The sequence below is a fragment of the Dermacentor silvarum genome, chromosome 6 (assembly GCF_013339745.2).
Source record: "Dermacentor silvarum isolate Dsil-2018 chromosome 6, BIME_Dsil_1.4, whole genome shotgun sequence".
Taxonomy (NCBI): domain Eukaryota; kingdom Metazoa; phylum Arthropoda; class Arachnida; order Ixodida; family Ixodidae; genus Dermacentor; species Dermacentor silvarum.
The window spans coordinates 56,187,454-56,475,811 of record NC_051159.1 but is presented as its reverse complement, the minus strand read 5'-3'; the positions used below and the strand labels follow the sequence as shown (position 1 = coordinate 56,475,811).

General features: G+C 44.9%; 7 protein-coding genes, 1 long non-coding RNA gene and 1 other non-coding gene across 9 annotated transcripts; all 9 read right to left on the bottom strand.

Annotated features, from left to right (window-relative positions):
- Positions 1–27,242: 27,242 nt before the first annotated feature.
- On the bottom strand, positions 27,243–29,616 carry LOC119456670 (sulfotransferase ssu-1-like). The gene is made up of 2 exons (XM_049668612.1): positions 29,436–29,616; positions 27,243–28,647 (listed from the first exon to the last, which is right to left on the bottom strand). Exon 2 carries the CDS (start codon positions 28,626–28,628, stop codon positions 27,675–27,677), a length of 954 nt encoding a protein of 317 aa, XP_049524569.1. The 5' UTR covers positions 28,629–28,647; positions 29,436–29,616; the 3' UTR covers positions 27,243–27,674.
- Positions 29,617–52,594: 22,978 nt separating this feature from the next.
- On the bottom strand, positions 52,595–182,389 carry LOC119455036 (uncharacterized). Its single transcript, XM_037716556.2, has 3 exons — positions 182,331–182,389; positions 181,516–181,722; positions 52,595–52,910 (listed from the first exon to the last, which is right to left on the bottom strand). Exons 1-3 carry the CDS (start codon positions 182,340–182,342, stop codon positions 52,671–52,673), a joined length of 459 nt encoding a protein of 152 aa, XP_037572484.2. The 5' UTR covers positions 182,343–182,389; the 3' UTR covers positions 52,595–52,670.
- On the bottom strand, positions 86,324–88,714 carry LOC119455512 (uncharacterized). Its single transcript, XR_005192962.2, has 2 exons — positions 88,457–88,714; positions 86,324–86,639 (listed from the first exon to the last, which is right to left on the bottom strand). It is a non-coding gene; the product is annotated as an uncharacterized LOC119455512 (long non-coding RNA).
- LOC119455038 (neuropeptide-like protein 31) lies at positions 122,379–123,328 on the bottom strand. Its single transcript, XM_037716558.2, has 2 exons — positions 123,239–123,328; positions 122,379–122,648 (listed from the first exon to the last, which is right to left on the bottom strand). Exons 1-2 carry the CDS (start codon positions 123,248–123,250, stop codon positions 122,394–122,396), a joined length of 267 nt encoding a protein of 88 aa, XP_037572486.1. The 5' UTR covers positions 123,251–123,328; the 3' UTR covers positions 122,379–122,393.
- LOC119455037 (neuropeptide-like protein 31) lies at positions 155,561–156,543 on the bottom strand. The gene is made up of 2 exons (XM_037716557.2): positions 156,475–156,543; positions 155,561–155,868 (listed from the first exon to the last, which is right to left on the bottom strand). The coding sequence occupies exons 1-2, from the start codon at positions 156,484–156,486 to the stop codon at positions 155,605–155,607; spliced, it is 276 nt and encodes a 91-aa protein (XP_037572485.1). The 5' UTR covers positions 156,487–156,543; the 3' UTR covers positions 155,561–155,604.
- Positions 182,390–200,776: 18,387 nt separating the features above from the next.
- Positions 200,777–203,454, bottom strand: LOC119455035 (keratin-associated protein 21-1-like). The gene is made up of 2 exons (XM_037716555.2): positions 203,382–203,454; positions 200,777–201,081 (listed from the first exon to the last, which is right to left on the bottom strand). The coding sequence occupies exons 1-2, from the start codon at positions 203,391–203,393 to the stop codon at positions 200,833–200,835; spliced, it is 261 nt and encodes an 86-aa protein (XP_037572483.1). The 5' UTR covers positions 203,394–203,454; the 3' UTR covers positions 200,777–200,832.
- Positions 203,455–204,904: 1,450 nt separating this feature from the next.
- On the bottom strand, positions 204,905–205,655 carry LOC119455034 (keratin-associated protein 6-2-like). The gene is made up of 2 exons (XM_037716554.2): positions 205,580–205,655; positions 204,905–205,237 (listed from the first exon to the last, which is right to left on the bottom strand). Exons 1-2 carry the CDS (start codon positions 205,589–205,591, stop codon positions 204,965–204,967), a joined length of 285 nt encoding a protein of 94 aa, XP_037572482.1. The 5' UTR covers positions 205,592–205,655; the 3' UTR covers positions 204,905–204,964.
- A 1,661-nt stretch (positions 205,656–207,316) lies between these two features.
- On the bottom strand, positions 207,317–207,513 carry LOC119457129 (U2 spliceosomal RNA). Its single transcript, XR_005193158.1, has one exon. It is a non-coding gene; the product is annotated as a U2 spliceosomal RNA (small nuclear RNA).
- An 11,950-nt stretch (positions 207,514–219,463) lies between these two features.
- On the bottom strand, positions 219,464–221,994 carry LOC119456669 (protein suex-1-like). The gene is made up of 2 exons (XM_037718493.1): positions 221,983–221,994; positions 219,464–219,700 (listed from the first exon to the last, which is right to left on the bottom strand). The coding sequence occupies exons 1-2, from the start codon at positions 221,992–221,994 to the stop codon at positions 219,464–219,466; spliced, it is 249 nt and encodes an 82-aa protein (XP_037574421.1).
- Between the last annotated feature and the right edge of the window lie 66,364 nt (positions 221,995–288,358).

The window sequence follows — 288,358 nt, the reverse complement described above, 5'->3', positions numbered from 1 at the left end:
ACTAAACGTTCAGGAGAGCGCGTGCACACCAGAAAGCCACGCCGTCGTCGTCCTCCAAGCACCGACCACACGACACCAACTCGTCACATTACCCGCCGGCGGCAGAAGCACCCTTAGGGCCCGGGCCGAGAGTGGTACGGTTTAAGGCGCGAGACATGGACTATGTCACATTAGTGACTTTGTATACGACGCGGTAAGGGCCAGCATAACGGGAGAGGAGTTTTTCGCATAGGCCAACGCGACGTGACGGGAACCACAGTAAGACGAGCGATCCTGGAGGGAAGTTCACCTCCCGGTGTCGGCGGTCATAGAGACATTTTTGATTGACCTGTGAAGCCGACAAGCGATCGCGGGCAACCTGACAGGCGATGTCAGCACGGGCAAGAGCATCACGAGCATAGGCAAAGGACGTGTCTGCGTGAGGATGAAGTATGGTGTCCATAGGCAATGGTGGGTCGTAGCCAAACAGTAGATAAAAAGGTGAGTAGCCAGCTGTGTCGTGATGAGAAGAGTTGTAGGCGAAGGTCACAAAAGGCAAGTTAGTGTCCCAGTCTCGGTGGTCCTCAGACACGTACATAGCAAGCATATCTGTGAGAGTACGGTTGAGGCGTTCAGTAAAGCCGTTTGTCTGTGGATGGTACGCAGTGGTGAACTTGTGATTGGTCGAGCAAGAGCGAAGAATGTCGTCGACTACTTTAGACAGGAAGCCGCGGCCGCGGTCCGTGATTAACTGACGAGGAGCACCGTGGCGCAGGATGACGTCGTGAAGAAGGAAATCGGCTACATCAGTAGCACAGCTGGTGGGAAGTGCTCGTGTAACAGCGTACCGCGTTGCGTAGTCAGTAGCGACTACAACCCATATATTGCCAGTGGTTGAGATGGGAAAAGGCCCTAGAAGATCGAGCCTCACCCGGAGAAATGGTTCATCAGAGATATCGAGGGGCTGAAGGCTGCCAGCAGGCAGTAGGGCAGGAGTCTTGCGTCGCTGACAGAGGTCACGAGCTGCTACGTACTGTCGCACAGAACGGTAAAGACCAGGCCAAAAGAAGCGCCTACGGATGCGATCATACGTGCGTAACACGCCTAGGCGTCCGGCCGTCGGTGTATCGCGAAGCTGGCGCAAAACAGTAGAGCGAAGATGCGCGCGAACAACAAGCAAGAGCTCAGCGCCGTCAGGCCGGGCATTGTAGCGGTGTAAGGTATCGTTGTGGAGCACAAACATCCGTAGGGAACGGTCAGGGTGTGGTGAGTTGAGACCGTCTATAATAGGACGCAAAGATGAGTAGCGGCGCTGTTCGGCAGCTATGTGGACGAAGTCTGTAATGGCCAGAACAAAGGTGTCAGGTTCATACCCGGTGATCGACCGGGTATCGTGACAAGCAGTCAGCGTCTTGGTGAAGCCGTCCAGATTTGTAGAAAACAGAAAATGAGTACTCTTGCAAGCGGAGTGCCCAACGGCCAAGGCGACCAGTGGGGTCCTTGAGCGAGGAAAGCCAGCAAAGTGCATGGTGGTTAGTAATAACTGAAAAGTGCCTGCCATACAGGTACTGGCGGAATTTTGCGATGGCCCAGACGAGAGCTAAGCACTCGCGTTCTGTGATCGAGTAATTTTGCTCTGACGGCGACAGACGGCGGCTTGCATAGACGACCACGCGGTGGAGGCCATGCTGCTGTTGTGCAAGGCCGGCGCCTATACCGTGGCCACTGGCGTCGGTATGAACGTCCGTGCTGGCTGACGGGTCGAAATGTGCTAGAACAGGTGGGTTCGTTAGGATGGCAACGAGCGATGAAAAGGCGTCCGCTTGGTCATGACCCCAAGTGAAAACGACGTCCTTCTTCAGTAGGCCAGTTAGAGGGCGGGCCACATCCGCGAAGTTCTGGACAAAACGGCGGAAGTACGCGCACAGGCCAAGAAAACTGCGGACGTCCTTGGCCGAACGTGGAGTAGGGAACTGACTAACAACGCAGACTTTGTCAGGGTCTGGCTGCACGCCTGCAGCGTCAACAAGTTGGCCGAGTACGCAGATTTGACGGTGCCCAAAGCGACATTTCGACGAGTTAAGCTGAAGACGAGCACGGCGAAAATCATCAAGGACGGTGGACAAGCGAGTGAGATGGTTTTCAAACGTAGTCGAAAAAACGATAACATCGTCCAGGTAGCAAAGGCATATGGACCACTTGATGCCTCGAAGAAGAGAGTCCATCATGCGCTCGAAAGTAGCAGCGGCGTTACATATGCCAAAAGGCATCACTTTAAATTGATAGAGGCCATCAGGAGTCACGAAGGCGGTCTTCTCGCGGTCTTGGTCGTCCACAGCGATTTGCCAGTATCCTGAGCGCAGGTCAATGGAAGAGAAATATCTGGCGCCGTGCAAGCAGTCCAGTGCGTCATCAATACGAGGAAGAGGATACACATCCTTCTTGGTAATCTGGTTGAGGTGGCGGTAGTCTACGCAGAATCTCCAGCTATTGTCGTTCTTTTTCACAAGTACGACGGGAGAGGCCAAGGACTGCATGAGGGTTCAATTAAGCCTTTGCCCAGCATTTTCTCTACTTTCTGTTGGATGACCGCACGCTCCAGAGCTGACACACGGTAGGGCTGTTGGTGAATAGGACTCGCATCGCCAGTATGAATGCGGTGGGTGACAACGGAAGTCTGGCCCAAAGGACGGTCGCCAAAGTCAAAGATGTCCTGGTAGGAAACCAGCACGCGGCGATGGGCAGCGGACTGTGCCGGAGCGAGGTCTCCTGATATCATGCGGGCGAAGTGGTCGCAGGACGAACCTGACTGCGGTGACGGCGGTGAAAAATCTGGTGGAGGTTCTGTGGTCAGGGCAGAAACCGTGTGGCCGGCCAATGGGGTCAGATGAGCGAGTGATATGCCGCGAGGAAGAACTTGCGTCGAGTAGCCAAAATTGAGGATGGGAAAGGCGGTTCCGTTGTTAGTAACTGTCACCACCGTATAGGGGAGTGCGGCAGTTGCGTGTCATGACGACCTCAGGAATAGGGCAGGCAACGTAGTCGCCGTCGGGCAGGGGCGGAAAGGCTGAAAGCTGGACGTATATTGCGGCTTGCGGAGGCAGTCGAAGAAACTCGACAGAGCGTAGGCGGGGTGGTCCGGCATCGACGCTGTCGGAGCACGAAGGAAGTTCTAGCCAGGAGAAGGCCAACGGAGCAGTCGATAAGGGCAGCGCGTGTGGACAGAAAGTCGATTCCCAAGATGAGGTCATGGGGGCACTGTTCTAGAACAGCAAAAAGAACAGATGTGTCGCGACCAGAAATGCAGTGCACATTCCAAGTACGGCAGGTGTACTCCCGTCGGCTACTCGGACGGTAGGTGAAGTCGCGGGCGTCAGGACTTTCTGGAGGCGGCGCCGGAGCTCGAGCTCATTACAGAAATTTGTGCGCCGGTATCAACAAGAGTGGTAACTGCCACACCATCAACCAGAACTTCAAGAAGGTTGCATCGAGTATGAGGGACAATCAGAGGATTTTCAGGCCGGGTCGTAAATGCAGCGTTACCTCAGGGGGCTGCACTGGCTAGTTTTCCGAGAGGCGTTCAAAGGGAGACCGAGAGCGGCGAGGCTGGGGCGAGCGAGGGCTGACGGCGCTGGGGCGATTGTGAGCAGGCTGATCCGCTTTTCTCTAGGAGGACGTTCAGCACTTGAGGCCTCAGGACGGAACGACGGGGCATATGGTGCACGGTCCGGGCGATTGTAAGTGTTTGGTCGATAGGATGTGGGCCAGCGGCTGCGGCAATGGCGGGCGATAAGTCCGGTCCTAGAGCACGTGAAGCAGATGGGCCGGTCATCAGGTGTGCGCCAATCGGCTGGATTTCGATAACGTGGTCTGAAGGTCGTGTTCGGTCTTGCAGCAGTGACGACAGGGGAGACCGGGTTGGTAGCAGCATGACCGTTATCAAAGGTGGGTAAAATGCCCATATTCGCGACCTCTTGGCGAACCACGGCCTGAATTAGCGAAATTGGAGCCAGGTTGTTGCTTTGCATACCGTCATGAGGGGTAACGGGTGCCATGGCCTCGAGTTCTCGACGGACGATCCTGGTGAGGTTTTCTGGAGCTTGCGCTTGCAGAAGCGTGGCTAAACCTTCGCATGAGGACGTGGCAGCCGTATCGGGAAGTCGGTCGAAGCGGTGAGTGATATGTTGACTTTTGGCCAGCTCAAAACGACGACATTCGTCGATGACGGACTCCACTGTAGAGCAGTTCTTACACAGTAGCAGATTGAATGCGTCATCGGCTATGCCTTTCAGTACGTGGCCCACTTTGTCCGATTCAGGCATGTCCTTGTCGACCTTGTGGCACAGAGACAACATGTCCTGAATATACGAGGTGTAAGGCTCTGTGGACGTCTGAGCACGAATTGCGAGCTCCTGCTTGGCCGCTAGTTGTCGTCCGATAGGTCTCCCAAATAGATCGCGTAATTTCTGCTTACAGATGTCCCAACTTGTCAGATTTGCCTCATGCGTCTCGAACCAGAGTAGCGCAGTGCCCCGCAAATAGAAGATGAGATTCGCAAGCATTATCGTCGGCTTCCACTTGTTAGTGCGGCTGACGCGTTCATACATTGCCAGCCATTCATCGACGTCCACGCCGCTTGTGCTGTTGAATGTCCCGGGGTCACCAGAGTACAAGAGAATGACCGGTGACGGGCCTTGCTCACACTGGGTCGCTTGGTCGGTCATCATGGTGGCAGCAACGCGCCGTCCGCTGCGAAGATCCAGTTCCCGGTGTTGTAGCGAGCGTACCCCGCACCTCCACCAAAGATGTTACGCGGAGAATATATATACAATCAATATATTTCCAAGGTAAGGCGCGCAACACTACAGCAATCGTTCAGTAGAGCGCGTGCACACCAGAAAGCTACGCCGTCGTCGTCGTCCAAGCATTGACCACAGGATCGCCGCTCGTGAAATACGTTAGCATTTTATTCTGTCTCTATGGTTTTTGTAATTCGCCAAAATGCGGGAGAGCAATGGGCATAAATATCATTCAAATTTTACGCTGAGTGGCACACTGGGTCCTACTTAGTAACACTGCTGTTCTAAATGATAAGTTTGTGTTTTGGGTACCCAACCTGACCTGACTTGGGGGACCCAAAGTCAGATGACGCTGTGAAACTACACTGAGCACGGTTATAACTTGTGCGTTTTGTGTCGGTCTATTGCGATTCATCCCAATCAGCTCGTTTATGTCCACTGCAGCACAGAGACCTCTCCCAGTGATCCCCAATTACCGCTGTCATGCCTTACTTCACCAAATGTTAGGCTTGTATATTTCCTGATTTCTTTACGTTATATCATTATCTGACGTAGCCGACGACGCTTCTGTTCTTTTGACTCCCATTCTGTAATTATAATGGATTACCGGTTATCCGCGCAGCGGAATGCCCGGCCTGCCCAACACAATTTCTTTCTCGCAATATCAACTTTAACATTAATTGCCTACACCCGTTCTCTACTCCATACAGCTGTCTTCCTGCTCCTTCACCTTATGCCTATCATATTTCGTGTGATCACTCGTCATCTGCTCTTTAATTTATCCTGAAGCTGCTTTGTTAACCTCCAACTTGTGTCTCATATATGTGAGTACCATTAGTAGGCACGAACGTGGAGATTACCAAAAACGTTACAGAAAATGTAGTGGACCGATTGAGAGATCTCTTCTTTCGTTGTCACTGAAAGTTGACTACCGGGTGTAGTCAAGCATAATATTGTCTCGGCAACGCGCAGAGGTTAGAAGAAGACAAAGAGGTGGAGCGCGCGCTAGAACTGGGCGGTCGATCGTACCGGACTGGTTTTCGCCTTCGGCTGCTCCCTTCATGTGCTCTCATCTATCATCACCTGTAAATAAACCCACACCTTCGTAACAATATCACGACAATGACTGTATCTGCGAAAGTGAATAATCCGAGGAATGCCGCCATAGCGTGCCGGCCGCATGCCAACGACATTGAATACGCTACATCGGTAATCAACCGGTGTTACAAACCGCACTAAAATTTTTGTGGGACAGGCATCGAATGCTGGTATCGGAATCGATGAACAACCATTTAATATGCACGCATTGCACAGCCGGATTTTACTTTACACAAAGGAAGAAAGGGCACCTACGGGCTCACTACAACAGAAATTAGTGTTAGCGTGGTGGAGGGCTCGCTTTTCTAACGAAAAGACCATCCAGAAGTGCCTCTAGTTATTTCGTGTTTTAGTTAAAAGGACAGAATAGACTGTACGTAAAACAGAACAAGAGCTGGCCTTAAAAAATGCCGAAATCAATTCAATAGATAAGACAGTAACATAAAAAATTTGCGTTATGTGGTTGATATAGCAGCTACACAAATGCCTGCACGTAGCTCACTGTTGGCGTTGGGGTAAAATATCCTGTTTGTACGCTGCGTACGCGGGTTTGATATACCAAGTCATATTTTTGTTTTTCGTTGCGGCAGTTTGTCTGACATGGCATCAAGCTTTTTGCCCCTTTCATCTGACAATGACAGCGAACTGTGTGTCCTCACTGCCACTTGACCGTCACATGTAGCCTACCATCGAGACAGGTGGATGTGTACGTTTAATCTGTTGTTCTTACATGTGCTCTCGCACATGTAAAAACAGTGCAATAAATTACTCCACGGCATGACCCGATGGTCGAGTGGATGGGGGGAGGGGGGACAGGAAGTAGTGAGGGCACACTGCTTGCATTCGTCTTGCCCTTGTCAAGTGCAAGTGTTGGAAAAGGTTTTCGCTATGTCAGAAGTACCGCGAAAAAGTTAAAAATGTTTTATTGACTTGGGGGTCCAACCCGGGTATCATAGCGTAACAATCGCAGATTCTACCGCAATGCCAAGAAAGGGCAACACGCAATCGCTTCGGCGCTTATAATATAAATAACTGACTGCAAACTGCTGAGGCCTTCGCCGAATAATTTCTGTTGTATTCGGCGTTTCAGAGAGCCATTTCTTGTGCACTTTACTACATCTACTTTGCCTTTTATGTATCGCCTATTGAAGGCCTACAGGCCCTTATAAATTTAGTTTTTTTTTTTAAATCGCGAGCTCTCAGACGGAGTAATACTAATTACCATCGAAATGCGCTACGGCCCGTAGATTTTCGCTCGTGTTTGTGCAGGACTCCATCTGCAGCCTTGACTACTTTGTAAGCAGAATAAGGAGCATCAAAGTATAACTGTGTACGAACATGGCCGAGCAGGCTATTAAGCATATATATGTAGAAGTACGACTCCTCATACGCTGCCGCATATACGTGCAACCAATTTCCAATCTTTTATTTGTGGTTTGTATATCGCTATGAATGAAGTAGGACTCCCAAAGGAACATCAAGAAGGAGCTGCTTGCGAGCGATGACGCAAACTGTACAAGTGTCACTCGCGCCTGTTCGCGAATGAAAACTGAAGGCGACTTGAAGAGAGGGGAACACAGCTAACTTTCGGTTAAAAGTTCATTTCGCTGCTTTGCGTTAGTTAACGTTTCGATTAATTTGTGGCTGACGGTTTCGACTCGGACATATTCATAACTATGTGAACAGCAGCTGCAACGCGGACGCATTTCCACCATGCAGTGGCTTAGGTGGTTTGGTCGCGCAGCGTACTTGCATCATTGATCCAATTGCGCGAAGCACACTAGTTCATAGTATGGCGTCGAGGGGCACCGTATGGAAGGCGTATCTTTTTTTTCTGTAAAAGCGTGCATCAGCGCTATGGAAGCAGACGCAGCAGTTGTTGCAGCAGGAATGATAAATGCCATTTACGACCGGCTGCGCTCACTCGGTCGCACTCCACCGCAAATAACACAGACAGCAAAAAACATTCGCGCTAGTGAAGTGCTCACTTAACGATTTCTCGTGCTTATGACCGAGGTATTCCTGCCGTCAAACATGCCGAAATCAGCGAAATACGCCTGACCTACTTCCAAGAAAAAAAAATGGCCCTGTTTAACGCATATGTGAAAGACGTTGAAGAGAATCGTAAGACTTCCTTAACCAGAGCTTCATTTATTTTAATTGAAATCTCATGCAAAACACGTTCCTTAACAACGAAGGCCAATGTGACATCCTGCGGAATAGCCACCCCATTCCATCCTACAAAAATGGCACAGGCGAAATCAATACTTGACATTTTTAGGAATGTTTCACGTTGTGTAAAAGCAAACTGACCTGCCTTAAGCTTGTAGATTGATGCATATTTAGGGACTGCGTTGTATGGTTCAAATTAAAATAATTATCCTCTTCGGTCCCATAGTACCCATTTGGGTACGCTGCATTTACTCCTTTCCAGGAATAGCTCAGCTGCAATTTATTTTAACTTTAACAGTAAGAATTTTATTTTATTTATTTATAAATTGCGTTATTTATTATACAGTCACACATTTACTGAAAGAGCATTACAGAGGGGGGGGGGGGGTAATACAAATGTATGGAGTGGTAATGAAGGTTACATAACAAAAAAACTCGGTGACGAATAATGCAGTACAGGTAGCATAACTATCTCCAAAACAAAAAAAGTGAAAAGACACAAAGGGAATATATATATATATATATATATATATATATATATATATATATATATATATATATGTGTGTGTGTGTGTGTGTGTGTGTGTGTGTGTGTGTGTGTGTGTGTGTGTGTGTGTGTGTGTGTGTGTGCGTGCGTGTGCGTGTGTGTGTTGGTTCCCGTTAGGTTCTTAACAAAACGTCGCTTTATGCATCAAAGCACAAAATTACCTGGAACGCCAATGCATTTCTCCGCAAAGTTCGGTAATTAATATCTCGAAACTAGTGTCATCCTGAGAATTAATTCGAAGTGGTTCCGCCTTGCGAGTTCCACGGCTACAATTTGTAAATTGCAATATGTGCCATCAGGTAATTATTCAAATTCTTAATTAGTCGATTTCTGTTAATTATTCGATTATGCATTTCAATTTCTTGTGCAAGTAATGCCCGCCTCTTCGAGTAGACCAGCTCATGAACTAGAATAGTGCTATCTGCCACAGGCAACCTTTAGGAATTTTTGAAAGTGTTCGATGAAACAAGCCTGTATATATGTGCATGTGCATACATAAATATGTAAACTATATGCACACATACACTCTCATAAATATATATAGAAGGCGAGCAAAGGCGAAAAAGGAAGTAACATCAAAACACACGAACTGATCACATGTGAAGCAGTTTATTTAAAAAATGCTGAATTATTTTTTTTAGAAACGGTGTCCTCAGGCAGAGCATTCCATTCATTGTTGGTTTTGGGGAAAATTCCGATGAGTACATGAGCTTGCACATAGTGGTGTGCGCCGCATTTTTAAAGCTTCCTACAGTCCAGATAAAGAACTTTCTGACGAGCGTCCTCCCGTAGGTTTGAAACACAGTCTAGTCAATTCTTCGTAGTGTGTTAGGCGGGTGAGTGTAAGACATCCCGTCGATCTTGAGGTAAGTGGGGATGTTATCGCTGGCATGTGTCTCAATGTCGAAAAACCACTTAACACGCGTGGCAAAGCGGTGAAATACAAAGGTCAAGTCCAGGCAGCTGCTGTACACTGTACCCCGTAGAAACGAAGGACTAGCGTATTTCAGCACCGAGAGGTCATGATTGGAGAAAAATAGAGCGAGTCTTCGTCCGGTTGCGTTGACTTTTGAGCTTCCCCAAATAGTGTGATGGGCGTTAAAGTCCCCGGTGATAATCCAAGGACCAGGATACGCTTTTATTATGTCTTCTAGTCTTTTGGTGACAAACTGGCTTGATGGAGATTGGTATGCGCCTACAAGTGTTAATGTGAGCTTTAAAATTTTTCGACGGTACAGCAGATATACTAATTGTCGTCATGAGGTTGCACAGGCCGGACGCCGAGAGTAAGCTCACGGCCAAAGAGGACGACTACCTTGCTATTTCCGTTGGTACTTGAGGACGTAATTGACTCGTAGACGGATAGCCTGATAGGGTGTGTTATAATTTGTTCGCAGATAACGGTGACTGGAAATCGGTTAACATGTACAAACTGGCAAAAATAAGCAATGCGAGATCTTAGACCTCTGGCGTTGCACTGAATAATCGATGTTTATCTGACCTCCTTACGAAATGACTGGTCGTTGTCAGCCATGGCTGACTCGAGGTTTGCTAGGACTAGGCTCAGCGAGTCCAGCACTTGTAGTCCCCTTCGAGCGGATGGAGTTTCCATGCTGGTCAGCATTACTCTGATGACATCAATTATGGACCGCAACATCGGAATGATTTGGCGGTCTACTGTTGGGAGAACATCAACTGAAGGCTGCTTCGATGGAGGCATCAAACGTGTAGGCTTCTTGGAAGGGTGGGTGCTCGGGAGTGCTGGCCAGTCTTTTACACGGGAAGTATTTTCCGTTTGAGGCCTCCTTGTGATCTCGGGTCTGCTTGTACTTGAAGCAGATCTCGTTGGCACAATCTGTGCACGAACTGCACCTTGCATTGCACGTTTCCGCAGATGACGACGTCGACGCCGGATCTTTTCAGAAGCTTCACTATCAGGTGAGCTGTCCCTAACCATCTGTTTCTGGATAGAAAATTCTTTTTTATCAGTGGGCAGTCTTTAGATGTGGCTTCATGAGAACCGTTACAGTTGCCGCATCTAATATTTGTTGCGCGGCTGACGTCTGCAATGAGCGATTCCGCGCACCGAGAGCATCCTGTAGATTTTGCACAGGCGCCCTTGACATGTCCAATCCCGAAGCAATTGTGGCACTTAAGCGGCTTAGGGACAAACGGCCGAACGACATGTCGGAAGTGGCTACCGCAGCGATGGCCTAGCGGTAGAGCATCCGCCTCGTATGCGAGAGGCACCGAGTTCAAATCCCGGTGCCGCCGGGAACCCACCGGTTTGCCTAATGGGTAGAGATGTCCCCTGGCCTGGTGCTCGGCTGTCGTGGGGGTCCACATCTCGAAAGAGGGCCCAGTAGAGATTTCAGCTGTTGTCTCTGGGTGCCTCTTGTCCAACCACAGACGGCCTTGTAGATGAGCATCCGCCGCGGCTGTGGGAGGCAAGTGCTGCCGCCGGGTACCTACCGGTAAAATAGGTACAAGCGCGCTCCCGGCATGGTGCTCGGCCATTGTGTGACCTCAACGCTTGGAAAGGGGTGTTTGACCTCAACCCGAAGGTGCCCACACCTCAATAGGTGCTTGGGGCGCCACATGGGAAATGACCGCCATGGGAGCGGCCCAGACATCACTTGATTTCCGTGCTCACGTTGGTTTCGACGGGAATTCAGGGCGCAGGCTCCTTTCCCAAGCGTATCACCCCTGAAGGAAGCCGAACGCCAGGCCGGGGTACGCTTGTACCCTTTTGAACCAGTGGGTGCCCGGTGGCGGTGAGAATCGAACCCACAGCCTCCCGCAGCCGAGGCGGGCGTTCTACCACTATCCCCATGAAATCACCCATGAAAACTATCTTCACGCAGCGGCCAGAATGGGCAGGTCTGAGATCGTAATTGCGAGGTCAATGCCGTAGATTACGCCGGCAGTGCAGGTTTCTTCCATTGGTATAACCGGTCTCACTTTGATGTTCCCCAATAGACCTCTCCCTGTTTGCGAACAGCATGACGTCACTGCGGGGAGCCCCTCCCCTCTGCCGCGCCTCTGAAGCGGGCGCTGGTTGGCAAAAAACGTTTGTGCGACCTCGTCTCTCTGCATAAAAGCGCTGCTTGTATATCAACTGCCGCGATAGTAAGTCCGGTTAAGGCAATTGCAATTTTTTGAAGTGACAGTATTTACGAACTGCGCTTAGGAACTATAATCGTCCCCGTTTTACCGGTACAACAATGTAGCGTTTCTGCCGAGTGCAGGATTCCCGTAAGTCAGCGTGTGGTGATTTCGTAAAAGTGCCCCTCTTCCGCAGATCAAACATCCACAAAAATGTATTACTCCTCGAAAACGAGTGCCAAATCCGCCACGGCGGATTTGGCACTTGTAGCCTGGCACGTGAATTTACATTCATGGGCTAAATTTTATTGCGATAACAATTATATGGACACTCCAAGCGGATTTCTGCCATCGTCGTCGTTGTCGCCGTGACGTTCCGTATAAGGACCAAGGGCGATAAAGCCGCATGTTCGAGGGAAAACGCGCGAGGGGCGCGCACTTTCACTGTGAGCGAACGCACGGCGTAGAGAAAACGTGACCATGGGCTGTGGGGGATGGAGGGAGGAGGTCGACGTCGTGCTGCGGCACCAACGGTGCAAGGAGAACTGGCGACTCAGTCGCGCACGCGAATGGAGGAAAGCGGAAAGGCAACGCTTGAGGGAGGGGATGCGTCTTCTACTCTAGGGAGCCTACATGCAACCGCGTGTATGTAGGCTCCCTATTCTACTCTGCCCGCAATTGCGCACTTGTACTTCGAGCGACTGCGGTCGGTCGCCCGCACCGTATCTTGAAAGCGATCTGCAGATGATTAATAGCTTTGTATGCACTGTGATTTCACCGCTCAGTTTCCGTTGAGGCGATACACCCCACGAACCTTCGCTGGCTGCTGCTGCTGCTGCTGTGCTTGCTCACGCCTGCGTTTTGACAATGGTTGTCTGCGGTCGTCGAGTGGGATCGTCGAGTGTTTGCTTGTGCGCGCTGACACCATGCTTGTTAATTCAGTTAGTAAGCGAATGTGTCCAAGTTTATACAGCCGATAAAACTACTATCCTTACTCCATATAGCTCTCTATTAATTTGCTATCGCAATTGATGCTTTGCCTTTCGGGCGAAACTGCGACTTTTTTAACAATATCGGTTTCTTTATCTATCACCGAATACTTCGAAACCCGCCGTGGCGGCGTAGTGGTTTTGGCGTTGCGCTGCTACGCCCGTAGACGCGTGATCAAATCACGGCCTTGGCGGCCGCATTCACGAGCCGAGATATGCCAAAGCACCCATATACCGAACATTGGGTGCACGTTTGAGGAGCACCAGGCGGCCAAAATTAATCAGGAGTTCTCCCCTGGCGTTTGGCTTCCTTCAGGGGTGATACGCTTGGGAAAGGAGCCTGCGCCCTGAATTCCCATCGAAACCAACGTGAGCACGGAAAACAAGTGATGTCTGGGCCGCTTCCATGGCGGTCATTTCCCATGTGGCGCCCCAAGCATGTATTGAGGTGGGGGCGCCTTCGGGTTGAGGTCAAACACCCCTTTCCAAGCGTTGAGGTCCCATAATGGCCGAGCACCAAGCCGGGAGCGCGCTTCTACCTATTTTACCGGTAGGTACCCGGCGGCAGCACTTGCCTCCCACAGCCGCGGCGGATGCTCGTCTACAAGGCCGTCTGTGGTTGGACAAGAGGCGCCCAGAGACAAGAGCTGAAATCTCTATTGGGCCCCCTTTCGAGATGTGGACCCCCACGACAACCGAGCACCAGGCCAGGGGACATCTCTACCCATTAGAAAAGCCGGTGGGTTCCCGGCGGCACCGGGATTTGAACTCGGTACCTACCGCATACGAGGCGGATGCTCTACCGCTAGGCCATCGTGCGGTCGATCGTTGGCCGGTGATCCTTCAGCTACAGGGATGAGTACATCCGGGACTAGAAGCGATAGAAAAAAAAGGGTTTGTTCTACATATTTTCTGTGGCTCCAGTTATGGAAGCCCATTCCCTGGGGGAGTACTTTGAATGTCTCAGCTCAGTTCACTACATGTCTGAGCACATATCAGAACACGTCAGGACACACCACTGCACCTAAGGTATCTGCTTATAAAAAGTTGTCTTCCCAAGGCGACCCGACTAGGGAATCTGATGACCTTCGTGCGGCCAACCAAAGGAGTGATATTGTTCACAGAACTCGCCTCTGAAGTCCAGCATCCGAAGCAAGGACGAGGCCATCTGGAAACAGGGAGTTCACACTCTTTCCAGGAAATTCGTTGACATGGTTTCTTGCTCTCCGAGACGGTCATCTGGCCAGGGTGGGGAGAGTGACCTTCGAGCTTGTCCCCGCTTCCACGAAGAGTGGCGGTTGTGGTAGCTTCTGAGTGAACGTCTTTGTCATCGCATTACAGCCGGTGTCGGGCCGGGTCGCCAGGTAGGCGGCCGCTCATGAAGGGGGTGGCATCGGGGAAAGCACCCAAATGATGCGCACTGCCGATTTGGGGCGCTTGTTTGCCCCTCACCGTCGGTGTCGGACACTGCCGCCGCCTTGGCAACGCTGATGAAAGGGGGGCTGCCTCGATGGAAACAACCAAAGAATGCGCCCTGCCGATTCGAGACGCAGAAGACTCCTCCGCCGCCACAAGATCCGACCTGAGGGTGACCAGCTGTCAGATTGCCCGAAGCATCCGTGTTCCGTCACGACCTCGAGGTTTGCTTTAGAAGTGATGGCCGATGACACCGTGCAGCTCGAGTCCCCGTCGTTGTGGCGTTTTCCCTGAGAACACATAAGCATACACACAACCACAGGGCAAAGGAAACCGCCGTGCTCGCACCGAGAGTCATCGGGTCTAACGCACAAATCAGCGCACCTGCCCTTACCTAATAATAGCACCAAAGCAGCCATCAAATCACTAAACCTTTACTGAAGCCCACAATTTTGACACTAGACCAGGATTCACAACTTTCTCGCAACATCCGATACAGAAGAGTTATTCCACAAAGCACCAAATAGCGCTCAAGCGCCCGAAATCCGCTTAAATCCACCAGGCTTCGCTTGACCCAATAATTTGCAGCCAAAATTTTGTGCCGCCAAAGCGAGCTCTCACAAACCTCTGAGTTCACCAAAACCAGATCGTCGTGCTGCAGATAGAAAAGGTAGAATACTCGAGAATGGTCTAAATAATTGATAATTATAATATGATACGCAGCACAAACTCTACATATGTTACTAATGCAGGTACTAGCGCCACTAAGAGCCTCGTTGGCTTCACGGATGTACTATCAGAGTCACTCTCACTTTGCGGTCACAACTAAACTCGTACGTGTGACTGACGCACAAACAATTGCTTTCTTTTGCTCACAAAGGACATGCACTAAAGAAACAACAACAAATCTTGCGCCAATTACGCGCTCGATACTTCAAGAAGATTCTTGCTTATTTATAAGTACTTCCACGTGCTAAATGAAACTCAAAATGCTGGCTGCCGTCTTCTAGGTACACGCGTAAGAAACGCTTTAAAGGAAAGGTACAAACACTGTCTAAAAAGGTAAAGTTACAGAGCGGCTCCTTCAAATAACGCGTATTACTTTCAAAGAAAAAATCTCGAAAACACTTCCAAAAAGAGAAGTGATAATCAAGCGCGCCACTACAGGCTTCAAATTAATAAGGTGGACCTGACGCTGCAAGTGAAGCTCACACATAAAAAAGAAGCCTACATCTGCTTAAAAAAGAATGACACGTTGAAAAAAAGTTTCGCAAAAATTTATGCGCTCGCAAACTACCCCTTTCGGAATATTGCTGAGTTTGTAAAATAAACGAATAAAAAAAACTCGAAATGTACTTATCAAAACGATCTCAAGTCCCGGAGATCTCGAAACAATTAAGAAACAAACTGTTATTTCTACAAAACTTGTACTGTCGCTTTTCATTTCGAGTAGCCTATGGCTGCGTCATGTCTTTAAGCCGTACGTGAGGTGGGGGCAGTTTGAAAGCTTGTCTTGTGAACGAGGGAATACAAATGGCACGTAGGTAATTCTCCTCTCTGCCCTCCCCCGACACTTTACAAACAGGCAACATGCCTTTTAGGCATCGCACTACGACTTCACTGAAGCGTATGACATTCGCGGTGCCTTACCGGCTCGCTCTCCTTTGCCATGCCTAGCATACCTTGAAAGAACCGAACGAGGGGGTACATAATGGCCCCCTGGTTTTGGTCACCTTCAAGCCGAACGAACCTTTCCTTTCCTCCTTACATCAGCACCCCTCCGAGCTGCCTTTCTTATCGCCTGCCCGCGTTCTCTCGTGAAAAGCCTGGTACTGGGGCTTGTTGCGACTTGTGTCTGAGTGGTCATTCCGAGTTTACGTGGCTGTTGATGTGCCAGGTTCCGGGTGATCAAGAGGTCCGGGGCGACGTCCAAGAAGAGCAAGAAAGGGTTTATTTACAGCATTTATATTTTGAGCGATTCAATGTACGAGCACGAACGAGCAAACTCGCGACACTGAAGCACAGAACACCCATACAAACTTAGAGATGGGAAACTGTACCTTCCACAGTGCAACGAAAATAAGCGTAGCGGTGGCGTTGTGAACTAAAGTATGCGACCGAGAGATGGCGCTGGCAAAATCAAAACTAACATCATCATCATTACGCAGTGAGCAATATGGCCGCTACGGTAGCGATTCGTAGAGCTCGTCGCGCTGTTCGCTCGCTGGTTTTGGGCGTTTTGTTACCTCTTTCGGGGCGGTATTCGTGTGTATTGTACTCTAACATGACTACAGATATTTTTATTATGTCGTCAGGTGACCGAGAGGCCTCAACTGGCAATAAAACACTTCAAACAAGTAAGCTTACATTGTTTATTGTCAATGGTGAATGAAGCAGTACATGCCCACAATTTTCATACAGGTCAGGTGGACTTAATGTTGTCCGTGACTGAGTTTACAACATACAGAAACACAGATAACCATCGATTGATTAAACCCAAAGCTGACATCGAGCAAAGTTTTCTCATTATGTTCGGCGTGACGCTAAAGCAAGGAGAACGAAGCTTCAGACAGCGATATTTATGCCGAGCTACCCTCGTACTTGTATTGCTGTACAGTGCTGCTTCACGTTTTATATTCTCTGCGTTGGACGATTTCCGCTAGATTAAAGAAAGGAACATAAAAAAAGCTCGGAAAAATTGTACTGTCGGCAATGGTAAGCTCGGGCTGCAATGTCCCATTGCTTTCATAACACATTGGCGAGAGGCACGACGTGTAGGAGGGAGCTGTGGGGGGGGGGGGGGGGGGGGGCGTTATGCTAGATTTTACATCACATATTTGCTGCTCTTGATATTCTTCTGCTGCACATTTAGTGTTCAGGTGCGGCAGTAAAGGCTTTGACACAAGTGGAGTACTCGTAGGGAAACCAAGGAACGTTATGGCGACAGCAGTGCTTACCAGGCCTTCTACAAATATTGTGTGAATAAACAAGGACACTGAATCAACATATAAGCAAGCCCAATTAATGCTCACAGATCCTTGGAAAATGCAACTTGTGGTTTCACGTTGAAAAAGAATCTCGGTATATGTATTCAAACAAGGCCAAGAGGTTGCAAGGAGATGAACACTTCAGTTGAGTAACAGAGGTGAGCAAGGGAAGCCTCAGCTTGGAGCCAACGTTTCACCAAGGAAACATATTTGTGGGGGCCGAGACGAATACAAGTTCCCAAGGTTGAATACTGGGCGTGTTTTTATAGCATACTAGAGCTTGGATTGCGCAATATTTTTCACGAGACACACAGAGAGAAGACAAGTGCCCACGCTGTGGTTTCCTTTGCTCGTCCATTGTTGATTCGGAGAATATAAAGCCGAACTTATTCTGCGAGTACATTTCAAAATCTTTTTGGGAGCATGCATCGGGTTTGTTATCTGCTGTTAAAAGAGAAAGAAAAATTGTTTTTGCTGATTTCTCAAGTTTATGAAGTGTGAAGTAGGCTGGCCGGTTGTGTGAGCTTGCCTAGTTATTTATTTCATGCAAACTGGCAATGATCCTCTTGTAGTAAACAAATGTCGAATACGCGTATCCAGATCTAATTCTAATCCTAGCACTTGCCATGTTAACAACGTTCCCTTATATTTTGTCATGTCATATAAATATCTCGGTGTACACATTAAAAATAACTTAAATTGGGCCGGTAATATAGAGTACGTCATTAGCATTGCTAATCACATGCTCAGGAACTTACGGCGCAACTTTTCCAAAGCACCGTCTACTTTAGAACTACAGCTTTACAAGACTAATTCGCTCGAAACTTGAATATGCATCTGCAATATGGGATCCCAGTCGCGTTAATCTTATTACTTCACTTGATCTACTACAAAATAATTCTACTCGTTTCATAATTTCTAATTATAACCGCGCCGTGAGTATAACCTCAATGTAAACTAACCTAGCACTTATTCCACTAGCATCGCCGCAAAGTCGCCCATCTTTTGCTATTTCGTAAAATTTTCCATAACACCACACTTCATGACGACTTCATACTGCGGCCTCCGTGCATTTCAAACTGTGTCGATTGTCTCAGTAAGGTAGGAATTGATTTATGTAACACGAAGTCTTGCTTTCAATCTTTCATCTCCCGCACATCTCAGAAATGGAACCAACAAGTATCGTAGCCATCACAGATAAAAATTTTTTGCAAAACGTTAGCTAACATTGTATAATCAGGAGAATCATTATGTTACAAGAACTCACTGAACTTGTTTGTTTTACTTTAGTTAGGGTACTTTCAAGAAAAAATAAAATAATAAAATGAATAGTGACTGCCAGAGTTTCAGCCAACATGATGTATCCTTTCTTTAAAATTGCATTGAGCGCTTTTGATTGTTTTAAAATTCTTTGCAGTTTCATGTAACAAATTATCGTTGTGAGGGAGCATGTGATACTTCGTGGTACTAATGCCCGTCAAACTGATTGGCAAAGAGCAGATGACAAAGTTGGTGCATTAGCAAGTAGGAGCTTGCTACATTGTTGATGTTCTGGTCGTCATGGCTATAAGGACTGGAAAAGAAACAAGTTGAGCCTCAACATGTTACTTCTCCGATTGTCATAAAGCGCCCTTAAAGCAACTACGCTTGTATGCCAAATTTCTCATTCCCACTCGGTATGATACAGAACTGTAGACTGCTGCTTTCCTAATAGGGCTCACACCTCTCTATCTGGTAAGCGTCCAAACATTTCATGGTGAGGCACGTAGTTCAAGAGGCCCTGTTGTAATTATGGTGACACTTGAGCTCCTTGTGGCTTAGTATGGGAAGCTTGAGACCAATAATCTCTCTTTTGTCCGTCTTCCTGAAAAGAGAAATGACAAAGCCATGACACACATACAAGCAAAAATTGCTGAAACAAAAGTTAGTCCCATAAATGAACAAATCACGGTTCTAGTTGAAGTGTTCAGAAACATACCCTGTGAGGATTCTGGCCCTTGATGTTACTTCCTGTGGTGACACGTTCACAGTTGACTTGTACGTCCAGAGAAACTCTAGAGTCCAAAGTGATGAGTCCAAATATGAGCAGCGTCTTGGAGGCTGGAGTTGAAAGAAAAAAGAGCCTCAATTACTATGGTTCAAGTGTGGGTGAGGTTGTGATTCATGTATGACAAAGAACAGTGCACAAAACGCTCCATGTCAGAAAAGCACACACACACACACACACAACACTGTTTTGAGTGTGCATTTTTTTCAGTGATGTCTTTGTGTGGGCTGTGGTTAGTCAAACCTCAATTAGATGACAATTGTTTCTTCGAGATAATAGTAATATACAAGTCATTTTATAATGTCTCAAATGCAGTTAAACTAACTGTATCACCGGAAGTACATTTGTAAATAATGTGCAGTGAATTTATCCGGTGTATCATTTATTCAGAAACAGCCAAAACTTCATTATTTATGCTGTACTCATGTTAGCAATTTTAGCAACTTGGCAAAATAGCAAGAGCCTCGTTTGAATTGCTTTGGAAGGGCAATAACTTTATAATTATTATTATTTTCTACTTTTAAGAAATGACGACAGGAATCTGTTTTATCCGGCTCGCACGCGAAGAAATTCAATGTTGAAATGTTGTGCTGCTTTTTTACTCACCGGCACTGCTTATTTACTCACTGCTTTTTTACTCACCGGCGCACACGCCCAGGGGCTGCAAGGTTAATCAGCTTTCATGGGCAGTGCTCAAGCAGACTGTGCTCGGTTCCAGCGGTGAATTTTGGTGCTGGCCAGCAATTTTCTTTAAAGCAACACGTCATTACGCAGCCAGAAGAGGCAGATCACTAACCGCGGAAGCCGTCCATGCAGCCGTTATGCCAGTGAAACGCCGCGGCTGATAAAGTTCACCGTCTTGAAACACGTTCGCTTGGTGGCCGCTATCGAATGTTGGACGCATTAACTGGCTGAGATATTATGGATATCTAATTAAAACAAACCGGCGCGATGCTGCTCAAAGGAAACGACCACCCCGTTTGCAAATATAACCGCCGTACAATTTAAATCGATAAACGGCACAGACTGCAATCGATACCACTGGGCTGCTGCTGATCACACGCCATTGAGGCCTCAAAACCTTTATTCAAGTAACAAAGCACGGACTTTAATAGCAGAAGTCAAATAAAAAACAATATACTGCTTATTTTGTAAGAAATGACACCGTAACTATGCTTGTCGGTTATTATATGTATATTAAAAGATCAAATGTTGAGCCGCATTGAGCGCCCCTAGCAGAAAAAATACGAACTAAAGTATGCGACCAAATTACAGTAGCTCCACTAGCGCGCTTATGATGGAACGCGTCGCGGTTGATTTTTCGCCCTCTGTGGCCATTTGGTGAACTCGAGAGTTTCCGGGGCCTGAGTGAAGGTCCGCTTTTTAAGCCATTTCTTTTCGCCCTTTTTCTCGTAGGGAAATTCAATGTTGTTGTTATCGTCCAATCCCAATCGCCGAAACGTTGGAAAAATCCGGCCCCTGACGTTGCATCGTACCGCCGTATTACGCCTCCAAGGTTGCGCAACCGCCTCCACATACCGGCAACCGCTTAGCGACTTGGGAACCTTAACTTTTTTTCCGTTCACACGGAAAGTGTAGCCATTGACCCCTTTGAAAATGATGGTGCTTTTCATCAACATCAGCTTGACAGAGAGATGGGCCTTCACGCTGAATAGCGTTTCCACGAAGGGCGGCGTTGTCGTCGTCTCAAGTGAGCTCTTTTGTTTGACTGTCACAGTGCATACGGTGACGGAAAAGAGCGACGATGTCGTTTGACGACGCACGAGACCGATGACTCAGAATTCGTCTCGCCCATCAGCTCTGAGCTGTCGGACCGCCGAAGGTACGAAACATATTGGCATGTCCAAATAGTCTCAAGTGATGCTGGTCTAGTGGCCCGCTCCCCGCCCTTGCAAGGCACCGATGGGCATGAATGACATTTCATTCCTGCTGCTCTGGCGGTGCAACATTCTTTGTCGACAACAGCCGCCGGGAACAACTGTCCTAAATGCCAGCCGTAACAGGCTTCGAATCATAGTGTATGGAATGATTTGTTGAAGGTTGTGCTTTCGTGGTTCTGGAGTTAATCAGCAGTTCTACAGTGCTTGCGTCGGAAAGAGCGTCGATGCCAGGGTGCCTGTGAGATGAAGGAGCATTTGCTGATTACGTCTTGAAAGGTAACCAATTTTGCGCTTGCGCGCATTGTTTGAGCTTATGGTTCATGTAATGGGTTTGTGTAACTAGACCAAAGCGCTTTCTGAGGGGGAGGGGCGACGTTGTGCTACGGCACAAAATGCGTATCTTGCGACCGGGTGCAAGGGTAACTGGAAACTCGTAGGCGAAAGGAGGTAAACGGAAAGGCAGCGCGGGAGAGAGGGGGTGCGGCTTCTGGCGTGCGAGCTACTGCGTACTCGTACTTTACGCGGCTCCGGGCTGTCCCGCGCACCGTATCTTGAAAGCGATCTGCAACACGGCTCCTGCCTTTGCATGGGCTGTGCTTTCACCGCTCAGTTTCTGTTGAAGCGATAGACCACACGTACCTTCATTCGCTGCTGCTGGCGTGGGTTTTGACAGCGGTTGTGTGCGGTTATCGAGTGTCATCTATTCATGTTTGCTTGTGCACGCTGACATCTAGCTGTTACTTCAGTTAGGAAGCGACTGTGTCCAAGTTTATACAGCTGATAAAACTACTATCCTTACTCCTTACTCCATAAGTGAAGGGGAAGGTGTAACCACGCCATGGGCAAAAATGTGACGTCGGCGCATTGAGGATGGTCCAACACAGATTAATTTCCCGCTTTTTATCGTGCCTTTGTTCTTCCAAGACTTTCTTTGTACTGCGATTTTCTTTGTGAGAATGAAGTAGCCATTTCGTTAGGCTATTGGAATTCGCAATGCGAAACTCGTTAGTCCCTATATAGTAACGTGCCTTGCTGGAACAGGTATAGGTGCTGAGGGCATATGTACCACAGTTTACAGCACAAGGCGACTGTAACTGTCGGGTGCAGGTGCAAGTTCGAATCAACTAGCGCGAGACAGGGGTAATTGGAGTTTGCAGGGAGAGGCCTTCGTCCTGCAGTGGACATAAATGTAGGCTGATGGTAAACAGTCGGGTTGGGTTCATAATGGTTGATAGCTATGGGACCTGATGAAGGAGAATTCACAAGGGTAAAAAAAAAGAAAGCGGTTGAGGGGGAGAACTAGATTAGGAGCAATGTACAGAAAGAGTAACTTACACAACACGTAATTAACGCATCTGATGCTTTTCGCTCACAAAGTTGCCTGTCATTTTTCGTGATTGTCTACCTCAACTCTCGATAAGCACTAACGAAACGAGGCCGCTCCGTGACACTTTCCTTGTATGTGGAAACAACGCTGTGCATTGTGACATTGATTGCATTCGCTTACCGGGGTCGGGCAGGTGTTGCCTTCATACTACAAGAAATAATAACTATATGTGCACTTTCATCTCTCGACGCTGCGATCTGGGTCATGCACTGTGCCGTAGAGGATACCCATGGAGGAATTTTGCGCAAGTGGGATTTTAGCGTGCCTTGTGAAATCAATGTGTTCGCTTTCCCCGAAGCACATTGGTGGAAATGTGAGCCGATTTTCATTTGTTTTTCAATTGTATCTCTACCTGCTTCCAGATATTCAGTGCACTAGTTAGAAAAAACGAGCAACAAGTTATTACAACAAGTTGCCCAAAATGATAATAAATCGGAAGACATCTCCTAAAAGTCGGGGAGCGTAATGGTGTATTTTCCTCCCGTATATCTTCGCCTATTTTTTTTTTTTTTTTTGCTTGCGTGCTCTTTCTTACACAACGTGGTTCCTATCTGCCTGGTCTGTCGAACGGTCCGCAATAACGCTTTCAATCAGAATGTTCTGAGATTCGTCAGTCCTCATAAATAGCTTAGCTACCTTCTTTTTTACATAGCATCCACCCTGGCTAAGGGGGGTGGCGCAGAAATGGCGTCTCACTACTGACCACGGCGGCCACATTTCGATGGGGGCGTCATCCAAAAACGCTCGCTTACTGTGCTTTGGGTACAAGTTACAGAACGCTTGGTGGTAAAATTAACTTGAAGCCCCCCACTACCGCGTCCTTCACAGCCAACACTCCATAACCCGCAAATATATTTATATTATTCATTGCTTATATTGCATACATAGAGTAGGTTATTAGAGGTACAGATCTAGTCTATGAGTGACAAAGGAACATTGTATTGCTAGTTTCTAAAATGCACTAGAAAACTCACCTAAAGAAGGCCAAAGGGTATTGCGAAATCGGGATATAGAGATAAGTTATATTATTCGACAAATATAAACTATACCACATGGTGGATTATATCTATGCGTGTGCCTCTGTATACCTTCGGCGGCCTCTGTGCACTAAGGTTCTCAACTCACACGGCCATTGTTAAGGCCCGTCACTCACTACTGCATCTACTAACCCATGCGTTTTATCAGTCCTAAGTGAGCCGTTCACTCTGGTGGCGATGATGTTGCCTCTCCAGAGCAGTCACCTTGTTTACCACCATGAGTAGTTACGCGAGAGTACTTACGCTCAATGTAATCACCATACGCCGAATAGTAGGTAAGTGCAACTTTTTGCGTGTTCCGCGTGATATGGGGTCGGAGTCAATAAGGAACCTGATTAAAGGACAACTTCATCATGCTAGCTTGCATATACGCTGTCTTTCTATGCCCTCGGGATCAGACCTCGTTCTTTCCGTACCCTTATTAATGCTGATTGTTGCTTTAGGGATATCTTTTTTTTAGCTGCACCAAATGTTTCAACATCACCTGTGGCAGATAGCACAATTCGAACTCTTGAACTAGATTACTCAATCAGGCAGACATTACTCCCGCAAGCAATCAAATGCTGCATTGACTAAATAATCAAATTTCACGAATAATGCGTTTTGCTAATAAAATATACAGCACGCATTTACGAATAAAGGCTAGTGACCTTGCAAGGCATATCAACTTGGAACGAAGTGTGAGAATGAGACAAGTTTCGAGATATCATTTTGAAAGTGTACGACAAAATTTATTGGCGTTCCAGTTACACTCGTGCTTCAATGCGTGAAACAGCGTTTTATAAAAAAGAAGTAAGAACCCAATTGAGATACGGCGACGGTTGTTCTCACGTCCACTTTCTTGTGCATTTGTGCGTGGGTACACCTACTTACCTTGGAAATGTGCTATTGTTTGCCTGCGTGCAAAGTAAATAAATAAAAAAACAACTTAACTTGAAAGTGCCAGCCAGCACCACTTGCTGGCCGAAGTCGGACACATTTTTAAGCAGGATGGAGGCTTCGGCTAAAAACCACGTAAGTGCGAAGGACGGGGACTAAGAGAGACTAACGGTGCAGTATTTGTCATCTCTCTTAGAAATCTACCTTCGCGCTGTACCGGGTTTCAATCCTTTTAACCGCAGGTATCGCGTAGTGTAGCACTGAGAGGGCAAGTAAATTGGCTAACAAACCCTCGTATTCTGCACGAAGGCATCAAAGCGGCCAGAGTCGAGTCCCTCACTATACAATGAACGAGAGGGGTAACATAGGTTTAATTGCCTGTTGTGTTCATGCGGATGTATCTAACGAAAATTTGAGACCTCTGGGTTATCGCTCATTTTGCTTGTTCCAATTTTCATGCCGTTAGCAAGGTTATCTCCTACAGAGAGCCCTAGATGGTTCATGCAGTTTAAGCTGCTTAATCAGGAATACTAAATTTCTCTAGACTATTCAAGTTTTGTCACACAACTCTAGTTTCCTTTATTGCGCAGTAAGAGGTTCATTACTACTAGGAAAAATGATTAAACTTACATTTTTTTTATTTCGCGCAAAAACCTGGCACCGGTGCGTAATTGTCCTGGATCTCAAATTATTTTCGCGTATTTGAGCCATTGTGCAGCAGTAAAATTTCTCGCGCCTTGCTCAGATTTGTTTCGCCGCTATTAAAGGCCAAATACGATTCAGCCCATTGTTACCGATGAACACATAACCTAACCTGAGCAAACGCTGTCTAAATCTGTGATGTCACGGCTACCTGGGGCGGAAAATGAAGGTGGAACCACTACCCGGCTTTCGTTTTGCGTTCGTCATGGCTTGCGAAATCTCCATTCATGGTAAAAGAGCCCATTTCGGTATTGTATAAAGCAGTTCTACCAATTTGTTAGTTTAGTGCTAGTTAAAATAAAAGGTATTTGTCTAGACGAAAAGATTAAGGCTGTTAGAAATACATCCAGCAGTGGCTTGCACCAGTACTTGTCGTCACACGGAGCTGAGGGGGTACTTATCAGTGATTTGCATGCCTCACATGAATCAGTTGGCTGGCATAATGCTTGCAGCATGTTCGGTCGTCCTAATTAAGCTTGCGGAACTGCTTTATCGTTAAATGGAAGCATTGCGCAATAGTCTTCTCTCGAAGTTTGTCACTTGATGATGCAAATGATAAACGACAAACTCACACTTAATAGTGCCGTTATAAGTGGGCCACACCGTATGTTTCTGCCGAATAGTAGAGCTTCAGGGTTCGCTCTGTATGGTTAGCAAGCTTTAAATTTATGTTAATCTGTTGAAGCTCATTTTGCGGTCATAGGTGAGTTCCCTACCTTAAAATAACGATGTGGCCCTAAGTTGTTCGCGCATTAGTTTTTCGCTTCTGTTGTTCTTTTCCGGGCCAACGGCTTCAATTTCAAGTTGGTATGTAGAGCGAAAAAACTTGATACAGGAACAGGAGGCAGGAGAATCACCAAGTGCTCATGCATATCTGGTCATTTGTTCCTGTTTCAAGCTTTTTCAAGCAAATAATAATAATAATAATAATAATAATAATAATAATAATAATAAATATTATTATTTATGCACCACAAGGACAAATACATAGTAGGCGGGCCTCTCGGAGCCTAAATGGCTTGTGTGACTAGCCCCGGCAGCGCTGGCAACAGCAATGAGGTCAGCGTATGTATATACAGGCGTTACCTTAGTGCCGACAAAACATTGTGCAAATAAAAAGAAAATTAGATACATGTTATTCCAATGTAGTGGCAACATATTTTCACGCTTACATAGAAAACAAAAACTAAATACATGTTATTCCAACGTAGCGAACATTTTTTTCACGCTTATATAGACTAAAAAACAAAAATTAAACACACGTTATGACAACGTAGTGAACATTTTTCACACATATATATACGTACAGGTTAAGACAACCAAATTACATCAAATAAACACATACCCATACTGAACAGAAAACTCAAATGGAAGATGACATTTTCTTTAAAGGCTTTTTTGACTGAACCGAGAAACTTTCTTCAGGTAGATCATTACAGGTTTTTGGCACATAGACAGATCGTCGCGCCTCACCATACCCAGTTGATGAACGAGGAACTTTAAAACGCTTGTTGTCCCTCAAAAGTCGAGGGGCTACATATTTCTCTCCGAATTGGTCGTTCCAAAAATGACGAAGAACAGTTTGCTTAAATAACGACTGAAATGAAGGGAACCTAATGCTGAAAATTAATTTTCATCTGACACCTGGCCGCAGCTATAGGAAACACTTTTCAAAATATTTTTAATAAACTGTCAATTCTCGTTTGCCATCGCAATGTGCAGAAAGCGAATACGGTGATTCCGTATCGTAATATGCTGTACGCGAGAGCATGCACTATGGTTTTCTTTACCGATAAGGGAGTAAAATATTTTATTTTAAAAAGCAACCAAGCGACACTCCTAAGTTTGCCACACAGATAGGCCACGTGATGCTGCCACGACATGCTGCTATCAATAAGTAAACCGACATATCTCACACAGTCCACATACTGAACAGGGGCACACGTACATGAAACGCAGTGCTGGTCATGCAAAAATACGGGGATGTTTATTGCTGTAGTCTTTAAGGGATTTCTAAATAATAATAATAATAATAATAATAATAATAATAATAATAACAATAATAATAATAATAATAATAATAATAATAACAATAATAATAACAACAACAACAACAACAACAACAACAACAACAATAATAATAATAATAATAATAATAATAATAATAATAATAATAATAATAGTAATAATAATGCCTAAACTATAGTCTTTCAATATCAGCTCAAGCTATCCTCGAAGTTGCTGGAATCAACTTGTTATTCAGGAACAAGCGATTTCGCAAGAAACAAAGGTGTCCGAATAGAACACGTTATTGCTATTGATATTGCGAAAATATTGGGAAAGTAGCACGGTGGTAAGTAAATGCAAGCAAACGAAAATAAAACATACGAACGATTCAGTATTTATTTACACACAAGGCCAAATAAAAAAAAGACCCAGAAATGCATCAAAGAATGTCATATAATTCCCTCAAAATGAAACTAAATCAGTTTGGGAAAGCCTTTGGTATTTTCCTTCAATATGCAAATGAACGTTATCACTTATAAATAAAACTGAACTAACTATACTGAAAGAATAAATTCCCTTGTTTACACAGAAGACAAAGCAGAAAAAAGAGACGTAAAACTGGTTACAGAATGCCATAGTGCCTCCATAGTGAAACTAGATCAGTTTGCGAAAGCTTTTCACGTATTTTCTTTTCTATTCTTTCGTTCATATCTGGCGTAAAGTGCTCCTTCCAACCACCCGTGCGCCCAGAACGAACAACGTCGCTGAACTGCCGTATTGAACCGGGCGTTTCAAAGAGCTCTCGCATTATCTTTGGTACATGGGCCTCCGAATTGCAATTTTTCGCTTGTGTCCTGGGACCACCCGAAGGTGGATTTTTCATATACTCGGAACTGCTGAACTTTAAGACATCTGCCAGCATGCTTTCGTTCTCCAGAAGCTCGTCGTAGCGGTCCCTGTCCATGAACGCAGCCATCTCGAGCACGTGCTTTCTAGGGTCGCTCTTCATGTCCTCGTAGTTTAGGAACAGCACGTTATCGTCACCACGGCGTTTGTACCAGGGCAGCACATGCTCAAAGTAGTCACCGAAGTCAGTTTTGCCTTCAAGAAAAATCTCGAAGAAGTCATCGAACTTGCCATTCCCAAAGTCACACTCCGGCAGTGCTTTCGTATGGTAGAAGAAGGACACGCAGACGTCCTTTGGGTTTCGGCACACGTAGATGTACTTGGCCTGCGGATGCTTCGGGACAAAGTCGGATGGCAGGTGAGAGCGAATGAACCCTTTGTTGGGAAGTTCTGCCAGCGTCTCGGCACCGAACTTCTCGAGCGAAGGTCCGTACATGTGAAGCTGCAGAGTGTCGGTGGGCGGAACCCCACGATGGGCGATGAGGTAAGCAATCTGCTGGGCCCAGTGGGTCCCGCACTTTGGGTACGACAAGAGGAACTTGTCGCACGCCGTAGCACAGTAACGCAGGGCCTCACGCACTACCGTCGGCGAAAAGCGCTTGTTGAGCCGCAAGCCGTCGACGTCGACGTACAGGGGCCCGTTGGGGCATGGCCTAACTTCCACAGCCATCGCCTGCCGGAAAGTGTTGCTGGAACACACAAAATATGCGCTTTAAATAGCTCCTGTCGTAACCCCCACACACAAAAAAAGTGGAACTGACTCTTGGAAATAGCGTCAACAATTCAGGTGGTTAACAGGAACATGAGTCAGTCGCAAAATCTATGTCCATAAGCGGAGGATCGTAAAGCCATATGCAGGGTCGTAAAGCCATATGCAGGGTTGTAAAGCCAGAGCTAAGCTTTGAAGGGCATGGTTTCCGATACGTCATACATATGAGCGATGAAAAGAATCAGGAAACACGTGACTACTCCCCACGCGCTGTTCTGAGATCGAAAAAAAAAAGTAATACGCGGAGGATGCCGCTGTGGTTAGTGTGTTTTTAAAAATGCATTTACTAGCTTTGAGGGGCCTAGTTCAAAAATGCTTGAGAGGGCGCCATGACGAAGGCTGCAGCTAGTGCTTTGGGGCAGTCACATAATCTAGCCCTCATGAATCGTGGCTGTTATTGCAGCAGTGACAATTATTTATTTAATTATTAATTTATTTACTCTTTTGTGCCTGTTAAAGGGAGATAAAGAGGTTACCGGCATACTTTCAACTGCAATCTCTTCACAGCAAGCCATGCACAACAGAAGAGAAGAATAGCTTCCCGCAGGTTGATATTCAAAGCGTCACGATAGCCGTTTACTCGGCGACATTTCTAAGGTCGCGCGAACTCTGAGCTCCATTACAAGTTTCGCGTGTACTTTAGCAAGAATAATTGAAGCTGAAGAGGGACATAATGACACTAGAATGCAAGTATAAAAAAGGGCTTACCTTCTAGATGCAGAACCTACCACTGTTTCCTACACTCAATATTGTGTGCGCCAGGCAGACCGATCACAGCACTGGCCTAAACTGCAATTTCGCTCCGGCGCGCAACCTGCCACTCAGTCAAGCCACACTCGCCAATGCATCGCACGGCAGTAGACAGCAGGCGGCTGCTAAGTGTATCCTTGACAACTGTGACACGAAATTATCAGGATCTAGAATTGTATCTATCAGTCAAGTGTTTTCTTGCCACATTTCGCGCAGGACGCTTTATCGCGTACAAGTTGAACGCTCTCCCAAGTGGATTTTCGCCTTTCCAAAGCACTAGTGAAATATTATCGAGCATCAAACCACGTGAGATAGATTGCTTTCAGCCACAATACGTTTGCTGATCATCCCCTTGTGTTACAGTGCCTATATGGAATAGTCATAATACTTTAATAATGCCTATTTATCTTTTATACAAGAAAAGATGGAAGTAAATCATTATCAGAGTAATGGGGACTCGTTTACCCCTCCACCATCAGATCCTCACTGCTTGTTCCAAGACACTCATTCAGATTCGCTTGCAAGGATTGTTGTGGTGCGCTGTGCGGACCATCGCTTGTCGAGAAGGTATTTATCTTGAGGTTCCGCTAGCTATTTACATTAAGCACGTGACGCAATGCGGTCTTAACCACGCCAACCTTGCTGTGTTCTAACTGGTCGCAAATTCAGGCCACTGACAAGCAGGCACCCTTTAAAGTATTATAACATGAAAGATTTACCCCAGTATGCGCCCTATCTAAAGTGCACGCTTGACTTGGTCAACATAACGCCTGACGTCTACTTGCCGATGGAAACGTATTCAACAGCGCCGGCGCGTTAACGCCAAGCGTTATCTAAGTGAAGTGAAGCATGGTCTTGAAGTTAGGGCGCATTTTTGAATACGGGGGATGAATAGAAGCTAAAGCTGGAGCTAATCATTTCCCTCAGTGACCCTTGCTCAACCTGCGTCTTGTGGTAAACTTTAGAACATTTGCTCCGTGCGCAACACTTTGTGTTAGGTTTCGAGTTCTTAAGGCAAACATTTCCATATTATTATCTCTGACACACAGCCACATTCTCAAGTCACGCCTCGTCTTCTATTTAACAATGTGCCGTAGAAGAGTCGATATTACCTAGTAGATTCATTGAGGTAGAAATCGTTGCGACGGCTGTGGTTTGAGTAATTGAAGTCATTACAACTGCGGCCTTCACGTGAATGGCGTTTTTATCAAAAGCACGAAAAGGAAGGCCACCGAGGATTCTGTTTTTCGCTAATCCTAATCACATGTAGCCAACGAACAATCAAACCAAAGAAATCATAGAGTAAATAACTTTATGATGAGGGACCCATCGACCCCCATTACCGTAAAGGAATATAAAGTTTATACTACTACTACTACTAGTACTTTACAATTTGTGAGCTTCAATTAACAATAAAACAAGCAATTTTCACTATGCTTTCCTCGGTTTGACTGTCTGTTTGCTCCACGTGATCGGGACTACTAAAACTTTCAGCGCTCTGTTCTCTCTTCTGTCCCCTCTGCTGGCTTTGCGCTGTTAACCTACCTTAAAACTACAGCTCTCAGTTCCCTTTCATCGCGTTCAATTGATATCGAGTGTTTCAACGATAACAGGTTTGATGCCGTAAAGTGGCGTAGGAAGGTATATTAGCAGCAATCTCGCAAGGTGGCGTAATTATGTATGCATGAATGTATTTATGTATGTATGTAGTTTAAAGAATAGAAGCACATAGGCATAATATACCAGAACTTCACTAACGTTTCGGCCGCCGCGGTCTGGCCTTCATCAAGAGTATATATATATATAATGTGACACTCGTACGTGCGTGCTAAGTTTACGCCTTAAAAGATTGTGGGGCATCCAAGGCGGGTGAAGAGGAAGACGACGTGCGGCAGACTAGGTGAATCTTGACAGGCGCTCAGCAGATTAAGATTCAACTAGCATGCCGCACGTCGTCTTCCTCTTCACCCGCCTTGGACGGGTGAAGTAATATATATATATATATATATATATATATATATATATATATATTACTTACTGTGTGTGTTTTACTTTCTGTACACACAAAGATACACACACGTGATGCCTGCGGCAGAAAGGATGTTGTACAGCTGTCGCCATGGCCATGAGTTGTGGAGCTAGCGAACGCTCTCACAGCTAGCTCTAATATGCATGTAACACCAAAAAAAGTAAGCAAATGTTACACGGCAGCTGTGCAAGACGACGACGACGAACCAGTACGTGAGCCACTAATTTGCTTTATTTACAGGAACGTCGCTGTGAAATGTGACGTCAATCCGAGTATTTTAGACGTGTTTTAATTCTTTGCGGCGTCGGTCATTTTTCTTCGCGGCGCAGTTTTGCAAGGTCACCGCAAACATAGACACCTAAGGCGTTCGCCTTAAAAAATGTTGGTCCGAAAAGCGGCTCCGCAGTAGCTCAATTGATAAGAGCATTGTACGCGTAATGCGAAGAAGTGTGTTTGTATCCTACCTGCGGCAATTTTGCTTTTCCTTCCATTTTCATTTGCGATTACTTCATTGTTTCTATTTTTATTCTAAAAAATGTTACTTATCCTTTGCTTTCCCTGGCTTCATTGTCTGCTGGCTTCATATTTTTCAAAGAGGGCTTCTTAGTAGCGTCCTTCAGACCAATTCCAGACCAATTTTTATAAAAATCCAATTTCACTCTGAAGCCTATCGCCATCCAAAGGCGATAGGCTTCAGAGATAGGATCTGGGTGACGTTTATCATCGAAAATCAGAACTAGACCACCAATGCCCCGCAGATTTCATGTAAAAAAAGAAGAAAAAATTGGATGAACAGAGCAAGCCAGTATGACGCCGTGTTTTTAAGCGCAATTTCATTCCTCGTTATTATATCATGCTCAATGGTTACTGACGGCGAAAACAGTGGTGTTGCGATATCTAAGCGAACTACAAATCAAGAAAAGAAAGGAACTAAATATATATATATATATATATATATATATATATATATATATATATATATATATACAAATAAGCAGATAAGTTGTAGACAATGTCAATGCCCTCATTCTGTCTCGCGATTGCACGCGCTTTCCGGTGGATTTTTTTTTTCTGATGAAGCATCATAACTCAGTTTCTCCTGACTATTTTTGTTTCTCAGTAAAGCGATGCTTCGAGCCTGACAGGCCGTTTAATATAAATACGACCACGTGAAACACATCGCATTCTAAAGCACAGGGAAAGGGGAGCAACCGGATGCACGTGTCGAAGGCATTGAGGCTGTCTATTTTTGAAATTCTGAAAGGTTTGTGTGACCTGATCATTCTGCTGTGACTGGATCGTTAGTACCGGAACTTCGTATTCCCATGCACTATTCATGCAAAAGTACTGAAAGTTGGGCGAGTTGGTATCTATTCATCTTGTAACTGCAAGCGCCTGTCTGTCACTTTCACCTTTTTGTCCTCGTTTCTCGTGTGCGCGCTGCAGTTACAAGATGACTATTCATGCACCACTTTCCACAGCAAGCTAAAATGTAAACTAATATATTTCCTACAGCGCACTCCATATCTGAGAATAACTTAATGTACTGTGTATTAAGGATGATCGTTTTGGAGCAACTGAACTTGCAAATATTAACCGGAAGCTATTAATGTAAGTAGAAAAGCTCGAAAATTATATATGCGTGTTCTCATGTTCGCGTTGTCCTAGGATAACTGGGTAATTCACCGAGTTTATGTTTAGAAGAAATGTGGGCATGCTACAATCTAAACTGGAAAACTCATAGGGTATTCTGTAAACTTGAGGGAAGAATAAAAAAAATGCGAGGACACGTAAGCAATTCTTGTGAGTTGTAAATGTGCAAGCATTAATTTCCAATTGAAAGCTGCTGAGCGCTCCTTCGTGTTATAACTACTTCATGGGCAAGAGAGCGTGTTGAGACGCTTGGCGCCTTTCGATTCGGCCTTAGAGAGGCGCAGTTAGAATGCAGGCGAGAGCTTGCACGGACAAGGAATGCGCGGATAACACAGGCTTCCGAGTGTGAGTGTGAGGGTGACGTAGCGTCGAGGCCATGCCCTTTCCCTCACGCAATACCTGGCGCGCTAAGGCTGCAGAAAGTTTTGCCTTCCGTCCGCTCTGCTCCATCGAAGCGCGCTCGTGACGTAGCATCGCAGCCAAAGGGAACTTACCTGCAGTTTCGCTGGTACAGACGGCTGACGCTGGCTTTTTACTTAATTGGCCATTTGACGCTTTCGCTTCAATAACGGTTACATGGTTCCTAATTTTGATGTTTGGTTGTTACTGCTCATGATAAGGATTACAATGTCTAAACGGAAAGGGACAGGAACCGTTTATTAGTTTCTTTTACGGCTCTCCGCATGTAACCTCTAAATCGGAACCCATAAACTTCTATGTAACCTATATAACTGAGGCCACGGCGAGATTTCATAAATGAACTGGAGGTTTGCAATCACCACATCAGCAACGCACCTGAAAATATTCCTGCACGCAAAAAGGGTCGAGCCGCGTGATGTACAACCGTGCGCGGTTAGGAATTATGCCTAAGGTCAAGTTACTCGTCGAGGCAGCGAGAATGTGCTGTAAGAAATGACGCAGACCAAAGTTCGCTATGCGTGCTAGGCAAGGAAGGTATCGAAAAAACTAGACAGAAGTTACAAAAGCTGCCTAAAAAGCATGCAAGAAACTTTATGACTGCGCCGTAGCCGAAGGTAACTTGATTTCACATTTGCATGAAATCCCCGCAGCTGAGGGACGAAATGTGGAACAAAGAAAACGTAGGTGACAGTCTGCTTGGCAAGTTCCTGATGCTATTTTTGTGTACTCTGCAATGATTCTAGCAAGCATGTGCAATTCGTAAATTTCGCATGTGCCTTTTGCATTTCGTAAATTTAATGCAACAACTCGGTTGGTCCAACCGGTCAGTTACATTCAACGCGAACGCGGCGTAGCTGCACGGGAAAGCTGCATTCAGCCGCTCCACTGACGTGGAGAAGTGCATAGAACGAAGAAGGATGCTATGCTTTGAAGTAATGGTGATGTCAGCACGGAATGTTTCGGGTTCAAAGCATAACATTGCTTTCAAGGCCATGATTCTTCAACAAAATTGGGTCATTTTTTTTCTCTCAACAGGACTGTTTTTGTTTTCTTGGCTGATTGTCTGCGTTGCACTATCGGAATGTTTAAATCGTTATTCAGTGCACAAGCACAGGCCATGTTTATGTGTCATCTCACCGTGTCTGCTTATAGTTCTAACTTTGCATGCCGTGACATGAAACGGAGAAGCTGCCAAGATGACATTGGGAACAGATGTGGTGCGTTGTCTCGCAGGTTTCGCGCCAGTTTTGCAAATTCTTGGACGCATATAACGTAAACTATGCCACTCTCTTTGACAGCGAAGCTGTATATCACTAGGATCCTGGGATTTCTCGTCTCCTTCGACAGAAAACTCAAACAATCACAGCTGTAGCATACGAAGCGGGTATGGACGTAAGCACACTTTCATATGTAAAAGAAGAACCTGCCTAGCAATTGATGTCATTTGTGTTGTGATAGCGCTGTGGAATGGCCACGCGTGGTTGAGACTCCCGAAGAGCAGCGTGAACGCGATGAGCGGCAACGGGAACAGCAACATCAGTATGAGCAACTGCGTCGTGCTCAGGCTAGGCAGGACGAAGCGCTTCCTGCCCAAAACAAGCCACGCACTGTTGGGACGCCTGAAGAGTAGCGCGAACAAGACGAGCGACGAAAAGAATAGCAACGTCAATATGCACAACGGTATCATGCCTAGGCTCTCCAGGACTCAGTTCAGGGTTACGTCAGATTGGTTTATCGGATCAATGATACCACAGCTTTGCTGGCCAACTACCTTCGCAGCAATTTTCTTCTTATCTAATTGGCTGACAAGAGGTGAGGAGCACACAAAAGTGCATAAGGCTTTGTTGGGGCCGAGCTAGTGCAGCTAAAGAAAAAGAAAAAGAAAAAAAAGGAAAGACATCTTTATTCAAGCGTAATGTACTACAAAATGGTTGACAGTATCATCTGCATCCTTAGCCTATGTGGCGAGAGTTTTTGATCCATACCATAAACGTCAGCATAAATTACAATCCAAAGCAAAAAGCTAAAGTAGGTAATCCTATATACTGGCTTTGAAGTGATGTTTTAAAGATGGAATAGCATTTGGAAGTTTTCTTATTAAGCTGGGTATTTCATTCCATATTTTTTCACCGACAAATGATAGGGAACGTTGACCGTATACATTATGAGCTTTCGGCAAGTTGAATTGATTATGCTCAGCTTGTCTAGTGTCCCTTGCAGGCCTGATAAATATTGATGAGAGATCTGGCTCGTTCGTGGTTAGTATTCTGTGCATTAGTATAGCTGTGTTATAGTCCTGAGCTTGAATAAGTGGCATGATATTTAACTGTGCAAAAAGTTGTGCAGAGGGCGCGTCCTTAGTGGCTGATGCAATTATTCTCACCGCACGTTTCTGAATTTTGATTAAAGACTCAATGTACGAGGCGTAGGTGACACCCCAAGATTCTATGCAGTATGTTAAAGGGCAGTGAAAGATGCTGAAATAAATTAGCCGTAATCTTTGGGGATGGAAGTGTTTCCGCGTCCAGAATAACTTATAACAACCAAAAACAATTTTTTAGTTACTCGTTCATTATGTGGAGCCCAGTGCAGTAACGAGTCGAGAGTTATTCCTAGATATTTATAACTACTAATTTGTTGAATTTGTGTGCTTCCGAGGTACAAGTGACACTTATTAGGAGTAGTTTTTCGGTTAGATGCAAATACTACATACTTGGTCTTTTTGGAGTTTAAAATAGGTTTGTTAGTTTCAAACTATGCTAAAGTATTCTGCAGCTCACTTTGAGTGATTTCTTCGGCTTGCTGTAGTGACTGTCGTGGAATTACTAGAGCTGTATCATCCGCGTATAAGATAGAATTAGAAAATCTGAGTGATCTAGGATAATCGTTAATGAAGAGAGAAAAGACTATTGGACCCAGAACCGACCCTTGCGGAACGCCCGTTTTTACTTTCTTAAGTGAAGATTATTTGCCTCTAATTACTACGTATTGCTTACAATGTGTTAAATAGCTGCGAAAAAAGCCAAGTACTTGTCCTCTAAAACCATAAGGTTCTAATTTTCGTAGTAGTATACTGTGATCTACCGAGTCAAACGCTTTTCTAATATTCAAGAACACGCCAAATGGGAAGTAGTTCTTGTTAAGTGCTTGGTTTATAATTTCTGTTAGTGAGCTTACGGCAGTTGTAACAGAGTAACCGGTTCGAAAACCGTGTTGTGTGTTTAAAAGTATGCGGTATTTTTCAAGATAGCTTGTGACGCGCTTTGCTATCACTTTTTCGAAGACCGTGTTAATACATGATAAAATAGTTATTGGACGATAATTCGCTAAGTCATTTGGATTATCTGCTCTGTATATTGCTACCACTCTTCCGATCTTGAGCTGGTCAGGATATGTACCCGATAGAACGGATTCATTGAACAAGTTTGCAAGCACTGGACCCAAGATGTCAATGTTGTTTTTGAATGAGCTTACAGGCAGATTATCGTGACCCGTGGCCTTAATTGAATGCATAATCTTGACAATATCTATGACTTCCGCTGTTGTTATTTCAGAGAAAACAAATGTGTTTATTTGAGGAGGAGGCAAAAATGAAACAAACTCTGTGTCATGCGCACCCTGGTTGCATTGTGTAGTGGTGCCCATATTTACAAAGTAGTCATTAAATGATTCGGCAAGATCAGCTTCCGTAGTGCCTAACACGTTGCTATCAGGAAGTATACTGCACTGTTCTGTTGGCTTTATGACAGAATTCACTATTCGCCAAATTTCTTTAGAATTTCCTTTTGCTTTATTATTAATGTATTGTAATATTCTTTTTACCGCTTACGCATTAATGAAAGAGAGAGATTGCGCGCTGTCTTATATCGAGCACGGTAATAATCACTGTCTCTGTTTTGTTTCAGTTTATTATGCCAATGTTCTTTTTGTTTGTTTGCTATGAGTATTGCGTCCGTCATCCAGGGGCAGATAGGAATCGAGAAGTACCTGGTTCTGCGTGAGCTTGCATTTGGTTTAACACAGCTGGAAAGTAATAGATGAGAGAATTTTTCATATGTGTGGTTGACATCGGCGTGATTAATTTCAGCAAGGTTCAGTTCTTCTAAACGTTTCCTAGTTTTCGGGTAGTCCCACCTTTCTGCCAAGCGAGTTGTTTGAATTTTGATTTTAGAGTCATATAAGGCTACATGGATATATATCCGTAAATGGTCTGTTATGTTTTCAGGAATGGCTCCCGAATTCATGCAGATCGCGAATTCACGCAGAGGTTGAGTTAGAAAGTATATGATCAATTATAGATGACGTGGTTGCTGTGATTCTGTAGGGTTAGTAATGTGGTTATGAAAGCCATAGCATGATATGAGGTCTTGATATTCAATATTGCTCTGATTGGCAAAGTTTAAATTAAAATCTCCGCATAAGATCACCTTGTTACTTGTGTTTGCGGAATTTGGTATGGTTCTTTCAAGTTTATCCAAGAATTGCCGAAGTTTTGAGTCTTGTGGCCTGTATATCACGCCAATTACAAGTTTGTGTTCGAGTTCTACAAAAAGCATCTCGTATTCACCAGTTTTCGTTTCCGTGATATCCAGTTTCCTATATTTTATTTCCGATGACAGGTACAGTACCACACCACCATCTCTCGATTCGACCACTCTTGGGAGGGACAGAAAGGTATAATTAGGAATGTTTATATATTCGCATTCTTTTAACCAAGCTTCTGATAGAGCTAGGATGTTGTACCGACATTTAAGCCGCGCCAGTACGGACAATAATGAATCATGATTTTTGTGCAAGCTTCTGATTTTGCAATGCAGGATATGAAGCTGGTGTGAACTCAAACTGGATTGTTTGTGGGGCGAAGTACACATAGTGATTGTAACGTCCAATGCCGCGCGTGTAATTCAGTCGCACAATTCTTGCAAGGTCGTCCTTTGTTGCAATGTGAATAGCTCTCGAATTTTCTGTCTTCCTTGCAGGAATTTTAGACTGAGCGACCCACACGAATTTCCAGTTCTTCTCTTTCTTTTTTTGCAATAGCCATACCTAGCAGAGCTTTGTTTTCGGGACAAAGGTGCTCGTTGATGAACACTGCATCACTTTGCGAGAATCATATTTCACTGGCCATGACATGCTTCTTTTTTGCGGCGAATAACAGGGTGTCATGCTTTGTTCGCCATATGAACCTCACGATGACGTTGCTATTGTTTTTTTTTGTTGACACACGATGAACGACGTCAATGTCTGACGACACAATACTGACCCCTATTTGTCTCAAATTTTTCTAACCACTTCTTCCAGTGATTCGTTCTGGTTCTGTGGGATTCCCTTTATCTCCACATTATTTTTCCTTGTGTATTGCTTTAGTTCAGTAAGTTCTTTCTGTGTGCTGGTCATTGACTGTGCCAATCGTTCCTTTTTGCATTCAAAGTAGCATGCTCTCGTTTTAAATCATCCAGTTCTTGTTTAGTGAACCGAAGTTCTTCGAAAGTTTCATTCTTATATGTGACACTCTGTTTCACATCATCAAGTTCTTTTTTTAAGCTCACATTCATGACAGTGAAGTGCTCGAACAGCTCTTTGATAGTGCATGGCTGCTTTTCACTCATTTGCACAGCGAGCGATCCGAGTTCTTATAATAGGATAAAGACAAGAAAAAAAAAGACATTATTACACACCTGCAAAATATTGCAGATACGGTTAGGGCTTGCTTCGATGCGCTTTTACCCGGATCGCTTGCTGCAGTGTGATGAAGTGCTGAAGACGAGCCACCGCCTTATATGTAGCCTCCCAGTTCAGGGGATGCTGCTCCGCGCAGGCGCTTGAGTTGACTTAGCACGGCGGTTGATTCTTTGCTGAACCCGGCAGGCCTGATTCTTGTCGTGACAGCCATCGATGTAGGCACGTGTTGCTCCTCGGAAAACTGGCACTGCAAAATATTGCAGATACGCTTAGGGCTTGCTTCGATGCGCTTTCACCCGGATCGCTCGCTGTAGTTAAAGAAGGTAACCGGATGAGGTGGAGGTTGCAGGCGTCTGCGATTGGCCCGCTTCCGCTTGCTTAGCTTGCAGTGGCTGGTCGAAGATTGCGCCAGCGTCTAACGAAAATGTAAAAATGCCGCTTAAATGGATAAAAAGTGAAAAATATTTGGCAGAGCGATATCGCATACGCGTAGAAATGCCTCGACAGTGTCACACTGCGACGTAATAATTTTAATTATGCGCAAATAAATTCAATCTCCCCGGCAGCTATGATGAGTAACCAGTGCAAGAGTGATCGGCGGGCACACATCTTCTATTCCTTTCCAAAAGGGGTAGGTTCTGGCTATTAAAAAAATGCAGTTGTGTTTGACATATAAATGCATGTGTAGTATGTAAACGTTACTTTGAAGTGGCGAGCTTTCGTGTTTTGCGAATTCACGTGGTAAGAAAGACGAATTCAGTCCGAAAACTTCTGATCAATAGGTGTGGACTAATGGAGAAAAAGTGTGGAAATGGCCATACTTATTTACGTTTTCTTCGGTCTGATCATATACAATCAGTGTGTACACATCATATCAGATAGGAAATGTTTGCAGTTCTCGTGGCGTCGCATGGTTGACAGGGGAAGTAGGGGTAGCCCGACATACTTTTGACCAATCGTGGAGTGCTGATTGCGAAAATGGAATAATAACAGTTTTGAATGGCTTTACTTTATAGCGCCTCTTGTTACGCACAGTGCATGGGTCTGTGGCAATGACAAACAAGGGCATGCTTGGCTTTGCGGGCCCCCGCTGCCAGGAACCAGTTTGCGACTGCGCGTACTACACCGTCCTCAGCGTAACCATGTGCAACAAACAGGTGCGATTACTGTTTCCACTGTTCCCACGCGCTTGGAAGAATAGACGAACTTCGCAAGCGCTTTCACATCATGCTGCTTTGGGTATCTTGAATACAGGTAAATCTTTCTCTTGCACCATGCTCTTCTTCGTTTGAATATCTTGTTGCCCGTCTATGCGGTGCTGCCGTGTTACCTTGTTGTGTTCGCTTCATTAGTTGAGCAGTAGGCGTAGTTCGTACACTTCCCATGTTGCGCAAGTCTCGCAGCCACTTTTTATCGTAAAGCCCGAATTTTAGTCACAGGTGGTTAACTTTCTATGGAGCAAAGCGCTACTGATTAGGTTGCGCATGCTGTCGTAATCGGAAACTGGCTGAACCTGTTTGCAAACCAACGTTCTGTTCACAAAGGGACCGTGCCTGTTAATATACCTGTTCAAATACCTGACATGTCTATACCATTGTTATAACTACACAGCGGCATTCATTTTTCTTGCCTTGCATGTGCAAAACTTTCGGTGGAGGCCGTCCTTGCTATTTGTGGTGCCTCAAATGGGCCGATTCACTCAATCCAAGCTTGAACTGTCGATATTCGGCAGCGGAGCTCATTCTACACAAATTCATTGTTGATTCTGAGGATACTTGTTTCCAAGAAACCTTGTTCAGTGATTTGTGAGAACTATTGCGATTTGCTTAGCTGACACTGTGCGAAGAATGCCAGGGTTTCGAGCACTAAATTAAGTCTTTTCGCAGCCAAGGGGAGAATTAAAAGGCTGTCCTCAGTTAGCCCAGAGAATATCTTCATAAATGACTTGCCATCTGGAATAACGTCATCTGTTCGCCTCTTTGCGGATGATTGCGTTGTATATCGTCGAATCTCAAATAGTCAATCATTACTACAACACGACCTAAACCTAAGCAAAACTTGGTGCTCGCGCTGGTTGATGGAGCCTAATTCCTCAAAGTGCAAATGCATGGTTGTTTCCCGCAAAAAACTAATCTGATCTTTCAGTATTCCTTTAATTCTACAGCTTTATCAGATGCTAGCTCTTACCGATACCTAGGCGTCCTCATTAACAGTAAACTGACATGGTCGGAGCATATCTCGAATATGGGCAAATGATACCTCAACGTCGCTAGGTTACCTAAAAAGAACTCTACGTCTGTCTCCTCCAGAAGTTATGAAAATAGCCTACAAAACCTTCGTTAGGAGCAAACTCGAATATGATTCTCCTATTTAGAGCCCCTACCAAGATTTACTTTGGTAGGGGCTCTCTTGAGTCGGTGCACAATCATGCGGCCCGATTTATTTCATCAAAGTATAATACACACGTCAGCGTAACCCACATAAAATCATATCTTGAACTACCCTCATCAGCAGTAAGACGCAGAATCTTACGACTCAGTCTGTTCCATAAGGTACATCACAACTTTTCTTACCTGCATGGTACACTCTTACTGCCACCCGCTCAATTTTCTCGCCGCCTGTTCAACTCTAACAGCATTCAACACATTCATGGTTCGACTCTTGCATTCAACAAATCGTTTCTTTTCGCAGCCATTGAAGACAGGAATTGCCTTCCCGAAGCAGTTGCTCTTCAAAGAAATACAGAAAAATTCAGGCAGTCCTTAACTACACTCTTTGTTATATAACTTCAACTACGCTTTTTTGTTTTCTTGCATCATTTGTATGATACTGGCGTTGTCCAACAGAAGATATTGATTTACATTACGCTCAGTATACTTTGACGTGTCTTTCAATGTCCGGTTGGGTGTGAATATCTTATTATAAAGTACCTTTTCGTTTGTTAGCTTATTCCTAATTACTTACTCCTTCCCATCCTTGTGTCTTCCTTTTTTCTCTTGCGTTTTCCACTACTCATTTCATTTCATTTTATTTTAATACCTTAAAGACCCCTTGACAGGGGTATTACATAAGGGGTGGGAATACATTAGTACATAATTTGTATAATACAGAAATGAACACGCAAACAATAAAAGAACAAAAGAAAACAACATGAGTTAAAGTGTTACATACGTCAGTGCAAACACATAGACCTAAATAATACAAACTAAATTGCACGAGCATATAAGTATGTTAGCACAAGTCACTTTCATTGTGAAAAGTGCGCAGTGACACTCTCCATAAACGTACGAGGGCAAGTGATGGCGGCGATTTACGGTACTCATTACTCATTACGGTACTTCATTGTAGATGAAAAATTATGAAAAAAATTATATTGTTTTGCATCTGTATATGTAACGTACTTGGTTCTTTGTTGGATAGCATTCGCTCTATTATGTGTAATTCTAATAGTGCCCCCCCCCTTTATGTAATGCCCTGTTAAGGGTCCTTAGGGTAAATAAATGATGATGATGATGTATGTTGATGGTGTGTAGCACACATGGATGGTTTACTAATGTCAACGTTGATAGCAAACAACTATTGTTGTGGCTATGTTGCGACATGTCTATTTTATTGTGTGGGCATGCCACACACTGTACGAATAGTTGTCGGGCTGCGTTTCGAGTCATTTCCTTAATTTTTCTCGCAGACGGCTTTGCAAGCCAGTGAGCTGCAAGTCACGGCACCACAGCTCTACTCTGACGAGATCGGCATTTATCGCTGGCAGGGAAGCCGAAGTCATCTTAGATCTCCACATCTGATTTTGAACGGGCGCTTATTTTGAGCCTGTTGATATATTAAATAAAGAACTTGAAATACCGGAATGCATCTTCGCAAATGCTCGCTTTCGTACAGAAATTTGCGGTGCCCGAAGAACACGTGCCAAAGGAAGCCTTTCTGCCTGTCTCCGGCACTCCTTGGCACTCCTTGATACTGGGTAGCACACCTTAAGAAGAGAAACGTAATATAAGGGAGAGTGTTGCTCGATGTGTGGTTAAGATTTCTTGGCAGGCGCAACATTTAAGAAGGGCAAACGAAAAAAAAAAAAAACGCTATAGCTTTGTGGCATTGAGTGCCAGATTTTATATGCAAGAAGACAGGTACTCATCAATTTTTTCTTTGTAACCAATGGATGGGATTTGTTTCCGCGTTCTTGGTTAGCTCCAAAGCCAGACAGAGTCTTAACGCCATAATTAACTGTATTTTCTGACATTTGAGAAATAAGGTTTTATCGCAAGCAGCCATTAACTTGGTATAGTCATGATTACCGTTGACTTGTGATGAATATTCTATATATTTGTGCTTGCTTGCTGATTTACAACTTTTGAAAGGTAATTAATAGCTGACGCATTTTATTTGAAACACACTGGTTCTGATGAAAAAGCGTATATGGAGTGCGGTGTTGGTCGTTCTTTGCTCAGTCGTTTCAGCGTAGTAGCTATTTATCTATACATGAAGCCAATACTGCTTATGCAATTGCCTAGCACCATCTATAATTTTTTTTTCACTTTACACAGTTATATCTGCAGAGACTACACACGGCCAAAGTGTTGCCTATTTTTGTCTTTACATCCTAATTAGGTTGTTCACCAAAAATATTCCTTATTAGCTATTTTACCTGAAAGCATGCCAAGCTATTTTTTGCACAATATATTCACAGAAACATTTAAAGGGACAGTTCATTTCGAAGGATCAGATAAATAGCTAGCGACTAAAATAATGACAGCGCCATCAATATGTGTTTATTTTCCCCAAATATTCTACAGGGTTCCAAATGCTGTTGTCGGTTCGGCGTTAATAAATTAATGGTGAACGTAATTTTTGCATAGCATAGCGATTGTTCAGTGACTTCCAGGGCAAAAAAAACTGTTTCTTTACATGTTTCTGACTGCCTTCATGTTTAATTGCTGAAATCACAGTGTTGGATTTATAAATGCTGTGCTTTGTTCTTATGTATGCTGTCGCAACGTTTAGTATCTAGTTGTTATCATAATAATGCAAGCAGCACGCAGTGTGGCTCTTACTCACCTGCGTTATATTTCAATAGCAAACCTGCGATGTTCAAATAAATATCACCTCCGCAAGTTGTTTGGATCAATATGCATGTATCTTTGATTACGCCTAAATTTTCACCATCGCAGGATGACTCAGTATTTCTAAAACAGGCGATTTCGTGGCTCTAGTTTTTGTAGCAACTGGAGATTAACATTTTCGTGGGCAACCCATTTTTGAAGGGATGCATATTTGATGTATTATACGTGTGTGAAAACTACACCTTATATTAAAAATATCGAAAACTAGTGGCATAGAAGGGACTGTGTCCGCATTTAAGTACAATACCGATTCAAGTGTCATTGTATTTCAGGGCCATGCCCCTTAGCGCATGCATGGAAGCAAATGCTTTGTTCAAAGCTTTAATAAGATGCGCTGAGAAGGGAATTTTTATATTAAATTTGACAAATAAAGCTTCTGTGCTACCCCTTGTGGAAAACCTACGCTAGAAACTAATGGAGTGAGCGGTTGAATTATGGTTGAAAGTCAACTGGCAGGCATGATATGTTCTATATTATAACATGCCAATATTCATAAATGTTCAATAGAACATGTACTCCATGTCACTCGTCGCAATGTTTTGTATTTACAATCGGGACAATAATTTTATGCCTGCGGTGGACACCATTTATTTCTCACCACATGTTCTTGACCGCAGCTAAAGATTCTAGTGCGGAACTAAAACATATAGACAAAAAAAGACACCGTGTGTCTCTTTCTTTGTGTATATATTTTAGTTATTGCTACTATGGCATCATCATGCAAAACCCACTGGCCCAATCTTTCATCTTTCTAAGTTACATTCCTCGTTCCTCGAGCTAGCGCTTGCCCCACGTGTCCTGTCACTTCGTGTATGTGTTCAAGTTCGCGCTTCGATGACCTCCCACTACGGCGTGCTTCTTAATCAGATCGCGGTTTCGGCAACGTGAAACACAAGAATTATTATTTTTTGTTGCGATAGCAATTATATGGATATTCCAAGCGCATTTATTCCTCCGCCGTCGCTGTGATGTTTGGTATAAAGTTCAAACACGATAATATTGTCGCCACGCGCCGTACAATGTATGTGGGAGTGAACGCTTGAGAGGGTCAGCGGACGATCTTGGCTCAATCTCACGCGCGCGAGGGAGGAAGGCGGGGCAGAAGCCGGTCGTCTTCTGTGGCGCGCGAAGGGGAAAGTGAGGGAAGGGGGGGGGGGGGGGAGGGGCGCTCTACTCTGGCGGCTGCTTCTTACGGCGCGGTCGTGCAATCGCCGTATCTAGAAAGCGATCTGCGAAGTGGACAAAGTGCGTGCCCGCGCGGACTTCATCTTCAAAGCGATCTGCAATGCTGACAAAGTACGCCAGGCCGATTGCCGGTAGCTTCGTATGCGCTGCGCTTTGGACGATTAGTTCGTGTTGAAGTGAGAGACAGCACGAAGGTCAATTCGCTCGTTGCTGCTGCCGCGCTTGCTCATGGCATGGCATGGCAAGACCTTTATTTTGGTCCCGAGAAACTAGGGCCCGAGGGCAAAAGCTCCCAGGCTAAGTCTGTGGGAGCGCTCCGCCCACGTAGGCACCGGTAGGCCAAAGGCTTTCCCGATGCCGTGAGCTCTCCGGACGGTCAGGAGCTGATCTTGGAGGACTTTGTTGGATATGCGTCGACTCCAGTCCTCCTCACTGTTGAGGTCCGAAGCCCTTTGGTTGGGGCACAGCCAGAACATATGATCAAATAGACACGGAGTGTGTCCACAACTGTTACATTCCGCGGGAAACTCCTGGTCAATTTTGTGAAGCACAAAAGGTGTGGCATAAGATTTTGTTTGAATCATTCTTAATGTGACTGCCTGAGCTCGCTTCAGCTTCTAATTGGGCGGAGGAAGGAACCTCCTGCCGTCCCTATAGCGTGTGGTGATCTCGTGAAAAGTACTAAGTGCGTCTTTGTACAAGCCGCAGTCATCCTGGAGCAGCTCCTGCTCTGATGCGCGGCATGTGAGATCTCGCACAGCAGAGTGAGCTTACTCGTGAGGATTGGAGCCATTGGGGCTGACCGAGTGGCCCTGATGAGCCGGAAACCAGACTGGGTGTGAGCTATCCAGTTGCTCGTAATTACGAGTATTAATTCTATGTATAAGTAACTTGTGTGCTTCCATTGAGACGAAGCCGGCTGAGTAGTTCCTAATAGCTGTACGGGAATCGGATAAAATCGTGGAGCTTCTCCTCATTGTAATTGCAAGTGATATGCTTGCTTCTTCAGCGGCATGAATTGAGCTCGTTCTTAGTGACGCCGCGCATATTAATTTACCGTTCTCATCGACAACTGGCAATAGCGTAGCGGTTGCCCGATCCATAACTAGTTGCATCGACAAAAAGATCTCAGCTTTGTTGTTGGTGCAGTTTACCCAGAATGCATTTGGCCCTGTCGTCTCTTCTGCCCTTGTTGTGGACAGGATGAATATTTCTAGGTATGGTGTCAACAAGTAATTGTGTCTCCACCTCCTTGGGTAGTTTGAATTTAGAGATCGTCTCCTCCTCGAGGCAGAATTCTGACTACATCTAGAATTTTGCGCCCTGACTTAGTGTTAGATAGTCTTGCAATTTGCGACATCGAATGCCTCTCAATGAGCTCATCTATAGTGTTATGAAGTCCTAACTTGTTGAGGAGTTCGGTACTCGTTCCATGCGGGAGCCCCAGAGTCCTTTTGAGTCCGGAGCGTATAAGTGTGTTCAGCATAGCCTTCTCTCCTTTCCCCGAGTTCAGGTATGATGCAATGTACGTGACATGACTGATGAAGAATGCCTGATATGCTCTGATGAGATTGTCCTCCTTGAGACCTGCCCAGCGTTTTGACAGCGAGCTTACACGGTCATCGAGCTGAAGGTGTTCACCTTTATCTGTGCGCGTGTGATAACGTGCTTGTTAATTTAGTTAGTAAGCGAATGTTTGGAAGGTAAACGGCTGGTAAAACTAATATCCTTGCTTCGTAGAGCTTTCTTCTAAATGCTTCGCCTTTCAGGCGGAACTGCGACTTTTTCAAACAGTTTAGCACTCTTTTCGACGTCACAGAGGCAACGAATGCCGAACAGCGTGGACCATTGTAACAGGTTTTCATGCTCTTTCGTTCTCATTAAAGCTTTGCCCCTTGTGCGTTGCAGGAAATGTTTGACCCTGATTTACAATGTACCGGGAAGCGCTTCATGAACCTTCTGTCAAATGGACAGTCGGCACCGGAAAGAAAGTATTTCATCGAAACAAACGTTACCTTTAAGCAGCACGAAAAGTATTTCTGGAACGTGGGGTTTCTTTCTGCCGCATGAAGGGTCATACTAATAACGAATTATTACCAAAGATATTGTTACAAAAGATGTTTATTTAGAAAATTGAAACAAGGTACGCGTGAGGAAGCCACAGGGAATGGCCAGCCGGGGCGGAGTATATACAGCCGAGCTCACGCGCCCCCACTCTACTTCTTCTTTCTCGGGCTCAGACGCGCAGCGCTGCGACATTTTCCCCGGGGTGCAGACGAAGCTCACTGAGCGAGCAAAGGGGACCTGTCATGGTACTGCTTAAGTCTAGCCACGTGAACAACTTGCGTCGTGCGTGAACGCCGATTACTTGCCGTCACTTTGGCAATAATATAGTTCACATCACTCAAGCCAGTCAGTATAACGAATGGTTCCGAGTAACTGGTGAGAAACCTGCGGTACAATCCCTTTTTGCGAACAGGTGTCCACAACCAGACGTAGTCACCGGGAGTAAAGTTGACAGGAATATGCCGGGCATCGTAGCGAGTCTTGCTGTGGCCTTGGGAGGACAACGTCCTAAGATGCGCCAGTAGACGAGCTTCTTCAGCACGACACAGAGTTTGGGCAATTAAAGGATCTTCTTGACAATATTAGCAAGTGCACCGGCAAACACACCTGAATACAGTAACTCTGTCAAAGAAGTCATAGCATCGATTGATTTTTCTATCAGTAGCGATCATCATACCCTAGATCAGCTGTTCTCACTAGAAAATTTTGAGAACGCACTTGTATTCCGCCGCCAGAGGACAACAGCTGGACCTGACGGGCTCATTTATGCTGCACTGAAAAACCTGGGTCCTGTGGCCACAAATACATTGTTAAAGCTTACTGAAAGAAGGAAGGAAGGAAAACATTTATTGGGTCCTGCAAGTTGTGAGTTGCCTCACAAAGTGGGCTGCTCCCACGTCGGGACCGGCAGGAAGAGCCTTTCGGTCAGGTTGTGGGCTTGCTGGACGGCCCATAGTTGCTCGGTCAGGTCCGGGCTGCGAATCAGGACAGGCCTTTAGCCTGTCCTAATACTTTGTGAAATTTCCATCGGTACGGTTGCACGGCCAGAGCATGTGTTCTAAGTCAAGTGGTGCATTGCAGTCTGCACATTGTGTTTTAGGATATTTGTCTGCCATGTATAAATGTAGTCTTCTTGGTGTGGCATAAGTGTTTGTTCGTAGTAGTCTCTATATTGCCTAGGAGGGCGGGGAAGCGGCATATGGAGTGGCAATAGATCTTGCTCTTTTCGATGATGTATAATGCCTGTTGTGATATTGTACCTTTCTGAAAAGCTTGGACTGCACTTCGTGAATCGCTACAAATATATGGTATATTTCTATCGGTTAGTGCTAGAGTGTTTGCTACTTGCTCCGCTACCTCTGGTTTGTCAGTATTGACCGTGGCTGGGTTTATGGTTTTGCTTTTGTTTTGTACCAGCGCTACAGGGAAAGCTTTTCTGTCCAAATGTCGGGCGGCGTCTATGAAGCAAACTCGTTGCTTTTCTTTGCGAATGGTCCTGAGTAGGCCGGCTCCTCTGGCTCACAGTTTTCTGCGCGGCCTTGTTCCATTATAGACTATCCTGTGGCTCGACTTCATAAAGCATGCAGTAAGTATTCGGCCTGTCTTGACATATTACAGAGTTTGCTTCTTGTGTTTGTATTATATATATATATATATATATATATATATATATTATATAGATAAATAGATAGATAGATAGACACTTAACCATGTTACAGGCTTAATTCCTGTTTTACACCCGCCTCCTGTTTTCTGTTTAGCCATTTGTTTCCTTATCTCACATTGTTTTGTACGTGTCTACGACAATTGTCTCCTTTGCACATTTTGCCTCGCGTACTACTTTTTAAGTGGCCAAGTACGAAGGCCCCGTAGCCTGTTCCTGGGCGCTATAATACACATTTGATTGATTGGTAGAATAATAATTATTATTATATTATTAACAGCAATGTTCTTATGGTGTTAAAAGTGGCGGCGCTGTACCCCACACGTCAGCGCCGTTGTATAAATATGGTTGTGTATGAACGTAATTATTAAGCATGACACTGATGCCATGACATCAGCGGCGACTGCACTGTCATGGATATGGCACCGACGAAGAAGCACGACAAATATAGCCACGAAGTTGGCATGACGACAAAGGCGGCAACGATGCTACGAAGACGGCGGTGACGAAGCAAGCACGACGATAATGGCATGACAGCGACGGCGTCGAAGGCGGCACGATGAAGACAACAACGAAAGAACGACAGCATTGCATCGGGGCATCAACAGCGAACGACAAGAAGAAATTAACAATGAAGACATTGACGCCGAAGGTGACAACGAGGGCGGGAAAACGATGGGGACGAAGAAAGCAGGCCAATAGGGGAGCGATATCAAGGGCGACAATAGCATAACGATGACGTCCACAAACACAGCACTCCGGTCGGAATAAAATTGATGGCTATTAAAGCAGTATGAAGCCGTTGAAGACGGCAATAGCGATGGTATGCCGACAAAGGGGATATTTATGGCATGAATACAATAGCGATGACATGAAGCGACCTCGATGAATAAATCAAGGTGATACTGGTATGGCGTTGATGTCACCACGGCATGAAAACAACGGCGGCGACGGCGATCGCATGTCGATGAAGACGACAACAATGGCATAAACACAGCCGTGACGAAAAGAGCACGACGATGATACTATGAAATCCACGGTGACGACTACGACATCAGGAAGATGGTACGACGAAGATGACAAGATGAAGACAGCGACTACGACAGCGCGATGACAGACACGAAACTGGTAGAGCAGTTGTTCTGCATCTGCTCTTCACCTGGATATTCACCTACTATTTCTAAGTAAACAGCAAACAGTGATGATGGCAGCGCTTCATCAAGCTAACAAACTCCCGGAGGTGCAGGTCATCTTGTCGAGGGAGCAGGCAGTGTTACAAGAGGTTGTTTCACTCATATACCACGGGCATTCATGGGGTTCATGACGATATATGAAGCTACAGCCATCTTCTCGCCAAATGCAAAGAGTAAGCCTCCTCCGATGGTGGGTTTCAAGAATTCCGTAGCTGAGTACATATTCCCAAGGCTTATCATGCTAGACTGCCGGCAGAAGAAAGTTGCAGGACTGTCTAAAAAAAGAAGCGAAGAAAGTTTCGCTGTGATAGTTGTCAAAATATTTGTTCACTTTCTTACGTCGAGTGCCCGTTGCCAATTGCACAGCTTCAGCCAGTATCCACGAAGTGGGAAGACGCAAAAAAAAAACCCTCGCTTTATTCTGAGTTCTACTTAGAAACAATATACTTCATGGAATGTCTCAATTTGATAGGTTATAGAAGCTTCAATCAACTGCAGCCTCTGGCTGCCTCCATTTGCAAAACCTTCAGGACCAGCTCGTCGTCTAAGATAGTAATCAACAGCTACCTCCAGCAAAGTGCAGGCTAAAGGCAAAGGAATGCTCACCTTGAAAAATAATGAAAGAAAGTAAGAGAAGTGGCTATGTTAATAAACAAAACACTAGCTTAGGACAGCTGAAACCACCAACTGCGCAATATTTAACACTACTCCAGAATTTTGTTTACCACCGCGCATAAATCAATGAAAACACGAAGAAATGCTAGAAACTCCCCCAAAACATTTACTTTGTCAAGATAAAAACATTTCCACGCATTTAGCAATTTTTTCAGTATGTTAGTTATTGTAGTCAGTCATGCAATGTTACGGCGGGTTTTGTTTGCATAAAAATGACGATCGATAATTTGGTGCCGCCTTAATAGTGCGAAGCATTTCATGTAATCATTACAGCAGACCATCATTTGTAATATGGTGGATACTGTTTCAAATGTTTCTTGATACACCTGAGCGTGTTTCTAGCATTTCAAATGCGTTCCATTATACTTCTGTAGTGTCTCCGCAACTCGTCTTTTTTTTTGCGAATAAGTATATATAACGTTTTGGCTGTATGCAGACGCCCCGTCAAGTATTGGGTGACTTTGGAACACATCAGTCCTTTGTTTACCTTTAATAAATATATTGTTACCATAATTATCATCACGCCCTGCATTGTTCGTTGAAGGATCCCCTTACAAATATGCAGGTACTGTGGCGTATTTAATTATATGATAGGAATGTGCATTTTAGCTGGCTTTATCTCACTGCTAGCAACAAGTTTGTATATGACAGCCATATGAAAATTATCCGCGTAAGCAATGTATGGCGCCTATATAGGGGTGGATTCCACAATAAATTAGTTCGGCTGACACTGTAGTTAAGAACACCTAATATTTCGTAGCCAGCTCTTTTCATGCTCAGATCCAGATCGACCTCAAGCCTTTGTAGAGAGAGCGCGGCAGACGAAGGAAAATGATGTTGTCTGGCGTTGACTTTAATAATTTCGTGTCAACTAATTTTGTCTTCTGTATGGTGGGACTCTATTGAAACAAGAAAAATAAAGAAGGATTTATTTTCTTCTGTATCTTTACAGAAACGGTCACTAGACCAAAAGGCATCGAGGCCTGACAGAGGCTCCTGCTCCATAGACGGGCATATTGAGTACCCGTGTACCGTGTACCCGTGTACCCGTGTATTGAGTACCCGTGTAGAACGTCCTTGCGACAATGCTACGTTAACACAGTAGCCATTAACACATGCTGTTGTCAGTCTAAGTGTGCATCGTTCTCGTGGTACACGGTTGTCTAGTGTGGCTACCTCCTCTATTATCGAGAATCTGACAAAAGCTATTTGATTCTAGCATGTTTGTGCAAAGGCGCAACAACGTCATTGCACTAACGCCGTTCTTTCATGGCATCGGAGTTTGCCTTTCATATCTATAGTGTTGTTTTTTTCTACTACTACGCTTTGAAGCTGCCGTACCTTCTCTCCCCAATCTCCCGAAAAAACAAAAAGAAATGATGTGAAAAAGAAAAACAAATAAACAGTGGTTAAACCGAAAGAACAGTCCTTTTGAAGGGAGAGGGCAGAGGTTTTTATTAAGACAGGAGCACTCACAATGAAAGCAACTGAATTTCAGCCGTGGTAGCCATGACCATAGCCTCCGTATCCTCCATGTCCGTAACCGCCGTGGCCGTATCCATGGCCGTAGATTATCTTTTTGAATCCGTATCCGTGACCATAGCCTCCGTGCCCGTGGCCGTAGCCGCCGTATCCGTGACCGTAGCCTCCGTAACCGCCGTAGCCTCCGTAGCCACGGCCGTAACCACCGTAACCTCCGTGTCCGTATCCACCATATCCTCCGTAGCCACCATAACCACCGTAGCCGCCATATCCACCGTAGCCACCATAGCCACCGTAGTGTCCGAGGCCATAGCCGTAGCCAGCATAGGAGACGGCAACTGCCATGCACAGAACAGCGAGTGCGAGCTGCGGGAAAGAATATCACGTTACGCGAAGGCAAGTATATCTTCGAGCAGCTTCTCCCAAAACCACCTTAAAGGGGCCCTGAACCACTTTTTATCGAAGTCGAGATGTTTTTTTTTTCTTAATGGGTTCAGCAGAAGCAGACTTATTCGCAATCAAACATACCATTCGCGGTGCTCAATAATTTGCACCGCGAAGGCTACCGCGGAGTGGGGTGTGCCCACAACGCTTCGCCTACTGAACGTCACCATGGCACGCTGTTCGAATTTCATTTTGGGTGTTCACGTGGACGCCAGTCTTTGCCATCCTGGCGTCTACGACGCGCCAGACGCGGTTGTCCTCAGCGGGCCTTAAGTGCCTTCAACAAGTGGACTCGTCGCGGCATTCCTCGTCAGCTGCGGTACCTACCCTACATAGCAGACCGGGGATATATGCGATTGGAGCGCTTGCTTGAGCACGACTGGCTAGAGTGCGTGCTCGTGCTCATATGCTCCTGCCTGGCTGCGTTACGGGGCCCGGATCGGCTTTGTCCTGCACGAACTTGACCGATGGATAGTAGCCACATCCAACTTGCGCATTTTGAAACGCCATCAATAGCTGATTACTAGGCGAAGTCTGCCAAGGCGTCTAATCCGGAGTGGCTATAGGAGTGAGCGCGCGCTGGCAAGCGTGCGTGTTGTCTCGCCTTAATTTCTGCGAGGTTCGAGGCTAGCTCATTGTTAAAAGCTAGTCTAAATTAGCGAGACACGACGTCTACGACACCCGGAGTTTCATTCTGACAAATATGCGGCCGCGGCCGAGCATGAGCAGACGATAGTCAGCTTCTTCCGGAAGTACGTAAATGTTACCGAAATTCGAAAGCAGATTTTCACTTACTTCAGTCTGTTTATTGAACCGCGTCACTAAATATACACAGTCTATGTAGGAAGAAGCGCACTGATCCAAACAACCCTTCTTGATTGATGTCAGTTACTGGCGAATTGCATCCGCGTATGGAAATATGCTGTATTACCAAATAAAATTTCCCGAAAGGAATGAGGAGCAGGCACCTGTTAAAAAGAGAGCGTCTAATAGAAAGGCAACTTTTCGCTCCGCTTGCCAGATCCACGCGCCGCACACGACTGCAAAATTTGGCTGAGATGTTCACAACAGCCTATTCTATCCGCGGACTGTGTTTTTTCACGAAGCCCCAGGGGTGGTTCGGGGTCCCTTTAATACGCGGCACTAGTACTCTTTTATTCGGCTTTGAAAAACATTTACCAATGTTTCATTGAACCGTAAGCCTTGACAGCTTCGTTTCTGACATGCTATACCGTACTGTTCTGGTACTGTTCTTGGCTTTACCGGATAGTACTTTGTGCATCTGCACTCTAAACCCACATCTAAAACTTCAATTCCGTGCAACTGAACTTACTTTATTAAGGTGCGGGGAAGCAGCGGTCACTTGCGGAGACAAAGTCAACTCAGAAAATTAAGCCTATGACATTAACAATCTTCACCACGCCGTTCTGGTACAGTTGCGAACGCGAGCGCCAGCGACTTGTTCTTATGAAAACCACTGTGAGTGGTACAACATCAAGGTGTAGAGGCATACACTGGACAATAGAACCCAAAGATAGTATATGGCGCTATGATCAGTCTTTCTCCGAAATCATGGGAAGTGGATAGACTTATCTAATATATGGCGCGATTTCACCGAATGAGCACACTACACCTTCTTTTATTGTTCTTCGTGTTACTATTGTTTTGCATAACAATCGCACAAATGTTTTTTCTGGGAGCACAGAAGAGCTTTTAGATTGCAAGGTATTTATTTCGCTACACAATATCCAGCGCGTCACTGAATCAAGAAGCTTTCCAGTAAACGTGTCGGTAAGTCTTGATAAAACGTAGCAGTAAAGAGTGACCATGCGCAAAGAACCCATTTTTGTCACAGAACAAGCTTACGAAGAAGAATTATCTTGTAAATGCTATTGTAAGAAGCCTCAGCGTCATTGCAAGCCAACAGGGCAATGTATAGGCTAATCCCACGCCGTATTAAATGATGTACTGGCGGCTCAAATAGACGCTAACGAGACCTTAGCCTAGAGTACTGTTAGAATAAAGCATGTTCAGTAAACGGCGCAAAATTGCTTTGAAGAGTGCCGCGCAGTGGCGTATTCATTTGTGCTAAGCACGTTCAATGGTATGGGGAGGGGGCGTTTCAATCGCGGGATGTAATGAAGCGAAAATTGAATGCTGCTTACCACGACTTTCATGGTGGGCGATGTACGGCGACTGTCCTCGTACACAGATTGCAAGGAGCGGACACTGCAGGTGGCCCGGATCCGTGGGGGTTCGCTTTTATACCTAAGCTTCGCCTCTGACGTTCACGTGGCGCTCATGGGCCGGGCCAATATCCGGAACCGTTTTTCGCCTCTCTTGCAACCCACAAGAGCACCGGTAAGGAGCCGACCGGTCGTGTTCCAATGGCTGGGCTCATTGTCAAGAATTGACGGTAACCTTGCCTCGAAGTACATTATTTCTTTTTGTCCTTCCACCATCTACCACGTGGCCCGCCCCTTAAAAGCTCGCCCAAACATTTCACTCTACTCGCTGCTCCCGGGTGTCAGTGTTTTAAGCGACCCAGTCGTTCAAGGTGGCCCCGTAAATATAGGCCATTGTTGCTGCCTTTGCTTGGCATCCTGAGGAATGTGGTGGTGATCGATACGGCGTTTCTCCCCAGCTCAGCATTGATGGCTATTCGTGCTGTCTCCATTGGCAGCGATCTAAGACAGTTTTGATGAACAATAGTACCCTTTGTTTCCGGTTACTCACCTTAAGTGCAGAGAAGTAATGCTTACTTTGAGGCGGCTGCGCTCGCGTGCAAGATACGGTAGGCGCAATTTTCCGAAGGGCAGCTACGTTTTAGCAACTCCCCGTATTGTTGATAATGTGGTAATCAGTGATAGTGATACTAAAGACGAGAACAAGGGAAGCCGAGGAAACGTATCCGCTATTATAGACGAAAGGTCCACCCATAGCACGGGAGGATAAGACGAGAGGAAGAACAAACAAAAGCAGATAAACGCTACCGTCGGCATCAAGTTTCACGGGGCGTGGATTCTGTAACGAACGTCATCTGAGGGCAATTTGGCAATGCAGCTTGTCGAACGCAAAACCACACTTCTTGACGCATATGACGCCCAGTAACCTGTTGCGCGCCGATTAGACGTTTCTTGCAGTTTCCTTGCACGTAAACTGTACAATTCACATTAGCAAAAATAATTAGCTGAAATATGAAAAATAAAATTTGATAGCCACTTTAGCATACGCTAAAGAGTATGAAGGCGATAGCCAGCGCGCTCACGAGACGTTCCTGAAATTACTTGACATTCTCATTCGAATGCATTGGTATTTCCTGTTACTTGTTTTCTCCCACGAAAGGTCGTGGGTTTGAATGCCCTAATTACTGAGCCCTAATTAACTTCGACTTAATTAACACAAAATGTCGTAGGTGCGACTCCCGCTAAAGGTCGAGTGTTCGAGTGCCTTGATAACTCTATATTAATCAACTTTGCCTTATTTACCCCTATAGTAATGGGTTTCACTGCCATAAAAGGTCATCGAATCGGGGGTGTTAAATAAATATATCTTAATTACCTGAGCCTTATTAACACAAAATTTGTGGGCTCGACTCCCACCGAAGGTCATGAGCTCGAGCATCATAAGTAACTGTATCTTAATTCACTGTGCCTTAATTAACATCGCCTGAAATTACACCAGAGGCCGTGGGCTCGAGTGCCTTAGTTAACTATATCTTAATTAAGGCAGATAATTAAGGCAATCGAACCCATGACCTTTGTTGGCGCCACTATGGTGCCACCAACACATGATGGTACCATGTGGCATTGTAAAATGAACGGTCGTTGGTTCGAGTGCCTTTATTAACTATATCTTAATTAACTGTGCCTTAAATGATTTCGCCTGAAGTAATACCGAAGGTCGTGGGTTCGAGTACCTTAATTAGCTCTATCCTAAGTAAGGTAGAGTTAAGGCAATCGAATCCACGGCCTTAATGGTGGCACCATGTGGTGGGGTAACACCAAAGGTCGTGCTTTGGAGTGCCTTTATTAAATATATCTTAATTAAGTGTGCCTTAATTAACGTTGCCTTAATTAACAACAAAAGTTGTGGGTAAGACTCCACTCCAAGACGAAGGCATATCCCTACGATATCTAGTTGCCCCTGTCTTGCGCTCTCTGATTCTGACTTGCGGCTGCAAATTTTCTAATTTCATCACTCCACCTAGTTTTCTGCCGTTTTAGACTGCGCATCCCTTCCCTTCGTACCCATTTTGGAACTCTAATGGTCCACCGGTTATCTACCATGCGCATTACGTGGCCTGCCCAGCTCGATTTTTCACCTAATGTCAACTGGAATATAGGCTATCGCAGTTTGCTCTCGGATCCACAACGTACTCTTAGTGTCTCTTAACGTTACGCCCAACATTTCAGAGCGAAAGCTCTACTACGCCATTTCTCGCAAGGTCATTCATCGCGTCGCAATGAACTTGAGCCGCCGGAGCACAGTGTGACGTCACCCCACGCGATTCGCTGCGGAGAGGCGTCGCAGCTATGCTGGCTCGGAGCCTCGCCTGTGCGGTACCACGTGACTACGCGAGGTTTTAACGGCTGCTTCGCCGGCGCTTGGTCGCTCAGTCTCGCCCTTTGTGCTTAAACGCGCTTTTCATTTATTCCCGATCGGAGTAGGCAAACGCGTAGTCATGCGGGAATTTTCAGTTTGCTTGGTCTCTATAATACGAAAAATTTGGAAGCGTAATATATACGAATGTAAACGCCCTTGTATGCGACGTTTCCAAAGCTCTAAAATTTACTCATGGGATCTTTTACTCTAAATTCACGATATGTGGGAATTATCAAATAATCATTAATAATTACGCGAATAAAGAATATGAAAAAATCTTAGTTCCTTCATATAGTGGCTGACGACATTCGTTTAGTCGCGTCCTCTTTCAACGCACCCAAACATTTTAAACCCAAGCTAGATTTAGCTGCAACGCCTTGCATATTCAACGCCTTGTATGTATGGTTCGAGCAGTAACGTCTTTTTCTGTACCTCAGTCTGTCAAAGACGTCCGGTGTGTTGTAAGGCTCTGTTCTTATTTCAGGCGGTTCGTAAAAGATTTCGCAGCAATCGCTCGACCGCTCACTGAACTTCTGAAGAAAGACGTGCCTTTTACGTGGGGTTAACCTCAGGCAGCCGCGTTTTCCCGCCTTATCATGATTCTCATCAATCCACCTGTCTTGGCCCACTTTGACCCGTCCGCACCTTCAGAGGTCCGAACCGATGCCAGTGGTTTGGGATCGGAGCCGTCTTAGCGCAACGCCAACATGGACACGACCATGTTATAGCCTACGCTAGCCGGCTCCTGACAACTGCAGAGCGCAACTATTCGATTACCGGGCGCTAATGTCTTGCTCTCATCTGGGTTGTTTCTAAATTCAGCACGTATTTATATGGCAAGCCCTTCCCAGTAATCATAGACCACCATGCGCTCAGTTGGCTTTCGTCACTCAAGGATCCTACTGGCCAGCTCGGTCGTTGGGCCCTCCGACTACAAGAATAACTCTTCAGAGTGATTTACAAGTCGAGAGGCCAACACTAGGACGCAGACTGCCTCTCTCGCTACCCAGTCGAAGACCTGACCGCTACGTCTGATACTGATACAGACGCCTGCGTTCTCTGTTTTCCAACTGCCCCATGTCGCACACGAGCAGCGCCGTAACCCGTCGTTGCGTATCATCACCGCCTGGAATCGTCACTTGCCGACAGTTGCCTTCGCTTATTCATACTTCAAGATGGCGTTCTCTACCGCCACAACGTTCACGCAGACGGCCCAGCATTACTCCTTATGATCCCTAAACACCTTCGCTCGGCTGTTCTCCATGAACTTCACGACCTCCCCACCGCCGGTCACCTCGGTGTGTCACGTACCTACGACCGGATCCGCCGACGCTTCTTTTGGCCAGGGCTTGCTCGCTCCATTCGAAGATACGTAGCAGCGTGTGAGAAATGACAGCGACGCAAGACACCATCGACGTTCCCTGCCGGCTACCTTAATCACTCGACATTCCCGCGGAGCCATTCTTTCGGGTTGGTTTGGACTTACTTGGCCATTTTCCTCTATCTACCTCTGGGAACAGGTGGATCGCTGTGGCTACGGATTACGCCACGCGCTACACCATCACCCGAGCGCTTCCTACAAGCTGCGCCACAGATGTCGCCGACTTTCCTTTACGTGACGTGATTTTATTACATGGAGCTCCACGACAACTTCTCACCGACCGTGGCCAGACATTCATATCACAAGTTATCGCAGACATCCTGGCAGTCCTCTGCAACGAGGAACAAGCTATCCACGTCATACCATCCGCAAACAAATGGCCTCACGGAGCGTCTCAATCGCACTCTCACAGACGTGCTTACGAAGTATGTTTCTTCAAACCACACTGACTGGTACCTCGCGCTACCGTTTGTCACGTTTGCTTATAATTCCTCGCGCTACGACACAGCCGGTTATTCCCTATTTTTATTTCTGTTCAGCCGAGAACCAGCAGTGCCCCTCGACACAACTCTCCCTGTATACGCGGCACCGACCAGTGAATATGCACTTGACGCCATCGCTCGCGCTGCCCACGCAAGAGAAATTGCCCGTGACCGCCTTCTGAACTCCGAAGAGAGTCAAGGGCGTTTGTACGGCGGGCGACACGAGACGTGCACCTCCCACCTGGTTCTTTCGTGCTTCTGTGGTCTCCGTCGCGTCAGATCGGCCTGTCAGAAAAACTGCTGTCTCGCTACAAAGGCCCATACCGAGTGCTTTGTGCCGTGACTCCCGTCACCTACGAAATCACCCCTGACGCCCCATCTGCTTCCCGGTCCAGTGATATCGTGCACTTTTACACGACTGAAGAAGTATCACGCTCCCCGTGATGACATTTCTACGCTCCAAGAGGTCACGTCTGCCACCGGGAGATTATGCTACACGCGTTTTGTATTTGGTGGTTTGAACGAGGTGCGCGGACGCCATCACTCGAGCAAAGAGGAGGAAGAACAAACTGGGTTCGCGCTGTGAATCCAACCGGGCAGAGCTGCAACCGCTGCTGTAAATATAATCTGTACATAGTCTCTCGTTTAATTGACCCGTCCTTCGCGTAACACTATGAATGGTCCAGTCAATAACTCTTTTCTGAGTCTGAGGCTGCGGGAACTAACCCCACACGTAACGTGACACCCTTTAGAACTTTCAAGCGATTCCTAAAGCGACATGAAAGAGTAACAGTGTTTACAGCCTAATTCATAACTTACGCTTGCACAATAGCAAAACAGTCATTCTTACGTGGATCAAAACTTCAGTCTGGGCTATTTGCTTCACTTCGTAGATAAGCATACGTCAACGTCATGGAACAAAGACGAGAACAGGATAAACTGTAGGCATTTATGAAACACACACACACACGTGGGATTCATAGGGTCTTATTGATGTTTCTACTAGAAATCTTCCCTTGAAAAGAGGCCTGACAATAATTACGCGAATGAAGAAATCGAAGTTACTTCAGCTCGCTGTGGCGCTATGTATATCGGTAAATAAAGGCTAGATTGGTTTCGAAAAGAACCAAAGACTGTCTAGAAAGTTTGGAGAAGTTATCGGGCTGCACAACTGTCCAGACATGATGAAGTGCTTTGACGTCACGATGATCTGCCGGTGGTGATCTTTGAGCTGAAAGTTCCAAGAAGCATAGTCTGGTCTTCACCCACCATGGTGGCATAGCAGCAATGATGTTGGGCTGCTAGGTCGCGCGATCAAATCCCGGCCGCAGCAGGCCACTTTTCGATGGGGGCGAAATGCAAGAACACCAGTTTCCCGTGCATTGGGAACACTTTCAATATCCTCTGGGGGTCAAGGTTAAGCCGCAGTAACCCACTACGGCGTGCCTCATAATCAAATCGTAGTTTTGGCGCGTAAAACACCAGAATTCATTCAGACTGGCTTGCACATTTAGCACTACCAATGAGCACTTTTTCGTCAAATTAAATAGTTTTTTCAAGTGTACGATATCAATTTAAATTGGTTTACTGTTGCGTTTTACTATCGCTTTAACAGGTAATGTTTCGATACGAAAACTAGACTGCAGATGATTTTGCCTCATTAATGGAATCCTGTCAGTACCATTTATTGAAAGATTTGTTAGTTGCCACTGTCGGAGGCGCCAACACAGTTTTTCTTACTATAGTAATCGTGAGCATTGTGTTTTAAAGTTCAAACAATAGAAAGAGGTGCTCAAATTTTTTCAAACTCGGTGCATAACAACTTTCCTCTAAGTACCTTTAATTGTTTAACCTGCGTAGAAGAAATTAAATTATGGGCAATTTAACCTACAAACTAGCTCAATGGTATTCCAAAGAAAAGAATGTTAACACGTTCAGACAGCTTTAGGTAACAATAGCTGCGATATGTGTTCTGAAAACCAACACTGTATTCGTTTTGAAACGCTGATATTAGTCTCATTTATTTATTCCATGTCCGGTCGCTTAGTAAGGCAGTTCTCGAGTGAGCACGATGATGTTGTCTTGTAGGGCAATGCATCACCATCACCAGAAGCCAGGCCAGAGCCCACCATAGCCAAAGCCTGTTCCATAGCCAAAGCCCGTTCCATAGCCGTATCCGAAGCCATATGGGAAGCCATATCCAAATCCGTAAGGCCACCCGTATCCGAAACCTCCACCAGGAATGATGCCGGCAGAAGCAATGGCCAACAACAACGCTACAAAAGCGAGAGTCACCTGAAAAAAAAATCAAAAAACAAAACAAAGACAATCAATTACAGGAAATCGTCTTAAATCGCTTGCTGCGCTTAACGCCATGTTAGCGTTAAACATACACTTTATCAAATTTGGCTATGTACGGGGCACAACAACTTGCGTATAGTCGACAAAGCCGCCCACGCGATCCCTAATTCTAAATAAATCCTTTTGATCGTCATTTCGGAAAATGAATGTTTTTGTTTCAGAAAGCGTGCCGTTTCTTGTCAAAATTAAAATTGTCCATGCTGTCTGGTAGTTGCCGCTCATTCGTGTGAACACAAGGCGGCAAACAGCACATAAACGTAGCGCCAGACGAGGAAGGGTACGGACACAAGCGCTGAGTTTCGAACAAACTTTGGCAACTTTGAAAACAAGGAAAACCAAATGATCAACTAATGATGCACGATGTGGGTAACCTCAGGGTGCACTCTGAACTTCTCAAAAGTATAGTACTGAAGCACTCCAAAGACACTTTAATGTGTTGGGTATTTCAAGCATATGAAATCCTCATGAAAGAAAGTAATTGTGTCAGCGCACTTACAGTTTGGGTAAAAGAAATTCCGTATCTAAGCAATGCTTGCAACTTCTCGGCGATTAGATTAGAGCGGTAGCACAGTTTTCATGCGCATATTTCTTAAGAGCATGTTTCTATGATACCCAGTCTAAATCTCCTACGCTTCCTGCCATGCCTTTCAGCTTTTCTTGCTTTCATTGTCCTTGGCAGTTTTTTTTCAGGCCGGTCGTTCTGTGGCAAGTTATGTGTGAACCCCTTTGCCTAACATAAAATAGTCATGAGCTTCAATATAGCGTATTGTGCCTTAGCAGCAAGTGTGCCCTGTCCCATCTGCTTTCCCACATTTCCAAAGCGGTGTGCCTACTGCTATTATGAACTACCAACGAGCCTCAAAAGCTACCTGATGTTGCGGAATTTTCTAATAATTTGGCAGGCTAAACAACGCGACAGTTCTAGTACGCTCTCGTGTCTTACCTTTCCTCGCGTCAGTCTTTCTTTTCAGTGCTATTTTCCTACATCCTTAACGGGACCAACAAAACCAACGACACTCCCTTTTGCATCTTCACATGTATCGATGTCAGTGGTTTATATGTAACAGCAGCAGATGATCTAGAGAGTATTTTGGTAAGCTGTACCGCTACTTATTTCTTCTTGTTTAACCTGCTTACATACATGGTGGATGAGCTCAGCTAATATAAAGCTCATGAACATTGTTTAAACGGGCCCTTAAACACTTTCCTAACTAACCATAGAATAGCCTCACTTATAAGGGACCTCGTCTCACGAATCGCATGCCGCGAAAAGTTTTCCAATCCTTCACCTATAAGTGGAGTTATCGCACCGATACCCGGCTTTCTCTCTCTTTCCGTCTCTGCTAGTGCACTGCAAACTTCGCAGCGGAGAAGGCAAGAGAGCTGAGCCCCGGCCAAAAGTTGAGTGTCGTGGCGGTGAAACTGCTGGTCACGACAACCTGTCACGGCCTCGGTAGACTACGCTACGCAGCACATCTCAGAGGAAATGCTCAGCTGACACAGCTGCGCGCGGGGCAACGATGAAGTGATTTTACTCTCTTCTTGAGATGGCAAACATTTATATTCTTCATTTGTATAACACAAATTTAACATTTATTGATTACTGCTAATGCTCTCGCGATCACCAAATCAGCCAACAGCTTTAGTGGGTCACTTGCTTTCGATGACGCTGAATGACGACATTGCCGCGCTATTTGCATTTCCGTACAAGCGCAATTTCGCTGTTTTCGATTCGAAATATTGAATTCCCTTCTTCACGCAGGTGTCGTAGTATTTGGTTCACATGTTCACAGCAGCCTTTACGAGAGATCGGCAACGCTTCCTTACTATGTTGAGAAAGTGTTTCAGGGCCCCTTTAAGGCAAAGAGCGACCACATCTTTTTACCGGAGCAGTGTGGTTACCTCTCAGTTGCTCTCTGACCTTTGTCTTCCGACACTACCCGTGTTTCTTTTTCTTTCAGCATAGAGCGCAAAAAAATGACATGTCGGAAGTGTGTAGCTAAACATTCACAACAAAGTGTGCGAAACATGCCATCACAAAAATATTTCACGAAAAGCACTTCATATGTTGTTTTCAAATCAACAGCCCTATACACCAGCCGCTTACAATGATATTTTTTAATATTCTACAGAATATAATTATCAAAACATTTTTGGGGGGAAGCCGGTGTTTGTGATGGGAAGTAGGTGGGGCGAAGGAGCAGCATATGTCGTCAATTTAATAGTACCATATTTTGTCTCCTATTATTTCATTATTAAATAGCTTCTGGACATGAGTAGTCGCAAGGACTTTAGCACACTATAAAAAGCGCGAGTGGTGTGCCTCATTTACGGGATCAATGGTCTGCGTATTCAAGACTAAATTTCCACGCTTAATGTTTCAAGAGCTGTACGCTGTCTGGCGACGCGTGTCATTTGCATGCGTGGTACAAAAATGTCGTTATCAATGAGCCAGAGCTGTTGTCGAAGTAGTCCGTCATGAGAAATCAATTTTATTACAGCAGCCAAGTCATCATATGCGTGGCTTTACGTTAGTATTACTCAGAAGTACATCATCAATCATTAAACGAAGTTGATGCCTATTCCTTGGGTGCAACAGAAGGCGGGATTTTTTATGCAGTATACGACCAAATTGAAGGTATTTGCAGTGGTAACACACAAAATGTGCCTTTTACAATACCGCTACTCTTACAGACGAGTACAAATGAGTTATTAAACCCGTGGCGAGGCACATAACTATGCTCCGACATTCAGTTATTATACTATTGTTTGAATAGTGGAAGCCACAATTATATACTCATCCAGCCAGGTAATGACACCAATCATTACATATGGCTTAAGGAACAGTGTTTCTTTGTTAATTGGTCACTGAACAAAGAATAAACATAAATTTCTACTCTCAGCGTTCAGTTTAGCTTTTAGCCTCCATGCCCAACTCGGCTGAGAAGAAATTGTAAAATGCAACTAAATGGTACAAATTCAAGTCGTATTAATTTTGTTCAAGCAGTATTCTTGTCAACAACCCCAAGACCACTTGTGTCTTCGACAACGACAGCAACTGCTAAAGAATGCTGAACAGAATGCTTACCTGCAACTTCATCCTGCGCTATCCAACTGTTTGGGGTCGGTGGCAACGTCTGGAGACCACCGTGACCGTCACACGTTATTTATATGATTCCACGGCCTCCTGCACTCTGCCATCTTCCAACGTTTTACCAATACTCCTATCGGTAAATAAACAAATAAACCACTACACAGCAAAACAGAGCTATTCATGGCCGAAAGAGTCAAGATTTGCATACACGTGCGTGCTAGTGGTTCCAGCGACCATTGAGACAACGTTGGAAAAAAAAAACAGAGACATTTTCTCTTTGATGTAATCGCACCTGGAGGAATTGTGTCACGAAAAATCAGTGGCACGATTTCGGAACTATGTTTCGGAAGACTAGCCACCGCGTTTTTCCTATTCTTTCCTAGTGTTATGTAATATACATCGCTTAGTTCCGCTTTCTTGGGCTCAATGCGCCAGTGTCAAGCAAGTTAGTTGTCTTGAACAAACAACCTTGGAGCGCATGTAAATTGAAAGAAGCGGAAATTTCTCGGTGTTCTCGGAGCAACGGCGAGCGTCCTACGTTTCAGGCCGCTGCTCCCCACCGGATACACACATCTAGTCATGCTCGGGTGATATTGTTTCTTTATTTGTATATATTCATTGCAAGAGATTAAAAGACACAGCGATGGGTACTTGTAATTAAAAAAAACTTTTACTTATTCTTAATATCAGAGTGTACTTAAAATATTCATGCCATTTGATAATTTTGTCAAGCTGCCTGCACATACCAAGTACAGCAAAATTTCACCGGGCACTGCAAAAAAAAAGAAAAAAAGGAAGATCTTAAGTTCGATCACATACTATGCTGTCCTGTCACGATCATCTACCCGTCTTTGTCTGTTTGCATCGCTGCTAAGCCTGTGGTGGCAGAACATACTATGATAAATTTAGAATTCGACACTTTCTGCTGTAGCGAGGGCTTTCAGCGACGCAGCCTATATTTTCGAGAGCACATGAAATATTTTATTAACATTAACGTCTGCAGTGAAGTGCCTTTTATTTACTTGTCAAATGTCAAACAGAGAGGCATGATCAGCGTTTTGTGGGAGCCATAAAAGGTTGCAGCGTAAACCGGTATTTCATTTTTTTTTGCTTTTTCTTCGAATAAACAATATTGTTATTCGTATGTGGCATATAACACACTTCTACCTCTAAGGTGGATTTCTCGAAGAGGCTGCTCCAAGTTTCACAGAGAATGCGCTGTCATTGTGGTCAATATCGTTTCTAACTGCTATATAGACGCTGTTGGGAAATGTTGCTGGACCAGCAATATATATTATGGTGCATATTAAGGACTGGTATCTGGAAACCTGTGCTGATCTTCGGATATATTCCAAGCAGATATGACTGCAATATTGCTTGGCTCCAATTTTGCCAAGTGGGTTTGTACCCTATAGCAAATATTATAAAACATAACGAGTATTTAAATGTATTTAACAAATCCTCCTAAATAGCCGCCGGGACAATGTGATTTCTCGTGCAAATAATGTCCACCTCTAGAGGTAATCCAGACGAAATTGCCAAGAAGGCCGAGGAACTGTTTACAGGCTCCTTGCATATTCCATAGAAAAATCTAGATAAACTGCGAGAACTAAATCGTAGAAACTAAAAGGGCAAGAGCACGGCAGCTCGCGACTATTGGTTGTGACGATGGGCCCCGCTCTTTTGTATGTATCAATCCTTCGGAGTAACGCACAATGTGAACGTGCGCTAACGTGTTTTTGATCATCAAACGTCTGTTTGTGTTCCTTGTCTGGGCTTTTAGTAACATGCTAGCGCATAAGCAAGTATGAAGAGTCTCCAACTAGACCCTTTCATAGCACTCTTGAAGCTTACGTGTAGCCTAGGACTTCGAACGTTCTCCAGCGGAAGGGGCCAATGCGAAGGTGTGGAAGTGACACCTAGAAATCGTTTGCCGTTAGACGCTAGCACAAAGTCGCGAAATCAGCCTTTTTCTTTTTGCCCTTTGTGTACCTACACCCATGTTGATTGCGCATCGGTTGTGCGCTTCGTGGATCGCGAATACTTATTAATGGCTTCTCCGGGGCAGAATGGCGTTCCTGGAAGCCATGTAGCACTCACCGACTACTGGGTGAGCGGGCCTGAGTGCACTGTTGCGCAAACCGTGCGGCCGATAAAGGCACACTGGGCTCTGCCTGCCGATGCGGCTGCCTTGGAGTTTGTTGCACTGCACTTGCACCTGGCTTATTGTATTCTTTTTTACGCATTCTTTAGACATTTCGCATATGCAAGAAGTCATCGAGCGCAGCCTCCCGCGTCGGATTTACCAAAGCAGAGCACTTGGTTACATCGACAGCTACAGCCACATATCGTTGTTAGCACCAAATATTGGGGAAAAGGTGCATCGTTGATATGAAATATTTTCAAAACGTTGGAAAACATACATATCTGCGCATATTAGCCGCGTTGTACCACCCTGAGAAGAGTCGATATTCATATTACGGGCACTTACTTTATAACTGATTCTCGCTTTATTTAACTTCATCATACTTATAGTTTGGGCGTGCCATAAAGCATGATTAGAGAAAACTGTGCTCGCATAAGCACTCATTTATAGACCGTGTTCTCTCGCGAAAACGCCAATGCCATGGCTGACACCGTTAATTGGTATAAATGAGCTAGGCGGTTGTTTATAATGCTGTACCGAATGCACCGTCTCTCGTTTCCCGCTTGACGAAGAGGTTAACAGTGCATCACTGGAATTAAGAAATCTGTCTGCATAGCATACTTACAGACCCACCCATCTACGCAGCGAATGCGATCAGCAGCCTACGGGAACGGTCACGTACAGATATATGTTGGCACAGCGCTGTCGCCGCTGGCCGTACGAAGTGTAGTTCATTTCGAATCGCTAAGGCCAGAACTGAACTATAAAAGCAGTGTCCTTCGTCCTAGCTGCTTACTTTTCAGTTCAAGTTCGCCGGTAGCGGGTGCACGAACGCGACAGCACCAGGCCTAACCTTCGCTGAACAGGATCAATATTGGCTCAAACTTCATGTGCACGGCTTGAGAGGGTTGAAGCTGGTACATTTCGACTTCCAAGGCTTGTTTTTAGTCATTTTGAGCACGCGTAATTATATATAGAAACGAAGGCGTTGCGGCTATTGCATTGCCGGTTCGACGGCCGATCGCGCGGAGTCCGGGTGAACGATGGTAGACATGCTGATTTTATCGGTGCCGTCGAAAAGGAAGACCGTCGCAGTGCGACAATTCACGCTCGTCAGTTACGTGATTATCGGCATGGTATAATAAAATGAGCTCAGTGACGCACTGTGCTGAACATTTGGCCACTCGTTTGCGTGAGCGTCTTGTCGGTCTCGCATCGACCCAGTGTTAACGCGCCTTAAATGATTACGTGAAGACAGGCACGCGCTGCCGCCACCAGCTAGTGAGGGCCACTGCTGCAAGAAGGCTTCGTCAGCAACGCGATGTGTTGAAGGGTCGGCGACGGGAGGGGTTTTCTTTATATTTGTTAACCATCAATGAAAGGCCCCAACTACGTGGCTCACGTTACTGTCCGGACCACGAAACCCTGGCCTTTCTGTTTTAAAGTGCAATTGCAGTCTTACGCTAGGCGCGTTTTCAGCACCTCAACGACGTCGAGCAACTAGTGAAGTTTCAACGCGGTATACCGCATTAGTATTTACAGCTGCGCGCGTCCGAGCGCTTTTTTTTTCTGGGGGACTTTTCCCCGAGATCAGGCAGCGCGGCCCCGCCCGCGACCCTTTTCAAACGTTTCGCGACTAATCCGCTAGGGCAGGGCGCGTGCGCCGCGGCGCCGTGAAAAAGGCGGATTGTTTATGCGGAAGCATTATATGCCCATCTAACGGCGTCAGAGATGGTAGCAAAAATGGCCGACGGGGCAAAGAGTGCCAACACATCAAAAATGCTCGGATTGACGTAAAATTCCTTTAGGGAGATAGTAAATAAAAAGGAATGGCTTGAAAAGAAATTTGATACATCGCGGGCTCAGTGGGAATCGACCCCGCGCTCGCGGGGTGAAACACCAGCATGCCTCCCTGATGCCACGGAGGCGCACTGTTTTTGCTGACTAAAGGTGTTTCCCATTGCATGCGCAATCGCGCACGTCGCAGCCATCAGGCTGAATAAAGGTGCGGCCTAGTGCATTCGTCATTGTGCACGTGAGGGGAAAAATGAAATGAAATCATGGGGTTTTACCTGCCAAAACCGCAATCTGATTATAAGGCACGCCGTAGTGGGGGACTCCGGAAATTTTGACCACCTGGGGTTCTTTAACGTGCACCTAAATCTAAGTACACGGGTGTTTTCGCATTTCGCCCCCATGGAAATGCGGCCGCCGTGGCCGGGATTCGATCCCGCGATCTCGTGCTCAGCAGCCCAACACCATATGTGCACGTGAGGGGGCAGCCAATGGGGACGAGGTGGCGCCACGTCTTCAGTGCTTATAACATGAGCGCGTTGATGACGTTCCGATATCTGCAAAGCGTATAATGCTTTCGCATTCGCACACGTAAGTAGTCTTATCTGTCTGTGCCGATTTTTTTTAGCTATTTGTTGCGCTAATTTTTCTTGTTTTGTGTAGGTAGGGGTGTTCCGTCTTTGCAATAATATTCAGTACAGCCTCATGTGGCAGCACAAGACGTGCAGGTAAATTGCTGGACCAAGCCACATGTACAAAGAACGTGAAGTGAATTCGACATGTTGCGTGTTTTCACATGGTCGCAGTGAAGCAAGCTTGCTTGGACCTGGCAGCCTTCTCTTCACGGGTCGTTCATTCCAAGGGCGCTCCACTGAAGCTAAGGCGGCCACAGCGCTGTCACCGGAGGTGGTCCTACAAAGTTGAGGTCACCTACTCAGTGCGCTATACAGTTTATTGACAGAAAACTCGGGGCTTCAGCTGCACAAAATAGCAATTGGTTAGTGGAAGACGGCTCAGAAATGTTGACCACAACGCCAAGATGGAACATTAAATGTTGAGCAAAATGTGTTCATCAACTTGGCCCTAATTCTAAATACGCTGGCTTTTTGGGATTTCAGGCCATTTAGAACGCGACCGCCATGTGGCGGTCGTCGATCGAACCTACGAGTACACCTGATGAGCATCAGAATGCGATATGGAGTGAGCTACTGTGGCCGCTCCTTACAATTCGTGGAAAGTGAGAGCGAGATGTAGGAGAACTTGGTTAACCGACGCGTATCCACTGAACAGAGGTATGTAGGGTGCTTCGAGGATAGTTTAAGTTGGACTACTGTAGAAAATTTGAGTATAAATAACGTGGCCTACGAACAATTCGATGAGGAACGCGACAGTTTCGAGAACCCATGTACTCTATGTAACAAGCGCCAGAGTGAAGCTTTCTAACTGAGTAAATATAATGTACAGTTTGTCGTTGACTTCCTAAGAACTGTCGGAATTCTGGGGAATTCACATAAGGGCCGGGGACAGCCGAATTTTTGACAGGAATGCTGAAAAAGTCGGCTCCGAAATCTGTTATATGGTTAATCTTTAAAGTAGAGCAATATAAATAACGGTGACGTTACAACACCACACAAGTGTCTAGAAGGGCAGCCTCTAGTTAAGGAGTAATTTGCGCAGTTATGTAGCATAAATGACGAAGTAGTTTGGAGACAGTGTGCCACACAGTATAGCTATGCGAAAAGAAACGAGTCAATACAGCTCTTGTATGAACTACGAGAACTATTTTGCATTCGACGGCTTTCCGAAGACGAAACTGGCGGGGAAAAAGAGCGCCTAGGACGTCGACCGCACCATGCCCCGCCTTTCGTCCAGTTGCCATTACCGCCAATGGCATGGGCCAGCAAACCGTGCCTAGCGGCTAGCCCGCTCTCGTATTTTTTTAATCCCATTTTGTTGTCGGTCTTTTTTTTTTTCCAGTGAAAGCAGATTAGAATTTTAATGCTGCAATAGCAGTGAGCGCCTGCCACTGAAAACTCGGTGTTGCCGCATAAGAAATGCACGACGGAATGATGGTGCAGATTAAACACGCCGCCAGCATAAAGACAGCTCGCTGGCACGGACGCAACGCACATAATAAAGGCGAAGAGCAAGGCGCCTGCTCGCATCACCGTGTCAATGGTAACGGTGCCAGCGTGACGAAATACAGGGCGGTGATATCGGCGCTGTAGGCGCTTTTTTACGGCGTTGGCTCGAGAGCTCTGAGAGAGCGCTCGAAACTGAACTAGCTGTTCGCATACCTTTGATAAGGGGCTTATTTGGGAAACATTCCTTTGCTCAGCTGGATATTTTCAATGACGGGCTCCAAACTACGTTTTTGCTTTAGCCACATAGAGCAATATTAACAAAAGAATTTCAATAACTAAACTTCTTTAATCACGCAGATATTAGGCTGAAATTACTGATTATTTAAAGGTACCAATCTGGGCACTCAAATGGCAAAAATAACGTTCCCCTGATTTATACTGATATATTGTTACAAATTCGGGTGCACCTAAAAAAAAAGAGAGAAGCAGCCGGAGTACGAGAGGCTACATGTTGACTTTTTTTTTTACATGTCCCTGTGTTCGTCGTCGTTGTTCTATCGTTTTAGAGAAATGAGTAAGTAAGCATTAGAGGCGGTTGTCCCACGGCTATATCTAGCATATCACAGTAACTAAATCAACGCTGTCACTTGATCCATGTAGCACGCACTCGCATAAGGCAGAAACACAAACATAAGAAGTTTGCACACGTGCAAACAAAATGGAAGTCAGAAAAATAAAGCTATAGGGAGAGGGGGCTTGCGTGCACATGTGTAAAGAATGAGGATGTCGCAACATTCTGCAATAAAAATTGATACTTTACTCACATGTAGACACGCACACGCGAATGTCAGTTTATTCAAACAAAGCTGGACTAGAAAGTATAAGTAGGGTTTGTAACAAAAGCTGCTAAGACGAGCGAATACATTGTGCCATCAGAACATTGTGCCATCAGATGAAGGGATTACAACGTGACTGCATTTCGAGTTTACTTACCCCCGAAGCACATTCGTTGGCGCCATATGCTGCGTTGCCTTCCTTTGACTATTTCACCATAACGCAGTTGTTAGTTTTTTAAAGCAATGCTTTCACCTCACCTCCCCAGGCTTTGCCGTGGGTCGAAAGTCTTCCGCAGACTAGCCACAGTGAGCGCACCTGTGTTTGGCGTAATCAACGATCAATGGCGACATAAACCTGTACATATAATGTCAGCTCATAGTTACACTTCAAGCACACATACCTTTTAATAGAATAGCAAACACTTATTAAACGCTTCTATGATTTTGATAACCCATTATATATATGTAATATAAGCAAAATAAACCTCAGCCTCAAATATACGGGGTGATCGCATTTAAGTATTCAGAAACTACAAATGTTATCAGCCGATCCACGAAGTGAACGCTGATGATGGAGCGAAGCTCCTTGGACGATTATGAAATGTTGATGAAATGTTCATTAAATGATTACGAGACTGTTTATGGTGTTTGAAACTCTTTGTCAAATGATTACGAGACTGTTTATGTCGCCTTCGCGTAGTCGTCGTCGTGCTTCTGCTTCGCGAGCTCGAACCTCTGGGTTTAGCCGGCGTAGCCGTTGTGCTGCAGCGCGTCTTGCCTTGACTTCGGGGTCTTGCTGCTGTTGGCGCCGAGCGGCTGCTGCTCGAGTGTTCGCTTCGATGTCTAGCTGCCGTTGCCGGCGTGCTGCTGCTTCTCGTGCTCGTAGCTAGCTTCGCGGCGTTGCCGTTGGGCTGCCGCGTCTCGTTCTCGAAGTGTAGCGTCAGAGTCATGACGTTTGCGCTTACGTTCGCGCTCCTCCATACTGCAGTGCTAAGTGTGGCGACAGCGGCGCGGCGCCGGCGCAACACCTGCGCGCGGTCGGCATGCGCGCTGCGTGCGCTCTGCGAACGGTTCTGTGCATGACGTCGTGCGCTTGCTCGGAGAGGGGTTTCGCAGCAGCGCCGGCGCAGCGCAACACCTGTGCGCGGTCGGTATGCGTGCTGCGTGCGCGACGGGGAGCTACGACGACGACGGCGACAACGGACATCGTGAGAGCCTAAGGAGCTGCGCTCGTAAAAAGATCGCCTGTTGCAGATACCGTAATTCTTGTTATTGAGTCTGCACATTCATATAGGCGAACATTACTTGCCCGAAAAATTGAAACGCATATTCAAATGAATACCAAAAATTCTCTAATTATCTTCTTAATTAACTATACTACGGTACATATAGCAATTTACGAATTGTAGCTGGTGAGCTTGCAAGACGTATCCACTTGGAATTAATTTCCAGGATGACGCCAGTTTGGAGATATGTGCCATCAAACTTGCCGGAACAATACGCTGACATTCCACTTAGTTGTTTCAAAGCACTGTTTTTTTTTTTGCATGGAAGTACGAAAGTAACTTGAATGCCCATCAACTTCGTTCCACACTTTGGGAACTGATATCTCGAAACTGGTGTCATCTTGGAGATTCACTTCAAGTGGATACCTCTTCAAGTGGATACAATTCATAAATTGAAATATGTGCCATAACGTAAATAATTAGGACCCTAATTAGTCAGATTCCGTTAAATATTTGAATATGTGTTTTGTTTTCTCATGCTATTAAATGTGGCTGGCGTGCATTTGACACAGCCAGCCACACTCACGTACTGCATGGGTTAATTCAGTTGGGCATAGTTGGCCGAACACTGAGATGGATTGCGGAATTCTTAAGAGACAGGAAAATCTATATTGAAACTGCTGATGGCAAAAGCACAGAGCATAAAGTGAATCAAGGCGTTCCACAAGGTAGTGTACTCAGTCCATTTTTATTTAACTGTGTTATGGCTGAATTACCCCATATCTTGCCTGCTACCTTGAATTATTCACTATATGCAGACGACTTGTGCATATGGACTTCTGACACGAGTACTCAAGCCGTTCAGCAAACGTTACAAGCTGGCCTAACAGTGATTAATGATTTTTTGAAAAGTAGAGGTATGATTATTTCACTTGAGAAAACTGCTGTACTTCCTTTTACAAGGAAGTGCCTCAAGAGATTCCAACTTGTGCTAGACTCTCAGCGTTTGCAACTTGTGCGACAACACAAGTTCTTAGGTATTATTATAGACAGACGGTTATCATGGGCTCCCCAAATAAAAGCATTAGAGGAGAAAGTCAACTCCCTAATCAACATTCTTCGTCGATTTGTTGGAGTGAGATGGGGTAGTTCAACCTCTTCTTTATTACGCATTCACTCGGCGATCATTAGACAAAGAATAGCATACTCTGCTCCTGTACTACATGGAATATCCCGTAATCTAGAGGAAACCATTCAAAGATTAATGGCCAGAAGCCTTCGCATATGTCTTGGTGTTCCCCGTGCATCTGCCAGTGCTTTGGTAATTGCTGAGTCCCGCCAACCAACTTTTCATGCACTAAGATTTACGGAAACTTGTCGTCACTTTTTTCGTTTAGCAACACAACACGCTAATCATCCATTATGCCAAAACCTTCAAGGTAGAACCGGTGCACGCATACATGATGAAATACGGCGGTGCAAAAACTTACTACCTGCTTACGAATACTGGCCTGCATGCGCAACTCATCCCCCATGGCGACTTACAATTCCAGAAATAGTCACTTCAATTCCTGGAGTAGGTAGTAAATGTGATATGCCCGTAGTTGCGATAAAGCAATTAACTTTATCACATCTTTACACTAACTACGTAGATCGCATTCACGTATATACCGATGGATCATGCTGGAAACAAAGCTCTACATCAGCGTTTTATATACCTACATACCAAGAGAAAAAATCTTATAAGCTTTGCCAATTTACAACGTCCACAACGGCAGAACTTTACGCAATACTTTCTGCTTTACGTTACATATGCCAGCATTCAGGACCTCTTCGCTGGGTAATTCTGAGTGATTCGCAACCCTCATTGCTGAGCCTAAATGAAATCAACTTAGGAAAAAGAAACAGCACATTGGCATATGAAATACAGAAGACATATGCCACAGCGAAAGATCTGCAACATGACATAGCTTTCCAGTGGATTCCAAGTCACTGTGAAATCATAGGAAATGTAACGGCTGATCAAATGGCTCGTGAGGCTCATCAAAAGAATGAATTATCACTAGTTCCTCTAACAATGAGTGACGCGCGTTGTTTATTGAACAAACTATGCGGTAAATTGTCCAAGGAAACTTGGTTCATAAATGATGCGCAGAACTCTCGATTATGTAATATTGATCCCGGAATAGAATTCAATATTCCGTTTAAAATTAACCGATCGGTTGAAACAACAGTACATAGGCTTCGTGTAGGCACTGCCTATACTAAAAGCTTCCTGTATAGGATAAGAAAAACTAATAGTGCTACATGCTCATGTGGAGAGGCTGACGAAGACATAGAACACCTTCTTCTACGCTGTAAAAAACATGACGCTTCCCGTAAGAAGCTTTCAGAAAAACTACGTGGCTTGGACAGACGACCACTATCCATAGGAAAAATTTTGGGTCCATGGCCTACAGAAAAACAACAAAACATCGCCGCGCGCGCCTTGGTACAATTTTTGCAGGAATCAAAAATATCACAAGAATACTGAGTCGGATATTAGTTATTGCTGGTATTGTTATTATTAGCAGGCACTCTTGATTACATGTTTACTGTGTCTTCGTGTTCATGTGGCATTTGTGTCTGCGCACAAGACTGTTGTAATTAGAGCACGGCATTCAAGAGGGACCTAATTCGCAAGTGCCCAACATCATCTTTGTGAACTTGGTTTTGAGAACATTTATGCTTTGTGAACTCATGTGTTGTGTGTGAACACTTCAGTTTTGTGAGTATTTATGTTATGTGAACTCTTTTGTAGTGCGAACATTTATTTATATTTCAGTTAGGATTTTCTACGTGAACGTTCGTACATGTGTTTTGTGAGTTTTGTGAGTTATATGAGTTTTGACAACATTCTGAGGACAACTATCATGCAAGAGAAGAGGAGTAGCCGGCGCCACATATAGGCACCAACCTCTCCTTAAATACATTTAATTAAAAAAAATCAAGCTCAAGGACAAGACTTAAGCTACCTGCCACAGGCGATTTTTAAAAATTCCGGACAACTGAAACATGGTCGCCCTGTATATGAGTCACTCCTTATATAGCCGTTTAGTTCCCATTTAGTGCCCATTAGATATTCCTTCTCCAGAAAGGGTATGCGTCACTGTGACAATAGGGGTATAAACTTCTCAAATACCTTTAGAGATTCGTCGTACTCCTGTGTGTGTGCAACTCTCATCACTATTGTGCATTCCGCAAATGTCATAAATCGCCTTTTGTATTCATAAAATTGCTACGTCGACTTCTTCAAATCAAATCAAACCAGTTTATTTCAAGACCAGAGGCGACTGTACAACAGTCACAACAGTTTTGCTGTGGGGTGAAAGCAAAACGCCATCAAGGCTTGAAAAGGGCTTCTTACACCGTGTTGTCCCCTGATTCTCACTTTCCGGAGGTATCATGCGCTTCTCGTTGCTTTGTCCTTAGAGTGGCTTATATGAAATGTCGCTGGACAAATTTCAGTGAACTTCAGTATAATTGGGCGAGTTGATGATTGATCATCGTACCGTTTTGCTGAAGCAGCGCACTGAACAGGACAAAGTGGTGACACACAAGAATACACATGCACACAAACACGACACGCGCACGCACACACACAAACACACACACGCGCGCGCACGCACACACACACACACACACACACACACACACGCACACGCACGCACACGCACGCAAACGCACACGCACACACACACACACACACACACACACGCACACGCACGCACACGCACACGCACGCAAACGCACACGCACACACACACACACACACACACACACACACACACACACACACACACACACACACGCATTCTTTTCACACTTACAAGAAAAAAGGGTGTTGTATCAGTCAACCATCTGTTCTTCTGAGCCATGGTGAGGTCGCCCTTCTTGAAGGCCACTAGAATAAATTTTTAAAAATAAATTAGTTATCGGTGGGACGATTAGGTTAGGATTAGGATTGCACAGCGTGTTACATAAGTTGTGTATCTTTCACGCCCGAGTGTGTGCTGGTGTTTTCGAAAGTGCTGTTAAACTTGCCTTGCACATCTTTGACGCCTGACAGTGCGCAGGTATATAAAGATGAAGTGTTCGTTCTAAAATAAAGTAGTTGCGAGTACAGAAAGTGTCGTGTATCCTTGTGTCTCGCCACTTTGCCCTTGTCAGTGCGCTGCTTCACCAATAAGGTACGATGACGAAATATCAGTCAGTTTGAAAGAAGCTAATATTGTCTTTAACAATAATTATGAATAGGCTTACCAAAATATATTGCTCAATCAATTCGAAGTAAACTGTCCCTTGAAATACTTTCAATATTAAACTTTAGTCTTCGTATAAGCCAAATCTGAGTACTGCATGTTCATTAGCCTTCGCACAAATGTTCAGAAAATTAGACGCTAATCCTGTTTCTCCATATAAGGACATTATTGAGACACACAGAAGATAACTTGAGCAGAAACCATCAAATATTGTGTAAAATCACGCGAAGCCTATGCATGTTACTGACACCGTTGGTTTGATGTCCCATATCTCCAAACTGGTGTCATTCTGGAAATTCATTCCAAGCGGATATGCCTTGCAAGCTAACCAGCTAAAATTTGTAATTTGCGTTATATACCGCAATGTAGTTATTAATAAGATAATAAGAGCATTTTGGTAATCATTTCAATATGCGTTTCGATATTTCAGGGAAGCAATGTTCGCCTATGTGAATATTCCAGCTGAATGACAAGAATTACGTTATTTGCAACCGGTTGATTATGGTGCTGTACCGGATTCACCATCTCTTGATTCGCGTTTGACGCAGAGGTAAACAGTGCATGTCTGGAATAAAGAAATGCGTTAGTATAACATTACGTACAGACCCACCCATCTACGTATCGAATGCGACTGGCAGCTTTCGGGATCGGTGACGCACACACACGTTGGCACAGCGCATAAATTGCCGCTTCGCACTTCATGTGTGCGCACCGTGCAAAGTGCGGAGTAGTTGTTTCAAATCGCGAAGGACGGAACTGAATTATCAAAGCAGTTCCCTTTGTCCTAACTGCTTATTTTCAGGTCCGCATTAGTTCAGTTCCGCGGGTATCATGTGCACGAACTGGACAACTCGATGGCTCCGCTTGGTCTTACCTTCGCTGAACCTGCTCAACATCGGCTAAAACTTTATTTGTACGGCTTGAGAAGGTTGAAGTTTGTGCAATTCAGCTTCGAAAGCATCTTTAGATTACATTTTTGGTGCAAATAGTTATATATGCAAGTGAACGAACTGAGGCTGTAGCGCTGCCCGTTCGACGACCGATCTCGCATGGATGGGTTGAACATTGATCGGCCCGTGGATGTTGTCGGTGCCGTCGACACGAACGCCCGTCGCATTAAGACAACTCGCCCTTATCGGCTCTGTCATTGTTTGTCTGGTATGGTAAAATAGTCTCACCGACACAATTTGCTGAATTTTCGCCCAATAGTTCGCGTCAAGCGTCTGGTCGGTTTCGTATAGATACGGTGTTCCGGTACCCTGAACGAGTACGTGAAGTCAGGCACGCTCTGTCACCACCAGCAAGATAGGGCCGACGCTGCAAGAAGACTTCGTCAGCAACGCTATTTTTGCAGTGTTGCTCTAGCGTAATGTACAGGATTTTCAATACATTTCCTAACTACAAATGAAAGGCAGCTACTACCTTATTCACGGTGCAGTCCGGGCGAAATCCTGGCCACAGTCTCTTTTGAAACGTGGAGTTGCAGTCGTACGGTGCGCGCGTTTTCGGCACCATGCAGACGTAGAGCTGCCGGTTAAGTCGCAACGTGGTACACCGCACGAGTATTGGCAAGACAGTGCGGGACCGCGTGCTTTTTTATGCAGAGGGGGGATGCTTGCCTCCGAGATCGGGCCGCGCTCGCGACATTTCGAAAACGTTTCGCGACTTCTCCACTAGGACAGGGCGCATGCGCCATCGTGCCATGAAAAAAGCGGATTCATATTCTTTCTGGGATTAGGGTTCCGAACTTTCAAAGAATCGTCGGCAATCTGCGATGCGCCAAACCACAACATGATTATTCGAATGCTTGCAGCTCATACTCGGAACCTTCAGTAATCTTTCATGGGTGACCTATATGCTCGTATGGCATTAGTGGCGTAATTTAGCTCCGCAAGTTCGAGAGCAAGTCTTTGGAGATAGAATTAAGCATGTCTTAAGGTTTAAGCAGTACGCTGTTTAAGACACTGTAAACAGCCGTAATGAACGTCGCACGTGTGCTGACTCGTATAATTTATTCATTGGACTTTTTACAGATTGCTTTGGCAGTAGCGAATGAATGAACATCTCATTTATCCGTGGTAGCCGTAGCCTCCGTAGCCACCGTACTTTCCATAGCCTCCGTAACCGCCATAGCCTCCGTAGCCGCCACCGTAGCCACCGTAGCCTCCGCCATAGCCTCCACCGTAGCCGCCACCGTAGCCTCCGTAGCCACCACCGTAGCCACCGTAGCCGCCGTACAAGTATCCGGCGAGACTGGCAGCAACCATGGCAGCAAAAACAACCAGAGCAAGCTGAAATGAGAGAAATGACGAGGTGGGCGGCAGATACGAACAGGGTAAAGTGCAATCGGAAGCAGTGCGCTTTGTTAAGCTATAGTTGGTGTTTCACAGCTTCTGAATTTCGAGACAGCGGAGCATGGCGAGGGCAAGTACGTGTCTTTCTTCCCTTCTGTCCTTGTCTAGCTGCGCTCACTCGCAGTTTAGAACTCAAACTCGAAAGAGCCTAAAGCAAAAATTGTATTGCAACGCACGAAGCCCACTGCAGGTAAGACGGACATGTCGTGTCGTTCACGTGATACAAGTTCATTTAGACGCACTAAAGTAGCTGCGCGCATATTAAATCGGCTATACTTTTCTACACGACATCCGTACGACGAAAATGCAATCATTCTACTACAATAGTGGTTGATTACTACAATACTACAACTAGTAATACAATAGTACAGCTTGTTCAACTATATATTGCACCCAAATTTGCTGAAACCACTGATGGTTTGGGCATGCTCCAGCCGAGATATTTTTCCACGCAACTTTCAGCCTACCAAGTGTCAAAGTTTACATCGTAAATCAAAAACTTTTCACCGCACGTCACACTAAACCTTGTTGCTGGCGTACTGTAGTCGGTACGGCTTCCTCAAGAAAATTTACTTTATATTTAGCCATTTTTGTAGTTTTGCATAAGTTACCAGCGCTTTCTGAAGCCGTAACTTGAGGCCACTGACTGGAGGCGTAAGCCATGGCTAACCATCAAACAGAGCTTAGTGGCCATAGAAAAAACGAATTAGCAATTTTCGTGCAGTAGTTACTTCACGCAAGCACATTTAGGCATACTTCCTTCATGAAGACTAATGGATATCAGCATAACAAGCTATTATAATAAATTCAAGGTACCGGTGACTATCAGCAGATAACTACTATTGTATTCCGCTGTCAATTCTAGAAGTGCAATAAGTGGTGTTCCAAGTTCGCACCTTACCGAAAGCTTTCTGGGCAACACAAGCACCTTTTGAAGGCCATGGTTTTGCTAATTGCATTTGCGGGAAGTGATTGCGGAGAGGGAAAAATGTTATAGACGGTATGATTTTGACACCACTAAATACAACACGAGGGAACTCATCCTGAAAAAGTACACACTCACATTTTGTCTTTGACACCTTGAGAAAGAGGAAATGCGTCCTTTTTCGATTACCATAAATACTTATGTTTGTAAGCTTCAAACATAAGGTGTCGTAAAGTTCGGGGGCATTATTATATGTACAATGCTATTATCCTAATTTGCTTTTTTTTGACGATGCATATTTTTTATAGTAGACTGTTTTTTTTTCATTTTTTGAAAGTATTTCTGCAAGTACATAATTGAAAATGCGGGGAACTTACATAGAAGCTCAGATGACTGTGCCAACACCTGTGAAACTACCTTGTCTTTCACGTCTATCAACACTGTAATGCACTTCATTCAATCATCATACTGACTTGCACAGGTACCTTAGCTTGCCAACTTGTCACATTAATTTAGAGAAAGGAGTTCCGTATGCAGAGGTGCTAAGAGGGCAGATAGGCGCCTGAATGTTTATATTTAATCGATCTATCCTACTGGTTTTCCTACTCACGAGGGTTCACACTAGTGAACTGCATTTTTTTATCGTATAACAAATTTGGTGCAGCGTAAATCGTTCCTCCGACACCAAAAACAGCATCTGCAAACCTGTTACTTCTTGCCTTGGACTTTTTGTTTTAAATTGTTCTCTGTGATATATCCCTATCATTGGGCAACCTTCTTGCTGCCTGTCAAATACTCTTGAGCTTGCTTTTCCGTCGTTTTGCAACGGCTGAATTGACAGGCAGTCGTTTCATGCGAGCATGCCAGTTTAGAGAACAAAAGAATTGCGCTAGGATTGACAAGACCAGAGCTGACAACGTAGCAGCCACCGCGCTGCCCTGCGATATTGCAGTAACTCAGTGATACTCACGCAGGCCTTCATTTTGATGAATAGGAGTGGTGCTGACGTCTGTGGATAGACAAGTCCTTTGGTTGTGTGATGTCCACTGCTCGGGCTTTCGGTCTTATATACCAAACCAGGCACCCACGCAATGGGTGCGCAAATCAACCTCCTCCCGCTACAAACCCCCTCCACCCCCTGCCCCCCCTCCTTCCCCTCCCACTTCTCTTTATTTCTCGTTTCGCTATATATTCGAAGTAGAGCGCCGTGATTATTTGTTTACGCGCCACAAAAAACTGGCGCCTTGGATTGGTGTTCGCGAAATTACGAAAACACAGTATCGCGACCACGCCCTCGCCGGGCTTGCGCGGCTTCGAAGTCCCCTAACGGGTGCGAAAGAGACAACAAAAGCAAGCCTACGTCACAGCTGCGTCGTAAGGCCACCTTGTGAAACGATGCCTTCGCGGTCGAGTGTGCTCGCGACGTTTGGTTCTCGCCGCGTCTCGGCTGCTGATGACCTGGTTTGGTTGTTTGGTTTATTTCAGTTCTTACGCCCAACCACGGCCGCTCCGGCCTGCTTTATACATTCGGGTGCATGCGCTACTTGGCCCGTAATAGGCGCGCGGGCGCTTGAGAACGTCCAGTATGCAAAGGAGAAAGTGCGCTGCCCGCGAAAATGCAGTGCGCAAAAAAAAAGTTCCGGCTTTTGAAACCCGAGTAAGGCTACGATACGAGCACTAACCAAACGAAACAAGAAGGAGTGGTTGGCCCGCGTCATTTTGCTTCCTTCCTTTCTTCCTTGTGCTAGATAATTCGGTTCAGAAGTTGCAGCGCGCAATCACTGGTATAATTGTACCCAACACTCACAAGAAAGAAATAATAATAAAATAAAATAAAACAATCTGCGTGGTTGTTTTACAATGTTGCGGATTGGTCGCGGCAGGCTTGTTCATACAGTATCCGTTATTGATTTTGGGGCAAAATACATAACACCTCAAATAAACGCAGTAGCTTTGAGAGAGCTCATAGCCAACAACTGCGGAATAATTTTGAGCATGTGTTTTCGCACCAGTTTGACGAGCACGAAAAGCTCTGTACACTAGCTTTTGTTATAGGATTCCACTTCAGAGAAGAATAATGTTACTACTGCCTCGAGTCGAACTCGCGGCCAAGTGCTTGACAGCAACAATCCATAGTGAGTTATACACCTATTGATCTATACGGTCTTCATGTGAAATGCCGTTTATAATTGCTGGTGACAAAATGGTGCATCACAACTCTCTTCAAAAGCTCAAGATTTGCATCAAGAACAGTCTCGAGAGTAAACTGGCGGCTTTCATATTGCCTTATCGCGAACGAAGATCTTCAGTTGAAACGAAGTAATATACGTTCAATTTGAAATAGAGAACTGTCACCCACCTGAATGTAGCACGAAACTACAAAGGAAAGCCAGTATTAGTTTCACAAATAGAAGGCTTCGCAGTAGAAGAAAAATGTAGTTTGGTATCTTGTGAGCTATATGAGCAGCGCCAACATTAATAAATTAAGGGGCTAAATTTGCCTTAAGGGCCCAGTGATGGTGATGATGACGACGACGGTTGAGATGCCAACTATTTTGATTGGTAAAGGTTTCGCCTTCCGTTTTCAACTCTATTCTCCGATAAAAGGTAACATGTCTATGAACGTGCATACGAGGGCACCTTGGAACTTGATATAACGTTTGTAACATTTGTGCACTGGGAAAACGCATTTCTTTTCTTTTGTTAGGTTGTTACCTAATCATTATTGCCTGAAGCGCACGTCGCTATCATTTCGCCGTGAATTTAGTGACAAGTCCACGAACCACTCCATCGACACTCAGGGAAAAGAGAACTACGTGTTTTCAAGCAACAAACTTCTAAATTAACGTGGACTCTTTAAAATTCAGTTTTTCTGCATATGTGGCACCTAATCAAGTCGAATACCAGGAAAGGCCTGGAACCAGGACATGGGCCCTCGTCTTTTGTATAAGATAACACAAGGAAGGAAGGTCGCTTGCCCGTGCTGGTTCACTAAAAGAGGATAACTTGCAGGACGAGCAGCTCTCCTCCTTGCTCAACACATATTGCTCTTATTTCGACTACTACTAAGCCCTTTTTGAGAATTATTGTGGCAGAACGCTTCCTCTACAGCGCTTTACAATTTCTTCTGCAAAATAAAAATTTCCGCCGGTGGCCCTGGTGAGGGGACACATTAAATTGTTCAAGAGCTCGTGAATGAACCATTTTTCATGAGGCTGACTGGTATTCGATGACCCTGCGGCGGCAGCCAGCCACCTTAGCCCATAGGTTATAGAGTCCTGTATTTCAGTTTATGTCAGAGTCAGGTGGATCACAATTTTTTTCTTTCCTCAACTTTACGAACTTCCACTAGAACTAACTGGCGATATTGAGTATGCCCGCGCTTTGAGGTGTTGATTAATTCGGACTCGCTGTGCAATCTGCAAGCCACCTGACTAACTAAGATGGTAGAGCGACCACTCCCAAAAAGGGTTTAGTACAAGGCTCAAATCCCAACTAAGACATTTTTTTCCCTTTAACTATGGTGGTTTAGTAACATATTGGTGAGGGTCAGATGGTTCATGTTTAGAGTTGTTCAAGACCCCGTCAAGGAAACATTTTTCAAAGAACTCGCTGGCAGTCGGGAGTCCACAAGCGCTGGTTATGTAGTATTCGTTTCTCTTTGTGCCCTTGCTTCAGTCGCGCTGTTTGACCATAGTTCTAGTGCTGTTTGTTAGGGAAAAACCCGTATTGGGGGGGTTGCTTTTGTAGCTTACGGGCAGGCATTCAGGTCCGAAGCTACAGATATTTCTCTATTTCGGCTACTACTAAACCCTTTTCAAGAAATCTTGTGGCAGAACGCTCCCTTGACGACGCTCTACAATGTTGCACTGTACAGTAAAATTTTCCGCCGGTGGCCCTGGTGAGGGGTCATTTTAAATTGTTTAAGGGCTCGTCAATGAAACATCTATCATGGGGCTCTGTGGCAGTCAGGGGCCTGGGGTTGCTTTCATGTACTTTCCTGCACCTTGTGGCCTTCCGCATTTGCCCTATACCTGAAATTACGAAATTAGGAATAATAGGCCTTCCTAGGAGCACTTGTACTTTCCAATTATTCAGATGAAAAGAGAACTGAGCAAATATCGGTATATTTTGCTAAAAGGGCATCGCAGATTGAAACCCTGTTGAGTGCATATGCCGCGTTCATCGATTCCAGAATGAGGGTATTATGAAGGTGGCGAACTTCCGTTGCAATACCGTGGATAAGTAAAAAAAAAAAAAAAAACATGGGCCATGCTTTTGTTTTAGTTTCAAACAGGTCGCTTTTAACAAACACTTGTTTTCGGATCAAATTTCTTCCCTGAAACCTATCCTACGTAACAATTTTATTTGAACTGGCTACTTCTACCTTAGTGTTAGCGAACACTGTAGTTCTGGACATGCAGTCTTTTGGTATTTTGACAAATATGCTTCTTAGCTGCCAAGCACCAGCGTGTAACTAAGCTACATCTGCTGTTACACAAGGAGCGCATACAACAAAATATATCCTGCTATCGTAGTCTCACCGATTCGTCACGGAACTATTATTCACATACAGTCTTCGTGTATACAGTCTCCACGTATACAGTCTCGACGTATATATTCACATACAGTCTCCACGAGATTAGTAGCCATTAGGGGCAAGCAGTGTTCATCCCTAACTCAGTCCTATCCTTTGTTAATTTCGCCGCATCTCATGTTGCGATTGTGCCGAAATATCACAGAAAAGAATCGTAACAAGAGGCGCTCTCCGACATGACGTTTTTTGTAGCGTTAGCTACACTGGCCTAGCCAAGCCCGTTTCGCGCGGCACATCAAGAGCCGTGCTGCGCATGCGTAAGGATCAGTGATGTCACATGGCTTGCGCACCGGAGCTACCGGAGCCGGCACCTCTCGCGCACTCCGCCGCCGCCGCGCGCGACTCACCGCCGCCGGTATGCGCATTCCAGAGGAGTGACGTCGTAGCCGTGGTAGACGCACTGGCGCCGGCGCGCGCTCGCTGTGCAGTCGCCGTCTGACACTGCGCTGGAGCCGCAGCGCTTCTGACTGGCGTTTGCCAGTGTGGTATAGCCATGGAGAAGGAGAGCGCAAATGCTGCTCAACAGCGCAGAAGAACGGCGAAGCTTGACTCATCGGATCCCGAAGTAGTTGCCTGGCAATTACCGGTTGAGCGTAGGAGACAACCAGGAAAGCTAAGAATAATCAGCTGAACCTTTGCTAACGCAACGTACATCCTGGCATAGCCGAGCTAAGCCACTGCAACTTTTTTTTCTCAAGGGTGGCAACAACTTTGTGTAATATTTTTGCTGCCGTAATATATATGTGCTTATATTTGCTCGATAAGCAAAAGTTGTAAGTTTAGTGGTTCGAATAAGTAGCTTACTACAATTTAGCAAAAACAGGCCAGCTACGATCCGATTATGCTAGTTCCTTTTATTCTAGCATGCCACCCGGGATGTCATTGTAACATGTAGCTGCCTCGTGCTTTGTGTAAAGAAGGTCCATTATTCCAATTTCCTTTAGACAAAAAGGTGTACTGGTAACAAGATTACAGCTCTGTGATCAGAAAGTGTGTGGAGAATAAACTAATAAAAAAGCCATGTTCTCAAGGCAGACAGACCAAGGTAAAGGAATTTTATTCCCACAAATTTTCAGGCCTTTGTACTGTTCTTTGTTTGCCGGCGTTTCGGGCGCTCTGGTTCGCGCGGGTTTGAAGAATTTGTGTCGAGTGCATGATGAGTGGTTGGTGACTATCCGTGGAACTTTCCAAACTTGCCACCAGTGGCCGAAACCTCCTCCATGGCCAAATCCTCCCCGTGTCCGTAGCCTCCTCCGTGGCCAAATCCACCTCCGCCAAATCCGCCTTTGTGGCCGAAGCCCTTGATTGCGGCAGCAGTGGCCAGTATGAGGCAAATCACCAGCAAGCACAGCTGAAAAATGCAGAGGCAAGGAGGAGGTGCAACATATGAATATAGAAAAATCAGCTGTTTTGTACACAACCAATTAAAAAACCATATGCAGTTTCGTACGCATAACTACTAAATCTAAATGTTCTACATTTGCGCCAGTAAATTACACAATTTAACAATTATTTCGCGATGTTTGCCGCAGTAATGTTATTATGTTATGGTTTCGAAATTGTTAAATTATGATTGCTGCTTCAAACTCATTGACTTCCACAGTACGTTTCGTTGAATAACATTTCGAGAAGGGGGGGTTCCATGTGTTTTGACTCAAACACATGGAACCTTTAGTTCTAGATTACCGAAAATGTATTGTCAGCAATAAAAAGGGCGTCCTACAGCACATGAATAGTTGGTCAGTCGAGAACCAATTCATAATTGTTGCGAGGCAAACAACAGATCTGTATATCGTAACCACACATGTGCACACAATCTCACGCCATATTCACTGCAGATTTTCAGGCGCTTCCTATGCCGAGTCGTAGTATCGTCTCTTGTTTTCACAATTGCTTTCACTGAGTAGATGACGTGACCTACAGAAAAGATTCTAGCCAAGGTGCGCAGTTGCAGATGCCGCTACATCCGGTCGTTATTATTATGCGCGTTACTTCGAATAATGGTTCTAAAAATGCTGTCGCATTCATTATGAGTTGGATATGTGAACATGGTTGTAGCGAATATAAAGGTTGTTCGTTAATGAGCTCTATAAACAAAGTAATAACGGCGAAGTAGAAATGTAATTTCCGGCAACTGCCCAGAAGCGCGTCACGCACATCTCCAACCTATCTCTTTTCGAGCCCAATGATAGATGCGAAATACGCTTGAGCGCGCAGAACTTGATTTTAACAGAGTAAAGCGTCGGTTCGGGCTAGACGGTAATCCGTACTTAATACTGCTTTAGCGCAGGATCTACGTTCGTGTCTCATTGTACTCTTTCTAGATTCTGGGATAAACAATAATAAGTATTGATTTATACTGTTGTCTACCACACCTATTGTTCCCAAAAATCACTCTTTGAACTTTAGTGGTGCATCACATAGGCAAGAAAGTTTGCATCAGGAAGCGAAAACCTAGAAATGCTTACAGAATTTATGCCATCGAAGAATTACCCTGACAAATTACCCATCGAAGAATGGTACACTGACCGACGCTCACTTAGTCAGGTGAATGTTTGACGGGAATGAACGAATGGCCAGAGGTATAACAAAATCTACAAAGCTCAACAAAGTATATTCGGAGACCTTCAGCTTTAACTGAGGAGGCACACAAAAATATTTATATGACGCATTGTGGAACGCCATTTTGCATAACATACCAATATTTAGACTGATCAAATGTTTAGAATTGCATGCTGCTGTTTGTCCTGGCAATATTTTATGTAGCAATTTATACGTGTGTAAGGTTCCCAAGAACATGCGCGAGCATACGCTTTTTTAACTGTTCATGTAGAAGTGTAATGTAACAGTGTTCATGTAACGCTTCAGGAAACTACACTTGTAATAAATTTCCGACTAGCGTATTCTAGGTGAAACTTTATATGTTGCCGTTATAAACAAACATTTGCAAAGTTGCCAGTTTCGCTGGATATGTCATTCGTAAGTCAGGCAATAAATAGACGAATTGAGTTTTCATATCTAGAGCCGATAATTATGCAAGAAGATGGCTACGATATGACATTTAAAATAATGGCTGAATCTAACAGGCATTCCAGAAAAAAGTAGGAATTAAGCAAAATACACTGGCTAAACACCCGCACTAAGAATATGGAGCTTCGAGAAACTCACCACAGCCTTCATGATTATCCGTATGCTCCTGCCTCAAGAGTAGAGCTTCACTGTCCGAGTCAAAGAGTTGCTTGGTACGATGCGAATGGAGATGGCTTTATATATACACTGGACTGTAATGGCATGCAAACGCCAACACGAGGGAAGCCACGATGCGTAGGTTTTTGAGACGTCACTTCGCCGCAAAAGTGCCGTCACCGGTCGTCACTTTCCTCTAATGATAGTGGCGAAGCTGGGCTCACGCAAAGTGCTGCCTCTTTGTCGTGGAAACGTTACGAAAGTGGAAGTTCCAGGAAGAAAAACGACCGCTGCTAATGACAGTGGGCGTTACTTTTCGCTCGTGCGGGATGCGCTTCGTACGTTCTGCTTAAGGCATACATCCTGTCTGGCGCTTGGAAGCGCGGGCTCATTATAGAAACATATTCCCGATCGCACAAAAGAAAAGCACAAAAATATTGTAAGAAAACGTATACCCATGCATCATTTGTTTTTTTTTTTGTTTTTTAACAAGGGACCTTAACCTGGCTGCAGTCACCGCGGGCGTACGTTCTTTATTATGACACTTCAAGAGGCGATGGCATATAATGTGATTACCGCTTTTACAGTCAAAGTGTTAGTGCGAGTAGAAGCGCGAAAAAAAAAAACGTTATATGATGGTGCTTGCGGTTTTCTGGAAAAATAGATCACCCACGAAGATTATAATTTGATGCGGTATACGAAAAATTCGGGTGATGGGTAGGCAAGTTTTAAAGTGTGTGGGTCAATGAGGGGTAAAATGAAATTGCCCAAATTTTGATTTTCTTTCTTTATTTATTTAAAAATACCTTACAGGCCTCAATTGAGGCATGTAAAAAAGTTTGGCTGCTTTCCTGGAAAGATCAAAAACGGCAGTGATTTCATATTCATGGGTAATGGGTTATGCTTAGTGTGACGCCTAGGGAGTTTTCATCGTGTAGCCGGTAGGTTAACTGTGCACTTTAAAAATAACCACGCAGCACTCCTCTTTTCACGATTTTCTTGCGATATATATGGCGTCTAGGCTATATATCTAACGCAACATTTCTTTTTTTTTTTCAATTTAAGCTATCGTCCATGTGCATGTTATTGCAAAACCAAAACAGGAAAATGTATATTGTTCTAGGGGGCTTTTATTCCGCTAAACGGACAAATTTATTGAGCTTTCGAGGTTTGTTATCTAGAAAAAATTTTTAGAAATATTTACTCAAGCTTCTGGCCAATGACTAATATGGTGAGTGATTTGGCGGGTGGAAGCGCGAACCTGTACGCGTATAGGTACATGTCCTTTTTGAAAATGTATTGATTTTCAATCCCTCACTAAAGGTGGTCAAGGCAAGATCTACGTACGTCTTTCACTTGGTTTTGTAGTTAATAAAAACTCTGCGTGCTCGGTGTGGTCAAAGCTTTCAGTTTTTGGGTCCTGGACCAATTTGTACTAACGCTGGTGTGACGTTTTATTAGACGGCCTTTGTGGTCTCAATATTTTTACCTCTGGTGCATTAAACACAACATCTGTTGGAGGCGATGGTTTGGTATAGGCTTGTACACGTTCATGCAAACAATATGTAAGACAGTATTTGTGTCTGCATACTCATTAAGTTTACCTTAATAAGGGTAGTCCCCCTGTACACCTTCGGGCGTGTTTCACGTTAATTTTTATTAGGAACTTGACATTTTTTATATTATGTCCCTAAAAATGAGCATTGACCTCGAATTTGCAAGGAGCCTGCAGCTGGCGCGAATCGTGACAACCATAGCCGATGTCACTTTGTGTTTCCGCTATGTTATCCGACCAGCAGCCATAATGAAGCCAAGTGAACGGGAGATTTTAGTACGCAGAAAAACAAGCACGTAATTGCATTCCTAAAAAACCACGTCCGGGTCATCTGTATTTTGACATACGCAAGGACACGTGAGGTTTAGGCGCTCCACTCATGTGCCAGTCTGTTCGTCTCCTTGAATGAAAGTATCAGAAACACATCTTGCTCTCTCGTGGAAAAACACGAAGGGAAATAGTCGACACGAGCAACAACAGTACGCCCACTCACTGCGTTTCAAAGATTGCTACACTCTGCGATCCCGGGAAAAACCGTTTTATCGGGCAACTGTTTTGTAGACGTCCTCTTCCTTCGTTTTGTTATTTTTTTCCCTGTTTCAGCCGCTTGATTGAATTCATTCTACGAAGTATCGGGGAGGCTGAGTAGCCGTTATGGCCTACTCTGAGACCTTTCTTTTTTTCTTGTTGCTCATTCAATCTCGCGTAGTTACTATGCTGACCCTCGTGCTGTGAGTGTTCTGTCGTGACTGTCTTCCGCGAGCGATAAATTGCTGACACGTGTAAGAAACGGGGAAGTCCCTTGTTCGTGACCTTATACCTTCACCTACACTGGCGTACGCGTAGATAACATTAGCGCTTTGAACACCGTCTGGGAACCTCATCTCAAGCAGTCTAATCGTTCGCACCCTCCAGGTAGCCTGGTAACAAGGGTTCTTTTTTATTTCTTCCGATCGCACGTTCTAAAAAAAGGAAGAAGAAGCTGTCGCAGCTCGTGTTGCCAGCATTCGACGAATGACTGCTGGCCAATGTGTCTAATCATTGATTTCGCTTTTGGCAACGAAATCTTGTGGTCAGCAATGCGCCAATTGAAGCTGGGATTGTTTGGTTAATGAGCGCGAATTCGACATTCATTTGTTGTTGGTTTTTGTGTGGCTGCTTTTCTAAAGAATTGGTATTCAGCCCCAAAAGGCGTAAATCGACAATACAGGTCAGAATGATCTTTGGCTTCTCCTCCTTTTAATTTCTGTTGAATTATACAGAAGTTGAAAAATTCGCAGGCGCAAGTTGGAATCAGCTAGCGCAAGACAGGGCTAGTTGGAGATCGAAGGGAGAGGCCTTCGTCCTGCAGCAAACATAAATATAGGCTGATGATGACGATGATACAGAAATTCAACATGGCACACTATGACTTGCAGTAGTATAGTGCGCAAAAAAGTGCAAATGTTTTTTGTACCACTCACACAACTGCTTTTTAAATGTTGTGTAATGACCTTGCACTCCAAATGTGGCATAATTAGCGTCTGTGGCAACCTTAAAATATTTTAATTCTTTATACACAATTTAACAGCCTTGAATGGAGCTGAGCGCTTGGGCTATGAGGAATCGACACTCATACCCACCTTTTCTTTTACCTATTGTTTAACGTTCATGTTAGTAAATCATTCGACGATGGTTAGTATATATTTTACAGTTGCAAGAATGCTACGAGAGTGCAATGCAAACGCAGAAGTTTAAGGAAAGACCGCCGATGACACATTTCCTACGCTAAAGAAATTACTCGCATTCTCGAAACAGCAAATAAGGGCCAATAACAACCATAGAGAATATCCAATAAACACAGCTGATGAGTGCCACAGCGTGCGCTGTCGCACACAGTGAAGTTATACTTGTTTTGCTGGCTCTTCTCATAAGTTCCAGAAAGCTCTTACCATTGGCCGGATTTTTCTATCAGGTTAGCATGCGCGATCTACATCTTTATTACGGTCGAGAAAACCAGTGCTCATATCGCTCTAGAACTTTCATATGCAACTTAATAATAATAAAAAACTACTGTGTTCAATGTTTTGTATTCAGGGGTAAATAAGCGAGCGAAAAAATAGAACGTTCTCATTTCTGAAATCACTTTGTTTGTGGCTCTTTTCTTCCTAGTTGGGGGTTCTGGCTGATCCGCCTTCTCGGGAACATCTCGTACTATATGCGCATGTATACTCCTATGAAATTTGTAATTGAAGATGCCAGTACGAATGGCTGGTTAACAGAATGGGGCAATAATATTACTTGCAACAAAATATATTTTGTCATTCAGCAGCTCTGACAGCATATCTGAGGCGAAGCTAGCTGCCAATGGATGCAACAGCGATACCGCTTTAGACGGCCACATGCCGTCATCTGTATTGAAGTGTTTGTGGAAAATGAGTTATACGGAATCCCGCAAAGGGGCAGATCCTTCATGAAAGAAAAAAAAAGCTGTCTTCCACCCGAACAGAGCAGGAGGCTAAGGGTTTCCTTCGTAGCTTCGTTCTACACTCGGGTGCATAGCAATTTTTTCTTTGATAAAGTGTTCACGGAGATGTTGTCTCCTATGCTTCACTTTTGAGTGGGACGCACTTTAGGGGCCCTGGCGGTCGGCGTCTAATGTGATGTCATGTCGTCGTGGTCACGCGCAAAAACAAGATCTGCCGAAAACTCGCGTCTCGTTGACTTGGTATATACCAAAAGTGGCATGGAAGGGTACGAATGTATGACTAACATGACTTATAGCCTTATGACAGCAATAACATGATATGCTTGTCAGTTACGTCACAATTAACGATAATAAAATCACGTGTGGTGCATACCCGCATCATATATGCGGGTATGAGCCAGGGATATGCGGGAATTAGTAGAAACTCGCGCAAATTGCTTCCAATGTTTGCACTCAATGTAATCATGATTACGATTTTATTCAAACCTGATTTGTGTTATTAAAATATTTTACGATGTTAAATAGTAACTAATTTAATACGGTGCTTTGTATGTTTGCATATAGCTGCTTTGTATTTACATATCTTACTCATTTTTAACGGGAGGTTCCTGTACAGTCTGTTGACTATGGGACCTCCCTCGGTATGTTTGTGTAATCTCCATTTGTAACCTTACTATTATGCAGAATAAAGAACTCTCAACTATCAAAAAGGAACGCCAGTCTGGTACCAGTGCAGCGCAAGATAGGGCGCCACCACCCCACAATTGCGCTCGATTCCACCTCACTTGTGCAATAGCACAAGAATAACAAAGGGGATACACCGGCGCATTACTGCTTCGCACTTCCCCAGGTTTCACCTTAGTGGACTTGCATTAGCTCTAGAGTTGAACTACAGAAGCGCAGAATTTGAATACAGCACTCAATGTAGCTCCAATTCCTGCTCAAATCCTGCGCTTGTGTAGTTCAAAGCAACGGCGAGTTAACACAAAGTAAACACCGGCGCACCACTGCTTTGCACTCCCCCAGGTTTCATGTTAGTGAAGCTGCATTAGCGCTGGATTTGAACTACACAAGCCCAGAATTTCAGCAGGATTGTGGCTACATTAAGTGCAGGATTTGATGACGGTTTGAAATACACAAGCACGGGCTTATTTTTTGTAACCTTATGTTGACGAAGCGAACATGTCAACGCATTTTGCATGGATTATCAATAATTGTCGACCGCAAGTTCATTGGTGTAAAGAGTGCTACCGCTATCATTCTTGGTTTTAAAAGTGTTAGCCTTCAACAACCGGGTGAATTACGTTGGTTTCAGCAGACAAAAAGGGATTTATATTGAAATAAATTGAATTCTAGGGTCTTACGGGCCAGAGCCACAATTTCATTATGAAGCTCGCCGTAGTGGGACACGCCGGAATAATTTTGACAACCAGATGGTGTTTATCGAGCCCCTAATGCACGGGATACGGGCGTTCTTGCATTTCGCCCCCATCGAAATGCGGTCGCCGCGCCCGTGATTTGATCTCGCAACCTTGTGCTTAGCTCCGCAAAACCATAGCCGCTAAGCCACCGCGGAGGGTAGGGATTTCAATCAATCAATCAAGTTTATTTTCACTCTGTAAAAGATACAGAAAGAATGACTGTGACAAAAAGCTGCTTGTCAGAACAGCTTGACTAGGTCACAGCCTAGTCTTATTTATATTAACAAAACCGAAGAAATATATGGTAGTACATTTATACTAATGAGCCGCACTGGCATAGTGAGGCCCAGTTCATGAGTTTGTATAAATACCTTCATTCTGACATTGAATATCAGTGTATCCTCTTATACTTACCATCTTGAAGATCTGTCAGCAGCAATGATTATTGCGGCTATTACCCGTGCCGCTTATTAATTGGCAGTTTTTGAAATTCTACAGAGATACAAAGGACAGTGTGAGTACTTGTAGGTAAATGTCCTCTATAATTTACCACCAATTATGCGTAAAACTGATAAAGGGCCACGATTTTTTAACTTGCTAGAGCTTACGTGTAAAGCATAGGCAGAGAACTCGAAATGCTACAACTGATAGGAATAAGCTTCGCCACGCGAGCACATAACGCAACCTAACCTCAAAAAACTAAGCAAGACGTAATTTGGTTTGTTAACCAAACATAAAATATCTGAAGTCAACAATTGATCGCTATATGAGCATGGTGTTGTTTGAAGTATATCTGCACCAAATTTATTCCGCAAATATCACTGGAACAACGGTATGTTCGCAAACATAACGGTCGTTCCTAATGTTTGTGTTAGCTTTCTAGTCGTACTTTCTTTGTTTCGACCCCCTGGCACAGAGCAAAGTTCTTTTTTTTTCCGAGAAAAAAAAGCCTTCGAATAAATACACAAGGTAGGCCGCTACCCTAGTCGTACCTTTGTGAGGACACATAAAGAAGGTATTCGCAGAACTTTCTCCTCGTGTATTCTGCAGGCAACGTTATCCGCTAATTTAGTGGTCGATGGGGTAGGAAAAAAAAAGCCAATCTTCGACTGCGCAATGGTCCGTGGAATTATTCATGACGGCGTGCAAGGCGTGTGATTTGGCCGGTCACCCGATCAGGTGATATTACAAGACGCGAAAGAGGCAGGCAAAATAAATTGCAAAGGGTATACAGCTTATCGCTGTCGCATCACCTCCTAAGGCTCTGAAAGAGGGAAAAAAAGACTGCCTCGCGGCAACGCTCAGAGTGAGCTAATTGTCCCCAACAGCATCAGCACGTGGGCCCGAGACTAACTGGAAGTGGAGACTTGGGTGGTGGTAGAGGGAAGCTTTTCTTTTGAGACGCCAGCCTTTTATGGCGGCCTTATATCCCAACTGCTGGAGCCGCCTATAGTTTTGCATATTGATCACTTGGTGTAATTAATGCATCGTATCGACTTTTCTGGCCTGGTACAGCACCGCACACGTTAGATTTTGGCGAGATTATTGCTATTATGAGATGCGAGAGATTGGAAATAATTACGCATATCACAATATTCGTTTGTCTAGCCTTCATGCATGACGAATCTCTGCCTATACACGGAAGGACACTAAATGCAGCGAAGCGGGACATTCAGTTTATTGATTGCTGCCTTTGTGCCTAAACTAAAATGTAGTTTTGGTTGCGATACCTGTGCTGTTTCTTATGTGCGGAAAAGTTAAACCTCTCGTACCCTGCATGTTTTTTTTTTTGCTGAAATAGTCCATTCAAATTTCATATAAAAATACGTGTATGCGACGTCAAAACATCGGACAATATTTTCACACCATTTGCTATTCCAGCTAAGATTGGCAGACTCGCTCAAAGAAATGTGAAACTGAAACAGGCACGTAGCACAAACAATACCTTGATATTCGCATGTTCTTTCTCTGAAAGAGCTTAGACATGGCAGATTAACCATCTGTTAGCTTACGGCAGTCTGTAAAACATGTAGGTATTGCAGAAAGTGCGGCTTCAACTGTTGCACCTAAATATGTGCAGCTGCACTAGTTTATTGTAGTGTACACTCTCGTTGGAAGCACTGTGCGCAAAGCGTTGCTTTCCGAGTCAGATGTGTCATTGACTGTGCGTCGCACCAACGTCATCGCAACTACGTGCCATCTTGTTTGGTGCCTTTGCGTTTCCGAAATGAAGTAAGCAACGTTTGCAATGTTTCCTGTGCAATTCAGAAAATTTAACATACAAGCATGAAAACTATTTCTCATTTGCTTGTGCAAGAGTAGACGTAGGGAAAATTAGCATAAGTAAATAGAACGGTGACACTTTTCACATGGATTGCCGCTGCAAGTGTGTTCCTCACTACTGGGTATTGCATTTTTCGATACTGCTGGCTATGTTTATGAGTGAATGGCTTCTGAATGGTGTCAAAGTACTGAGGTTACTATCTTTCAAAGCCGTCTAAATTTTTTGTGAAGCTCCTAATTAAGGGAAAAACACTAGCACATCATGAAAATTTATTCATGCATTGTCCTGTTATTTATTCAAAAGTTTTTTTTGACATAGCAACCCGAATACTGACGTTAAGACCCAGAAAAGCTTTTACGAACGTGTCTTCATGAAATTGACACTAAAAAAGAAAACGCTTAGGGTTTGGAGAGGAAGCACAAAATAAATATCAAGTGAATGTTCTAACAAGACCAAGGTAATTTTTAAGTCATTCCATCAATCTAATGCGTTCTTTTTTCGTTCGCTGATTCTCAACACCCATTAAAACGGATCATCATATACAACGAGGGGCTCTAGAATAAGGCGGTGCTGGTAAACTGAATGCGTGAGTAGATCAAATGCTACAGTGATCTAAGGATGAGTGATAACATATAGTGGTCGTGGTTTCCGTCGCCTCTTCATGTGTCTTCCACAATGCATTCATATGTACCTGAGCATGCAGGTTAAAACTGTAAACAGAGAAATGTTAGAGATGCCCAAGTAGGTGATTGTCGACTTTGCGCCTGGGCAATTCCGCCTTCGTGGAGTCCGATGGTGAGGACGTAGTCTGTTATAACAAAGCCCGAAATCGTCGCACTGCTCATTCGATTATCACACAAAAAATTGTTTATTATTTTGCCCAACCACCCGCTTTTACGGCCGCGAGCGGTTATCAAACCAGTATTCTTATAAAGATCAGCCCGAAACGTAGACAGCTTTGCTGCTGAAGTTTGCCTACCAGCGCAATACAGCTACACCCGGAAAATGAGCATTATCAAGCAAATGGAACGCCGCTTTTGTGGCAGTCTAGTGCTGCGCACGCAAGAATCAAAACACGTGCAATGAGTCCTCCTCTAAGAAATTGTTTGGCACTAGCTATCGCAAGAAGTGCCTGACGATCACATCATGAATATCAGTTTCACTGATCATAAAGGGCCCGCATTCGCTTAGTCCAACAGGCAGGTGTTTGAGACAAGAATCGTTAGCGACACAATTCCAGCACTGAGAGTAAAAGGCGCTGAATTTCAACACGTACGCCATTTGAAATGGAGCCGATTGCCTATCTTACCGAAGAATCTCTGTCAGTATATTTGCGTAAGGCAATCTTATCGAGAGAAAAGAAACACCAAGTGAGGTCCATAAAAATGCCAGAAAGTAGGCGCATTGTAGCAAAATGCAAAAAGCGCTAAGCGGTTTAAGTGCGTGGCAAGCCCATGAAACGTTCCGCTTCGATCGAAGTTCCCTGGCTTAATCTCGACAATGGCGTCATTATTTTGCCATGGATCTCTGGCAATGAAGGTATTCAATATTCGCTACAGGCTTTTCTGTCTCAGAATGAGGCGAACATATTTCACGTGCCCTGTCATGGTGAGTTCAATGATGTGAAATCAGAGCCAATGGCGCGTCGATCTCTTAGTTCAAATATTTGAAAGATTTACCTCACGCATCTTATCAGATAGAACGTATCAGTAGAACAGAAAAAGAACATGTTGCTCTTAAATAAAGAAGAAAGAAAATTGGGATCCGGTGTGACTGCATTAACGCAATGAGATTATTGCAGACCACATTTAAGAGACAAACCTGATATACGATAAAACTCTAAGTGAAGTCCAGTTTTAAAAACATTAGCTCCTGCGATATCCCTTGTTCAAGCACTTTAACTACTGCATTGAAAACATATTTTTAACAGTTTCTCGTAGTGTAATTCGTGCTGTTTGTCAGATTCTGCCACGACGCATTGCCTACCTGCTGGTACATCTTTACTTTGCAAAGCAACAATGCTGATTAAAGTTTCATTTTAAGTTGAAAAGAGATAAACGAAAAAAAAACGCATTGAGTTTGTGTTTTGGTAGGAGTGAGCAAATAAAGACTTCGAAGCCAAGCGTGCAGGTTTTTATAAGGTTTGTCTGCGATATAAAACATAATTTTACCCCTTCAAGGTTCCAGTGTTAACTCAGCCATGTGCAAGCAGTCACGCTGTGGTCGTGGATGTTGCAGGTGCCACAGTTGGAGTCGCTGTTGGTCTCTGTGGTCGTTTGACTAGGGAGCCCGGACAATTCATTGTCCTGCGTGACCTTAAGGACTGCGTGACCTTAAGGACAATTAATTATCCTTAAGGTCACGCAGTAGCCCACAAAATGTTTTCCTCAGTCGCCTATACCGGCGCTTTATCGTAGTGCAGCGTCTAATGAAAATTGTGCAACAAAACTCTGTGCATGCCTATGCAAATGGCAGGGCTTGTAACCAGGATTAGCTGGAGCTAGTTGCCACGAGATCATTCGTCTAACGTGCTCGTTCCCGCAAAAATGACAAGAACAAAAGAAAAGATTTGTCTTTGTTGTTGTCTTTTGTGTGGAACCAGCGCAGCTAACTTGATGACATGACGCTACATACGTATGCCATTGATAAAAAAATTATTTATGCAGTCTAAGCTTTCAGTTATTGCTTCATCTCAACTGCTCAGTAATCACATGTCGTGTTTTTACAGCGAAGCTGTATATGGCTAGGCTCTGGCGGATCGCTTCCTCGGACAAAAATATGCGTAGAACAACAAAGTGGGCTGATCCTGGTGATAGTGCAGAAAGAGTCCAAACTCAATGGCACATACCACTGTCATGTCGGCCGATCCTGGTAATAGTGCAGACAGGGTCCAATCTCAATGGGACATACCCCTATGGGCTCGGGGACCTGCAACCCGCCCTTGAACTACCCTTGTTACACGTGGGGCTCAAAGAGACAAAAACAATGCGCCGCAGCGATGAACGCTGTTGCCCAAACGTTAGTCTGTGACAATGCGTGTCGAAACGTCAGTGATAAAACGTAATAGTCGGCCAACCAATAGCAGTGAGTGAGTCAAATAACTTTATTTGGGTCCAGAGAAGACACAGGGAAGACCCCGTGTCACCTGGCTAGTCCTACGTAGGCACCGCCAATCCGAGCTTGACTGCCCGATCACGGGCACTCTGAACGGCCAGGGTTTGGTCGTTGAGTTCGGGGCTGCCCAAGAGCGCAGCACACCAATCCTCGCTGAAGCCGGAGCCGATGGCTTCACACTACCACAACACATGGTCCAATGTTGCCGTTAGTCCACAGGCAGGGAAGTCCGCACTGGGATACCTTTCAGGGTATATAGCCTGCAGAATTGCAAGGTTAGGATACACACTTGCTTGTAAATGTCGAAGGGTCACCGTCTGAGCACCGCATAAGAAAGGGATACCCGTCTTGGCAGATAGTAGTGTTTGGTGATGCCAATATACGTGAGCAAGGGTTCCTCGCGGGGCAGGGCGACTGCGGAGGTGGCGCGGTCAGTGAGTCCTCACGTGGCCTCGTGCGCGCTCTCGTTAGGGTTAACTGTGCCTTATTCTATCTTGACATAGACACGTCTTATTCCCTCTTGACTTGGCTGTGTCATATTCTCCCTAGCGAAGTCATCAGTTGCGCCTTGGACTCGGTAAGGGTAAGACCCGTGTCGCTCACTCCGAAGAGGAAGAGCGCGCCTTCAAAAAGCGCCGGCGCGCTCAACAGCGCGAATGAATGCGAAAGCGACGAGAAGCCGAACGTGCCGCCGCCCAACGTGCTGCGGACGATGGTACAAGGTGGTGTGAGTCTAGTCGTCTAACCACGCTTTCACACGCACATAATACATACGGCGCGTGGTGAAGCAACGTACTTATGTGTTGTCTTTTCAACCATGTAACATAACCATCAAATTAAAAAAATTAAAACATGAATAGTAAAAACCAACAGCTTCGCTGTTCTTCCATCTTCACGTAGTGGAAGGGCTTTGAATTTTTTCTCTTTGTCTAATTAATCGGCTCTTTCGAATCGTTGCTCCCCTTTATCCATTTATTAAGCTTAAAGGAATTGCCGGAAGCTCTGGACACCAGGTTTGTGAGCGGTAGTGTAGAAAATATAAAGGCTCCTTTGTTCGAACACGATGCCTTAACTTGTGCGAAACAGTTTCAAATATTTTACATCTATGTGCACATTTACGTCGAACCGAATGCCCCGCTAGTTGGTAATGATGCTATAAGTCTTGACCAATCACGTATTCTGCCGTTATAAGTATGAATCGGAAAAATATCTGCTAATGTTCACAAAACATTCTTACGCTAGAAATAATGTTCATACGTGCAAATGGCAGGCATTGCAGTCGTCGAGCCTGCCAAAGGCGGCTGGCCAATCGAAAATAGTATTTACGAACGAAAGTCGTTGCGAATTCCCCCCTGAAGTGTTATGTTGCCTGGTGCCCTTTAAAGTTAAATTTAGTCGCGAAATAAAACAAATTCGGCAGAACAAATTCCACGATCAGCGCTTACGGCAATGCGTCCAGCATGGAATCATTATAGTGACACAACGCATGACCGCAGACGAAACGAGTTTTGTATGAGGCACGTAGTGCAGCGGGACTCCTGTTTCGTGTTTCCCTAAGATCACTCGGCGCAATTCTTGTGGTGCCAACGCGAAGCCTGTATGTGACCTCTGAAATGAATGGCCTGCCGTACGTTGAAATGCTTAAAAAAATCTAATCCTTAAAGAGAGATGGTTGAACGCGAAGACTTTTCTCATGCAAACCGAATCAAAGTCCGAAGCCAACGACCACACAAGGAACCCAAGAAATACTGAGCTACCTGATGCGATGCATATGTGGTTTGATTGCTTGTTTAGGATTGTATTTTTTGAACGTTGAAGTTGAATGAAGACAGATTTCGTTAAGTTGCATAGCCTTTATTTTAGATCGTGTAGCCGTTGATTACACGCAAACACTCAGACTTTCACGGACGACTCTAAACTGGCGCAGTATTACCTTGTGATCGCTGTGGTAGACGGTCAGATGCTCTGCCGTTGCGGGTACACGGGATCGGCCTCAAGGGCACGATCGCGCTCGCGCTTGCGTTCGTGTACGGCAGCCTCTTCTGCCGTGCGCAGCACCCGCGGCCTACCCATGGTGACGGCCGGGAATGCATTACGTGGCGCGCGTAATGCAATGCAGATATACAGTGCGTCTGGGTAGCGTGGCGTTGCAGTTCCCATTGTTCTTATCGGTATAACTGCGAATGTAAACTGTAGTGTTCTACGATGGCGTATGTCGTGCGCCGTTGTTCTATTGTGTGCGCAGATGCGCAGAAAGTTCCATTGTGTAGGTTGGCTTTCCTGCAGTTCTTTTTCGGCACTCACGGACGAATAGAAAGATTTCCTTTAAAACGCGGCACATGGCCGACAGGCTCCTCTCACGCTTCTTTCAGGACACGCAGCGCCTTCTGATGGAGCTATCGTGAACTCCGCGGGTGTCCTACGAGATGAGAAGCGTGGCATGACGGTACACGCGAATGCTGAGAGTTCTTCCCTCGTTGGCCGCGCACCCAGCGGTACACAATCAGTGACCCAAGTTGGTGAGAGGTTCATTGAAGGGTGGCACATACCCAATGCATTTGGGGCGCAGCCTGCTAAAGCGTTGTGCTGCTGTCCTCGAGGTGCCCGTGTTACGTGGGTTTGATTCCGCCACGCATTGGAGAGTTTCAGAGGATCTTTGGTGTCATTGTACAGTGGCTGTTTTCAAGTGACACATTCCTAGTTACCCACGTCGGCGTGAGAGAGGTTCGCTAAAGAACGGCACACATTGCCGCATACTCAATTACCCAAGTTAGACTGACAATTAATTTCGAAGAATGTTTGCTCGGCACAGCAACCCGATGCGCTACGCATTCGACCATTTGCTACCGAGTGACCGAGGCAGGCGGCAAAATGGTTTGAGACATAAACAGACAGTTAACCGCCGGAAGGGGAGTGGAGCACCCTAACAATGCTCACGCATTAAAACAAGATTGTCATCACTTCATGGGACTACTCATAGATAAAAATTCTTTTCGGTTTCTGTCTGCGCGCAATATCAGTGATCCCACTGGGCATTCGAGGGCATGTTTCGTCTTAGAATTTTTTTGGTTTCTTTAAGTTTCAAGCAGCACATCTTTTAGCACGGATATTTTAAATAGTGTTTCAGAAAGACAAAGTAAACACAATTCTGTACACCCCGTATGGCGCTATAATGACTTCCAAAAAGTAGTTCAATGATTGTGAAGTAGGTTCTTTGTTTTTTTTTCTTTTTTTAGTGGAACACTCCTTGCTAGGCATTAAGGAGGATGTTTGTGCACTAACTTGAGTGCTGCCTTTTTCTGCTACCATACCGCCGATTTCAAGCTGTAGTAGTGCTGTATTATAATTCACTGATCTCATGCATGATCGTATCATGTCATATGAGGGGTTGACATAAAGAATAATAGATGGTTATCCTGCACTGAGCTTGCATAGAGGAAACTTCACGCATCTATTTTTCAGACTGCAAAACATGCACTACATTTACCGCAGTGCGAATTTCAACAATTTATGTGACACTGTCATCGGTTTGATATGCACTTATTCTCTAACGCTTCCCGACGATTTGACGATAGTCCATCATGATTTCAGGGACTGCAACATCGCTGACCTTACGGCTCGCCGGTTCGTAATACAATGCAGGTCTTTTACAGCGAAGCTGTTCATGCGACTAGAAACACTCAACAAGGTTATGTGCCAGCTTTCACAATTTTGTGAAAAGCTAGATCACGAAATATATATTTTGAGAAAATAGGAATAATCTCAACAGGGATGTGCAAGCAAATTTCAACATGTAAGTGTGAATTCAAGGGTAAATGAAAGTTGTTATACCCTTGTTTTCCGTCCATTTGCAGGAAGTAAATAAACGCTTTAAAAGTTTCGCCGCTTTAGTAAGGAGACGCGTACCGAAAGCTTGAGCTGTATAAGTTGTTATCTGTTTTGACAATAATGACTTATTTGTCAACTTCTTTTAATTTTAATGAGTTATACAGGACATGTTGTTGTTCTTTCCCGGTCTCCATGGTGAAATATGCGAGGCACTGTGTTTATATTTTGTCGAAGTAGGTCGCAAGTTTAGTGTTACGAAATTTAAATGTTGTACCTCCGTGGTGTTTGAGCCGTCCACAAGTACATATAACGATTCCAGGACTACAGAAGAAGTCAGATCTTTCAGCCCCTCCTCTAAAACAACTGAACTTGCTTCTCTTGTATTAAAAGTACAGCAACCACGTGCACATCTATACCGATGGATCGACTACGTCGTCTAGTTCTGGTGGTGTGCTGGTTATACCAATGCGACTTATAAAACTACGATTCAAGACACCGCATGTGACAACGTCTACGACCGCAGAACTAACTGTTCTGCCTCGTGCACTGGAATTCATTGATTATGAAACATGTAGAAAATGGGCTGCGTTGTCCGACTCAAAACTGGCATTACCGTTCACGCAGTCAATTCTCAGACGCGGATGTCATGAACAGCTGACATACGAAATGGGGAAACTTCCCCACCACGTCCAACAAAGAGGCCACGAGGTTGTCTTTCAATGGGTAGCTGGTCATTGTAGAATTGGTAGCAATGATTCCACAGGTAACGCTGCTCGCACATCACATCAAGAAGAGCACATCCTTCAGATTCCGCTATCGAAGACAGACGCCGCAAGGCAGCTTCGACACCTGGCACTCAGTCTCTCACTGACCGAGTGGAGCTCGCCAAACTTAAGACTTACACGACTATACATCGATTAAACCCCTCACTGCAACTCCAACCTCCATTCGCACTTCCTCGACATGAAGGTTCTCTTCTCGGTCGCCTTTGGTTTGGAGTTGCCTTCACAAAGGCATAGTCTACAATAATTGGAATGACCGACAGTGCAGCATGCGAGGTCTGCGGCACCGAAGAAACAATCGACCAGCTGCTTTGCCACTGTCCACGATATGCCTCAGAAGGACCAAAACTTGCTAACGCGTTACAAAAACTAGACCATCGGCCACTTTCCTTGCAGGTGCTGCTGCAACATCGCTCGTCGGCCTTACAAAGCAGTGAGGGCGCTTTTGTGCTTTTTGAGGACGACGGGTTTGTGTGAACGTCTTTGACTTTGAACGTCTTCGCGTGTGCAATACCACACGCATCAGCGAATTCACCGCTAATTTCCTCTTTCCTTCCCTTCTCTCTGTCACTGTCATCTTTGTGTTTCCTTTTCCCATTCCCCCTGTGTGGGGTAGCCAACCGGATATTACTCTGGTTAACCTCCCAGCCTTCCTTTTCTCTTTCCTCCTCCTCCTCTGTAGGTTATTTATAGCTTTGGCGGAAGGAACTTATTCACCCGTTCTGTAGTATATCATACGGCCATTATTCGCAATGTTTCCCAGACTGCTAAAATTTCTCCACAAGATAGCAACTTCAAATTCGGTGAAATTAGGGGAAAACTCAAGTGCACTGCTGGACCAAAGTCACAAGTTCCTGGTTTAAACAGACGCTTTGAAAATATTTACTGCACTCTCATTTTTGCCTACACTCATGTGTCATTCGAGGCTCGTAGTTTGTTCCTCCGGTTTTGTCGGTGATGTAGACGATCAACCTTGTTCATATTTGGCGAAAACAAGAGCAGGTGATGTGTAACGTTTAACAAAGATGAAATATGTGGAAGACAGTCAAATTCAGTGCTTTGGGTGGCACCGCTATTTCCAAGGTGCGTGCGAAGTTAGACGCATGTGGATAAAATACAGCTTTCATGAAAAATTAACAAGAGCTTGAACGTAATGGTAGAACCCTGCGCTGTACAAACTTTGTTTGTTAGAAATGGGGATACCTTACGTGGGATGTGTCAAGGTTTGTTAACGTTTATGGTCTACCTTATTTATTATATTCTAAGCTTATACTTCTTTAGCCGGACACAAAAGTCATAGGTCGGTTCAGATTCGAGATATGGCCCGTCTGGCCTTCCGGTCGTATAAAGCGTGCGTCGCAAGGGCAGGCGTCAAGCTGGATTGCTACTACATGGGAGGACATCCCGGCTACCGTCATCGTGCGCGCGTTTAGAAAGTGTTGTATTCACAAAGTGCTGGATGGTACAGAGGACAACGCATTGTGGTAGGAGGAGAGCGACAAGAAATCCATGATATCGACGTAAATGAAGATGGCGAGTAACGGGTTGCATGAAGTAAGGTAAGGTTCCCCGCTAGTGTCGCGTGTTCGAAATGAACATCGTTTGAAACTTCAAAAAGTTTTTTTTGTTCGCTTACATTGGAGAAATCTCTTTCTGGCTTTTAGATTTCCGATTGTCGACTTAGAATTGGGGTTGACTTAGATCCAAGTAACACTGTTATTGGGAGGGTAGCACATAATTATGTAATCCTTCTTTTTTTATTCATGTTTTTGGAGCGTGACCTTAAGTTTACCTGATGGCCTAGATCAAATAAACAGGGCAGCTTCTTAAAATTTGGTAACAGGGCGGCCCAGGTGATCGGATGATGTAAGGGCACATATCAAAATTGGTTTATTTATTGGGACGTTGGCAATACAGTAAGTATGCAAGCGCTCTGGAGCGCTATGAGTGCGTCTTACGAATGACGAATTATTGAGGCCGTTGCCCAGGTAGGACTGCAAATGCCAGAAAAAAATATTGCGAAAATTGGTAGACCGTTGTGGCACAATTTCCTTGGTATACTTGACTGTAGCGCGAAATACATTTCGTGTAAAGCAGACAGAATAAAGGAGACAGCGGAGCGCCAGGAAATCTCAGCACCAACTTGACGAAGAAGTTCTTTTGCTATGGCAGAATTGGAGGGAGGGGGGGGGGGGCGCAGTAAGTGCGTGTGGATCAGATACATCCTTTTAACTACGTTTTAAATGAGTATTGGAAAGAGTTATACGGCCGTTATCGGCTATTCTTCCCAACATTCCGAAATAACTAACGCGTTAGCAAGATTTGGTCTTCCTGAGGCATATCGTGGACAGTGGCAAAGCAGGTGGTCGATAGTTTCTTCGGTGCGGCAGACCTCGCATGCTGCACTGTCAGTCATTCCAATTATTGTAGACTATGCCTTTGTGAAGGCAACTCCAAACCAAAGGCGACCGAGAAGATAAGCTTCATGTCGAGGAAGTGCGAATGGAGGTTGGAGTTGCAGTGAGGGGTTTAATCGATGTAGTCGTGTAAGTCTCAAGTTTGGCGAGTTCCACTCGGTCAGTCAGAGACTGAGTGCTAGGTGTCGAAGCTGCCAAGTGTCGAAGCTGCAAACCATCTCAACCTGCTTGAACGTAGAAATTAAAGACTGTGACATTGATGTGATACACCCCGTTCCCACCAAAAATAATACAACTGCACCAAACATCATTGTCAAACTTGCTTCTCGAAATATTAGGGACAAAATTCTGATAAAGGCAAAAAAAAAACATAGAATTAACACGAGTCACCTGGGTTTTGACTGTGAAGTCAGCCCTATCTTCATAAATGAACATTTGTGGAAAGCAAATAAATTTCTTTTGGGGCTAATGAGGAAATCCGAAAACTCACGTGTGGTCCATATTACAAGCACCGAAGATTTTGCTCAGATTGTATAGCAGTCGGAATTGGCACCCCTGGTAGCAACGTCACTTTGTTTTAATGGCTTATGACCTTGATGAAATTGAAGATTTACATCGTAAACAAGATCATTTTTCACTTTTGAACTGCAACTTACGCAGTATTGGAAAATTTTAGAAGGTCTATCAGCATACTTATCGCAGCATACTTTTACTTATGACATTAAAGCCATAACAGAAACATGGCTAAAAACAGGTGAGACAGTCCTGCTACCGGGTTATCTTACAGTATGGCAACAATATTGGGGACAACCCGAGGTGGAGGAGTGGCACCATTTATTAAAAGTGATAATAATTATGTTACGCTCCCACAAAGGTCAATTTGTCAATCGCATGCTGAAACTATTATTGTTCACTTGAAATGCGGTGCCACAGTAGGAGTCGTGTACCGGCCACCTTCATCAAACATGAACGATTTTATTACAAGCATGGAAAAAATAATCGTGCCCCTTGTTTCCTCAGAGGACCCTATAATCATTTGCGGAGATTTCAATATTGACCTCTTGAAACAGAATTGTTATGATTACATGTTCTTACTTGAATCACTCAATCTAAGAAAATGTCATTTCTTCTCCCACACGTATTACAAACCAATCCGAATCTCTTATTGATCACATCTTGTGCAATCCTGAATTTAGTGTATCAGCAGGTGTCTACAATGTCACCGTTGCAGATCACAACCCTACGTTTCTCTTCTTATCTCGAAAATACATGTCCTCTTTGTGTAATACACGGGATAGAAGATCTACTTGTATAATTTATGCAGAAGTACGACGATTGCTTCAATGTGTAGATTTTCAGAAAGTATTTGATCTGTGCGATGTACCTACTCAGTGTGAAACACTTGTTCAATGTATCTGCAATGCCATTAAGCAATCTACAAGAGTATATGTGCACCACAATTACGAGCGACCAGTGTGTCCTTGGATAACCAATACTATACTGGAAACATTAAAACAGAAAGACTCTTTTTACCGTAAATGGAAACGCAATAAATCAAGTTCATATTATAGGGAGAGCTTTAAATACTTTAGAAATATCTCAGTTAGTATGATTAGAAAATCGAAAAAGCAATACTATACTAACCTTATTAAGAACGAGAGCGGTAACACAAAAAGGATATGGGAAATCATAAAAGAAGTTATAGGCAAAGGCAAAATACAGAGCATTCAACCTGAGAAACCATCGACGCAAGTAGCTAATGATTTTAATTATTATTTTGCTAACATAGGAATGAATCTAGCTAATGAGTTTTTATCCAGTAAGCCCGCACTTGTCCTACCTAGGATAGTTAAAAAGGACTTTCACCTAAAAGAATTAACTTATAACGAACTTATATCAACGATAAATAAAATGCCGCTAAAGAAAGCGGCTGGTCATGATGGTATACCTACTAGGGTTTTAAAGGACAATATTGACATTCTCTGCACTCCCATATGCCATGTATTTAATCTAGCGCTTGCTTCTAGCTAGTATCCAGATATATTAAAAAGAGCCAAAGTCGTTCCCGTATACAAGTACGGAGATTCGAACCAACCAGAGAATTATAGGCCAATTTCAGTTCTGAGAGTGATAAGCACAGTTTTTGAAAAACTAATTTCCAACCGATTGATGCGATTTCTAAACGATAACAATGTAATTTGTCCGCAGCAGCACGGCTTTGTTCCCTCCAGGTCGACATCAACTGCAGTCTTGACACTTACGCAATTAATAAATTCTGCACTTCATCAAAATAAACTAATTATAGGAATATTTTTGGATATAAAAAAGGCGTTTGATACGGTTTCCCGCTCAATACTATTGCAAAAACTAGAAAGTTATGGAGTTACAAATAACTCCCTCGAATTTTTTTCCAGCTATTTATCCTCACGGAAACAAATGGTAGTAATGGGTGATTATTATTCTACATACAGCACAGTCACCAGTGGAGTCCCACAAGGTTCTGTGCTCGGTCCCACATTATTCTTGTTATGCATTAATGACCTCCCTAATTCTCTACAGAACTCAAACGTCCTAATGTATGCAGATGACACAGCTTTGTTATTTACAGGAGACACACTCCCTGCACTGCAAACACATGTGATGGCCGAGTTACCAAGAATTTCCTCGTGGTTTTTAGAAAACAAATTAACTTTAAATAGCAATGAGACAAAATATGTTGTTTTTCGATCGAGGAGAAACAATGTTGACACCAGTCAAATAAATATTTGGTTAAATAATAGCCCCATCCAAGAAGTTGATTTGATTAAATATCTGGGCGTAATATTTGACCAACATGTACATTGGGAAGCCCATATTCATAGTGTATGCAAGGAGGTCGCATATGGTTGTTACTCCTTAATAAAAGCAAAACAATATTTCCCTCAGGAAGTACTCAAATCTCTTTACTATGCGTTTTGCCATAGCCATATTAGTTACTGTTTTGAATTATGTGGCGTGACTTACATGACGTACTTACAACCTTTACATAAACTACAGAAAAGGGCTCTGAAAATAATTAGCACTTCAACCTACAACAGTGATACATTGAATGATATTTCAAAACACAACATGTGTTATCGATTAAGGCACTATGTAATCATAAGATCTCAATTTCAGTTAATAATATTTTGTGCGCTAACTTTCCTATTCCTCGAAACGTCTTTTCTTTTCCAACTCGCAGTACTACAGAAGCTTTGAAAGGTAACCACAATTTACCAAAGTGTTATAATGTATATGGCGAAAGGGTAATTGAATTCAATGGCACAAAAATCTGGAATATTTTACCCCTAGAGGTTAAAACCGCACGCAATTTCAAGCAGTGTTGCAAATTCTTTTTTCTTGACAACCAGAATCTCTAACTTACTTGCATCAACTAATTAGGAATATTTCTTAACGTTTCTAGCGTTTTATAAATCAAGACATAATCCAGAATTCTGCACCTGACTTGACTGTTATATTTTGACACTGGACCGGAAACTAGCCTTCCCTGACTATCGGTCCAGATATCTGTGTAATCATGTTAATGTGAAGAAAAAATAAAGCACTTGCACCAAAAAAAAAAAAAAAAACTCTACATTACACCAAGATTATAATTCTTAGAGAAGGTGTTCATAGTAAATTTTGAAGATGACTGCCGTGATGCGGCGATAGAGATCGAAAGGAGAAGGAAGAAAAATGGCACGACGTATAGCATAAAACAGAAAGTGCTTGGTTTAGCGCTCGAGTCTTCACAACGGTAAACTTGCAGTTGACGAGTATTTTTGACTCTGCTAGGGCACAATAGTGATGCCGCAATAACCGTTGTGGCTCTGAAGTTACCCAAAGTCTGTACGGCGAGAAGTCCGCCGCTCAGCAGCACAGTCTTGCAGCTACTGTGCGAGAAGAAACACGACGTTGAAACACACTTTCAGCCTTACATATGTCAGCCACATGAAATAAATGTTTTACTTGGTTCTAACGTTTAGCCGAGATCGGCTAAAGTTCTACTTTGCTACCACTCCGGTGACTTCGAACTTGTCATACATACTTGTCAATTGCATGGTCCTGCATTAATACCGCCTCTGGTGCACCCTAACGTTAAAGAACAGGGGTGCTATGCAGGATGCGCCGAGTTTCTCGTTCACCCGAGTTTTACCCGAGTTTGCTCGATGGCAGTCAGTGAACGAAGATAGCAAGGAACGTTCAATAACAGCAGGCAAAAAGAAATGTCGACATAAAGCCGCGTATGACAACATGAGCGCACCCTGCGCGGCACAGTGCTGCCGGGCTTCAAGCACAGAGGACTGCGCAACAAAACGCGCCAGCGCCGCGTATTGTTATCAACGTATTATCGCAATTTAGCAATACAGTCACTGTCCCGCTGTCTATCTGCACACTTGCCGTGAGCCGCTTGCCACGCCTTTCTCGGGCGCGTCAAGGGCGTGCCTCCTTTTTCGGGCATTATCTTTCTATCCTCCGTCGAATGCGAACAGGGCACATGCGGTGCATTCTTGCACCTATACTTTCCCTCAATCGAATACTTTGAAATACAACAAATAAAATAACCAACATTTTACTTCTTAAAGTATCGGTTTTTTTGTTTTGAATGCTGTAAATTTGTGATGACAAACGGACATATAATGAATTATGAAATTTTGTACTTTTTTTGCCGCGAGTGGCGACAGTGAGACGAAAGCTTACAAGCGGATACATTCTAGAGGGTCACACGCACGAGGGAGTTCATGCGGTGAGCAGTCGCCAGGGGCGCTGCAGTGCTATGTTCGATAAAGTCAGTCATGACAACGATCTGCCCATTCCCTGTCTAATAGGGGAATGGCAACGCAGCGCTGCGGCATGGCTGTTCACCGCAGGTGCTTCACTGCGGCGGCTATTAAGGCCGCCGCTTTACCAACTGAAACGACACTTTAGCCATAGAGACGCTAGCAACGGCTGTCGCTGCAAAATGGCTGTGCGGTATTCTGGGTCCGTAGTGACGCAGCACAATGAAAATGCACCAGTTTATCTGCGTGCGCGAAGTCTCCGCGATGCATTGCGAACACGAGCGTGCTGCCCAGCGACACAGTTCGTCGCTTGTCACCGCTTGCCCATTAAAGGTGCCTCCGTGCGCATGTGCGCAGAATTTGAGTGTGTTGTTCACTCCAATGTGCTTGCCGATTGCCTCTGCTGCTGAGCTAACAGCGATCGCAGATGGTTATCGTAACCACAGCGCAGCAATCACATTTTGGTTGGTGAGGGCTCTTGTGTGCAGTTAGGAAATTAGACTTCGAACGCAGGAAGGTGTTGCAATTGTTTAGTGTGCCGTGCTTGTGATGACAAAATGCCATTGCACTGTGTGTGTTTGCGCTGACCGCCGACCGTGTTTGCTGCACTATATCATTGACAGAGCAGCCATCTCAAATGACAGCTGCGATACGTTGTCGTTGGAAAACACTACGCACTGCTCAAGATCGTCGTCCACCACGGCGCATCGACGCCTTGCAAGCAGCTACAGTGACGTGCGGATAATTATTTGCTGTGCGCTACGTAGCCACAACGCAGGCAATGAACCGTGTTGTGGGGTCATCACAGCCCAAGAAGACATATGCATAAGGCAGCGAAAGTCGACGCTTTTTTTTTTTATATAGTGGTGCTGAGTACATCACCGATGACAGTGCGTTGTGCGTATTTTGTTTCGCCGGTCAAGATTGTTAATGCCTCTCAGTTCCGCACCACGTCGCTGTTGTCGAAAAATAAGTTGGGCGTGGCCCAACCGTGGTGGGCGCGCACAAGAGTTACATGCCTCGCTCGGGGCGTGACCTATGGTTTTGATTGACACGCGAACTCGGGCCAAACTCGTACATCGCGAAACCCCCCTCGAGTTAAACTCGGGAGCATGGCGGCGTCAGCAGCAGCCTGTGTCATCGCATCCAGCGGCGGCAAGCGTCAATATGACCATCTGGACCCGTTCAGCTACATGACCGACGTAGAGTTTCAGCGTCGTTTTTGCCTTTCCAAAACGTCAGTGCGCTGGCTGTGTGACGAGTTAGGCGAACGCTCTTGTCTGCGGAGACTGCGTGGCGGGCATATTATGCTTTCCGAGCACAGACTGATGTGACTAGGCTGCGGAGGAAAAGTTCGTGCGATCGCTTCGGCTCTCTCCTGTTTCAAGCGCTGCTCGTCCACCGCGCCCTAGCCCCAGGCCAGATCCGGCGTCGTCATCGGAGTACTGTGGCACCTGCGAGCACCTGGGGTTCAACCCGGGCCAACCAACCTTCGTAGGTGAAGTGGTCACATTATATTGGAAGACTCAGAATGGAAGCCGGGCTGCCTTCCGATGCAACAGGTGCCGAAATCAGTTTTCGCAGTTACACGGTAAAGCTGCACTGCACGGTCAGAGAGGCGAAGGACGTTACTTCGCCAAAACGGACCGCCTCGGCCGTCCGAACGACCACCTCTCCAGGCGGCAAATGATTTGGCTCACGTACTGCGTGAGCAAAAGCGTAGACATATGGCTGTTGAAGGAGATGACCGGCGACTTGTTTCCTCTATAGGAGCACACCATCGCCGACAGGACGAACTACCCCCGTAAGGTCGCGAGGGACGAGCTGCTGGCGCGACCTCCACTTGGTACCCCGGGTAGATAGCGCAAATTGATGAGTGCCTTCTTCGCGGCGAGCAAAAGTCTACAATCGAGGCCGCGTAATGACGGGCGACAACTTTCCGCCAGCCGCCAAAATTACGGCGATGTTAAAGTTGGGGGCCCATGGGTCTTCGACATGTTCTGCGCGACCATAGGGGTGCTGCGACTTTCAAAGTCGACCGACGAAAGGCGGCGACGCTAGGCGTCATTATTGCAGCCAATGTTCAACCGGGGACCATTATTCATTGTGACGAATTGGCCGCATACAAATGTATCCCAAATTTAGTGGATGCTAACGGGGCTATACCTCAATCCGAATTGGTAGACAGTCAACCAAAGCGTGAACTTTGCGGACCGCATCACGGGCGTTCACACGCAAAAAAAAAGAAAGTTATTGTCAAAAAGCGAAGCGCTCCCTCGTCAGCGATGGGTACAGGGTAACTGCACCGATGCTGGAGTCCCACCTGGGATGCATGTGGTGGCAGTCAACATCCACGTGCGCTGCAAAGACCCTTTCGTGCGTTTGTTAGAAGCCACGGATCGCTCGGGCTAGCCACTACAAAGACTATTTCCTGCGGTTGTTAGAAGCCATCGCTCGACGCTTGCCAGTATGGAGGTGTATCGCAAAGTAAAAGAAAATAAAGCGTAGTTTTCTGACCCTTGCATGTCTGCTTTCCGGCATTCCTGTGTGCTTACACGGTACGCGCGCGGAAAACCACTTATGCGCTAGCCGACGCTCACTTCGTCTTGTAGCTGGATGCGCGCGCTACTCGCAGCTTTTCTTTAGCGCGAGCAACGAGCGATCTGTTAAAAGCCCAGTGTGAAAACCAGGCGCACACCAATCTCTGCTCGGAAATGGGAACGCAAGCACGTAGCGAGCCGCACCAATCCAATCTAGAGCAAAGGAGCAACGAGCGATCTGTTGGAAACCCAGTGAGAAAAGCAAGCGCACACCAATCGGTGCTCGGAAATGCTAGAGCAAGCACGTATCGAGCCGTGCCAATGGAATCCAGAAAAAAAAGAGGGGGGCGAGCGTCCCCTCGTGGCATAACGCGAAACGTATTTAAATACATATTAGTCTAATACACATTCCGTGTACATCGTGGAAACATTAAAATGCTTACAACCCACGTTAATGTGACTAATATTATTGTACTAAATGAATTTATTTTATAACTTGCTTGTGCCTGTAATGCACTCGGTGGAACGACAAACAAGTGAAAGAAGGCGCGACCATGCACCGACCGTATGATCACGTGAGCCCCAGTTTGTCGACCGCCCATATGGCAACGCCCAAGGGATAATAGCCTCCCAGAGTGAATCTAGATTAACCAATGAAACTGGAGGCGTGCCGATGGACAAACTTCGTCTTGTTATCATTTGTTGTTTGATCTTAGGGCGTCGCCAGAGCTCGTGAAGATCCCGAGTTTCGCCAAACTCGGGGCATCCTGCATAGCACCCCAGGTCGTCAACTGCATGAGTGGCTATGTCAATCCTGTGATAGCGACAGCCTGTGAAAAGAGGGTGAAAATTGTAAGAGCGGGCGACAAAATTGCATCCACAGGACAATGCGACAACAGAAACAGGCCAATGATCGAGATTCCTTATATTCATGGGGCGTCCCATCGCTTCAAGAAGGCGGCGTCCAGGAATTGAGTAAATGTCGTCTTATCTGCGAAGAACAAGGTGAGTGAAATTCACTCGCTTGTTTAAAGGCTCGAGTAAAGGAAATAAAAGCCGTAACAATAGATAACTGCAATGCAAGAGACGACATTCGGTTTGCGTCAATCGCCAAAGGGGTGGTCTACCAGATTCCGTTCTCATGTGACAAATCGTACGCAGACCAGACTGACCGATGGCTCAACATCAGCCTTCGCGAGAACTTTGGTTCTCTGAAGGGGGCTTCATATTCAAATCTGGTGTTGCAATGCCAACAGCGTGCCGGCCAACCCGGGGCGCTATAACGTAAAATGATTCCAGTGAGTGAGTGAGAACTTTATTTAGGTCCTGAGGAAACTGCTTTGATTCCAATTTCTGCAATCAGTCTTCACGATTGGTCAAAACATTTTCAGGTCAATTCCAACTTCGCCTGTCTGTCACGCGATGTCAAGAAAGCCGCGATAGCTCCCCATCTGATATAACGTGTACACACTGATTATGCACGATTAAATCGCACAAAATTAAAATATTCATTCCTGATTCAACGCCTTTTTACCATTAGCCCTCTGCTATTGGTCCAATGTTTTCTGGCTACGCCCACTTCGCCGGTCTGTCACGCGACCTCACAAAACCGCGAAAACTCATCACGTCAAAGTGACGTGTACGCGAAAAAAATAGTTTATTATGCCGAAAAAAACTGATAATTTTTCTGAATAGCCAAAGACTGCCCCGTTCCTATAGGAATAGAAGATGGCTGCCCGCCGATCACTGAGGCCCTCGCTACTCGTACCTGCCGGCTTGTTGTTATCGTTATCATGCCAGTGTTGATTTTTCTCTCTGTTGGTTGTTCTTAAAAGTGCGCCTGCGCTGTACAACGCTACGCTTTATAAATGTTAAAATGCTTCAATTTTCATAGCTTTCAAGCTTTTTGTTTGTTTGCTTTGATGTGATCGCTGGGGTACGATGAGAATATAAGCTATGTGTTTTTGAAATAATTCTGGTTTCATGTCAGCGGCTGTCAGGGCCAGTTCTTCTCTCAGTACTCTCTTTCTTGGGCGCTTCGTGATTCTACTTTATACGAATCCATTCAACTCACCACACTTGACAGTAAGTCGAATTTGTTAGAAAAGTTTCCCGTTCCAGGCTAAATTAGAAGCGGTGCTAATAATTACTGAATCCTGGTTTGAATGCGAATAGCATTATTTGCCTACTTCAGCTGTTATGAGTCTATCTACTTATCTGTCTGTCTGTCTGTCTGTCTGTCTGTCTGTCTGTCTGTCTGTCTGTCTGTCTGTCTGTCTGTCTGTCTGTCTGTCTGTCTGTCTGTCTGTCTGTCTGTCTGTCTGTCTGTCTGTCTGTCTGTCTGTCTGTCTGTCTGTCTGTCTGTCTGTCTGTCTGTCTGTCTGTCTGTCTGTCGTCTGTCTGTCTGTCTGTCTGTCTGTCTGTCTGTCTGCTGTCTGTCTGTCTGTCTGTCTGTCTGCTTCTGTCGTCTGTCTGCTGTCTGTCTGTCTGTCTGTCTGTCTGTCTGTCTGTCTGTCTGTCTGTCGTCTGTCTGTCTGTCTGTCTGTCTGTCTGTCTGTCTGTCTGTCTGTCTGTCTGTCTGTCTGTCTGTCTGTCTGTCTGTCTGTCTGTCTGTCTGTCTGTCTGTCTGTCTGTCTGTCTGTCTGTCGTCTGTCTGTCTGTCTGTCTGTCTGTCTGTCTGTCTGTCTGTCTGTCTGTCTGTCTGTCTGTCTGTCTGTCTGTCTGTCTGTCTGTCTGTCTGTCTGTCTGTCTGTCGTCTGTCTGTCTGTCTGTCTGTCTGTCTGTCTGTCTGTCTGTCTGTCTGTCTGTCTGTCTGTCTGTCTGTCTGTCTGTCTGTCTGTCTGTCTGTCTGTCTGTCTGTCTGTCTGTCTGTCTGTCTGTCTGTCTGTCTGTCTGTCTGTCTGTCTGTCTGTCTGTCTGTCTGTCTGTCTGTCTGTCTGTCTGTCTGTCTGTCTGTCTGTCTGTCTGTCTGTCTGTCTGTCTGTCTGTCTGTCTGTCTGTCTGTCTGTCTGTCTGTCTGTCTGTCTGTCTGTCTGTCTGTCTGTCTGTCTGTCTGTCTGTCTGTCTGTCTGTCTGTCTGTCTGTCTGTCTGTCTGTCTGTCTGTCTGTCTGTCTGTCTGTCTGTCTGTCTGTCTGTCTGTCTGTCTGTGTCTGTCTGTCTGTCTGTCTGTCTGTCTGTCTGTCTGTCTGTCTGTCTGTCTGTCTGTCTGTCTGTCTGTCTGTCTGTCTGTCTGTCTGTCTGTCTGTCTGTCTGTCTGTCTGTCTGTCTGTCTGTCTGTCTGTTAGTTGGTTAGCGGGCTGGTTGGTTAGCGGGTTGGATTGGTTGGTTGGTGGGTCGCTCGGTCTGGCGGGCGGTCGGTCGGTCGGTCGGTCGGTGGGTGGTCAGTCGGTCCTGATTGTAATGCCTTCGAGGTCCTTCCATCGTCGTAGTTCTAGCTTCGTGATCTTACTCGTCATCGTCACGTGTTCTGCTCCAAACTCAGTGCCCCAAGTTGCCTAATAGTTTGGGCCTCTAAGTATGTGCTCGTGGTCGTGATGCAGTCGTGGCCGTTGCGTCGTCATCATTCCAGATTTGCCATCCGACTCTCGTCGTGCCGCCATCGCGCCGTTGTCATCGCAGATTCGTTATGTCATCGTCGTCTCGTTGTCGTTTTATCGTTGTCACGTCTCAAGTAGAGTCATCCCATTTTCGTCATGCTCTCGTCGTTATTCCGCCTTCGTCATTGCTTCGTAACCGTACAGTAGCCAATAGGTCGTGATTATGCCACCCATGTCAGGCCATCGTAATCAGGCATTCGCTAGCATTCATCCGTTGCTAGACCTTCATCGTCATGCCGTCAAGTTCTTGTTATTGTAGTCACACCAGCTTCATGATCCGACTTTCTTCTTGTCATCTTCATCAAGCCAACGTCGTCGTACAGTTTTCATCTTACGGTCACAGTTACGCCATTGTTATCATACACTCGTCATCATTCCATTGTCTTCGTGCCGTTGTCACGCCATCGTCGTAATTGCGTCGTCTTCATGCAGTCGTCAACATGCATTCGTTGTGGTACCTTCACTGTGTTGCCATGCGGTCTTTACATCGTCGTCATTGTGAAATCGACATCTGACTCTGATTAAGCCGTCGTCAGGACCCGTCGTCCTCACACAGTCATCATCATATCACTGCCATCATTTTATTGGCGTCCGGCTGTCGTTTCACCATCGTCATCACTTCAGTAACGTCACCCATATGTTGTCAACCCTTCGTCGTCATACTACCTTTGTCAATTCATCGACGTCATTTCTTGCTGGTCATTCTATCGTAATCATGCCATCATGATTCATCGTGATTATGTCGTCATTGCCATGCTATCTTCGTCATTGCATTGCCATCAGACAGAAGCTATCATGCAACGCTTGTCATACCATCGTCTTCATGACCCCGTGGTCGCGTCATCGTCGGCATTCCAGTTTCTTCATCTGGTTGTCGTCATACCGTCCTCGTCAGGCCACCGTCATCCTACAGGCGTAGTCATCTCCATGTCCTCATGTCGTCCTCGTTACACTGTCGTCGTTACGCCATAGTTATACACGCGCCAAGTGTCAAACAGACCAGTCCTTTAGGGGGAAATTTTAAAGTTAGGTGAGTTCATTACAGACATTGGAAACTGTTATTGCAACGGCTTGTCTGAAACGACTTCACTACACGTTCGGTTATCTTTCTTCAAAGTCGCAAAGGTCTGCTGCCATATCTTGTGCTCGGCCTGTGCGAATGCCTTCTACACCTGGCGCAGTTAGAGCTCGTGCAAGCAGTCATCACATATTACTTTCTTTCTTACATTCTTTCTTTCTCTCATTCCTTCTATTCACTTGTGTTTCTTCCGCAACGTAGGGTAGGATAATTTCCCAGTAAATATATTTGTCTTCTCTCCTTCTTCTGTCTGTTTGGCTAAGTAAACTCTTAACAGAGAGAAATGCTGTGGAGCTGGAAAAGAAAATTTGGCAGAATCCTTGAGTAATTATTCTAATGAAATTGGAAAAGAAACATACTCCAAATATTTTTGCACCTTTAGGCGCGTTCGTTTGTCCCATCTTTACGCCCACCTTTACGGCTATAAATAATGTGGCGCACGACAGGCAGACAGTAGTAAATGTGCGATGAGGAACAGCGCATTACAGATACATGTAATAACTTTAATTATCTGGTGTGCTAAAAATATGTAACACGCGTATTTGATAGGGATATCTACGAATGTTTGTTTATAGCACTTTTCGTGTCGCCTGTCGCCGCTGTCGTCAGCTTTTGGGCACAAAAAGTTGGCAAGCAAGAAAATTGCATTTGTCCCCACCTACGACTCAATGCAACCCCTTAAATTTGAGGGTGTGAGCTATGGGAACACCAAGCACCTTTTATACGCACTAAAAGGTGTCAGAATGTTTAACTTGCAGTAATGGACACCGTGCTCGACAGGGCTAACATTGCGGTACATATAAGGGTTAGTAGAGTAGTTACCCCCAAAAAATTTTACTACCTCCACTTCTGCACACTTTAAAATACGCCTTGCGGCCAACAGGTGACCCAGAGAGGCTGTGCTTCTCGTCTGTTGCTGGCCGCAGCCAACATAGTGGAACACTGGCCTTTTCCTGCGACCTTTGTACAAGTGGAACCATAAAGGCTATTCTGGACACCGCGAAACTGCCACCGTGTGTCCTTTTGTGCCAATCAGGAGGCGCAGCAACCCCGACACCCAATCAGAGACTACAAAATGGCGAATTTGCCAACATGACAGGACTTTAAAGAATTGCAGCCTAAACTAACAAGCACGCTAACTATTCGATGGATCATGGCTCCTTCCTCAAGTTGCTAGCGGTCACCCTGACCACGCAACAACGACTAGAACCTCGCCAATGCAGTGCACCGCACACGGTTGCAATCCTAAGAAAAGTGTGAGTGAGAATGCATAGGCGAAAGCTCCTGATTTTATGCGCTAACTTGAAACGCCGTGAATGTGTAACATTTTCACCTTGATGAGTTCCATTTTTTTTCTGTTCTTGGTATTAAATGCGGTTACATCGCTCATGAAATGCTGCTTCACTGCACACTTTTTGTTAAAAACGTGTGAACCGACGGCATTTTGCAATCAACACACTATTACGGTGCGCTCCGAAATTGGAGCTTTTGTTCTCGCCGCACTGACAACTGACATGACCGATCATATTGAGAACCGAGGCGTCGTACAGATAGCACCGGTTTCGCCTCGAATACTAGAATCGGCACACGCGAAAAAAGAATTTAAAAGCGCTCAAAGGAGGCAGCGGTTATAAATACGCCGGTAAATATTAGTAGCAAGGCTTTGTTTGGACAAGAGCCCCATAATAGAAATAACAGTGGTCACTGTCAACAAAATTCACTTATTGTATGGTTTTGCGTGCCCCAACCACAATCATATCATGAGGCACGCCGTTCTAGGGGGCTCTGTAATAAGTTTGACCACCTGGGGTTCTTTATACCGTGCTCCCAATGCATGCTAAATGAAATTTTTTTGTATTCCGCCCTCATCGAAATGCGGCCGCCGCAGCCAGCATCAAACCAGCGACCTCAAACTACAAGGCATAACGCTATATCCACTGGACTACAGCTGCGGGTAAGGGCGGGGCCTTTGTAGTATTAAAGTCAAGGAAACGATGGAAACAGTTGGACAACAACGCTGGTTTCCTGTGTTCTTTGTCATGGCGCTAGTACCTAGCGACATTATGTTGTTGTTGTTGCCTCAAAACATGTTTCTCAAACAGCACAACGGAAGTCATTCTCAGGCAACCGCAAGTTCAGGTGTCTCCGAAACCGTGAGAATAATAAAAATCCGTCTAATATGAGGTAACGGCTCAAGTTAAGAGTGGTATGGGATAGATATGATATAGGAGCATAAGTTTAGTTAACGAAAGGGCCAATTAACCGTCAGATCTTTCTCATCATTATGATAAATACCTATCATTAGCAACGGCTCGAGCGTCGTCGTCGTCGTCTTCCACAGTTAGCTCCCCGCAACCGCGCGAATGCGGTCGTACCACTGCTCACGCGTTCGTCGCCTTCTTCCACAGCTAGTGCCATTGCCGCTCATCATTCCAGCGTAGAATTTCACTTATCTTCTGTCGTCGCAAGCAATGGGGAACCCGCGTTTACGAGGGTGTGAGCCATTCATTGTTCATGTCCTAAAACGCGCTCCGCCGGCGCATTAGAACACGTTGTCAGTTGCTCCTCCGGGTGTGGTAGGAGAAGGACGTCCGTTAACCTAAAGTTTAGGTTCTATCGCCATTAAAGACACTCGAAGAGAACAATATTCACCCAAAGATCTTTTTATTAAAAGCGAGCGCCTTTCTTACATGTACATTGATGTTTATAGGCCGGAACAGGCAGAGGTGATCCTTGGGGTATACTACCACGGAACGGGCGACTTGAACAGTTACGCCGGGCAGCGCTTTGAACCGCAACTTCTGCGTGTTCGTTCGTGAAGCAATCACGAAGTTCCTGCTGTTGGTGGTGGGCGTCATCTTCAGTGCATGGTGTACGTCTTCTTCATCACACTGCCTTCGACAGTGCGCAGATCCAGAATAGATTTTTACTTTCCAAGCTCTTGGTCGCCACTGTCCAAGCAGTTGCAAACAATTCAGTGGCGTGTCGTGAAGTTGGCCTCTGCCCAATCAGCACAAACTTCATTAATTTTTACCGTGCAGTCTGCGGTCGTCACCTACACTGGGTCCATCTACCTCCTTTTATCCTAGGCAAGTTTTGTCTCTACACTATTGCTCTGTTTAGAAAACTATACCGTTTGGCGAAGAAAGCGAGTTTCATTCATTGCGGAATATTGTCCCTGGGGGCGTTCTTTTCTTACATTGTGTTTAACCCAGTTCAACCACCTTGACTATTAACTGTGAGACAGTTTCTTTTATTTCCATACACCGATATCAAGTAGTGATTTATGGCAAAGTTCACAAGGTGAGGAGGCGGCAGCATTTGTATGATATGAGTTCTGTCAGCCGCCCGATAGTACAGTTTAGAGGAAAGTATAGTGAGCTCACTTTTACCGTCATGGAGAAGGAGTGTCGGCAATCGTGCGCACAAAAAGATTGATGATTTCAGTACTATCTACACATACGCTCAGCCGCAGTTATTCGTAAGCGACAGTGAGTAATCTCAGCTCCATCGCGTACAATGGAGTTGTTCAAAGCAGTACTAGTGTCATGACACAGCGCATCAAGAAGCGAAAGTTCTAAAGCAGTACATGTACTGAGAAACACATGACGCGAGTATATTAACAGCGGCACTTCCGATGAACAATTAAATAAAAAAGTCCCGCTGTAACGGTGATTCAACTATCCATCCTCCCCCCCCCCCCTTCAGTAGTTTTTTAAACACGCTATAAGGCAATCTAAGTACTCTAATCAGGAATAATGTATTACACGGCAAGATTGCGTATACTAAAATGTTATTCAGACTCGGCATGTTTTCAGATGGCCGCCAAAAAGACGTCGCAGTCTTGTATAAAAACTATCTCTTTCAATAGCACTTTTTGCAGATATTCTTTATATGTTGGTATTTCCCCACTTGTGGTTGAGATAATGTTTCCGCAAAATTTTCTCACAGCATGAAAAATCCGCCTTAGGAAATATAAACATCAGACATGTGTTGCGCACGTGACGTGCCTTTATTCAAACTGACTCCAATAGTCCTCAACCATAGAAGCCTCCAAATTTACCGTAGCCTCCGTAGCCTCCATAGCCTCCATAACCACCATATCCGCCGTAGCCTCCATATCCACCATATCCGCGGCCGTACCCTCCGTAGCCACCATAACCACCATAGCCGCCATATCCTCCATAGCCGCCGTAGCCACCGTAGCCGCCAAGTCCGTATCCTCCATAGCCACCATACGCGTAGCCAGCCAGGGCAACGGCGATGAGAGTAGTGAAGACGAGGAACACAATCTGGAAGAAGGCAGCAATATAACTTAGGGTAAGATATGCAGCATGCCACGGCCGCCTGCTTTAGAAGGAAAGCACACAACGCATATCTCGCATATACATACATGTATTTTCGACATATCAGTTGTGTTCGTTACTCCTAATTTTAGCATAAAGATTTCAGCGTTAAAACTGTTACTCTGAAGAAACTAAATGAAGAGCAAAAACACGGCAACAAATATGGCAGTGATAAAAGCTACATATGTCAGTACCAACTGCACTGCACTTAACACCTCCGTATTCAGCGTAGGCAAGATGATTACGCTACGTTTCCCGTAACTAAGTAAGGCATATTTAGGAAGGAGCTAAAGTAAGTCATATTCATTACTATACTTAAGGAATGTTTAACGTTTAATAAGAGATCGTTTATTACTGTAGGATACTACTTTGACAATAACCGCTAGGTTTTTATACCGAAACTGGCTCCTTGCTAAGTGCACAGCTTCGTTCTGCAGTACCTATAGATCTCGTTCGATGTCAAATTTGGGCAAGACAATTTGGGAAGAACAACAGTGAAGCCCGGAATTCAAAACCCATAATGCATTTCCGCTTACCGTATACTTCATGGTGTGGCTCTCTTTGGCAGTGAAGTACCTGAGGTTGTCGTGGGTGGACACGGCTTAGAGGATGTGTGCTATGCCGACGACCACTGGAGGTATATATACACGTTGCCGCCTCTCTCGACTTCGGCTCGGAAACCAAACCGCCCCAAACCTGTCCCGGTATGAATGGCGGCCAGAGCGGGGGCGAACAAAAAGAAAGCCGCACATTCGAAAACATTATTTGAACCATGCACGTGGAAAGGGGAGGAGCGTTGTCGCAAGATTCGGTTCCGTTATTTTTGCGCTGAGTCATGCGGGTGCAAATTGCGCTATTTTTCCTCTTTGCACTCGACTTGCAGACAGGGCACGCAATGGCGAATATTTCCCCGACGTGGCACAGATATTCGCCCTGTATCCATTCCAGTGCAACCGAGTTGTTTGGCCGTCATAACTGCTGGCGCCATATTTGCGGCATTCTTTCCTAGTCATAGCACTGCCTCCTACACTTCTGGATAGTGGAGATTGCTGACAGGTTAGGCATTACCAGCGACCTTCACGCTCGTTTTCGTTAATCCTATCACTGTCAGCTCTCTATGACGAAAAGTGTGGAGCACACGATTTTGTCAATCTTGTAGAGTGGTTACGCAGCGCTAACAAGCTAATTCAACGGCAAACGACGTGCATTGAAGAACGTAAAACTGCGACAGGTGAATCTACTGAGCATGTTTTTGAAGCATCTAATCGTAATCTCACAGTTTTCAGTTTGAATGCTACACCATTCGAGGGGCCCGCGATCGTGTCAACTGCAAAATAAAGCAATTTGGGTTTTCCTTCTCATCACGTTGCCGTCTTCCAGGATAAAGTCGGAAATGAGGCCGGAGCACTAATAGCAACATTTATCTGACGTATAGAGTACCACACAGAAGTTTACCGCTCTAAGATGGGTTCTTGGCATACAAGGTCAGCTGTGTCATACAGCACGTGACACTCCTACAGGGTTCACTTACGTCTGTTATTGCCCTTACGTACCTTCCTTATTACCTGCTTTCTGAAGCATTGATGAAGCCGTTTTTTGTGTGTTAGCCAATCAATCGCAGACCACCTTCCCCATGTGCGCCTTCTATGTTCTTGAAATGCGTTATGTGAATTTCTAAAAAATTGGCACCTTTCTTGCAGATTTATTTTGTTGTTATTTTGAAATACTGTAAATCCCTCACTGGGAATATTACAGGGGTGCGGGTGAATACATCAATAAAATACACAGAAATATGATACTAACCACAGCATATACACACAATAGAAAAGAAAATAATCCTAGGGAGAACAATTAGAACAATTTTTTCCACAAACTATTATTTGGGACAAGCGGACTACAACATCATCAACGAGAGAATAAAAGACAGCCAGCAACACGCTGTATTCCGCTGGAAAATAGCTTCTTCCGCGAGTTCAGTAAACAATTCTAGCGTGGGCTCAACCACAATAAATTCATCCAAGTGATTCCAGTCTCAAACTGCTTGTGGGAAAAGGAGAAACGAAATGCGTTATTAGTACAATAAAATTCCTCTAAGGTTAATCGATGTTTAGGGCGCGTTTGTCTGGAAAAGTTGTATCGAATAAATGACCAGGGATTCAGCTTGAAACTATCGTGTAACAGCAAGTACAAGAATTTTGACCTGTGCACTTTGGCTCGGCTTCACAAAGTTGCGAGACCAGCGAGTTGAGAAGTTCAGCTGGGGAATCTGTACGCCTATAACGATTGAAAGTAAGCCACACAGCTTTCTTTTGTACTCTTTCAAGTGTAAGAATATTGTGTTTAGTGTACGGAAACCTCGCAGCACTACCATATTCCATTATTGGTCGGATGAGGCTGGTATAAGCGAGAAGTCGTGTTTCATACGTAAAGCCGGTAAGCGAACGTTTAAGAAAGAACACTTTATTCAGCGCCTTTTTAGATATTTGCTGTACATGCGCGTTCTATCTAAGGTCACAGCTTATCAAGAGACCCAGATATTTAAACTGTGAAACATTATGTAGTACGAGACCATTTATGCTATAAGAAAGGACAAGGTTCGATTTCTTCTTTGTTACGTTCATGTTAACCGCATTCTCCGCGTTTAGTACCATTTTCCAATCTGTGCCCCACTGAGCTATTATGTTCATAGAATGATTAGGTTTTATTTCGTCATCAGCAATTTTAACTGTGTAGCACAGTGCACAATCGTGTGCAAATGCTCGAATGTTTACGACAGTGTGATTAGTTATATCATTTACGTACAACAAGAATAGCAGTGAGGCCTGAACAGAGCCCTGCGGTACGCTGAATAACACGGGAATGGTGTCTGATAAATAGCTATTATACTGTACATACTGGTAACGGTCTGAGAGATAATCATCAATCCAGCGCGTGAGCGGGTCATTTCTTACTAGGCATTTTAATTCATAGATGAACTTAAGGTGGGAAACGCGATCAAAAGCCTTGGAGAAATCTATAAAAATTAAATCATTGCAGTTGGTTGTTACTGTCTTGAGCAAAGTGCTGTAGTATTTCTACTTACTGAGTGATAGTCGATAGGCTCCTACGAAAACCATCCTGATTAGGGTGTAGTATCTTGTTTGATTAGACATAATTTGTTAGATATTTTAGAGTGGTATGTTCGAGCATTTTACAAGATGGACATGTAAGTGAGCCGGGTCTGTGGTTAGCAGGGGAAGAAATGTCTCCTGACTTGTGCAAAGGAATGACTTTTGAAATTTTCCATTCAACTGGAAGGCGACCTACACGAACGGATTTTAAATATGTGAGTTGAAGGAACGTACTCACGGGTTCAGCGTATAGCTTTAAGAAGGCGTGTGGAATATCATCTGGACCAGCACTTTGCTTTTCGTCAATGTTAAGTAAAAGTGATAATACGCCTGCCTGCGACATGAAGTAGTGGGTGTAAGGATGTTCCTTCATTATTTTATCTGGGTTGGCAACCTTGCAAAATGGCATTATCAGCAGTGAAAATGAACTGACTGTAGCTGTTAAAAGATTGGCTCTCTGTTTCCCGCCCGAGATAAGTTAGGTGCTTGGTTATTATGTATTGTTCTTATGCATCGCCAGATTCTTGTGAGGATCCGTTTTAATAAAGCTGTGCGGAAAGTGACTGAGAAAGTGTTTTTTCGCCGCACTCATTTTACTTTACAGGGATTTGGACAACACTGAGATTTGCGACCGAATAGTACTGCGCGAGCGAGCTTTCCCAGCCCTTCTGAACCGCTTAATTTTGCGCTTGATATGGATTATTTCACGAGTGATCCATGGATTGTGCTTTCTCACAGTTTTGATAAGTTTCGGAACAAATGTGTCTATGCAGTGCCTAACAACATTTCAAAATACTGTCCATACCATATCTACCGATGAGTGTTCGCCCGAGTATACGTCCAAGAAGTTAGGAAATTCATGAGCAAGATACATCATGATAGCAGCGTCGTCCGCTTTCTTAAAAGCAAGTACCGGTTTCGTTGTGCCTTTTGTATGAACTGGACTTGGATATTGTAAGGAACACGAAATAATCTTGTTATCAGATGAGCCTTGCGATGTGTCTACATTAAAGGGACGTTTTGAAAAATGATCATTGATAAAAACAAGATCTAGAACTGAAGTCGAAGAGCCTTGGTTACGCGCTGGAACTGTAACGACTTGAGCAAGATTAAATGTGAACATCATGTCTGTGATCACGTTGCCAGTCCCCGTCGCCGGATTGAGCGAGTCCTAGTTTAAATGAGGCAAATTGAAGTCGCCTGCTATAATAGATTTTTGCCGCTAAGTATGTGTGTGTGCATATATAATACAGTGCTTCTGAAATGATATTTCAGCAACCGGTGGTCTGTACACTGGCACTAACAGGTAATTTCATTCTTCATGTGTAACTTACACCTACTGCTTCAATATCTAGAGCTATGGACATAACTGTGTGTTCCGTGATGAAATTGTAGCGCTACCTCTCCACCTCTTGATTTCCTGTCCTTGCGCGCAATCGCATACCCTGGCGGCACAACCTCGTGGTCTGAAATGCCAGATTGCAGCCTCGTTTCAGTGAGTGCTACAATGTATGGTTGATAAGCCAGGAGAACAGCTTCAAGTTTCTGCTTTTATTGACTGTATTGCGACAGTTCACAATCAAAGTTGTCACCGTTGACGGTTTCGAGTATTGCGCGTTCTTGTGCATTTTTGTTAGACGTTTTTTTTTTCAGACTCCACTATGACATTTCTTTCATTGTCCCAGATAAAAACTCGGCCATTTATCCGACCTTTATCGTAAGTTAATGTAACCTTCTCTTGGCGGTCACGGTTTTCTTTGTTTTCCATAGCTTCCTCCTGACGTCACGCATAGGTTGGGAAAAACCTTCGCTTATCGAATAGCTTGAGCCCTTCAATTTTGAACGTCGTTTGAAAATGATCATTTTGTCATGGTGGTCCAGTAGCTTTAAGATTACTGGTCTCACTTTGTGTTCATGACCCGGCTTTCGAGCACCCAGCCGATGGATTCTTTCGATTATCGTGGCAGTAAATTCCATTACATCCTCAAACATACCTTTTGGAACTGTATGGTGCAAAGATTCAGCTGCTTCGTTGTGTTGCTCCTTGAGACCATATATGATAAGATTACATCGCCGGCTTCTTTTTTCTAGCTCGTCCACATTCTTCGCCATAGCCCTAAGACCGCTTTCTAGGTCTGCTATCTTTTTAGTGCTGTTTTCAAGCCCGCCAATTTTCTCAAGCTTTTCATCTATTGCATTTAGCTTATCGTTGATTTCAGTTTTCCCCTTCTTAATTTCCTGAATGTCTTCAGCTATCGGTCTTAGTTGCTCCGACACCGTATGGCCCGGATTCAGTTGGACGTCGCCACCGAGAAGCAGTTCGGACCTCAGAGAAACTGTGACATCATAAAAGATTTCATACAACACCACAAGGGACCGTGGGCACGGCAGCAAGTATAATCAAACATTGTCGCTACGCTATGACTTGACGTTGCATTTTCTCACATGCGCGAAAAATAACAGTGCGTTTGAGTACTGCGGCGTGGCGTTGCTGCCATGCCCACTGCCAGATGGTCCGCGTGAAGCCTCTTTTCTAGCGGTAATCTTTTATGCCGATAAGCCTTTTATGCCGATAAGATTCCAGGAAATACAGGGTAGCGCCGCAAGGGCCGCCATCACACGACCGGTGAAGAAGCTCATCTTGAGTTGGTAGACTTTCCATCGTTGTGTTGGGCGCTAGAAACTGTAGCTGTAGCGCATCACATTCCATCGCTGTTGATGATAAGCGCAGCAAGCCAAGCACGATCTGCGTGAAAAATATCAGCGGGTTTGAGTACTGCATTTTGAGGTTACTGCCATGGATGTCCACTCGATGACTAAAGCTCGATGAGTAAAGTTACTCAACAGAAATACATTAAAGCTGATTAGAAGATTGTGCTAGAACTTAACATTGTTGGTTGTGCGAAGACAGACGGAAGACAAAAACTGTCCGAGTGAAATTATGTTTCAATTTATTGAAAATTTACATTAAATATCTCTAATGTGTATTTGCAGGCTACATAAAATATGAAATCTACATCATCATCATCAGAAGCAGCCTATTTTTATGTCTACTGCAGGATGAAACCCTCTGAGTCCGATCTTTAAAAACCCCTGTCTTACGCTAGCTGATTCCCCCAACTTGCGCCTGCAGATTTCTTAATTTCATCACCCCACCTAGATTTTAGCCGTAAACAAAACAGCAACATATGGCAATAGCCAACTTCCCTGAACACGGCAGCATTCACCGTAGGCCTCATGTATCAAGATAATGTCATTAGTCAGCCTTACTCGACTTCCTGCACGATGCGCGGTTACATTTGTATTTGAAAGCTTTTTGGCTTTTATTGCAGCTCACTTAAAAATGAAGAAAATGCACATTCCATTTAATGACCTTGAACCAATTAACGCTCGGGAGATAAGGATATTTTGGTAATTGCAAACAATATATTACGAAGGTGGATATAAGAAAACAGAAAAGTCCCAATAAAGAGCGTCTTACTTTCACAGCGTTGTTTTAGTAAGTATAAGACGAAATACCTTCACCATTTAATGAATGAAGTAAAAAAGATGCAGTGAAATTGAGTGCAGCTGTGAATCAAAAGCTCAATATTACTGCCACAGTCGTTATACGCGTTTCTTTCTCTCAGAAGTCGAATTTCGCATAACCATTGCCCAGTTGTTGCGACAGTCGAAGTCCGAGCGGCCACGAAGGTGCCATTGGTTGGTGCCGTGCCAGGTGCCAAGAGGAGGAGATATCCAGGGAGATTAGAAAACTGGTTTATATACAAATGTACATGTGGTAATTTACAAGAAGGGCTTCATGATATTGGAGCTGTCCACGTGCTAACATCTTTGCATGTAGTAGCGTTTACATCTCCGAGCGTTCTACATGGTCGAGCCTCTCTACATGTTGAAGCATTCTCACAAAACTCAAGTCCCGCTGTTTTATCCCTTCCGTTTACCTCTTTCACACGACGAGGGAATGCATTTTATTTCTTCTTAGCCAATGACAATGTTCGACGAGTTCGTAAACTCTCGCCCATGAGCGTCGCCCCGTACCACCGGGCGACGCCTCCAATCTTGCATGATCGCCCCCAAACACAGGAAGCGGTTGACACCTTGGGAACCGAACGTTGATCTCGCCCCCACGGGATTGCCAGACACTGGCCCTTTTCAAGATTCGCCTCTCCATAGCGGTCAGTTCGCGGAAGCCACCATTTCCAGGGAGGGTGGTGGCTGTCTCGAAAGGGCTCCAGGATGGCGCATCGCAGTCGGTGCCGGGCCTCGTCGTAGTTCGGGCGGCGCTGGTAATTCACGGAACCGCACCAAAGGGCGACGTTGCCGTTTAGCGACGCATGAGGCAGCCTGGAGACTAACTGCTGATCCCTCAGTCCCAGGTGACACTCCTCAGCCGCGAGGACCGACAAGCGTTAAGACCACTTGATAGCTTCCCGTCTGCCGATGAGGCCTCCTTTGTCCCGAAGGACCACCAGACACAACACCGTGTTGATATTGGGTCTTAAAATGCCATATCTGAATAAAAGTATGCGTAGAAGAGGTGGCGTCATGAATGATGCCGGCCGCTCCTATTCGCTTAGCCAAACGATGCATATCAGTGTAAGCTAGCTAAAACCAACCGGTATGAGACTGGAGTTTGTTTTGAATAAAGTGACCCGCCGTGGTTGCTTAGTGGCTATGATGTCGGGCACGAGGTCGCGGGATTAAATCCCGGCAACGGCGGCCGCATTTCAATGGGGGCGAAATGCGAAAACACCCCTGCGCTTAGGTTTAGGTGCACATTAAAGAACCACAGCTGGTCCAAATCACTGCGAAGTCCCCCACTACGGCGTGCTTCATGATCACTTCGTGGTTTGGCACGTAAAATAACATATTTAAAAAATTAAGTTCTTTTCTTTCTTTTACAAACAAGCGAACAAACAGACACGTCAAAACTATACAATACGTAGAATGTGAACAAGTTAGAATTTGCCAATTTTAGTATTGTTGCATTCTGCGGGAAGAAAGAGAGACACGGTATTTGTACAAATTCAGTCACCGGAGCCGGTAATAGTGTCCATACCTTTTTGGGAAGGTATCGTACAAGGCTTGCTGTCTACTGTGATATGTTTCCTGCAACATACGCCGGAAGGCATGCATTCGAATGGCCGACTTGAGCGGAGATAGCAGCTCACATAAGCTTGGTGTACTTTTTCTAAAGGAATACTTTTTCTCGCTATCGCACCAGTTATCGCCTCTTTCGGCTTGTATTGCAACCTCATTTCCAAAACAAACCGTTGGAAGCCCGTCTCAAGGTCCCACTTCGACTTGACGCTAGAAGATAAATCATACCGCTATTCCAATGTTTGTTCTCTCTTTCTTTTTTTAGTGTGTTAGGCGACCTGCAGTAAGTCAGTCGTAAGTTCTACCCCAGGTTGATGGAAGATTGCGACTGTATCATTTCCCTGTCCCCTCATTGGCGTCGCATTGAAAAAAAAACTATCCTCGCCGCGAGCTTCTTTGACTTTGTTTCGGAAGTAGGTCGATTGTCACGGTTGACTCAATCACGAGCACTGAGATTTGGCAACACTTTACGCTGTGAAACTATAGCATAAACGTGAAAAGAAAATACATGGCCTACGAGAACGAACCTTCGGCTGAGAAACACGAACGCATGTACTTACGTTCATATTACTCGTGAAAGGAGAGGTATTGCTGAGTTGTTTGGCGCCCAGTGACGAGCTTAACCGGGGTTGTGATGAGCGGCTGCGAACCACTCGCCACTATATGATCTCGCGAGTCTTTGCTTCCAGGTCTCTATGAGAAATAAGTCTCAAAGTAAAAAAAAATGTTAAGAGGAGGTAAACAATTATATCAAGCTGTAAATTGCACTAATGAAACACAATTTACTGCGTGATTATTGACGGCCACCTGCAATTTAGTCTGCACTGGTGTTGTTTAGTTAAGAAGGGCTTCCACTCACTATCCAGATGTCATAGTTTTTGATAAATACCTAGGAGCCTTTACTGTACGTTTTTAAACTGTGCTGCGAATTACTGTCGCGTCAATTTTTGTGGCGCATATAACACTGTTCTATAACAGTTGCATATTCAAAAAAAAGAAAGGCCTATATAAAACATTAATGTTACTGAACGTTTACCGTTTTAAAACAAACAACATCGATTCTTTTTTGCAGCAATTTTTTCATGGTTTACTTATGTTAAGGGTCATCTCTGTTCTGTCCTCATCGCGCATAACAGAATTGGTGACTGAAAAAAAAAGAGGTATACGAACAGTCTTCTGAGAACGCGCGGTCGTCGAGCCTCTTACGGTTGAAGACTCGCACTCAATGCCTACAATAACTAAAGGTCGGCTGTCGTTCTATACTGTGACAATTCGTGGGCACAACTGGTTAGATGAGCAGTAGGTTCAAAGAACGCAGTGGATATAGATGTTGGGGGGGGGGGGGGGGTGGACTGTAGTTTTATTCAAAGTGTGGTCATACATCTATAAATACGGGAAAACGTTCGTGATTTTCAATCATTCGACAGCTCAGGAGAACACAACGACTGCTTAGAGAACATCTTGGGATTTAGAAATGGAACCAAGGCTTTTTGTGGCCCTAAAGTTAAAACTCCATGAACACAGCAAACAATTTTGGCTATCATTCCTGTTTAAACGTTCATATCTTACAATATCAGTTGGCTGATATTTCTATTGCGAGATTATCAGCAGTAATAACGTAAAAAATAAGGAAAGTTTACGGACCAAGGGATCTGACAAAAAGCTGAATACCTCCGCAGCCTCAAAACGCAGCCTGGTATTCCCATTGCCAGCCTCTACTGGTATATGCGAACAACATTGTGATGCACGGTTTCACTGGCTATTTTAAAAGGCTGCTCGGATATTTAGCGTTTTCTCAGACCCCATGGCCCGTAAACTTTTTTGGTTGATAGAACATATGTTTCTTATTCACGACATGCTCTACTAATAATACAATGCGCTAGACAGCACATTTTCTTTTTCTAACTTTTTTGCGGCAAATTGACCCAGCTCCCTCTGCTTCCCCACTTACAGCGTGCGAATACACGCAGTGTCTCCTTAGTGCAAACATGGTCGTTTCAGTTTGTAAGCAAATGCTTCCGCATTCTGCTTGCACGTAATTACACATCCTGTTTCAGCAGAAACTCCATTGAGCGTAAGCGAACGCGCTGGTTCCGTATGTATTAGGACAGCGTCACAACTAACCAGTGAGAAAAATGACACAAGACTTGTGCGACTTTGTAAAATCAGAATCCAAATTCCAGCGACGCGGTTTCTTTCGAGCAGTTCTAAGAACTTCAGTTGCGTACAGTCATATCTTGATTGTATGTTGACAAGAAAACTAAGCGAGAATAAATTACGAAAGAACACAGGAAAACAGAGGCTAAGCGCTGTTTGTACAAACCCAAATACTGAGAATGTCGCCTGCGCATAACGCATAATACGGCCAATCTAAACGTTGTGTAATCGATCAGCACACTGGGAAACATTGCGTAAAATGGTCATATATGGCTTTGGAGATCATAGGAAAGGGATGTTTTACTGAAAGTCTATTTGATCAATGTGCATTTAAGTTCGCACTCAAATATACCATTGAGTTCCACCCAGGCTCACAGGCTAACCAAATTTCTCTTCAATGGCATTCTAGGGCAGCGCGCAAAATTTTGCGCCTCTCGAAATACTGTTTTATAACGCTCCGTAACTCACACATGGAAATTATTTCAAATGCTGCAATTAAGCCATGTGCTTTGAACCTTCCATACCAGTAACCCATAACGTGTCTTTTAATTGGCTCTGCAAAATATTCATTTGGTATAACGAAAAGCTGCCTCGGGACACTGCGCAACAACGTATAATTGTCATATAACGCATTCTAGCACTTCAGACAATTTGCATAGCCTGTATTTGATACAGATGCATTTAAATTCGCTTACAAATTAGCAATAAAGCTTTGCCAATGTTAAATAAATATCATTAAGGTGGTATGTGCAGTTACACCATGGCAACGGGCTAAATTTTGCGCCACTCGTAAAACACACGCATAAGGCTCCGGCGCACATACGTACGCAATTTATTGCAAAAGGTGCAAACGAAACCGCACACTTCGTACTTTGCGTACTGAAAACTTATAATGTTCCCCTTATTTTCGCCAGATATCATCTTTCCGTAACGTAAAGTTTTCTAGGAGCACTGGGAAACATAGCGCGAAAGGGTCATATAACGCAGTGACGCAGATATTAAACGAATGTTTGAGAAAAGCTGTATTTAATCAACGCGTATTGATGTTCGCACACATATTTGGAATTGCGGTCCTCTCCGGCACGGTAAATTTGATGACGGTGAGTTTTGTAGATATGGCAGGGCAGCGGTCTAAATTTTGCGCCGGTCGTATTACATGGTCAGACCACTCGGGCGTACTTACATATGCAAGAAGAATTATTTGCTGGGTCATTTGGTTTTGCAATGCTGATGAGAAAATTAGCGCAACAAAAAGGCAACGTCCACAAGAAAGTAAGACAAAGAGAAGCCTACTCACAACTGCGAGTAGTGCTTACAGTTGCGAGTAGTGCTTGTCTTTGTCTTCTCTTCCTATGTGCGTTGTCTTTTTGTTGCCCAAATTTTTCTGATCAGGGGTGCTATGCAGGATGCGCCGAGTTTGGCGAAAGGCGGGACCGTCACGAGCTCTGGCGACGCCCCAAGATGAAAGAACTAATGGTAAGAAGACAAAGTTTGTCCGCCAGCACGCCTCCAGTTTCATTGGTTTATCTAGATTCGATATGGGTGGCTATCATCCCTTCGGTGTTGCCATATGGGCGGTCGACAAACTGGGGCTCACATGATGATACGGTCGGTGCATGGTCGTGCCTTCTTTCACTTGTTTGTCGTTCCACCGAGTGCATTACAGGCAGAAGAAAGTTATGAAATAAATTCATTCAGTACAATATTATTAGTCACATTAACGTGGGTTATAAGCATTTTAAAGATTACAAGGTGTACACTGAATGTGTATTAGACTAATTCGTAGTTTAATACGTTTCGTGTTGTAACACGAGGGGACGCTTGCCCTCTTTTTTTTCCCCTCTGGATTGGATTGGCGCGGCTCGCTACGTGCTTGCGCTAGCATTTCCGAGCCCAGATTGCTGTGCGCTTGGTTTTCGCACTGGGGTTTGAACAGATCGCTCGTTGCTCCTTCTCTTTCCTCTGGATTGAATTGGTGCGGCTCGCTACATGCTTGCGCTCCCATTTCCGAGCACAGATTGGTGTGCGCCTGATTTTTACATTGGGCTTTCAACAGATCGCTCGTTGCTCGCGCTAAAGTAAGGCTGTGAGACGAAGTGAGCATCGGCTAGCGCAGAAGTGGTATGCCGCGCGCTTACCGTGTAAGCACTCAGGAATGCCGGAAAACACTCATAGAAGAGTGAGAAAGTATACTGGATAGCCCGAGAGATCCGTGGCTTCTAACAAACGCAAGAAAGGGTCTTTGCAGCGCACGTGGCCGTTGACTGCTACCACATCCATCCCTGGTGGGACTCCAGCATCAGTGCAGTTACCCTGTACCCACTGCTGACGAGGTGGCGCTTCACTTTTTGACAATAACTTTATATTTTTTGCGTGTGAACGCCCGTGTTGGTTTCCACAAAGTGCACGCTATGGTTGACTGTCTCCCAATGCGGATTCAGGCATATCCCCGTAACATCCACTAAATTTGGGATACAGTTGTATGCGGCCAATTCGTCACTATGAATAATGGTCCCTGGTTGAACATAGGGTGCAATAATGGCGCTTAGCGCTACCGCCTTTCGTCGTTCGACCTTGAAAAGTATAGCAGCACCCCTCAGGTCGCGCAGACCATGCCGAAGACCCAGGGGCCGCCATCTTTAACACCACCGTAATTTTGTTGGCTCGGCGGAACGTTGTCGCCCGTCATTAGACGGCCTCGATTGCATTTTTGCTCGCAGCGAAGAAGGCACTCGTCAATTTGCGCTATCTTCCCGGGGCCACCGAGTGGAGGTCGCGCCAGCAGCTCGGCCCTCGCGACCTTACGGGGGTAGGTCCTCCAGTCGGTGATGGCGTGCTCCGATAGAGGAAACAAGTCGCCGGTCATCTCTTTCAACAGCCATATGTCTACGCTTTTGCACACGCAGTGCGTGAGACAAATCATTTGCCGCCTGGAGAGGTGGTCGTTCCGACGGCCGAGGCGGTCCGTGTTGGCGAAGTAACTTCCTTCGCCTCTCTGCCCATGTAGTGCAGTGGTACCGGGTAACTGCGAAAACTGATTTCGGCACCTGTTGCACCGGAAGGCAGCCCGGCGTCCATACTGCGTCTTCCAATATAATGTGACTACTTCGCATGTGCAGGTTGGTTGGTCCGGGTTGAACCCCAGGTGCTCGCGGGTGCCCCAGTACTCCGATGATGACGCCGGACCTGGCCTGGGGCTGGGGTGCAGTGGACTAACAGAGCTTGAAGCCGGAGAGAGCCGAAGCAATCGCACGAACTTTTCCTCCGCAGCCTAGTCACACCACTCTGTGCTCGGAAAGCATAATTTGCCCGCCACGCTGTATCCGCAGACGAGGGTCTTCGCCTAACTCGGCACACAGCAAGCGCACTGACGTTTCGGAAAGGCAAAAATGACGCTGAAACTCTACGTCGGTCATGTAGGTGAACGGGTCCAGACGGTCATATTGATGCTTAATGCCGCTGGATGCGATGACACAGGCTGCTGCTGCCACCGCCATGTTCACGAGTGCAACTCGAGGGGTGTTTCGCGATGTACGAGTTTGGCACGAGTTCGCCTGTCAATCAAAACCATAGGTCACGACCCGCGCGAGGCTTCTAACTCTTGCGCGCGATCACCACGGTTGGGCCACGCCCAACTTATTTTTCGGCAACAGCGACGTGGTGCGGAACGGAGAGGCATTAACAATCTTCACCGGCGAAATAAAACACGCACAACGCACTATCATCGGTGATGTACTGAGCACCGCTATCAAAAAAAGCGTCGATTTTCTCTGGCCTATGCATATATCTTCTTCGGCTGTGAAGGCCCCACAACACGGTTCATTGCCTGCATTGTGGCGACGTAGCGCGCCGCAAATTATTATCGGCAGGTCACTGACAGCTGCTTGCAAGGCGTCGATGCTCCGTGGTGGACGACGATGCTGAGCCGTGCGTAGTGTTATCCAACGGCAACGTTTCGCAGCATTTGAGGTGGCTGCTGTGTCATCGGTTATGTATCGGAGCCGCAGTGTCGCTAACAGGGTCAGCGTCGAGATACGCTCGCTTTTCTAGACCCAGTGCGATGGCACTTATCCATTAATTGAGCTTGAAGGAATTGCCGGAAGCTCTGGACACCAGGTTTGTGAGCAGGAGTGCAGAAAATACAAAGGCTCCTTTGTTTGAACACGATGCCTTAGCTTGTGCGAAACAGTTTCAAATATTTTACATGTATGTAGCACATGTGCGTCAAACTGAAGGCCCCGCTAGTTGGTAATGATGCATTAAGTCTTCACCAAGCGCGCATTCTGCCGTTATATATATGAATCGACAAAATCTCTGCCAATGTTCAAAAAACTTTCTGACGCTAGAAATGTTCATACATGCAAATGGCAGGCAATGCAGCCGTGGAGCCTGCTAAAGGCGGCTGACCATTCGAAAATAGTACTTACGAACGAAAGTCGTTGCAAATTCCCCCCTGAAGTGTTATGTAGCCTGGTGACCTTTAAAGTTAACTTTCGTCACGAAATAACACAAGTTCGGCAGAACAAATTCAACGACGAGCGCTGACGGTAATGCATCCAGCATTGAATGATGACCACAGACGAAACGAATTATGTATGAGGCACGTATTGCCGCGGGACTCCTGTTTCGTGCTTCCCTAAAAATAATCGGTGCACTCTAGCGGTGCCAACGCAAAGCCTGTATGTGACCTCTGAAATGAATGGCCTGCCGGTACGTTCAAATGCTGAAAAAAAATATAATCCCCTTTCTTAAAGGGATACGGACACGAAATCTGAAAATTTTACGAAAATGCTGAAAATTAATCTTGCGTGTGTGATTACACCGAAAAGAAGTAGTCACTTAGCTCATTTTGAAGCCAATGGCTTTATTTTTGGCGTTTTTGCGAGCGCGCGCCTAGCCGCCCGACCCGCGGGAGAAGGAAGGCGTGACGTCATGACACCCTCGTAGAATAGCCAGCCAGCCAGCCGCGGTCATTCGAAGCGCACCGACGCCGCCATCGCGAGCATGGATTCGAGTTCTGATGCCTCTACCAGCGATGAGTACATGTCTGAAGGCGAGGATCATTCCAACTTGGCAAGAAATATTACCGCTTACGGTTACGAGCCTTCCGCGTCAAGCGACGAAGAAGAGCAGGCAGCCGTGGAAGTGAAGTGCCAGTCAGGTTTTGGCGAACCATACCGCGAAGATTTCGCTCTGCACCAGACACTTGTGCAAGAATTATTTGTCATTTCCTCAGTAAACTTGCTTTTTCAAGAGAGCACGCAGGCGAGGCTGCTGCCATCGTCGGAACGTTATCGTTTTATCATTGTCACCACTTAAGTAGTCATCCCATTTTCGTCAGGCTGTCACCGATATTCCACCTTCATCATTCCATCGTAATCGTACAGTCGTCAATCAATCGTGATTATGCCAGCCATGTCAGGCCGTCGTAATCAGCCATTCGCTAGCACGCATTCGTTGCTAAACCTTTGTCGTCGTTCTGTCAAGGTCGTGCCATCGTCATCACACCAGCTACGTCATCCGACTTTCTCCATGCCATCGTCTTCACGCCAATGTCGTCGTACAGTTTTCACGTTACAGTCACAGTTACGCCCATTGTTATCATGCACTCATCATCATCCTATTGGCTGACGTTGTGACGTCATCATTGTAATTGCGTCATCGTCAAACAGTCGTCGCCATGCATTCGTTATAGTACCATCATTCCGATGCCATGCGGTAGTTGCATCGTTGTCATTGTAAAATCGACATCCGACTCTCGTTATGCCGTCGTCAGGAGCCATCGCCCTCACACAGTCGTCATCATATCGCTCACAACATTCCAATGCAGTCCTGCAATCGTTTCACCGTCGTCATCACTTATGTAACGTCACCCCAAGGTTGTCAATCCCTTCGTCGTCATACTACCTCCTCGATTCATTGACGTCATTTCTTTCTGGTCATTCCATCGTAATCATGCTATCAACATTCATCGTGATGATTTCATCATTGCCACGCCGTCGTCGTCATTGCATTGTCGTCGGACAGAGGCTGTCATGCACCCCTCGTCCTGTCATCGTCTTCAAGGCACCGTGGTCACGTCATCGTCGGCATTCCAGCTTGTTCATCTGGTTGTCGTCATAGCGTCCTCGTCACATGATTGTCCAACAGGCGTAGTCGTCTCATTGTCCTCATGACGCCATCGTTACGCTGTTTTCGTTACACCGTCGTGATAATTTACGATTCGCCCTCTCATTGTCGTCATGCCATTGTCCTTATACCACCTTTGTCGTCCCATCAATATAATTCCTTATTGGTAACTCCATAGTGACCGCATCGGCGTCATACAGTCATGATCATGCAACCATGCTCACTGGTGACCTTGGCAAGCGAATGCCACAAGTGGGACGATATCTGAGCATGTGGCATATAGCCGTAATAACGAAAGTCTCAGAATTACAACTACACCTGTTAAATAAACGCCACTTCAGGAACGCGGCTTGTCGCTTTATTACTCCAATGCTATTCGCAATACCGGTGAGAGTCATCATGAGATGAGTTCTGCCTTAATTTTTTTCCATATTCTTATGCGCCTGACGAGCTTTGTAGATAGTTTTGTTGGTGTCCTCGACGGCCACCTTTAACGTATTCGGCGGGAATTAAGGCACGGTATGTGTATTGCGTAGGTGTTAAACATAAGAAACGTGTCCATTAATAAAAAAAAAAAACTGCCGTCGTGTCTCCTTTTGTGCCAATCAGGGAGGCTCAGCAACCCCGCCACCCTATCAGAGAGTACAAAATTGCGAATTAGCCAACATGACCGGACTTTCCAGAATTGCAGCCTAAACTATATTGCACGGTAACTATTCGATGGATCATGGTTCCTTCCTCACGTTGCTAGCGGTCACCCTGAGCACGCAACAACGACTAGAACCTCGCCATTGCACTGCACAGCACACGCTTGCTATCTTACGTAAAGTGTGAGTTGGAATGCTCAAGCGAAAGTTCCTGCTTTTATGCGCTAACTTCAAACGCCCCGAACGCGTAACATTTTCATCTGTGATGCGAGATTGTGAGTTCCGTTATTTTCTGATCTTAGTCTTAAATGTGGTTGCTTCGCTCATGAAATGCTGTTCCACTGCGCACTTTTTGTCAAAACGTGTTAATCAATGGCATTGTGCAATCAACACAAAAAACGCTGTCACGTACTATTCGGGCGCCCACCGAAATTGCAGTTATTGTTCTGGCCGCACCGACAACTGACATGACCAGGCATATTGAGACCCTAGGCATCGTAACCATAGTACCGGCTTCGCCTCGAATACTAGAATCGGCACACGCGAAAAAAAAAAGAATTTAAAGGGGCTCATCGGAGGCAGTAGTTCTAAATACGCCGGTAAATAAAGGTAGCCAGGCTTTTGTTTGGACAAGAGCCATACAATATAAGCAACAGTGGTCACTTTCAACAAATTAAAATCACTCTTTGGTTTTACGTGCCACTACCCGTTGTAAGGGGCTCCGTAATAAATTTGACCACCTAGGGTTCTTTACCGTGCTTCCAATGCATCCTACGCAACGTTTTGTGTATTCCGCCCTCATAAGAATGTGGCCACCGCGGCCGACATCGAACCAGCGACCTTAAACTCCAAGGCTTAACGCTACATTCACTGGGCTACCACTTCGGGTAACGGGTGGTTCCTTTGTGGTACTAAAAGTCAAGGAAACGAAGAAAGCAGTGGGACTACAACGCTGGTTTCCTGTATTCTTTTTCATGGCACTAGCACCTAGTGACATTATGTTTCTCAAAGAGCACACCGGAAGCTATCAGGCAACCGGAAGTTGAAGTGTCTACGAAACCCTGAGAATAATAAAAAAAATTGCCTGGGGCTTAACTCAGTTATGCCTGGGTGTGCGTAGCGTGAGATACGGTTAATCATATTGTTTAGCTGGGTTCTCTCTACGATTACATCTTTATTGTTTATCTTCGTACGTCTGAGTGTTTAGGTTTAGTTGTTACCTCTCGTTAAGTTATGGTTACATTAAAGACTAGACATTTTTAAACTCTAACGCATTTATTTTGAAAGACTTCATCTTGTTGTTTCTCAATTGTCACAAATACGGCCGGATGGTCGGTGAGGCGGGAAGATAAGGGGTTGTCGTCCTGTGACTTGAACACGTTTCAGGTGCTATCCTCATCTGAATCCACTCGCCTGGCTGCTTCGTACTTACGACGCTTCTCGAGGCGTCCAGCTCGTTCTTCATCCGTCTCCTCGGCTCGCTGCCTCCTCTTCGTTTAGTTCCGACGACGAAGCCTGGCTTCTTTCAGTCTCTTTGACTCACTTTCCATATCTCCCGACGTATCCCATCGAGCCGCCCCTTCTATATAAACGATGCAACGCCGGCTCCTCCTCTGTTGCTGCAATGCGGTTTCACCGGCTCCTTCTCTGACGTTATGCCAGATGGCGTGGCGAGCGGCGCTGCCAGCTGCGGCGATTGCTAGGCAACGGCGCAGCTCGCGGTGCGGCCACCGGCCACAACGAAACTGCGAGAATACGGTCAATGTAGCACTCGCTACAAAATATATCTGAAAGGAGGTAACGGTTCAAGTTCAGAGTTGTATTTGATAGTAGGGAATAAGTTTGGGCGTGTTGGTTGTTTATTGTAATTTTAACTGGCATACATAGCGCTAGAACGACACAAGGACTAAGATGAACACAGGACGAGCGCATATGATATAGGGTCATATGCTTAGTTAAGGAAAAGGCCAATTAACCGTCCGGTCGGTCTTATCATTATCATAATAACCTATCATCAGCAACGGCTCGAGCGTCGTCTTCTTCTTCCCCAGCTGGCTCGTTGGCGCCCCTCGGCACAACCGCACGAACGTGCTTGTGCCACTGCTCACACGTTCGTCGTCTCCTTCTACAGATGGCTCCGTTGCCGCTCATCATTCAAGCGTAGAATTTCACTTCTCTTCTGCCGTCATAATGGGGAGGCCGCGTTTATGAGCCATTGCTTAAAGGGGTATCGAGGGGAAGAAACCGTTCGAGGTCTCGGGAGGCGCAGGTGCGCTTCGAGGAGCAGGAGCTGAAGATCAACAAGAAAAATGAGCGAGGAGCTACCTGGGCAGATAAAGTCAAAAGTACTGTGAAAGCCACAGGTAATGTGGCAATTGCCTCGCAGATACAAAGCAATGATACCAGAGTAGAACAGCTCATCAGATAGGTTATATCACTAAAGAAAGCAAATGAAGAACTTAAAAAGCAGATTCAGGAAATGAACAAAGGGTTGAGGGCAGAAAGCGGTAATGTGGCAGTAGCTAAGCCGGTGAGTAGAAGTAACAGCCAGGAGGAAGAAGGCACACCGGCGCCAAAAAAGAGAGCTGTAGTCCCAGAGGTGGAATCGATGTGCTCGGTTCTGGAGGAGATTAAGAATGCGATTAAGGACCCAAAGGACACGGTAGACAGCGTTAACCATAAGGTGGACAAAATATTGAAGTGGAAGTTAACAGCCGAGAAACGGGTGAAAATTTAGAGGCCCAAGGAGATGATGAGGAATATATGCCCCTCGGAAGCAGAAAGCGTTAGAACACTTCCAGGAGCTGTGGGTAGCACAGTCAAGAGAACAGTGACAGGGGGTAGCAAGTCGGGGGGTAACGGCAATAATAATGGATAGCAGAAAGAGACTTAGTGTGTGGCAGTGGAATTGCAGAGGATTTCACCAAAAAAGAGAGTCATTAGCACAGATAATCAAAACAGTTGAAAATAGGCCAAAATTAATAATGCTGCAAGAAACTCTAGCGGTGGAGATCGGGCTGTCTGGCTTTAACTCGATCTGCAAAGGCAAAGACCCGGGAAGGGGAATCGCCGCCCTAATTGACAAGAAAATTCCTTACATCGAGCGTGATTTAAAATTAGGGGCTAGCAAAATTGAATATATATTTATAGAAATGGTTCTCAAGAGGCACAAAGGTAAAGCGCAAAGCTTGTTCTGCCTCAACATATATAGCAGTCCCAGAGAGATGAGACAGAACTTCAAAGCAATTTTTAATAAGGCCATGGAGGTAGCCAAAAATGCGCCCCTCATAATAGGCGGGGACTTCATCGCCCCGCACGAATCTTGGGGTTACCACTGGAGTACAAAGAAAGGGGAAGGAATCTGGCATCCTGCCACGGATTTAGGCCTCTCTCTTATCACAGACCCAGCCTTTCCTACTAGGTGTGGCACTTCCATGTGTAGGGACACTACCCCGGACTTAACCTTCACTTCTAACTTACCCAGGGCAGACTGGATCAACTCTGGGGCGGATCTGGGGAGCGACCATTACATACTACACATAATGGTAAAAACGACGGGGGTGGAGGTAAAGCATTTCACTTATATAGAATGGGATCAATTAAGAAAAATCAGGAAGGACAGAGCGGAAAAAGAAGGAATGGGGCAAATCACACCACCAGAGTGGGTAGCTCAGCTTAGGGACGACTTGAATGCAGCAACTAAGGCTATAGAAACTGAGGAAGAGGTCACACAAATGGACAGTAGATTGGCGCATTTGATCGAAGCTAAGCAATCGATTTTACAAAGATGGAAATCACACCGCTTGAACAGAAGACTTAGGAAGCGAATTGCTCAGCTCAATAGGGATATCGAGGAGCAAGCCCTATATTTGCAGAAACAACAGTGGAATGAGGTGTGTAACTCTATACATGGAAGGATAAAACGTGGAGGCAATTGGAATCTGCTCAGGCATCTCCTCAATGAAAAAGGCACTAAATCGAATAGACGTACGGCAGTGGCGAAGCTGGTACACCAGGAAAGTCAGACTGCAAGCGCAGAGAGCATAATGCAGTGATTGGCAGCTAAATACTTGCCTCTCAGGACAGTGGATCAGGAAGTGAGTTACCCCGATTACTTAGCAGCAGAATGCAACTTTATGGATCAGGAATTCAAGGAAAGTGAGGTACGCACGGCATTGTATGATTTAAATAGTAGGTCAGCATCGGGTCCGGATGGCATCTCTAAGAGATTGCTTAAGAATTTGGACGACGATTCCATAAAATATCTGACCACATACTTTCCATGAATTTCCATGAATCATACTTTCCAAGAATGAAGTTCCGCTTGCTGATAGCGAATGTCCTGCAATCTTTAATACGTTTTTTTCGTCCATGTTTACAAATGAAGATCTTTCACTCATTCCTGAAGTCGCTGATCTCGACTGCCAGTATATGGAGCCCATCGATATTACTGAAGATGGTATCGCATGTCTCATCAATAGCCTTAAGTTATCTAGCTCTTCAGGCGTCGATAACATTAACTCTAAAGTTTTAAAAAATACAACTTAATTCGGTATCTAGTAAAATTTTGTACCATATTTTACGCCAGTCATTGTCATTAGGCCAGCTCCCCTCCGACTGGAAAATTGCTAAAGTGGTACCTGTGTACAAAAGCGGCAGCAAGAATTCCCCAGAAAACTACCGTCCAATTTCATTAACGAGCATATGCTGCAAAATGCTCGAGCATATTATAGCATCTCACATATACGAACACCTTGAATCAAATAAGTTTTTCTTCACTAACCAGCATGGCTTCAGGAAAGGTTTATCATGCGAGACACAGTTACTAGAGTTTACCACTGACGTACATTCCCACATGGACCAAAACCTTCAAACAGATTGCATCTTTCTCGACTTTTCCAAGGCCTTCGACCATGTAGCCCACTGCCGCTTAATTTCCAAATTATCTGCTCTCAAATTGAACTCTTTAACGCTGTCTTGGATCCGTAACTTCTTAAATAATGGTCAGCAATTTACAGTTGTGAACAATTTTGCTTCACCCCTCACTTATGTGAATTCCGGTGTACAACGGGGCAGTCTATTAGGACCATTGCTTTTTCTAATTTACATCAACGACCTGCCTAATAAAATCTCATCCTGCACGCGCATTTTCGCCGATGACTGTATATTATACCGACCAATTACCAGCTTTGAGGACCACCTTATGCTTCAAGGCGACCTTCAACACATTAGCGACTGGTGCAACGCCTGGCAAATGACACTTAACTCATCTAAATGCAAGGTAATGACTTTCACACGCAAACACTTTAACTCAAGCTTTTCTTATTATATAAATGCGGATCCAGTATCCGAAGCTTCACTGTGCAAATATCTAGGCGTTCATCTCGCACCAAATCTTTCCTGGGCCTCTCATATAACAAACATATGCGCTAATGGTTCAAAAACACTAGGGTAAATTCGCCGCAACCTACGAAATTCTCCATCTGACATCCGCAAATTAGCCTTCCTGACGTTCGTCCGTCCACAGCTCGAGTTCGCGTCCCCGATTTGGTCTCCTCATCACGAGTACCTAATGTGCATGTTAGAAGCCATCCAAAACCGAGCTAGTCGTTTCATTTCTCGCAATTACAATAGGCAGTCAAGCATAACTCGAATCAAACTTGACCTTTCGATTCCTGCACTAAGTAGTCGTCGTGACGTGGCATTGCTGTCCTTGTTCCATAAATATGTTCATCAATTGAAGTCATCGTCTTTGCTGCTGGAACGTGCAAGTTGCGTATCACGACGACTGAATAATGATTTAAGTTTCACTCGCATCTACGGAAACACTGATGCATTTAATATGTCGGCTTTGCCACGAGCCATCCGCTTGTGGAATTCCCTCCCTGACAGCGCTGTGATGCAAACGGACAGAGATAAATTTAGGAAACTCCTGAACTTGCAGTTTATGTCCTAAAAATGTGTCATTCTGTATGCCATGCTCTCTATTTGTATGTAACGTCACGCTGACTATTGTTTCCTGTTCATCCTTTAAAGTAAACTTTTCTTACTCAATGTTTGATTATGTGCGTGAACAATGTGCTTGGTAAAATTTATCTGGTATTTTGTACACTACCTTGAACTGTTATTTCTGTTTACTATGTATTGTTTGTATTGTTTTTTTTTCCTTTCATACTTTGAAATACACATTTTTACATGATGTTCGATATGTGCACGAGCAATATGCGTGATAACATTTGTCTGATGTTTTGTACGCTAACGCGTCTTTTTCATTTGTAACCCTGTTTTTGCGACGATGATTTCTGCTCATTTTTGTGGTCCTCGAGTTTCGGAATTTACGTGTAAAACTGTCTTGCAGTGATGCCCCCCTTACCCAATGCTCCTCATGGAGCCTGTAAGGTATTTTGAAATAAATAAATAAATAAATAAATAAATAAATAAATAAATAAATAAATAAATAAATTATCGAAGAATGGGGTCTACCCAGAAGAATGGAGGACGGCCTGTATTATCTTAATACCAAAGCCGGGCAAACAACTCAACTTGGATAACCTCAGGCCAATTTCGTTAACATCATGTCTAGGAAAGACAACGGAGCATGTCATATTGAACAGGTTAGCGAAATATGTGGAGGACAATGACATCCTACCGTATAATCTGATTGGTTTCAGACCAGGCTTGTCTACACAAGATGCCATGTTGTTAGTCAAACATAAATTGCTTTTAGCCAGTCCAAAGCACACTAGAGCTCTCTTGGGGTTCGATGTCGAAAAATCTTTTGACAAAATTAAGCATAGAGGAATACTTGAGGTCCTTTCTGATCTGGGATTAGGCAGAAAACTATATGAAGTGGTTAAAGCCTTTTTTGGCCATCGCTCAGCACACCTTAGATTCGGGGACATTAAATCAAAGAAGATGGATCTCGGTGACAGAGGGACGCCACAAGGGTCGGTCTTGTCACCTACGCTTTTCAACCTGGCGATGTCAAAAGTGGCAAAGGAATTAAAAGGGATAGAGGGCATTAACTTTACCATTTATGCAGACGATGTGACAATATGGAACGCTGAAGGAACTATGGGACAGGCGGAAAGCAGACTTCAGGAGAGAATTTATGAGGTAGAGTCCATTTTAGAAGACATGGCACTGAAATGCTCTGCTGAGAAGTCTGAACTCCTAGTACTCAGTAACAGGAAAAGAGGTAGAAAACCGAGGGGATATGTTCGCGAGGCAGAACCCAAGTTAGTACTAACCACGAAGGCAGGCAAAACTATTAAGCAAGTCGAATCCATTAGAGTCTTAGGGCTATTCCTGGAGGCAAGCGGGGCAAACGGAAAAACAATACAAAATATCGCAAGCAAGACTGGGGAGGTAATAAGACTGCTAAGGAGAATCACTAACAGACACAGAGGGTTGGGAGAGGAGAGCGTCATGAGACTGGTCCATGTTTCGCCTTGTGTCACTTCTCATATGTAGCAGGGATGCTTAGATGGATACAGACGGAACTAAAGAAGTTGAACAGATTAATTAAAAGGCTTGTCAAAACAACAGTGGGATTGCCGGTTAGCACACCAGATGATAAATTAATGAAACTAGGGCTGCACAACACAATAGTCGAAATAATTGAAGCTCAGCAAATTGCCCACAGAGAGAGGCTTTCCGAAGTCAGGTAGAGCAATACTCGAAGAGCTAAGGTGGTACCCAAGCGAATCCGAAAATTCGGAAGACACAGTAGAACTAAGATATAGCATAAGAGAGATCATCAAGACGACTCCTTTTCCCAGAAATATGCACCCGGTGCACAACCTGGAAAGAAGAAAGGCAAGGGCCAAAGCTCTCCTGCAGGAGATAGAACAGGACAGAGAACATGCGGTTTTTGTAGATGCTGCATGGGTCAGAGGAAAGAAAGCCTTTACGGCAGTAGAAGTAGATGCAGATGGACTCACTCGGGATGCTATTACAATCATGACTAAAGAAGCGACAGTGGCAGAGCAAGTAGCGATGTCATTGGCTTTAAAGAATAATAAGGGGACGCGAATTTACAGTGACTCTAAGATGGCTATTAGACATTTTACCAAAGGCTTTTTAACCAAAAGGGCTGCCCAGCTGATCGGTGAGATGGACGGCCAAGGGATCGAAATCCGCTCGTTTCCTGCACACATGGGGTCTGTCGATCCACCTCGGAGGAATTTGAACGAGGTGGCTAACGCAGCTGCACGAGGACTTACTATCCGTGCACTACGCGACCAGGACCCCAATAATATGCTGGAGGAGAACAGGGACCGATTACTTACATATAATGAAGTCACGAAGCATTACTACATGAACAGAAGGGAATTCCCAGTGCCACATGCTAAGCTCAATAGAGCTCAAGCGGTGACTCTGAGATTGTTACAGACAAGAAGTTATCCTAGTCCAAACTTTATTAACAAGCTATATCCAGAAAGAGAGGTACCAATCAATGGCGAGAAGTGTAATGGCATCATTACTCTGGATCATATGCTTTGGCAATGTCCTGTGGTTTTCACATACTGCGACAAGGAAAGAGACTGGTGGCGGCGAGTGCTTCACAGTGGAGTGCTTTTAGATCAAGTACAGGCCATCCAGAAGGCCCACGACACGGCGGTAAGGTTAAACCTTACCTTAAAATGTGTAAAAGAGATTAAAATACTAGGACTCATTTTTGATAGGACGATGTCGTTTGTTCCACACTTGGAATATATTAAGAAGAAAATTAGCACATATCACAGTAATGGCGAAATTTACTGGAGTAAACTGGGGCATGAAACCTCACCACTTACGTAAGTTATACCTAAGAGGGTTCGAAAGAATGATTTTATATGCAGCACCAGTATGGTACAATGGGAAAGTTAGGGAGATAAGGAAATTAAGAGCCATACAGCGTATCCCGTTAATAAAAATTTGCAAAGCATTCAGTACAGTTTCCAATAAGACTTTGAATATAATGTGTAATGTACCACCGGTACATCTAACAATAGAAAAAGAAAATACTATGTATAGAATTTTGAGGGGGAAGGAGGATTTTGAATGGGAGAATGAAACATATGATCGCACTAGAATAGCATGTAAAGTGGATATATCCCATACACATCCGGCAGACAGAAAAGTGATTAACTTTTGCAGTTCAATTCAGAATTCAAAGTATTATGTATATACAGATGGTTCCAAAGAAGAGAAAAACACAGGTGCAGCTTTTGTGATATTTGATAAAGGAGGAAATCTAATAGTGTATAAAATGTATAAGCTGCCAGAATATTCAAGCAACTTTGAGGCAGAAGCTGCAGCAATAACGGAGGCATTAAAGTACTTAGGAGATATGGAAGAACGGGGCCCCTTTCAAATTATAACGGACTGTCTGTCCATACTCAAAGGCCTCAATAACATGGCTAATGTTAACCCATTTATATGTGCAATAAAAATCATGTAGGGTTGCTAGAAAAATCACATGATATAACTTTCACATTCGTTAGGGGTCATTCAGGAGAATGGGGTAATGAGTGTGCTGATGAGCTGGCCAAAAAGGCAGCAAAAACAGGAGCAAGTATAGATATGCCTATTACCAAAGCATTTATAAAACAACAGCTATACAAACGATGTCTAGCGAGTTGGAACAAGGAATGGATAGATTAAGACAACACCTCATACACAAAACAGTGGGTTAAGAGTGTTCATTGTATTCCGGAGACCTTTCCAATGGGATATTATGGAACACAGGCTCTATCAGGGCATGGCCAGTTCCCATTTTATTTGAAAAGATTTACAATTATAGACTCAGAAATGTGCAGCTGTGGAATGATAGGGGAATCATTTGATCACTATCTTACTACTTGTAAATTAACAGAAAAAGAATGCAAGGCATTGCGGCTCATTTTTGGCAGCGACATTCTGAAATACAGGCCAGAAATAGTTAGTGATAAAAAGTCAATAAATCTGATAGAGGGCATCACAAAGAAGATTAATGAAATAACGCAGCAAAGGTAAAAGTTCACAGAGTTTGGTATGTTATAGCAATAACATAACACACACCTGATGAATCTCCATAGTCATATCAATAATATTTGGGTAACTATGGTCATAATATTGAATGTTGCTTTCAGTCGATAATGGTGAAGATTTGGACACAGCCAGCATATATGGGAATGTATTGTTTTTGGCACTATCATAATTATTATTGTGATACTTAATATGTTTTTGTTTGTATATCATATACACTGTAAGTGAAATTGAGAATGTTATGTATTTGTGTTCATTTCCAATGTGCTTAAGTGACTATGTCTGTAAAGAAAAGGTAACTGAGATGATGTAAACCCTGAGTTCGTATAGTGCAGCATATCAGGCATTATGTACAAGAATATGTATATCGATCACTGAAGTTTATATAGTGTTTGTTTTATGCGTATTTGAATGTTCAGAGTATTAACACTAATAGGAATCACTGACACATCCGTAGGATAGTTGTAAGCTTGTTAGAGTGAGACAGTAGCGTTTTGTTGTAATATTTTGATGAATATATAGAGAAGTGTCAGTAGTGTCTGGTGTTTTATTATACTTCACCTATGTATACTTCAGGTATTCACTGCAGTGTATGTTCTTTATTGTGTCTGTTGTATTCCTTGCTTAAAAAGAAGTGTACTTGCTTTAGAGATGTATAATGTATGTGAGTGTTGCAAACTGTTCAGTGAGATCCAATCTTCATTGCAAGAACATTATAACGTATATATTTTGAATACCTGCATAGGCCAAGCAGATATTCATTGTTTTTTTTTTCTTCAATTTATTATACGAGTACATGTAGTATTATATTCATGTTTAGGTGTCGAAAGCCTTCGCGATGTCCAGCGCCAAGATTCCTCGGACGTCTCTCGTGACCACGTCGACTATCTGCCTCTTGATCAGTAGCATGACCTCTTGAGTGGACAGCGAGGGTCTGAAACCGACCATGTTCGGCGGGAGGAGATGTCGTTCCTCGACATACCTCGATATTCTGTTGTGGATGACATGCTCCGCCACCTTGCCCACGCAGGACGTGAGCGAAATGGGTCGCAGACTGTCTATGGCCGGTGTCTTGCCTGGCTTCGGAATTAGGATCACTGTGGCTTCCTTCCAGGCACCCGGTACGGTGCCGGCCGCCCAGGCCTCGTTGATTTCATTGGTGAGCAGTTCGATCGAGTCGTCATCCAGATTTCGGAGGAGTCTGTTCGAAATTCCATCCGGCCCGGGAGCCGATCTTCCGTTGAGGCCTTGAAGGACCTCTCTGACTTCCGAGACAGAGAAGGGGGCGTCGAGGTCCTCGTCTGCTTTGCCGCCGTAGGCCGGGTAATCTTCCGGCCCGGACTGCCCGATGGGGAGGTAGCGACGCGCGACTTCGTCCATCACTTCGTTCGTAGATGCGCCTTCGCTACTGAGCTTGTGAACCAGCCTGTCGATGGCCAGAGTGTGGTTTCTCTTGGACTGTGTGTCGTCCAGTAACTGCTTGAGGAGGTTCCACTTGCCTCCCGCGCGCATCTGTCCGTCGACCGACGCGCAGATTTCGTTCCATTGCTGCTGGCCGAGCTCCTTGCAGTGCGATTCGATCTCGCGGTTGAGGGCCGCGATCCTCTTCCGGAGGTTTCGATTCAGCTTCTGCGTCTTCCATCTGGCCGTGAGGGAATTCTTGGCTTCGACCAGGTGCGCCAATCGAGCGTCCATGCGGTCGAGCTTTAGGTCTGTTTCGACGGTCTTGGTGACTGCAGCCACGTCCTTCTTGAGCTTCGCCACGAGGTCCGCGAAGGTCTCGTATTCTTCGTTGTCGTCCTTCCTTCTCTTGCGGAAGGCGTCCCAGTCCACTATTTTGAAGGCCCTCTGCGGGGCCGCGCAGACCGGTAGGGAGATTTCCACGATGTAGTGGTCACTGCCTAGGTTCTCTTGTAAGTTATGCCACTCCGCTCTCGGCGCGTTCTTGACGAAGGCCAGGTCCGGGGTAGTGTCTCTCGATATCGAGTTTCCCATGCGCGTGGGGTAATGGGGGTCGGTGATCAGTTCTAGGGAGCTGTCTGACACCGTCAAACACAAGCACGTCCTCGACTCTGTGTCGAGTTTGAACCTCGGCGAACGCTTTCACGCGTACGTCAGCTCTTTCCTCAGGGATCGTAAGGCCACGATCAAGTTGGGCGAGATCAAGTCGGACGGATACGCGCTGGGAGCCCGCGGCACGCCTCAGGGTGCGGTGCTATCCCCACTACTCTTCAACATCGCCATGAGAGACCTATCGGTCCGACTCAACCGAATCGGGGGCGTCAATCTCAATCATGCTCTCTACGCGGACGACATCACCATCTGGTGCGGGCATCACCATCTGGTCCGACTCAACCGAATCGGGGGCGTCAATCTCAATCATGCTCTCTACGCGGACGACATCACCATCTGGTGCGGGGGCGGGTCGGACGCAGCGGTGGAGCAGGCTCTCCAAGAGGCCCTGGACGTCACGGAAGAATTCCTCGAGGGCACGGGACTGGTCCTATCGCCGACCAAGTCGGAGCTCTTGCTGTACCGGCCCGACAGAAAGGGCCGCAAGTTCGACATGCCGCTTAATCAAGTACCGATCGATCTCAGAACGAAGACGGGTCAGCACATCCCGAGGGTTGATTATCTCAGGGTGCTCGGACTGGTCATCAACGCAAAGGGCAGCAACATGCAAACAATCGCGCGCCTGAGGGCGAAGACGGAAAACATGCTCAGACTCGTCTCACGAGTGACGAGCCGGAGGGGTGGCATCAGCGAAGCCAACCTCCTAAGGATCTACCACGCCTTCCTCATGAGCCATATCAACTACGTGGCTTCCGCACTAAACTGGTCGCGGTCTGAGGAAAACAAGATTGACGCACTCATCAGGAAGAGCATTAAACGAGTGCTCGGTATCCCTGTGACGACCAGCACGGATAAGTTGATGCAGCTCGGGGTCCACAACACCCTGAGCGAAATCGTAGAAGCACAGAAAACGGCACAGATCGTTCGCCTGTCTGCCAGCAAGTCCGGCCGCCGAATACTCGAGATGGCGGGCCTCACCGCCATGGCCGCGGAGTCGTGCGCCGTCCCCCTCCAACAGGAAGAAAGGGACGCCTTTCGAGTCTCCACATTCCCGAGGAATGTTCACCCACAACACAACGAGGCCAGGCGCGCAGCCAGGGCCCGAGCACTCATCAAGACTGCCCTGCAGAACCCAGAGCTCGCGTCCTTTGTCGACGCGGCGCAGTATCCCAGATCAAACTCGTACGCGGCCACGGTGGTTGACCCCCAGGGCAAACTCCTGAACGCAGCGTCCATCCAACACTCGACGGCGTCCGTCGCAGAGCAAGTCGCAGTGGCGCTGGCTCGGTGCGATCCCGGGCGCACCCAGATCTTCACAGACTCCAGGTCGGCGGCGATGGCCTTTCTCGCCGGCTCGGTCTCGGCCGAGGCTGCGGCGGTGCTTAGGACCCGCAAGCCAGGCACGGTCCGTCACGTCATCACTTGGTTCCCGGCTCACATGGGCCGGAACGTCTCTCCCGGCTCGATCAACCCCAATGAGCTGGCCCACGACCAGGCGCGAGGTCTCGTCAACCGCGCCGGTCTGAGGGGCCCGGCTTCGCAGGGGATCGACCGGACCACGGACCCGCTGCTTACTTTTCACGACATCACGGCTCACTACCAGCTGGGACGCAGGCAGTTCCCGGCTCCTCACCCGAAGCTCGGCAGACCCCAGGCCTCGGTGTTGAGAATGCTGCAGACGGGCTCATTTCCGTCTCGATCTAGGCTGAGCCACTACACTCCGGGTGTGGATCCCCGCTGCCCCGACTGCGGCGAGGAAAGGTCCACCTTTAATCACATGCTGTGGCAATGTTCAGCATTGCACCACTCGCCTTTTAACAGGCAAGAAGACTGGGAAGAAGCCGTCAAGAGCGACGACCTTTCAATCCAGCTTCGGGCTGTCCAAAGGGCCTGCGAAAGGGCCGAAGATCACGGTCTTCCGCCCCCGGTGCAGGTGCGGCCCGCGACTACGACATAGTCCCTTAGGACAAAATAAAGTTTCTTGTCTGTCTGTCTGTCTGTAGCGACAGATACAAGGATATGTATATGTTATACTCAGTGTATTAGTATATTTCATGTTTTGAACGATACAAGACAATGTAAATGTTTGGCTGTGTAGTATTGTGCAAAGCAATGTAAATGTTTCACTCTGTGTATACAATCTTTAATAAAAGCTGCTGATTGCGGCCCGCCCGTTGGCTGTGGTTTCGCTGGTGACGATGGTAGACATTTTTTTTATTTTTATTTTTTTTCTTTCTGCTATGCTAAATTTGCTTTTCTCCCTTTTTTCTTCTTTTTAATTGGTTTAAGCCTGTTATATTTATGGTGCAGGCAGGGGTAAATATTTTATTTTCTTTTTCTAAACCCCACAATAACAAATGTCCCGACGTGGGAGCCGCCTGCGTCATCCTAAGGATGATCTTCAGGACCTGTATAAAGTTTATCATACCATTAAAGGCGTATGAGCCATTCATTGTTCGTGTCCTACTGCGTGCTCCGCCGGTTTGTTAAGACACGTCTTCAGTTGCTCCTCTGGGTGTGATAGGAGAAGGGAAGGACGTGCGTTAACCTAAGGTCTAGGGACTAGTGTCATTAAAGACACTTAACGGGAACAATGAGGTCACCTACAGTTTTTTTATTAAACGCGGGTGCCTTTCTTACATGCCTCATAAAGTACGCAGATCCGGAATAGATTTTTATTTATAAAGCTCTTGGTCGCCACAGTCCGAGCAGTTGCAACAAATTCAATGGTGTGTCGTGAAGTTCGTTTATACCTAATCAGCACAAACCTCATAACTATTGACCGTGCAGTCTGCTTTCGTCCTTTTCTAATCCTAGGATAGGGTTGTCTGAACTTTGGCTCTGTTTAGAAAACTATACTGTTTGGCGAAGAAAGAGAGTTTCACTCATTGCGGAACATTGTCCCTGGGAGCGTTCTTTTTTTGGATTTTGGATTTTTGGACCGATTTGAGCCACCTTGACTATTAACTGTGATGCAGTTTCTTTTATATCGATACACCGAAATGAAATGGTGATTTATGGCAAAGTTAATAAGGTGAAGAGACTGCAGCAGTTCTATACTATGAGCTCTGTCAGCCGGCCGACAGTACAGTTTAGAGGAAAATATAGTGAGCTCACTTTTATTGTCATGGACAAGGAGTGCTGGCAATGGCGCGCACGAAAAGATTGATGAATTCAGTAGTGTATACAGACACGCTCAGCCACAGTTATTCGTAAGCGGCAGTGAGTACTATCAGCTCCATTGCGGACAATGGAGTTGTCCAAACCAGTACTAGTGTCATGGCACGGAGCATCAAGAAGCGAAACTTCTAAATCAGTACATGTACTGAGAAATACACGACGAGATTATTGTAACAGCTGCAGAGGCGGTGAACAATAAAATCGAGAAGCCTAGCTGTAAAGTTGAATCAACGATCCCTTCAGTAGTTTTTTTAAACACACTATGAGGCAATCTAAATACTCTAATCAAGATAAATGTAGTATGCAGCAAGGCTGCGTATACTATAATGTTATTAAAACTGGGGACGTTTCCGATGGGCGTCAAAAGGATTTCGCAGTCTTGTACAAAAAATTATCTTTGAATAGTAATTTTCACATATATATCACAAATATAAACATGAGACATGTGTTGCACACGTAACGTGCCTTTATTCAAGCGGACTCCAGAAGTCCTCAACCATAGAAGCCTCCATATTTTCCGTAGCCTCCATAGCCTCCATAACCACCATATCCGCCATAACCTCCATATCCGCCATAGCCTCCATATCCGCCATATCCGCGGCCGTAACCTCCGTAGCCACCATAACCACCATAGCCGCCGTATCCTCCATAGCCGCCGTAGCCACCGTAGCCGCCAAGTCCGTATCCTCCATAGCCACCATACGCGTAGCCAGTCAGGGCAACGGCGATGAGAGTAGTGAAGACGAGGAGCACAATCTGGAAGAATATAGCAATTAACGTAGGGTTAAGTATGCAGAACTCTAAGAAATTGTAGATGCCACGGCATACTGCCTTTAGGGGTTAAGCACACAACGCATATGTCGCAAATACATACATGTATATGCGACATATGAGTTGTGTTCGTTACTCCTAATTTCAGCGTAAATATTTCAGCGTTAAAACTGTTACTTTGAAGAAACTGAATGAAGAGAAAAAACAAGGCAACAAATATGACAGAGATAAAAGCTACATATGTCAGTACCAACTGCAGTGCACTTAACACCCCCGTAATCAGCGTAGACCAGATGATTAGGCTCCGTTTTCCGTAACTAAGTAAGGCATATCTAGGAAGCAGCTAAAGTAAGTCATATCCATTACTGTACTTCGGAAGGTTTAACGTTTAAGAAGAGTTGTTTTATAACTGTAGGGTTCTACTTTGAGAATAACCACTAGGTTTTTTATACCAAAACTGGCTCCTTGCTAAGTGGACACCTTCGTTTAGCAGTAGGTATAGACCTCGTTCTATATCAAATTTATGCAAAACAATTTGTGAAGAACCACGTGAATTCCCGCATTCAAGACCCATATTGCATTTCCGCTTACCGTATACTTCATGGTGTGGCTGTCTTTGGCAGTGAAGTACCTGAGGTTGTCGTGGGCGGACACGGCTGAGACGATGTGTGCTATGCCAACGAACACCGGAGGTATATATACCCGTTCCCGCCTCTCTCGACTTTGCCTCCCAAACCAAACCACGCCAAACCTGTCCCGGTATGAATGGGGGCCACAGTGGGGGTGAACAAAAAGAAAGCGGCGCATTCAGAAAAATTATTTTAGCCATGCACGTAAAGGGGAGAGCAGGGTTGTCTCAAGATTCGGTTCCGTTATTTCTTGCGCTGAGTCATGCGGGGGCAAATTGCATTATTTTTTCTCGTTGGACTTGACTTGTGACTAAGCACGCAATGGCGAATATTTCGCCGACGCGGCGCAGATATTCGCCCTGTATCCATTCCAGTGCAACCGAGTTGTTTGGCTGTCATAACTGCTGGCGCCCGATTCGCAGCATTCTTTTCTAGTCGTAGCAGTGCTTCATGCACTTTCGGATAGAGGAGATTGCTGAAAGGTTGCGCATTACCAGGGACCTTCACGCTCGGTTTTGTTAATACTATCGCTTTCAGCTCTTCTTGTCGAGAAGTGTCTGGAGCATAAGTTTGTCACTCTTTTAGAGTGGTTACGCAGTGCTAACTAAAGATTTCAATGCCAAACGACGTGCATTGGAGAACGTAAAACTGCGATAGGTCAATCTACTTAGCATGTTTTTGAAATGTCTGATAGGAATCTCACGGTATTTCAGTTAGAATGCTACACCATTTTATTAGAGGGGTGCGCGATCGTGTCGACTGCAAAATAAAGCAATTTGGGGTTTTCTTCTCATCACGTTGCCGTCTTCCAGGATAAAGTCGGAAATGAGGCCGGAGCTCGAATAGCAAGAGCACCCCACAGAAATTCACCGCTCTAAGAGCAGTTCTTGGCATACAAGGTCACTCTGCGTCATACAGCACGTGACACTCCTACAGGGTTCACTTACGTCAGTTATTGCATTTACGTACCTTCCTTATTACCTGTTTTCTGAAGCAATGATGAAGCCGTTTTTTTGTGTGTTGGCCAATCCAATCCCAGACCAACTTCCCCATGTGCGCCTTCTATCTTCGTGAAATGCGTTATATGAATTGCTCAAAAAGTACCATCTTTTTTGCAGATTTATTTTATTTCTATTTCGAAATACTGTCAATCACTCACTGGCATTATTACAGGGGTGGGAGTGAATACATAAATAAAATGCACAGAAATATCATGCTAACCACAGCATACAGACACAATAGAAAAGAAAATAATCCAGGCGAAACTATTAAAACAATTTTTTTCCACAAACTATTAATTCGGACAAGCAGACTACAAAAACAACGAGAGAATGAAAGATAGCAACACGCTAAATTCCTGTGGAAAACGGCTTCTTCCACGTGTTTAGTAAACAATTCTACCGCGTGCTCAACCACTATAAATTCATCCAAGTGATTCCAGTCTCTAACCGCTTGTAAGAAAAAGAAGCGCAATGCATTATTAGTACAGTAAAATTCCTGTGAGGTGAATTGATGTTTGCGGCGCGTTTGTTTAGAAAAGTTGTATCGAATGAATGGCCAGTGATTCAGCTTGACGCTATCGTGTAAGAGTAAGTACTATAATTTTAACCTGCCTTCTGTTGCTCGGCTAGATAAATTTGCGAGACGAGCGAGTTGCAGCAGTTTGGTTGGAGAATCTGTACGCCTGTAACGATTGAAAATAAACCGCACGGCTTGCCTTTGTACTTTATGAAGTGTAAGAGTATTGTTTTTAGTGTACGGAAACCACGCAACACTGGCATATTCGAATATTGGTCGGATGAGACTGGTATAAGCGAGAAGTCGTGTTTCATAGGTAGAATCGGTAGGCGAACGTTTTATAAGGAACAAGTTATTCAATGCCTTTTTACATATTTGCTGTACATGCGCGTTCCAGATAAGGTCACAGGTTATCAGGACACCCAGATAGTTACACTCTGAAACATTTTGTAGTATCAAACCATTTATGCTGTAACGAAAGACAGGGATTGATTTCTTGTTTGTTATGCTCATGTAAACTGTTTTCTCTGCGTTTAATACCATTTGCCAATCAGTGCACCACTCAGCTATTACGCTCAGATAATTATTTTTTTTGGTCATCAGCAGTTTTATTGTGTAGTACAGTGGACAATCTTCTGCAAATAGTCGAATGTTTACATCAGTGTGATTAGTTATATCATTTATGTACAGCAAGAATAGCAGTGCGGCCTGAACAGAGCCCTGCGGGACGCCGGACAAAACGGGAACGCTGTCTGATACATTGTCATTATATTGTACATACTGGTAGCGGTCTGAGAGATAATCTTCAATCCAACGTATGAGCGGGCCATCCCCTACTAGGCAGTTTAATTTATCGATAAGTTTAGGGTGAGAAACGCGATCGAAAGCCTTAAAGAAATCCATAAAAATTACATCAATTTGTTGTAGGTTGGTAGTGTCTTTAATGTTTGTTAAAGAGATTGGCTCTCTGTTTTCCGCCCGAGGTAGGTGTAGGTGCTTGGCGCTTTACACTAATGTATCGCCAGAACTTGTGAAGATCCGTTTTAATAAAGCTGTGGAGAGAGTGACTGAGAAAGTGTTTTTTCGCCACACTCACTTCACTTCACTTCACCTTGACATCACTAACATTTGCGACCCAATAGCACTGCGCGAGCGAGATTTCCCAGCCCTTCTGAGCCGCTTTATTTTGCGCTGGATATGGTTTATTTCATGCGTGATACATAGCTTGTGCTTTCTCACAGTTTTTATAAGTTTCGGAACAAATGTGTCTATGCAGTGCCTAACAATATTTCTAAATGCTGTCCATACCATATCTACCGACGAGTGTTTGCCTGAGGAGAGGTCTAAGAAGTTAGGAAATTCACGAGCAAGATATGTCATGATGGCAGCGTCGTCCGCTTTCTTAAAAGCAAGTACCCGTTTCGTTGTGCCTTCTGTAAGAACTGGACTTGGATATTGGAAGGAACACGAAAGACTCTTGTGGTTAGACAAGCCATCCAATGTTTCTACATTAAAGTGACGTTTTGGAAACTGATCACTGATAAAAACAAGATCTAGAACTGAAGTCGAAGAGTCTTGGTTACGCGCTGGAACTGTAACAACACGAGCAAGATTAAATGTGAACATGATGTCTGTAATGACATTGTAAGTCACCGTCGTCGGATTGAGCGAGTACCATATTAAATCATGCAAATTGTAGCCGCCTGCTGTAATATTTTTTTGCCGCTAAGTACGAGTGCATTCATCATAAAGTGCTTCTAAAAGTGATATTTCAGTATCAGGTTGTCTGTAGACGGCATTAACATAGGTGATTTCATTCTTCATGTCTAACTTACACCAGGCTGCTTCAATATCAAGAGCTATGGGCATAGCTGTGTAGGATATTCCATGCTTAAATAGTAGAGCTACCCCTCCACGTCTTGATTTCCCGTCTTGTGCACAATCGCATACTCTGGTGGCACAACCTCGTGGTCTAAAATACCAGAGTGCAGCCACGTTTCAGTGAGTGCTACATGTGGCTGATAAGCCAGAACAGGTTCAAGTTCGTGCATTTTATTTATAATACTGCGATAATTCACTATCAAAGTTGTCAGCGTTGAGAATTTCGAGTATAGGTCATTCCTGTGCTCTTTCGTTCGTCGTTTTCTTCAGCCTTGACTATGTCATTTCTTTCATTGTCCCAAATAAAAAGACGGCCATTTATCCGAACCTTATCGTAAGTTAATGTAACCTTCTCTTGGCGGTCATTGTTTTCTTTTTTTTGCCATACCTTCCTCCTGACGCCGCTAATAGGCTGGGAAAAATCCTCGCTTATCGAATAGCTTGAGCCCGTCAATCTTGAACATCTTTTTAAAATGATAATTTTGTCACGGTGGTCCAGTAGCTTTAAGATTACTTGTCTTACTTGGTATTCATTACCCTGTTTTCCAGCACCAAGCCGATGGATTGTTTCAATTCCTGCGGTAGTAAATTCCAGTATATCCTCAAATACAGCTTTTGTAACTGTATCGTGCAAAGATTCAGCTGTTTCATTGTGTTGCTCTTTGAGACCATATATGATAAGGTTAGATCGCCGATTTCTATTTTCTAGCTCGTTTATTTTCGTCGCCATAGCCGTAAAACCACTTTTCAGGTCTGCTATCCTTTCAGTGCAGTTTTCAAGCCCGCCAATTTTCTCAAGCTTTTCATCGCTTGCGTTTAGCTTATCGTTGATTTCAGTTTTCCTTTTCTTGATTTCCTTAATGTCTTCAGCATCATTCTAAGTTTCTCCGACACTGTATGGCCCGGATTCAGTTCGAAGTCGTCACCGAGAAGCAGTGAAGACCTCAGTGAAGACCTCAGAGACATCATATAACATTTCACACAACAGCGCACGGGGTCGTTGGCACGGCAGCAAGAATAAGCAGACATTGTCGCTATGATATGACTTGACGTTGCATTTTGCGTGCGTGAAAAATAGCAGCGGGTCTGAGTACTGCATCTTGGCGTTGCTACCATGCCCACTGCAGGATGGTGCAAGGTAAATATACCTGGTAGCGAAGCTTCCATCAAGGCTCATATGTTCAAAACATGGCGATTCATCGGCAGTTTATGGGGCTTAGCGCCATCTGTGTGAGGAGGGAACACTTTCGGTGGAAGAAAAAAATAATGTAACGCCATATACATTAAGAACAGAACTGACATCATTTTGTTCACTAAGGCGCGAAATTTGTTTTCGGAGGCCTGCCATTATAGCTGTATATTCCAATGCACCGCCATTGGTCTTGATGGGCGTAGCGATCTTTCAGCGCGGAAACCGATACAGGAAAAGGTCAGCCGTACGGGTGTCGAAATCGCATCCCTGCACAGAACATACTTTCTTTGGAGGCCGACGAAGGCTTTGGGCGTAGAGTGCTCGTCGTTTCGTCAGACGCCAAGCCCGTCGGCCAGCGCTGTCGCACGAAAACAACTAAAGTGAACAATTCTTTGGCGGTCGCAACTCACTACCTATGAATGAACAGGTTAAGAAACAATGAAACTACACGCGTCACCAAATTGAGACAAACGTCGACAAGCAAAGCAACACAAAAATGTGAGGGGGGCGTATTTTAACACGTGAACTTTACGTGTGCGCCTTTCTGCCCACTTCAAGAGCTACATAACATTGCCAGTAATAGCGGTGTCAACGCCCCCTCCTATGGTGGGCGCTGAAAAACGGTATTTATTGATAATGAAAAAGTAAAATACAGTTGTCTCTTCTTTTCTCGCCTTGCATATGTAAAATTGCTTAGGAATTTTACTATCGTTGAATGAATGTCACTGTATCTTGCTTTCATTAAGACATGCTTTTTTCTTTCCCAATGTTTGTTCCCTCCAAACATAGTCGCGCTTAAACCGTTGCCCCCATAACCACCCTTGCTGATGTCGGTGACAATTTGTTCTGAACTGGTTTTCGCCTGACGCTTCGCGCCCTATTTGGGTTGATCTTGGATGGTCCACGTGAAGCCTCTTTTGTAGCGGCTATCTTTGATGCCAATAGACCTGCCGATTCCAGGAGAGACAGGGTAGTGCCGCAAGGGACGCCATCACACGGCCGGTGAAGAAGCATGTCTTGACTTGGTAGACTTTTCATCGTCGTTCTGGGCCCTACAAACTGTACCTGTAGCGTATCACATCCTGTCGGTTTTGGTGATAAGCGCAGCTTGCAAGCCAATTACGATCTGCGTGAAAAATATCAGCAGGGTTGAGTACTGCATCTTGGCGTTGCTGCCATGCCCACTCGATGACTAAAGCTCGATGAGTAAAGGTACTCAACAGAAATACCTTAAAGCTGATTAGAAGATTGTGTTAGAACTTGACATTATTGGTTGGACAGACGGAAGACAAACACTGCGCCAAGCGAAATCACGTTTCAATTTATTGAAAATATAACTTGAAAGATTTATAGGTTCTATTTGCAGGCTACATGAAACATCAAATCTACATCATAATCATCATCTGTCTATCTTTATGTCCATTGCAGGACGAAGGCCTCTCCCTGCGATCTCCATTTATCACTGTCTTTCGCTAGCTGATTCCAACTTGCGCTTGCAGATTTTTTTTAATTTCTTCCCACCACACACTTTTCTGCCATCCTCGACTGCGCTTCCCTTCCCTTGGGACCCATTCTGTAACTCCAATGGTCCACCGTAGGGTAGATAACCAGTGGACCATCAGAATTCAAAAAAAGGTGCCAAATGTGCATCTAACACTGACCAATACCACAAGAATAGAAGGAAGAGGACGTATACAGCTCTGACCAAAAACGTAGCATCTAAATTAACAGACATGGCGCGACCGAATATAGTAGTAATCGGACTTGATAGTCTTAAAATTGTGATTGTTAACTGAATATATTCCCGTTCGAACAGTGCCAACAAGTTTTCAATTTTACCATATGTTCATATTCAGCTGTGAGCGCTCTTTGTTCGTCCTATTCTATGTTGTTGATTGAACTAGATTCACCTGCGTATCCCACCTTCCTATCTAAACTAGACAATAAATGGAGAAGCGAGAAAAAAAGCAACATATGGCAGTAGCCAACTTTACTGAACACAGCAGCATTCACCGTAGGCCTCATTTATCAAGATACCGTCACTAGTCAGCCTTACTGGGCTTCCTGCACGATGCGCGGTTACATTTGTATTTAAAAGTTTTCTATATGTCTTTTATGCAGCTCATCTAAAAATAAAGAAAATACACATTCCATGTAATGACTTTTAACTAATTTCCACTCGCGAGATGAGGATATTTGGGTAATTGAAAACCATTTTTTACGAAGCTGGAAATACGAAAACAGAAAAAAAAAATCTGAGTAAAAAGCGTGATCCTTTAACGGCGTTGTTTTAGTAGGTATAAGATAAAATACCTTCATCATTTGATGAATGAAGAAATAAAGATGCAATAAAAATTCAGTGCAGCTGTGAATCAAAAGCTCAATTCTACTACCACAATTGTTACACATATTTCTTTCAGAAGTTGAATTCCGTATGACCATTGCCCGTGTTGTTATTTGACCTTACAGAGCCATATTTTCATATATATATGTGTAGGAGAGGCAGCCATCATGAATGATGCCAGCTGCCCCTATTCGCTTAGACAACCAAGGCGTATCAGTGTAAGCTAGCTAAAACAAACCAGTAAGAGACTGGAGTTTGTTTTAAATAAAGTGACCCGCCCTGGTTGCTTAGTGGCTATGATGTGGGGCACGAGGTCGCGGGATCAAATCACGGCCACGGGGGTCACACTTCAATGGGTGCGAAACGCGAAAACACACCTGTGCTTAGATTTAGGTGGAAATTAAAGAACCGTAGCTGGTTGAAATTATTGCGTAGTCCCCCACTACGGCGTGCCTCATGATTAGATCGTAGTTTGGGACGTAAAACCCCATATAGTTCTTAAAATAAAGGTGTTCTATTTCTTTTACAAACAAACAAACAAAGAGACATGACAAAGCATTAAAATAAAATGTGAACAAGTCGGAATTTGCTAACCTTAGGTATTGTTGCACTCTGCGGGAAGAGAGACACGGTGCTTGTACAAATGCAGTCACCGGAACGGGTAATAGTGTCCATACCTTTTGGGAAGGTATCAGACAAGGCTTGCTGCATACTATGGTATCTGTTGACGGCAACATACACCGGAAGGCATGCATTCAAATGGCAGACTTGCGCGGAGATAGCAGTTCAGATAAGCTTGGTGTACTTTTTCTAAAGCAATACTTTTTCTCGCTATCGCACCAGTTATCGTCTCTTTCGGCTTGTATTGCAACCTCATTTCCAAAGCAAACCGTTGGAAGCCCGTCTCAAGGTTCCACTTCGACTGACTTGACGCTAGAAGACAAATCATATGGCTATTCCAATGTTATTTTTTATTGCGATAGCAATTATATGGACACTTGAACCGGATTTCTGCCGTCGGCGTCGTCGTCGCCGTCGTCGTCGCCGTCGCCGTCGCCGTCGCCGTGAGGTTCCCTATAGATAAAATCTTCGCCGCGCGCCGTATGCCCGAGAGGAAGCGTGCGGAGACGCGCGCTATCACGGAGAGTGAACGCACTCAATCTCCCACGCGCAAGCAAGGAAGCAGGAAGCCAGCGCCGGAGGGAGCAAGGGGGGGGGGGGGGGGCGCACTTCTCTGCCAACAACCGCACTCGTCGCTCGCTCGCACCGTCTCTTATCTCCACACGGCTCTGACCTTTAAGTGCATTCGCCGCTCAGTTTCCGTTGAAGCGATAGACCGCACGTACCTTCGCCCGCTGCGGCGTATGCTTGCTGCCAGCGTTTTGACAGTCGTTGTCTGCTGTCATTCAGTGTGATCTCTTCGTGTTTGTGCGCGCTCACACCACGCTTGTTCATTCAGTTCGTAATAGTCGGGCCACATTTTCCAACGCACGCTACACACGCAATGCTGCCCGGATCGGCAGTGCAGCGCTACAGGTGTGTCCCTTCGCACACGCTGCCCACGGGAAGCGCTTCTCATCAACACCACCGTTTCACACGCGCCTTCTCGTGGTCATCGAGTCTCTCTTCATGTCGGTCTACTTACGCCGCAGCACACCTGCTTACTTAATCAGCTAATGTTTACTACAATTCATATTGCTACCAAAGCCGCTCACCTTACTTCGTATGACATTGCTGTGTTGCTATCGCATTCATTGCTTCGCCCTTAGGGCAAAACTGTGACATTTTTTTTTAGTGTGTTAGACCCCCTGCAGTAAGTCAGTCGTAAGTTCTACCCCTGGTTAATGGAAGATTGCGACTGTATCATTTCCCTGTCCCCTCACTTGCCTCGCATTAAAAAAACTACCCTTGCCGCGAGCTTCTTTGACTTTGTTTCAGAAGTAGGTCGATTGTCACGGTTGACTCAATCACGAGCACTACGATTTGGCAACACTTTACGTTGTGGAACTCTAGCATGAACGTGAAAAGAAAATACATGACCTTCGAGAACGAACGTTCGGCTCAGAAACACAGCAGTGAGGGAACTTTTGTGCTTTTTGAGGACGACGGGTTTGTGTGAACGTCTTTGACTTATAGTTCAATACCACACGCGTAAGCGAATTCACCGCTAATTTCCTTCTTTCCTTCCCTTCTCTATCCCCCTGTCATGTTTGTGTTGCCCTTTCCCATTCCCCCGGTGCAGGGTAGCCAATCGGATGTTATTCTGTTTAACCTCCCTGCCTTCTCTTTTTCTCTTTCCTCCTCCTCCTCTGTAGGTTATTTATAGCCTTTGTAGGAAGGAACTTATTCATGCACTCTGTAGTATATCATACGGCCGTTATTCTCAATGTTTCCCAGACTTCTAAAACATATCCACAAGATAGCAACTTCAAATTAGGTGAAATTAGGGGAAACCTTAAGTGCAATGCGGCACGAAAGTCCCAAGTTCCTGGTTCAAACAGACGCGTTCAAAATATTTACTGCACTCTCATTTTTGCCTACACTCATGCATCATTCGAGGCTCGTAGTTTGTTCCTCCGGTTTTGTCGGTGACCTAGACGAGCCACCTTGTTCATATTCGGCGAAAACAAGAGCAGGCGATGAGTAACGTGTAACAAAGATGAAATATGTGGATCACAGTCCAATTCAGTGCTTTGGGTGGCAACGCTATTTCCAATGTGTGTGCGAAGTTAGACGCATGTGGGTCAAATACACCTTTCATTAAAAATAATAAGTGTTCGAACGTAATGGGAGAACACTGCGCTGCACAAACTTTGTGTTTGTTAGAAATGGGGACACTTTACGTGCAATATGTCAAGGTCTATTAACGTTTGTGGCCTACCTTAATTATTCTATTCTAAGCGTATACTTTTTTAGCGGTATACAAAAGTCATAGGTTGGTTTAGATTCCAGATATGGCCCGTGTGGTCTTCCGGCCGTATAAAGCGCGCGTCGCAAGGGCAGGGGGCAAGCTGGATTGCTACTACATGGGAGGACATCCCGGCTAGCGTCATCGTGCGCGCGTTTAGGAAGTGTGGTATTCACAAAGTGTTGGACGGTGCAGAGGACAATGCATTGCGGTAGGAGGAGAGCAACAAAAAATCCAGTGATATCGACGTAAATGACGATGGCGAGTAATTGGTTGCATGCAGTAAGGTAAGATTCGCCGCTATAGTGTCGCGTGTTCGAAATGAACATAGTTTGAAACTTCAAAAAAATTTTTTTTTGTTCGCTTACGTTGGAGGAATTTCTTTCTGGCTTTTAGATTTTCGGGTGTCGACTTAGAATTGGGGTTGACTTAGATCAAAGTAACACGGTAATTGGGAGGATAGCATAGAATTATTTAATTCTTCTTTTTTTGACATGTGACCTTAAGTTTGCCTGATGACTTAGATGAAATAAACGGGGCTGCTGCTTTAAATTTGATAAGAGAACGGCCCCGGTGATGGGTGATGTGCAGGCAAATATCGACATTGGTTTATTTATTAGGACCTTGGCACTAAACCACGTATGCAAGCGCTCTGGAGCGCTACGAGTGCTCCTTACGAATGACGAATTATTGAGGCCGTTGCCGAGGCAGGACCGCAAATGCCAGAAAAAAAGATATAGCAAAAATGGGTAGACTGTTGTGGCAGAATTTTCTGGGTATACTTGACTGTAGCGCGAAACAAATTTCGTGAAAAGCTGACAGAGGAGACAGCGAATCGCCAGGAAATCTCAACACCAACTTGCCCCTGAAGAAGTTCTTTTGCTATGGCAGAATTTTTTTTTTTTTTTTTGGGGGGGGGGGGGTTGCGTAGTTGAGCGCGTGTGGATCTGACACATTCTTTTTAAATACGTTGTAAATAAGCAATAAAAAGTGTTATACGGTCATTATCGGCTATTCGTCCCAATGTACAGAAATAACTATACATTACACCAAGATAATAATTCTTAGAGAGGGCGTTCATGTTAAATGTTGAAAATGACTGCCGTGAGGCGGCGATAGAGACCGATAGGAGAAAGAAGAAAAATGGCATGGCGTATAGCATAAAATAGAGAGTGCTTGGTTCAGTGCTCGGGTCTTCACTACGGTACACTTCATTCGGTGGCGAAAATTGCAGTTGACGAGTATTTTTGACTCTGCTAGGGCAGAAAAGTGACGCCGCAATAACCGTTGTGGCTCTGAAGTTACACGAAGTTTGCACGGCGAGAAGTCCGCCGCTCAGCAGCATAGTCTTGCAGCTCATGTGTGAGAAGAAAGACGTCGTAGGAAGACACTTTCAGCCTTACACGTGTCAGCCACATGAAATAAGTGTATTACTTGGCTCTGACGTTTAGCCGCGATCGGCTAAAGTTCTACTTAGCTACCACTCCGGTGACTCCAAGCTTGTCGAGAACTGAATTGCATATTCCTGCATTAACGCCGCCTCTGGTTCACCGTAACGCTAAAGATCAGGTAGTCAACTGCATGACTGGCTATCTCATAGCGACCGCCTATGAAAAGAGGGTGAAAATTGTACGAGCGGGAGGCAAAATTTGCATCCACAGGACAATGGGACAACAGCAACAGGCCAATGGCCGAGATTCCTTATATTCATGGTGCGTCCCATCGCTTCAAGAAGGCGGCTTCCAGGGATCGAGTAAATGTCGTCTTCTCTGCGAAGAACAAGGTCAGTGAAATTCACTCGCTTGTTTAAAGCCTTTAGTAAAAGAAATAAAAGCCCGAACAAGGAATAAGTGCAATGCAAGAGACGACATTCGGTTTGCGTCAATCGCCAAAGGGGTGGTCTACCAGATTTCTTTCACATGTGGTAAATCGTACGCAGACCAGACTGACCGATAGCTGAACATCAGCCTTCGCGAGCACTTCGGTTCCCTAAACGGTGCTTCAGATTCAAATAGTGTGCTGCAATGCCAACAGCGTGCCAGCCAGCCTGTTCTAGAACGCACGTCAGTTCTTTTTCGCCGCAAGGACCAGTTATCTAGAGAGATACTTGGCGCTCCTTGTATTCAGAGGCAAGGCGCCACGTGCATGAGCCAAGATTCCCTGCACGTTTTAGACAATGAGGTGTTGTTTGTAAACACGAAAAGGAATGTTTTAGAGGCTTGTTGTTATCGTTATCGTGCAAGTGTTGATTTTGCTCTTAGTTTTTCCTAAATGTGCGCCTGCGCTGTACAACGCCAAGCATTATAAATGTAAAAATGCGTATTTTCATAGCTTTCCGTTTTTTTTGTTTGCTTTGAAGTGATCGCTGGGGTACTATTGCAGCATTATTTGCCTACTTCAGCCGTTTTGAGTCTGTCTGTCTGTCTGTCTGTCTGTCTGTCTGTCTGTCTGTCTGTCTGTCTGTCTGTCTGTCTGTCTGTCTGTCTGTCTGTCTGTCTGTCTGTCTGTCTGTCTGTCTGTCTGTCTGTCTGTCTGTCTGTCTGTCTGTCTGTCTGTCTGTCTGTCTGTCTGTCTGTCTGTCTGTCTGTCTGTCTGTCTGTCTGTCTGTCTGTCTGTCTGTCTGTCTGTCTGTCTGTCTGTCTGTCTGTCTGTCTGTCTGTCTGTCTGTCTGTCTGTCTGTCTGTCTGTCTGTCTGTCTGTCTGTCTGTCTGTCTGTCTGTCTGTCTGTCTGTCTGTCTGTCTGTCTGTCTGTCTGTCTGTCTGTCTGTCTGTCTGTCTGTCTGTCTGTCTGTCTGTCTGTCTGTCTGTCTGTCTGTCTGTCTGTCTGTCTGTCTGTCTGTCTGTCTGTCTGTCTGTCTGTCTGTCTGTCTGTCTGTCTGTCTGTCTGTCTGTCTGTCTGTCTGTCTGTCTGTCTGTCTGTCTGTCTGTCTGTCTGTCTGTCCGTCCGTCCGTCCGTCCGTCCGTCCGTCCGTCCGTCCGTCCGTCCGTCCGTCCGTCCGTCCGTCCGTCCGTCCGTCCGTCCGTCCGTCCGTCCGTCCGTCCGTCCGTCCGTCCGTCCGTCCGTCCGTCCGTCCGTCCGTCCGTCCGTCCGTCCGTCCGTCCGTCCGTCCGTCCGTCCGTCCGTCCGTCCGTCCGTCCGTCCGTCCGTCCGTCCGTCCGTCCGTCCGTCCGTCCGTCCGTCCGTCCGTCCGTCCGTCCGTCCGTCCGTCCGTCCGTCCGTCCGTCCGTCCGTCCGTCCGTCCGTCCGTCCGTCCGTCCGTCCGTCTTTCTGTCTGTCTGTTACTTAGTTGATTAGCGAGGTGGTTGGTTAGCGGGTTGGGTTGGTTGGTTGGTTGGTGGGTCTGTTGGTCGGTCGGTCGGTTGGTCCTCATTGTACTTGCCTACGTGGTCCTTCCATCGTCGTAATTCCAGCTTCGTGATGTTACTCGTCATCGTCACGTTTTCTGCTCCAGACTCAGTGTCCCAAGTTGTCTAATAGTTTGGGCCTCTAGGTATGCGCTCGTGGTCTTGATGTAGTCAAGGCCGTTGAGTCGTCGTCATTCCAGCTTTGTCATCCGACTCTCCTCATGACGTCATCACGCCATTGTCGTCAAAGATTCATCGTCATGCCATCGTCGGAACGTTGTCGTTTTATCATTGTCACCACTTAAGTAGTCATCCCATTTTCGTCAGGCTGTCACCGATATTCCACCTTCATCATTCCATCGTAATCGTACAGTCGTCAATCAATCGTGATTAAGCAACCCATGTCAGGCCGTCGTATTCAGCTATTCGCTAGCACGCATTCGTTGCTAAACCTTTGTCGTCGTGCTGTCAAGGTCATGCCATCGTCATCACACCAGCCACGTCATCCGACTTTCTCCATGCCGTCGTCTTCACGGCAACATCGTCGTACAGTTTTCACGTTACAGTCACAGTTACGCCCATTGTTATTATGCACTCATCATCATCCTATTGGCTGACGTTGTGACGACATCATTGTAATTGCGTCATCGTCAAACAGTCGTCGCCATGCATTCGTTGTAGTACCATCATTCCGATGCCATGCGGTAGTTTCATCGTTGTCTTTGTAAAATCTACATCCGACTCTCGTTATGCTGTCGTCAGGAGCCATCGCCCTCACACAGTCGTCATCATATCGCACGCAACATTCCAATGCAGTCCTGCAATCGTTTCACCGTCGTCATCACTTATGTAACGTCACCCCAAGGTTGTCAACCCTTCGTCGTCATACTACCTCCTTGATTCATCGACGTCATTTCTTTCTGGTCATTCCATCGTAGTCATGCTATCCACATTCATCGTGATGATTTCATCATTGCCACTCCGTCGTCGTCATTGCATTGTCGTCGGACAGACGCTGTCATGCACCCGTCGTCCTGTCATCGTCTTCAAGGCACCGTGGTCACGTCATCGTCGGCATTCCAGCTTGTTAATCTGGTTGTCGTCATAGCGTCCTCTTCACGTCATTGTCGTCCAACAGGCGTAGTCGTCTCATTGTCCTCATGACGCCATAGTTACGCTGTTTTCGTTACACCGTCTGATAATTTACGATTCGCCCTCTCATTGTCGTCATGCCATTGTCCTTATACCACCTTTGTCGTCCCATCAATATCATTCCTTATTGGTCACTCCATAGTGACCGCATCGGCGTCATACAGTCATGATCATGCAGCCATGCTCACTGGTGACCTTGGCAAGCGAATGCCACAACAAGTGGGACGATATCTGAGCATGTGGAATATAGCCGTAACAACGAAAGTCTCAGAATTACAACTACACCTGTTAAATAAACGCCACTATAGTAACGCGGCTTGTCGCTTTATTACTCCAATGCTATTCGCAATACCGGTGATAGTCATCATGAGATGAGTTCTGCCTGAATTTTTTCCCATATTCTTATGCGCCTGACGAGCTTTGTAGATGGTTTTGTTGGTGTCCTCGACGGCCACCTTTAACATATTCGGCGGGAATTAAGGCACGCTATGTGTATTGCGTAGGTGTTAAACATAAGAAACGTGTCCATTATTAAAAAAACTGCCGTCGTGTCTCCTTTTGTGCCAATCAGGGAGGCTCAGCAACTCCGCCACCCTATCAGAGAGTACAAAATTGCGAATTGGCCAACATGACCGGACTTTCCAGAATTGCAGCCTAAACTATATTGCACGGTAACTATTCGGTGGATCATGGTTCCTTCCTCACGTTGCTAGCGGTCACCCTGAGCACGCAACAACGACTAGAACCTCACCATTGCACTGCACAGCACACGCTTGCTATCTTACGTAAAGTGTGAGTTGGAATGCTCAGGCGAAAGTTCCTGCTTTTATGCGCTAACTTCAAACGCCCCGAACGCGTAACATTTTCACCTGTGATGCCAGATTGTGAGTTCCGTTATTCTCTGATCTTAGTCTTAAATGTTGTTGCTTCGCTCACGAAATGCTGTTCCACTGCGCACTTTTTGTCAAAGCGTGTTAATCAATGGCATTGTGCAATCAACACAAAAAACGCTGTCACGTACTATTAGGGCGCCCACCGAAACTGCAGTTATTGTTCTGGCCGCACCGACAACTGACATGACCAGGCATATTGAGACCCTAGGCATCGTAACCATAGTACCGGCTTCGCCTCGAATACTAGAATCGGCACACGCGAAAAAAAGAATTTAAAGGGGCTCATCGGAGGCAGTAGTTCTAAATACGCCGGTAAATAAAGGTAGCCAGGCTGTTGTTTGGACAAGAGCCATACAATATAAGCAACAGTGGTCACTTTCAACAAATTAAAATCACTCTTTGGTTTTACGTGCCACAACCACGATGAGATCATGAGACACCCCGTTGTAAGGGGCTCCGTATAAATTTGACCACCTAGGGTTCTTTACCGTGCTTCCAATGCATCCTACGCAACGTTTTGTGTATTCCGCCCTCATGAGAATCTGGCCACCGCGGCCGACATCGAACCAGTGACCTTAAACTCCAAGGCTTAACGCTACATCCACTGGGCTACCGCTTCGGGTAACGGGTGGTGCCTTTGTGGTACTAAAAGTCAAGGAAACGAAGAAAGCAGTGGGACTACAACGCTGGTTTCCTGTATTCTTTTTCATGGCACTAGCACCTAGTGACATTATGTTTCTCAAAGAGCACACCGGAAGCTATCAGGCAACCGGAAGTTGAAGTGTCTACGAAACCCTGAGAATAATAAAAAAAAATTGCCTGGGGCTTAACTCAGTTATGCCTGGGTGTGCGTAGCGTGAGATACGGTTAATCATATTGTTTAGCTGGGTTCTCTCTGCGATCACATCTTTATCGTTTATCTTTGTACGTCTGAGTGTTTAGGTTTAGTTGTTACCTCTCGTTAAGTTATGGTTACATTAAAGACTAGACATAGTTAAATTCTAACGCATTTATTTTGAAGGATTTCATCTTGTTGTTTCTCAATTGTCACAAATACGGCCGGATGGTTGGTGAGGCGGGAAGATAAGGGGTTGTCGTCCTGTGACTTGAACACGTTTCAGGTGCTATCCTCATCTGAATCCACTCGCCTGGCTGCTTCGCACTTACGACGCTTCTCGAGGCATCCAGGTCGTTCTTCATCCGTCTCCTCGGCTCGCTGCCTCCTCTTCGTTTCGTTCCGACGACGAAGCCTGGCTTCTTTCAGTCTCTTTGACTCACTTTCCATATCTCCCGACGTATCCCATCGAGCCGCCCCTTTCTATATAAACGATGCAACGCCGGCTCCTCCTCTGTTGCTGCAATGCGGTTTCACCGGCTCCTCCTCTGACGTTATGCCAGATGGCGCGGTGAGCGGCGCTGCCAGCTGCGGCGGTTGCTAGGCAACGGCTCAGCTCGCGGTGCGGCCACCGGCCACAACGAAACTGCGAGAATACGGTCAATGTAGCTCTCGCTACAAAATATATCTGAAATGAGGTAACGGTTCAAGTTCAGAGTTGTATTTGATAGTAGGGAAGAAGTTTGGGCGTGTTGGTAGTTTATTGTAATTTTAACTGGAATACATAGCGCTAGAACGACACAAGGACTAAGATAAACACAGGACGAGCGCATATGATATAGGGTCATATGCTTAGCTAAGGAAAAGGCCAATTAACCGTCCGGTCTTTCTTATCATTATGATAATAACCTATCATCAGCAACGGCTCGTCGTCTTCTTCCACAGCTGGCTCGTTGGCGCCCCTCGGCACAACCGCACGAACGTGCTTGTGCCACTGCTCACACGTTCGTCGTCTCCTTCTACAGATGGCTCCGTTGCCGCTCATCATTCAAGCGTAGAATTTCACTTCTCTTCTGCCGTCATAATGGGGAGGCCGCGTTTATGAGCCATTGCTTAAAGGGGTATCGAGGGGAAGAACCCGTTCGAGGTCTCGGGAGGCGCAGGTGCGCTTCGAGGAGCAGGAGCTGAAGATCAACAAGAAAAAGGAGCCAGGAGCTACCTGGGCAGATAAAGTCAAAAGTACTGTGAAAGCCACAGGTAATGTGGCAATTACCTCGCAGATACAAAGCAATGATACCAGAGTAGAACAGCTCATCAGATAGGTTATATCACTAAAGAAAGCAAATGAAGAACTTAAGAAGCAGATTCAGGAAATGAACAAAGGGTTAAGGGCAGAAAGCGGTAATGTGGCAGTAGCTAAGCCGGTGAGTAGAAGTAACAGCCAGGAGGAAGAAGGCACACCGGCGCCAAAAAAGAGAGCTGTAGTCCCAGAGGTGGAATCGATGTGCTCGGTTCTGGAGGAGATTAAGAATGCGATTAAGGACCCAAAGGACACGGTAGACAGCGTTAACCATAAGGTGGACAAAATATTGAAGTGGAAGTTAACAGCCGAGAAACGGCTGAAAATTTAGAGGCCCAAGGAGATGATGAGGAATATATGCCCCTCGGAAGCAGAAAGCGTTAGAACACTTCCAGGAGCTGTGGGTAGCACAGTCAAGAGAACAGTGACAGGGGGTAGCAAGTCGGGGGGTAACGGCAATAATAATGGATAGCAGAAAGAGACTTAGTGTGTGGCAGTGGAATTGCAGAGGATTTCACCAAAAAGAGAGTCATTAGCACAGATAATCAAAACAGTTGAAAATAGGCCAAAATTAATAATGCTGCAGGAAACTCTAGCGGAGGAGATCGGGCTGTCTGGCTTTAACTCGATCTGCAAAGGCAAAGACCCGGGCAGGGGAATCGCCACCCTAATTGACAAGAAAATTCCTTACATCGAGCGTGATTTAAAATTAGGGGCTAGCAAAATTGAATATATATTTATAGAAATGGTTCTCAAAAGGCACAAAGGTAAAGCGCAAAGCTTGTTCTGCCTCAACATATATAGCAGTCCCAGAGAGATGAGACAGAGCTTCAAAGCAATTTTTAATAAGGCCATGGAGGTAGCCAAAAATGCGCCCCTCATAATAGGCGGGGACTTCATCGTCCCACACGAATCTTGGGGTTACCACTGGAGTAAAAAGAAAGGGGAAAGAATCTGGCATCTTGCCACGGATTTAGGCCTCTATCTTATCACAGACCCAGCCTTTGCTACTAGGTGTGGCACTTCCACGTGTAGGGGCACTACCCCGGACTTGACCTTCGCTTCTAACTTACCCAGGGCAGACTGGATCAACTCTGGGGCGGATCTGGGGAGTGACCATTACATACTACATATAATGGTGGAAACGCCGGGGGAGGGGGGGGAGGTAAAGCATTTCACTTATATAGACTGGGATCAATTTAGAAAAATCAGGAAAGACAGAGCGGAAAAAGAAGGAATGGGGCAAATCACACCACCAGAGTGGGTAGCTCCGCTTAGGGACGACTTGAATGCAGCGACTAAGGCTATACAAACTGAGGAAGAGGTCACACAAATGGACAGTAGATTGGCGCATTTGATCGAAGCTAAGCAATCGATTTTACAAAGATGGAAATCACACCGCTTGAACAGAAGACTTAGGAAGCGAATTGCTCAGCTCAATAGGAATATCGAGGAGCACGCCCGATATTTGCAGAAACAACAGTGGAATGAGGTGTGTAACTCTATAGATGGAAGGATAAAACGTGGAGGCAATTGGAATCTGCTCAGGCATCTCCTCAATGAAAAAGGCACTAAATCGAATAGACGTACGGCAGTGGCGAAGCTGGTACACCAGGAAAGTCAGACTGCAAGCGCAGAGAGCATAATGCAGTGATTGGCAGCTAAATACTTGCCTCTCAGGACAGTGGATCAGGAAGTGAGTTACCCCGATTACTTAGCAGCAGAATGCAACTTTATGGATCAGGAATTCAAGGGAAGTGAGGTACGCACGGCATTCTATGATTTAAATAGTAGGTCAGCATCGGGTCCGGATGGCATCTCTAAGAGATTGCTTAAGAATTTGGACGACGATTCCATAAAATATCTGACCACATACTTTCCATGAATTTCCATGAATCATACTTTCCAAGAATGAAGTTCCGCTTGCTGATAGCGAATGTCCTGCAATCTTTAATACGTTTTTTTCGTCCATGTTTACAAATGAAGATCTTTCACTCATTCCTGAAGTCGCTGATCTCGACTGCCAGTATATGGAGCCGATCGATATTACTGAAGATGGTATCGCATGTCTCATCAATAGCCTTAAGTTATCTAGCTCTTCAGGCGTCGATAACATTAACTCTAAAGTTTTAAAAAATACAACTTAATTCGGTATCTAGTAAAATTTTGTACCATATTTTACGCCAGTCATTGTCATTAGGCCAGCTCCCCTCCGACTGGAAAATTGCTAAAGTGGTACCTGTGTACAAAAGCGGCAGCAAGAATTCCCCAGAAAACTACCGTCCAATTTCATTAACGAGCATATGCTGCAAAATGCTCGAGCATATTATAGCATCTCACATATACGAACACCTTGAATCAAATAAGTTTTTCTTCACTAACCAGCATGGCTTCAGGAAAGGTTTATCATGCGAGACACAGTTACTAGAGTTTACCACTGACGTACATTCCCACATGGACCAAAACCTTTCTCGACGCATCTTTCTCGACTTTTCCAAGGCCTTCGACCATGTAGCCCACTGCCGCTTAATTTCCAAATTATCTGCTCTCAAATTAGACTCTTTAACGCTATCTTGGATCCGTAACTTCTTAACTAATCGTCAGCAATTTACAGTTGTGAACAATTTTGCTTCACCCCTCACCTATGTGAATTCCGGTGTACCACAGGGCAGTGTATTAGGACCATTGCTTTTTCTAATTTACATCAACGACCTGCCTAATAAAATCTCATCCTACACGCGCATTTTCGCCGATGACTGTATAATATACCGACCAATTACCAGCTTTGAGGACCACCTTATGCTTCAAGGCGACCTTCAGCACATTACCGACTGGTGCAACGCCTGGCAAATGACACTTAACTCATCTAAATGCAAGGTAATGATTTTCACACGCAAACACTTTAACTCAAGCTTTTCTTATTATATAAATGCGGATCTAGTATCCGAAGCTTCACTGTGCAAATATCTAGGCGTTCATCTCGCACCAAATCTTTCCTGGGCCTCTCATATAACAAACATATGCGCTAATGGTTCAAAAACACTAGGGTAAATTCGCCGCAACCTACGAAATTCTCCATCTGACATCCGCAAATTAGCCTTCCTGACGTTCGTCCGTCCACAGCTCGAGTTCGCGTCCCCGATTTGGTCTCCTCATCACGAGTACCTAATGTGCATGTTAGAAGCCATCCAAAACCGAGCTAGTCGTTTCATTTCTCGCAATTACAATAGGCAGTCAAGCATAACTCGAATCAAACTTGACCTTTCGATTCCTGCACTAAGTAGTCGTCGTGACGTGGCATTGCTGTCCTTGTTCCATAAATATGTTCATCAATTGAAGTCATCGTCTTTGCTGCTGGAACGTGCAAGTTGCGTATCACGACGACTGAATAATGATTTAAGTTTCACTCGCATCTACGGAAACACTGATGCATTTAATATGTCGGCTTTGCCACGAGCCATCCGCTTGTGGAATTCCCTCCCTGACAGCGCTGTGATGCAAACGGACAGAGATAAATTTAGGAAACTCCTGAACTTGCAGTTTATGTCCTAAAAATGTGTCATTCTGTATGCCATGCTCTCTATTTGTATGTAACGTCACGCTGACTATTGTTTCCTATTCATCCTTTAAAGTAAACTTTTCTTACGCAATGTTTGATTATATGCGTGAACAATGTGCTTGGTAAAATTTATCTGGTATTTTGTACACTACCTTGAACTGTTATTTCTGTTTATCTAAGTATTGTTTGTATTGTTTTTTTTTCCTTTCATACTTTGAAATACACATTTTTACATGATGTTCGATATGTGCACGAGCAATATGCGTGATAACATTTGTCTGATGTTTTGTACGCTAACGCGTCTTTTTCATTTGTAACCCTGTTTTTGCGACGATGATTTCTGCTCATTTTTGTGGTCCTCGAGTTTCGGAATTGACGTGTAAAACTGTCTTGCAGTGATGCCCCCCTTACCCAATGCTCCTCATGGAGCCTGTAAGGTATTTTGAAATAAATAAATAAATAAATAAATAAATAAATAAATAAATTATCGAAGAATGGGGTCTATCCAGAAGAATGGAGGACGGCCTGTATTATCTTAATACCAAAGCCGGGCAAACAACTCAACTTGGATAACCTCAGGCCAATTTCGTTAACATCATGTCTAGGAAAGACAACGGAGCATGTCATATTGAACAGGTTAGCGAAATATGTGGAGGACAATGACATCCTACCGTATAATCTGATTGGTTTCAGACCAGGCTTGTCCACGCAATATGCCATGTTGTTAGTCAAACATAAATTGCTTTTAGCCAGTCCAAAGCACACTAGAGCTCTCTTGGGGTTGGATGTCGAAAAAGCTTTTGACAAAATTAAGCATAGAGGAATACTTGAGGTCCTTTCTGATCTGGGATTAGGCAGAAAACTATATGAAGTGGTTAAAGCCTTTTTTGGCCATCGCTCAGCACACCTTAGATTCGGGGACATTAAATCAAAGAAGATGGATCTCGGTGACAGAGGGACGCCACAAGGGTCGGTCTTGTCACCTACGCTTTTCAACCTGGCGATGTCAAAAGTGGCAAAGGAATTAAAAGGGATAGAGGGCATTAACTTTACCATTTATGCAGACGATGTGACAATATGGAACGCTGAAGGAAGTATGGGACAGGCGGAAAGCAGACTTCAGGAGAGAATTTATGAGGTAGAGTCCATTTTAGAAGACATGGCACTGAAATGCTCTGCTGAGAAGTCTGAACTCCTAGTACTCAGTAACAGGAAAAGGGGTAGAAAACCGAGGGGATATGTTCGCGAGGCAGAACCCAAGTTAGTACTAACCACGAAGGCAGGCAAAACTATTAAGCAAGTCGAATCCATTAGAGTCTTAGGGCTATTCCTGGAGGCAAGCGGGGCAAACGGAAAAACAATACAAAATATCGCAAGCAAGACTGGAGGAGGTAATAAGACTGCTAAGGAGAATCACTAACAGACACAGAGGGTTGGGAGAGGAGAGCGCCATGAGACTGGTCCATGTTTCGCCTTGTGTCACTTCTCATATGTAGCAGGGATGCTTAGATGGACACAGACTAGAACTAAAGAAGTTGAACAGATTAATTAAAAGGCTTGTCAAAACAACAGTGGGATTGCCGGTTAGCACACCAGATGATAAATTAATGAAACTAGGGCTTCACAACACAATAGCCGAAATAATTGAAGCTCAGCAAATTGCCCACAGAGAGAGGCTTTCCGAAACAAGGTCAGGTAGAGCAATACTCGAAGAGTTAAGGTGGTACCCAAGCGAATCCGAAAATTCGGAAGACACAGTAGAACTAAGATATAGCATAAGAGAGATCATCAAGACGACTCCTTTTCCCAGAAATATGCACCCGGTGCACAACCTGGAAAGAAGAAAGGCAAGGGCCAAAGCTCTCCTGCAGGAGATAGAACAGGACAGAGAACATGCGGCTTTTGTAGATGCTGCATGGGTCAGAGGAAAGAAAGCCTTTACGGCAGTAGAAGTAGATGCAGATGGACTCACTCGGGATGCTATTACAATCATGACTAAAGAAGCGACAGTGGCAGAACAAGTAGCGATGTCATTGGCTTTAAAGAATAATAAGTGGACGCGAATTTACAGTGACTCTAAGATGGCTATTAGACATTTTACCAAAGGCTTTTTAACCAAAAGGGCTGCCCAGCTGATCGGTGAGATGGACAGCCAAGGGATCGAAATCCGCTCGTTTCCTGCACACATGGGGTCTGTCGATCCATCTCGGAGGAATTTGAACGAGGTGGCTAACGCAGCTGCACGAGGACTTACTATCCGTGCACTACGCGACCAGGACCCCAATAATATGCTGGAGGAGAACAGGGACCGATTACTTACATATAATGAAGTCACGAAGCATTACTACATGAACAGAAGGGAATTCCCAGTGCCACATGCTAAGCTCAATAGAGCTCAAGCGGTGACTCTGAGATTGTTACAGACAGAGAACTTATCCTAGTCCAAACTTTATTAACAAGCTATATCCAGAAAGAGAGGTACCAATCAATTGCGAGAAGTGTAATGGCATCATTACTCTGGATCATATGCTTTGGCAATGTCCTGTGGCTTTCACAGACTGCGACAAGGAAAGAGACTGGTGGCGGCGAGTGCTTCACAGTGGAGTGCTTTTAGATCAAGTACAGGCCGTCCAGAAGGCCCACGACACGGCGGTAAGGTTAAACCTTACTGTCCCGACGTGGGAGCCGCCTGCGTCATCCTAAGGGTTGATCTTCAGGACCTGAATAAAGTTTATCATACCATTAAAGGGGTATGAGCCATTCATTGTTCGTGTCCTACTGCGTGCTCCGCCGGTTCGTTAAGACACGTCTTCAGTTGCTCCTCTGGGTGTGATAGGAGAAGGAACGTTCGTTAACCTAAGGTCTAGGGGCTAGTGTCATTAAAGACACTTAACGGGAACAATGAGGTCACCTACAGTTTTTTTATTAAACGCGGGCGCCTTTCTTACATGCCTCATAAAGTACGCAGATCCGGAATAGATTTTTATTTAGAAAGCTCTTGGTCGCCACAGTCCGAGCAGTTGCAACAAATTCAATGGTGTGCCGTGAAGTTGGTTTATACCTAATCAGCACAAACCTCTTAACTTTTGACCGTGCAGTCTGCTTTTGTCACCTACACTGAGTCCATCTGCCTTCTCTAATCCTAGGAAAGGGTTGTCTGAACTTTGGCTCTGTTTAGAAAACTATACTGTTTGGCGAAGAAAGCGAGTTTCGCTCATTGCGGAACATTGTCCCTGGGGGCGTTCTTTTTTGGATTTTGGATTTTTGGACCCGATTTGAGCCACCTTGACTATTAACTGTGATGCAGTTTCTTTTATATCGATACACCGAAATGAAATGGTGCTTTATGGCAAAGTTAATAAGGTGAGGAGACTGCAGCAGTTCTATACTATGAGCTCTGTCAGCCGGCCGACAGTACAGTTTAGAGGAAAATATAGTGAGCTCACTTTTATTGTCATGGACAAGGAGTGCTGGCAATGGCGCGCACGAAAAGATTGATGAATTCGGTAGTGTCTACAGACACGCTCAGCCACAGTTATTCGTAAGCGGCAGTGAGTACTATCAGCTCCATTGCGGACAATGGAGTTGTCCAAAGCCAGTACTAGTGTCATGGCACAGAGCATCAAGAAGCGAAACTTCTAAATCAGTACATGTACTGAGAAATACATGACGAGATTATTGTAACGGCTGCAGCGGCGGTGAACAATAAAATCGAGAAGCCCAGCTGTAAAGTTGAATGAACGATCCCTTCAGTAGTTTTTTAAACACACTATAAGGCAATCTAAATACTCTAATCAGGGTAAATGTAGTATGCAGCAAGGTTACGTATACTATAATGTTATTAAAACTGGGGACGTTTCCGATGGGCGTCAAAAGGATTTCGCAGTCTTGTACAAAAAATTATCTTTGAATAGTAATTTTCACATATATATCACAAATATAAACATGAGACATGTGTTGCACACGTAACGTGCCTTTATTCAAGCGGACTCCAGAAGTCATCAACCATAGAAGCCTCCATATTTTCCGTAGCCTCCATAGCCTCCATAACCACCATATCCGCCATAACCTCCATATCCGCCATAGCCTCCATATCCGCCATATCCGCGGCCGTAACCTCCGTAGCCACCATAACCACCATAGCCGCCGTATCCCCCATAGCCTCCGTATCCTCCATAGCCGCCGTAGCCACCGTAGCCGCCAAGTCCGTATCCTCCATAGCCACCATACGCGTAGCCAGCGAGGGCAACGGCGATGAGAGTAGTGAAGACGAGGAGCACAATCTGGAAGAAGGCAGCAATATAACTTAGGGTTAAGTATGCAGAACTCTAAGAAATTGTAGATGCCACGGCATACTGCCTTTAGGGGTAAAGCACACAACGCATATTTCGCAAATACATACATGTATATGCGACATATGAGTTGTGTTCGTTACTCCTAATTTCAGCGTAAATATTTCAGCGTTAAAACTGTTACTCTGAAGAAACTGAATGAAGAGAAAAAACAAGGCAACAAATATGACAGAGATAAAAGCTACATATGTCAGTACCAACTGCAGTGCACTTAACACCCCCGTAATCAGCGTAGACCAGATGATTAGGCTCCGTTTTCCGTAACTAAGTGAGGCATATCTAGGAAGCAGCTAAAGTAAGTCATATCCATTACTGTACTTCAGGAAGGTTTAACGTTTAAGAAGAGTTGTTTTATAACTGTAGGGTTCTACTTTGAGAATAACCACTAGGTTTTTTATACCAAAACTGGCTCCTTGCTAAGTGCACACCTTCGTTTAGCAGTACGTATAGACCTCGTTCTATATCAAATTTATGCAAAACAATTTGTGAAGAACCACGTGAATTCCCGCATTCAAGACCCATATTGCATTTCCGCTTACCGTATACTTCATGGTGTGGCTGTCTTTGGCAGTGAAGTACCTGAGATTGTCGTGGGCGGACAGGGCTGAGACGTTGTGTGCTATGCCAACGAACACCGGAGGTATATATACCCGTTCCCGCCTCTCTCGACTTTGCCTCCCAAACCAAACCACGCCAAACCTGTCCCGGTATGAATGGGGGCCACAGTGGGGGTGAACAAAAAGAAAGCGGCGCATTCAGAAAAATTATTTTAGCCATGCACGTGAAGGGGAGAGCAGGGTTGTCGCAAGATTCGGTTCCGTTATTTCTTGCGCTGAGTCATGCGGGGGCAAATTGCATTATTTTTTCTCGTTGGACTTGACTTGCAGACTGAGCACGCAATGGCGAATATTTCGCCGACGCGGCGCAGATATTCGCCCTGTATCCATTCCAGTGCAACCGAGTTGTTTGGCTGTCATAACTGCTGGCGCCCGATTCGCAGCATTCTTTTCTAGTCGTAGCAGTGCTTCATGCACTTTCGGATAGAGGAGATTGCTGACAGGTTGCGCATCACCAGGGACCTTCACGCTCGGTTTCGTTAATACTATCGCTTTCAGCTCTTCTTGTCGAGAAGTGTCTGGAGCATAAGTTTGTCACTCTTTTAGAGTGGTTACGCAGTGCTAACTAAAGATTCAATGCCAAACGACGTGCATTGGAGAACGTAAAACAGCGATAGGTCAATCTACTTAGCATGTTTTTGAAGTGTCTGATAGGAATCTCACGGTATTTCAGTTAGAATGCTACACCATTTTATTAGAGGGGTGCGCGATCGTGTCGACTGCAAAATAAAGCAATTTGGGGTTTTCTTCTCACCGCGCTGCCGTCTTCCAGGATAAAGTCGGAAATGAGGCCGGAGCTCTAATAGCAAGAGCACCCCACAGAAATTCACCGCTCTAAGAGCAGTTCTCGGCATACAAGGTCACTCTGCGTCATACAGCACGTGACACTCCTACAGGGTTCACTTATGTCAGTTATTGCATTTACGTACCTTCCTTATTACCTGTTTTCTGAAGCAATGATGAAGCCGTTTTTTGTGTGTTGGCCAATCCAATCCCAGACCAACTTCCCCATGTGCGCCTTCTACCTTTGTGAAATGCGTTGTATGAATTGCTCAAAAAGTGGCATCTTTTTTGCAGATTTATTTTATTTCTATTTCGAAATACTGTCAATCACTCACTGGAATTATTACAGGGGTGGGAGTGAATACATAAATAAAAAATGTGGTTGATCCCTCTTATATAGGAATCGGTATAGAACACGAAAGTGAAACGTGTCTTCACAGAAGTAGTGTAATGTTTATTGCACATTGATATATAATGTCTATTGGTGTTTTGTGGCTAAAGCGCCCTTAGGCGTTGATGCACCCACGCTGACGCCTGGTGGCACGTCTCCTCCATCACGACTACCAACGTCGATGACCATGAGCAACCGTCGTGCATATGGAAGCTGCACTACGCTGCACACGCTAGCACAACGCGAAAGACGAAGCACGTAACTGACACACTAATACAACGCGCAAGACAAAGCACGTAACTGAATCGTCACCGAGTCAAATCAGCGCGTACAGCGCGTCGTAATTGCAGCCTCCGCGATCAACTTCAGAAACATTTTCAGAGCTAATTGCGGAGGCCACGCTCCGCTGTGCTGAGTACGGTGAACGCCACCTAGGTGGCGTTGGTAGTGCGCATATTACAGGGGTGGGAGTGATACATAAAATAAAATGCACAGAAATATGATGCTAACCACAGCATACAGACACAATAGAAAAGAAAATAATCCAGTCCAAACTATTAAAACAATTTTTTTCCACAAACTATTAATTCGGACAAGCAGACTACAAAAACAACGAGAGAATAAAAGACAGCAACACGCTAAATTACCGTGGAAAACGGCTTCTTCCACGAGTTCTGTAAACAATTCTAGCGTGTGCTCAACCACAATAAATTCATCCAAGTGATTCCAGTCTCTAACTGCTTGTAAGAAAAAGAAGCGCAATGCATTATTAGTACAGTAAAGTTCCTGTGAGGTGAATTGATGTTTGGGGCGCGTTTGTCTAGAAAAGTTATATCGAATGAATGGCCAGTGATTCAGCTTGACGTTATCGTGTAAGAGTAAGTACAATAATTATAACCTGCCTTCTGTGGCTCGGCTAGATAAAGTTGCGAGACGAGCGAGTTGCAGCAGTTTGGTTGGAGAATCTGTACGCCTGTAACGATTGAAAATGAACCGCACGGCTTGCCTTTGTACTTTATCAAGTGTAAGAATATTGTTTTTAGTGTACGGAAACCACGCAACACTGGCATATTCGAATATTGGTCGGATGAGACTGGTATAAGCGAGAAGTCGTGTTTCATACGTAGAATCGGTAGGCGAACGTTTTATAAGGAGCAAGTTATTCAATGCCTTTTTAGATATTTGCTGTACATGCGCGTTCCAGCTAATGGTCACAGCTTATGAGGACACCCAGATATTTACACTCTGAAACATTTCGTAGTATCAAACCATTTATGCTTTAACGAAAGACAGGGATTGATTTCTTGTTTGTTATGCTCATGTAAACTGTTTTCTCCGCGTTTAATACCATTTGCCAATCAGTGCACAACTCAGCTATTACGCTCAGATAATTATTAAGTTTTGTTTGGTCATCAGCCGTTTTATTGTGTAATACAGTGGACAATCTTCTGCAAATAGTCGAATGTTTACATCAGTGTGATTAGTTATATCATTTATGTACAGCAAGAATAGCAGTGCGGCCTGAACAGAGCCCTGCGGGACGCCGGATAAAACGGGAACGCTGTCTGATACATTGTCATTATATTGTACATACTGGTAGCGGTCTGAGAGATATTCTTCAATCCAACGTGTAAGCGGGCCATCCCCTACTAGGCAGTTTAATTTATCGATAAGTTTAAGGTGAGAAACGCGATCGAAAGCCTTAAAGAAATCCATAAAAATTACATCAATTTGTTGTAGGTTGGTAATGTCTTTAATGTCTGTTAAAAAGATTGGCTCTCTGTTTTCCGCCCGAGGTAGGTGTAGGTGCTTGGCGCTTTACACTAATGTATCGCCAGAACTTGTGAAGATCCGTTTTAATAAAGCTGTGGAGAGAGTGACTGAAGAAGTGTTTTTTCGCCACACTCACTTTACTTTTCAGGGACCTTGACATCACTAACATTTGCGACCCAATAGCACTGCGCGAGCGAGATTTCCCAGCCCTTCTGAGCCGCTTTATTTTGCGCTTGATATGGTTTATTTCATGCGCGATACATAGCTTGTGCTTTCTCACAGTTTTTATAAGTTTCGGAACAAATGTGTCTATGCAGTGCCTAACAATATTTCTAAATGCTGTCCATACCATATCTACCGACGAGTGTTTGCCTGAGGAGAGGTCTAAGAAGTTAGGAAATTTACGAGCAAGATATGTCATGATGGCAGCGTCGTCCGCTTTCTTAAAAGCAAGTACCCGTTTCGTTGTGCCTTCTGTAAGAACTGGACTTGGATATTGGAAGGAACACGAAAGACTCTTGTGGTCCGACAAGCCTTCCAATGTTTCTACATTAAAGTGACGTTTTGGAAACTGATCACTGATAAAAACAAGATCTAGAACTGAAGTCGAAGAGTCTTGTTTACGCGCTGGAACTGCAACGACACGTGCAAGATTAAATGTGAACATGATGTCTGTAATCACGTTGTAAGTCACCGTCGTCGGATTGAGCGAGTACCATATTAAATCATGCAAATTGTAGCCGCCTGCTCTAATATTTTTTGCCGCTAAGTACGAGTATGTGTTTTGTGCATACATCATAAAGTGCTTCTAAAAATGATATGTCAGTATCAGGTTGTCTGTAGACGGCATTAACATAGGTGATTTCATTCTTCATGTCTAACTTACACCAGGCTGCTTCAATATCAAGAGCTATGGGCATAGCTGTGTAGGATCTTCCATGCTTAAATAGTAGAGCTACCCCTCCACTTCTTGATTTCCCGTCTTGTGCACAATCGCATACTCTGGCGGCACAACCTCGCGGTCTAAAATACCGGAGTGCAGCCACGTTTCAGTGAGTGCTACAATATGTGGCTGATAAGCCAGGAGAACAGGTTCAAGTTCGTGCATTTTATTTATAATACTGCGATAATTCACTATCAAAGTTGTCAGCGTTGAGAATTTCGAGTATAGGTCGTTCTTGTGCTCTTTCGTTCGTCGTTTTCTTCAGTCTTGACTATGTCATGTCTTTCATTGTCCCAAATAAAAAGACGGCCATTTATCCGAACCTTATCGTAAGTTAATGTAACCTTCTCTTGGCGGTCGCAGTTTTCTTTTTTTTTTTTGCCATACCTTCCTCCTGACGCCGCGAATAGGCTGGGAAAAATCCTCGCTTATCGAATAGCTTGAGCCCGTCAATCTTGAACATCTTTTTAAAATGATAATTTTGTCACGGTGGTTCAGTAGCTTTAAGATTACTTGTCTTACTTTGTATTCATTACTCCTGTTTTCCAGCACCAAGCCGATGGATTGTTTCAATTCCTGCGGTAGTAAATTCCAGTATATCCTCAAATACAGCTTTTGTAACTGTATCGTGCAAAGATTCAGCTGTTTCATTGTGTTTCTCTTGAGACCATATATGATAAGGTTAGATCGCCGATTTCTATTTTCTAGCTCGTTCATTTTCTTCGCCATAGCCGTAAGACCACTTTTCAGGTCTGCTATCCTTTTAGTGCAGTTTTGAAGCCCGCCAATTTTCTCAAGCTTTTCATCGCTTGCGTTTAGCTTATAGTTGATTTCAGTTTTCCTTTTCTTGATTTCCTTAATGTCTTCAGCATCATTCTAAGTTTCTCCGACACTATATGGCCCGGATTCAGTTCGAAGTCGTCACCGAGAAGCAGTGAAGACCTCAGTGAAGACCTCAGTGACATCATATAACATTTCACACAACAGCGCACGGGGTCGTTGGCACGGCAGCAAGAATAAGCAGACATTGTCGCTATGATATGACTTGACGTTGCGTTTTGCGTGCGTGAAAAATAGCAGCGGGTCTGAGTACTGCATCTTGGCGTTGCTACCATGCCCACTGCAGGATGGTGCAAGGTAAATATACCTGGTAGCGAAGCTTCCATCAAGGCTCATATGTTCAAAACATGGCGATTCATCGGCAGTTTATGGGGCTTAGCGCCATCTGTGTGAGGAGGGAACACTTTCGGCGGAAGAAAAAATAATGTGACGTCATATACATTAAGAACAGAACTGACATCATTTTGTTCACTAAGGCGCGAAATTTGTTTTCGGAGGCCTGCCATTAGAGCTGTATATTCAAATGCCCCGCCATTGGTCTTGATGGGCGTAGCGATCTTTCAGCGCGGAAACCGATACAGGAAAAGGTCAGCCGTACGGGTGTCGAAATCGCATCCCTGCACAGAACATACTTTCTTTGGAGGCCGACGAAGGTTTTGGGCGTAGAGTGCTCGTCGTTTCGTCAGACGCCAAGCCCGACGGCCAGCGCTGTCGCACGAAAACAACTAAAGTGAACAATTCTTTGGCGGTCGCAACTCACTACCTATGAATGAACAGGTTAAGAAACAATGAAACTACACGCGTCACCAAATTGAGACAAACGTCGACAAGCAAAGCAACACAAAATTTGAGGGGGGCGTATTTTAACACGTGAACTTTACGTGTGCGCCTTTCTGCCCACTTCAAGAGCTACATAACATTGCCAGTAATAGCGCTGTCAACGCCCCCTCCTATGGTGGGCGCTGAAAAACGGTATTTATTGATAATGAAAAAGTAAAATACAGTTCTCTCTTCTTTTCTCGCCTTGCATATGTAAAATTGTTTAGGAATTTTACTATCGTTGAATGAATCTCACTGTATCTTTCTTTCATTAAAACATGCTTTTTTTCTTTCCCAATGTTTGTTCCCTCCAAACACAGTCGCGCTTAAATCGTTGCCCCCATAACCACCCTTGCTGATGTCGGTGACAATTTGTTCTGAACTGGTTTTCGCCTGACGCTTCGCGCCCTATTTGGGTTGATCTTGGATGGTCCACGTGAAGCCTCTTTTGTAGCGGCTATCTTTGATGACAATAGGCCTGCCTATTCCAGGAGAGACAGGGTAGTGCCGCAAGGGACGCCATCACACGGCCGGTGAAGAAGCATGTCTTGACTTGGTAGACTTTCCATCGTCGTTCTGGGCCCTACAAACTGTACCTGTAGCGTATCACATCCTGTCGGTGTTGGTGATAAGCGCAGCTTGCAAGCCAATTACGATCTGCGTGAAAAATATCAGCAGGGTTGAGTACTGCATCTTGGCGTTGCTGCCATGCCCACTCGATGACTAAAGCTCGATGAGTAAAGGCACTCAACAGAAATACCTTAAAGCTGATTAGAAGATTGTGTTAGAACTTGACATTATTGGTTGGACAGACGGAAGACAAACACTGCGCCAAGCGAAATCACGTTTCAATTTATTGAAAATATAACTTGAAAGATCTATAGGTTCTATTTGCAGGCTACATGAAACATCAAATCTACATCATAATCATCATCTGCCTATTTTTAAGTCCATTGCAGGACGAAGGCCTCTCCCTGCGATCTCCATTTATCACTGTCTTTCGCTAGCTGATTCCAACTTGCGCCTGCAGATTTTTTTTTTTAATTTCATCCCACCACACACTTTTCTGCCTTCCTCGACTGCGCTTCCCTTCCCTTGGGACCCATTCTGTAACTCGAATGGTCCACCGTAGCGTAGATAACCGGTGGACCATCAGAATTCAAGAAAGGGTGCCAAATGTGCATCTAACACTGACCAATACCACAAGAATAGAAGGAAGAGGACGTACACAGCTCTGACCAAAAACGTAGCGTCTAAATTAGCAGACATGGCGCGACCGAATACAGTAGTAATCGGACTTGATAGTCTTAAAATTGTGATTGTTAACCGAATATATCCCATTCGAACAGTGCCAACAAGTTTTCAATTTTACCATATGTTCATATTCAGCTGTGAGCGTTCTTTGTTGGTCCTATTCTATGTTGTTGGTTGAACTAGATTCACCTGCGTATCCCACCTTCCTACCTAAACTAGACAATAAATAGAGAAGCGAGAAAAAAAGCAACATATGGCAGTAGCCAACTTTACTGAACACAGCAGCATTCACCGTAGGCCTCATTTATCAAGATACCGTCACTAGTCAGCCTTACTGGGCTTCCTGCACGATGCGTGGTTACATTTGTATTTAAAAGTTTTTTATATGACTTTTATGCAGCTCATCTAAAAATAAAGAAAATACACATTTCATGTAATAACTTTTAACTAATTTCCGCTCGCGAGATGAGGATATTTGGGTAATTGAAAACCATTTTTTACGAAGCTGGAAATAAGAAAACAGAAAAAAGTCTGAGTAAAGAGCGTGATCCTTTAACGGCGTTGTTTTAGTAGGTATAAGACAAAATACCTTCATCATTTAATGAATGAAGAAATAAAGATGCAATAAAAATTCAGTGCAGCTGTGAATCAAAAGCTCAATTCTACTACCACAATTGTTACACATATTTCTTTCTTTCAGAAGTTGAATCCTGTATGACCATTGCCCGTGTTGTTATTTGACCTTACAGAGCCATATTTTCATAAATCTATGTGTAGGAGAGGTAGCCATCATGAATGATGCCAGCTGCTCCTATTCGCTTAGACAACCAAGGCGTATCAGTGTAAGCTAGCTAAAACAAACCAGTAAGAGACTGGAGTTTGTTTTGAATAAAGTGACTCGCCCTGGTTGCTTAGTGGCTATGATGTCGGGCACGAGGTCGCGGGATCAAATCCCGGCCACGGGGGTCACACTTCAATGGGTGCGAAATGCGAAAACACACCTGTGCTTAGATTTAGGTGGAAATTAAAGAACCGTAGCTGGTTGAAATTATTGCGTAGTCCCCCACTACGGCGTGCCTCATGATTAGATCGTAGTTTGGGACGTAAAACCCCGTATAATTCTTAAAATAAAGGTGTTTTATTTCTTTTACAAACAAACAAATAAAGAGACATGACAAAGCATTAAAATAAAATGTGAACAAGTCGGAACTTGCTAACCTTAGGTATTGTTGCACTCTGCGGGAAGAGAGACACGGTGCTTGTACAAATGCAGTCACCGGAACGGGTAATAGTGTCCATACCTTTTGGGAAGGTATCGTACAAGGCTTGCTGCATACTATGGTATCTGTTGACTGCAACATACACCGGAAGGCATGCATTCGAATGGCAGACTTGCGCGGAGATAGCAGTTAAGATAAGCTTGGTGTACTTTTTCTAAAGCAATACTTTTTCTCGCTATCGCACCAGTTATCGTCTCTTTCGGCTTGTATTGCAACCTCATTTCCAAAACAAACCGTTGGAAGCCCGTCTCAAGGTTCCACTTCGACTGACTTGACGCGAGAAGGCAAATCATATGGCTATTCCAATGTTAGTTTTTTCTTTGTTTTTTTTTTTTAGTGTGTTAGACCCCCTGCAGTAAGTCAGTCGTAAGTTCTACCCCTGGTTGATGGAAGATTGCGACTGTATCATTTCCCTGTCCCCTCAGTTGCGTCGCATTAAAAAAAAACTAGCCTTTCCGCGAGCTTCTTTGACTTTGTTTCGGAAGTAGGTCGATTGTCACGGTTGACTCAATCACGAGCACTGCGATTTGGCAACACTTGATGTTTTGGAACTCTAGCATAAACGTGAAAAGAAAATACATGACCTTCGAGAACGAACGTTCGGCTCAGAAACACGAACGCATGTACTTGCGCTCGTATTACTAGCGAAAGGAGAGGTATTGCGGAGTTTTTTGGCGCCCAGTGACGAGCTTAACCGCGCTGGCGATGAGCGGCTGCGAACCACTCACCACTATGTGATCTCGCGAGTCTTTGCTTCCTGGTCACCATGAGAAATAAGTCTCAAAGTAAAAAGAAGGCAATGTCGAGAGGAGGTAAACAATGATATCAACCTGTAAAATGCAATTATTAACATAATAATTTATTGGCGTGATTATTGACGGCCACCTATAATTTAGTCTGCACATGTGTTGCTTAGTTAAGAAGGGCTTCCACTCAGTATCCAAATGTTATAGATTTTTGATGACAAAATACCTAGGAGCGTTTACTGTACGCTTGTTAACTGTGCTGGGAATTACTGTTGTATCCATTCTTGTGGCACATATAATACTGTTCTATCACCGTTGCGTACTTAAAAAAAGAGAGCCTTCGTATTATTACATGTACTATTTCATGCGCTGCGACTGAAGGCCTATATAAATGACTATTGTTGCTGAACGTTAATCATTTGAAAACAAACAACATTGCTTCTTTTTCGCAGAAATTTGTTCATGGTTTACTTAGTTAACGGTCATCTCGGTCTGGTCCTCGTCGCGCATAACAGAATTGGTGACTGAAAAAAAAAAGAGGTAGACGAACAGTCTTCTGAGAACACACGGTTGTCGAGCCTTTGAGCTGCTCTTACGGTTGAAGATTCGCACTCAATGCCCACATTAACTAAAGGTCAGCAGTCGTTGTAGTGACAATTTGTGGGCACAACTGGTTGGAAGAGTAAAACCGTATGTTCGAACAACGCAGTGGAGATAGATATCGGTGGGGGTGGACCGTAGTTTTATTGAAAGTTTTGTCATGCATCTTGAAATATGGAAAAACGTTTGTGATTTTCAATCATTCGACAGCTCACGAGAAGACAGCGACTGCTTACAGAAAACATTGGAATTTAGAGATGGAACAAAGGTTTTTTGTTGCCATAAAATTAAAACCTCAACACAGCAAGAAATTTAGGTTATCATTCCTATTTCAACTTTCATGTCTTAAAATATCAGTTGGCCGATATTTTTATTGCGAGATTATCAGCAGTAGTAATGTACTATCGACCAAAAAAGTTTACGGACCAAGGGATATGGCAAAAAGCTGAATATCTCCGCAGACTCAAAACGCAGCCTGGTATTCCCATTTCCCGCCTCTACCAGTATATGCGAACAACATTTTGAGGCACGGTTTTTTTTTACTACTTTTAAAGGCTGCTTGGCTATTAAGCGTTTTCTGACATTGAGTGGCCTGTAAACTTTTTTGGTCGATAGAACATATGTTTCTCATTGACGTTATGCTCTACTAATAATGCAATGCGCTAGACAGCACATTTCCTTTTTATTTTATTTTTTGCAGCAAATTTACCCAGCTCCCTCAGATTCCTCACTTACAGCGTGCGAATACGCAGTATCTCCTCTGTGCAAACATGGTCGTTTCAGTTTGTAAGCACATGCTTCCGCATTCTGCTTGCACATAATTACCCATCCTGTTTCAGCGGAAACTCCATTGAGCGTAAGCGAACGCGCTTGTTCCGCATGAATTAGGACCGCGCAACAACTAACCAGTGAGAAAAATGGCACAAGACTTGTGGGACTTTGTAGAATCCAACCCAATTTCCAGCGACGCAGTTTCTTTCGAGCGGTTCTAAGAACTACAGTTGCATGCAGTTATATCTTGACTGCATGTTGACAAGAAAACTAAGCGCAAATAAATTACAAGCGGACACAGAAAAATAGTAGCAAAGCGCTGCTAGTCCAAACCCAAACACTGAGAATTTAGTCTGCGCATAATGCAGAATGCGGCCAATATTTTCACCAAATCTAAACGTTGTGTAATGTAGCGCTCCATCGACAGACTGGGAAACATTGCGTAAAATTGGCATAGAAGGCTTTGGAAATCTTAGGAAAGGAATGTTATACAGAAAGTCTATTTGATCAATATGCATTTAGGTTCGCACGCAAATATGCCATTGAGTCCCTACCAGGCTCACAGGCTCACCAAACTTCACTTCGATGGCATTCTAGGGCAGCGGGCAAAATTTTCCGCCTCTTGGATTAATGGCTTATAACGCTCCGTAGCTCATACGTGGAAATTATTTCAAAAACTGCAATTAAGCCATGTGATGTGAACTTTGCATACCAGTAACACATAATGTGTCCTTTAATTGGTTCTGCAAAATATTCATTTGGTATAACGAAAGGCTGCCTCGGAACACTGCGCAACATACCGCGGAATGGTCATATAACGCTTTCTATATCACTTCAGCGCGTTTACAAAACCTGTATTTGATAAAGATGCATTTAAATTCGCACAAAAATTGGCAATAACATTTTCAATATGTCCAATAATATCATTACGGTGGTACGTGTAGTTACGCCATGGCAATGGGCTAAATTTTGCGCCACTCGTAAAACACGCACATAAGGCTCCGGCGCACATACGTACGCAATTTATTGCAAAGGGCGCAACGAAACCGCACACTTGGTGCATTGCGCACTGAAAAATGTTCCGCTTATTTTCGCCAAATATCAACTTTGCGTAACGTAAAGTTTTCTAGGGGCACTATGAAACATGGCGCGAAAGGACCATATACCGATGTGACATACATATTAAACGAATGTTTTAGAAAAGCTGTACTTAATCAACACGCATTTACGTTCACACACATATTTGGAATAGAGGTTCTCTCCCGTACGGTAAATTTGATGGCGGTGAGGTTTGTAGACATGGCAGGGCCGCTGGCTAAATCTTGCGCCGGTCGTAACACATGGTCAGGCCACTCCGGGAGTACTTGCATATGCAAGAATTATTTCCTGGGTTACTTGGTCTTGCAATGCTGATGAGAAAATTAGCGCAACAAAAACGCAACGTCCACAGAAAAGTAAGAAAAAGAGAAGCCTACTCACAACTGTGAGTAGTGCTTACAGTTGCGAGTAGTTCTTGTCTTTGTCCTCGCTTCATATATGTGCGTTGTCTTTTTGTTGCCCAAATTTTTCTCATCAGTATTGCACACGTAATTCATTGCAAACCCCAAAACTAAAAGACACACTTTGGGCTTTGCTTACACATTACCCGTAACTTTCCCTTTAGTTTGGCCAAATACAAGTAAGGTACCTTGCTTAGTTCACTGAGGACACCGAAGAAACTAAGTGGAAACTTTCTAAGACATATTTAAATAAGGAAAAATGTAGATTACTTGATTATGTGCAACACTTATATAAAGCAAAAATGTGAATGTTTCGCCACGAATATAAATTATTATTGCATTAATTTTAACCTTATTTGAGGTTCACGCATTTTGAAGTTATTTTTGGATTGTGAGAGACAATGTGCACAAGAGTTGTATGACTCACTGGAACGTCTAAACTTGTAGCGTTCTGTAAAGACTTTCACTCCCCCCTCGCCTTCCCACGTGTAGTGTAGCAAACTGGACAAAGTATGGTTAACCTCCCTGCCTTGACTTCCTCCCTTCACTTTCTCTCTCTCTCGCTGTAAACACTGTAATTAGTCTACACCGACTAAACTTTTATCGTTTGTCGAAAGCGACCTACTTACTTCTTGAAAGATATATAAACTACGTGCCTCGTATAGACCACCGAGAATACCGGGAAAAACAACTGCAGGACTCGTATAACGGCTAAATGCCGAGAAAAGAGTATTCAGTTAATATTTTCAGAGCACAGAAATAATATACACACTTGAACTTTACGGCACCCGTCATGATACGAGTGGTCCTCATTTCCTTTCAATATTAATTTTCAGCAGCGTGTTGTCCTCTCAAGGGAAGCGGAGAACCTCCATAAGCTTTTCTAATAACGCACTGGTTCCGAAGATACGGACCAAAAACGATGGTTTATAAATTTTCATGTAAGTCCTAATTCACACATACATTTAAAAGTTTGCCAGCATGCTGACCCTTGCATTTACTACACTTATTCAAAATAAAAAGTTCGCAAGTGCTTTAGTTTTTTAAGAAAACTGTGAAAATAGGGAATGTTTTTTAACGCGTCTAGAAACATTACCAGCTTGGCTGTAGAAAGCATGTATGTGTCCCTTATGGTTGAATTCTTTGTCGGGCATTAGCCTAATCAGAAACCTGCACACCTTTCGGAGAATTTTAGTGATACCTGGATAGTCTCACGTTTGCACAAAAAGTGATTTCATGTTTAGTGAAATCCAGCAGGTATTTCTTGTTTCCAGCTTCTATATAATGCCTAGGCCCCGAAGCCACGTGTACGTTTAATTTCTGCCTTTCTTTCTATTCTTTTGATTTCAGTAAAGACGGTAGAAGAATCTACATTTGGGCAAGTCGGTATTGGTTGAAAATTTTGATGGGGCAGCGCAAACGACGAAGACACAAGGAAAGCAAAATACACGACAGCGCTGATTCACTACTAACTTTGCTGGAAAGCATACACATACTTAAAGTTAAGTTAATAAAGTTAGGTGCGAGTCAGCCCTGTCCTGCATTTTTATTTCCTTGTGTATTCGTCGTTCGCGCTGCCTAATCAAGATGTTCAATAAAGACATTTCTCATTGTTCACTATTCAAAATACCAGCTGCAGTGCAAGATGCCTTCACGCCTTCATTTTCTAGCATGTTCCGGTAGAGTGGTTAGAGAATGCACATAAATATCGATTTACCATATGGCGCAATTCATTTTGTCAAGGAGCAACAAATTGACGATCACGTAGAAATCACCAATTCAAAATAGCAAACTTTAGTGACAGGAGGACTATATACGTTGCTTTGATACCGAGAGCAACGGGCTCAAAGGACATCGAGGCATCTCGCCCAGATCCAGATAACCTAATTAACTTCTATATATATATATATATATATATATATATATATATATATACTACAGGAATTGAACGAGGATAAGGGGCTTTGAATGTTAGTCATATATTGAAATTCGGGTGTAATGAAGGTGTTATTCTGAATTTGAACTTGTTTAGATCAGGCAGAGGCCTTTGCCCTGCAGTGAACATAAATCTAAGCTGATAATGATGGTGATGATGCACATAAGTAACTGGAGTGCCCATGCATTTCTCTGCATTGTTCTGGAATTATTATCTCGAAAGTGATGTCATTCTGAGAATTTTTTCCAAGTAGATCCGCCTTGCCAACTCTACGGCTAGAATTTGTAAATTGCAATATGGGCCATAAGGTAATTATTTAAAAACCTAATTAGTGCATTTTTGTTAATTAGTTTATTATGCATTCAAATTTTTTATGAAAGTAAAGTCCGCCTCTTCAAGTAGACTGGCTCATGAAGTAGAATTGTGCTATCTGCCACTGGCAACATTAAAAAATTTTTGAAAGTGTTCGCTAAAGCACCCTGTATTATTTGATGTTCTGAAATACTGGCTCTTCAGCAGGTGTTAGTGAAGGACCACCGTTTTCTGTTAGACTTTGGCTGCACGTGCATCCGGCGTACTCACTGAAAATTTTTATAGGCAAGTTAGATAGGCCGTGTGCTTCCTTGTGGAACTAAGTCCGACTCTCGTGGGTAATTTCAGCATGTTTCTCATCTTTATACGCCAGGTTTATGGGATAAATATTGTTAATGGTACGCCAGAGGACTGGGGTCATCTTTTCCGTAAGATCAACGGGAGGGCGCCATTCATGGCCTCACGAATGTAGTAACTCTTTCCAGTACATAATAAAGGTATTCGTCTATACGACACATAGGAGAGCTAAGCTTTACCACAATTTCTTGGGGCATATTGAAGCAGTTCATTCTGCTTCGCTGCTTACAACTTACGCTTAGGCATACACGATATATATGTCACAGAGCGAATACGATGGGGAACCATGTAAAAACACGACTGCCTTGATGGAGCTCTTAGCAACTGTACTGCTTTGTTCTCGCGATAGCGTGGGCGTAGGTGGACACCTCCTAAACCAGTAGCCAAGCGGACGCCACCTTGAAATGCCTCGCGTGTTGGTTGGGGCAGTTCTCCCAACTGTTGTCATGCTCCTCTTGCGACATCGTTACCTTGGTTTATAAAGGGCAGCAAATCTCCTAAAAGCTTAATTTCTCCTTTGAAGAACGGCAACACAAACACATTCAATGCTTTAAATGACATCTGTATGAAGGCACAAAGTATTATTCGGGTTTTTAGGCGTTTACGTTGTTTCCAGAGATGTGAGCATTAAAAACTATCCGCATTTCTACCAACTTTCAAGTAGTATTGCCTGAAACTGATCGTGTGAGATGGACATCGAGTGAGTGCATTTTGAGTATTGCACTTGCGCATGAGACGATGCGTTGCCGGGAAGTTTGTTGAAAACCTGCTCATTGAGGGGAAAAAAGAAAACAAAGCCAATCAACACTTGTTGTATTTTGTTTATGATTTAAAAAATCACACTAAAGAGAACCAGATGTTACTTCGAAGATTGTCATCGGTGAAGAAAGCAAATGCCATAGATATAACGTCGAAATTATAGAAATATAGAGAGAATTGAAAACGCCTTCTTCACCAAGACCGAATCAAAATGCGACAAGTGTGCTCACGCGAAGACGATGGTCTTCGTTGCTATTCTTTTTCTTCGACGTCTGTGGAACCATGCAGAGTTTTTTTTCTCCCTCCGGGACATACTATCAATCAGCAATTTTACTTGGAGGTATGGAGGCGATTGAGCGAGCATGTGTGAGGAAAACGTGCAAAATTGTGCAATGCGGGTGACTCGTTTCTTGACTGAGTGACACTGCTTTACATCCGCCGTGGTCTGTAACCTCTTCGAGATGGCCCGCTGTTCCCCATCGCATTTTTTCATCGTACCAATCTCCCAGGGATTTCATTATTTACTGTGAAAGAAGAAAATATACTAAAGGAAGTAGATTTGCCATGGTGCACGAGTTTAAAGCAAGTTTGCCGGGGAAACTCAACAACACTAAACGTTTGCTATTCCAAAGTTGCTTCAAACAATAAGACAAAAGTTTGTACAAATGTATTGGCTCTAAACATAGCATATTTGGAAGGCAAATAGGTGACTTTTTGCCAAAATAAAGATAACAACTTTCTCTTGGAGACAATCCGGTATTTTTATGTTTATTTTTGGTTCGCATGTACCATTGGATTTGGTGTCGATATTGCTTTAAGAAGATGTGCCCTGGACCTCGGCCCCTTCACATTAGGTGATCACTGTATGGCACAGGATAGCTTCATTTATACATCTGCAAGATGGGTTGTTGCTTCTCAGCGCGACAATATCTCTTAGCGCGACTTAATCATTCAGTGAAAGACGGTTAGAATGTGATTAGCCGAAGCGATGGAAACAGACCCTTATGCACGGATATTCGCTTCTTTATCGCATCCCTTCCAGTTTCCAGCCGTTCTATCTGTAACGGTTGTAACGCCTTCTGGGAAACCATTCGATGATGAGTAGTTATCCTAAGCACTTAACTTACCAGAGGTGTCGTGAGCAGGTGAGGTGGTGTCCGGTTGTTTGGGCGATTGAGGTTGAGTAGGCCTGTTTAGAAAAGTTCCGCTTGCCACAAGTACATCACTCGACAAGCTCAGCTCAGAGCTGCATACGCAGTTTCCACGTCAATATTCCAGCTCCGCGTATTGCAGTGGAGCGTGCTTGCTCCTTGGCAAACGCATTTCGCGCAACACGCTTGGCTTATCGGGACTGGAAAAACTGCTGAAGCAAGACATATATAAGATGTATAGCTGCTGCTTGTGCAGCTATGAGTCTAGAGTTAAAGCAAAGAATAAAACGTGTTCTATACTGCGCATCACCTGTCACAATTAGGAAGTGGTGTGTTCGCCAATAGAATATACGAATTCCAAAATGTGACGTGTATTAGCGGCAAGGTACGGTATTTAACTATGTTGTCGCATACTTACACAGTTGACGGTGCTAATTTCTGGCCACGGTATTTTCTTTTTCAGGTCATGTACAGCCGAGTGTAGAAGTTTAGAAACCATGGCATCAGCAAATAAATTTAATTTCTTCTAGCACAGCCGTGCAAAGTGAAATTGTATTATTGCAGGATGCTGGTCAAACAGGCGCATGTAGGTAGTACCGCTTTATTTGAGCCTTTATGCCTAGGCTACGAAGAAAAAAATTCTAGCGGCACTTCTGGTCCTTAAACTTTTGCATTCGACTGTACCTGCCCGATCGCTGGATTAGGAAAATAAATCTATGGTGAAACGGCGTCAGTATTTGGAAGAGAGTAGTGCTTGAAGTCATTTACCTTGTAATTTATTTTCTGCTGATAACCTACTTGGTGTTTTGGGATGCACGAGTAACATATTTCTCTTCGTGGTCTGCCTTCCTAGAACTTAAGGTTGACGGCGTAACGACCGGACGAATATTTACTCGTACAACGTCTGGCTCCAAACGCTGTCTTGCTCACAACTTGTTTTTGCCAATGTTGGTCCACAGAATGCATGTTTTGTGGGGTTTCGCTTTGTTTGTTTTTTTCGTTGTGACAACTTTATAATAATGACTTGCAGACAGAGCAGGCTCGTGGACCCGCTTTCTACAAACGCCGTCTCGTTCACCGATCTTTTTCGCGAAGTTACTCCTACGACGGCACGTTTCGCAGGTGCCACAGACTAGTTATTGCGGTTTACATGGCAGGACATTGGAAATTGCCCAAGACTACACAGAAAGCTTCTGAGATATACGCTCCACGCTATCCAGCCACATTATTATCGACACGTGGAGATCACCATCATAGATGTATAGACGACAATCACACTCTTATGGACAAAACACGCACGTTTTGCGCATGACGGATTGAGATCAGTCATCTGCGACACCCTGTGGAGGCTAAAGCAAAGAGCCCGATGTCACTATAGGCAGGTAGAAGCCATTGGATTAAACTGACGCTCAGAAGGAGCCTCAAGTTGAAGCACATTACACGTTGTTTTTGTTTGTTTTTTTCATTCTTAATGAACGACGCAAAGGCGCATGTTAGTTGTGGGCGTTGGTATCTCGGGAATACAGTGGGCTTATGCTAAGCGTCATCGAAACGTTTTGTAGGATTCTGCAATCTGAATCGAATCCAAGTGAAAACAGGATATCTGGATCACAATCGTGAGCCCTCTGTGGCCTATATCACATATTTGTTAATAGATTAAGATGGCATAATTGCTGAACGATCATATCTTATTTTCACGAAAAATTCGATTAAGTAACAGAAAGTTTGTTGGCACTGACTGCGCGCCTTCCTAACGATACGTGCAATATCATAATAGACGTGCTTTTCTGTCTGTCATAACTGCTGCAGATATGGTTTTCTAGATATAGGCCACTGTTCCTTTTCTGTACGCTCTTTCAAACTTATCATAATTTGTTAAGCAAAACCTTTGTTACATCTCATGTTGGTAACCTTCATTTCATTGGATCATATTTAAAAGGGAAAAGAACAAGCCTATGCCGAGCTTAGTTCACTATATTGGCCGGGATCCTTTCAGTTGCTATCAGCATTGCTGTATTTGCTCAATGCAGTTTAGTTGAAGACGGTTGCAACATTTGGTGAGTGTATTATACTTTGCAGTATCGTTAGCACTACTGACCAATGACATCGCCGCCTATATTTTTAGGCGGACATGAAGGTACAATACACACTTGCCACAATGCTTCAATTTGTTTATTTTGCCGATCAGTTCATGATGACAGGCCCGCTTGTTAGCCGTAAAATCCACCGTATCCTCCGTAGCCAAGACCGTATCCACCTATGCCGTATCCACCGTATCCACCGTATCCGCCGTATCCGCCGTATCCAAGTCCGTAGCCTCCGAAGCCATAGCCACCATAGCCACCATAGCCGAGGCCGTATCCTCCGTAGCCGAGACCATAGCCAAGACCATATCCGATTCCGTAGCCGTATCCTGCCAGTGTTCCGGCGATAGCCAGGCTGAGTATGAGGAGCGACAGCTGCAAAAAGCAGGGTAATTGTTATTTTTAAGAAATAAAATATTTGTGACATTGTGGTTATAGAAGTATAATACCTTGCATTTTAAAGATACACGAATGTTTGTAAAATCTCGCTTAAAGTGAGAACTAGTATCAGTGATTCTAATACTTTTCAAAAATACACACCACGCCATCTTCAGTATGCAGAATGCTTTGAGCCGTTCTTTGTTTCAAAACCCAGCAGGCAACTTTCATAAAGTATCCCCTTAATGCGGGTCTTCTACGCAGGCATAAGCTTCCAGTTTCCGCCGATATCACACTGCGAATTGAGAGTGTCGCACCTAACGTTAGCCAAGCTGTTCAAAAAAAAAAAAAAAACATGGTGCAAGGCGCGCCCCTAAGACCTACGGTGTTTATTCATCAGACATGATGACCGAACACCGCAGATCCTAATATCGTATCGTGCACCCTGTTTTATGAAGCTTCTTTTTTTTTCTCTTTTGTTTGAACAGCTTGGCTAACGTTAGCTGGGACAAACAGTATATTCGCGCTTGCAAAGGTCCCGTGCCATAACGTCAGCTTCCTTGAAAACATTGTAAAACGCGGTTGACAAGTTTAGATAAACGTACTGTTTTTCGAAGGGACAAAGCTAGATGAAGGACACACCACAAAGAGACTCCATCTAGTTTGTGCCTGCGAATAACAGAGCATTTATCCATACTTGTACAACCAACTGGCCCCAGTGACAGCCCTACTTGTCATACAAAAATTTTACAGTATTCGAGCATTAGTATTATTCATTTTGTGCCTGGCGCTACCACCTATATTCACTCGATTTTAGACTCTTACTCTATCTGCCTTTTATTGAATTATAACTAGTTAAACAAAAAATACACAAAATACTAGAGAACATTTGTGTATGCTTGATAGGTTGCACTTTAGAAACGAAATCTAAAAGCGAGAAATAACAAATGTAGCAAAAGTATTGCGCACAAAAATCTCCCTTCTTCGGGGCCTAGCGCTCGGCCTACCTTGGGCGTATCAATGCGGATAAAAGGAAGCTAGCCTGACACGCAACCAAGCACTGACGAGCAGCAACTCCAGCGAAGCGACTCAACCGTATCCACGAGCTAGAGCAAAACCTCATCGCTCACTGGTTTTCCTCCAGCTGCGGTCACCCCTTGTTCCCACCTTATTTTTATACTTGTGAGGCACTTTGTCTGAAAAGTCGTGATAGGCAAATATACGTAGTCTAATAAGCCCCCAGAAGTCAAATAGTACCTGGTTACGAATTGTAAAGTTTGGTGTGTTTTAGTAAGGATCAACATTTATCAATATGTTTTAGGAATGGTGTGCCTTGCTCGATAAGTTAGAATAAAGAAGTTCAAAATTGCTCATTCGCCTCTATAAAAAGCGTCTTTTCTGGTAAGCCACCTACGATGAAAAAAAAGTGCTGTTGTCAGATTGTTAGAGACGTTATATTTTTCTTTTAAAGATAAAAGTCATCGTTGTGTCAACAAACCAAATCGGAGCGCATTATTTTGAAGGTGACCAAACATTCTTTAACCAGAGCCAGTAAGTGCTGATCTTGTCCCGATGAGCTAAGAAGTAACGGTTATAAAGCGGTGGCAGAGCTGATCTACACAGACGAGAAGCAGTTCTCCAAGCGCTTGACTTCACAACGATGAGAAGCTTGAGTTTCTTCAGCGGCGCATTGGCGTAGAGTTAGCTTGATTGCAAGTTGGCGTAATCGGATAAAAAAGCAACGCTAGGGTTTTGTTTGGTGAGAATCAATCGTGGCAAGTGCTCTCAAACACAGATTGAAGTAAACTGTGACTGAATGCGTAGTTTAAAATTTTTCATATTTCTCCCGCCACAAATTTGGACCTTCCTAAAAATTACAACAATCGTTATTTTCACGCAATGAACAGCAACCCGTTAATAAATATACCCAGTTTTCGAACGCCACGATCCTGCGCTTTCTTGAACAATCTTAACAAATTTATCGAAAACCAACGCAAACGCAGAAATACGTCGAGGTTTGTTCCAAATTAAACGGAATGTACCAAGTCTGGTACATTTGGATTTGGAATAAAAACACATTGGAATAGTTTAACGTTATACCGGCCTAGGACTACAGTTAGCGCACTAGCGTCAGCGTTAGCATGCGCAAGCGCGAATGGCCTCGGAAGGGGTGTGTCTTGTACTCAAACTTACGGTCACACGCCTTAACCTTGAAGGTTAGAGCGTAAACTAGATTGTAATTGCGTCATCGTCGCACTAGTTCTTTATCTGTGCAGATAAGCTAACGAAGGCCTTACCAGGGATTTCATGTCGGTGGGCCTTGGCTGCGGAGGCTGCTGCTCTGATACACCTGCGGGGATCTGGTTGGTACTGCGTCTCCGCTGTCACTCGCCTCCTATATATACCGCTGTCATGGTTGGCGGGCGACGCGAGTCATGACTACGCGAGCATGGGCGCTGGCGCGGGGACGCGGGCACGCGCACGCTTCGAAAAAATATAAACTATTGCAAAAGAAACTAATTTTGAAGCTAATTTCCGTAGGACACTGGGGGACCACGCCTCGGAGAGAAAGTGTCTCGAAGGGTCTTGGACCAAGAGTACGGTTCACTTTCGATTTTCCTACTTTACCGGTGTACTTTTTCCCGCGCGCTTTACTGCCACGAGTTGGTTCCCCGGCCCCGTGAAACCGTGTCGCCAGAGGTTCGGCGAAGTACAAACGCAGTGGGAGCGGATGTCGTTTTCAGCAAGTGCCGCATTTCCCGCGCTTTTTCGTCAAATCTCCTCGAGTTTTAGAGGCCATGTATTTAACGAGAGGGCTTTCAGTAATAGCCGTTCGGCTTGATGCAGCTACTAAATAGACAACAAATAACGAGGGAGAAGGAAAGAGAGCACAGTGTCAAACGGGAAAGGGTTGTTAGGTCAAGTATGCATCTGGTGAAGGAGCCGACTGCGGGTCGATAGTTGGCCGCTCCTTTTCGGGAAGCGGAAGCCGGGGATTCCGTTCGTTGCCTCAGAATACAGCGATGCAATAAAAATAAGGGGCCTGCTATTGCTGGTCAGCGCAGCTCAATTAGACTGATTAAAACTCGTTGTAGTGTACGTTATTCGCTCACTTTCCGCATAGTGTACTTTTGAAACCTTCTTCGGCTGTTTCCTTTTTCTTCAATAACGTCGTGTATGAGCTTTTCACGATGCGAATTGAAAATTTCCTTACTCTCCTTCGTGGGCTTGCTGGTAATTCAAACTGTACAGCGGGCGAGCTAGAAGACAACGGCTGAGTGAGGCACACACGTACACATGCGGGAGTGCTCCCACAACTGTCGTTTATATGCGACAAACGAATTGCATGAGAAAAGAAAGAATTACCAGTGCTCGAACTAAGAATGTCGCTAGAGCCTACGTTACATCACTGGGACTTGTCTTCATCATGGAAGAAAGAAGGTAGCGCTGCTCAAAACTAAAAATTAATCTTCATTCCTGCGCGTATTTATGTTATTATGCAGTCAACAAAACGTGTTTCCTTTCTGAGACGTTTTGAGCACTCCAGTTAAATAATGGGTAACTACGCGAGCTAGCAGATAATCTCAATTATATTTTGTCATTAGTCACTAAGAATGAGAAAGAATACATTTATGATTGTGTATTCTTATGAGAACATGCTAGTGTAATGTGCTACATTATTTCATTTTTTATAGAAAATAAAGTAAAAATGGAGGAGGAATAAACTTTATTTAGAGAAATGAGCAGACGCAAAAATCGTAAAAATGTGCTATAAATTTGAAATCACGGCGGAAAAAGACAATAGGCAGTTTGACACGGCTGTATGACATGTATTTTGGCTCAGAATTGTACAGGTGGCGATGGGCGAATCGAATGACTACTATCCGTAGTAGTAGCCGCGTCCGTAGCCGCCGCGGCCATATCCTCCACCGTATCCTCCGTAACCTCCGTAGCTTCCGTAGCCAAGCCCATAACCGCCGTATCCAAGACCGTAGCCTCGGCCAAAGCCGAGGCCGTATCCTCCAAGTCCATATCCTCCAAGGCCATAACCAAGTCCGTAGCCGAGCCCGTAGCCACCGAGACCATAGCCAAGCCCGTATCCATAGCCAGCCATAACCGTTGACGCAACCATGCAGAAGATGATGAGGTAGAACTGGAAATTAAGGATTAGTCCGCGTAATTATTGGCACCCTGAATTTAAGCTCCCGAACATAAAGAACAAACTTTTCTTTATGGGCATCTCGGAAACATTAAAATATATTTCAGTGCTGTTCAAAAGCATAATATAGTTCATGGTGCAACACATGCTCTCTTACAGGTAATTTAACAGAAACACGTGAATGGAACATTCCTCTTGCCGTGATATTGATGACTGGAGGTAACGAAACGCCGCAGAGCGATTGCAATAGGTGTAAGACCCTTATATGAGTACCCATCTCAATTCTTACAGAATCCTTTGTCATAACTCAGACTTATCGAAGGGCAGCAACATTACCAGTGTCTTCATGGTGACCGGGGTCGTGGCAGTGCCAGGTTAGCTCGCGTGCGCACTGAGCAGTTGTCGTCTGTGCCGTCTCCATTAGACAGGCCGACCCGTACGTATATATACCTGGCCGTAGTCTTAACGGATGGCTAGGGCCCGGTGTCCCATATAGGAACATCCGCAGTGACAGGTAACGAAAGCGCCGAGAATGAAGGATTGCCCTGACAAAATACAGCGCGTCGTGCTTCGTTGTTTCCCGGGCCTTTCTCAAGCTCGTTGCGCCAGCGTAACGCCACGTCCGATCTGCAATTACGGGGCGGGCGAGCGACCGGGAAGCACGCTCACTGCGCGTACTCGTGTTTTTCCCAGAAAGTCAAGCGTCCGTCGTCGGTCCGCGCTGGACCTTGTCCTCCACAAGACGCCAGCGGTGTTTCCCCTCGCCCACTTCCTCCTCACCACACAAGCGCAGTCCACGGCTAGCCTTGTCACTGTGCGGGCATTCCGTTCTACTTGTGCGGCACAATGCGCGCCCGGGGAGGGCTTTATGTGGTCAGTGCCGTTTCCGGCGGACGTGTGACCGTGTGGTCGAGCTGACTCGCCTGTTCAATCGTGCTTGATTTCGCAGTCTACTATGGGTGGCCTGCTGTGAGGCGCGCTTGCTTTATTAACGTTGATGCAGTCGATAGTCAGACCCGATGCCAAAGCACATAGGTGGGGACGTCGCGTGCGTGGGGTGATTACGACTTGTGGTTTTGTACCTCACTCTGAAAGCAAGACTCAAGAAATTCGCTTTTTTTTTTTGTGGCTGTAGGGCTGTATACGTATTCATGCTCAGTGGGCAGGTTTCTGCTCACGTTACGTGTCCACTGTCCAAGAGCGTGGAAATTGTAGAAGACCTTGTTTTCGTCGTGTTTTCTTTTTTTTCTTTCCGCATCTGTCGAAGCCAAAGTATTAAAAAAGCATAAAAATGAAACACGAGACTTCAGTCATTCCTTCGGCGGTGGACTCATTCATTGCGGCAAAACCTTTTCGCTACAGCGAAGACACCCACGTTATTACTGTTTTCCTTGTTCCTAAAATAATTGCGCTCATTCACTACAGTGTAATGGCTGAAAAGGCAATGACTATAGCCTTGTTTGGGGGTGATCGGTGGAGTAATACGTAACTATTTGAAAGTATAGGAATATACGTTTGACGTGTACGGTGACCCAAGATTTTTTAATGACGTGCTATCTAAAAGGCTTGTCGCTTTTCAGTCTCGGTAAGTTATCTTGAAGGCCTCAGCTGGGGATTATTAATCTCTGATGCCACAACTTCACCCGTCACGAGCCCAACTATTCAATCCTACCAATGAGATTTGCGCTTTCACGTCCCATTTCCTGTGCGGATATGTCGGCCACTTAATCGCTGTCGAATAAATTGAGGTGTTGTCGATGCACCGTCATTTTGGCAGTTATGCCGTCGATGCTTTCCATGTTGTTTTTCGCCAACCACTGATTCTTGCCGCATCTTTGCCGCATCGTGCAACGTTTGTAGTTCATCATAATCTTTGTTATGTACGATTGGCTTGACCTGCCGACGCTGTTTTGACAGCCATGAAGACAAATAATTGTGCATTAATAAACTGCCATCTTGTCAAAAACGAATTCTCCGTGACGCACACATCCTCATTATAGGCTGCTACATTGCATTTTTTTACAGCGAAGCTGTATATTCCAAGCTTCCAGCGGATCAATGTCCGTGCAACCAAAACCGTATGCCGATCCCGAAGATAGTGAAATATCGTGCCGAACCGCGTCGAAGGTGAAGCAGGCGTCAAGCACTCCGCCAATTTGCAAAGATAAATTTATTATCTTGTGTCCAAAGACCATCTATAGCAGATATTAGGATGATAACAACAGATACTACACTTTGACCTGCGTCGGCCTTGTCTACATTGGCACCATACACGCCATCCCGCGTATTCAAACTAGTGGCTACCAATCTGAGTGTCTTCTGTCTCCTGACGTCATACTCCATGTTGATTCCTTTCCTTAGTTATGCTCTGACTGTGAAATGGGTAGGCCGCGTGTTGCACGGTCAGAAGAACAGCATGCCTACCACGAACGACGGCGTGAACGCAAAAGAGAATGGCGGCGGCGGAAGGAGTACACCGACGATGAGCGGGTGGTGGACGCCAAGTTCGGAAAGAAATGCGAACCGTACGTGTGGCCCCGATCCCGCAAACTTGGGACCTATCACCAGTCAATCACCACATACACAGCTTTGCGGGTCATCCACCTTCACAGAGTGGAATTGTACTGAAGTTTTTTTTTAGATTACAGGTGACCATGATCTACCATCTGCATAACTGCCTGTCGTTGCTACCCAAACACATGCACAGATGCTTCCGCACTGAGACTCCGTGTCAAGCGCAATACTTTGCGCGAAAGTGCAAAGCATTGTAAATAGAGCGCGATCGCGCAGTGCGAAATGCCTTCCGCTCCCCAGTCCTTATTGCTGTAGTGACCCCGGTTGGAATACCAGTGGAGGTGGTAAGCACAATTTTGCTTTACTCTCTAATATGGCCACCTATCCGCTTATTTTGCGGAAACTACTTGATAAATCGCCTAAACTAAAAGGTGTTGCGCCTTTATGGGGAAGCGGTTGAATATGAAGCACAGGTATATTAGATCTGTGAACTTCAGAGAGAACTATGAGCCGACTATATATATATATATATATATATATATATATATATATATATATAGTTCAAAAATAGAAGCACGTAGGAAAAACATAACAGGACTTTACTGACGTTTCGGCCGGGGTCCGGCCTTCATCAAGAGTGCGTGTACAAGCATACAGAGCTCAATTTATACCTTTTTGCCGTAAGGGTGAAAAGATACAAGAAAAAATACAAAGTGAAAAAGAAAATACAAAGTAAAAAAGAAGAATACAACGAACACGTAAATGGAAAACTGGCGCGTCCACAGAGTGGAATTATTAAAAAACGTGAATACAACAAGGCTGTGAAAACAAGGTCGTAAATCGTGAGTAGCCCATGACCACAGGCGTGCACAGATTTCGTGTCTCGTCATCGATGTCAACACGTAGAATGACTCATGTCAGAGTCATCAAAACGATGGGCATGTACAGTGGTGCTATACAGGGGTACAAAGTTGGGCGTGCATGGAGTGGGATTATTGAAAACGTATTAACAGAAAGCATGCGGGCGTCACTGACAGGATTTAGTGACGTCGTGAGTGTCGACACATCTAATGACTCATGTCAAGGTACATCAAAAACGACGGTGCTATACAGGGGTACAACGTTGCGCGTGCATGGAGTGCGATTATTGAAAACATATTAACAAAAAGGTGACCATGAACGAAAGGTGACAGGTAGTTCGCACTACCTTCAAATAAGCGGCACATCAATGGGCACTCGCATTGGACCGAATTATGCTAGCGTTTGTCTGTTCTGGAGAATGACTTTCTTGGCGAGCGCGAACTAAAACCTCTTTATTATAAGCTGTTTATAGATGACATTTTTCTGATCTGGCCTCATGGTGAAAATGAACTGTTATCGTTTATAGCCGATTTCAATACCTCCCACCCATCCATTTATTTTTCGCATGAATATTCTCGTTCAACGATTCACTTTCTGGACGTTGCAGTTTCCCTATCTAACAACAAACTAACCACTAAACTTTACAGAAAACCAACGGACAGGCATCGTTATCTTCACTTTAAAAGTTCTCACGTAAAACACTGGAAAACCAGTGTACCATATAGTCAGGCGCTCCGCTTTAAAAAACTTTGCTCGGAACAGTCGGACTTCTATGAAAACTGTGAACAACTTCGCGAAGCTTTAATTCAGCAGGAATACCCACGTCATATTGTGGATGATGCCGTTAAAAGGGCCTTTGCGCTAAATCGGAAGGATTTGTTCCGTGCAAAAAAGCAATCGCCCATTCAGACACAAAGTACCCTCGTTCTAGCCCACTCAGCATCGGTTCCAAATGTCTCGTCAATCCTGAAAAAACATTTCAACATACTAGCACAGAGTGATCACCTTAAAGTTATCTTTCCAGAACCCCCACGGGTAGTCTTCAGACGGTCTAATAATCTGCATGACATCTTAACGTCATCTAAAACGAGGATTCCTGAGACTGCGGGTTGCCAACCTTGCAAGAAAACACGGTGCAAAGTTTGTGCACACATGACGACATCATGTATTGCCAAAAGCACTGCCTCTGATTTCCACATGAAAATTAAAGGAAATTTTACGTCTGACACTAACAATTGTATCTATTTGCTCGAATGTTCTGTTTGCAAAGTACAGTACGTTGGACCAGCTGAAACGCCGTTCCGGTATCGCTTTAACAACCATAAGTGCCACGCAGCTACTCTCCCTCATCTCACTATCAAAACACGTGCTCATTCCAGGCCACTCATTTGATAAAATCACCGCAACAATCCTTCAATCTGGTTTTCATTCCCACCACGAAAGAGAGCTTCGAGAATCCTATCTAATTCATAAATTTAAAGCGGTTACTTGTGGAATCAAAGAAAGTGCTGGCAAACTTTCTTTTTTACCCGTTTAGTGTTTTATCCGCGTCTTTACACCTTGCAAGTTTCGTGGGCCCTTATCATTGCACATATACTTTTATCCCTATCACTTTTGGTTTCTTTGAGGTCAAAAAGGTGTGCACCTGCATTTACAGCTTTCATTCGTCACTGCTTCCCTTTTTGACATTTGAATGTGCGGCCGAAACGTCAGTAAAGTCGTGTTATTGTATTTTTTCTTCTTTACTCCATTCTCCTGCTCTTGGAATTATATATATATATATATATATATATATATATATATATATAGTTATACATGTGAACATGCATTTCATGACAGTTCTATAACGCATATTATATGGCATGTTTATGAAGGGATATGCATATTTCCGCAGTATAAATTCTAAATTATATTGATGTTTATTGCTTAATCTTGTCACTAAATCTGTCATTTATTTTATATTTTATTTCATTTTTTCACACACTCATAGAATTTGAATACAATACGCCTGCCTACAAACACAAAGAATACAAGGTGTGCAAAGAATGCAATGGATCGCAGTTCGTTCAACTCGGAGGTTAGTGGAGGTCACGTCCTTTAGGCCAGGTGAGGGTGTATTGACCGTCTTTGTGGTCAAATACTCTCCTGGCAGCAGCGACCGCTCGCGTCCCTTTTGTTAATATGTTTTCAATAATCCCACTCCATGCACGCGCAACGTTGTACCCCTTATAGCACCACTGTACATGCCCGTCGTTTTTGATGTACCTTGACAAGATTCATTAGATGTGTCGACACTCACGGCGTCACTAAATCCTGTCAGTGACGCCCGCATGCTTTTTGTTATTACGTTTTCAATAATGCCACTCCATGCACGCCCAACTTTGTCCCCTGTATAGCACCACTGTACATGCCCATCGTTTTGATGACTCTGACATGAGTCATTGTGCGCGTTGCATCCATGACGACACGAAATCTGTGCACGCCTGTGGTCATGGGCTACTCACGATTCACGAGCTTGTTTTCACAGCCTTGTTGTGCTCACTTTTTTTAATAATTCCACTCTGTGCTCGCGCAAGTTTTCCATTTACGTGTTTGTTGTATTCTTTTTTACTGTGTCTTTTCTTTTTCACTTTGTATTTTTCTTGTCTCTTTTCACCCTTACGGCAAAAAGGTATAAATTGAGCTCTGTATCCTTGTACACGCACTCTTGATGAAGGCCGGACCCCGGCCGAAACGTCAGTAAAGTCCTGTTATGTTTTTCCTACGTGCTTCTATTTTTTGAACTACTTCTGTGCCGGCTCCTGGGACTCTTTACGTCACTGATATATATATATATATATATACATATATAGTTTTCGATTAAGCAGAGCAGAGATGTGGTGGCGTGGGTAAAATACCGCTTTACCACTTGAATGAGAACTTATGAAGAACATGGAAAACCAAGAGGTCTGACCTTTGCTAGTCGATATCATTGAAAGCCAACCGTTAATGAATCCAAGGAAAGCATAGGGAAATATATTTCTTGATTTTTAATTGAAGTACAGAAATGATAAGGTAAAGGCAAATGAAAGTGGTCGAAAAAAGAACTTGACGGCAGTGGGAGGCGAACATAGACCCTCGTATTACACGTATGTTTCTCCACCAATTGAGCTTCGGCGGTGGTGGCTCGCGCGTCCACTTATTGGGTATTTACGCAGGGAGGGGCCTTCGTCCTGCAGTGGACACAAATATTGGCTGATTATGATGATGATGATGATGATGATGATGATGATGATGAAAAGACATAACCAGGAGATGGTTAGCCAGCGCCAATCAAGGAAATGGCGGTATAATTGGAACATCGTTTTAACCGATGGCGTCACATAGTACGTGAACTTCAGCCGCATGAAGCTGGCCAATTAAACCTCGTATCCTACCTGAATGCTCGAAATCTGCCGCAGCCGAGATCCTCGCTATGTTATGAACTATAATAAGGCAAATCGAAGGGCACGATTTTAAATGCGTCAGCATTTCTATGCCTACCCAAAGAAGAAACCTTTCCATCCGTCCGTCCGTCCGTCCGTCTGTCCGAACGTCAGGAAAGACGATCGCTTTCAAGATAAGGCCCGTAACAGCGAGCGAATTGACTTTCGTGCTGCCTCTCGCTTCAACGCGAACTAAGCGGCGATAACACAGCGCACATGAAGCTATCAGCTATCGATACACTCGGTCCCCATCGCATATCGCTTTCAAGATGGGCCCTCGCGGCTGCGCCGTACTCAGCCGCCGCCGGAGTACGGTTGATAATGATTCGACGCGGATGGATAAGGCACTAAGGAACGATAATGGCTTGTAATTATCGGAACGTTATCACCGCAACTGGCGCCGCCACCTGCAGTAGTTTGCTTGCGTCATCAATCCACCTTGCGCCGCCGTCCGCAGCAGTTCGTGTCGCCGCAGTGCTGTAGTTTACACTGGTCGTAAACGACAGTGTAAACTTCTGTTAACGTTGATAGTGACACCGGGCTGTGTGGAGATAAGCGAGTGCCACAATGCTTACGCATACTTAGAGAACTCCCAGAGGAGTGTCTGCGTGAATTTTCGTCGGCGACAACCGTGTGAAGCCGGCAGACAATTAAGCCAAGGAAAGCAAGGGGTAATTTATTGTATTTCGTAATATCAACAAAGACCACCACTCTGACTCACCTTGTCAGCATGGCGTAGGGCTGATCTTCCTTCCTTGCAATGCGGAACTAAGCACTAACGGTTGAAATAACTTTACGTTAATATTCATAATCATGTCCATATTAACTAGACTAATTATTAGATGTTTAGTGCAATAGAGCCTCTGAAATCTACCGTTTAATTTTTATGCCTGCTACAGCTGTACGCACTGATTATACTAGGTTTAGCCTTTTCCCTGAAGCTATGAAGGAACAGAATTTCTTCTGGGATGTTGCGGTATTGTTCACACGAGTCGACGCATTTCTATACAGCATTAGTGGCGCTTTTATATGTAACAATTGAATAAAGAAACTATGAGGAATTGCTTCTTGGTGCAGCTGTTGTTACTTTTCTTGGCTCCTAGTGCATTGCTGGGGCTGTCGTTATTTTTTCCAGTTTTTTTTTTTTGCATCTTTAGGCTGCATTCATTACTTTTCTTTATTTTAAGGTCTTTATATTCCTGAACCATGCATTGCTTGTCCAACTAGATAAGACATACCATTTCGAGTTTATAGAATCTGTAGGGCTCCTGTTGTACTTGAAATTGATTGTTATCCACTCATATGAAAACCGCGTACATGGCTGACAACATTATTTGACAAACAAACCAATAAACACATGTATTTTTTAAATAGTGTAAATATGCTAACGCAGCACTACAAGCTTCCCGCAACCTAAAGGTTAGTTTTATTATTAGTTTAGGAAAGATATTACAAGGCGATTCATGAAGATAATGGTTGACAATAAGCGTGACTGCCGTACAGAATGAAATGTGTAGAATGGCTTTTATAGTTATAGTAAACTTGATCGAATTTTAAGTGCAGCTCTCAGGCATTGTGATTTGTTCGTTGCATCGATTCGTTTGATTTAATTTGCCATTTAAAAGAAAAACCAACAATCCTTCCCTGATGTCGTAAAGAGAGGCTACAAAATTGCGTAGAATAAATGAAACCGCACTATGCCGATCAGTCACACCCGTGGTATGATCGATCGGCCGTGGTATGACTGACATTTTGTTGCTTCTGCTTGGACAAGATGCGCTTGGGAGACAGCTATGGATAACTACAGGTTTATATGACAAGATATTTCAGGCTTTGCCCACCGTCTCACTGACTTTGTACAAAGGGCCAAAGCTTTATGCAAGCAGACAGAAGCCAAGAAATTCCAGTGCGGAATAATGAAGGGTGCGTCCTCGTCTAAAGCATTTCGTTATGTACTGTAAGACGATGCAGAGCAGTTACGCTGCACCATTCTCTATAGCATTATTATTTCCTCAAGATTAAAGCGAAGGCGCACCCTCTTTTTGTGCGAGTTTGTATTCGAGAGAAATAAACTAAAAAAGTATACCCTTTTAAGTGCATCGCCCAGACCATCAAGTGACTACTTTTCTCGCAGAAACACAGGGTATATTGGTCTTAACTTCAAAGTTTGCTAGTAATCGCGCGAGTGGTTATATACGTTGCCAGCAGGCTATCCTTTTAAAATGCGGCCCAAATAAGTAGCGTCACTGGCTGGACAGTGCCTAATGCCTCCGAGCGAGACATTACTCTGCTCGCAGTTAGGCCAGCAATACAGCGTTAGCTGACTGACTTGCAGGAGTGGCAAAGAAAAGAACGCAAAAAGAAAAGCAAGGAACGCGATTAGTGGTGAAGACAGCAAATTGAGGGAGGGATACAGAATGTATCTGCTGGGAAACGAGACTCTAGCGGGGCGGGGGGAAACGGCCCTCGAAAACAAGGGCTCCTAGCGGAACTGATCGTCATCCCCTCTCCTGATCGTATAGCCGAGCAAGCATTTCATTTTTTTTTCTTTGTGTCTTGTTTGATACGTTGTATAGCGACTCTGAAGCAAGTCCGTGGCGGCAGAGTTTCGCAGAGGACAAGAAGGCCTCGGCAAGGGTCGACGAGCGTTCTTAAGAAAGCACCCTTCTCGCGCAGCCATCGTTCCGTGACGAATGTCCGCGCCGGCGTACGGCTACTCCCGTCTTTCGGCGATTACTAAGAGGAGGGCGCGCTCGTGCTGTAAGCGCGCCCGCTGCACCTTTCAAGCGGCCGCCTATGCAGGCAAAGTTAGCCGCCACGGCGTCTGTCGCCGCTAGTTCACTTTCGCAAGCGCTCCGTATCTTTGTTATCGCTGCCGCTTCTGAAACGGCCGCGCGTGGCACCGCGGCGGCGACGACGAAACGCTCGCAAAGCGCGGAAACCCAGGAAAACAGGAAAAAAAAAAGGACAAAGTAGCAGAGCGACCGACAAGAAAAGCGAAGGGCCTGCCCGAAGGGGTCTGCGCGCGTTCGAATATTCGCAACGCCGGAAACGCGCCGCGTTCCCCTTGTGTGGCCAACGTCACGCTGGCATTCCGGGGCGAAAATAACGGCCCGAGAGCTACCCGTTGTGACCTTACACGCTTTTTTTTTTTAGGGGAACGAGATTCGTTGCGCCTCTCTGAGTGTCACCTTGGGACGCCGTTGCGTGAGCATTCGCGAAGGACGAGAAGTCGTCGCACTTTATCAGGCACACTCGCTGTTGTTTCCCGCCGCCTAACCCATCAGGAAGCAAACTGAGCGCATCCAAGTGCGGAGAATTTGGACAACGTTGATATTTCGCGCCGAATTCTGCTTCTGTGTCTCGCCTGCTCCGGTTGTGTAAATTTCTTTTGCCGTAATCAGCTTGCGCCAGTGCTTGTGTGTAAAGTGCATATGCGAGCGTGGCCTTGCCTTGGCGAGGTAGCTGCTTACCGCTGTGTGGTGCACGTATGTTCTTGGGAAAAATCGTGACATAATGGCCCACAAGTTGATTAGAGTGTTACTCATTACGAAAATTGGCAGAAATTATATCAGCCTCCAATTTGTTAGATGTCGTAATAGAAACATTGAGTTCAAGATTTAGGAGCTTTAGATGACATCTATTGAATCGGAATATTTACGGAATATGTATTGCCCATAGAGAAAACAGGGCATGCTTAAATGAGGGCGCGGTAGTCTCAAAGCTCTCAATCCAGGGCCTCCAGGCCCTGGAGCGACAGCTCTGTAGTTATATGGTTACACAGTGTAGTCATATGGTTATGAGTCATTTTAGTTAGACAGTGCATTTTCCTATTGTTCTTCCTCTTTTGACGTGTTTGCTGGGCCTTAACACTTTAGAAATTGTTTTCTCAGGCGTTTGGAATACGTATTCTTTGATTAAGGTGGCCTCATCAGCCAAGCCTCCACAGGAATTGATGTTTTAGAACCGAATTTTCAAAAGGAAGGTAAGAACGATGCAGGAAATGACGTAACGTAGAAACGTAGATGGAACTTTAATATATAAGACTACACTATAATAAGTTGTTAAACGCGGTCATACCTTAACGGGCAATCTAATCGCGACGAAAAAAAAGAAGGCTTTAGAAGGTCATGCCGTGAAAACAATTATGTAGATCCAACGCACATTTTGGAAGCCATGTGAGGCGAAGCTTTAATGAAGCTGGTAATGAAATACTATATACTGACCCATTTATTTCATGCGCCTCTCACGTAAATAAACTGCCGCGCACGTATGTTTGGTTCATGTGCACACCATGTGCACTAGAGCCCACGTTGTGCGCAATGTGATACATGCGCGAATTATGTTAAAGAGCTAGTCAGCGTTGGTACAATAGAAGTATACATGCGATTGTGGCCTAACGGTTAGAGAATCTGGCTGTTTTGCAGTGGGAACCAGCTTCCATTGAGTCTTGAGAGAAGCGAATTTATAAGCATAGGATCGAGTCAGCTCGTTTTGGCAAGACAAGCCGTGAGAGGCTGTCCCGTTTTCGTCACCATGTATCGCTATGTTATAGAAGGGTAACAACAACTTGGCTAAACGTAACAATGTACTGGGCTGCCTATGTATCAGGCATGAGCGTGGCGTGAACAACATCGTGTATTAGAAAGACAATCTACCAGAGACTGTGAGAACTTTTATTAGTGAAGGATCTTTAACCTGAGTGATGTTTCTTCGAAGAAGAGCACAATTGCAGTGAATGACATTTATGAACGCCGTAATATCACACGACAAGGAACACGCAGAAAGCAGCCATAGATCTTTTCCAGCCTTCAGTGAACGGCAAGTATGCCAGCCGCAGTGACTCAGTACCGATGGCGCTGCGCTTGCGAGCACGAAGTTATGGGTTCGGTAACCGGCCGTTATGACAGCGTTCTTGTAGGTTTGGAATTTTAAAAAAATGCTCGTTTAACCTGCTTTGGATGGACGTTAAGGAACAACGGCTGGCTTGTCTCATTTTCAGATCGTGGTTCCGACACGTAAAATAGCAAAATTTAATTTATTTCATTTTCACAACAGGTTATCAAAGTTATTCCGCATGCCCCCACCCACTGCGTCGTAAGTCGAAGTCGGCAGTGTAGCGTCGGGACGTATAAATTCCAGAATGTCGTTTTACTAGTAAACAGCAATTTTTGGAGCTAGATTTTTTGGCACAAAGAATGAACACGCATTGAGAGTCGAACAGTTGCGCTTAGATAAATAAATATTTTTTATTGGCTGATAAATAATATGCGGTACATTTCCTAGTTCCTAATATAGACAGCGTTGTATGCCGGTTCTTGTCCTGAATGCGAAACCTGTGAGGAATGAAACAAGAAGATTTTATGGCATCAATGAATGCGCAGTTGCAATTGAAACACTTTACTGGGCAAAAGAATTTCGGCATATTTTACTTATCAAATACTTTTCAAAGAATGAGCATCTCTATAAGCTATCAGAATAGAAAGTAACAGTATCGCATAATAATTATTAAATTCAAGGAAATATATAAAAATAGTCACTTTATATTCACTTCCACATTTACAGAATGTAAGTATAAATGTTGAGTGATTAAACAATGTCAAAAACGCACGAAGTGCTGTATATTGGAACATGCATTTGGTTCATGCAGTGGAAAACGTTTTGAGTCTTAGAAAGTAACTTCTTGGGCATGTTAGTGTTTAATTTATAAGCGTTGCAAGGACATTGCGGAAATTCCTGCGCAGTCTCTTTTTCTTATAGGGCTCAGATATAAATCTCACAAGGGCCGTGATGGAACTGTCGAATGCTGTGTGCCAGATGTGCTGACGAAAAAAATTCGTCGGCCCTTCCACTCCGTGAAGTTGGTTAACCAGTGAAGCTGAAACGTGCGGCCCCGGTGTTTATCACGGGGCCAATCCCGAGGGTTCAATAAAGTATTTCTCAATTATAATGTTTCACACATGTTCGGCTGCGACGGAGAGAACGACATCACTGACGCTATGCCCGCAATCCGCCGTTGTCGCTTGCCTTCGATGTCTAGAGTTTGCTCGCGGCGTGGTTAGCGGCATTCGCCCACCATTGCCGCTTGCGATTCTTCCAAATTAAGTTGCTTCAAAATTAATTCTGTTCGTTAAGTAAGACAATGAATGACTCATACACCCCGAAGCAATGGCTCACACCCCCGTATACGCGGCCTCCCCACTACGAGGACAGAAGAGATGTGAAATTCTACGCAGGAATGATGAGCGGCAAGGCAGCCAGCTGTGGAAGACGACGACGACTAACGCGGGAGCAGTGGCACGAGTGCGTGCCGAGCACGAGGACGAGCCAACGAGCCAGCTGCGGAAAAAGTCGACGACGCTCGAGCCACTACTGATGATGATAGTTTTCTGTGGAGAGGCGATTTCGCCAAGCCATATACGATTTGGCCTAGACATATAAAGCTTAGCTTTCATTGTTGCTATCAACTGTGATGGCTTTCTCTTCTGGGATAATTAATGCGCACGTTGGCTTGCCTGGTGTATGTTCTTCGACGATGAGATTGAATTGTCTTGACAAGAGTCGTGTTATTTAAAGAAGTAGTCTTGCAATTTGACTTATTCCCCTTTGATTCAGTCGCCATTTTTTCTTCACAAGATGGAAAAAGACGTCGCCTTCATATTAGAGTTCTGACTTCTGCTCCAGCTGTTTCCACTTTCGTGAATTTCTCACATTTACACTATGGATTTTCGCACATTGTTGTCAGCTACCGCCGCACAATGTACAATTACATCATGCTGTCTATAAATGTGACCACTTCATTCGCAGTTGGATGCGAGCTGAGTTGGTGATTGATTGGCGTCTTGTAGCTTAATTTTCTTTTACTATATCTCCACTAGACCAGATGCGGTATTGATGTCGCTTCGCGACTTTTCAACACATAAAACCGTCCCATAATATTTGAGTTTTGAGTTTGCTCGCGTTATTTTTCATGCTTGTGAGAAGCAGCGGCTAAGGCAAACCCTCGCTATAAAACAACCTTGTGGCGTGTTTGCTTTCTGCCTGATGTCCACGTTACATTCAATTCCTCAAAGTCGTCGAATGCGTACACATATTTACGAAAATGCAATTACTGTTAGTGATTTAAATTTACTTACAAAAATGTAATTTTCTTTTTATAACCTAATATGACCGTATCTTTAGTTACGTTAAACAAACGATTGGGAGTTATTTACATTTAGGAATTTTTCCAGTTAACAATTAAATAACGTAAATAATTCGGCACCGAATATTTTGTTTTGTTTTAGTCTATAGGGTACACCTAATGACCAGTATGACTGAATTATTCCAGGTACTTACTTCTCTATCTGCACGTCGTGGCAAAATGATACGCACAGTGGTGCTAGCCGTAGAATCCACCACCGTAGCCACCACCGTAGCCACCGCCGTAGCCACCGCCATAGCCACCACCGAAACCACGGCCGTATGGGTAAGGGTAGTAGCCTCCACCACCACCACCACGAGAGAGTGCGCTGCCGACAAGAGCTCCAGCACCAAAACCGAGGGCACCTGCTCCAAGGGCCTTGAGCAGGATCGCTTGGGTCACCGATAGAGCCAAGCAGAACACGACGACGACCGGCTGTGCAATTAAAAAAAAATAGACGGATATGGTAGAGTTCAAATGAGTTAGGAAGTGTCCAATACAGCAAACAGGTTGTCACAGCAGTATCAGCACAAACAACGCACAAAACAAATAGAAATAGTCTGTGCCCGGAGCGCTGCATTTCGTTCTTGCGCACCAATAACGCTGCGGTCACCAATTTTTTTTTTTTTTGTCGATAGACATGCTGGGGTATTCTTTAATGTAGTAGTACTAGTAGAAACGGTCGGATAATAACTGGCTGTTGCCCCTGAAACATCGATACCGGACTCCTCAGTCGATGTTGACCTATGCCTTTAGGAATAATCACACGCCGTTTTCTGCCAGTCTGGTTGTTTACAAAAAGGTGAAGGCAATAACTTAGAGTGAAGAGGTTAGAAAGTTTGCGGACATATTATGCGTCCGGCTGGCACACTAGACAGGTTGTTTCAATCGTGCCGCAATGACACTGCCAATTAGGAGGCTGGCTGATTCCGAAATTTTTCGCTGGTGTTATACGACAGTCTAGCGTGTTGGCTTCATAGGGTTGTTCCTAAATTATTGCTACAATAGCATTTCTATGGGCACTTCAGACCTAGAGCGACCGTAGTTGTGTATAGCTCTCCGCGTGGCTGAGCAAGTACACCGGAGGTACTCCATGGCAAGTGCGAAGACGATGCGAGCCGAGATAACTGCTGGCTCAATGTGAGCTGCCGGCCCGCGTGCCACTGGAGATCGTGTAATCTCCTCTTTCGGAGGCACGTAAAGCGAGAGGCAGCAGAAACGTTCATTTACCATTCGTCCGCACTCTTCCTCCTGTCATAATTGTTGTCACAGCGAGTGTTCATGGAGTTAGGCATGTTCATATTTGACAGGCATGCGTGACGCCATACTTGGTAATTTATTTATAAGCGATTGCTTATAGACAATTTATTCGCGCGATAAAACATCGAATCTTAGTTCATTTAGTCATCTAGTACTTTGCTATCATTATCAACGCTCCGACTTTCGGGCGAAACTGTGACTTTTTGTGACTCTCGCATCCACTTGGTCTTTTGTCACGCATCTATATCAGAGCCTGTTTTGTGACCTACCTTCTTGTTGATATGAATTTCCTCCCTTTTTAAAATTATGCATAAAGTACGAGCGGCTCACGTAGCGAACTTCTGCTTTTGGTTTGTTTAAGCGGGCCTCCGCAAGTGAAAAAACTCGGTTCCATGCAGTTTCTCGCCATAGAATCGTATTGAGATAATTCGGTTTGCACTTTCAGCTCCTCCTGTACACGAAATTCTAAACATTTCTACCTTGATTTGGCCAAGGAACGCTCTGACCTACGGTGTAAATGCAGGCTCGCCCTTTCAAAGCTTATTTTTTCACCATTGTAGGCAGGCATTGTGCACCTTCTGGTGGCAATTGCCAGCCAGACCCTTACTTTCTCTCTCTTCTCGTTCGAGTGTATATTTTTTATGACACCAAATAGTAGTAGTAGTAGTAGTCGTAGTAGTAATAATAGTAATAATAATACCATTCCTAATAATAAATGAAATCTGCGCAAGTGTCCCGAATGATCTGATTATCGGACATTCTGATTATTTGGTTATTGTGGATACATCCAGCTGAGTTGTAAACGTATGCAGTTGAAACTTAGCGATGGATGATTGCATCTGGATAAGCTCGACTGTGCAAGATGGAGAAAATTTACGAACGCTCGTGGTAGAATTGTAGCGCATGGTACGAAAGAAATGCGTGAGGGAATAGGTCACTAAATAGCTACTATCATTCTTATGCTAAGAACCTTTGTGCAGTAGTCAGTTGTTTATGATTGGGCTACACGTTCCCAAACGCTTGTTCATACCCGCTGGTTTTCCTTTGCATTTCACAGTCTTTACTTATAACAGCATTATTTCAAGAAATAAAGGTGTAAATGGACAATCCTCCGCATTATAAGGCCATGCTTATGCTTTAAGGTGCAGAATAAGCGTATTTCTACGCCACAGGTCTTGCATTTCGGCTCCCGTTCTTATTGAAAGAAAATAACCTTCAAAGATGTCTTTTCTCGCGACGTGTTATTCCTTGCGTTTTGTAAATTTCGGAGTTTCCAGTGAAAATATTAAATTCGGAGAACCATCAGAAATACGTTTCCGTGCAAGAAGCGCGCTGGCCGCCCTCTAAACAGACACCTTCGAGGTTTTTTTTTTACATTTCCCACTCTTTGTGTCACACGCATTAAGAAAGTAGACAAGCTGCAGAACTTTCTGAAAACACTCAAGAAGCTCACTTACCAACACCTTCATTGTACCAGTTCTTTAGATCGACTGCTTGCATCGGAGAAGAGCTAGTTGGCTTTTATACTGTCACCACTTCGATATTCCGGCATCGGACAAAGGGTACTTTCATTCAGACCACTGCATGCCCTTGAGACGTGACACTCTGCTGCGTCACCAAGTGAAATCTTTTTGTCACGAATATCTCCTTACAAAATTATTCACTGAGCTTCTGTTGAGTATCATTTACGGTCGATACTGAGCGGTTCCAGCCTGTTTGCTCTAGGCGAGCAGAGCCAATAAAAGCAAGAATTCTTAAGCAAGAGTGAAAGCGTGCATGTCTTTCGCTTTTCAAAACCAGCACTGGCATGCGATTAAAATGCACTGTGCAATGTACGCACTTCTGAAACCTACAGGAAAAAACGTGAAAACTTGTCAGAGAGCTTGCCATTACGATTTAAATTCAGCGTTCAAAGGAAGGGCCAGGCGGATTAAATTAAGTTTCTGCGGAGCACGGTCTTTTTATCAGTGTGGTAGAGATTGATTCCGTGTAGTTACGCTCAAATATATATGCCAGTTGTACTAGTAGTCTTCCACCAGCTCTAGGTGAGTGGAACGTGGAAACAATTCTTAAGCTTCGTATTCGCCGCTAGTGATTTTTCTACAATATTTCATATTTAAAGAAATTTTTCACATTATAGTGAGCTTACCTATGTCGTTAAAAATTCAAATTTTTTTTGCTGCGCAGATCTATATGCTATGATCAGCTAATTAATGCGTCATTGTGTAGCCCAATGGCAGTCAGCCGGAAACCTCTAAAGCACATTGAAAATCTTCTAAAATTTCAACTGCATATCGTAGGCTATGTATTAGCGCGTACCCAAATACTCAGACAAATGCCGAAAGTAGTCGAGGATGGCGCAGTAATGCAGGTGTTATTTTCTATTGTTATTTCGGTATTGTAATGTAGGGAGTACTGTTTTTTTTTTTCCTAAATGCATGCCACTTTTTGCCATTCAAGTGAAAGTACGCTCTTTAGCGAGGAGTTGAAATATCACAAATCGCGGATATATTTTTCGATTACTGCCGTTCAAGTGAAAGTGCACAATTCAGTGAGCTGTTAGTTTGAATATCGCCAAATTTGCTTGTATTCTACCGTTGAAGGGAAAGTGCGCCCTTTAATTTAGGGAGCTGTTAGTGGAGATATTACATGTTACGTATAATGTACCATTACTACCGTTTGAGTGAAAATGGGTGTTTCAGTGAGCGGTTAGATTAAATCTCACAAGTTTTGCGTATATTATACCATTACTGCCGTTCAAGTGAAAGTGTGTACTTTAGTTAGGCTGTTAGCTTAGATGTAACAAATGGCGCGCATATTATATCATTACTGCCGTTCAAGCGAAAGGGCGCACTTTAGTGAGCAGTAGAGCACTGCACGGGCCCGGCCCGGGCCGGTCGAATTGTTTGCGGCGGGCTCGAGCCGGGCTCGAGCATGTGACTGTGGGCCCGGGCCGGACTCGGGTCCGCTGATTAAAGGGCCTAAGTCGGGCCTTCGGCCGCGCGCGAACGTTATGCATTGCACGGTTCAATGTATTCTGTGCCAAGCTGAAGTGACACGTGCAAAGCGATTACTCTTAGTATGCATTAGCAAAAAAAAAAAAAAAGGAAAGCAGATGAAGTTATAATGTCTGGCTTTTCCACAAGAACGCATATTTTCTTCCGCGAAAGAAAAAAATGAATGACGGAAAACACCATCCCTGCTACCATTTTTGTGATTGCACTATTACCACTCTCGATACTATTACAGTATATTATTTTTTGCACACACGCATGGGGTGTCTCTTTCTACCTTTGCGTTTATCTCAGGCTGTATGCTCGTGAATTCGCTGTTTACACACACACACACACACACACACACACACACACACACACACACACACACACACACACACACACACACACACACACACACACACACACACATATATATATATATATATATATATATATATATATATATGTGTGTGTGTGTGTGTGTGTGGTGTGTGTGTGTGTGTGTGTGTGTGTGTGTGTGTGTGTGTGTGTGTGTGTGCTGGCTAACACTCCCATGGTTAGTTCTAGTTGTAAAACATAAATCCCCAGAAGGTGTATGGGAAAACGGTTCCGCGGTAGCTCAATGGTGAGAGCATCGCACACGTAATGCGGAGACGTGGGTTGTCCTTGGTGCTATTGTTTGTTGGCTCAATATGATATGCTTATATATATATATATATATATATATATATATATATATCCTGATTTATTTATTTAAGCTACCCTACAGGGCCCTAGAGGCATTGTGTAAGGGGGGAGCGCACAATAAATAATTATGACTTATGCAACAGTTAGAATACATATGTTAATGCACATACAAAAAATGCAGGGTAAGAAATGTGCTAATATAGAAATATAGTGTTACAATATGACCTAGGAAACAAACCAAACGCTTTGGGTGTGACAACTCATTCAACAACGAAATGTCACACAGTAAAACACAGTCAACAAAATTACAGAGCAAGAAAGACATAAATAAACTATAACAAAACAGTAGTTAGGGCGTAGTTGCACATTAATAACGGTAAAGGCAATGACAAATAATAATACGCGTATGTCAGGTTGAGCAGAGTTGTTTCAAGAATGCATTGTTAGAAGAAGCCGGAAATTTTCTTGGTCACTTTCATAAGCTATGGTGTTAGGATGGTCGTTCCAAAGACGAATGGCTCTTGGAAGAGCGGAGTAGTTAAATGACTTGGCCTTTACGTAGATGCGCATAAAATTGTACCAATTGTACTACCGTTGTGACCTGTAATGAGGAGTTTTAAGAGGCAGAACTGATGGCGCGATGTTATGGACGTATTTATGAAACAAGGATAGCAGGGCTACATCACGACGAGTATGCAAGGGCTGTAGTGAAAGGTCAAGTTTAATTTGCGTTATGCTTTTAGTATAGTCATAACAACATGAGAAAGAACGCTTGGCCCTATTCTAAATCAAGTTTTTCAATCCAATACGTTTGATGGGGAGACCAGACGGATGCAACGTATTCAAGCTGAGGTTAAACAAATGTTAGGTAAGCTAGTTTACGAATATCTTTAGTAGACTTACGTAACTTGCGGCGTATGTACCCTAATGATCTCGAAGAATTGGCGCATATGCATGAAAGGTGCGTTGACCACGACAGAGTCGAAGTTAGGTTAACACCAAGATATTTATATTGAGTATCATGCAAAATAGTGATGTTATCTATGGGACAAGAAAACGTAGAGTTAGTATGATTGCGGCTAAAAGAAATAATTTCACATTTAGAAACGTTAAGTTTCATTAGCCAAGTGTTACACCAAAAAGAAATAAGTTCAAGATCTTTTTGGAGGGTTGCATGATCATCGTCACTCTTAATAGAACAATAAAGAATGCAGTCGTACGTCCGCAAAAATTCGCACGTGTGAGGAAATGTTATTCGACAACTGCTGTGAATGGCTGACGATTAGATAGGAAACTGCGAATCCATGTTACTGTAAGAGAATCTAATTTAAAAGCAGATATTTTCAAAATCACACGGCAATGTACTAAGAGGTCAAACGCCTTCGAAAAGTCTAGAAAAGCACACTCATTTTGTAAATCATCTTCCATGTATATATGCAAATCAGTTGTTAATTCGAATAATTGTGTCTCACATGACAAATTTCTCCGAAATCCGTGTTGACTGGTAAAGAAAAATTTCTTGGCTGCCAAGAGGCTGTAGACATTGTAGCCATTTGATGCAATTACGTGTTCTAGCATTTTGCAGAATGTAGATGTTAATCAAATTGGACGGTAGTTTTCCGGTGCGTATTTATTACCTGACCTAAATATGGGGATAACCTTTGCTCTCTTCTTGTCTGAGGGCCGCGGGCCAGTCTCGAATTGCATGAACATGTGAGAAAGAGTTTTACTAAACACTATGACAGCGTTTCTGATAGTTTTAGAATTAATGTCGTCAACCCCACAGTATGTGGTGCTTGAGGTTATTTATCAGGCATGCGACCCCTTCAACTGTTATTTCTATAGGTGACATGTAATGGTAGTTTAATTCCAACACATCCGGCAGATCAGACCGATGTTCTGTGGTGTATATATAGAAGAAAAATAAGTATTGAATGTAGAAGTGCATTGAGTATCTTGAAGGGAGTGTTGATATTGTTGTGTAAAGAAATGTTATTGTGGTCCCGATCTGGGCTTATAATGTGCCAGAACTTCCAGGGATTCGTTTTTGGAAGAGAAGGCAAGTCATGAGTGAAGTATTTATCCTTAGCAGAAGACAGAGCAGAACAGTAAAATTTTTAAGCTTTGCTTCTATTTGACCCTAGCTGCTTGCGTGTGCAACCGCTTAGCACGATCGTAGTGACGTGTCTTCCTGTTTCGCAGTAAGCGTAGGTATTTGGTGAACCATGGGTTAGATTGATCGTGGGTTATCTTGTGAGAGGGGCGTACAGGTTAAATAAGGCAGACATCTTATTCCTGAAGAGCATCCAATTCTCCTACGCGGAACGACTGTGAAATGAAGGAAACAGCACGTGGGAAGAGAATATGTCTAGTTCGGAATTCATAACATTGTAATTGGCTTTATTATAATTGCGTATTTTTTGTAGCAAAATTAGTTGCGAATATATATATATATATATATATATATATATGTTCGCAAGTTAAACTGACAGCATAGGACCATATCGCACAATCAAGGTAAATGTAGTCGCAGCAACGGAAAAATAACCGCACAGGCCATGGGCTAGGTTACTGATGTTCCCGTAGAAGACACAAAGATGTCTGTCTTTTATTGCTTATACACTGCAGCTTATTAAACCTTAAGAAGATGAGGCTGAAACATACGGTAAAATCTGTAATTCAATAATTTTTTTTTTGCTTAGACAGCGGGTCTATTCATGGATACGCGGGCCCTGGCTAAGCTTAGTAATGAATACCCGGGCCCTGGCGGGGCCCGAGCTTAGTAACACGGGCTCGGAGCGGGCCCGGAGCGGGCCCAGGCCGGGCTTGGGCCCGGGCTCGGGCCGGGCCCGGGTTTGGTATCACGGGCCGGGCTGTGCTGGGGAGCGGGCCCGGGCCTAAATATCAGGCCCGTGCAGTGCTCCAGGGAGCAGTTCAGGTATCACAAAAATTCCTTGTATTCTAACGTATAAGAAAAAAAGTACGCACTTTAATTTTGTGGCAAGTTCAAATATCACAAATGTTGCGTATATTATACCATTTCTGCTATTCTAGTCAAAGTGCGCACTTCAGTGAGCTTTTACGTTAGATATCACACTCGCTGCAGATAATATATCATTACTGTACTAATACAGCGGCAAGTGCGCAGGTTTTCATGAACACATGGAGTTGCGACGATACAAGGCGTCCAGCTCCTTTATAATCCAAGTAAATTACACCGCTGCGCCATGTTTTACTTTACGAAGCGGAAAACATTCTATGCGCATGACATGCGCATGAAATGTGCCTTCAAAAACCAACTCGACGGTGTTAAAAGGCGATTTTTAGTGCACGAAGTGCGTGCAAGAATGTATTTGTTTGCCTGAGTACAACAAAAGGAGTTTTTTATAAGCCCGCGTGATGGACCGTGCATGCGTGCGTTCTTCTTCTTTCTGGGGTTTTATGTGCCAAACCCAGTTCTGATTATGAGGCACGCCGTAGTGGAGGGCTCCGGATTAATTTTGTGTGTTATGTTCATCACACTGTTCCTACTGAAGGAAACCACTTTCGAACACAACTGAAATGATGAGTTGGTAGATCTTCATAGCAACCACTTTGGTGCAATTTGGTGGATATATCACTGTGGTACAGCGCAGTCGTGCCAGCAGCTTAAATAGCACTGTAAAGATGCTTTACACAGGGAAATTCCAGCAACCAGGAAACTTCTAGATGAGAACCCGGTCACGAGAAAGGAAGGTGTAGAACAAGACATGTTTCAAGTTCAAATATGCTCTTTCTCGCCATCGTGCCGCCGTAATGCACCGTCAGGCACGACCGATAATGTTCTTGTGCCACGTTGTGTCGGCGCCTATGGATAAAAACGTCCCCCTTGCCTGATCTACACCTCGGCTATCTCTTACACCGCCGACCTCACAGGGATGCGGTCGAACAATATTGTAAATTTAAAATACGACTAAGAAAATGAAATAATTTATATAATCTATTGAAATTACCGTTCTTCGGGAAATGCACGCATTTTGCTGTATCTAACTTATTTCATAGACCCACTGACCCTAGCTATCTACGAGTTTGGGCAACTAGGCATCAGCTGGCTGCTGTGTGGACATGCAGACAAATTGAGTCACTGCGTATGTGCTCGAAAAGACAACTTCGGCACTACCTATGTAATATTCGTATGTGAGAATTTTCGCCAATCCCTTAGAATAGCTTTTCCAAGTGACACATGGAGTGTGCAGCCTTAAATGCGTTAAAATCGAGAGGTCTCATCTGCCACACACACCCACCACGTTGAGTGGGACCGCCTGAGGTAAGCCATTGCAACGAAGGTGCATTTCAAGATACTAAAGATAGCGGAGGTCGGTTTTAAGTTTCAACTGGGTCCCAGTGATTACAACAGTATCGTGGTATCGTTCGCTATTTTTCTTGGCAGCAATTATCAATATAATAATCATAATGAGATATAAAACATATCATAACTACTTACACGTCCATAGTAAAAAGGATTGCTAATGACCTTAACGTCACTAGTCATCTTCGAAGGATGGATGCACCGTCAATTTTTGAAATGATCATGATTTTTGTGGTACGAAACGAAAACTGTTTAGATAAAGAATTTGTGACTATCTTATTGGTGAGGTATGAAGTTTTCTTTTTGCATGGCATAGTAAGACATGTTGTGGAGTTCGAAATAGCACTATCCAACTCCCAGTATCTATGTCTGTTTAATAGAAATGTGGAGCTCGGACCTAATGGCCGAAGCTGTTTGGAGAAAGGTTTTTGATATATATAACTTTTGTTCAAGGCGGTCTGGCTATTTATTATTTTTGATGTAACAAAATTTTGATTTGAAATTTATTCAGATGGTCTTCTTGCATGATGCTTATTTTCATTTATTTCATGTGTAGTAATGGCGAGGCTACCTTGTTGTCAGTATATGAAGTTTTTTTATTTAGGTCAGTGTAAAAGAGTATTTCTTTTTGTATCCAATAATCAGTAGGAAAACGTTCCATCACCTACCTGTCCGCCATATCGGCAGATTGCATTTGAAGGTCAGCTTGAAAAATAGTTTCCTTACGCCATTTTGCAAATTCTGAGCGTGCGTAATTCAATATTTAAGTAGCCAGAGACGAGCCAGTTACGGTGCGAATGAATTCTTGTTTTCATGCTCGATGCGTCTTTTTGTAGGTATTGGTTGGGAATTATTCAACTGTCATACCAAAACCTTTTCTACCACGGCTGTCGCGTGCGAAATGGCGCTGTGCCACTCACTACATTTGGGTGAAAGATTTTATCACCCTGCACACTTCCAGTACAAATTTAATGGTCACTTGGTGGTTTTCAATGATGTGAGCTATTATTTAAAAATTCACCGCCCATGCACCACTTACAGATGGTAAATCAGCGAAGCTGAAATGTGTGGCCTCGGTATGAGCCACCCGTGATTTCTTTCTTTCATTCTTTCTTTATTCCTCACTCTATTTCTGTCTGTCTTTCTTGTCCCTGGCATATACCCGCATATCCAATGCACGTGATTTCATTATGGATAAACGTGACATAACTGACGAGTATGCGACGTTATGATGTCATGACCTATCAGTCATGTTAGTCGTACTTTCGTACCCTTCCATGCAAATTTTAGTATATAAAAAGTGAACGAGACGCGAGTTTCCGATACGTTTTCGATAGGTTTATTCCGCCAGAGGGTTTCTGCGGTCGCACCACGATTGTTTCAGCCAAGGCATGTACAGCCTTGCTGTAAAGCCTATATGACGTTGTGGTTGCGCAATTTATGTTGGCAGTGACAGTATTCACGAAATACACGTTTTCCGCCAACCACCTCAATCATTGCGCATCCTTCATTGTGGGCATGCGTCATGTATTAGGCTCTTCATCATCTTCGTAATGAATGACTTCTTTGTCGTCGAAGGAGGTTCAAACTACCTTGATCGACGCTGCCATGGGGAGGACGACGACTAAAAATCGCATGCCTACACACCGCTATCATCTCAAGAACAAGTTCTGTGCAATGCTATTAATATCAGCGCCGTCCGCTACAGTATTGCTTGTTGTGACCTCCAAAATGTATGCACACACGCTGTCGCTCTCTTATTGTGTTATACCTGAGTTATTAGCGCATCCGGTTCTCGTGTGCGCGTTGCTGCAGTGAACATGGGCTCGAATCCCCCTGGTGGTGGTTATGGATGATGTTTACTTTTTTCTGGACCTCTGAATATGGTGAAGCAGGGGTTGACGAGGCGGCTTGACTTCGACAAAGAAGTTATCAGTCAATCTGTCATACGCTAACGAGGATATAGGCGATAGACTGCGCCCTCCCGAGACGTTCATTAAATGTCTTACCATTCTCATTCGGATCCGTTGTTACTTCCTATTACTTGTTTTCTCCCCCCAAAGGACGAGGGTTCGACTCCCACCCAGGGTCTTCGGTTTGATTGCTTTAATGAGCTTCGTCTTTATTAACTGTGCCTTAATTACCTTTGCCTTATGTAAAACCAAAGGTCGTAGGTTTGACTGATCATAGGATCGACTGCCTTAATAACCCTATCTTAATTAAGGTGAAGTTAATTAGAACACTCAAACCCATGACCTTTGTTGGTGGCACCAACACATGGTGGCACCATGATTCATTCGAATGCGTTGTTACTTCCAATTACTTGTTTTCTGCTACAAAACGCGGTGCTCAATCACCTGAAGCCTCACGTGGATGACGCGGGTTTCTTTCCTGACACGATGTACGGCTTCAGGCCACATTTGTCGACTCAGGACGTACTACTCCAATTGAAGGAAGAAGTACTGGACCATGTCACCACACATGAAAAATGAATAATCGCATTGGACATTAAAGGCGCATTTGATAACGTAACTCATGAGGCCATCCTAAAAAACTTCTTGCAACTAAATTGCGGCGAACGGATCTACAACTACATTCGAGCATTCTTAAAGGACCGCACGGCAACTGTAGGCGTGGATACCCTGAGAACAAAAGAGAAAAAGGTTCCAAATAGAGGCACTCCTCAGGGATCAGTCTTATCATCTTTTCTCTTCAACGTCGCCATGAAAAACCTCCCAGAGCATCTAGAGAAGATTCGGCACCTTCGTCACGCAATATATTCGGATGACATTACCATTTGGACAACTCGAGGCTCGGATGGAGAACAGCAGGACACCCTGCAAGCGGCAGCAGACGCTGTCACCGAATACGCCAAAGAGTGCAGCCTGGAATGCTCCCCAGAAAAATCGGAGCTCCTCGTTCTCAAAAAGAAATACAGAAGAAAAAGTTGCAGTGGCTTAGCTCGGCTATGCCAGGATATACGTAGCGGTAGCAAAGGTTCAGCTGATTATTCTTAGCTTATTCTTAAGATTATTCTTATGAATCAAGCTTCTCCGTTCTTCTGCGCTGTTGAGCAGCATTTGCGCTCTCCTTCTCCACACTGGCAAACGCCAGTCAGAAGCGCAGCGGCTGCAGCGCAGTGTCAGACGGCGACTGCAGAGCGAGCGCGCCGGCGCCAGTGCGTCTACCACGGCTACGACGTCACTCCTCTGGAATGCGCAGACCGGCGGCGGTGAGCCGCGCGCGGCGGCGGCGGAGTACGCGAGAGGTGCTGGCTCCGGTGCGCAAGCCGTGTGACATCACTGATCCTTGCGCATGCGCAGCATGGCTCTTGATGTGCCGCGCGAAACGGGCTTGGCTAGGCCAGTGTAGCTAACGCTACAAAAGCACATGTAGAGAGGCCATAGAAATACACGTAAACCAAAAACCTATACCGAGAGTTCAAACACTCCGCATATTAGATGTTTACATGAAAGATAGTGGTCGCAATAGCCACACTGTAAACGCACTAAAACAAAGTGCCAACAGCGTAGCTCGCATGATCAATAGAGTTGCCAGTCGCAGACATGGCATGAAAGAAGACCTACTACGCTTGACTCAGGTCCTTATCGTCAGTAGAGTCACGTACGCGACACCTTATCTGAACCTAACATCAACAGAAATAGCCCAAATAAATGTGTTACTGCGGAAAGCGTACAAACAAGCCCTCGGCCTTCCTCCAGACACCGGAAAAATTTAACTTCTATCACTGGGCATCCACAACACCTTAGAAGAACTAATTGAAGCACACCGACATGCGCAAAGCACACGCCTCAACTTCACTAGAAGAGGCAGAGCAACTCTTCGAAGTATGCAATACCCCGTGGCGGCAACGAACAATCAACAAGTACTCCTCAAGTCCCTCCATGAGCAAATAATAGTGGCCCCTGTTCCGCGTAAGATGCATCCGGAATATCACTTGGGCAGGAGAAAAGGACGAGCGAAAACAATAGAAAGAAGATACGGCACTCTATCCACTGCTCGCTGGGCAGATGCGGCCATGTACCTGAAAGTGGAGGGCATGGTAATAAGCGTGGCAGGACACAGACAGCAAGAACTGGTACCCGCCTCCTTTCGTACACAGAACGTCGCCGCAGTAGAAGGGACCGCCATTGCCCTCTTCATCTCGGCATCGAGACAAAATGAAGAACTATATATTCTTACAGACTGCCAATCAGCATGTCGAGCCTACAGGAACGGCCATCTACATAAAATAGCATGCGATATTCTTAATCGCCTCAACTACGGTGGCTAGATGGGTAGGTGTGCTGACCGGCACGTCTGGAGCGTAGTTCACCACTTCTCCGTGTCATCACGCAAAAATGGCGCTGCGGTCAGTAGAACGGTTCCGCAGCGCGCGTCGTCTGCTACAGGGGGCTGGCGGCGAGCAAAAAAATAAAGCCCGTGTTTTAATAGTTGTATGTCGTCTGTTCGTGTCAGTTTCAAAGGTGAAGAGCTCCGCGTCTCTCGTACTGTTTGCAAGTTCCTAAGCGATGTGGAATGTTCCAGGTCGGAAAAATGGACCAGCGAGATTAGCGGCGGTATTGCTCCACCAAAGACCACCAAGGAGACTTACTGCTTCACTCCGAACTGCAAGTCGGACTCTAAATTTGTGAGAAAGACAGCGAAAATGTTCCGCTGTCTGACAGCGGAAATGTTCGCCTCGGGCTGCTCAGTAGCTTGCTCAGTATCGGCGACGTTAATGAGCAAGCCGTACACCGAAAAGCGTCCGTCTATGAGCTCCTTGACTTTGGAAATTTGCAAGCCGCCCATGAAGTGCTCAGCGCCTGCGACATCGAGCACCGCTGCGCTGCTACAGGGAAAAGAAAAGTGACTCTAGGCCTAAATTCTATATAGCAGGCTATGTAGCAAGGAAGTTCCTGCAAAGAACCAAGTGCTCCGATTGCTCAGGGACATTACTGAATTCAACAGAATGAGTAGGTTACGGCTGTTGCTCCCTTTTGAAGCACAAAAAAAAAAACTGGTAGCATCGCTCGAAGACACCTTCAAGCTGTGCTTCAGTTTAAATGAGTTACGAAGGAACAGTATCGCCAACTTCACATTCTTTCTGCAGCTGAATCTTCCGAATTTGATCGGCTGTGAGCGGCACAAGAAAAAGCTCACAAACGATGTTGTGAAGTTCTATTCAATTGCACGCCTTTACTTTCTTGTCAAGGGCAAGAACATGGCGCGTGAAAGGAACAGAGAGAAGAGGAATCACCTGAAGCGGAGGCGTGTGCTATGATGTGGTGGACCAACGTTGCGACCTTGCTGGCGCTAGGCTATTTATGTTGGTGCGTCAAGTTATGAGAGCGTTTGTTGTATTTTAAATATATTCATGAATCTAGCCCAAGACGTATTTCTTTATTTTATTGCAACCAAACAGTGAACCATATGCACTTACCAACACAATTCGTCTAGTAACGATTTAAATACCGCAACTGAGGCAGCAATAAACACCAATAGTTGGATTTCTCGAAATTGAAACATTAGAACTCACTAAATATCACGTAAACACGTTTCCATATACCGTATAAAACCACTGCAGTTTTGTTTTATGCATGGAAAAATGCATCTACGTATTTAATGCAATGGGCTGGAGCGCCGCATTTGTACCAAGAAATATATTGACCAATCGCCAAGCTAGAAAATTTACTTCAGCATATCGTGTCTTCCGAGTAGACGACAGTAACAAATTCCCCATTCTGGCTTTGCTTACTCTGCGCGAAACGCCATTGTATAACGCGTACTTCAAAGCTAGAGCAGAGGCAGCGTTACTATCAAACACGCTGCTCGTCTACAAAGCGCAGCCGACGTTGCGCGCAGCTCAGCCGTTCTACTGTCCGCAGCGCCACTTCTGCGTCATGATGCGGAGAAGTGGTGAACTACGCTCGGTCGGCACACCTACCCATCTAGCCACCGTACCTCAACGAAATGCCCCGCACCACGATATTCTGGATACCGGGTCACGAAGCCGTCAGCGGAAACCATCGTGCACAGACGATAGTCCCGAGGTCACTGCAACCGGGCACTGCAAGAGACGACAGACGACCCAAGTCCAGAAACACTGCACACTTACTACGATATACTTGAGCACTACGATGCCACCACCGCACCCATCTCTCACCAGAGCTGAATCCACAACCTGTAGGCAACTCCAGACCAACACCTATCCTCAGCTCGCGCTCCTTCACGCGATGTAGTAGTAGTAGTAGTAAAAAACTTTATTTTATGTTTTAAAACGAAGTCCCAGAGGGTGGAGCCCTGTACCCCACCCTTTATCAGCCCCTTTGCTCTTTCCAGCGAGAGTGAGCTACCCTCTACCATATTACAAGGGCATTCCAAAATATCCTCAATCACTTCCCAAATCGAAACGCAATGCACGAGCAGTGGGAGATGGTGCTGACCAGCTCGGCACTGGATGATCAGCAAAAGCTAATTGCCAGAGCGGAAAGTGCTGCCACCGCCGCTGGGGCCCTGGACTGAAGGCTCCACCCACCACGGAGACCGACGCTTCTTCGTGCCACATCAAAATGGGAGATGCTGCTCAAAATAAAGTTTTGTCTCTCTCTATCCCTCCAAAGGTGGTTCGACTCCCACCAAAGGTCGAGGGTTCAGCTCCCACCAATGATCGTGGGTACGAGTGCATAAATTAACACTTCCTTAATTCATCGTCATCAGCTTATATTTATGCCCACTTCAGGGCGAAGGCCTCTCCCTGCGATCTCCAATTACCCCTGTCTTGCGCTAGCTGATTCTAACTTGCGCCTGCAAATTTCCTAACTTCATCACCCCGCCAAGTTTTCTGCCGTCCTCGACGGCGCTTCCCTTCTCATAGTACTCCTTCTGTAACTCTAAAGACCCATAGGCTATCCGTCCTACACATTACATGGTCTGCCCAGCTCCTTTTTTTCTCTTAATGGCAATTAGAATGTCGGCTATCCCCGTTTGCTCTCTGATCCACACCGCTCTCTCCCTGTTTCTTGACCTTAGGCCTAACATTTTTCGTTCCATCGCCGTTTGTGCGGTCCTTGTTCTCGATCATCTTTGTTTACCTTGAAGTTTCTGCCCCATATGTTAGCACCGGTAGATGCAATGATTGCAAACTTGTCTTTTCAACGACAGTGGCCGCTGCTTTTACTATGTCATCGAAATTGCTGATGACATTACCCTCCTTATATTTCAGTACGTATACACATTGCCTTGTCCTATGCCAATTTTTTTTCTCTGACTTTATGCTGCGTCCGTATTTTGCGGCTTCCTCAATCTTTCCCTCGTTATAATTTCGTATATCCCTGATTTTCTCTTGTTCATCAGTTTCGACAGTTCAGCGAATTTTATCTGATCTCTTGAGTTTGACACTTTCATGCTTTGTCGTTTCTTTATTACGTCCTTCGCTACTTGGGAGAGCTTTCCTACTGATTGTCTTCGTGCCTTACCTCCCACTCCCATTGCTGCTTCTGAGATCAGCCTAGTTACGGTTTCATTCATTACCTCTTGTTATCTTCATCTTTCTGCTCTGAAGCTGCATATTCGTTGGCGAATACCAGCCTGAATTGATCTGCTTTTACCCTTACTGCGTCTAGATTGACCTGCTCCTTCTTCACTAATTTTACTCTCTCTCTTTTCAAATTGAGAGAAATCCTAGACCTCACTAACCTATGGTCCCTGCAGTTTACCCCACCTGACACTTCTACATCCTGCACTATGCTGTGATTTTGAGTATGAAGTGAGTATGAAATCTATTTAATTTCTTGTTTCTTCATTAGGGATTTTTCGGGTCCACTTCCTGTTGCTACGTTCCTGAAGAAGGTATTCATTGTTCGGAACCTATTCCTTTCCGCGAATTCTACCAACATCTCGCCTCTAGTGTTCCTAGAATCGATACCGTAGTGCTATGAAGATGTTGAATTAGCGATGAGAAAGGTGCAAACTCAGTATATTGTAGTCACGGGCGACTTCAATGCAAAAGTGGGAAAAAGCAGGCTGGAGAACTACATTAATAAACTTTGCCCTAAGTAACACCGAAGTCCGTGGGATTGAGTGCATTAATTAACTTTATCATAATTAAGGTAGATTAATTAGGGCACTCAACCCCACGGCCTTTGTGGTGGCACCATGTGGCATGATGGCACCATGAACTATGGTCCCATAACTCCCGACAACGGGTTTTTCATTTTTCAACCCATGAGTCATCGAAGGCTTTCGCCTTATTAACGTCCATGACCACAGCCGTCATCGTCAACGTAAGGGAATGGACAATCGGCCAAAGCAAACCAGAATTCAAGCACTTTACTGCGAACGTCGCAAAATTCCACATTGTCATACTGTTGCTTGAGCGATCAGTTTTTATATAGCTTGGTGACTTGGTACTCCTGGAATAACAAAAAAAGCTACAATCACAACGTACACTCATTAATAACTTATATCTTGTTATTTCGGACTGAAGTAATAAAACAAGTTGCCTTTTTGCTGCTTTTCAAGTGATTAGTACCTAACGCAGTACCGATTCAAAACCTCCCACTGCAGTGTTGTTTAACGAATAGCTTACTGTGAGGGAGATATGTACTATTTTTTCGGCATTGCATTTTTGAACCTGCTCCTAGACCCTGCTCCATTTATGAACCAGGCGTCCTGGAAAAGTGTACGCTTGTAAAAGGGAGCTGTTCCAGGTATTGCATTCAGTTACTACAGTGAATGTGCGACGTTTTACAAAGCAAGGAAGCTGCTGACCTCAATACAAAGCTTAGCTATAAATCTCTTATTTTGCGAAAGAGGACAATTGTCACGCTCCTAATCTAAAATGAGATTGCATTCATATGCAACGGTTAATTTGTAATGAGCAGCTGTGGAATTCTCGTAGCGTCTATAAGATGCAGTGTCTCTTACTCTATAAACGTTTGCCATAGGTATACGTGTGGTGCATAGTTAAGCAGGGTGTCACAACTGAAATAACAGACGCCGAAACAGGAATCAACACAGGTTTATTGATTTAGACGTTTAAGTAGTCAACTGTGGCGTGACGCCATGTCACTGAGGCATCCACGCATGCGCTCGTGGCGTTCGCTGATACTACAATTCCTTCCCCTTAAGGTCAATTACTCACAGGGGACCCTGATCATGAGAAAGAAATTTACAGAAGAATAAAATTAGGTTGGAGTGCATACGGCAGGCATTGCCAAATCCTGACTGGGAGCTTACCACTGTCGTTGAAAAGAAAAGTGTGCAATCATTGCATTCTACCGGTGCTAACATACGGGGCAGAAACTTGGAGGTTAACAAAGAAGCTCGAGAACAAGTTAAGGACCGCACAAAGAGCAATGGAACGAAAAATCTTAGGAGTAACGTTAAGAGACAGGAAGAGAGCGGTGTGGATCAGAGAACAAACGGGGGTAGACGATATTCTAGTTGACATTAAGCGGAAGAAATGGAGCTGGGCAGGCCATGTAATGCGTAGGATGGATAACCGGTGGACCATTAGGGTTACAGAATGGATACCAAGAGAAGGGAAGCGCAGTCGAGGACGGCAGAAAGTCAGGTGGGATGATGAGGTTAGGAAATTCGCAGGCGCAAGTTGGAATACGCTAGCGCAAGACAGGGGTAATTGGAGATCGCAGGGAGAGGCCTTCGTCCTGCAGTGGACATAAATATAGGCTGATGATGATGATGATGATGATGATGAAGGGGAGCTCTAGAAACGGCCTGGCGCCTTGCGACGCCAGTTTGATCTGCGCACTGGAATTGCCAGAGGCCCAGCATTGGCAGTATCCGCGTCATGCTCTTCCGGGACTCCAGTGTTTGCAGATGCTGTTTCGTGCTCTTCGATTGCCGAGCGAATGGGGCTGGTGTCTGAGAAGTCTGCCAGAGAGTCTGCATTTTCGTATCGGGGCCAACACTTTTTTTCCTTCGGTGCCTTCCTCGTCCAACGATGTTGGTAGGTGACCATCCGAGCGGTGCCTTAGCTGATCTTCATGACGCTCACATAGTTCACCATCTTCCGTCTTGACCAAGCTCAGGCGGGATCCCCTGGTATTCTGTATCACTGCGCGTCTCCAGCTGGCGCCTGCCCCATAGTTCTTGCACCATACGGGCTTCTCCGGGCGAATGTCTGCGGGGAAGTGCACCTGCGGCAGAAAAAGGTCGTGACACCACATTATTCAACAGCGAACGTGGTTCAAAACCAAGAAGCATGAAGCCTGGTGTCTTTCCGTTTCGGAGTGGGGTGCGCCGATAACGCAGTAGCCATCAGGCCAGGCGTCTTTCGAGGGTACCATGCACGTTTTTGCGCAGCCCTTCTTTAACAGTGCGCACTGCCCTCTCAGCCAGCCCGTTAGATTGCGGATCATATGGAGGCGATCGTAGGCGTAGGATGCCATTATCTTCCATGTATTGGCGGAATTGTCTACTTGTAAACTGGGGCCCATTGTCAGACACAACTGTTCGTGGCAACCCAAATCTGCTGAAAATGCCCCGAAAGACTTCGACAGTGTTATTTGCGCTGGTTATTTTCAGTGGAACAACCTCGATTCATTTGGTATGTGAATCCACTACGAACATCAACATCCGCCCTTCGACTGGCCCTGCGAAATCAACGTGAATTCTTGACCATCGCTCAAATGTGTCCCGCCACGGCACCGGCTCTTGCGCGCGTGGCATGCTGCAGTTTTGCTGACACACTGCACATGCGTGCACAATATTCTGGATATTCTTGTCGGGATACCAGAAAAGTTCCTGAGCCAGATTTTTTATTGCAGTCATGCCTTGATGGGTATCGTGCAGCAGCTGCAGCATTGATTTCTGAGCGGCGGCGGGTATCACGGCCCGATGGCCCCAATAAAGGATACCGTGGCTGCACGTCAGCTCGTCTTTCTTCTGGAACAAAGGCCGCAATGCTTCTTGTGCTGCCGACAATTTTCTTGGCCAGCCTTCCTGAACATAACGCATGACCGGCCTGAGCATGCCATCACGTGCCGTCATTTCGGCCAAATTGTGCGCCGACACACGTCCGGAGTCCAGGTGGTATGCCAGCAGCAGATACTCTCGTTCGTCTTTCAGCATTGACTTCACTGTCTTGTCATCATGTGGCACTTGCGCGGGAAGACGGCTCAAAGCGTCGGCCACAATTATGTCCTTTCGCGGTTTGTACTGAATCGAGTACTTGTAACCACCGAGTAAAAAAGCCCAACGCTGTATCCTTCAAAATTATTGTACTGAATACTTCTCCTCCGTTGAGCTTCGCAAATATATCCCTTATCTTTGGCAGCGGATATTGTTCCGTGTGGCATGCTGTATTGACGGTCGTTCTAAAATCGCCACACAAACGGAAGGAACCGTCTTTCTTGACGACGGGAACGAGTGGCGCCGCCCAGTCGGCACTGGCGACCTGTGTCAATATGCCCGTGTCAACCAGCCTTCCGATTTCTTCATTTACAGGTTCTCGTAGCGCGTGCGGTACAGAACGGGCCTTACAGAATCGCGGTACGGTTCCTTTGCGCAACTGTAAATGAACCGGAGGCCCCTTGATTAATCCTAACCCTGGAGAAAACCGATCGGCATATTCTGCCCTCAGCGTGGCAGCAATAGAATTTTCGTCAGCAGCGGGCGGCTTACCATCGTTGACGTCCACGTTGAGCACTGGGCCTCCAGTCAGCTGAAATGCTTGAATTATGTCTCCCCCACAGAGGTTTGGACCTGAGCAGCCCAGCACCACTAGCGTCATCTATCGGTAGCTGGTTGTATGCATTCGCTGATACTACAGCAACTATCATGAACCGAGATTTCAAAATATGCAAATGCCACATAGGTGGACAGAACCAAGGTAATGTTGGTTGTCATCGCTTGGAGATACTCAGATATTTTTTTGCATTCCGCCTAATTACATGATTAGTCTACAATATTTAATCAAGTTCTCAAAGATTACAATTAGATGAAAAGTGTCATTGATAAAACGTAGAGCAACATGAAAAAGTCCCAATACAGCTTTCGGTCGCTCAATACGTTCTACATAAGAGCGCTTTTCTGAGCGTCAAAGAAGCCCGCGAATACAGGCGAAGTCCCTCGAGCGGCCATTCCAGCAGCAATTTTGCGCGTATTCGCGGGATTATTTCACGCTCGGAAAATACTTTTATTTAGGGCGTATTGAGCAACAGAAAGCTCTATCGGGAGTTTTTCATGCTTCTCTGCAATTTTCCCTTTGACACTCTTAATCTCATTGTCATGTTTGAGAAGTTGAATAATTAATTAAGATTATTTATGTATTAAAGTGGAATGCAAAAGGATAATCTGAGTATCCCCAAGTGACGGCAAGCAATATTACCTTGGTTCTGCTCAGCTAAGTAGAAATTGGATATTTTCAAAGTAGGGACCAAGTTATGTGAAACACCTTGTATAGCTCATCACATAAAAATATGCGATTAGCAAGTTGTGGCTTCTTTTTCAATGCCCGTAGAAGAATGTGTAAACGTTATGCTGTAGATCTCATGGATTTCAACTATAGCTCGCATACTACTTGTAAAGAATAAAAAAAATGCAATAACGACGCTGAGCCTCTTGTTGCGATGAGGCTCCTTCATTGTCATCATGTCAAATGACACTGAAGGAGCCTGATCGCAACAAGACCGTCACGTGAAAATAACACATCCGCTCCAAGCAGCGCACTCAAAGTAAAAAAAGGCCACCTGATTGCGAAGGTCGCAACAATTCAAGGCCCATTGACTCATATGGGTTCGGGCTCTCCCGTTGAAGACGGGTGTGCTTTTGTCCTTTGCGTCCCACCTCTGGGGTGAGTAAAAAATCAATAGCCCCTCCCCTGTCGAGGAGACGGGGTTAAGCGAAGCTTGTCGTGTGTTTCTTCGGTGTTTCTCAGAATGAATTGCACTCATGAGCACCACGTTGTGCTCGAACCACAACCGGTTCCATGCACAGGAGCTGGCTCCGAAGTTGCGGTTGATAAGCTCGCGTTGAAACCTGGCCATTCCACCGGGGAAGTTGGCGCTAGCTTTGCTGAGGCGTGCACCGCCGTTGTCGGGTCCCGGAGGGCTAGACGATGCTGACGTTTGGCCTCAACATCGCACTCCCTCAACTCGGGATCTGCAGCTCTTCGCTGACGTTTCGCCTGGGCTTCGGAAGCCCTCACGCTAGAATCGGCACGTTGACGACGAGCCCTTTCCCGAGCGCGTTCATTCTGAATGAATTTCCATGAAATTATTTCAAAACTAAATCTGTCTGTCACATAAGACAATGAATATCTCAAACCCCCGTAAGCAATGGCTCATACCCCCATAAACGCGGCCTCCCCTTTACGACGACAAAATAGAAATCAAATTCTACGCTGCAATCATTAGCGGCAACACAGCCAGCTGTGGAAGCAGACGACGACGACGAACGCGGGAGCAGTGGCATGAGCGCGTGCAGAGCGCGAGCCACCTGTGCAGCTCTGAGAGCAGCTGGTTTCTTTAGCATTGCATCACCGGCGCAGGCTAGCGTATACAAGCTTTGCTTGAAAAAGCGCCAACACGACGCAGGCGTCTTTATGGAATACCGACGAGCCTATACTGCAACGCCCGTCACTGAGGCGGGCTCACCGTGTGCCCTCAGTGTACTTCCGTCTCTATACGCCCATGCGCAGTGAAGTTGCGTGTGTTTTGGGCTAAGCTTTCTTTGAAGGAAGGGTATTTAAAAACTCTGGATTGGCCGAAGATGATGTCACCTGTCTGCTAGCCTTGGTTTGGAGGAAGGTGAGGGGGCTCGACGCCGGAAAGAATAGAAGACGAGACGGTGGCTTGATTAACGGATTGACACCTTCAACTTGGGCTGAACTTCTTTTCATCGTTATTGCTATGTTCTTCTAAATATAGCAAAACAATAAACCTTATGTTTTAAACTCCTTGAATCTCAGGTCAAGGCATATGTTCGCTACTCTACCATGGTGCATGAGAATACCACGTCTTCGCACAACCGGTTGCAACAGCTCCAACAGCAACTTTGCCTTTGCCATTCCGTCGTCGTCACTTCATTGCGTTTATGACATTGTGATCATTCTTGAGTTTGGGGATGGCAATCTCACGTCATCCCCAAAGTTGCAACGCTTTTACTCTTTTGCTGTTACTGTGTTGTCGCACTGAATCGAGACAACGGCTCTCTGCCGACTGTGGCTCCGGAGTATCCAGTTACCAATGCTTTTAATTTCCGCATAGGAATGGCTGACAGTGCTGCCTGTTATTGTTGCGGCAGCGAGGAAACAATCGAACATATCCCCTGTCATTGTCCCCACTAGAGCTCCCATACACAGTCGCTTGTGACGGAGTTGGCACGACTCGACGACCGGCCGCTTTCTGAGCAAATGATCTTAGAGTGCCGGCTGTTGCGGTTATCATGCCAGAAGGCGACGAAGGTGCTGCTGAAGCTCCTTCGGTCAACCGACCTGTTTGAACGACAGCGACACTCCTGAGTTCCTTTGTGTGCGTGTGTGTGTGTGCGTGTGTGTGTGTGCTTTTTGTTAAGCTCCCTGTCTTTCTATGTGCGTGCATTTATACAGCGAAGCTGTCAAGGGCTAGGTTCCCAGAGATCGTGTCCGCGTATAGAAAAGCCACGAGACCTAGCGGGAGAGGAGAGAAAAAGAAGAGCTCAATCCTGTGAGAAGGCTGTCAGAGGGTGCAGATGAAAAGCAGAACGGGGGTGGGGGTTGACGTAAGTCACGCCGTCCAATATTCGCACTGGAGGAGGAGAGTGTGAGGCGCGCCATCCAATGGTGGTGTACGAAAAAAATAGGTCAGCGGAGGACTGGGGTGTGAGAGGAGTTCGCGTTAGCCTTGGTTGTATATACGGAGCTTTGGTCAAGGACTCTTGTCTGGGAAAGTCGTAGAAAAGCGTGAGAACGTGCTAGGAACGCCGTCGCACATGGACGCCGACGCGTCCCATCCCCCGCAACGCGCTAGGAACGCCGTCGCCCGTGCACGCCGAGCCAGTTCTTTCACAGCCGGGCATTGTATAGCCATCGTTTAAGTGTTAAAAAATACCCACTAGTGCTACTCAGAGCTGGCACCGAAGCCTTTTTCCCGAGTAGGTAGCGAAAGGGTCGGTTACCATTTTGCAGCCAAATTCAACATAACGAATCCCCAATATAGCTAAACCCCAACATAGGAAATCCAATGAGAGCGCCAGCTTCGCTGGCCTTCCCTCTTCGCAGGGGGGAAGTGCTCTGGCTTTTTTCTTTATCTTTCTGTCTCCCCTTCCCTTTTCCTCAGTGCATGGTAGTAAACGGGAAATCTATCATCCGGTTAACCTACCTGCCTTAAGCATCTCATTTATCTCTCCCTCTCTCTCTCTATCATATCGTCGTAACACCCCGACTTCGAGCTGTCATCATCATACCACCGTCATTATTATCTCGTCGTCATGCCATTGTAAACGTTGTACCGTCACCACAAATTAAGCGACACAACATTGGCTACAAAAATTGCAAACTTTACAGTGGGTAATATTGCAGTTTATCTAGCTGTCACTGCTTGAAGAAACACTGCATCGTTTAGAATGTGACTTCAGAAAGCTGTTCTAGGAATCGTTGTAGGAAACGCTCTGTTTGATGATAGATTGTAAATGTCGTAAATTGGGGGCTGTATACCGCACAGGGAAGCTTATAGTTATGGACTATCTTTTTTGATAATCTTATCTAAATTATTAAATTTTACTATGTCCATATTTTTGCGGTTATTGCATTTATTGCATTTTTGTTCTCCTTTCCGTGCACCTTACCCAACCATCACTGATTATTTTTGAGCATTCGTAATGGCCCTATGTGGTAGCTTAGTGGCTATGGCGTTGGGCTGCTAAGCACGAGGTAGCGGGATCGAATCCCGGCCACGGCGGCCGCATTTCGATGGGGGCGAAATGCGAAAAAACCAGTGTACTTAGATTTAGGTGCACGTTAAAGAACCCCAGGTGCTCAAATCTGTTCCGGAGTCCTTGACTACGGCGGGCCTCATAATCAGATCGTGGTTTTGGCTGGTAAAACCATATAATGTTTTTATCATTCGTAACGCTCTCTTCAATCTCCTAAAGCGTCTGCTGTAGTCTTCGTGGCTTGCTTTTTTAGGCTTGTTGTTTTCACAATAATATCTGTCTGTGACCTTTGAATTCTAGTTGAAGCCAACTTCACCAGAACTACACTGTTTGCAGCGGTGAGCAGATTGTATTGTGATCGGAAATCGATAGTGGAATGTAATCCATAGCGACTACAGCGACTACGTTATGTGACACAAATGAAGACTAGGCAGGTGCTGACTTTCGTGCTGTTTCCCATAACGAAGCCATACCTGACAAGCTCGAGTTCAGACCCTTATTAGGTATAGTGACTAATTACCCAAAATGGGAAAGCGATTCGGCGCTTATTAATATATCACTTCTGATTTCGACTGGATGCTGCATACTAGTACCCGTCACAACACCATGCCGCGCAGGTGACTACGATCTCTCGACTGAATGTTTCATTAACAGCTGATAAACTCATGAGTGGTGGCGGTGAAATGAGGGCCATACTAAAAAAATTGAAGTACATAGTCACGTGGACCGGAATTACGGAACAACAGTGTCCCTGCGAGCTCAATAGACATAACCCCTCGTCACTCAACAAAAACCGTCAGATACTAGCTTCCAACGTTTTAACAGATTACCTTTTCCAAGACGTCATGTTTTCCTAATAAATGTGTGTCATATTGTCAGCATCAGCCCATATGTAGAACTCTTTATTAGGTTATTGGGAAACAAAATCAAACGAAAGCCCAACTATTCCAAGACTATATATGTTTTTTTTTAATTATGGAGTTTTACGTGCCAAAACCACGATCTGATTATGAGGCACGCCGTAGTGGGGGGCTCCAGAAATTTGGAGCACCTGGGGTTCTTTAACGTGCACCTAAATCTAAGTACACGGGTGTTTTCTCATTTCGCCGCCATCGAAATGCGGCCGCCGTGGCCGGGATTTGATCCCGCGCCGACGTGCTCAGCAGCCCAACGCCATAGCCACGAAGCAACCACGGCGGGTAAGACTATATTACCGTCCGCAAAGCTGTCGTCCCATACTAATAAAATTGAACATGTAAAAAATAGTTGTGCAATAAATAAATAATATTTAATATTGGTGTAACTTTAGTGAATGAAATTAAAGAAAAGAAATGAAAGCTTCATCGATGTTTCTTCGGAGCAGTCAGACACCTGTAAAACAAAATAAAACAACTAGTTGACAAGTCAGAAAATCTCGGAATGCAACTATGTCTTCGAGTTAATATCTGTCACCTTTTAGAAAGAAAATTTAGGTTACAATATTTCTATTTAAATAAAAAATGCAAATTATTTGCACACAATAACATATGTTCAACAGGATTCTGCCATTTTGAAACTGAATGCATAAACTCACATAACTTTTACACGCTCAAAAATAGCTTGACGCAACTGCTTACTTTCATCATTTAGTAGAGGTTGAGTGATCGTCACATCAGTTTCTGATTTTTCTTTAAAAAGTCTTAGCACCACGTCACTCCTCAAAACAAAGTCTAGTTTATATGGCCCGTGGGATAGTAATTATTGACATCAGCTTTCCTTACAAGGTGCGATTGACATCGCCTATAACTATGCAGGCTGATGCCAATAGAAAGGAAACGAAAATTTAGGGCACCAATATGAATGTTTACAAAACAAACACTTCTCAGACGATAGTAACTAGGAAACGGCTATTGACGGTATCACAAAAAATTGCTAGTTCTAATGCAAGGGCGACTCACTTAAGCATTTCGTGATGTGTATATGTGTAAGCAGGATTTCAGGTATGATTACTGTGATTTAGCAACAATGTCAGTACTCTATAATGTCGGCCAAAATTAGACATTTTGACCGAATGAAGAAATATCCATTAGACTCAAAACGAAGGTATGCATTGGCGATTGTTCTGCATACCGTTTGCGCTCATAGGAGTCTATTACAGGAAGCAAACCTAGCCATTCGCTCGACCGCAGGTCTGAATATCACGCACACAATACAACTTTTTGGAATGCGATTTAATAAGCTCGCATAATAAATCCGAAATGTCTATGATACTTGAGAAACTTTATCCGCTTATGTGCCCCGTTGTGAAAGTGATGATATGAGATAGTGTGGCTTGTGGATATGAGCCGTTAACGTTATAGATTTGGCAAGAAAATTGTTTGTTGCGTCTTGTTGGAGCCTGCGTTACTTCAAAATATATTAGGAGAGCGTTAAGGAGCAGCTTTTTGTTTCTACTGCCGAATATGGCCGGATGCCCGAAGATGATAACGTGCAGTGCTGACACTATACAAAAAATGTAATGGTCAGTGAACATTGGAAATGCATAACTTTATGTTTTGCAAACGACAATTAGCATATGTCTTACCGCATCTCGTTTTTTTTTTCGGGAGCATGCCTGAGTAACCATATTTACCGTAGCGACATCATTGGACCGCCTTAACATCTGAAGCATTGAGCAATTCCCCAGCTTTAAGATTTTTTAAAGAATAAAACATGCTCTGAATAATGTCGCAGTAAATGAGGTGGAAGCATTATGCCTATAATTCACGAGACCAACCATAATTACCACTTACTGGACAAAATCATTTACCTTCTATACATTTTGTTGTTAACTTTTTGCAGTGTGATGAACGCCGTAGAAGACTCAAAATCATTAACAATAGCGCTAGAGTTGGCCGCTGAAGGTTTGAACCCTTCACCGCTTCGGGTGGAACCTGCATAATGCATTCTCGAGTTTCTCCTCGGGGCAAGTATATAGGAATACGTGACCTAAGCAGAAAAAAACATTAGCGTAAAAATGCCGGAATGTCTAAATATGAGCTGCCAACAAATTATTTGGGCGACTCTTTACCAGAGGAAAGTATTTTATTAGGTGTTTCTATACTTATCGCTCGCAGTGGGCGGAGCCAATGGGTGGGTGACGAAGGACAAAGTTATAATTTAAGTTTATTCTATACGAAGTTGCACCTACTGCATTGGCATTTCTACTTCCTTTCAGTCATCTCTTTGCTATTTGGTGGTGGCGCACTTACTTTCCACCTAAAGTGTAATAAATATCCCACTTAGATAAGATAAGTTCAGTTAATATAAGGTAATTATGAGATAAGAACTCACGTCCATGTCTTGAGTGAAGTGTAAATAAAGGTTTCGCAGTTTAACTATCCAGAGAATCCAAAGCCTCCTCCGAAGCCAGGGCCCCCGAAGCCGAAACCACCGCCGAATCCACGACTGTAGGGGTAAGGATAGTAGCCGCCGCCACCACCGCCGTGTGATAGAGCGCTACCGAGCAAGGCTCCTGCAGCGAAACCTAGAGCTCCCGCTCCAAGGGCCTTGAGGAGGATTGCCTGCGCTACGGAGACGGCCACGCAGAACACAGCAACCACCAACTGGGCATCCGTCATGGGTAGAGAACGACACAATTCAGGTGCATGCCTCGTAGTCTATTTCTCTCCCGTGTCACCGCGCCTTTAGTGTGCTAAAGATAAGCATACGAACAAAGCAGTGGAAACTGATGCTTAAGATCACAATAATATTCCATAAAAGCGTATTACAATTCAAACCGTTCCATAGCAGCACAGTATCACGAGACAGAGCCAGGGGACAGACACGCGTGTGTGTCGTCTTACTGTACCCTGTCTTTTCGTGCTCTTGTGGTTCCATTTCCGAAAATTCAACAGAAGATAGCAGAATTCGACCCAATATAATTCTAACCTAATAGAAGATGCAATAAAGGATTGTACAGTTGGTTGAAGTATGTGCTCCGTAGGACGTGAAAATAGCAAACGTATGCGCTAACACTCAGGTGTTAACGGGAATTAAAATAGGTGCAACACAACTACACAATATATTTTTACATGTGCAGTTTCTATAGCATTTCAGTGCTAAACGTGAGCACTTGTCTCGCTGGAAAGGATTTAGGTATTTTTATTTTAAATCAGTTACTTATTAGGAATGAAGGGACAGATTCTTTTGCCGTGAACACAACACTCATATCACAAGGAAAAACGCATACTAATAAGTCAATTGAGGTTTGTAAGATATATTATTGTCCAGTATTCGTATCCGTTTCATTGTTCGAAAATCCTCTTCCATAATTTCCGTGTAATAAAAGCCGTGCACTCACCGCAGCCCTCATGATTCTTTTTCTGTACCAAGTGACTCCGGCCGCGTGCATCTCTCTTCCTTATATACCACGGCTGCCTTGGTATGCACAGTATCAGGGGGCATCGATGTAAATTGCAGCTGTTAGACGCCCTTGAGACGTGACCTACCTCTTCGTCAGGAATAGATTTCTTTGTGTCGTGAATTTCTGAACAACACGGCCTAAGCAAGCCACCAGTGTGCTGCTGCTGCCAGGCAATCGTAATGTAATGCAGCCGGCTTGGTTTAAACGAAATAAACAAAATGTTCGCAAAATGTTCTTGCTTATTCAAAGTGAATCAGGGTCCGTGTCACGCTTACTTAGCGTTTGCATAGCGGTGTCAAATTAGGATGCTGTTCCTTCTTGCCTAGCCTTTACATTGCAGCATACCTATTCTGCAAGACTGCTGGTTTTGTTTTCACAATGAACTTGAATTATTACTGCAAGAACACACCTCGTTGGGTTTGCACAGCATTGCTGTTAAGGCGACAAAGCTTGACGTGAAAGCTTTCTTGAATGTTCGTGTTTCAATAGAGCGAGTATGTTTAATGTATTTTGTAATACGAAAGATAACTACAGTGGATGATGGGAATAATAAGTGTCACTTATAAGCTGATATCTCAGTAACGATTTATTATATCTTAAGTTTTCATTGCGAGTGGTAACAATACTTTTTAAGTTCCATGTTACTATGATGGCATTTATGGACCTTGTCGCCAACTGAGAGAATAGATTTGAATTCGCAGTGAGCTGTAGCTTGCAGCTTAGTCCATGAAATATGATTGAGTAGTTTTGTTCATATATATGTACTGGTATAATGTCATGCAAGTGGATGTGTGGCTAAACAATTATCCAGGTGAACGTGCGCACCTTTGCAAACTGCCATAAGCGAGATTCGAAGTATCTTTTCGCAATTATGAAAGACGAAAAAAGTAAACTTTGTTCACAATTTTGTTAACCATCATGTGAGTTTTCAAGGTCGGAAAGGAGACGCTCTTTCCTTTCACCTGTATTTTTTTTTCTTGATGTGTTGCGTCCTATCGTTGTATGTCGGAAGACAAAGTTTATGTCATATGCGACTTATCATTACGTAACGAACAATGAAGCGAATTACCCTGTTTTGACACCACATTTCAAATAACAACAAGATATCCCCTTTATCTGAAGCAGCTAAGAAAATCAGCAACAATTTTCTAAAACATGCTACTCAGTGAAGTGTCCCTTCAAATTCTAGTCTACCTCTGTAATTTTTCAATCGAGGCTAGTTTCAGAAAACCTATAAGGTCTTAGACAGTCAGACGGCCTTTATAAGTGAAAGAATATAGCAGAGAAATAAGTGCAGACGAAAATGCGAAGAACCGTAGCGATAAGCCAAGAAAACAGGTAAAAACCGGTGTTATAGACTTCGATGATCAACGGATACTCAACACTCTTCCAGCCATGAAGTGTGCTCGCAGTTGCTGAGGCATTCTAAGCACGTCACTTTTTTGCACTGCCTACTACGATAATCCTTTATTCGCTCTGCGCAGGTCTCATCGCCGTTAGAAAGCCGTAAAACTGGCTCTGGCGAAGACTTGGTTGCTCTTTTCCTTTTGTACAGCATGCTTGCAACCAGAAATAACGGTTTTCTTTCTTCGTTTATCTATAGCAAGGTTGTGGCGCATAAAGCATGCGAAAGAAATATTGTACGAGAGCAAGAATGGCGTGCGTAAAATATTCACATTTTCTGGCAGAGAACTCCAAAACAAAACATGAAAACATCTTTTGAATAAGTGAAGACAATGAGTTCTACATCTGCAAACGTCTACTTTTTCATAAAGAAAACATAGACGGAGACGTTTCAGGAAGACGTTTCATAAAGACGTAGATGTTTCGTAAAGAAAACGTACAGGTTTCGGCTCTCTGTGCATTGTGCTAATAATAAGATGAAAATTATTTTCCTAGCATTGCACATCGTGTTAATGTACTGATCAAATTTACACTTTCACAATTCGTAAACAAAATGTTCTGCTTATCGTGGTCTATCGCTTGACGCAACAAAAATCTTCACAGCTCCAAGTCAACTACTGCGCTAAGAATCTACAGTGTCATACACCCCTTCGCATGACGTGCAAACCCCAGCCATGTAAATAAATAAGCAATGCTCAAGATTGGTGTACGATTGCACGCTGCTATGCACTTTCCAATAACTGCTGTCACTTAGTGTCTCTGCAAACACAAAGCTCATCTATCGTGTGGTGGTTCGGGTTAATCTGAAGTGATGACATTACACATGGTCCAGTTGGCAGCTCATTAGCGCTTCACATGCATACGTCAGAAACAAACCCTCCTAAAGCATAGCACTCGACAACGCATTTGCAACACCGGTTGCGACGGCCCCCGCTCTTCGAATGATGAATTTGGTTTGAAAGGAGACACACCGTGTTTTCGGGGCCTTAATTATTGCCCAGTGGGTAGGACGCACAGCTCGGCTGGGGGGACGTACGTGGTGTCATCCCCACCGCCGGACACAGCGCTGTCTTTAAGATGGGTACGAGCAGCCCGCCAGCCAGGCCTTCGGATTTCATGGGTACATTGCTTTGGAGGGGTTCGTACAAAGCGCTATGCTTGGTGTTCAAAAAGCTCTACAAACAAAACACCACACAGATCTCAAAAAGGAGTATATAGCAGTCTCACCTTGCCAACTTCCCATTACGTGACTGTCTTTCAAAGCATCTGTAAATCCCGTAATTACCGAACACAGGGCCGTGGTCGAGCTTGCACATGTTTTACGGTTATATGCCCGGTGGCAGCACTTGTCTGCCTACCATAGCAGCGGCAAATGCACCAATATTTCATCAAAACTGTGGTGAGAAGAAAAATTAATAATTTCGTCAGGTAGAATGCAGTGAGTTAGGTTCACCTAGTTATACAAACAAAGAGTATATTTCTTTTGAGATATGCCACGAACTGTATACCCTGCGCAGAAGCGGTGGTCAGCATGATCTCGTTAGATAATGCTGATTATTTCGGGAATAAAAGCACTACTGCCCAATATGACACTTATTTTTGGAAAGGGTAACCGGCTTGACAGTAAGGGTGTAAAAAGGTAAAAAGTGTAAAGGCACCGCCCATGTAATTGCTGACTGCGGCAGCAATCACATCGGCGAAACCAGCAATTTCACAAGAAGAATCGAAGGTTAACTAAATGGATGTCTCCTAGATTAAGACAACGTTAAACGCACTTGCTGACCACATCGATAATCACTGTCAACTCATCAATTGGAATAACGCCTCTCCATCAGAACCAATGAAAATAGTGCGATGAATCGGCAGTCTAATGGAATGTTTATTCAAAAGACGGCTAGCACTATCAACAGGGCAGAAGAAAGCATAACAACTATCTACTCTTGCTCACTTCGTCATTACCTTGCATAAAAATTGGAGGACGCTTAAGCTTCGCCTTTAAGAGTGGAACGCGATAGCGTTATTGGGCCCCGTTCGCGTCGCATTTTTCTTTCAGTGTGTTTAACCGACACACCGAACGTGGGAAAGCCAGCTTGCAAATACCAAGCTTACACCGATCCCCTTACAGCCTGCTCCACTTTTAAACAGAAATGCACTGCTCTAGACTCAGTGTTGGGTCTCAATGACTAAACCGAGGCATCTAGCTTCATACTATAATGCTTATATACTGTCACTAAAGCAAAGTTGCATTTGTGCAGTGATGAGAACACGTTGCGCTTAGCCGAGTGGTCATTAGCTCGAGGATAAACCTGAGGCACATTGTACGTTGTACTACACATTACCGTAGCTTCTTTTTAATAATTTTGAAGCTAGTATGTGAAATATTTATCTCGGATATGAAATCATTTGCAAGCTAAGCTGCATATAAATTGCTCAATCCTATTTTTCCTGACAGCTCACGAGAAAATCAGCCCTTATATAATCCGTGCCTTTCTCGTGACAGCCTACTAAAAGCTATGGCTATGGGGTCGCACTGCTTAGCAGGAGGTCGGGGAACCATATCGCTGCCGCGGCGGCTACATCTTAATGGGGGCGAAATCCAAAAATGTCCGTATCCCATGCGTTGGGGCCCGTTAACGATCCACAGGTGGTTAAAGTTAATCCGGAGACCCCGCTACGGCGTGCCTCATAATGAGATCGTGATTTTGGCTCGTAAAACACGAAAATTTAATGTGTCAAAGCAAGTATGTTTTGGATGCCATGATATCACACAGGCATTCGGGATGCAGCATCGAGATTACAATCCACCAGCGGATGTAACGTCTTTATCTTTATGTCTAGGTGAAAAAAAATAACTTTTTGCATATGACGCATGAAGAGATATTTACATCGTCCTTGTATCACGTGATGGTGTTTATAGTACGTGTTTGTGTAATTTCTTTAAAATTAGAGTTTTTACTTCCGTAACATACGAATCGGTAATAGAAAAGTTGACAGATCCTACATAATATGGACTCTATGGCGATGTGAAGCGTTTGCCTCCACAAGGCACAATAATATATGTTTGATATTGTATATAGGAAATATTTGAGGTTGAGAGTATCATATAGGAGAACGCCATGGGTTGACTTGAGTCGACACGTGTTTGCTTAAATGAATACATATTGTACTACACGCTACTTGCATAGATACGTCCTTATTAACACATTGACGGGTTCATGCTATGCGTTTAGGACGTCTATGTTGAGATATGCTAGTCAAATATGCCATGCAAAGTGGCTTGTTGGGAAAGCTGAGTTAGCCGCTCATAGGAGACTGAAGTAAGAGACCTAGCCATGCGTCCTAGATCTGACAAGTCCTCTTGCGAACACATGGTCAAAGACACCGCTCGTACGTGCACTTGGTATTGCGTCCGACTTTACGAGTTCCATTCCCATTGCCTCGTTTATGAAAGCAGGAAGCCATTTGTGTGACCGTTTTGAAGTTTTGCAGCAGAGAGAGCGCACGTTCTTTCTCGTCTTACTCGTAAATCATGTTAGGATTCATCGTGGTTTCCCGTAGCGACGAGAGCAGGATCCCGCTTTCGTCTTGCTCGTACGTGTCGGTGGCGATGCCTCTTCGATTTTCGAATTGATCCGACGACGTTTGTTATAATCATGACAATGTTTAGCAATTGAATTTCTCGTAGGCGGGAAAATGTCAAGATGCAAACATATATAGATATATACAAACACGGATCATCATGATCATCATCAGCCTATATTTTATGTCCACTGAAGAACGAAAGCGTCTCTCTGCGATGTTCAATTAGCCCTGTCTTGCGCTAGCTTATTCAAACTAACGCCTGCAAATTTCCTAACTTCATCACCCCAGCTAGTTTTCGCCGTCCTCGACGGCGCTTCCTTTCTCTTGGTATCCATTCTGTAACTCTAAATGGTCCACCAGTTATCCATCCTTCGCATTACATGACCTGCCCAGCTTCAGTTTTTTTTCTCTTATTGTCAATTAGAATATCGGCTATCCCCGTTTTCTCTCTGACCCCCGCCGCTCTCTTTCTGTCTCTTAAGGTTAGGTCTAACATTTTTTGTTACATCGCTCTTTTCGCGGTCCTTATCTGGTTCTCGAGCTTCTTTGTTAACCTCCAAATTTCTGCTCCATATGTTAGCACCGGTAGAATGCAATGATTGTTCACTTTTCTTTTCAACGACAGTGGTAAGCTCTCACTCAGGATTTGGTACTGCCTGCCTATGAACTCCAACCCAATTTTATTCCGTAAATTTCCTTATCATGAGCAGAGTTCCCTGTGAGTAATAGACCTTGACAAACGTACTCCTTTACAGATTCTAGAGGCTGACTGGCAATCCTGAATTCTTGTTTCCTTGCTAGGCTATTGAAAATTATCTTTGTCTCTGCATATTTATCTTCAACTCCACTCTTAAACTTTCTCGGTTAAGGTCCTCAATCATTTGTTATAATTCGTTCCCTTTGTTACTGACTAGGACAATGTCATCTGCAAACCGAAGGTTGCTAAGATATTCGCCGTTGATCCTCACTCCTAAGCCTTCCCAGTCTAAGAGCTTGAATACGTCTTCTAAGCATGCGGTGAATAGCATTGGAGAGATTGTGTCTCCTTGCCTGACCCCTTTATTGATTAGAAACTTTCTACTTTGCTTGTGGAGATCCAAAGCATCTTTGTAATTTTTGTAGATATTTGCCAAGATATTGACGTATGCTTCCTGTAATCCTTGAGGACACTAGGTTGTGATATTTGAAAAGATCACAACCCAGTGCTTTATCAGGCTGCACCACAAGTGCACTGCGCATGTGCCGCTTTTAAATGAGCCTATCGTGAACTTGGGTCACTGATTATGTGTCACTCGGTGTGCGGCAAGCGAAGGACCAATTATCAGCGTGCGCACGCTCCGGCACGCTACGCTTCTTACCTCGGAGGCCAAGCGTGGACTTGTCCGCAGCGCTGGATGGCGTGTTTTGAGAGCCACGCTAAGGCTGAGCGGTAGTACCACTAGGTGGCAGTGATTGTTCTTAGGTAAGCGCGCACCCCATACTCACCACATACATAACTCGTTTCCATGGTGGCAATACGTTGTGTCGCCTATGTTGATTCAATGCTAAACACATTACCATTGACAGTCTTCGCAAGATTGGGTTCTGCCGAATTTTTATACCACAATTTTGACCTCTGCAGTAGGAGAAGCGCCTATAGAAGAAAAAAAAAAGAAAAAAAAGAAGTGTTGCTTTTGAAAGTTCGTGGCAGGCGTTGTCTTAGTCTTAGTTCTGGAACAAACCATTAACGAATGCATGCTGCTCTGAGCTCCGTTCCTGCAGGTGCATTGTTCTTCGCTTTGTACTTTCGTTCTAATTCCGTGAAAAGGTCTGAGTGCATTATAGACACCTCTACGACTTTATATATGTAAGTTTACGCAAAGCTTAGTTGTTTTATTATGCACTGCAGAACAAAGATGCAATTTCTTGTGCAATTTTATAGGTCATAATTCAATCACACTGCGCGGTAAACCATACGGATGGATTAATGGAGTTATCCAAATAATACTTCGCAGTGAAAAGCTAGTTTAGGAGATTCTCATGACGGGTTTTTTAAAAAGATACAAAGCAGGTGGCAACGAGTACGCATCCTGGCTTCAGTTTGCAGCTGTTGGTTTCATTTCGAAAGTAAATTAAATTCTGGGGACATACGTGACACAACCACGCTCTCATTATGAGGCGCATGGTAAAGGGATACTCCGGATTAATTTCCACCCCTTAGGGTTATTTACCATGCACTCAGTGTTCGGTACAGTGGAGTTTTTGCATTTCGCCCCCATCGAAATGCGGCCACCGCGGTCTAGATTTGATCCTGCGAACGCGTGCTTAGCAGCGCAACGCCAACGCTGCTAAGTACACATGGTGGCTTTTGGAAATGCTAACGAAGGAGAGATAAATATATTTACTGCCTTCTATCCGACAGGACTATTTTTTATGTCCTCTCTCCAAACTATACTTGATATACGGCGTGCATATGAGATGCTGGTGTAGTCGATAATGGAGGAGGAGGAGAGAAAGAGAAGGCAGTCGATAATGGTACTCATAAAGGAAGGCGGGTTGTAAAGCGAAGCTTTCTATGTCTCACTGATTCCTTCGTGACCTCCGAAAACGCACTGCAGGAAAGCCAACTCACACAATGGAACAGAGGCGTAGCCAGAATTTTTTTTTTTTTTTGGGGGGGGGAAGCTTCTGCTTTCCTCTACATCACGTGATCGATAATACATATCGGTAGTTTAAGCAGACTCTATACATGTATATCAAAGACATGGGACCCCCCCCCCCCCCCTCGCGTGTGGGTGTGCTTGTGAACAAATTAAGGAAAACGCAAAGTAAGCTCCGTAAATACAGTAAGTACGACAGGTACGGTGGGCATTTGGAGCAACGGTCTCTCATCGCGTCACTGAATGGACCAGTCTTCGAAAACGCATCCTTGAGACGACCCGTGCGATCGAAGCGTAGATGGCGTCGTCCTCGTCGGGGCGAAGTGCGTTTCACAAGTCAAGGACGGCTATACGAGTGAAAATGCACGTGTGGCCTGGCTATACCCACTCCCATAGCAATAGCTTGTTCGCTGCGTCTTTGCGCTAGAAAACTTATATACACGCAAAAACGCGTAAGGCTTTCTTTTGTTCGAAGCTTTCGTCGCCCTGCTCCCTCATACGAGAGGGTTGCATTTCCTGCGGCAAGTTCATGGGCCGCGGTGTCTTCCGCTGTGTGCGAGCGTGCAGCCGTCATTTGCCTTTACGTCAACACATTCAGAATTGTACAGAATATTTCACCGCACAGCATAGATATGGCATGTGTGCGCATTTTAAGTAGTGCGTGCAACTCATTTCTGCTTCATTTACGCCGGTGCAAACAGAAAGCGGCCTTGTACCTCACAGAATCTCGACTGATTGGTGTACTAGTGATGCAGGAATGAACTCCGTTCTTGTTCAGTGCATAGTGCACATAATCAATTTCTCAGGACGCGTGAACTCCGACGAGAACTCTCAGCGCCTGCAACAAGAGTTCACTTACGCTGTACTGCGCACAGCAGTAATTCATGCTTGTCGGCTGTCTGTTTCGTGCATTCTGTTGCGAGTCGGTAGAATTTCACTGCTGTCATCAACCCCTTCGTGTGTACATTGCTGGTTTGGGATTCCACAACAAAACAGCAACTACAAGCCTTCCGTAATTGCTGGTTTGGGATTCAACAACACAGCAGTAATTACCAGCCTTCCGTAGGGGCGCAATCGCAAACAAGAGACGTTTCTCGCGCAGACTAGATCCTGCGCGAGCGCGGCCTAACCGGCACCTGAGGGGAAGCGGCGGAAATGTATACCGGAGATTTCGACCACCTGGGGTCTTTAACGTGCACCTAAATCTAAGTAAACGGGCCTCGAGCGTTTTCGCCATCATCTAAAATGCGGCTGCCGCATTTGTTGCTTCATTTGTTGCGCATTTGTTGCTTCAGAATGCGGCCGCCACATTCTCGCCCAAAACTTCACAGAGTGTCAAAGCCTTGACAAACACCGTGACAGTTTTTTCCATATGCAGACATGACTCGCTGTAAATTACCAACCCAAACGGAAGCGCCCAGGAAGGAAATTCTGATAGTAGCACCGGTTTCATGAATTATGTCAGCGCGAAGCGACGAGAACAAAGGGTGGGTAAGTGGGGGGGGGGGCGTCACAATGGGCAGACCGCGGGTGGTGATGGTGGTGGAAAACATTTTGGTGAAAATATTTGAGCCTTATATACAACCTACGAATGGGTCGGCTCTAGATCTCGTAGGGTGGCCGTGAGCTTGTGACCCTCGGCGACTCTCAAAGCCTAGCCCACCAGCTGCTTTTGCGCAGCCTTGTCGGAGCTGGACACCGCGATCTCCCATCTCTCTAGGTCTGTTAATTGCCAATCGGATGGTGGTTGGAGCTTAGAGCAAATGTATACGGGTGCAGCGCACGGCAGAAGAGGCTGCCGGACGCGAACGTAAGCGCGAGCGCGATCGTGTCCGTAAAGCAGATCCTGTGTATCGGCAACGGCATGCAGTCCGTAAAAGTGTGATTGTGTGTGTGTGTGTGTTATCAACAGCTACATGATCTAAAATAAAGGCTATGCAACTTAACGAAATGTGTCTCCATTCAACTTCAATGTTCAAAAAATACTATCCTACACAATTAATCAACAGGGTCGCTCGGCATTTTTTGCGACCGTTGCGTGGTCATAGGCTTTGGACTTTTACTTTGATTCAGTTTGCATGGGCAAAAGCTTCGCGTTCAGCCATCTTTATTTAAGAATGGGGCATTTATTTTTGTTCTATAGGTGAGATGCTGCTTCTTAGCTTTTCGCAATCTTTGCCCAAAAGTTCGCTCTATAATGAGCGAAGCCATCAAAAGTCGCTGTGAAAGTGATAGATTACAAAATGGGGTTTGCTTCATTTTTGTTTCCAACACGACTCCTTATTTTCAAAGGATGTGTTTTCTTCCCTTCAAGAAAGCATGCTGCAACACCTTTGAAATTTTGGCACCTTGCTCCGTGCATATTCTATCTGCTTGCGGCCGCCACTGGAGGAAGAAATTCCCGTGCGCTGTCTTGTGGAAAATGTCAAGTTACAGCCCTTGAATATAATTGCCGACGATATCACAATAGCACTGAATTTGTCACGCATGTGAGCTTTTTGCTCGAAGTGGTAATCAGCATGCGAAAGCGGAGAGTGAAATAAATAACCTTAGAGTAATTATTATTCCTAATCGGCCAACTTCCGTTATGAAGATATCCTTTGTGTCGCAACACTAGAAGAAACGTAATTTATTTTTATCAGTAGCGAACTATCTGCTTCCCGCAATGTAACACAAAATAACCCTAAACGCGCCATAAACAAGTCTAGTGAAACGTTCTCGATTTGCATTTAGCTTTGGTCTCCGAAACGCTTCAATTTGTTTTAGAGGCTTCTTATGCTTCGTAACTGCAACATGCCGCTGTCTTCAACAGTATCTCTTTGCAAAACATGTGATTCAATTAAGTATCATTTGTTTCAAGGAACTTCTGAAATGCACACAATAATGACCCTCAGTCGAGACGACTCACTGTTTTTTCTTTTGTTTTCCTCAACCTGTGGCTCATGATTACTAGAGAAGACAGGTCAATGCTATGTGGGTAAAGCTAATAAATCTAGACAAGGATTTACACTTGCAGATACGCCAAAAAGGACGTCTAATAGGCCAAGTTCAAAGCAACAAATGATGTAGCCTAAAATTAAGTCTACAAATTCAATTATTTAGTCCGCGTGTGCGTTGTAAACGTCATCGTCGTCGTTTCGCCTGTTTTTTGGTGAAGAGGCCATTATTCACTAACTGCTTCGAACTACCCATTTTTCAGTACATTGATCCTTACAATATAGAAATGGCAATATTACATAGTTTATTTCTGAATTTTTGATATTTGTACTCTGTTTCGTGCAGGTCATGGGTTTCCGTGACTTCGCAGGTGTCGATGAGTGTTTGGAACCTGCAGAAAAAGACAAAGAAATATTACTGAAACTACATTTATTACACAATTTAGTACTGCAACACGATGCCCTTTTTTGACGGATGACTACAGAGGTGGCAGAATTTACGCAATGCGCTGTGCTATGGTTGCCTATAGACAATCTTCTTTATTTATTTCGTACTGCCCTTTTTATCACGTTGTAGTAGAAAATACATTTCATTCAATGCACGTGAGCTTAAAGATCGGGACCCTAAAAATTTCTCGTTGACCTTGTTGTTGGTTTACATGACAGTGGCAATAAGTGACAGTCGAACTTATCATGTGCAACGCTGTTTCACAGCCTAGAAGTTCCTATCTAAACACGGGAAAAAACACATAGCATTGTTGCCATTAGTACAGTTTGTGATACACTGTAGGCAGTTTTCAGTTGCCAATTGTTCCACAAGTTTATTACTAATATGCCGAGAGTAAATGAACAAAGAAGTAAAATAAATAAAGCGTATCTTTTTCTTTATAGGCAACACACGTAAGCAACTCTCATACTTAATTATATGCCGAGTAATTTGAAGTTTCCTAGCTTTGTACATTCCGTAAGTAGTAACAGATGGTATGAACTTGTACAGCCTGATAAGTAGCTGCGCGCATAGTGTGCATACCAAGTGAGAGCTCGGCACCAGTCTTCGTTGGCGCTTATAGGCAAAAAGCGCGGATCGTGATTTTGCTCAGGCGGCGTCCTTCCGTGCTTATTGTAATTCCGTGTAAGTGAGCGCGTAGTTTTCCTTGTACAGGTCCAGTCTGGTTACTGCGGTCACATAATGTAGGACTGTATTCCTTATTCGTATTGAGCTCGCTAGGCCTTACCCTTCGAATTTCTTCGGCATGCATGTCTTAAACTCGGGCGTAATTAGATACGCTCAACCCTGTGATACCGCAGCGGGGTATAAATAAGCCCGAATTTTCTAGCATATCGGAGTTTTACGCATCTTGTACTAGTAAATTCATTCAAGGTCGCAAGAAAAGCCACTTCGCTTATAATTAGAACGCATAACGCTGTGCGTAAAAGACAGAGAAAAGCAAGCAACAAACAAACGGTTCTTACGGTAAATGTTTTATGGATTTAGTTTTTGCAATGCTAAACCAAGCTTTGTTAGGACGTACGCTGCTCAGTGTGTAAATCTCGTTTGACTTTTTCAATATGATTTCCGCTATGGTAAAATCCTGCGTTAGCTTACTTTGGCTCTACTCGACTTACTTTGTCAATTACAAGCTGTCCTCACTAGCGCACGAGTTACATATTAGCTAGGCAGGAGTGTTCACAGTTGAAACCCATAAATAAATTCACGCTTTTTTAGTTTTATTTGCCAACTTATTTCCCAGGGAGCAAACCATGGTAACACTGTCTATCCATCAAACTCATAACCTTGTACTTTTAGGGCTGAACTGCCTCTATGGCGCAGATTTTAAGGTAATGTTCCACACGTTCCAACAGCATCAAGTTTTTTTGACCACAATTATGAACATCTTTGCTTACCACTACTACATTTCGGCTGCATGTGGGGACTTTGACATGGTTTCGAGTGCCATGTCATTACCTTAAATATTTGTGAATATGAAAAGGAGTACAAAAAATACTGAAGACCAGGAAGGCGACAGTACAAGTGCTCTCACGTCCTGACAGCAGAACACTCATCCTATCGCATTTTTTGTCGGCTATCTTTTCCCTTGCTATTTTTTTCTTTACATGAACATGCATGTACCAACTCACACAACTTACCTTGCAAACTTATATAAAAATTTTCTTCACCGTGCACGTACCCGACTCAGCGGTCCCTTAGCAGGATAGACCCACACTTCACGCAGTCGTGCCCCAAATGCGGAGCCGATTCATGCTCTTTCGATCATATGCTCTGGCTGTGCCCAGCCACAGAAAACTCTATACTTTCCACAAAGAAACAGTGGGAGGAGTTCCTAAGAAGCGACCACCACCACATCCAACTCCAGGCAGTCCAGAGGGCCCACGACATCGCAACGGGATTTCGCCTCCCGGTGCCATCGTGGGCGGAGCCACTGACTTGACCTGAGGGAGCCTTCGGCTCCCCCTGGCCAGTTTCTCAGGACCAATAAAAGTTCTTGGCACCGTCACCGTGCTACTTGGCGGACGAATTATGTGTCCTTGAATCAATTAGATTTTTTTCCCTCATATTGCCGATGTCCGTCCAAACCGTGAACATGATGTATGTCATACGCCAGCTTTACCAAAGCCACTCCTTCTAAAGACCAAATTCTCGGACAAGACTTCAAACTACTCCTATTGTGATTCAGAGTTTTTAGCCACACCTCACGCTTATAAAAATCTTACTGATTATATATATTTGCGTTAATTGATTTGGTACCCACTTTGGCCATTCCAGGCATTAATATAGGGGGTGCAATTAATGAAAGAATTCATGCGCAAAATCATTTTTCCAAAGGAGGAGAATTGTTATTAGAAATAATATGTACCATATTGGGCACCAGAAAGTTCCTATTTCTTATTGACCGAACAAAAACAGAATAATGAAAGGCGTCGCCACAAAAATCTTGTCTTATCCGAGATTCAGAATAACAAATGCAAAGTCTCTAATTATTTAATGATTCCTGAGGGCCTTGAACAGCAGGACCTAATACCTTAAAACGAGATCACCGAAAAACATAAAAATGAAAACATGAAAGCGAATAGTAGAGAACAGCCATCAAAAGGATGGCTTAGCCTAAACGCAAGCTCTGTACGTACGTGTGTCTTCATCATGGTGCACCAATCGTCTGCAAGCAGCGAGTCTAGAGCGCCGGTAAAGTATTAGTTTTTCTTCACAGGTTTCCTAACACGAAGCGTACATCAAATCGGATCCTTCACCTGTATAGTTATCGGTGAGTCTTATCCGTGGAAGCCGATGTGAAAGTCGAAGCCGGGACCTCCGTATCCTCCACCGTGCCAGGCCATTGGGTAGGGCTCCCACCCACCACCGTAGCCGCCGCCGCCACCACCGTTGGCCAAAGCAGCTCCCAAGAGTGCACCAGCTCCCAGACCAAGGGCTCCCAGCGCGAGGCTCTTCAGAATGGCGTTGGCCGTGCACAGGACAGCGCCGATCACGAAGATTGCCAGCTGCAAGATAAGAAGGTCATTTAAGCATCTCACTTCTTTTGTGTATCTCGTGATATGTTAAGAATAAAAAAGAGGCTATGTTCCCAAAAGAATATGTTGTTATGCCATTCCTTATTTTAGGGTTTCAGAAATAGTTCCCCTACGTATCACGCCGACATGACTAAGACGTCTTTCACGGGCTCCACGAGAACGAGCACGCCGGCAGAAATCAAGAAGCGTGACAAATGGTTGCTTGGAAAGAAATAGTGGCTGAATTACTTGGAATTCTTTTCTGAATACCCTTCTCGTCACGGCCTACTACTCAAGGTGCCTGTATCAGCTTGAAAGAACGTACTTTGTTTGCCGCTCATAACTTTCTGGCTATTCTGCTATCTGGACACTTCCGCTTATTGGTACTGCCTATATAATCAAGCTAGCGACCTCTATCCACCAAAACTGCACACAATTTTCCGGTGGGTATGCAGTATAGTGAGAGTTAAAAAAAGCACAAGAAGAAAAGCGATCTTGCTGACAAAATTCTGGTTTCGTGCTAAGCGTAGCACGCTTATAATAAGCTTAGATTTCAGTTTTAACAGAGAGAAGGACAAAGATGCAGTTTCTGGCTTGCTACCTGTACGTAGGTGCGGGAAAGGGGCGCGTACTTGGAGAAAGAGAAGCAAAAACACACCGAGGCACATAATCAGCAAGTAGTAAAGGCCGCGCCTCCGTATTCACAAAGCCCAGAAGGTCGTAAAATGCACTAAAAGGTTTCGGGGGTCTTGAGATGTGGTGATGGTGTCACGTCTGTTTTGAACGCCTCTTCCGACAGACGCCGGTTGTGCAACTGATTGAACACAACACTGCGGGCACTGGAATTAACAAAATTTGACTGCTAGTTCTTTCTTCGTTTCAATATTATCGATCAACTAAGGGAAAGCCTACGTAAATAATGCGATGTAGAGTGCTTCAGATTCTCTGTAACCACTGCGGACATGACACAAACTGGACGAACAAGAGCTGCAGGGCCATAGAGCACGCATTACAGGGTTGGAGACGTCGAGAGCAAGGAAACAGATATAAAGAAGTAGCCATTCTCTGCGTGTTCTCTTGTTTCACCTTCGCACTTTACGGTGGCTGGAGTCAGCGAAGGAGTTAATTTTTTACCCCAACAAAGAAAATGCATGCGTCAGTGGACGATGACAAAGTGCCGAAACCTAACTCAGTGGCCCGGGCACTGCACAGGTTGCACTCTAGAAGTATTTTGCGAGCAATTGTACTACGGTATGACGTCTAACTCATTTTTTTAGGTGCAACATCCACAGTTTGATTTTACCGTTGTTCACTTCGCTGGTCTTTAAATGAATGATATCAAGCAACACATGCCGTGGTTTTTGATCTCGCGTAAACCACACAATGCGTAAGGAACATCACGCCGGCATTCACGTTATACATATTTTATTTGACGCTTGGAAACGGTGTATTGTGAGCTTCTCTCTCCTTTTCTTGTGTATTTTACCCCTACCCAGCAACACCCCCGTGAAAATATGTTAGGTTAAGCAGTGGTACTTTTCTCTTGTGTACATGGATACAAGCGAGGTTAGCATTTCATAAAGTTTGCCATCCATCTCGTTTAAAAAATATGTTAGTAAGTTCTCGTCACCAATGATGTCCTGAATAAGAATTGCTTTAACACATTATTCTGGGAACGGTAGCGAAAAATGGTGTAGTAAGAACATTTGCAGCGGTGTGTTGCATATAAAGCCATTGAACGGTTAAAAAGAGAAAAAAAAAAGTTGCCCGTTAAGTGATAAGGGAATTAGGAAGAACGTGATGCCAATATTGTTTTGAGTTCTTTTAACAAGGAGAAAAGATGTTCCTCGCTGCTACCAAATACCATTTCAAATTGAATGATTAGTGCATCATGGTATCAACATTGCGCAAAATACCAGCGTCTAATGGATGACCTTCATCATGTGCTATTCTTTGCTATCAAGTGTTTGCACTAGAGAATATAATTTAGCAAAGAATATTTAGCGGCATGCCAATACCAGAGGAGTAGCGGCCAAAAAGCATCCTTCATACAGGAGTTATTAGGCGCTGCACAATGGACATCTAGATCATTGTCGTTTTTGTAACTAGCGAATAAGTGCTTTATACATTAAACGAATCAACGCCATGTGCTTATATAGCTTTTAAACTGCAAGAAACGCCACGCACAAAATACATGTGTTTTTGAGCACCTTCCACCATAAATCCAAGCAATATAGATTTTTCTCTGCCAGCTAGAATTAGCAACAGAAAAGTCGACTTCCTATTCCTTAGGCAGGATAGTTCTCAGAATTTTAACAGCAATGAAATCTGGTTTCATTTTATCCCATGTTCAAGAGTTGTCTCGAATAAGAAACATCTATCTACACTGTAATGGATCATTGCACGTGTGGTAAAACGTAATGGTCATGAACGTGACCAACATTAGGCTTTTTATAAAAATAAGTTTTCACTTTCTTTTGCGTAGTGACTCGGGTCGAGCGATTTGAAGTTCTGTAAAAGCTTGGGAGCTAGCCTGAACGCAGCTGGCCTTACACACCTGTAGATCACAAACCATCTTCAGAATGAATTGGAAATGAAAATGGATGTCCGCGATTATTCTTCTCTCAGAACCTTGTGCTAATGTTGTTGGTAATTAAGCCTACCTGCAATACTGTTCAAAATTAGTTGCGAAATTAGATATCTGCAAATGTCACAGAGAAACTTACAAGGGCCTTCATGTTTGCCGTTTTTCACGCTGCTCGAGAGCTGTTTGAGCTCTTAAGTTCCTTATATATAACGCCCTCCTTTCCAGAAATTGCCACTCTTTGCTGCAGCATGCACCTAACCTCCTGCATCTTGGCGTGACACTTTTGTTAACGGTAAATCTCTCGATCGGCCTCAAGCTGCTGAATATAAATATCACAGCATTGCAGTCGACATTAACCTGAGGCGTGCTGTTTGTTAATTGAATAAGTTTACTTGCATTCCGTCACACAGTTTATTGCTCTGCGCAAAGGACATCTCCGGAGATGTACACAAAAAGGACGTTAACTTCGGCAAATGCCGCTCACGCTTCGTTCGCGAGGTACGTGTTTCACAACTGTAGAGTGAAGAAAGTCCTAGCAACCATTGCTCCAATGCTGTTTGTGCCCTAAGGGTGCGGCGTATTGCTGTAAGGAGGCTACGAGGCGAAATTGTATAATAGCTGTCACTAATTAAGGAAGAATGTAGGTCATGGTATGTGATGACAATTTTAACTGTTTCTGAATACTGGGCGCAATGCTTTGAAGCCAACGGTCTTGAAAAGAGTATTTTGAAGTAGGAATCTTAGTGACCCTAACGTTAAAAGATATCAATGAATGAGTTCTAAATACAAGAGGCCATGCGCGAGTTAATTTCTTACAGCAAAACTGCTTAGTCCTACCTGCCATCTCTATTTGAGCCAATCAATAAAATGACTGATTTTGACTATTTGTGCAATTGAACAAATGTAAAAACTTTGGCATGGCGATGAAAAAACACAATTTTCAGTGTTATTATTTGGCAACCGCACATTTTGTAGGACAGAAATAGGCGAACATGTTTTGCCATGGGCTTCTTACTGCAACACAAACGAAGATGCGGCAATTTCAGGGCTTTTTGTAAGCATAGCGATAATTTTTCGCACCGACTTGCACTATGTGCCCTGAACACTACCTCTTCTAGGTTATAATAATGCTCCCTTACGGCCGTGCAAACTATACTACCACTACATATGTACACCCTCCCCCAAAAGTTTTCGGAACACGAAATGCGAGTAAAATCTAAATTTCATCACAGCCTAGGCTAGAGCACTGCACGGGCCGATTTTTGCGGCCCGGGCCCGTTTTTACATTGGGCGGCCCGCCCGAGCCCGATCAAAACTTTTATGGCGAGACACGGGCCCGGCCCGGGCCTGGAAATAATCTACGTTACCCGCCCGGCCCGGCCCGCCACCCCTTTACCTTAAGCCCGAGCCCGGCCCGAGCCCGACTCGAAACCGGCCCGAACCCGGCCCGAGACCAAAAAATACATGTTTTTCAGAGTGGAGAAGCCCGAGAATAACTCGCAGAAAGCCCGAGCCCGGCCCGGGCCCGCTTCAAAAAACCCGAGCCCGGCCCGGGCCCGGGTCAAAAAGCACACGCCGTGCCCGAGCCCGGCCCGAGCCCGTGAAAAAACTCCTCTACCCGGCCCGGCCCGGCCCATGGGCCGGGCCGGGCCCGGGCTTTTGGGTAAGCCCGAGCCCGTGCAGTGCTCTAGCCTAGGCACAGGTCCTTCAACCGAAAGGTAGGGTTGATACTTCTCCGCAGTGTGATCACATTCTTGACATACATTTCACACTCTTTGTTGAAGTAGTGAGAAAACTTAACTTATTCTCTTTTTCCGTTTTCGGAAATATTCTGAGGGCGGCGGTACACTTAACGATTCTGTTCGCTGCGCAATTACTCAATAAACCAACAAATGCTACATAAATATTTTCACTGCAAGAAATGAACACCTTCAAGCAGGCAATATTACTTAAATGAAGCCAAAAGCGTTCTAGAAGCGTTTGGCTGTTCGTTGACAGTGACAATCGTAATTGACGGTGTCTGCAGAAGAACAACTTTATTGAAAGTTGCCGCAAGTTATTCGGGGATTCGGGTCAATATCCCCGCCTAGGCGTCGGCCACGAGCCCTTGAGCTCTGGCGGCTTTCTCGGCCGGCTGGACGCCCCAGGGCTGACCTCCGAGGGCGGAGCTGAGCCGAGTAGTCTCCCAGAACGTTCGGTTCGAGGCTGCGTCGCCGTCTGGAACCCCCCCCCCCCCCTCCCCCCCATGCCTACGTTGTCAGTCTGCATTATTTTTAATTTCGGTTATCTTTGCGTAGATCTAGCTGGTACGCACGTCCAATGTATTCCCATTTCTATCGAATTCCCCGAAGTTGATAGGCTGCCTAACTAAAAAAATATTCTTATTAATGTTTGATTTTAGTTATATAATAAGTCTCACGCCGAAGAGGAAATACAATGCTGTCTTCCCCTATTTTTCCTCCTAATGACATCTGGAATATCAGATATCCCCCATTAGCTCTCTAAACCACACAGCTGTATTCATGCCTGTTAACGTCATGACTGTCACTTTTCATTCCGTCACTGGTTGCGTTGTCCTTAGAGTGGTTAACCTTGAAGTCTCAGTCCTTTGTGTTATTTCCGCCATAAAGAATTATTTTGTGAAGTTTCTTTGCAAAGATAGTGGTGTAAACTGCCGGTAATGAAACAGTAATGCCTGCAGCCGCACGCGTTCCAACCTATTTATACTCTCCTGGAGATCAGCTTTCAATGATTCGTGTTCAATGCAACTAGTTGATCTAGATAAACGTACGCTTACACAGATTCTAGATGCTGATTGCCAACCACGACTTTTCGGTTCCTTGCCAGGCTATCAAACGTTACCATTGCCTTTTGCATATTAACTTTCAAATGTACTCCTATACTCTGTCGCCTAACGTCATAATCATTTGTTACAAGTTATCTCCAGCATTTCCCACTAGGACAAAATCATCTGCAAGCCACAGGTTGGCGAGATTAGTTATACCCGCTGATCGTCATACCTTATTCTTTTCTGCACAGCATTTTCAATACTTCTAAACATGCAGCGGACAGCATTAAATAGATTGCTTATCTTTGGTTGCTACCTTTTTGAATCGCTATTTTTTCGCGTTTCATGTTCAAAGCAAGATATCAGTTCATTCTCTGCAGATTTTATGGGGTTCGTGTATTCTTCTTGTGCCCATTCACTACGCAATGTGCACATGACAGCTGGCATCCGTACTAACTGAAACCCTTTGTCTAATCTGTAAAACCCATATGGTCAAGTTGATTTTACTGCACCGATTTCTGAATTACCCCATTCAAAACATGGGTGTTACCTATTGCTCAATTGCCTTTTCTAAATCCAGCCCATTCTCCAGGTTGATTGAAAGCCTGCGGTGCCATGATTCTCTCCAAATTACTTGTTTCAATGTTTCGTGCAATACAGAAAGTAAGCTACTGGGCCTACAATTGTTAAATTGTTTAACGTTTGTCTTCTTAGGTATCAGCATGACGTAGAATTGTGCCAAGCCTCTGGTGCACTTGAAGTACAGAGACATTGCGAATAGAGCGGCGCACAAAAACCGTTTGAGAAAAATACACCCTGCGTGTTTTATGAAGTGTTATGTACTGTTCTTATCATCCTCTCCAACCACTTTTCTCCTGAACATGTCTTGCTAATTGAGTCCTTCTAACTTTATCGCTACTTAAACATAAACCTTCATTTCCTGTTGGTTGTTAGGTCCAATAATGGTTGAGTAGCTGTGCTCGGTATTGTAAAGTTCAGTATAAGATTCCTCTGCGGCCTTTGTTTTATCGTCCGAATTGCTGATTGCATTGCCTTGCTTATCGTTCACTGCACACATAATCTTCCTCCGAATGCCAAGTTTCCATCTGTCTGATTTTATGGACACATAATACGTCTGCAAATAAAGACTATCTCTTTTGTTTTCAATCGTTATTTCATCGTTCCCGCATGTACGCCTGTTTTGGCTATTAGTCATCTTTATGCTCCTGCTTTTAGAAATTTTGTCAGATAGCTTTAGAATTATTTTACCCTTAGAGGGCCCCATTTGGGCTACCAATTTCGCATCTCCTAAGTATCTGTTACATTTGAAATCTTCCCCATAAGTGCCATGCAACGTCCCCCATTTTCCTGTGAATTGTGTTTGTCTCTTCGAAGTCTCTGTGGCGCAGTCCAATTAGTCCGAATGTGACAAATGTTCCTCATGCACCAGTATGCTCCACATAATAGAATGCCCCTACAATGCTTTCAAAATGGTTGTCTCTTTTCGCTCCAAGCTTACTTCTGATCCAACTTATATAACACCCCTACAGTATTTGTTTGAAATTACCTAATCAAGTTATTTGAAATCAAGAAGAACTTGATAAATACACCAGATGGTCACAAGAATCCGACATCGATGTAATTTTGCCTCTATGTTAGAGAAAATTTTCTTCCTTGGGTTGACTGTAAAGAAATGCCTCAAGCAAGCATGTATTTCTCCCATAATGGGTGCGGACCTTCGCTCTTCGCGCACTCTTTGTGAAAGTCCACGTATGAACCTGTCTTTATGCACGTCATTGAAGGACTTTAGCAGTCTTAACAGTTTTAACAGCGTAGCTGTAAAATTCAAGCATTGTCTAATGGCGGAACTAACATGGCGTATTCGTCGCAATGGCTACCACGACGTAAGTATTTTTCATTAACGAGAACATAGGTTAAACGAGTTCGCCCTTTACAGTGACATAAGCTAGAATACAAGAGAAAAGACGAGAACGGGAAAGGCTTTTGCTATATATTTCAATTTTTAAGCCGATTGTATGAATGCGAGCGCGAAATTTTTGTTCATGCCAAAAGATAACGAAACAAAAGAACAATGTTTATGCGCATTACCGACATGCTAAATCACAATTAGAATATCAAACTATACATTTTCATATATTTCCCAACCAGTGATTAGAGAATGCAACACGATAGAAGAAATTATTTTTGCTCAGCCAACCGTAGAATGAAATGTACAGGGGAAAATTAGAAGCCAAGATTGTCTGTGGTGTCCCCAAAGTGACAAAAATTTTATTTGAGCGCTGCTGCATTTGTGAATGACAGACAAGCAAAGGATGTCTCTAGGGCCAACGTTTCGACATTTGTCGCCTTGTTGAAACGTTGGCTTTAGTTCGGTGCTCTATTGCTGCTTTCAACTCTCATTCTTCCTGCGAATTCCTTTCTGGCTTGCATCGTTATATTTGCATTGTTTAGCTGTTGTGTCCTTTTTGTTTCTTTGCCTAACCCCACCAGCTTTGCCCTGGCTGGTTAAGTATCCGTCTAGCCTCTAAACGACGACCACCTAAAGAAAATTAGGTACCCTGTGAGAAATCGAAGCCGAGCAAGCAGCATGGCAAGCGAGCGACTAGGCTCTATGTCACGCTTCCTTTTTTTTTCTTATTGTCAGATTTAAGCAAGACACCAAGTGAAAAACTTCCACAAACAAAAGCTAGCTGGTAGGATAACTTCATGGTGACACAGCTATAGAAAAACATGAACGAAAGACAAACACAAGGACGAGAAGAACGAAGACAGCGCTCGTTCTTGCGTTCTTCTCTCGTCCGTGTTCTTCTAGCGCTGCTTCACCGTGAATTTACAATAAAGTTGACCTAGTAGGCATCACAAACAGGAAGTGCCTGAAGCCACCAGTCGCATCAGGACTGGCATTGCCACGCAGAATTAGTTCAGCGCTGCAAGGCGTTCGAACATGGCCAGTAAAAGTCGAGGACAATCCTGGGTTTTAATTACACTGAGAAAACGACTAATGGGCTCTCGAAAATACATACTGGCTCATCTTCTATCTGAATCGTAATAAAAGCCAGTCATATTGGTGCCAAGTATACATTGCATGCCAATTATGATTATAAGGTTCAAGGGTGTTCCGACTGTATTATCTATAGCTAAATATCAGATACGCTGGGGAACCGAAAGAAAATATTTTTTGTGTTGTCTTATATTTTTATTCAATACTGTGAAGGAATTTATTTCTTGGCACCCCGCTACCAGTTCACAAGGGGCGCGGAATGCGTGCGACAGTAGGACGTCCGCTAGCGTGATCGTTGACGTCACTTGGCGCATCGCCAAATGTATCGGTAGTTCACTCTGCTGTGACATCCGTTGCAAGTGCCTACATGAAACCCCCATTATAAGCGTCGTGCAGTTAGAGACGACTCCTCGGAATAGGCCTTCGAACGAAGACATAGAAAATTAGAAGCGATGGGATGGGGTAGCGGAATGTCGTCACTATTCCCTCAAAACTGAGGCAGCCAGGAAACGCCGGCTTTAAGAAAAGCGAGAAGCAGAACGCAGCATGTGAATGCTCTCGCAAAACTTAGACAATCAACTTAGATTGATTCTGCCGGAATTTTCTTTTATTGTCTTCCATGTCAAGTAATTAGTTATCCTCTATAGATCTTCTATATTACTTTCATTACCGCATTTATTCGAATACAGGTCGACCTTTCTTTCGAAATGTTCACACAAAATAAGCTATCGGCTTATATTCTTGACCTATTTTTGTGAACAAAGCTAGCAGAAATACCGAGCTAATGAAGTGCCTCGGTCGCGGCCGTCGTAAACTAGTCTGGATATTATCCAGACTGGCTTGAAGAAAAGCTGAACATCCAACGCACTCGACGGTACCGAGGACAAAGACGTTTGGGTGCGGAGATGCCTACCAAGCATTCGACGACGAGAACTCCTCTGGCAATTCCGGCGAGGACGCCACTATGACATCAAGTAGCAAGATTTTGTCGCCCATGTTCAATGTATTTCTTTTTTTTTTTGAGGAGTTAATGACTGAAATAAATCCGAATTACTATTTTTTATTGCTCGGCGACCTCAATATATCGCGATCGACCTTTTTCGAGCAAACACGATGTTTTCCAACAACGATAATAATTCAACCTACGAGATTGGCACAACACTGAACTTGCCAAAAGACAAAAATTAGTGGCGATTTAGTCGTAAATGCGAGAGAAATGTGTTAGCCTGATGTCGCACCTATTTAAGCTCCCGGATCAATGGTTCAAACCACGTTCACCAAATCGCAAAGTGTTCTTGTGGAGCTCACTTAAATCTCAGTAAGGAAAAAATTACTGGCGGCAACTCCACTGTACTGGAAACAATACACACTAGCTTTGCTTCGCGTAACACCGTGCCTCTTTTTTTAAATCGTGCTGCGTGATAGCTTCTTCTTCTTCTTTCTGGGGTTTTACGTGCCAAAACCAGTTCTGATTATGAGGCACGCCGTAGTGGAGGGCTCCGGATTAATTTTGACCACCTGGGGTCTTTAACGTGCACTACAACGCAAGCACACGGGCGTTTTTGCATTTCGCCTGCATCGAAATGCGGCCGCCGCGGCCGGGATTCGATCCCGCGATCTCGTGCTTCCTTGAGGAGCGAAGTGCCATTGATTAACGGTGGCCCGAAGCAGGCTACTTTAAGTTGCACTATATATATACAGGGTGTCCCAGCCATCATGCAACACGATTTTAAAAAAAAACAGGAACGGCGTTACGCGAAGCAAACCTGGTGCTATTGTTTCCAGTACAGTGGAGTAGCCTCCAGTATTTTTTTTTCGTTACTGAGATTGAATCAATTCATTGTAATTAATTACCTAACTCGAGAAGTACTGTCCTAATAACCAGTGAGAAGTGTCAATGAGAAAGTTGTAGAGCAACATGAAAAACTCCCGATACAGCTCTCTGTTGCTCAATACGTGCTACATAAATGCGTTTTTCCGAGTGTGAAACAGACAGACAGACAAATAACTTTTATTCAGGTCCTGAGGAACTGCGTTTGGACGCCCCCTTTCAGGGGGAGTCGGTAGCAGTCGCGGGCCGCTCCCACGCAGGGACCGGAAGACCATGGCCCTCCGCCCTCTCGCAGGCCCTCTGGACAGCCCGAAGTTGAAGCGAGAGGTCGCCGCTTTTAAGGGCTTCCTCCCAGACCTCTTCGTTGTTGAACTCTGTGTCGCGTAACGCAGGACATTGCCAGAGCATGTGAGGTAATGAGCAGTACGCCTCTCCGCAGTCCGGACATTGCGGTTCGATGTTGGGCGAGAAGTGACTAAATCTGCCCCTCGAAGGGAAAGACCCCGTTTGGAGCATCCTAAAGGCCGTCGATTGCGATCGAGTGAGTCTAGGGTGAGGAGGTGGAAAAGTCCTCCGCGAAAGATGATAATGAGTCAAGATCTCGTGGAAAGTGAGGAGCGAGTCCCTGTACCTCCCGGCGTCCCCGCCTTCGAATCCGCCGGCACCGCCGCGGTGAGCGAAACCTCGCGCATGGTCATGGGCAAATTCATTGGCGTTGGGAACATCGGGATGTACGTTGGCCCCCATGTGGGCCGGGAACCATTTTATAGTGTGAAACCCGGCAGCCCCCTCGCTGCCGAGGATGGCCGCTGCTTCCCGCGAGATCGAGCCCGAAGCGAAAGCCCTAGCTGCGGAGCGCGAGTCCGTGAATATATTTGGACGCGACGGGTCCTTCATTGCTATAGCGATGGCCATTTGCTCAGCCACCGTTGCCGAAACATTTCGAACCGAGGCAGAACATAGGAGTTTGCCAGTATGGTCGACAGAAACCACTGCGAAGCAATCGGAACGCTCGTACTGGGCTGCATCGACAAAGGCTGCGAGATCCCCACTATCTGCAACCGATTTTAATAATGAACGGGCCCGAGCTATGCGGCGGCCTACATTGTATTGCGGGTGGACATTTCTTGGAAGTGGAGCTACCGTAAACGTACCTCTGATTGAGGATGGTAGAGTCACTTTACGCTGGTTAGTCTCCGTAAGACCGCAGCCTATGGATTCCAGGATGCGCCTACCAGCCCGCGAGGACGATAGACGCACGACCTGAGCCATCTGCTGGGCCTCGATCACCTCCGCGAGTGAGTTATGCATGCCTAATTGTATGAGCTTCTCGGTGCTGGTGGTGATAGGCAAGCCTAGAACTCGCTTTATACTTTTGCGCATTAGTGCATCGATTTTTGCCTCTTCCCTTTTGGACCAGTGCAGCACCGAAGCGACGTAATTAATGTGGCTCATGAGAAACGCATGGTAGAGCCGTAGGAGATTGCTCTCGCTCAGCCCTCCCCTGCGGTTCGAGACCCTGAGTATGAGCCTAAGCATGTTCTCCGTCTTGGAGGTGATGCGGGCTATTGTCTGTGAGTTGCCCCCTTTGGACTCCAATAGGAGTCCGAGGATCCTGATGGAGTCTACCCTGGGGATCATTAGCCCATCCCGTGTGTATAGAGCTATGGGAATCTGCTCTAAAGGAGTGAAGTTCCTCACCCCTTGTCGTGTGGGTCTGTACAGTAATAACTCGGACTTAGCCGGTGACAGGCTCAGGCCCGAACCGACTAGAAAGTTCTCCGTGATGTCTAGTGCCTGTTGAAGCGCCTGCTCTACCCCGGCGTCGGACCCTCCCATGCACCACACGGTGATATCGTCCGCGTAGAGAGCATGGTTAGTCCCGCGCACCATGGCGAGTCGCACCGAGAGGCCCTTCATGGCAATATTGAAGAGTAGAGGAGATATGACTGCCCCCTGAGGGGTGCCTCTCGCTCCCAAGGTAAATTCCTCGGATTTGACTTGACCGATCTTGATGGTAGCCCTGCGATCCCTCAGAAAGGAGCTAACGTACGCGTGGAAACGTTGTCCCAGCCCCATATCCGAGACCGCCTCAAGCACAAACTTGTGCGAGATATTGTCAAAAGCTTTGGCCAGGTCTAGAGCTAGTATGCCTCTAGTATCCCTGGTGTAGTTGTCAATAATCTGTCTCTTGATAAGGAGCATGACATCCTGTGTGGATAGTGCAGGTCTAAATCCCACCATATTGTGTGGAAATAGCTCTTTGCACTCTATGTACCGGGATACCCGATTGTGAATCGCATGTTCAGCCACCTTGCCCACGCAGGACGTAAGCGAGATGGGCCGCATGTTCTCCGGCGCTAGAGGTTTACCTGGCTTTGGGATGAGCACAACCGAGGCCGTCTTCCAGGATTCGGGGACCAGCCCCGTCTCCCAGATTTTATTGACTTCCTCAGTGAGCTTTTCGATGGATTTACCGTCCAAGTTGCGTAAGAGCTTATTTGAGATTCCATCCGGGCCCGGTGCAGAGCGCCCGTTGAGCTCATGGAGGACCTCCAGAATTTCGGGTTCCGTAAAAGGTGCGTCCAGCTCCTCAACCGGTCCCCCCCGGTAACGAGGATAGTCCGCATCCCCGGAAGGGCCCAGCGGAAGATATCTGTCCGCTAACTCCTGCAGGAGGGCCTTTTCGGACACCCCCTTCGCCTTTTGGCTATGAACGATTCTGTCAATAGCCAATCTCTGATTTCCCTTGGACTGCGACTCATCAAGTAATTGTTTGAGGAGGTTCCACTTGCCTCCCACTCTCATCTGTCCGTCAACCGAAGAACATACTTCGTTCCACTGCTGTTTCGACAGTTCAATAGAGTATGCTTCAATCTCGCGATTCAGCTGCGCAATTTTCTTTCGAAGCCTGCGATTTAATCTTTGCGTCCTCCATCGGGCTAGGATGGAATTCTTGGCCTCTAAGAGGTGCGCGAGACGCGCATCCATCCGATCAACCCTCAGGTCCGTTTTGACAACCTTGGTCGCAGCATTAGCATCCTCCTTGAGCCTTGCAAAGAGGCTGTCTAAGCTGTCATATTCATCCTGGTCCTCCTTTCGCAATTTCCGAAAGGCATCCCAGTCCGTCACTTTAAATTCTTTGAGGGGAGCTGCATTGACTGCTAGGGTAATAGCCAATATGAAGTGGTCGCTACCTAGGTTCTCTTGTAAATTTTGCCACCCTGCCCCTGGGACGTTCTTGACGAACGCCAAGTCCGGAGTTGTGTCTCGAGCCACCGACGTGCCAGTTCTCGTTGGGTATTGCGGATCCGTAATAAGTTCCAGCGAACAGTCCGATACCGCCTTTAGGAGATTTTTACCCTTGGGGGATTGCCTATGGTAGCCCCAAGCGTCGTGCGGAGCATTAAAGTCTCCCGCTACCACGATGGGGGCTCCCTTGGCTAGAGCCACCGCTTTTGCCATGATAGAAGCGAACGCCTGCCGGTTGTCCGACGGCGAGCTGTAGACATTCAGGATGAAAACGCTGTTTTTGAGCCAGCTGTTGGGGATGATTTCGACCATAATCACCTCTGCCCTGGTTTTGCCCAGTTGTAAGCTGTGTTCCTGAAAGGAGCATTTTCTTGCGACCAAGGTTGCCAAACCACGCTTCCCCTCCTCGCGCACCGAGACTACTCGATAGCCCGGGAAGGTTAGCTTATTACCTAGAGTTTCCTGTAATATAATTACGTGCGGTTTGACCGCCTGAGAAGCAACAAACTGCTGCAGCGGAGCCCTGCGCCTTTTGAAACTAGCGCAGTTCCACTGCCACATGACCAGCTGATTATTGTTGCCCGCCATGATTACTGTTCTCAATTAGCCACTCCCTTATGGGGTTCACTGCTACAGCACCTGAAGGTGACTGTGCAATGCTCGGGCCTTTCGGAGGCGAGCGTGCCGTAGCTAGCGCTGCCTGCGTACTTTCAAGAGATGACACTCTTTTAAGTAGAGTAGTCATGCTATCAGCAAGTTGTTTAATCGATTGCTGCATGCTTTCCAGTGCCTTGGTGTTGGACTCGGTCTCCATAGAGTCCCACTCCCCTTGCGGGGGCGAGGCCCTACGTTTACCCGAGCGCGCCTGTGCCTCCCCTGGCGGGGGCGTCTGCTGTCTCTCGCCCTGCGAGGAGTAAGATTTGCGGAACGACTCGAAGTCAGCCCTCATCTGTTGAAGCTCGGCCTTCAGGCGAGCATTCTCTTGGATCAACGTAGCTACCCTGGGGTCTTCCCTATGCTCAGGCAATGCTACCTGCGTTACCTTTCGTGGCGGCGCCGCTGGCTTCGGCTTGGCACGATCCGCCCAGGTTGGCTCTTTCTGGATCCGCACCCGGGAGTGAGAGCGCCCTCTGGAGCGAGAGCGAGAGCTGCGCCGGCGGCCAGCGGGCGTGACGGAGCGCCCCCGCCTGCGAGCACTTGCCACGCTGGAATCACGTGGCCGGCCCTCCTGGGCCAGCTGTTGCTGAGTCTTTTTGGCGCGCTTTCGGCGCCGTCTTCTCCGTCGCACGACGTAAGGGACTTGAAAGCGTTCTTTACACGTTCTGTCCGCCATGGGATGTGGCCCTCCGCAAAGGGCACATTTCGGTGAGCACTGGTGATCTTCGGGTGGGGAGGCGAGTCCACAGCCTCGGCACGCCCTCTTGTTTGGGTTGGGGCAAACATCGGCCCTGTGGCCTAGGCCTCCACACGCGAAACACACGTCGGTTTGGCGCTTGTAGAGTGTGCAGCGTAGCAAGCTGACGCCGCACATGACGTAGTTTGGCACCTGCATGCCGTCGAAAAGCACTACCACCGTCGTGGTGTTCTTGATCCTCTTGGCTTCTAGGGCCTTTGGATTTCGGTGGTTGACAATCATCTTGTGGAGCTGGGCCTCGCTGATGTCGGTGTCCACGCCTCGTATGACTCCTTTACAGGTGTTATCGGGGGCCGCCATATATGCCGCCACCTTGTATGATCCTTCGCTTAGTCGAATCTGTTGGATCCCCGCGTAGGCATTTGCATTCTTTTTCACCGGAGTGGAAACGACGAGAATGTTCTGGGCAACGTTAGGGCAAACGATGTCACCCTCGGTCTCTGCCGGGGCTAGAGCAGCCGCCATTGCAAGAGCTTGTGCGAGCCTAATTTGGCTTGTTTTTCTGATGTTAAGTCCGTCCCTCGGCCTGACGATAATTCGTATGTGGTCCCTCGGTAGCCGGGGGAGCCTCGATGCGGCTGCGAGGCGCTTAATCGCGCCTTGCGGGGCTGCCGTGCGGCGGCCTCCCTTCGAGCCCACGTGCGATGCGTTGCCCGCCGAAACTGGCGTTTCTACACGAGCTTTCTTGTTCCTGCCCAGCGCTGTCGTCCAACCAGGGCTATTCGCTTCTTCGCGAGAGATATCCTCTCCCTCCACCATCTCTACTTCGGGCATGTTGCCCCTCTTCGTCGAGGTAGGCCTAAGCCTACCCGCGCCTCGCCGGCGTGGTCCACACGAAAAGTTCCAATAATTTGGCAAAACGATCACTCACCGAAAAAGGTCCGGTAACGACGTGATCCCCTGAAGTTACTGCGTCGAATGATGCACAGCTTGGCCACGGGAACCACAAAAATCCGACCGAAAACATTTAAATGAGCCGGAGCCGATCTGTCCACATCCGCACTGGTCGGCGCCTTCTTCTTCTTCCCCTCCGAGTGTGAAAGAAGCCTGCGAATACACGCAGAATTGCCGCGCGACTGGCCGCTCGAGGCACTTTGCGTGCATTTGCGGGCTTCTTTCACGCTCGGAAATACACTTTTATGTAGCACGTATTGAGCAACAGAAAGCTCTATCGGTAGTTTTTCATGTTGCTCTACAACTTTCTAATTCACACTTTGATAATTAGGACAGTAATTCTCGAGTTTGATAATTACTTACAATTACCTAGTTAAATCTCAGTAAGGAAAAAATTACTGGCGGCAACTCCACTGTACTGGAAACAATACACACTAGGTTTGCTTCGCGTAACACCGTGCCTCTTTTTTTAAATCGTGCTGCGTGATAGCTTCTTCTTCTTTCTGGGGTTTTACGTGCCAAAACTAGTTCTGATTATGAGGCACGCCGTAGTGGAGGGCTCCGGATTAATTTTGACCACCTGGGGTTCTTGAAAGTGCACTACAACGCAAGCACACGGGCGTTTTTGCATTTCGCCTCCATCGAAATGCGGCCGCCGCGGCCGGGATTCGATCCCGCGATCTCGAGCTCAGCAGCGCAACGCCTTAGCTGACTGAGCTACCGCGGCGGGTCTGCGTGATAGTTTGGACACCCTGTATATATATATATATATATATATATATATATATATATATTGTAGTGAAGACGAATGCCCGGCGCTGCAGACACATCGCCAGTAGTCCGAGAGGCGCGAGCTAGAGATTGCTTGACTTGCTATGGTTGAGAGAGAGACGGTGCCTGCTGCTCTCTTGGCCTCTAATGTGCATCTAATGTGAATATAGGCCAAGAGAGCCGCAGGCAGCCTGTCTCAACCAGAGCAGGTCAGGCAATCTCTAGCTCGCGCCATTTGCGACGAGCGAAAATTGCAAATGGCGTAAAAAGTGCGCTGGCATCAGCAACAATGTTGCATGACACTGTGGCAAGGGCAGACGAGTACGGTGGAATTGTAACGTCTTCGGCAACAAATACTTTATCTTCAGGGTCACGAGCGTCAAGGAGTGGGGCATCACACAGCGTTTGAAATTCTACTTCAGCACGAGAACAGTCGATGACGGACTTATTAGCGGAAAGGAAGTCCCAGCCCAAAATAACATTGTGGGAACAAGAACACAGCTCTAAACATTCGACGATGTAGATGAGGCCATTGATCACAACGCGAGCAGTAAACGCAGCTGCAGGCGTGATGCGGTCTGCGCTGGCAGCACGAAGGGATACGTTTGACAGTGACGTCGTAACTTTTCTGAGCGAATGGCAAAGTTTGGCACAAATAACAAACTGCGGCACCAGTGTCCACGAGGGCGAGTGCAGCGACGCCATCCACATGTACATAAATAACATTAGCCGGAGAAAGGAGAGTCCTTGGTCTGTTCGTGGGTGATGCAGTTATTGCCTCTGGAACTGCGGCGATTACTTTTCCCGTTCTGGCGTAGAAGGACGACGACGCATAGGCGAAAGCGAGCGGCGTCGAGGCCATGGCGAACGGCGGTCAACAAGAGGGCGGTGGTCCGAGTAGGAAGACATCTGGCCAGGGTTCTGAGACGCGGAGGACGACCGGGGCTGTGAAACGTATGGTTCGTTGTCGAAGCTGCGGTGGTAGGATGTTGCGTGGCGATGGCAAAATCGTGTAACGTGGCCATGTAGACCACACGCAAAACATATTGGCCGGTTGTTAGGAGTGGACCATTGTCCATTGCTGTGTGGGTACCGCGGCTGAACGAAGTGAGGGACTGGACGCACTGGCATGACTGATGGGAATGGCGCAAAGCTATGAGGTGGTGGCCGCGCGAGAGCCTCGGCATAGCTGAGAGGTGCAGTCACCTCGGGAAAAGCAACCGGAGTCGGCACTGGTGGAGGCTCGCGGGCAGAAGGGAGAGCTGCGCACACTTGCTCGTGGATGACCTGGCGAAGGTTGGCCGGCAAAGGCGAGGGTGCTGGCATGGCTGAGGACAGCAGAGAAAGCTGACGAGCGACCTCCGCACGGACGAACTCTTATCTGGCAAAGCAGAGAGTCCATGTCAGGAGCCGCGGTCATGCTCGCGAGGGTTTCGTCGGACACAGGTGGGCACTGCGTGAGAAGACACTGTCTGCAGAGCTCGTCGAAACTCTGGCAAAGCTCAATGACCTGAGAAACAGTGCCTGGGTTTTTGTACAGCAGCATATGAAAAGCATCGTCGGAAATGCCCTTCATAATGTGACGTACCTTGTCCGCCTCCGCCATCGTCGGGTTAACACGCCAGCAGAGGTCTACGATGTCCTCTATGTAGCTGGTAAACGTTTCACCACATTTCTGGGATAGACTTCGTAAGCGTTGTTCAGCGCGAAGTTTGCGCACGCCAGGGCGGCCGAAAACATCTGCGATGCGGGTTTTGAAGCTGGCCCACGTGCGTAGATCGGCTTCGTGGTTTTTGAACCACAGCTTGGCGACACCCGATAAATAGAAGATCGCGTTGCCAAGCTTGATGGAAGCGTCCCATTTGTTGGTGTTGCTGGCGCGCTCATACAATTCCAGCCAATCTTCAACGTCTTTCATATCGGTGCCGCAGAAGATGTCAGGATCCCGCTGACGCTGGGCACCGGCACATACGATGGCTGAAGGAACCGGTGGGGATGTCGGGCTGGGGTCGTCAGGCATGACGGACGGCAGAGTTTGGGTGCGTAATTCCAGGTTGGGGGGGGAAACCGCAGCACCTCCACCAGAATCTAATGCGAATACAGGCCAACAGAGCCGCAGGCAGCGTGTCTCAACCAGAGCAGGTCAGGCAATCTATAGCTCGCGCATGCCGGACTACTGGCGATGTGTCTGCAGCACCGGGCATTCGTCTTCACTACAATAACATCTGCGATACCGGTTTTGAAGCTGGCCCACGTGCGTAGATCGGCTTCGTGGTTTTTGAACCACAGCTTGGCGACACCCGATAAATAAAGATCGCGTTGCCAAGCTTGATGGAATCGTCCCATTTGTTGGTGTTGCTGGCGCGCTCATACAATTCCAGCCAATCTTCAACGTCTTTCATATCGGTGCCGCTGAAGATGTCAGGATCCCGCTGACGCTGGGCACCGGCACATACGATGGCTGAAGGAACCGGTGGGGATGTCGGGCTGGGATCGTCAGGCATGACGGATGGCAGAGTTTGGGTGCGTAATTCCAGGTTGGGGGGGAAACCGCAGCACATCCACCAGAATCTAATGCGAATACAGGCCAACAGAGCCGCAGGCAGCGTGTCTCAACCAGAGCAGGTCAGGCAATCTATAGCTCGCGCATGCCGGACTACTGGCGATGTGTCTGCAGAGCCGGGCATTCGTCTTCACTACAATATATATATATATATATATATATATATATATATATATTGTAGTGAAGACGAATGCCCGGCTCTGCAGACATTATCTATAATTATCATTTATTTATTATAATGGTCATTTATTAGGTATCATTCTTTACCGTTCATTTATCATTTCTATAATTCAATTCGTAAGTACAAGTAATTTCCCCTATGTTATTCTTGGTGTCATTGTTTGTTGGCTTCTTATCATATATATATATATATATATATATATATATATGAACGAGAATAAAGGGAACCGAGGGGCCCGATTTTTATTAATCATACCATAAGAAGCCAACAAACATTGACACCAAGAACAACATAGGGGAAATTACTTGCACACACTAATTGAATTAAAGAAATGATAAATTAATGAAAATGAAAACGGATGAAAAAACAACTGTCCGCAGGTGGGGAACGAACCCACGTCTTCGCATTACGCGTGCGATGCTCTCACCATTGAGCTACCGCGGAACCGTTTTCCCACCTGCTTTCTGGGGTATTTATGTTTTACAACTAGAACTAACTCTGGGAGTGTTAGCCAGCGCCACCACTCACAAGCCTAGGGGTGAGTGGCGCCCCTAGGCTTGTGAGCACTGGCAGCTGCCTTCAGTCATTCAGTTAACAGACCACTCTAGGAGGAAATCCTGATAGGCGCATGGCCGTAGAGTTGGAAGACGATAGAGGCAATGCGTGCTCTTTCACGTTTCTTAGGTGACACGGGCCTGGATTCATGCTTGTGATGGTAACATTTGTGTGACGTGCTCTATGAGCTCGTTTCTCCCATTATCATCCCCCATTATGACCCTCTTTCTTCCCCTCTTCCCTTCCCTTACGTAGAGTAGCAGGTCAGATACACAATTTTCCGGCCGACTTCTCTACATTTTACAATCAATAAACTTCTTCTTTTGCCAGTGCGGCAGGCGTCGTCACTGGCGCGTGCCAAGCTCTGACGAATATTACATGTTTGACATACTATATTTGCTTGACGACACTGATCATCAAGGTGACGTTATCTTGATTAACGGAATCACACAAGCAATTTCGCTAGTGCCAAGTGAGCTGATTACAAAGCATGACGCTGAACACTGACAACTTTGCACGATAAACATTTTATTTATTATATTTATTGAAGATAGAAGAACAGTATGTACAATGTTTATTCGTTGAACCTATTTCGCTGTACATTTTTTATGCTGACGCAGCAGCTTCCCGTAGGGATTAGTCCAAGTAATCTGTGTGACCTGAAAAAAAAAATGAAGCGATGATCAACGAAAAACATTCCAAGAAATTACGATCTTCATATAAGGAGTTGCGGTGCTTTGAGCTTACTCTACGTCCGTAAAGGTACCTTTCAGCGATGCATCTTTTAAACGCTAAGTTAACATTGAACAGCTTGTATGTGTGACATCAACATGTTCGAGCGGCAAAACGCTCTGGTGAGCTACGCGTTTCCCGGGGGAAATGTGTCCAGTTTGGTCGTGGGATCTGTACTTGCAAATGGTTGTTAACAAAGAGCAGCGTTTTTCGCAAACACCAGTAAAAGATTCGCCTAAACCGATTAGCACAGCGCGTGCTTTGTGCATTTTTAGGAACAGATTTGAATTTTCTGAAAATTGATTGAATAAGTTGTCTAGCATACATAGTAAAATACCCACCGCAAGGAAAGCTCCGATGACACAGAACAGGTATAGCAGTTCACATGAGGCACGAAGTAAATATACCCACTTTGTGCAGTGTGCTTCACAAAAGTGAAATGCTTCTGGAGCCAACGTTACGTCAAGGGGACTTGTATTGATCAGGACTACAACTAACGCTTCGTGGTTGACCTGACGAAGAGAAGTCCGCTTCTCGATATGTTGACTCCAGAGAGCTATCTTGTTCATGCACTGCTTATCACTTGAAGCCTCTATTTTCCTGAGTTTGTCTGTCTTCTTTCGATAACAAAACGAAGAAAAAGGCGAAGACGTTCTTAAAACTCCTGCATGTACAGACGGAAAATTATGCTCTTTGGTAATGCACTCGACCTCTGCGTAAGAGCCCGTACCGTGTCTTGACACGAGAACGAGCGACCTTAAAGTAACAAGTCAATGAAATGCTGTGCAACGAAATAATTCAGCCATTGAAGAGCCCGTGGGCGTCTTCTGTAGTTCTAGTAAGGAAGAATGATGGAAATAAGGCGTTCTTGCATCGATAATTGGGGCCTGAACAAAGTTACAAAGATAGATTTCACAGCAGTTGCTGGTGGTCGCGTACGTTCGATAATTTATGTCGCTGTTCACGGGACGTTCGCAATCTGATTACATAAAAAGCATGCTATATAGGAAATAAAAGGAAGCGTCAATGCAAGGTACAAAAAAAGAAGTGCCCGAAACGGACGCTGGTACAAGTTCATGAGTGTTTAGTGTGCATTTTGTCTCCGTTCCTTGTCTTAACGCTGACCTTCATTTCTAACCATGAGTCCTATCTAACTATGCCGATTTGCAGTGTTTTTTGATAAAAAAATCACCAGCCCTTCCCCTCTCGAGAAAATGGGGGTAAGCGAGGTTTGACAAGTGTGTACTTGACCTAGTACTTTCCCGTAGTTACGAGACGTGCACCACCGTTGTCGGGTTCCTGAAGGGCAAGACGAAGTTGTCGCAGGCGTTCCTCTTCGTTTGCCCTAAACTCAGGGTCGGTGGCTCTTCGCTGACGTTTGGCCTCAACATCGCGCTCCCGCAATTGAGGATCCGCGGCTCTTCGCTGAAGTTTCGCCTCGGCTTCGGAGACCCTCACGTTAGAATCGGCACTTCGACAACGAGCCCTTTCACGAGCGCGTTCGCGGCGCCGTTGCTCAAACACAGCCTGCTCGTCGGCGGAACGCACCACGCGCAGCCATCCTATCCGGACGCCGAAACTGATAAAAGGAGAGAAAATTAAGCCCGGCGGAGCGCACGCCAACCTCGTTTCCTTTCCCTCTTCGCGACACACCAAACGACCCTAATTGGTCGGGCGCGTCCCGTGATCCCGCGAAGGCGCAGCGTTCCCCACATCTTCTCTGGGAGAAGCGTTTTCTTTTTTTTTTGTTTTGCGTGACGCCCCCGACACTTCTGAAACCATACAAGCTTCGCTTGAAAACTATTCTGCTACCAAATTGGAGACAACATTTTGAACATTTCGGATACATGCAGTCGCGGCTTGCGCCGAGCTATAACACTGTAACAGTGATTGGATGGTAAAAAATGGTTGCCGAAAAAATGTTAACAATCTATTCGTCTCAATAAGCGAAAATTTAATTAATGTTGAACTAAAACAGTTACAGTAAAACGCCATGTTCATTAATCATGGTGAAGTGGCAGTTTAAAAATAATCCTTTCGAAGTCAACTACAGCAGAAATTTGTCAACGACAAGTGCATATGAACAACTGTTCCAGAAGGACGACAGGAACGCACATCACAACCAAAAACATTGTTTGAAACAATTTGTATATTAATGACCTGAATTCCCTAAAAACTCCATTCGTTGTAACTGTTCTCAAAAATTTACCTTGCCCTGTTCAGGTTGTTATTGCAATATCTGGTCGCCAAATACTAACGTTTCGAAATAACTTATCTTTGATCTGGTAATGTCAACACCTGTCTTGATTGCTCATAGCGGTTTCAAACGCTGTACGCCTCCTTATTCTATTTATTGCTAGTGATACTTGCTCTCAGGGAAATAAGTTAGAGCTGGCACAGGTATTTAACTTCCATAGATGGCCTAAGCACCTACGAAATGTAAGACATTCATTGGTTGTTAACGGCGATTCCAAGTTCTCTATATCTACCACTGTACCATCAATCATATCTCCAAGGCATAGTGCACAGGTCCGTCGTGACTGTCATTCAGGAATAGCTGCATACCTTATTTTCTAGCTACATTCAGACCACAGCCAAATTACACAGGCTGTTCAGATTCGGGTGCCACTCACAGCCTTAGCAAGAAAACAATTACGTGTAGTGAAGTGCTTCCACAAAATTACCGCTGATGTCTAAGTAGACCATCGTATCCCACGAAGTGAACAGTCGTTTTCATACAAAAACCATGCGTGTAACATCTCATTGGCTTAATACACGAGAAGGGCAAGATATCTGCGCGATACCTAACGTCTGCCCGATACCTAGCGTTTTTTATCCTGTTTGGAACACGTAAAAATTAGAAACCATAATTTGCGTCTGGCATCACATAAATAGCGTCATATGAGTAGTCATCCTTTAGGCATTCTAATTACAGCAGTCACAAGCACTTTAGAGAAGTAACGGGATATTTTGGCTCGTCGCAATTACATCTACACATATGCACCTGCGCATGATTGCTTCAAAAAGTAAATAAGAAAGCTTCGCTCAGAAAGCTGTTATTACCATTTTGTCTGCTTTCTCCTTTTGAGCACACTTTTTTCCTATCAGGAAAATTTTGAGACAAATAAGCAACACTGAATTTTTCACCTAGAGCAACAAGGCAGCTTTCCAAGCAAACAAATACATAGGGGTTGATAGCCATGCCTGATGTGACGAAGCTCTTTATTTAACCTAGAAAAGGTGCATAAGATAGAACTCAGCTTGACTACCCCGCTGCTCTGTACGAAACACATCGTAAAGGCTGGAAATTGCGTAAAGCTACACCGTCCTGCAAATGCATTACCTTAAGTTTCATATACCTGCAAGATTCTTACAGGCACAGTATACAAACTCGCTGTGTATTTTGGTTTCTGTGATACGTCTGATATTCATGCACGTGAGAACCTAAAAATATATGAAATGTTGCGCTAACTGGTGTTACTTTAAAATTATGGGAAGTAAGCGAAAAAAGCTGTTCTGTCCCGGTGCTGTGCCTTGTCAATTTCGTGTTTCTATTTTTACTGTTCTTGAATTTGTGTTTGGGGCAACTGCCTGCCTGGTGGGCGTCAAGTCAGCAAGAGCTTTATTGCCGTGAAGTGAACAGGTAAGATCGAGTGTGTGTGTATTCAGTTCCTTGGTGCCTTTGCCGAACTGAGAACACAGTGTCATCATTCTACAAATTAAATACAAAAATATAAACAATTCTTTAATTACAAGAGGGAACTGACCCAGTAGCAAAGTGGCTATACCGCAGCACTGCAGAGCTTGAGGTCCCGCGTTAGATCACGGCCACGGCGGCCGCATTTTGATAGGGGCGAACCGCAAAAAAAAAAGCATATTCTGTACCAAAATTCAGGAGCACAATAAAGAACCTCTGGGGTGAAAATTTGTCCTGGGTCTCCCACTACGGCGTACCTTATCAGATTAGGGTATTGACACGTATGAATAGAATCTTGATCATTTTTTAAGAAAAATATCATGGCTGAGCAATTTCACAATTGCTCATGATGGAAATAAGCAGCGCAACTGTTTAGACAACAAGCTACTGCGGTGGGGGTCCTGTTATATTTGGACCGTTTGACAAAGAGTTATACAAGGTGTCCCACGTAACATGTTCCAAAACTTCAAAATATGCGAGCGTCACGCAGGTGGACAGAACCACAGTAGAATTTTTTGCTATCGCTTAGAGCAAGTTAGACAATTTTTTATATTTTCCCTAATAACAAAACACAGAATAGTGCCGTCCGACTAGTCGCGTGGCAATTTTCGCATAATAGTGCGGGCTTCATTCAGTGAAGAAAAAAAAACTTTAATGTTGCACGTGTAGCGCAACAGACAGATGGATCGGCAATTTTTCATGATGGCCTACTATTTCCCGATAGAAATTATTGCTCTGATTATAATATTTGAGAAGTCAATAATCATTATCGACCAATAATGTAATACGGCAAAATACAAATTGTAGTCTGACTTGCTCCACGCAATGGCAAGCAGCACTGCCTTGGTTCTTTCCAACTACGTGGCACGTAGCTGGATACTTTTATGTTTTATAACAATTTACAAGGGAGGCTCAGTGTATATCATCAACATCTGGCTGGAAAGGCGCTGCCGAAAAAATATAACTAGCATCGAAATTATGCAAAATAGGACTCTGTTATTGTTTTTCGGCATTTATCGTGAGGCTGCGTTGTGTCCGGCCTACGCTTCATAAATATTGATTGTCCTGGGAGACAGATAATGAATTATATCGGATATGGAAGGACGAGCGCTTTTCCTGGTTGATAAGGATTTTAACACTAGCTCCTGGACTCCTTACACTACCTT

Excerpts from the sequence above, each read along its gene's own strand:
- LOC119456670 (XM_049668612.1), bottom strand. The coding sequence starts at position 28,628 with ATGGCTGTGGAAGTTAGGCCATGCCCCAACGGGCCCCTGTACGTCGAC.
- LOC119455036 (XM_037716556.2), bottom strand. Across the intron at positions 52,911-181,515 it reads GATATGGAGGCTATGGCGGA|TATGGTGGCTACGGAGGATA; the intron begins TATGGAGGTTAT and ends GGCTACGGTGGT.